The sequence below is a fragment of the Lathyrus oleraceus genome, chromosome 7 (assembly GCF_024323335.1).
Source record: "Lathyrus oleraceus cultivar Zhongwan6 chromosome 7, CAAS_Psat_ZW6_1.0, whole genome shotgun sequence".
In the NCBI taxonomy this organism is placed as follows: Eukaryota; Viridiplantae; Streptophyta; class Magnoliopsida; order Fabales; family Fabaceae; genus Lathyrus; species Lathyrus oleraceus.
In genome coordinates, this window is record NC_066585.1 from 535,445,442 (window position 1) to 535,733,799 (window position 288,358).

A 288,358-nucleotide genomic window follows, 5' to 3' on the forward strand; every position below is an offset into this window, starting at 1 on the left:
TCCAAAATAATCATTTTTCTCAACTACGTACAAAATTATCTATGTTTCAAACAAAAAAAATCGCAACAAAGAGCATGTGTCAAACCAATTGGTGCATGATCTCAAAATTGTACTTAGACATCAAACCAATTGACACATGCATATAGCAAATAAAATAAAAATGAATACGCATTTGCGACAGGCCAATTGACGCATGCATATAGAAAATGCACGTATGCACCAATGGAATTGGCGCGTGCATATAGTGTTCATACATAAATGCCAATTGATCTGGTGCATGCTCTTGCTGCAAAAAAAAATTATTTGAAACATGAGTAGTTTGGTATATAGCGGGGAAAGATGGTTAGTTCTAAAATTAAGTAGGGAAAGATGGTTATTTTGAAAAAAAAAAGTATAATATTTGTAGTTGATTACAACTACTTGTAAAAATTTGAAAATGCTCATTTCGTCACGTTTGAAAGATGATTGTCTAATGCAACTTAATCAATAAATAGTGGTTTTTTTTATTTAGAATGAAAAAGTGTGTTACAGTTATGTGTTTAGATTAAATCTTTTGAACAACAAGTTATCTAATTTGTATATCAACTTCGGGAACGTAATGTTTTTTTACATAATCAATTTCTTAAACTTTTTTTATTAAACACCTACACCTTATATCATATTTCCTAAACTTTCTCAAAAAGTATTTCATTCTTATGCAATAATTATGTTTGGTAACTAGGGATGAGAATAGGTCATATCGGCCTACAGGGACCTATAGTATGAGAGACACACACACACACACACACACACACACACACACACACACACATATATATATATATATATATATATATATATATATATATATATATATATATATATATATATATATATATATATATATATATATTAAAAAATAGGCTAAATAGGTCAACATATATATGCATATATAGTCTTACCTATAAGATCTTATAGGTCAAATGGACTATTTGAAAGTCTTAATGTGAAACACGCTTTTAAATAGGCTCTCAAGGCAGGCCAAATTTTTAAAAATGCCAGACCAGGAAAAAAATAGCCTATAGGCTCAGGCCTTCTAAGGCTTGGTTTGGCCTGACCTATTTTCACCCATATTGGTAACACAATTAAATCATTTATCGACATCATAAAAAACACAATCGTATTAAATTACAGATAATGTTCATACGTATCATTTTTCATTTAATCATCATAAATGTATTAAATCAAGACCTGGTTTTTTTATGCACTGATGAATTTGTATGGGTGATATCACCTTGAATCTTTTAAACTTCATTGGGTGTTACCTTTTGAGTGTTTGGAATGATTGCATTAATTCTAGTTGTTTTAAATGGTTGTAGGTAAGTTGCACTCTGATATTGTAAAACCACGTAATGTAACACCCCAATTTAATTTTTGTATTTAATTATTAGGTGTTTAGTTTAATTAATCATTATTTGGTGTGATAATTAATTAAATATGTGTTCTAGTGATTATTTGAATTATTTGAATATATGTGTTATTTGAATAATTGAATTTTATGAGTAAAAATAGCAATTGTATAGTAATGAGCCTAATTAATTAACATGGGTGGATAAGCGGGTTAAACCCATTATGAGTTAAAAAGATAGTAAGGGTTTTAAAGATTAGAGTTAGGTTTGTAAAACAAGAGAAGAAGAGAGAATAGAATAGAACAGAAGAAAAGAGAAAGAGGAGAAGAGGAAACTAGAAGAAGAAGGACCTAGAGATTTCATCTATACTAAGGTAAGAGTGAGATTTCAAGTGGTTATGGGTAAACATAATATATGTAATGTGTGTGGGTTAGATATCATGAACTTAGGATTTGGGGATTTTGATTTTGAGAAACCCTAACATGTGTTTATGTTTTAATTCATGAAATTGATATTTATGTTATACTATGATGTTTCTATATTGAATTCCATGAATGTGTATGTGTATAGAACATGATTTGGTGTATAATTGCATGTTTGAGTTTCACTTGAAAATGATTGATTTGGGATTTTGGTGAAAATGAGTGGAGCTTAGAATTTTGTTTCTATGGTCCTAATACTTGCTATATGATATATATAGTTTGTATAACTATTTATTTCATGAAAAATGATGGATTAATGTGGTTTTATGATGAAAATTTATGTTGGACAGTAGCATTTTTGCAACAGCAAGTTTTCTGGTTTTTGACAGCATTTTCGCAACAGCAAATTTTCTGATTTTTGACAGCATTTTAAAAAACTTGTAAATTCAATAACTTTTGAACCGTAAGTTCGTTTGAGGTGCCGTTTGGACCGTTACGAAGCTAAGAATATTATCTATAACATGATATTCATTTTGATAACATTAGATTAATGTTGTATCAAAAGAATCCTAATATGGATGTATGTTGTATGTGTGGTGAATGTGAATGACATGTTTTCTATTGTTTGGCATGTATTGGATGGTTTTAGATAGATTTTGTGAAAAAGCATAATACTTGAAATTATGTATGTGGTGATGTGAATTGGTGAATTTGATGAATAACATGAATTGACTTGTTTGCTTTATGTTAATATATTGTGATGAGATGATGAATGATATTTGACGTATTGTTTCGGATTGAAGTCATGTTAGGTGTATGTTGTGCAAATGTTGGATGTGGTATGCTTATATATGATTAAGGGGTTGCGATCGTCTTAATTGCATGAGTTTTGTTGTTGTTGCACACTTACACTAGCATGAGTCTACGAAAGAGGCAATGTTGGGTAATCTCGCGTAGATTATTTGCTTGTCCCAAACCTAACGCCGAATGGGGTTTGAAAGCTTAAGGACGAATCGAGCTTTAGAGGTGGTTATCTAGTCTATTTGAGAGACGTTAGGCAAGCCGGAAATGATAACGGATGGGATCCACATGCATATTGTCGCATCCGCGAAAAACAACCGGCGGGCTAAAACAAAAACACAAACAGAGCCGCCACTGCGCGTTATTTATCCCAAAATAGGGAAAGGAAACGCTCAGAGAAACCTGGAAAAAGCATGGTCTCGCGACCAAAGAGAAAGGGTAAGGGAGTCGGTTACGCAAGGGGAAGGTATTAGCACCCCTCACGTCCGTCGTACTCGACGGGATCCACGCTCTAAGAAAAGAAAAGGTTGCTAAAACACCACACACACACACACCGGAGACAACACAGGTGGGGTTAAGAGGAAGAGAGTTCGATAGGACATCGCATCCTATGCCTACGTATCTCGTCTGGAACGAGAATCAGAGCTGCCGTAGTTCGGCTCACGCACGCCAAACAAGACACACACACCCACAGGCAAACCTGGAACCCGAATGCCAATCGCTGGACTTACATCGGCATCCGAACCAAACACACGCACACTGGAACCCGAATGCCACTCGATGGACTTACATCAGCTTCCAAGCACACAACAACCAAACAAGTTAATAGGGAGTCGGGAACTCGAGCCTATAACCGTCAAGCACACACACAAAAAGAAAGAAAAGTGCCCGGAGAGACCTCACACGGTCTCCTGCCTACGTACCTCATCTGGTATGAGGATCAGGGCGACGTAGTTCCCCTGAAAGGGAAAGAAATTCTAGCCAGAAACAAAGGGGAGACACACTACCAGGGAGCTGTACTCGAGCCTAGTGTTATCATGCATCATTGCCCTATGTTGTGGTTTCTACCTACTTGCACAACGGCAAGCTAATCCTATCCAGGAAGAAAGCAAGCATGCAAGCATCAATCACAATAAAACAAACATTTCACATAGCACACACTATATCCAGTCAAGTGAGACTCAAATAAGGGTGGACCGCCGAAGCAAGTCATCTGTACAGAGGTAGTTTTAGCTCTTAACCTTGCCATTGAGAGGCTAAGGTGAAGCTGATGAAAGGTGAGTGAAGCTTAGACTTCACAGCTCTTATCCCTGTCCAGGGAGAGCTTCAGACAAAGGAGCGTGGGTCCAGAATGGAGGGACCCTTCTACGCTCAAGACTCTGACACAACTGTACAAAGTACAAGATCTTGGGTTTGTGTCCCAATGCATCAACACAGTGGTGTGAGCAGAGGGACGACTCAACAGAATAGCGGGGGATAGATTGCATATCCCTTGGATTCCGCCAATTGCCTCATAGAGGTCTTTACCTGCTTGGCACAAAAGTAAACAATCACAAACATCACCTCTTAAGGAGGACTTCAGACAGTTGCCTGGCCAAGTAACAGGCCAGGTCTTCCAGACTACATGAAGTATAGAGAGTCTACCTCAACTGGTTTATACAACCAAGCAGCAGCAAGCAAGTTCTTAAAGAACTGTAAGCGACTAAATGTACCTGAAATCAATCAAGTATCATCAGTACTCAGACAAACCAACAATAAACAGCAAAAGTCAATCTATACAGACACACACAAGTTAATGCACACAAGTGCAAGCCATGAGCTCAAGCTCAAGCATCAAACCCTACAACACAAAATCAATGTTAGTTTACAACATCAAACAATCTCAATTTACAACTTGAATTTCTCTCCTTAAGCCTTTTGCACTTTTAATCCTGAAAATCCAAGCCAAATGTGAGAAACTAGACCACTAGGCCAAGCCTAGAGTCCAAAGGAGATAAAAAATCCTAAACAGCAAGTGAAATTTATCCAAAATCACATTCAAACAAATTAAAAGCAAATTCAATTGGTCCCATGCTCATATCAATCACCATTATCATTTTATGCACAATTTAACATCAATCATGCAATTTGCAACTTCAAAAGTCCAAACAGAACTACCTCAATCAAAAGCATACCAAAACAATTCAATTAATTCCACAAAAATTCACACCTAAATAGGACACATTCAATGTATAGCATGTCAATTTTCAGCTCAATTGGACAAAAGAAAGTAGGTCAATGAAAATCAAGAAGTCCAGACACATTTATACAAGCCAATTCAAGGCATCCAAACAAACATTAACTTCCATAAATCATAAAACAGTGACAACAATTAAGAAATGAATGGGATCAAAACCACAATGTCTTATAATGTGCCTACAATGCTCATACCAAATTTCATCTTCATCCAATACAATATGAGAATTTCACAAATGAATTACCAACATATGTCACACAATGTCACCAAATGACCACACAGGGAAGAAAATTATCAATCAATTAGAAAATGCCATCAACAATTCCAGAAAAATTCTCATGTAATCTTGACATATCAATGATCACCCACACAAAATTTCAGCTCAAATCAACATCCCTAAGCATTTTAAATAAAATCATGAAGTTGACCTAGCTTGGTGTGACACAAATTGTCACACCTCAATTCAAAAATTCATATCTAATCAACCAAGTACCCAAAAATCACAAACTCTACATGAAAATCACCATCAACATGTCCAGAACAAACACAAAAATTTCCATCCATTTCTTTGCAAGCATCACTATTTCATGAAGGATTTGGCAAAACATACATAAATGTGACACATTCAACAAACCTTAGGCCAATTAAATTTCCACACGTGCAAAAAATCCACAAAAATCATAATCAAATTCTACACATCATCATGAGAACAATGCAAAAAATTTCACAAAATCTGGATGCAAAATGAGTGAGATATGAATTTTCTAAGTTCATGTAATCAAATGTAAAAAAAATGAAAAAACAAAATGAAATAACCATAATTAAATGATGCAATGGCACGGTTGTAATATTAACGAAGTTGAGCAAAACGACAGCGTATCAATTAGTGGCCAGGGAATGTTTTCATTGGTGGAAAGGCGCGGGAAACATGTAATTTGAAAACAAATCCAGAAAAATGGATCAAACATGCATATGTTCATCGTTCTTCATCAAAAAATGTCCAGATTTCCAGATTTTCGAAGAACATCAAACATCAACCAAAATCAACAAAATTATAGTCAAACGAACCGTCTTCCAACCAGGATCAAAGATATGTAACTCAAATTTCCTAATTCCTACTACAGCCACGGGATCGAGTGAAACAAGTTATGACATCAAACATTCAAGTCGCGATTACTCTCTCCACAGTCAACCAATTCACAAACCAAACATATCACGTTAATCTACAATGAACGCACTACAATACGCATATGACAATTCAAGAGATGGTGAGATTCGAAAATTAACCTTAGGTTGAAGACAGCAATGGATCTTGATGTATTTTGCTCCAATTATCCAAAACAGATGATGATGAAGGTTGAGGAAGTTGAATAGAACAGCTAGTTTAGCTCCAGCACGATCCAGATGTGAGAATAATCAAATCACCATTGATGAGCAAGGTATGAACAGTTGCGATTCTTGGAGTGTTTGGCAATGGCTTGATGAAACAGATGGAGATTGAAGCTTGTAGAAGATGAATCCACAAAGAACCGTGCAAATTGATTGAGATTTGATGGAGTTTGGATCAAAAAAGCTTGATGAAGTTCTTGAGAAATTGAGAGAAAATGGAGGGAAAAGTGGTTACAGCTCTTGAGAATTGTGATTATGATTAACATTCTGTTATGATTAATCATTTATACCAATGCCTTAATCACTTCTTAATCTCAAATTAACAAAAATGAGTTGGATTAATGTTAATGCACTTTAAGTGAAAGGTCAAAAATAGCCTTGCCAAATTTTGCAATATGACAGCTCATGACAGTTGGAACAAGTTTCAATTTGCATTTGGAGAGTGTTGCAAAAAATCCCATCTCAAAATTCCATGTATTTCTCAAATTGGACCATTTTGCCCTTGGATTTTAATTGTTGCACTTGAAAATTGACCTTTTGCATTAACCATTTTTGATGAATTTTGATTATGCACCATGAAAGCACATGTGAAATGGAGTTTGCTCATAAAAAGATCATCCATTTTGGACATTCCATGTGAAAGTTATACCACTTTGATTATAGGCATTTTAGGAAAATGAATGGATCATAACTTGCCAACCATACATGGGAATTTCAAGTTCTTGGACTTTTTGGAAAGGTGAGACCAAGATCTACAACTTCCATGTTGAACAAATTTTCATTTGAAGCTTTTTTGGACATGTAATTTTGTGGTGAAAAACTTTCCATTTTTGGAAACTTCCATTACAAGTCACTTTCTATTTTTGGCAATTTTTGTCCTGACTTTATTTTCTTCATTCTTGAGCTTTGACATGTCAAATGAAACTTGTTTCAACATGAATGAAGTGTATCCAACTCTCTCCTACCTCCAAATCCATAAAATCAAGCACAGTTGACCACAATTGACTTTTTCAACTAATAGATGAATTTGGCAATGCACTGATCAATCTGAGCCCCAATCTTCTGATGAAATGGCTCAATGATGAAACCCTAGCCTCCATAAGCTCAATACAATCATGAAATGATCCCCATATCCATCATAGACCCCATCTCCTTGCTATGCCCTGATTGGCCCAATGCAACTGATTAGGGTTGACCAGTGGTCAAAACCCTAATCTCAAGATATCTGATCAAACTCTTGAACTTCTTGGATGATAACAAGACCATGATGATGATGATGTATCATTTCCACCAAGATGAAGCTCAATCTCCTTGAGAATCATAAAACCCTAATTTGAACCACCATATCCTCAGATGATTAGTGATCAGTCCAATGAAACCCTAGCTTGCATCATTAACCTCTTCATCTCCTGATCAAGACTTAGGAGGATGACTTGCACAATGTAACCACCTGATATGCAATATGCAATGCCTAAGGACCTAAAAATGATATGCCACATGTTATGCTAGTCCCAAGAGAGGAGGGCAAATTTTGAGGTGTTACACATATCACATTGAGTCACATGTGTCGGTGTGAATTGTTGTTTGTGTGATTATGTGATATGATTGTGTGGATATGATTTTGGTAGATATGCATATATGTGGATTTTAGATGATCCATTTGATATGAATTATTGATGTGATATGTATGCATATTTGTGATATATGTGATGAAATTGTGACTTGTATACATTATGGAATCATGTGAAAGTTGTATACATATTTAATGATGATTTGTAAATGATGATAGATGATAGTATGTGCATGAAATCAATATGTTATAAAATATTACCTTTGTACATCATTTAGTATTTATAAATGAATACATGTGGATTGTTGAGACATGTCATATGATGGTAAACATGTGATTCTTTAATAAAATGATATGATGCATGGTTGTATGAAGCGTGACGAATTCTAATAATATATGTATATTTGTTATACATTTCATATTATTATGTTTTTCTATAATGATTTGAACTCTCACCCTTCTGTTGTAATGATTTTCTATCGCGACATCGCTCAGGTACCAGAGATAGTGGTGCTTCGCACAAGGATTAGATTCGGAGGCTAGTTCCTATTGTGTTTTGACTAGGTAGTCTATAGTGCTCTAGTCATGTAACACTTGGGTTTATGGGATTATTTGTATTTATTTTGATGTTGAGAGGTATTGTTGTGCTTTCTTTTATCTTGTTATTTGGATATGCTGGTTTTGATGTTGAGTGGTCTTAGAGCCCAAAATGATATTTTGTGGTAGATGATTTATGGGAATCATCACTATTTACCATTTATGAAGAGAGATGTTATTCCGTTGTGTGAGTTTGCATGTTGGTTATTTGGTTTTAATTTATAATCCGTGTTACTTGTATGTGACCATGACATGTGTTGTTTATAACAGAAGTAAATATGATGCCCTCGTGTATGCATGCTTTAATTTACTCTGATTATGCAATTGTATGTTGTATTTCAGTAGTAGTAGTTTGGAGGGTGTTACATTAGTGGTATTAGAGCACGGTCGGTCATTCGGTCAGGTTATGAATTTGTTTGATTCTGTTGTATCTGATTTGTGTGTATGACACAATCGATACGATTTTTTTAACAATCCTTGTTGTTGTGGTTGCTTGGTTGGTGTAGTAGGAAGATGGTTGCTGGAAGGAAATATGATGCCCTTGCGGCGACATTGCCCTTGTTGGCTGGTGTCATTCTGCAAACGAATGTTGGTGATCAGGAGCGTGATACTGATGAGTTTTGTGCTTTGGGGAAGTTCCAGAGGAACAATTTGCTAACTTTTGAAGAAGCTCATGAACTTGACAAAGCTCAAGAGTGGTTGAAGGCGATTGAGAACATATTTCGAGTTATGAACTGTTCAGATGCGCAGAAGATGCAGTTTGGCACTCATATGCGTGAGAAAGAAGTTAAGGATTGGTGGTGCAACACTATTCAGAGATTTGATGAGGATGGCATTGAAGTGACTTAGGCACTTTTCCGTGATGCTTTTCTGGAGAAGTATTTTCCAAAAGATGTTCGTGGAAAGAAGGAAATTGAATTCCTTGAGTTGAAACAAGGTAATGGTACCGTAGCTGAGTATGCTGCAAAGTTTGAGAAGTTTATCAAAATTTGTCCCCATTACAATACTGTTAATGCTGAGAGATCCAAGTGTCTTAAGTTTATGAATGGCTTGAGACCTGATATCAAGAAGGCAATGAGTTACCAACAGATTACGAGATTTTATGAGTTGGTTAACAAGAGTAGGATATATGATGAGGATAGCCGTGAGAGTGCTGCTCATTACAAGTCCTTGGATGATAAAAAAGGAAAAGGGAAATTCCAAGGGAAGTCGTATGATGGTAAGAAGAAAGATGGTCATGGCAAGAAGCAAAGTGGGGGAGGATCTCACACTCTTGTCAAGTGCTTCAGATATGGTGTTAAGGTACATCGTGCTCCCGAGTGTCCTAATGGCGATGTGATTTGTTTCAAGTGTGGAAAGCAAGGTCACAAATCTTTTAATTGCAGAGTTGGTTCGAATGTGACTTGCTACAACCGCGGTGAGCAAGGGCACATTAGTACCAAGTGCAACAGGCCGAAGAAGGAGCAAGCCAATGGGAAAGTGTTTGCATTGTCTGGTGCTAATACTTTTGATGAGGAGAGATTGATTCGAGGTACGTGCTTTATTAATAATATGCCTTTGATTGCTATTATTGATACCGGTGTGACGCATTCTTTTATTTCTTTGGATTATGCTAAGATATTGAATCTTGAATTGTTTGTTATGCGTGGAAGCATGGTTATTGATACTCCGACTATGGGTTCAGTGACTACTTCATTTGTTTGTTTGAAATGTTCGTTGAATATTTGTGATAAAGATTTTGAAGTTGATTTAGTGTGTCTTCCATTGAGTCAACTTGATGTTATTTTGGGAGTGGACTGGTTGAGGGCCAACCATGTCTATATCAATTATTTTGCAAAAGTTGTTCTTTTTCTAGAGCCAGAGAAGGAAGGTGATTTATTCTTGTCTACTCAATAAGTGAATGAATATGTGTGAGATGGTGCTGAAGTGTTTATGTTGGTGGCAAGTTTGAAGCTTAGTGAAAATGGAACAATGGGTGAATTTCCAGTTGTTCGTGATTTTCCTGAAGTGTTTCCTGATGAGGTTAACGATTTGCCGCCTGAACGTGAAGTTGAGTTCACGATTAATTTGATTCCCAGTACTAGTCCGGTATTGATGGCTCTGTATTGGATGTCACTATCTGAGTTGAAAGAGTTGAAGAGTCAACTAGAGGATTTGCTTGATAAGAGGTTTATTCGTCCGAGTGTGTCACCGTGGGGTGCACCTGTCTTGTTAGTTAAGAAGAAAGAAGGTATTATGAGATTGTGTGTGGATTATAGACAAATGAATAAGGTTACTATCAAGAATAAGTATATGCTTCCAAGGATTGATGATTTAATGGATTAGTTGGTTGGTGCTTATGTGTTTAGCAAGATTGATTTGAGGTTTGGGGTATCACCAGATCCATGTGAAAGCTGAAGATATTCAAAAGACTGCTTTTAGAACTAGGTATGGACACTATGAGTATTCAGTGATGCCTTTCGGTCTGATGAATGCAACTGGTGTATTTATAGAGTACATGAATCATATTTTTCATAAATATCTCGATAAGTTTGTTATTGTGTTTATCGATGATATTTTGATCTATTCGAAGAGTGAAGAGGATCATGCTGAGCATTTGAGGATTGTTTTATCTGTATTGAGAGAGAAGCAGTTGTTTGCTAAACTTTTGAAGTGCGAGTTTTGGTTGAAGGAAGTGAGTTTCCTTGGCCATGTGATCTCTAGTGGTGGTATTTTGGTTGATCCTTCTAAGATTGAGGTTATATCTCAATGGGAAGCGCCGAAGTCTGTGTCTGAGATTCATAGTTTTCTTGGTTTGGCAAGTTATTATCGAAAGTTTATTGAAGGCTTCTCTAAGTTATCTTTGTCGTTAACGCAGTTGACTAGGAAAGGTTAAGCTTTCATTTGGACTGCACAGTGTGAAGCTAGTTTTCAAGAGCTGAAGAGGAGATTGACTACTGCTCCTGTTTTAATTTTACCGAATCCATCATAACCATTTGTTGTGTACTGTGATGCTTATTTGATGGGTTTAAGAGGTGTGTTAATGCAGAATTAACAAGTTGTAGCTTATGCTTCAAGGTAACTCAAAGTGCATGAGAGGAATTATCCAACTCATGATTTGGAATTAGCTGTTGTCATGTTTGTTTTGAAGATTTGGAGACATTATTTGTTTGGGTCGAGAGTCGATGTGTTTAGTGATCACAAGAGTTTGAAATATTTGTTCGATCAGAAAGAGTTGAATATGAGGCAAAGGAGATGGTTGGAATTCTTTAAGGATTATGATTTTGGTTTGAATTACCATCCTGGCAAAGCGAATGTTGTAGTCGACGCTTTGAGTAGGAAATATTTGCATATGTCGATGTTGGTGGTGCGAAAATTGGATTTGCTTGAACAATTTCGAGATATGGGTTTGGTTTGTGAAGAGACTTCTTTTGGAGTGAAGATTGATATGTTGAAGCTTACTAGTGGAATTTTGGATGAGATTCGAGAAGTTCAAAAATCTGATTTGGTTTTGGTAGATCGATTGACGTTGATCAATCAAGGTAAATGTGGTGATTTTCGGATTGATGAGAATGGTATCATGAGGTGTCATGATAAAGTTTGTGTTCCCGATGTTTCAGATTTGAGAAAGAGGATTCTTGATGAAGGACATCATAGTGGTTTGAGTATTCATCTTGGTGCTACTAAGATGTATCAATATTTGAGGAAATTATTTTGGTGGCCCGGTATGAAGAAAGAGATTGTGGAATTTATGTATTCGTGTTTGATTTGTCAGAAATCGAAGATTGAGCATCATAAGCCGTCTAGTTTGTTACAACCATTATCTATTCCTGAATGGAAATGGGATAGTACTTCTGTGGATTTTGTTTTTGGTTTACCTAGGACTCCGAGTAATTGTGAAGTTATTTGGATTATTGTGGACAGGTTGACGAAATCTGCTCACTTTATTTCGATTAGAATGGATTATCCGATGGAAAGGCTTGCAAAGTTGTATATTGAAAAAAAATGTCAGTTTGCATGGTATTCAGTCCAGCATTGTTTCAGATAGGGATGCAAGGTTTACTTCGAGATTTTGGGAAGGTTTGCAACGTGCTTTGGGTACAAAGTTATGTTTGAGTTCTGCTTATCATCCGCAGACAGATGGTTAGACTGAGAGGACGATTCAGTCGCTTGAGGATCTTTTGAGAGCTTGTGTTTTGGAACAGGGAGGTGCTTGGGATAATTATTTATCTTTGATTGAGTTTACCTACAACAATAGTTTTCATTCGAGTATTGGTATGGCTCCGTTTGAAGCTTTGTATGGTAGAAGGTGTATGGCGCCTTTGTGTTGGTACGAATCTGGAGAGAGTGTTGTGGTTGGACCTGAGATAGTTCCACAGACTACTGTTAGATGTCCAAAAGTGCTTATTTGAGCTATCATATGTGGGCATCTTTCACTCTTTTGCCTTGCTAAAATTGTCAAAATCACATTTGTTTTACATGGAATGCGTTACATTGATAAACAAGCTTGGTGCCTTTGATGTGTGTGTTATTGTGCAGGAAAGGCATGAATTAATTGATAATAAAGACACAAGAGAATTGGCAAAGGAACCAAAGCAAGCAAGCATTTCATCTGCCTGCTCGCTAGGCGAGACTGTGGCGAAGAATGGGTTCACTAGGCGAGCTCCTGGCGAACAGCTCCAGTAAATTGGCAAATTAATTCGCTAGGCGAGCTCATGGCGAAGTTTGCAGCGAATTCATTCTGTTTTGGTGAAAAGTGCAGCCAACACTCACTCGCTAGGCGAGGCTCTAGCGAGTCCCCAGCGAGCATTCCAGTAGCAAAACCTCTCAACCTCGCTGGGGCGAAGGTTGAGGCGAGTCCTTCGCTAGGCGAAGGTATGTTCGCTAGGCGAACATCACAGTTCACCAAGGCCCTGTTTTCTCTGGGCGCAGGGGCTTTTTGTGCTCATATTTGACCTTCGCTAGGCGAGCCATTCTGCTCGCCTAGCGAACATGACAGTTCTGCACTTGTCTATAAGTAGCAGGTGCCACTTTTGGGCACCATACCTCATTTTTTACCAACTTTTCCATTTTTTGTACTTTCTCCTAAATATTTTACAGCATTGCTTTGTGGGAGCTTTTATGCCCTAATTTCATTTCCCTTCATCTAGCAACCATCTTCCACAAAAAGAAGGTGGATTCCCATCCAACTTCGATTATTCGACTTGGATGTTGATCAACCCTCTTTCCTTACTTGCCGACCAAGCTACCATGCAAATGAGTAGCTAAGTCTTCCATTTGTCAAGGTTAGATGTAGGTGATTGCTAGCTTTGTGTGTAAATGTAAGGATCCTCATATGTAAACTCTTTAACGGTAAATATATGATGAAAACTTTGTTTCTATTTAAAACCCTTTGTGTTGGTATTTGATCGAGAGATGCTTACCGATTCTTGACCTAGGTTTTCATCCAAACTTGTTTGTTAGCTAGAGATAGTAACGAATGATTTTGTTCACCATAAGGTTGAACCAAAAAGTTGTCATTTTGATAGATTGTGTTCGAGAGAAACAATGGATCAAAATGGCAAAACTCACAATGGGTGTTCGAGAGAAACGCATTGAGAGGACCTTGTGAAATTATTTATCATCTAAAGGAGTTTATAAGAGTGTTGACCGAGCAAATATATGCAAAGCAATGTAATCATTGAAACCTAACTTTGACAATATTTCTCATATAAATCAAAACATAACTTTTACCGCAATTAATTACTTTGTATGCAAGATAACTTGATTAAAACCAAAACCCTAGTGTTACATTAAGTTAAGATTAATTCAACCATTGAACGGCAGTGATATCTTACAATCTCTGTGGATACGATAACAAAAACCCGACACTTAAAAACTGTCTCAACAACTACTGATAAGATTAAAATGATCAAAGAGAAGATGAAGGTTTCTCAGAATCGTCAGAAGAGTTACCATGATAAGAGAAGGAAAGCGCTTGAGTTTGAGGTAGATGATCATGTGTTTTTAAGAGTTACTCCAGTAATGGGTGTTGGTATAACATTGAAGTCGCGTAAGTTGACGCCTCGTTTTATTGGTCCATATCAGATTTCTGAGAAAGTAGGTGATGTGGCTTATCAGATTACGTTGTCGCCGTCACTTGCTAATCTCCATGATGTGTTTCACGTGTCTCAATTGAGGAGATACATTGCGGATCCTTCGCATGTTGTCCAATTAGATGACGTTGAGGTTAGAGATAATTTGACCGTGGAGACATTACCTATGCGGATAGAAGATAGAGAGGTGAAACAACTCTATGGTAAAGAGATCCCTTTTGTGAAAGTCGTTTGGGGAGGACCGACTGGTGGAAATGTGACGTGGGAGCTTAAGAGTCAGATGAGGGATTCATATCCCGAGTTGTTTGCTTGAGGTAATTTTCGAGGACAAAAATATTTAAAGTGAGGAAGAGTTATAACACCCCGATTTAATTTCCGTATTTATTTATTAGGTGTTTATTTTAATTAATCATTATTTGGTGTGATAATTAATTAAATATGTGTTCTGGTGATTATTTGAATTAATTGAATATATGTGTTATTTGAATAATTGAATTTTATGAGTAGAAATAATAATTGTCTAGTAATGGGCCTAATTAATTAGAATGGATGGATAAGTGGGTTAAGCCCATTATGAGTTAAAAATATAGTAAGGGTTTTAGAGATTAGAGTTAGTTTTGTAAAACAAGAGAAGAAGAGAGAATGGAATAGAAGAGTAGAGATGAGAAATAGGAGAAAAGGAAACTAGAAGAAGAAGGACTTGGAGATTTCATCTATACTAAGGTAAGGGTGGGATTTCAAGTGGTTATGGGTAAACATAATATATGTAATGTATGTGGGTTAGATATCATGAACTTAGGATTTTGGGATTTTGATTTTGAGAAACCCTAATATGTGTATGTGTTTTAATCCATGAAATTGATGTTTATGTTATGCTATGGTGTTTGTATATTGAATTTCATGAACGGGTATGTGTATAGAACATGATTTGGTGTATAATTGCATGTTTGAGTTTCACTTGAAAACGGTTGATTTGGGATTTTGGTGAAAATTAGTGGAGCTTAGAATCTTGTTTTTATGATCCTAATGGTTGCTATATGATATATATATATATATATATATATATATATATATATATATATATAATATATATATATATATATATATATATATATATATATATATATATATATATATATATATATATATATATATATATATATATATATATATATATATATATATATATATATATAGAGAGAGAGAGAGAGAGAGAGAGAGAGAGAGAGAGAGAGAGAGAGAGAGAGAGAGAGAGAGAGAGAGAGAGAGAGGTTGTATAACTATTTATTTCATGAAAAATGATGGATTAATGTGGTTTTATGATGAAAATTCGTGTTGGACACTAGCATTTTCGCAACAGGAATTTTTCTGGTTTTTGTCAGCATTTTTGCAACAAAAAATTTTCTGGTTTTTTATAGCATTTTGAAAAACTTGTAAATTCAATAACTTTTGAACCGTAACTCTGTTTGAGGTGCTGTTTGGACCGTTACGAAGCTAAGAGTATTATCTATAATGTGATATTCATTTTGATAACAGTATATTAATATTTTATCAAAAGAATCCTAATGTGGATGTATGTTGTATGTGTGGTGAATGTGAATGACATATTTTCTATTGTTTGGCATGTATTGGATGATTTTAGATGGAATTTGTGTAGAAACATAATACTTGAAATTATGTATGCGATGATGTGAATTGGTGAATTTAATGAATAACATGAATTGGCTTGTTTGCTTTATGTTAATGTATTGTGATGAGATGATGAATGTTATTTGATGTATTGTTTAGGATTGAAGTCATATTATATGTATGTTGTGCAAATGTTGGATGTGGTATGCTTACGTATGGTTAAGGGGTTACGATCATCTTAATTGCATGAGTCTTGTTGTTGTTGCACACTTAGACTAGCATGAGTCTATGAAAGAGGCAATGTTGAGTAATCTCGCGTAGATTATTTGCTTGTCCCAAACCTAACGCCGAATGAGGTTTGAAAGCTTAACGTTGAATCGAGTTTTAGAGGTGGTTATCTAGTCTATTTGAGAGACGCTCAGCGAGCCGGAAATGATAACGGGTGGGACCCATATGCATATCGCATTGAGTCACACATCGAGTCGCACGTGTCAGTGTGAATTATTGTTTATGTGATTATGTGATATGATTGCGTGGATATGATTTTGGTAGATATGCATATACGTGGATTTTAGGTGATCCATTTGATATGAATTGTTGATGTGATATGTGTGCATATTTGTGATATATGTGATGAAATGGTGACTTGTATACATTATGGAATCATGTGAAAGTTGTATACATATTTGATGATGATTTATAAATGATGATGGATGATAATATGTACATGAAATCGATATGTTATGAAATATGACTTTTGAACATCATTTAGTATTTATAAATGAATACTTGTGAATTGTTGAGCCATGTCGTATGATGGTAAACATGTGATTCTTTAATAAGATGATATGATGCATGGTTGTATGAAGCGTGACGAATTCTAATAATATATGTATGTTTGTTATACATTTCATATTATTATATTTTTCTATAATGATTTTAATTCTCACCCTTCTGTTGGAATGATGTTCTATCGCGATATCGCTCAGGTACCAGAGATAGTGGTGCTTCGTACAAGGATTAGATTCGGAGGCTAGTTCTTGTTGTGTTTTGACTAGGTAGTCTATAGTGCTCTGGTCATGTAACACTTTGGTTTATGGGATTATCTGTATTTGTTTTGATGTTGAGAGATATTGTTGTGCTCTGTTATCTTGTTATTCGGATATGTTGGTTTTGATGTTGAGTGGCCTTAGAGTCCAAAACGATATTTTGTGGTAGATGATTTATGGGAATTATCTTTATTTACCATTTATGAAGAGAGATGTTATTCCTATGCGTGAGTTTGCATGTTGGTTATTTGGTTTTGATCTATAATCCGTGTTACTTGTATGTGACCATGACATGTGTTGTTTCTGGCAGAAGTAAGTGTGATACCCCCGTGTATGCATGCTTTAATTTACTCTGATTACGCAATTGTATGTTGTATTTGAGTAGTAGTAGTTTGGGGGGTGTTACACATAATGTATTAGAGTAATAATGTGTCATGAGTTCTCTAACATAGTGTTGTATACGTTTGAAATCATGTTTTCTATTGGGAAGATGTTAAACATAATGTGTTGAATGATGTGTATGACAATATTAATGCAGTAACAGATAAAATACAAATAAAGTAAAAGAACACAAGTAATTAGTGTCGTACCTCATAATTTTCCTTACCTTTTTCATCTTTCCACTCAATTTATGGCTTAAGATTCATTTGTACACATTCATATGCATTCATATACATCATGCATTCATTCTGACCAACATCATATATTCAAAGCTTGTGAATAACAATTTGGTTTTGCTTGATATTTGGGGACAACATATTGACATATTATTCATGCAAACCCTAGTTTGCTCGGCTGGGCCTTGATGGACTATATGGTCCTTAAAACCCTAACTTTGTGGGCCACATTGGTTTGAGTCTCTTTGGTTGCTTTGGGTGATCATGGAAACACTAATCGTTTCTAGGTCATTTGTTTGAAGAATTGTTTCCTATTTTGTCAAGCTTTGAATCATATGGCTTACAACCATAATATTGCTTGGTTCATGTCATTTGTGATCTATTGATTTGCATGCTTGACATTTGTGGATAGTAGCTTATTTATTAATCATGAGAAACGCTGACTCATGCATCGACCCTTGTGGTTTGGTTCATCACTCTGTTTTGTTTAGCCAGTGGTTATTGGTTCATTTGGTACCTGACATTATTGCATTCATGTACTTATGTCATTCATGGCTCCATCTGATCCATAACCTTTCAATTTTCATTAGCCTACTTTAGTTATTTGGTTCATAGTATACATATTGTTTTCAATTCCATTTATATTTCAATTTACATTTCCATAAACACATTTACAAAATTGAACTCTTTTTGTAATTTTGGCTATTAGTCAACCGTTGACTTTTTGATCAACAGTTGACCAAAGTCAATACGGTTTAGCAACTCTCAAATAACATTTTTCTTCATCCATTATTTCCATGCCATGATAGAAATATAAGTTAAGTTTTGAAACCTTTTGGCCTTAACAATCCAAAATCATTCGAAGTGAACTTGTAAAAACCTTTTCAAAAGAACCTTTAAGTTCCATTAATTTCCATTAACATTTTCATTACATCAATATTTTCATAACCTCTTAAATTCATATCCATTTTTACTTAACCTTTAAAACCATTCAATTTGAATATAACTTTTTATTGAATGCTCTCTCAAGTACAAACAAATCAGCACATATTCATGATTTCCAATCAATATTGTTCCATTCAAATAATTTCATAAATGGCTCAAAACTTATACATCAATTCAATTTACAAATCAAACTTTTCAAAATCAAAATCCACACATATTACAATATAATTCCACATTCCAAATACATTCAATCCACAATTCATATATTTCAAATCCAAACAGCATCCATTAAGCAGATAAATGCAATGCACAAATCAGTCTAATTCCATATTATTTCCATAAGCAATAGCCCAATTTTACTTCAATCCCACAAAGCCTTGTTAACACTTTCCTATAAATTCACACGACAGAAGGGCCTGCATAACCTGATAACACACAAAGCAAAATATTAACTACACGTTTTTTTATAAAAGTCATTAATAACAGAACCTGCAGAATCAAGTTCAAATATAGGGCAATGGAAAGCTGCTCGAATTTTCAAGATAATTTAATTTTCAATATGAATTCCATTCCGAACTAACTGTTGCAAACTAACTAATTTATTCCAAGCAGCACAAAGGAACGGAAATGTTTAACAGGAAGATTTCTAACCTGCAAATTGCTACCCTGCAGGACTCATGACAGTTCAACAGAAAAATCGGGTCATTCCACAATTGCTTTGTATCAATTCCAAACCAATAATTGCGTCATACAGAACAATTACCATACAAAATACTTCGATTAATGTCAACCAAAACCATTCACTAATCACTAACTTTACAACTCACAATAATTTCATAATTAACCAAAAGGATTGCACTGACAATTAACAGATTAACTTCAGCATTCAGAGTTAACTCGCGCAACCTGAATAAAGTTTGATATCGGCATGACTTTTTAACGTCATTGCATTTTTTTGCACAATTTAATTCACGCGTAGATTTCATAACAGAGTGAACCGCAACTCCCAAACCATAACTGAAATCTCCTAACAACTTCAACTAACAACTTTTTTTAACTGCATCAATTGGTTCTAACAGAAATGCAAGCTAATAGAAAATTAACATTTTGAAACTAATAACTTAGCATGTGAATTTCATAACAATTTCAGCAAACTAAATGTGAATTTCATAACAAATCACTAACTAATTTCACAATTGTAACTAACTTATTTCATTTACAATTAATTTCGAATTTCATTTGAATTTGAATGAAATTTTATCTTAATTTGATAACTGAATTCACTGTTATATAAGTAAAATTCTGCAATCACAAATGAAAAAAAATCATTGTTTCAATCACAGGAAAATCCATAAATCTCTCAGAACCAATCACCACACTCTTCATCCATTTTCCCTCTCGATTCCTTCATTCTCAATTTCTACAATCCTCTCAAAAAATTCATGCATAGCCTCATAGCAAAACCTCACGCATCACAACAATCCAGCAACAGCATTGTGACAACCACTCTCGATTCAACGCAATAATCAAGCAGACGGTTCACGCACACAAAACAGAAGCCACTCAGAAGAAGAAGAAGAAGAAGAGAAAGATATAGAAGAAGAAGAAGAAGAAGAGAAAGATATAGAAGAAGAAGAAGAAGCAGAGTAAACGGAGAGGAATAATGTTACTTGTTTGTGCCACTACGGAGAAGCTGAATCTGGTGAGTATTCTTAATTTCGATTCCACGCTCTTCATATGAAGCTGAAAATAAACCCAATCCGAACGTGAGTCCATAAGCTTTGAAATCGCTTTGTTGATGCAACTTATTTGCATAAACGCTTGTAGCATCATAAGCCTTTGATGACGAGAAGAACTGCGGTCGTTGCAGCACGACGAAATAGGTGGTTCGTCGAACCATGAATGTGATGATGTTGCAAAGCACGACGCCATATCACGTTGTTTCTCTGAGCTTTTTTTTCTTCAGAAAAGCGTTTTTTTTCTCAGCTTGAATTCTGCTTTATTATGGAGAAGCTTGTTCCCTTTCCTCTTTTGCCAAGTTAATTTCCCTTTTCACTTTTGGTTTTGATTAGGTTTGGGCTTGGCCCCAAAATGGATTGATGGCCTTCATAACCCGTTTATTCGCACCCCTCCATTTTCGTTTGAAAACTTTATCTCATATCTCTACAATTGTACCCATACCCCTACAAATAATTTTTTAGACCAAAATACCCTCATATAAATAGGATATATTTTTCAGAAATGGATTTTTTTTCATTTGCACTTGAAGACTTTCGGAAGAGAATTTTTTGGCATTTTTGGCATTGTAAACCAGAACACTGAGAGTAAGTCTTCCGGTTTACATAATGTATACTGAAACACTTCTTCAAAGACTTCTGGTTCGCTGCATTTTTGGGGCATTGAACCAGAACTCTTTAAGAAAGTTTTCCGGTTTGTAAGTGTATGTACCGGAACTCTTTCTTAAAGACTTCCGGTTTGAATGAACTAAACCGGAACTCTTTTAAGAAGTGTTCTGGTAGTCAACCTTATTTTTTTTCCACATCAGAACTCTTCTAAGAAGTGTTCCGGTGCGTTTTTATTTTATTTTTTATTTTTGTATTTTTAATTATTTTGTTATAATATTTTTTTGTAGTGGTTCGAAGACGAGGTGCAGATGGTAGGATTCCATACCGCAGTTTAGGCCGGGCACAACTTCATCTACAACAGAGCCATCTAAATATCCAGGAGGTCTGTACGATACGTCTCTTTTGGTGAAGTACAGGCATCATGTTACTCGTCATTTATGGTTTGATGAGTTAAATAAACGGGATATATTTAAAAATGAATAATATGTGAATATTTTATATTGTATTTTCTTAATATGTGTTTTAATTATTTTTAGGAAAGAGGTCCGAAGAAAGAGTTAAAGGTTGCTGGACACGGACTAAAGTTGACATCGAGGGTTCCACTAGCTCTTCCACAACAGGTGGAAGTTGGGTATCTAGATCTAGTTTATCTTCACTTCAGAGGACTAGTCTGAACTAGATAGACACAAATCTGGTATCTGCATTTGTGAAAAAATGGCATCTAGAGACATCTTCATTTCACATGTTGTTTGGTGAAATGAGCATTACTTTGGATGACGTCTCATGTCTGCTTCACTTGCCCATCAGGGGTGTCTTCTGGAGTCCTCATGATGTCATATAAGAGGTTGTTGTTGAACTTATTGTTGACTACTTATGAGTGTCACAGGGTGAGGCATAATCACATGTTCGTAGCTGCAGGGGTTCGTATTATAAATTGGAGTGGTTATACGATTTATTCGTACAACATAAAGTTGTTTCTAGTCGGGCATATGCGACCAGAGCATATTTGTTGATGTTGGTGGATTCCACCATTTTTGCCGACAAAAAATTTACACTTGTCGAGGCACGATACCTCCTACTATTTACGGACTTAGATAGATGTTCAGGATATAGTTGGGGAGCAGCTGCACTGGTTACCCTATAGAGATACCTTGGAGATGCATCCATGTTCAGTTGCAAACAACTCGGTGAATATCCTAGTCTCCTACAGGTATATCATTTAATTTTGTTTATTAAGTGTTGGATTCGTTTTATAAAGTATGTTAACTTAATTTATTTTGTTTATTATGTTTTTATTTTATAACAGTGCTGGATTCACAAGTAATTTCCAAATGTTGGAAAAAGAGGAAAGAATTGGAAACCAGCTGATAATTATGGTCTTCCTCGAGCGATGATATGGTCCTATAGGCAAGGAGTCCTGAAGGTTGATGATTTACGACCTATTTTGGACCAGCTGACACCTGCCGACGTCATATGGCATCCATTTGAGGATCATAGAGCATGACGTCAATTTGATGAGTTATGTCTTTACAGGGGGTGTTTGAAGTGGGGTGACACAGTTGTTCCATACTTGTCTGACAGATGTCTACGTCAGTTCGGGTATAAGCAGTTTGTTCCATCCCCACCTCTTGATTGTATGATGGCGGCTGATATTGATGTTGATTGGATTGGTTACCATCAGAGTGTTATCGATGTGATACGTCCAACTACCCTGGGCACCACCCCATCTGATATAGAAGATGGTTATCTGGAGTGGTATTATTGTGTTTCGCATCCACGTTTGGTCCCTCCCCATCATGACGATCCAAGAGAGGTACCAGTTCCTGTTTATGACGCAGGACCATCTGATCCTAATTGGGCTCATGTATCTACATTGATTCATCGTTATCTGAGACAGGTTAATGCCGAAGAGGAAGATCCACAGTTTGCTGATTTATTTGAAGCTTTGCATATTTCTCGTTCGCATTGATTTATGTATTAAGTTTTAGAACTGAATATAATAGACATAATATAATATTCATGTTTTGATTACATATTCATGATAATATAGGCGTAAATAATTGTCAATGTTGTAGACATCCTGCAAATCCTAACATCAAAGACGTTGTTGTATGAGAACGAAACTTCTTCCAATCTAATGTGATCGGTGGCAACGGAAACCCCTCTTTCATGTTAACCTGATGACAATAGTTAAAACATATATTTAATAAAGTGAAATAATTAAAATATTAAGTCATATAAAATCAAATACGTACTTGAACCCAATGATTTTGGTTAACAAAACCAATGCAATAAATGGAGACATTTGGTGAAAGTCATGCACGGATTGCCTAAATAGACAAGTACAACATTATAGCGATTCGCTATCAAGTAACCCATATCTGGTAGAGTCAACCATTTTTCAGGTGGCTGTGAACCAAAGGATTCTATCATCAAAGATTCTCTCACTTCTGACAACCGATTACAAAATAACTTGTCATACAAAGTTGACCTATCCTTGTCTATTATTTCCAACCCCAACTCTCTGCGAACCATTGACCAACCATCCTCACCATATCCATGCAATGATACAATGAGTCTAAATCCATAATTACCATCTGATTACATATTAACTACATCTTCAATATATGACCTAATATGATTAGGAAATTGAATCATGAATTGTGGTTGCTTCTTTGATAATTTTAACTTCTTCGAAGTCTGTGATGGTTGAGATTGCCTTTGTGAAGATTGAGATGCCTTATCAACATACTCATGATACGAAGGGTCTCTATAAACATCATATTCTGCTGGTTTTTTCCCTTTCTTCTCCACTCCTCCTTTGGTTTTTAATTTCTCGGATGGTGGACACAATGGAGTCATTGTTGGGTATGCTAGCTCACATACCCTACTCTTTAATGCCTTTTTCCCAATAACATCTAATGACCTAAATTGGTTCCATAATTAATCTATTGCACAAGTCATATCCACCTCTGATCCATCATCTGCACCTACCTCTAACTCAACTTCCATAGTTAGTTTCCTTCAATGAACATTGTCGCACCTCGAAAAATGGGGATACGAATTTAAAGCGAAGCGCAATCGCACGCTCGCAATGATGGACTGAACAGAGTCGCCATCGAACTTTATTTATTCCTGAAAAGGAAAGGGGAAATATCGATAAAACCCAAAACAAAACGACAATGACTATTGGTCGTCGCAACCAAATCAGGGTTCGGGAGTCGGTTACGCAATGGGAAGGTATTAGCATCCCTCGCGGCCGTTGTATTCAACGGGAACTGTTTAGTTAGTTTCGTGTTGAATGTTAGCTTATGTTAGTCTTCTCAAGTTATAATGAGGGAGATAAAAATAGGATCAAAAGAAAAGGGAAGATGTTTTTGGATTTTTGCAATAAAGGGGACTAAACCTAAGTTTTTTATTAATGGACCTGACAAGATTTACAAATCCTGCTCCTATGCATCTCAAAAGAGAAATCAAGGCTTACGTAGTTCTGGGTAGAAAATGTTTGTTTGTTGGTCGATTTTAGCGGAAGCTATATTGTATTAATCGACGAGAACATTGTTTTACCCAAAACAGATGAGGAGCGGACGTATACTGTAACACCTCAAAATTTGCCCTCCTCTCTTGGGACTAGCATTAACATATTTGCATTTCATTTTAGGTCATTAGGCATTTCATATTGCATATCATGTGGTTACATTGTGCAAGCTATTCTCCCAAGTCTTGATCAGAAGATGAGGAAGTCAAAGTGCAAGCCTAGGGTTTACTGATTGATCATGGCCATCTGAGGATTGGGCTGTGAATTAGGGTTTCATGATTCTCAATGGATATTGATCTTCATCTTGATTGAATTGATACATCATCATCATCATGGTTGGATGTCATCAGAAGATTGAAGAAGATTCCTTGAGATTAGGGTTTTGACCACTGGTCAACCCTAATCAGTTGCATTGGGCCGGTCAGGGCTTAGTCAGGAGATGAGGTTTCTGATGGTTGTGGGGTTCATTTTGTGATTATATTGTGCTTATTGAGGCTAGGGTTTCACCCTTGAGCCATTTCAGTTGGAGATTGGGGCTTAATGTGATCTATGCATTGCCAAATTCATCTGTCAGATGAAAAGTCAACCGTGGTCAACTGTACATGATCTGATGGATTTGGAGGTGAAAATGAGTTGAAGACACTTCAATCATGTTGGAACAAGTGTTGAATGACATCTCAAAGCTTAAAAATGAAGGAAATCAAGTCAGGACAAAAACTGCCAAAAATAGAAAGTGACCTTTAACTGAAGTTTCCAAAAATGGAAAGTTTTGGACCTCAAAGCCACGTGTCCAAGGAAGCTTCAAATGAAAATTTGTTCAACATGAAAGTTGTAGATCTTGTTCTCACCTTTCCAAAAAGTCCAAGAACTTGAAAATCCAATGTATGGTTTGGAAATTGGGGCTCAGTGAATTTCAAAAATGACCCGTAATCAGGAGGCCATAACTTCCACATGGATTGTCCAAATTGCAAGTTCTTTATATGCACAAACTTCATTTGACATGTACTTCAAGGGTGCATCATTGGATTTGTCCAAAAATGGCCAAGGCAAAAAGTCACTTTTCAACTGGACAGCTGAATTGGACCAGGGGCAAAATTGTCCAACTTTCAAAATAATTGGAATTTTTGAATGGGACTTTTTCCAACACCTCAGGAATGGCATTTTAAGGGTGTTTGAATATTCATTTCATGGCTAAGGCATGTAAATTGGATTTGGGCTTGGAAAATGAAGTGCTAAAAATGGACATTTTGCAAATTCATGGTTTTTGAATGCAAGGCCAATTCTAATACACTCCATATGCCAAATAGAACTTGTTTGAGCTGTCATTTGCTGTCACATTGCATTATTTGGAGAGGACCATTTTGCCCTTGCACTTAAAAAGCTCATTAGCACTAATCACATGATTTTGGTAATTATGGATTAAGAAGTGGATTAAGGAGATGGTATATATTGTTAATCATAACAGAATTTGTTAACCACATTTCATTCTTCAAGATCCAAACTGAATTTCCCTCCAAAACCTCTCAAATTCTCTCAAAACTTCATCACTTTTTTTCACATTTCTTCACAAAATCTTCATCAATTTGCTTCGTTTTTGATTGATTCAGGTTCTACATGTGGTTGTGGTGAACTGTTTTGCAGAATTCGTGGCCAAATCTTCAAGAATTCCAACTGTCCAAAGGCTTGCACAACAATGGCATCTTCATGATTCTGGCACTTGGAGCTGTTTCGAGCTAAGTTAGCTTCTCCATTCACCTTCCTAATCAACAAACTCCATCTGTTTTCACCATTGGAGCCTTGAGGAGCTCGATTTTGCAACTGTTGCTTCATAAGGTCAGAATTCAAACCTTTCGATTCTTGAAATTGACATGTGGTTTAGGTAGATCTTGCAACGTAGAACACACTGCAACTTGAATCATGCGTTTTCGTTAAGAATTGAATGAGATATGTAGATCTGAACTTTTGATGATAAACTTTCTTTTGCTCGATCCGGTTAGCATGAGTAGATTTAGGATGAATGCTTGTTGTTTCGATGTTCTACATGACGAGACGTTTCGATCGGTATATTGCTTGCATGATTCTGTGAAAATTTGTTCGTAAGTGTGTGTTGTGTTCACTGTTCCGTCGTCTTTTTTCGCGAGGAAATCGCGTATTCGCCTAGCGAGTGATCCATTCGCCTAGCGAAGCTTGAAGAAGATGAGTGTTCGCCTAGCGAAGCTTCCGGTTCGCTTAGCGAAACCGCGCGGTTTTATATAGGCGCCAGATTCAAATGTTTCGCTGTATTTACAAGTTTGCCACTGGCACCATTTATTTCATTTTTTTTTCACAATTTCATTTCATTTTGATGCCTGATCTTTAGAAATTCATAACTCACTCGTTTTTTATCCAATTTTGGTGAGATTTTTTGCATTGTTCTTCTGGAAATGTGTAGAATTTTATCATGATTTTTGTGGATTTTTTTTGCATGTGTAGAAAATTAAAATGCCTAAGGTTTGATTGTATGTGTCATTTTGTACATATTTTGCCAAATCCAATGTGAAATGCTCATAATGTAAAATAAATTCTTGACAATTTTTGTGATGATTGTTGACTGGATGATGTTCATTTATATGTAAATTTCATGAGTTTTTGATACCTGATCATTGAGATATGAATTTTGGAACTTAGGTGTGACAATTTGTGTCACACCTCTTGATGTCAACTTGTTGAATTTAATTGGATAGCCTATGCATGTTAGAATTGAATGAAATTTGGCATGGTGAATTGTTGATATGTTAGGATGTTGTATGAATTTTTGTAGAATTTTTCACTGCATTTTCAATTTGATCTTGATTTTTCATTTCTGGTTGTTGAATTGCAAGCTCATGTGATACATGTTGGTAGATTGATTGGGAAATCCTCATATTGTATTGTATGGCCATGAAATTTGATATGCATGAACTAGACACATTGTGTGACCTCCCTGTTTTGGTCTCATCCATTTCTTTTTTGTTTTCAATGAGATATGAATTTTTGAATTGGATGTATGCATTGATGGTGTGAATTGGAGCATATAATTGTGTCTGTTTTTGTCGATTTTCATTGACATGGTTTCATTTGCCCAATTGAGCTCAAATTTGACATGGTAGACCTTGATTGACCCCTGTTTAGGTGTATTTAATTTGAGAATTTTTGGATTTATTTTGATAGGGATTTGAATGCAATACTTCTGTTTGTATGCTTGGTGGTTCATTTGACCTCATATGGATTGTTTTGTGTATGAATTGAACATGATGGATGATATAAACATGAGACCAATGATGTTTGCTTGTTTTTGATGATAATTTGATGTTGGATGGTGGATACCTTGCTGTTTTAAGTTTTTTCTTGCTTTTGGACCCTAGGCTTGGCCTAGTGGTCTAGTTGCTAATATTTGCTTGATTTTTCAGGATCAAAAAAGCAATGTACATGGAGAATGATCCAAATCCAATTTTGATTGATGTTGTGGATGTTTGTACACTAACATAACATTGTTTTGTAGGTGTTGGAGCTTGGGCTTAAGCCTTGGGCTTGTTTTGTGTTGTATTGTTTAAGCTGTTTAACTATTTGCTTTACAGTTTGTCTGATTGAGTACTGACTGAGGTTGATTGTTTCCAGGTACTTTAGTTGCTCAGTTCCTTGTGAACTATTGCTTTGCTTTGCTTTGCTTAAGCAACTTGCATAGAGGTATAACCTTCTTACTTCATGTAGTCTGGAGACCCGGCTGTTACCGGGCCGGGCAAATTGTCTGAAGTCCTCCTTAAGAGGCAATGATTGTGTATGTTTATTTTTCAAGCCCAAGCAGGAAAAGTCCTTCAAGTAAGGCAATTGGTGGAAGGTAGGGACAAGCAACCTGTCCCCCACTATTCAGTGAGTCTTCTCCTTGCTCCCATTACATGGTTGTAGCAGTGAGATCAAAAGCCCAAGATCCTGTGCAGTGCACATTGAGTCAGAGTCATCGAGTATAGAAGGGTTCCCCTATTCTGGACCCATGCTCATTTGTCAGCTCTCCCTGGTTAGGGATAAGAGCTGTGAGGTCTCATCCTCACTTCATCCTTTCATCTGCTTCACCTTAGCCTCGTAATGGCAAGGTTAAGAGCAAACGCAGCCCGTACAGACGACTTGCTTAGGCAGTCAAACCTGATTGATTGAGCCCCCTTGTTTGGCTATAGTGCGTGATATGTGGATATCTGATTGACATGTTTGTTTGAGATGCCTGTTCTCATTTAATGCTGATATATGATTGTATGCTTGTGTGCTAGCTTCTTCCCTGGTTAGGTTAGTTTGCTTATGCAAGTAGGATAGAAAACCGAACTTAGGGTTAACGATGCATGACAACATTAGGCTCGAGTCTCAGCTCCCTAGTTGTGTGTCTTTCCCCGGTTTCTGGTTAGCAATTCAGTCCCGTTCAGGGGAACTACATCGCCCTGATCCTCGTGCCAGACGAGGTATGTAGGCAGGTGGTCGCGCGAGACCACTCCGGGCAACCTTTTTCTTTTTTGCGTGTGTTTACTTGTTATCTGATTGTTTGTTTGGGTTCGGATGCTGACATAAGCCCAGGATTGGCAGTCGGGCTCCACGTTTGCCGTTTTGTACATATTTTGGTTCGGATGCTGACGTAATTCCATCCAGTGGTTGTCGGGCTCCATGTTTGCCACCCTTGCTTGTTTGTGTTGTTTCGTGTTGTTTGGCGTGCGTAAGCCGAACTACAGAGGCTCTGATTCTTGTTCCAGACAAGATATGTAGGCATAAGGTGCGATACCTTATCGAGCCCGTTCCTCTTAACCCCACCTGCGTTCCCCGTGTGTGTGTGTGATGTTTAGCAACCTTTTCTTTATTCTAGGACGTGGATCCCGTCGAGTACGACGGACGTGAGGGGTGCTAATACCTTCCCCTTGCGTAACCGACTCCCTTACCCTGTCTCTTTGGTCGCAAGACCATTTCCTTTCCAGGTTTCTCTGAGCGTTTCCTTTCCCTATCTTGGGATAAATAACGCGCAGTGGCGGCTCTGTGTGTTTTTATTTTTAGGCTCGCCGGTTGATTTTTCGCAGGATGCGACATATACCACACATCGAATGGATTTACAAATCTACATTCGAAAAAGCGTCACTTATCTCGACTCAACGATCGTGGCCGAAACATTGCTTTGCATCGCTTTAAGACAAATATATCTTTCGTTTATGAAAAAGGTTTTTGATTAGTCGCACAACGGCGAGAAAGAGTTTGGTTGGTTGGATTTATTTTGAGTAATGGCGAGAACTTGGATGAGCGAGATATCCATCTCGAATCCAAGTCTCAGGAGTGCGTGGTATCCACCACATTCCATTTCCATCTTATTTGCAAAAATGTTTAATAAAGATTAAGTGTTTTGAGGTTTGATTGATAAAGGGGTTTGAAGAAACCGCATTGACAATTTTAGACGATGGCGAGAGTTAAGATAGGCAAGGCATCCACCTTGAATCTCAATCTTAGGAGGGCACGGTATACACCATGTTCCATTTCCATCTTTATTGAAAAGGTTTTAAGGTAGGAATTAAGTATATATTTTTTGGGTTTGGAAAGACGAATATTTAAGAACAAGACATAAGCCTTGAGATTGATAGTTCAGGGTTCCACCGGAATGCTAGATTCCAATAGTCCTTTTTCGTTCGAATTATTTAAGAAAAAGTATTTAATGGACAACGAACACTTGATGAGAATCAAATATTCAAAGGGTTACGCCAGAATGCTTGATCCCAACGGTCCTTTTCTTTCGAGTTTATTTAGAAAAAAGTTTGGATATTGTATTTGATTTTAAGAAATATCTCTCAATATGTGATCGAGGAGGGATTCACATAAATGATTTGAAACAGTTTGACTTGGTTACAAAAATTATTTGAAGTCGAAATTGAAATGGTTTAATGGAAAATGAAAACTCAATAAGAACATGACATGTGTTTTGGACTCAATTGTTCAAGGGTTACACTGGAATGCTAGATTCCAACGGTCCTTTTCTTTCGAGTTTGTTTAAGAAAAGATTTTGTAAGTTATGTTTGATTGGGAAAATACTTGAATCGCACCGAGAATGATTTAATCGGGTTTGGAAATTATTTAAAATTTATTTTGAAATGGACTTTGAAGTTGTGGAAAGTTGGAATTATTTATTTGAAAAGGATTGAAACTAGTTTAGAAATGATTGTGAAATGATAATGGAAGAAATCGATCAATGTTTAATTAACAAAATTAATTAATTAACATTTGGTTAAATCGATTAATTAAATTAATTAAAATTAATTATCAAAATTATTGAATTGAATCAAATAACTAAGTTAATTAAAATTAATTAATCCCAAAATAACTTAACTAGTCAAAGTTTAATTAATTAACCCCAAAATAATAAATAAATAAGATAATGAAATAAAGTATTATGGAGAAAAAAAAGTTTACTGTTATGCTATCCCTCACAGGTCTTATCTTGTCACGCCGTCAAGCCTCAAGCAATGCTACTGTAGATGCCGTTTTACCCTCCAGCACATACTCCTGCACCTCAGCTTCTCTCATTGAAAAGTTCAATTACAACTCAGAGCACAAGTTGCCTCCAAACGACCAAGAACCAACATGTTCAATTACAACTCAGAGCACAAGTTCAATTATGACAGAAGGAAAGGGCAAGCTCCTAGCATAACAGCAGCAGGATCACGGTGGCTCTCGGGTTCAATGCGAGAGGCTGTAACAAGCCTTTCCGTCCATTAACCTGCGGCGGACAAAATCATAATTTCACTTCACTTGAATTTAACATTTTCACGCGTCATCACTCTAACTTTTTCTTCTCTTCGAACTCCATCACTGCCCATGAGGGCTGAACTTATGGGATAGGGGAATGTGATGGTACTGTTCAAGCTGCGATGTCTTCATAGTTCTCGGGAACCCTTTCTGAACAGCTACGTTCGAAGGAGGCATACGGAGTCTGCCTTAATGAAAATATTTCGTGATGATAGCAAGATCCCTCCTGAGGACATATCTGCCGATGATGTCGATGATAACGTTAGCATCTTCCGGAACAGAACCAAGCAGAAACTACAAGACAAAAACCTTTCCAACTATCATAGTAGAACCCTGCACTCACAGTATCCAAGGTGCTGCTGTCCAGAATCCCAACCTAGGTCATTGACAAATGCTAGCGGAAAACATTACTGCTACAGCGTGATTTCAACCATAAAACCTGCCAAGTCGAACCAGAGTTGATGCTACAACGTGAAGCCAAACGGAAATGGAAATGCAAAAACACTGCGACGTCGAAACAACACCAACTACAAGTCCAATCGCCACTTGCATAGTAACGACTTTCACCAGCAAAGATCAAAACCATTCTAAGATTTATTCTCAATTTGTAACCGAAACCACTATTTTCTACAACATCTTGAAATTCGAAGGCGAACAACCAATATTCACTAAACTCACTGTTGGATACTGCAGCAGGATGAAAATCTGCAAAAGCGTGTGAAGGCTAATGAGCTGCCCAAAAATAAATTGAACTAGTTGTGGTTTGGTTTGATTTTGGGGTTTCGGTGAAGACGAAGATGGTTCGGCGGTGGTTTAGGGTTGGAGTGGTGGAAGAGGAAAGGGTGGTTGTGTTGACGATGGAAGTAGTGACGAGGGTTGGTGTTGGTGAGCGGTGTTCTTCTTTGAGGAAGCGAAGAACAACCGTGGGTATGGTGGTCGCCGGCGTTAGAGGTTGTAGGGTTTGACGACGTGTGTGAAGGAGATCGAAGATGGTAGTATGGGTTTTGTGAGTGGAAGTTTTGTGTGGAGAATGAGATGGAGCGGGTGATTTGAGGGCGTGGTGGTTTTCGGCGGATGGAGGAGAGTTTGGTAGACCGCGGTCGTGAGATGAATCGCGGCAGCCGGAAAGAGTAGATCATGGGCGAACAGGTATTGTTGTTGGTGGTGAGGGTTGTGATGATGTTTGAGGAAGGCGGCGACTGTGATGTGTGCGGTGGTGTTGTTTTGAAGGTGATTGATGATGAAAGGTAAAAGGATTTGGTAATGGCAGTTGTTGGTGAGGTTTTTGAGGAAGGAGGCGAAAAGTTTCTTACTTTTCTTTCTTTTTTTGTTTTCAGAGAGATGGAGTAGTTATTATGAGAGAGAGAGAGAGAGAGAGAGAGAGAGAGAGAGAGAGTTCTCTTCCTCCCAAGTGTTTGTTTTCCCCTTTCTTTTTTTAGTATGCAGTCCCGTGTCCCCCCCCCCCCCCACCCCACCCCCCCCCTTAAAACTCAATTTATTTATTTGCATTTCCTCTTTTTTTATTGGATGAGAGAAGTAGGCAAGGATAACTAGTGTGGACCAATGATCAAATGAATCTGATGGTCATAAATAATTCCGAGAAGCACACATTGTTGGACAATTTAATTGTCTAGAATGACCATTCTAGATGCTTTTATTTATGAAAATCAAATTCAATTAATTAAAATAACTAAAATTCACACTTTTTTAAAATAACCACAATAAAATAAAATGATAACATGAACAATTCTATTTTAATTTTTTCTGAATTTCCTGATACAATAAAAATAAACGGATTCAAAATGATAAAAATCAGGTGCGAAATTGCTCGAAAAATTAAAATGAATGCACCAAAATGATCAGTACGAAATAAACTTATTGGAAAAATTCAGTGTTTCTTTTAATTTTGAAATAAATTTGACCGGTTAAACAGGCTCGAGGTGATCAAAAAGTGGCCGAAAAATTAGCTGGAAAATAAATCGAGCATATCGGATTAAACTACGCGAAACGTAGATTAATAAAGTTGATGTCTGGAAGCTTGATTTTAAAAGTTTTCGTCCACTGATTTGACGCACACCCATTGATTAATTCAACCGGTTTGTCTGTAGATCCGAAAAAAATTATTTCGACTTATATTTTAGGCACTATGCGGTATGGAATGCATGGTATGCTATGTAGACATGCAATAACTATGATGAATGTATTGAATTAGCGATTCAGGGTCAAAATTGGGGTGTGACAGACATGAACAACATCTATGGGTATCGGTATACCATCTAGTGCGTATCTTCCTAACTCACAAGCACAAGGTAACCCATAAGATGTTCTAAGAGTACAACCACATATTTGCCTATTAGTTCCAACATAATCAACTCCCAATACCTCTTCAGCAATACGTCTCAAAGCAGCTCAGACACGGAACCACGCAAATAACCATATAATGGACTTATGTGCGCGTGCTCAACTTCGTAAAAACTCTTTTGAAAAGAAGCTCTAATGTTTCCCAATTGTAACCTCAAGTTGTTATTCATAGCTTCCCAACATTTGACCATGTCACCTATACTGTTTCCTAACATCTGCTTTAACTTCCAATGAGCAGATTCAACCCTAAAAATATTGAAAATAACATATAAAAAAATACATAGAAAAAATATCACATATAAAAATAACATAGAAAAAATTATAACACGTACCGATTAGTCGTTGTGTTATCCAAGTGTAGCACTCGATTAATCCATGCTCCAACAAATCTATGTCTATGTGGAGTCAACCATGTGTCTTTCACATAATTAATAAATCCACTATAATCAACACATGCTTGCTCAAGTTGATGCAATCGTTAACCATACTCAACCTCATCACTAGCCCAAACAACTTCCATCCATAACGTGTCTATCGTCTTTTGCAGGTCATTCACCACATGTTGTTTGCATTTTACACCAACGTTTTTGTTAATGTGAAATCTACATAGAAAATTAATCAACCTAGGAAACACAATTTCAATTGCTTTCATCAAAGTAAGATCTCTATCTGTCAAAATCACTTGTGGACACAAATATTTCTTCACAAACAATTCTTTTAGTTTCTCCAATACCCAGCAAAAATTCTCTGTCTGCTCAGACTCCATATACGCAAATGCAATAGCAAAAGTCAACTCGGTTGATGTCATGCCAACAATTTCAAACAAAGGTTGTCTATATTTGTTTGTCATGTAGGTGCTATCCATAACTAACACAATAGGAAAAATATTCAACAACTTAACTGAATCAGGATGAGCCCAAAATATCTCTCTCACAACTTCTGAGTCATCCTTTTTTTTACTCCAATACACATAGCATGCATCCTCAACAAGCTTAAACAAATGTTGTATCTCACTTCTAGGACTTCTTATCTCTTTTTGTATCACACTCTTATGCTTGTATACTTGCGTAATCCGAGTGACATTCTCAGGATCTCGGTCTTTCAATGGAAACAATATGTGTCTAGGTGGTACATGTCTCTTTGTCAAATCAGTGACATGTTGCTTCTCATATGTGGTCAATCTACCAATAAAGGAATGACCTTCTAATCTATCAGGTAAACCATGATTATGTAACCCACATTTTACATCAATCTTACATCCAGACCCATCTTTCGCCGAAGTCGACCTGATTTTAAATGGGCATCCACATTTCTTGAACGCACTTTGGGTTCCATTATCAATATTCTTGTGTTTCCCACCTTTATCACAACCAAATATTAATTTGTTACTTCTCCCTCTCTTGCATGTTTCAGTATCTGAACGAGTGATAATAACCGTTACTTCATTATCGATTCCAACCTCTTTAATCCATCTGATCACCTCTTCTCGTGTACCAAATCTTTCAGTCGTTATAAACGCATCAGAAGTATCTACACATATTTGGGGAAGATTTTCCATTCCTGCACAATAAAAAAAATTCAAAAAAAAATCCAAAAATAAATAAATTGCAAACCGGAAGTCTTCAAAGAAGAGTTCTGGAATACATAAAAACAATATCGGAAGACTTCTTCAAAGAGTTCCGATATGTGTCACTTTTTTTACCGAAACTCTTTCAATAAGTGTTTCAGAACGTTTCTTTTTTATTAAAGAACCATAATTTTTTGTTGAAGTCTTCCGGTTTACTAATTCGTGTGTTTTGGATGTCTTTCGTTTAGTCTTCCGGTTTGGAAAAAATACATACCATAAGTCTTTTTCCAGGAGTTCCAGTGCGATGGTGGAATGTGTAAGTTTCAGAAGTATCAACTGAATGGTAAAAATGGAATGGTAAATTGGTTAAAACCAGTTAAGGGTAAAATTTGTATTTTTAAAAAATTGTTGGGGTATGAGGCTAAACGTAGGGGTATGAAGTAAAATTTTCTTTTCGTTTCTTTGCCACCATCAGCCAAAAAAAGGGAGGCCAAATCGAGAATGGGCATGGCCTATGGGCCTGTACCCCATGTTCTGATCATTCCATTATTATGTTTATTATTTTTATTATTTTTATAGTAATTAAGGTTAGATTTTGTTTATAGTTTGGATTAAATTAAAAATTTATGTGTATTTAGAATTAATTAGTGATAAATCTAATTAGGTTAATGAGATTGAGGTTTAATTAGGTTAGAAATTAGAATTCTAAAACTACTTAGTTTTTGTAGAATTTAATTAATTTGTAAATTTTAATTATGTTAGGTTTAAGTCTAATTAAGTTTTTGGCATAATTAGATAATTAGGATTAATTAGTTTTGATCAAATATTAATTTTTAGAAACTATTGTCTTAATTAATCATTTTTTCGCATAATGACTATTTTGCATTTAGGGCTTAAAATCTTGATGTTTGTACATGTTCCCTTAGTTTAGGGCCTTAATTAAAATTGTTTGATTTATTTAGATAATCAATTTAATAGGTTATTTTTTGTACATGATTCAAATATAAGATCAAAACTTCAAATATAAGATCAAAACTCGAGGTTCAAATATAAGATCAAAACTTCAAGATCAACATAAGTTAAGCATTGCTAGTAAAGTGGACTATTTCTCGAAGCACAACAAAGGTATCAATACTTGACAAGTGTGATTCAAATTTTAAGCCATAAGCCTTAAGTAATGAGGAATGATGAGACAAAGTTTCTCCTATCCTTTTTTAGAGTGAGTTTGTGTATGAGGCGTATGCCCTGATGTCGCATCCGCGAAAAACAACCGGCGGGCTGAAACAAAACAACACAGAGCCACCACCGTGCGTTATTTATCCCAAAAGAGGGAAAGGAAACGCTCGAAGTAAACCTGGGAAAAGCATGGTCTCGCGACCAAAGAGAATGGGATCGGGAGTCGGTTATGCGAAGGGAAGGTATTAGCACCCCTACGCATCCGTAGTACTCTACGGGATCCATGCTCTAAAAGAAAGAAAAGGTTGCTAAAACAAACATCACACACACACACACTGAAGACAACACAGGTGGGGTAAAAGAGGAGAGGGCTCGCTAGGACATCGCGTCTTATGCCTACGTATCTCGTCTGGAACGAGAATCAGAGTTGCCGTAGTTCGGCTCACGTACGCCAAACTAGACACACACAAACACAGGCAAACCTGGAACCCGAACGCCAATCGCCGGACTTACATCGGCTTTCGAACCAAACAAACACAATCAGGATACGGACAGCCAATCGCTGGGCTTACATCCATATCCTGACACACAAAAGGGTAAACAAACGAACACACACAAAAAGAAAAAAAAGTGTCCGGAGAGACCTCGCACGGTCTCCTGCCTACGTACCTCATCTGGTATGAGGATCAGGGCGACGTAGTTCCCCTGAACGGGAAAGAAATTCTAACCAGATACAAAGGGAGACACACTACTAGGGAGCTGGACTCGAGCCTAGGTGTTATCATGCATCATTGCCCTATGTTATGGTTTCTATCTACTTGCACAACAATAAGCTAATCCTAACCAGGAAAAACAAGCACGCAAGCATAAACAAAGCAAAGCAAACATCCACATTTAGCACACACTATATCCAGTCCAAGTGGGCTCAAACAAAGGGTTAGACTGCCGAGGCAAGTCATCTGTACAAGGGTGGTGTTAGCTCTTAACCCTGACATTGAGAGTCAGGGTGAAGCCAGATGAAAGGTGAGTGAAGATTAGACTTCACAGCTCTTATCCCTGGTCAGGGAGAGCTTCAGACAAAGGAGTGTGGGTCCAGAAAGGGGGAACCCTTCTACACTCATGACTCTGACTCAACTGTACAATAGCACAAGATCTTGGGTTAATGTCCCAATGCATCAACACAGTGGTGTGAGCAGAGGGACGACTCAACAGAATAGCGGGGGATGGATTGCACATCCCTTGGATTCCTCCAATTGCCTCATAGAGGTCTTTACCTGCTTGGGGACAAAAGTAAACAATCACAAACATCGCCTCTTAAGGAGGACTTCAGACAGTTGCCTGGCTAAATAACAAGCTAGGTCTTCCAGACTACATGGAGAGAGAGTCTACCTCAACTGGTTTATACAACCAAGCAGCAACACAGCAAGTTCTTAAAGAACTAAAGCGACTATGGTACCTGAAATCAATCTAATACAGTCAGTATACCCATCACACAGTCAAAACAAACAAGTTAAGAATCAACAGACAATGTACAATCAGACAATGCAATGTGCAAAGCACAATCAACTTAAGTGAGCCAAGCACAAGCTCAAAGCAAGTGAGCCAAGCATCCTACAAAACACACAAGTCAGTTTACAACAAGTAACCAAACTCAATTTAATCAACTTGCATTTTTCTCCTTAAAGCATTTGCATCTCAACCTGAAACACAATTCAAAAGTGAGAAACAAGACCACTAGGACAAGCCTAGGGTCCAAAGGAGATGAAAAATCCAAAACAGCAAGTGAAAATTAACCAAAACCAATATTTATCAAGCAAAAAGAGAATCCAATTGGTCTTACACCAAAACTATGTACCAAAACCATTTCACATACAATTTAAGTCAAACTATGCACTTTGGAAACATATTAGAGCAAACAGAATGATCACCATAAAATCAATATCAAAACAGCTCAATAAATTCCACAAAACTTCCAGCCTAAACAGAACACATTCAATGAGTAGCATATCAACTTTCAGCTCATTTGGATCAATGGAAGTATGGAAATTAAATTCATAAAGTTCAGACAAGTTCAAGCAAGCCAACACAAGGCATCAAAACAATCATCAACTTCCAATAATCATAAAACAGTGACAATACATGATAAATGAATGGGATCAAAGCCACAATGACCTATAATGTGTCTAGAATTCACATGTCAAATTTCACACTCATCCAATTAATGACCAGAATTTCACAAAGCAAATACCAACATGTATCACAAAAAATCAACAAATGACCAAACAGAGGGAAAAATTCCAATCAAATAGGAAATGATATCAATAAATCCAGAAAAAATCACATGTATTCTCAACATCCATATGCTCAATCATGCAAAAATTTGGCTCAATCCAATGTCCACAAGTACATCAAATAAAATCATGAAATTCATCAAGCATGGTGTGACACAACTTGTCACACCTCTAATCAAAAATTCATATCTCATCAACCAGGGATCCAAAAATTGCAAACTACATACCAAAATCACCAGCAAAGAGTCCAGAACATGCACAAAAAATTTCAAACATTTCTATGGAAGCATCATCATTTTATGAGTGAAATGGCATGGCATACACATGAAGCATACATCCAAACAATCCCTAAGCAATTTATTTTTTCACACGTGCACAAAAATCATAAAAATCACCATTAAAAACTACACATCATAAGGAGAATAATGCAAAAAACCTCACAAAATTTGGACAAGAAATGAATTAGTTATGGATTTTCTAAGTTCATGTGAATCAAAATGAAATAAAATGAAAAAGAAATAAGAAATAAGGAAATGAATATTGGAATAATGGCAAAGTTGTAAATATGGAGAACAAGACCAAAACGCGGTCGTCTCACTTAAAACGTTGGCGCGCTCTGATTGGAAGCTGGTGGCTGTAAACAAGTTTTTGAAACGCAGGCAAAGGAAACATGGATCTAACGCATGTATGAACACGTTTTTTGCTCAAGAACACAACAATTTTCCAGAAAATGATGAAGAACACTTTTCAACCAAATGCTACAAATTATATATCACTGTGTCCGTCTAAGCTAGCACATCATGAATATGCATCTGGTTTGACCTAATTCTAAACCTATCAACGGGATCGATCGAATTAAGTTTCAACATCAAATGTTCAAATCAAGATATCTCTCTCTACACTTAACCAAATCAAAAACCACAAACAGCATGATGATCTACATTGAAAGATCTACACAAACCACCTAACAATTCATGCAATTAAAGAGATCGAAAATTTACCTCTTGGAGATAGCAGTGGTAAATTCGTGCTCCTCAATGTCCAAACAGCTAAAACAGATGAAGTTTATTGACGAGGAAAGTGATTGGAATGAATGCCCTAGCTCCACGATGCTCCAGATCCAAGATTCACCAATTTGCCATGGAAGTGTGAGGTTATGACAGTCCAAAATCCTCTATGTTCTGGCCTTGATTTTGCAAAACAGTTCCTCCACGATGATTATAGAAGATAGATCCAACAAGAATGGTCGAAAATGATGAAGAAATCACTGAGAATTTATGAAAAAAATGTGTAGAAATTTTGGAGAATTGAGAGGTTTTGGAGGGAAAAGTTGTTACAATCTTGAAATGTGCAAAGTGATTATGATATTCTGTTATGCTTAACCTCTTATACCACATACTAATCCACTTGTTAATCACAATTAGCAAAAATCAAGTGTATTAGTGAAAATGAGTTTTAAGTGAAATAACCAAAAAGTCCTTTTCCAAATTAAGCAATGTAACAGTCCAAACTTGGTTCAAGCAAGTTCTAAATACCATTTGGAATGTGTTGAAAGGAGTTTTATGTGCCAATGCCTTGTAATTCACAAAATCACCTATTTTCCCACCAATTTTCAAATAATCCACTTGAAAAATGACTTTTTGCCATGCTTATTTTTGATGAAATTTGATGATGCACCATGAAAGTACATGTGAAATGGGGTTTGCTCAAAGAAAGATCAACCAATTTGGCCATTCCATGTGAAAGTTATGCCACCTTGAATTTAGGCATTTTTGGAAAATGATTTGATCACAACTTGCCAACCACACATGAGAAATTCAAGTTCTTGGACTTTTTGGAAAGGTGAGATCAAGATCTACAACTTTCATGTTGAACAAAATTTCATTTGAAGCATTTTTGGACATGTAATTTTGAGGTGAAAAACTTTCCATTTTTGGAAACTTTCATTACAAGTCACTTTCCATTTTTGGAAAGTTTTCTCCTGACTTTATTTTCTTCATTCTTGATGTTTGAAATGTCAAATGAAACTTGTTTCAACATGAATGAAGTATATCCAACCCTCTCCCACCTCCAAATCCATCAGTTCAAGCCCAGTTGACCACAATTGACTTTTCTGATTGATAGATGAATTTGGCTATGCACTGATCAAGTTGAGCCTCAATCTCCTGATGAAATGGCTCAATGATGAAACCCTAGCTTCCATAAGCTCAATACAATCACAATATGATCCCCATATCCATTGTAGATCCCATCTCCTTGCCAAGCCCTGATTGGCCCAATGCAGATGATTCAACTGATTAAGATTGATTAGGGTTGACCAGTGGTCAAAACCCTAATCTCAAAGTATCTGATCAAGCATGATGAATCCCTTGGATGATAACAAGACCATGATGATGGTGATGTATAATAGCAACCAAGATCAGGCTCAACCCCCTTGAGGAATCAAGAAACCCTAATTTGTACCACACATCCTCAGATGATTAATGACCAATCCATAAACCCTCAGGCTTGAACCTTAACCTCTTTATCTTCTGACCAAGACTTATGAGGATGACTTGCACATTGTTACCACATGATATGAAAATATGTAATGCCTAATGACCTACAAAATAATATGCAATATGTAAAGCTAGTCCCAAGAGAGGAGGGCAAATTTTGAGGTGTTACAGCTGCCCCTATTCAATCCACTGTGAACCTGTCGATATGAATAGCCTCGGCTTTCAGATGATCAGGATGAAGAGTGATTGAATACCAAGAACAGACGAACAATTTGCACTCTGATGGGAAAATAATTAGCAATGCCTGCCAGAATCGGCAAAGAAACAATCTCGAAGAAAAACCCGTCTGGTACGGAAACAGTCGGCCTGATCACCGAAACAACAACGTCGACCTGGATACCAAAATAAATGGTAACACAGGGATAACCATGGCCTGAACACCACATCCGCTGGGGATTATTATTTTTTGCTTTTTCTTGAACCCCGAAATTTTTCTCTCGCGCAAATGATCCCAGATCATTGTATTTGAACCTCGATATCTTGTTTGCCAACATAATGAACCCCATTCCCCATTTGAACCCTAGTCGCCTGACGATAACTTGTGATCGCCATTGTGAACCCCGTTCTCCAGAAAACACCTCGTGTCTCCCCTTCTCCATTTGAACCCCGCTCTCCAGAAAATGCCTCAACATTTCCCTTTCTCCATTTGAACCCCGTTCTCCGCTTTCTTGTGATAATTCCGCTGGCAACGTCGGAAATAACACCAAACACCACTCTGAGGGCGACATATCAGAGGGTGACTTGCACAATGTTACCACATGATATGCAAATATGTAATGCCTAATGACCTACAAAATAATATGCAATATGTAAAGCTAGTCCCAAGAGAGGAGGGCAAATTTTGAGGTGTTACACCTGACTATTAAAAGCATTTGCCCTCATCCATAAACTTTAGCATAATTCGTATCAAACAATTGTCAAGTATTCTCAATACAACAAACAACATGACATCACCGTGATCAATAATCAGAAGTCTCTAACAACACTTGTCAATCATGATGAGGGTTACATGCTATGAGCCTTAAGTAATAAGAAATGATAAGACGGAGTTTCTCCTACCCTTGTCTATAGTGACTTTGCATACGAGATGTAGGCCCTAGCTATTCAAAGCATTTGTCCTTTTCATAAAATTTGGTGCAATTTGAACCATACATTTGACAAGTCTTCTTCAAGCAAACACCAATCATTCAACACTTCAATTAGTGAAGCACCATTGCACTTCAATCATTTCTTACTCAATGGATCATCAATCATACTCTCCTTGATATTTAGATATCCTTTGGATCATTTCCTTTGTGATCAAGTCTTGGAATCCTAATTAATCAATTCAATCATTGTTTTCCTTATTATTCCTCTTGTGCTTTGGCAAATACTTATTCATTGTGAGCCTTATCAGACATCTTGTGCTTGGGCTTATTCTAGTCAATCATTGTTTGCCTTATCAGTCCCTTTGTGCCTTGGCAAACCCCTAATAATTTGTTTATCTTATAAGACCTCCTGCGCTTAGACAAATATCTTGAGCTCTTTTGCCTGGTAAATCTCTCGTGTATTGGCAAATCATTTCATAATCATTGTTCATCTTATAAGACCTATTATGCTTAGACGAATATATTTCCTTGTAAATCCTCTTGTGTGTAGGCCAATAATTTCATAATCATTGTTCGTCTTATAAGACCTCTAGTGCTTAAATGAATCTTTTGCCTTATAAATCCTCTTGTGTATAGGCCAACCATATCTCATTTGTCTCTGTGGGTGATTACCATCATTGGTTAGTACCACATTCCTGCTTGTTAAGCAGCCTACCTTGCCTCTTGGCAATCAATCTATAATCCTTTGTTTCAACCATAGTACGCAGAACTACGATTGCTCTGATTTTCTTATTTCACGATGAGAATACGTAGGCACAAGGGTTTGAATCATCCACGAGCATACTTATTTATTCCTCTTTTATTCATCTCTATGATACATTCATATTCTACCTTAATTCACTTCATGTGATACACCATATTCTATTAGGTAAATACACTATTTCTTTAAGCTCCATCTCGTATCTCCTTGTGAACCAAACTCTAATTTGTTTGTCTTGTTAGTCCTCTTGTTCCTTAGACAAACATATCCTTACTTACTTTACAGTTGTATACAGGCAATCCTCTTTATTTTCGATTATTCTAATACAATGATACCATACCGTAGGCCCCTCACTTGTTAGTTCATACCAGTTTTACTCTTGGGTTCATATTTTCACCCCTTGTTGAAGTTCAATCAACATAATCCTTTGGTTTAATATTTGTTATCACTACTTGTTTTCATCTCCCACCACTAGTTATATGAACTACGAAGCTTTGAATTCCTTATTGCACTATAAGGATACGTAGGAATGGGGCCCCAATCCTCACGGAGCACTCTATCTATTTCCTTCCTTTCCCTTATTCTTTTGCGAGTAATATTTAGTTGTAACACCCATTCTAGCAAGAACAATCAAAACGGTTCCCATATAGTACCATGGATGTTTTGGATGCTAATACTTTCCCTTTACATAATCGACTTCCTTACCCAACATATCTCTTTCCCCCGGGTTTTATCGATATATTCCCTTTCTTTTCGGAATAAATCAAGTTCGATGGCGACTATGTTGTATGTTCGAGCGTGCAATGCGTTCGGGTATATTTCCGCTAGCTTCAATTGGCAACCTGGATTGGTGCAAAGACGCATGCATCTAAATGGAGTTAACTAAGAAAGGAAATTCACTCTTAATAGTAAAAGTACAATCTGATCTTAGTTGAACTCTTATAGTTTAAAGCCTTTTTTCTTAATACTACCCATGAATTTATATTTAGGATCCCCCTTGAATATGAGACTTCTCTCACTTTCTCTCAATCACTTTCCCAAGTGTTTGGACAATTGTAATATTGAATGAATGATGAAACCATATACAACTTAAAACAAACTTAATTCCTCAATATAGGAATGACACTAGCGAATATAATTTCACAAAGATAAGTAATAATTAAAATAAAAGTTCCAGTAAACTAAACATGTTTTGCTTGTTGTCTCAAGGTTTGGGTATTCAACATGGAAAACTCCTCCTTAAATAGAATATAATCTAGTTTCATGGCCCGCTATGGTTTTGAACATTTCGTGTAGGTGTAGTAAATCCAAACAACGCATCACATTAATCCCCATTAATTTGATTTGCAATATTTGATATAGTAAACCTTCGCCAAATTAATTTGATCTTTTTAATTCTTGAAAATAAAATTATTTTGAGAAATCTTTCCTTATTCTGAAAAGCGGATAAAACAATTAAGTAACAAAGGAAACATATCTGACGCGAGATTCACTACAGTAGAAACCGGCTTCTAAGCGAGGCATAATGTTTCTCAATGTGTGGGACATCTTGCTCCACATCTTTCCTCTTGTTTTGAGCTCATAATGTCATGACATATTTCATCACATGTTGCATATAGAATTTTGTCAATCACGTGTAACAACAGTTGATGTTGGAAAATAACTTGACACTAAACAAAAGTTTTCGTTACATGATCATATGCTTAAATGAGTTTGTGCAAAGGCTATAAAATCATGTTTTGGAATAATAACTAGGACGTCTGATTCTGATTATGATAGAAGACCAGCATTTACTACAATGACATGTGAAATAAGTGGCCAGTATAAAGAACATATCCATAAGTTGAAACGTGATGACAATGAAGCAGGGAAATCTGGATGTCCATTTAAGTTGCATAATTACCACTTAGCCAAAAATGTTTCGACATTTAATATATTGTGTGGTGTATATAATTATGGATTGGATTACAAATTTATCGATCTTCCTATTTCTAGTCATTTAGATATGGATATAATAAAGTTGTTGTTGAGATGAAAACGAACATGGTTCAGCCTAAAAATATACTTGCAACTTTGAAACAAAAAAAGGACCTAATAGTGTCTCAAATATTAAGTAAGATAACAATGTTCGACACATAAATAATAAGATGGTAAGGGGTCCAAGATTTAAAATGCAATAGTTGTTAAAATTGTTGGATAAGCATCATTATGTTTATAGGTATATAGTGTGTAAGGATGGAAATTTTGTTCGAGATATATTTTGGACACATCTTGAATCCATTAATTTGCTTAGCACATTTCTCATAGTACTAATAATTGATTCAAAGTACATTTTTACCAACAAGTACATGCCATCTCTGTTTGAAATTCTTGGTGTTACTTCTATAAAGATGACATATTCAATTGGCTTTGTTTTTTTGGAATGTAGAAAAGAGGATAATGTTACACTAATTCTATAAATTTATTACAGTATGTTGAAAGAATCATAAAACATGTCATATGTGATTGTAACATATTGTGATACTTCATCGATGAATTTTGTTGCAAAAGTATTTCCTGCATCATATGTTTTATTGTGTCGGTATCATAATAACAAAAAATATGAGACATCAAATTAAGAGAATATTAGGAAACAAAAAGGATCAAGGGTGAAAACGAGAAAATGGTCTAAAAAATTACACAAATATTGGATCACAAAATGGATGTGAGAAGTATTATATTTAATTCTTCTAAAGATGATTCATATGTTCATTATGGCATGGAGTTCATAAATGTGTAGGCAAATTATCCTGATTTTTAAAAATATGTTGAAACTACAATAATAGATCAAGTGAAGAAAAAACTAGTTTATGCACGAGTTGGTCATGTTAGATACCTTGGCGACACAACAACAAATAAAGTTGAATTTGTTCATGGTAGAATGAAAAAATGATTGCAAGATAGTAAGGGTGATTTTTGCAAAGGTTAGGAAGCAACGATCATTATGACTGTAATGAATCACAATGTAATACACACAGGATCGGCCCTGTGGGTGTGCGAGGTGTGCCAACGCATAGGGCCTCAAAAATTTGGGGGCCTCAAATATTAAAAATACATTAAATATTTATTATATAGGGTGTTTATTAAATATATGTAAGATGTTTATGTATTGGCTTGATGGAAGTCTATCAATATTTTTTGATGGTCATGACCTGAGTTCGATTCTATCATAATCTTGTTCAAGACTAAAATGTTATATTTTTACAATCATTTTTAATCATATCTTTTAATATTATTTACAATTTAAATAAAATTTTAATTTTTTTCTTAATATTTTTTTATTAGAGTTCAACATGAAAGATTAGATCAGGGTCTTGAAATGTTTTGGGCCGGTCCTGGGTACACATATCTTTTGGTAAAAGTATCACAATCATATAATACAAATTTAAGGGTAAAAACTTGTATTCATAATTGATTGTTAATATATCTCATACAAGATTGAATTTATTTATCATGAAGTTGTGTGAGCGGAGAAAATTGGTATAGATAGCTCAAAGTGTGGTTGTACATTTAGAAAAAAAAATATTTTCTTCCATATGCATATGTAATAGCCAAGAAGATGAAGCTTATTGAACTTATATGTATTGATTGATAAGGTCAACACACTATAAAATGCTTCAGTTTGATGGTAATGGTATGATTGATGATGGTAATGTTAGAATTTTTGGGTCATAAATGTAATATTGCATGTCTTAGGGAAATTATTTAATTAGCCAAAACTGCAGTGGTCTAATTAATATTAAGTATGTGGCTAAAAGCATAAATATCATGAAATACGAGATTATTGTGTAGATACCATAAGTCAATATCTAATTTGATGAGGGGCCAAATTAGAATATTGAACACTAAGAAATAACCCTAAGGTTATTTGTAGGGGTTATGATCCCCATTTGTAGACAACACAAAATGGTTTATCAAAACTTCGATCTTCATCCCCACCAGAGGAGAATCAAGGAGCCATATAAAAATCTACAAATTGGAAGATAAAATTTCCGCAAACCTTCAGTAATTTCCAATGACAAACTCAGATACGCTTCCGCTTTTATTCTCTAATTGAACTTTGATATCAATTTAAGGGATACAAGTTGATGGTGTATCGACTCATAAATATTATTTTAGAGTTATGTTCTTGATTTCTATATCGATAGAATTAATTATTAGATTTAATTATTAGATTTAATTCATATTTAAGTTTGTTAGATATTAGATTTAAATATTAGATTTGATTCATATTTAAGTTTGTTAGATATTAGATTTAAATATTAGATTTGATTCATATTTAAGTTTGTTAGAGGCTTATAAATAGGGTGTCAATCATTGTAACTTTTAATCCTTTTTGTAGCCATCATTCTCTGAATAAGAATATTTCCATTCATCATATATTCTACCTTTGCACCAACAATTGGTATCTAGAGCTCCGGTTCAGATTCATTGGGAAACACGGGAAACACGAGTGAACGTGAGGTCTTGTGTGTTTGATTTTGATTCTTAGATTCGTGTTGAATCTTGAACAAAATCTGATCAGAATTTTAATTCTGTGGGTTGGGAAACACTGTGTGAGAAATCTGAGTGTATTGTGCAAGGTAGAAAGATGAACGGAAACGGCAACATGAACACCAAACTTCCAGTATTTGACGGTAAAAACTGGAATCGTTGGATGATCCAAATGCGTGTACTGTTCGGTGCTCAAGATGTTCTAGATCTTGTCACTGATGGTTATGTTCCGGTAGCAGCAGATGCGACGGATGAACAGAAAAACGCGCAGAAGGAAGTAAGGAAGAAGGATCAGAAAGCATTGTTCTTCATTCATCAATGTGTTGATGTAAATGTGTTTGAGAAGATTGCAGATTCAACGACAGCAAAGGCTGCGTGGGACACACTGGTTAGATGTTATGGTGGTGACGCATCAGTGAAGAAGGTGAAGCTTCAGTCCTTGAGAAAGCAATATGAGAATCTCAACATGAAGAATAATGAGAAAGTTTCTGAATACATCTCCAGAGTGATTCTGATCACTAATGAGATGAAAGCGTGTGGAGAAACTCTTTCTGAAGAAACAATCATGGAGAAGGTATTGAGATCCCTTACCTGTCAATTTGATTACATTGTGGTAGCAATATAACATTCCAAAGATCTGAGCACCATGAGAATTGAAGAGCTGCAGAGCAGTCTAGAAGCGCAAGAGTTGCGTTTGACTGAGAGAACTTCTGAAAGGGAAGTAGAGCAGCAGGCTCTGAAAGCAACTTCTGATAGGAGGTATCAGAAGCAGTCAGAAGCCAGGAGAAGATCTGATGGTGGTCAGAAGTCAGAAAGCTCAACCTCTGATAGACAAAAGAATGCTCAGAAGGGAAAAGAGAAGTATGACAAGAAGAAGATCCAATGTTACTGTTGTAAGAAGTTTGGTCACTTTGCTAGAGACTGTTGGTCAAACAAGGAGAGAAAATCAGAAGAAGCAAATATAGCCAGAAGTTCTGATGACGAATCTGTGCTATTGATGGCCTCTGAATCTGATGATATGGATCTGATAGACTGGTGGTATATGGACACTGGTTGTTCAAATCATCTTACTGGAAACAAGAAATGGCTGGTTGACTTTGACTCTGAAAAGAGGACAAAGATCAGATGTGCTGATGACAAATATCTTAATGCAGAAGGTATGGGAAATGTCAGAGTGACTCTGAACAATGGGAAAACAGCATTGATTCAGAACGTGTGGTATGTACCTGGCATCAGAAGCAATCTGATGAGTGTGGGACAATTAATTGAGAAAGGTTTCTCAGTTACCATGAAGGACAATCTTCTGAAGCTGTACGACTGTAATCAGAAGTTGATTATGGAGTCAGAACAGGGAAGGAATAGAACATTCAAGGTGAATGTCAGAACTGCAGACTCAGAATGTCTTAGTGCAACAAGTGCTGAGAAGGAGAGTGAGCTGTGGCACAGAAGATTTGGTCATTTGAATTTCAGAAGCTTAAAACATCTGAATTCAAAGAAGTTGGTACATGGAATTCCTGCAATTAAGAAGCCTGAAAAGTCATGCAAAGTTTGTATGGAAGGAAAACAACCACGATTGCCATTTGCGTCAGAAACTGCTCCAAGAGCAAAACATGCCTTGGGAGTTGTACATTCTGATGTGTGTGGTCCATTTCCAGTAGCATCGATGGGAGGGAATAAATACTTTGTGTTATTTGTTGATGAATTCACAAGAATGACATGGGTATCCCTTATTAAGTTCAAACACGAGGTGTTTGATGAATTCAAGAAGTTCAGAATGAAGGCTGAGAATCAGAGTGGTCAAAAGCTGAAGATTCTTAGAACTGACGGTGGAGGTGAGTATAACTCCAAAGAGTTCCAGAAGTTCTGTGAGGAGAATGGAATTGAGCATGAGGTTACTGCTCCTTATACCCCTCAACACAATGGTCTTGCTGAAAGAAGAAACCGAACTTTGCTTGATATGGTGAGAAGCATGCTAAAGGAGAAGAAGCTTCCTCAGAAGCTCTAGGGAGAAGCTGTTGCCACTGCAACGTATGTACTCAACCGTTGTCCTACGAAGAAGTTGAAGGAAATAGTTCCAATACAGAAGTGGACTGGAGATAAGCAAAGTGTTAGTCATTTGAAGGTGTTTGGTTCTGTTTGCTATAAACATGTTCCAGAAGCCAGAAGACAGAAGCTGGATGATAGAAGCAAAGTGATGATTCTGAATCTATTGCAGGATCTGAAGATTAAAGTAAACAAACCTCTGAAGCTGATGATTGACAACAAGTCTGCAATCAATCTTGCCAGAAACCCAGTGTTGTATGGGAGAAGCAAGCACATTGAGACCAAGTATCATTTTCTGAGACATCAAGTTCAGAGGGGAGTGTTAGAAGTTGTACACTGCAGCACTCAGAAGCAGTTGGCAGATGTTCTGACGAAAGCTATCAAGACTGATCAATTTCTCAGATTAAGGGATGGAATTGGTGTTACAAGTTTTGATGGAATATGAATTAAGGGATGGTATTAGATTTAATTATTAGATTTAATTCATATTTAAGTTTGTTAGATATTAGATTTAAATATTAGATTTGATTCATATTTAAGTTTGTTAGATATTAGATTTAAATATTAGATTTGATTCATATTTAAGTTTGTTAGAGGCTTATAAATAGGGTGTCAATCATTGTAACTTTTAATCCTTTTTGTAGCCATCATTCTCTGAATAAGAATATTTCCATTCATCATATATTCTACCTTTGCACCAACATTAATAAGGTCATGAATAAATCTAACAAGTGGTAACAGAGCCACTCATATCTGATTCAATTTGATTTTTGGGATATTTTTTTAACCTTTATTTTCTAAAATTAGGATTTATGCTATCTTCCAATTGTACGATATATTACTCTATTTTGTTTAGTACCAATATCGATTGGTTACAAATATAGTTTTGAAGGAGATAACAATTCGTTGAAAACCCTTATATTTGTCTGCATACCTTTAATTTACAACCAGCGAGTTGAATTACATGTATTTTTGTTATGTATCATTTTTTGTTTGGTATCAAGACCGATAACACTAACCATTACCTTTTCTTAATAAGATAAATATTATATATTATATATGCAATCATGGATTGAAAAACTTTGAGATATTTTTGTTTTCTAATTTTTTTCAATTAAATTTTTTAATTTAATGAATCATTAAAAGAAAAATAATTTATGTATGTTTAATCTTTAATTGAGAATTCATTCTATTTGCAATTGTCTAAATGAGTATAACCTGGGCGAATTAGATAAGTATAACATTTGCATTTGTTATTATTATTTATGATAAATCATATATATGACTTAACTTTTTTAATGTTATTTATTGTTTATAATAAATAATATATATGACTTAATATTTTGGAATCAAACTGAGTATCAATGTAGTAACGGTGCCTAACAACACAATAAAGTGCATTGCTATAACTTGGATTTAATTTCAATTTTTTCTTTGATTCCATTTTGTTCAAATTTGGCTAAGGATTGTATTTTTATATAGTAATTTAACATTTTTAAGTAAGGAGTTGAAAAGAAAAAAGTCGCAAAAATGACCTGTTTTGTAGAAAATGCTTCTGAAAAATGTTAAATATTTTTCTAGTTGTGTGTATGTTTGTCCACGTGAGTATCAATTGATCCTAAGGACAATTGGTGGTTGGTCAGTTTTCATATGCGTCTTTGATGGTAAACATGTGATAATTATAAGCTTTCACATAAGAATAGTAAATTAATTCAGAGAATGGTTTATTATTCAACATTTTTTTATTAATGTTTGACCGTTACAACGAGAGTACCACTAGCAACTAATATTATTGTCCAAAGACTCAATATTGATGGTGCACTAGGTATCTTGAGATTAATTATATATTTATTTTAACAAATTGATGATTCCATTTTTATATGAGTATATTTATAATATTTATTATGTTCTATTTTTCAACTACAATTGCTTCAACATCTACTAATATGAATAAGATTCAGGCCCTTAATGGGATAAATTTTAAGGATTGGAATGAGAACATGAGAAGTGTTCTTTTCTGCACGGATCTTGACATTGCATTAGGGACTGAGCAACCACCTTCTCCTATGAAATCTAGTACCTATAAGCAAAGGAAAAATTATAAGAAATAGGATTGTCTAATCGCATGAGTCATTGTGTGATTTATTCTTAGGTCAATTTAGCTTTAGTTCATGGAAACACTTGGTGGTTAGACTCTAGTGCAACTACTAACATCAATGTTTCAATGAAGGGTTGCCCGAACTACCGAAAGTCAAATGATGTTGTAAGATACATCTACATGGAATATGGCAAGTCGGTGGAAGTGGAAGCTATATGATATTTTAGATTATTATTGTGTACCGGATTTTATTTGTATTTGAAATACACTTTTGTGGTTCTGTCATTTAGACGAAATTTCATTTCAGTTTCTTATTTGGACAAATCAGGTTGTTTTTCTTCATTTGGAAACAATATGTTCAAGTTGTCTTTCAATTCAAATATTGTTGGAACTGGTTCACTTATGAGTCATGCTAATCTATATTTGCTTGATACAATAGCTACCTATGGTGAATCCTTGAATGTGTAGTCACATGGTACTAAGCATAAAATTGACGATAACAATTCATGAGCATTATAGCACAAACGCCTAGGCCACATCTCTAAAAATAGAGTTGAGGGACTAGTGTCCGATGGAATTTTAGATTCCCATGACTTTACAAACTTTGATGTTTTTGTCGAGTGTGTTAAAGGTAAATAGACCAAAGCAAAGAAATATGTTACATATAGATTTACAAATATCTTAGAATTAATTCATACAGACATTTGTGGATCATTTCCCGTACCTTTTTGGAATGGTCAACAACATTTCTATATCATTCATAGACGATTACTCTAGATATACATACATATTTCTTTTACATGAAAAGTATCAATCATTGGATGAGTTCAAATCATTTAGGGTTGAGGTTGAGAATAAACTCAACAAAAAAAATAAGAAAGTCAAGTTTGACAGTGGCAGTGAATATTACGGCAAATATGACGGTTCAGGTGAACAACATCCAAGGCATTTTGCCAAATACTTAGAGGAATGTGGAATCGTCCCACAGTATACTGTGCCAGGATTGCCTAGTATGAACGGTGTTGCTGAAAGACGAAATCAGACTCTTAAGGATATGGTAAGAAGTGTGATTTGTCATTCTACTTTACCATAGTCACTATGGGGAGAGACACTAAAGACTGCAACTTATATTCTAAATAGAGTACCAACAAAAGCAGATTCCAAAACACCCTACGAGTTTTGGACTGGGTGAAAGCGTAATTTTTTTTCTTCATGTGTGGGGATGTCCAACTGAGGCAAGGCCTTACAAACCAAATGAAAATAAATTGGACTCTTAAACAGTGAATAACTACTTTATTTATTATTTTGAAAGATCTAGGGGCTGCATATTTTTAACGATCCCAAATTAAATAAAATTTTAAGATGGGAACATACACATTCTTTTAGGATGTTGAGTATGGGGGAAGAATAATGTTAAAGACTTTGTCTTAGAGGAATAATCAATAACAATTTTTGAACTGATTCATATAGTTGCTTTTGATCAAGCAAGAACAGAACTTTCATAAGACATTATTCCTCCAACTCAGAATGATTTCGTGATTCATGAAGAACAAACTCAAGATCCTTAAGAACAAGTGTTACAAGAACCAATACCTTTACGGAGATCCACTAGAGAAAGGAGAAATTCTATTCTGGATTATTACATAGTCTTTCTCCAAGAACATGAGAAAAATAATGGTATGGTGGAAGATGATCTAATCAACTTCCTGGTCCAAAGCTCATTACATCTGACTTTGGAGTAAGGGGTATGGGGATGTTGTGCAGGTAAAGAACCTCATGCCAGATCTACTTACGACGGGTGTTCAAGGGCGTGAAGTTATCTGTCAACTTGCATATCTTCTTAAATGCAATCTTGTTTTTTTATGGGAGAGTTATAATTTCTCTTTCCCTGTTGGTGTAAACCCCTGTCATTGGAAATATGCTCTTTGACACCACACGCATTCTTTTTGGTGTTACTATCCTCACCTTTTATGTAGCATTCTACTATGGTGACCACCTTCGCCAACGATAATGTTGGCTTATAGGCGAGAGATTGTTGAAGTATCCCGCCTTGAGTCCATTTTGGAACACCACCACAAACTTTTATTAGTTTTATGGGACAACCCTGATGGTGGCTTTATTAAAGCAGACAATATAGTCCTTCAGTAACCCTGATGGACCATGATATATGTTGAATAAGCTGGTGGTGAACATTTTATGTGAAGGTTGGCGGTGAACTGGTTTACAATATTCTTTACTAGCTCTTGATAGCTTGTGATGGAGGCACGACGTATGCCCATGTATCATCTTAGGACGACGTCCTTCAAGGTGTCGAATAACAACTTACACTTCAAAGAGTCATACGATTATATGATTACCATATGTGTGTTGGTGGATACATCATGCTCATATGGGTTACTACACCCATCAAACTTGGCCAAGGCGGGAGGTTTAGATCCCTCAAGAATAGGCACCCCATATATCATTTGAGAGTGATTGAGGGTCCAACAATTCCATCTCTTTCGGAGGATTGGGTTTCTGTTGGCGCTGCCTGATGTTGTGGACATCGTCCTCCAATGTTTGGTTATGGTGACGTAATTCGTCCATGGTGGCATGCATCTCTGTCATGGCATCAACATCACCATTATTGCTAGTACCTTCGAGTGTAGTGGATGGTGCTCTGATGTTAACCATGGCCTAAACTGGCTAAGTTTATGAGTGAAAGGTAACTGTGAGTAAGGTGATGTTGATGGAAAGAGTATGACCCATGTTTGTTTTACCGCCCCCCCATAATTGGTGCCACTTTACAAAGATTAAAAAGTACAAGTCTGTGTGTTCCTCTTGCAAGAGCATGAGGACTCAGAGGCCTTAATAGGTATATTATGTTGTATAGTGGTTAAGACTTTCCCATGATCGCGAGAAGCCATATACGACAGTGTTTTATGGTGGTTTTAAGGATATGCTCATGTGAGGTGAAATACCTTGTTAAAAATGGTTTGCTTAGGCTTAAGCGTATATGGGGATGTGATTTGTATTGTTTAAGATTTGTTGGGGAAAGATATTTATAAAGGCTTTTAGGCTTAGGGTTTGAGTCGCCATTTGAGGTGGCAACCACTCCTTTATGCGCATTGGAAGTTATTGACCCCCTAATCTTTCGAAGGCAGTGGTGGACTCCCACTCTTTTGACTGACTATTTTACACACATCATCAGTGGTGAGGCAAGCCCTTTATTATGGTCAGGATATCGTCAAACGAAATCACAATCAAGCGAGAGCACCTTTGTTGAGAACACTCATAAATATAACACTATAAAAAACATTAGTAGGTATATCATGTTGTATAATGGTTATGGTTTTCCCACAATGGCGAGAAGCCATATATTATAGTGTTTTGTGTTGGCTTGAAGGATCTGCTAATGTGAGGTGAGAGGCCTTGTTACAAAATAGTATGCTTAAATATAAGCGTAAGCAGAGGTATAATTTGTATGGCTTAAAATATGTCCTTTATCCCATTAGGGAAAAAAATATTTATAGAGGCTTTTAGACATAGGTTTTGGGTCACCCTTTGAGGTGGCAACCGCTCCCTTATGCGTAGGGGAAGTTGTTGACAACTTAATCTTTCGAAGGTGGTGGTAAACTCCATATCCGTTGACTAACGATTTTACACACATCATTAGTAGTGAGGGCAAGCCCTTTATTCTGGCCATGATATCGCCCATGCGACATTGCACTCGGGCGATGACGCCCTTATTGAGGACAATCACAAATATAACACTACAAAAAAACATTAAACATGTAACTTTCATATTAATCACGCAACATATATAATTCAAACACTAATATGCATGCATCTTGATTGATTCATAATCTAAAAAAGCCAACCCAGTTTTTACAACCATTAATATAAAAAAATGAGAAATGACGGAGAGGAAATCACCTTAAACCTTGTGTCTAATTCCAAGATAAGATATAAGCTTTAAATGTGTGGATGCGTTACAAGTCTCTCTCATTTAATTTGATGATCAAAGTGCACCTTGTCATACATGTGCAATTTCACTAATATTATTTTGCCTAAATTTTCTATTAAACGAAGTAGGAAAGGATTAAATCTTAATTAATTAATTTGGTAACTTGGATGATGCATTTATGATTATGAAACGATGCAATTACCGTCATATTAAAAGAGTTTATTTTACCATTTATCCATTCAATTTCAACAATTTATGAAATCACTCAAACTTTAATGGGTTAATTAAGTCGGAATATTACACCATGTATACTCCGATATCAATTAAACATGACAGTTAAATTTGTTACTTAAGTAGACTTTTCAAATAAAAGTTAGATAAACTTCAAGAATAACATCAACAATTAAATATTTTATAATGATTTAATACTTTAATATCAAATATAGATAAAATAATTCAATGTGAAATTAAATAAAATATGAAATTAAAATAATATATAAAAGTTAATTACCACCATAATTACTTAATTACCCTAATTACAATCCATAATACAACTACTTTCATGTTCCTATAAGTAATTTCATACTAAACTCTATTTATACTACTAAAAAATATTACCCTTATTTTATTGTTGTTGCAATCTTATCATTCCAAAATGAAATCAATATTCTGAAATCAAATTAAATATTATTGTAGTTTTTTTGCCAAATATTATCGTTACTTGATTTTCTTTAAATGACAAAATGAATATTTAATTGTATAATTATATGTTATTAAATTATAACTTTAAAATTAAAAATAACTATTTAATATAGTTGATTAATATTAATTGAGTAATTTAATATTATTGTTAATTTACCTACCAATTAATTATTATTATTGTTATTATTATTATTGATATTTACCCGCCATATATGATAAGAATATTTTTAAAATTTAAATAGTATATTTATTATTTGATTTGATTTGATTTAATTGAGATCCAAACTCTATAAATTAAAATCGGTTACTTATTATGAACAATAATATAGGGTTATTCCAATGTCAATCTATTATTAATTGAATTTTACATAGATGTAATTTTGCAATAACACGCTGGCATATTGAATCTTATACCGCTGTTATCTTTGCACTAACATATTTTATCCTTTCAACAGAATAATTATAGTAAATACATACATTCTGTATACCGAATTATAATAAAAATGTATTAAAATCAAAAGCAATAAAACTGTTTACAGTAAATAAAAATATAGAATAACATCTTAAAATTCTATTCTATTTGATTATTCATTTACTTATTACTAATTTATTTATTATATAAAAATATATCAAATAAAATTTTAAATATATGTTGTGTCATTAGCATTTATTTCAACTTTTGATTTATTATTGATTTTTTATTTCAATGAATTTTTCTTTAAATATTTATGATCATGAAGAAATTAGACTATATTTTTATTTACTGTAAACAGTTTTATTGCTTTTGATTTTAATACATTTTTATTATAATTCGGTATACAGAATGTACGTATTTACTATAATTATTCTGTTGAAAGGATAAAATATGTTAGTGCAAAGATAACAGCGGTATAAGATTCAATATGCCAGCGTGTTATTGCGAAATTACATCTATGTAAAATTCAATTAATAATAGATTGACATTGGAATGACCCTATATTATTGTTCATAATAAGTAACCGATTTTAATTTATAGAGTTTGGATCTCAATTAAATTAAATCAAATCAAATAATAAATATACTATTTAAATTTTAAAAATATTCTTATCATATATGGCGGGTAAATATCAATAATAATAATAATAATAATAACAATAATAATAATTAATTGGTAGGTAAATTAAAAATAATATTAAATTACTTAATTAATATTAATCAACTATATTAAATAGTTATTTTTAATTTAAAGTTATAATTTAATAACATATAATTATACAATCAAAACGATGTTATATATGTGTAACATCAAAGGTTGGATCCTTTTCAGCATTTTGCCACACACCTCTATCAAATTTATATACTCTCTTTTTTTCCAGGTTATTAGGTTTGTAATTTTATAGTCATCTAAATTTGCAGTTACATTAATTTTTGAATTTTTTTTTAGTGAAAATGAGTAGAAAGGTTGATTATGTGAAAGACATCAATGACTCAAAAGAAACTTGGCGTCTTGCTGTTCCAATAATGGATGTTTGGAGTGTTGTGAATAATAAGAGTATTGAACATTTGGAGATGATTGTTATGGATTCCTTGGTAAATTGCTTTTCTTTTTTTAAGTATAGATTTTTATATGATAGTTAGTAATTACAACAAAATGCTTTTTTGTATAACATATAAAAAGAAGATTATTTTCATTTTGTTAGGGTGATCGGATTCAGGTCTTTATTCGTCATGACCATTTACTGAAATGGAAAGAGGTCATTAAGGAGAATATGACCTGCATTATAAACAATGGCAGTGTCTATAACAATGATTTTCAGTGGAAGGTATGTGATCATTCAAAAAAATTTGTGTTTCTTGGTGTTACCACAATGAAGGCAATCGAACTTCAAAATATTCCACCTAAAGGATATTTCTTTAAAGATTTTGGTGAGATACTTCAAGGCAAATGCAAAACCGATAGACTGGAAGGTAATTTAAATTCTATTATAACTTATATAACTTATATATTTGCAAACACATTCAATAATGAACCTTACTTTAATATAGATATTATTGGTGCTGTTAGTGAGATAAACTATATCCAATCCAACACTCCGGGGAAGAAAGTTGTTGTTTCTGTTGTGCTGAAAGATTTGAAGTAATGCGCATTGTTTTTATAACTTATGTGTTTGATAAATTTATATATTTTGCATCACTGAATCTCATCATATAATATTGTTTATTTATATTGCAAAATAGGGATAATTGCATAAATTGCAATTTATGGGAAATCTATGGATCAAAATTTTTGGCTTACTACAATGATCCTAAAAACAATGGAGCTATTGTAATTCTGCTCACTCATGCAATGGTAAAAGATGGCCAAGGTATTACACTATCAGACTTTATAAATACATAGCTAATTTGTATTTTTCATTATACATTCAATAATTTTTATATTAATTATACAATTTACAGTGTCAAATGCATGGAGTGGTTCCAAATTGTTGATAAATGAAGACATCCCTGAAATTCAAGATTTTATGTCTAAGTATGGATTTTATTTATTTATTTATTTTCAGATTATTATACATAATTTTTAATTTCAAAAACAATCTTATTTCTATAGGTTGCCTACTAATGAACAAAAGGAGAAGCCTATTCAATCTGCAAAATCTCTTTCTAATTAGTCTGGTGGTTCTCAGTATTCGCCAGTAGAAAGGTTTGTTCATAATGCGAAATGTATGTCCTTAAGTCAGTTCTGCAAAATCAAACATGTAAGTTGAATACTATAGAGCCGAATTTATCTTTACTATTACAATTATATTGTTTGCTTTTTGAAATTAATATCATTTTTGATTTGCTTTTAGGAAACTTTATGTGTTACTGTCGCAACCACATTGAAATTTGCTGTCTCAAAGTATGGATGATTTTATTATGGTTGCACAAGGTATTCTTCGAAGGCACCTAATCCTGAAAAAGCTTATGAATGTTCATGTGGGCAAAAAGTCGAACAGCCTATACCAAGGTACATATAATCTAGATGAATTGCAAATAAATTTGGTAATGGATTTGTTATTAATCATATTATTTTCTTCGTTTAAAATACTATAGGTACAAGATTGAGATATATGTTAGCAATGGTGAATCAAAATATCGATTTGTATTCTGGGATTCCGAATGTGCTGCTATACTTGGAATGACTGCTGAATTTATGCATAACTCTATGGTGGAGGTACATTGTTATACATAAGTTAAAATGTTAATAGTTTATCGAGTTGTAAAGTTCAGATTATCACTCATGGTTGATATTTTATTTTTCCATTAGAATGGAGAAGATGATCCAATGGTTTATCCTAATGAGCTTGAAATGCTGTTGAATAAGAAAATGGCTTTTAGAGTTAAGGTGCAGCCAACGTTTTCCCAAGCGTCTGTTTGGAAGTTTTGTGATGATGAAGCCTTTGTTAAAGAGATTGAAAATGACTACATAGTAGAAGACGTATAATATTCACTTAATTCATGTATTATTTAAACATTTAACAAGTATAATAAATATTCGATGTTTCAATGTGCAGAATCAGTCTAAGACTGAATATGCAAAGTTGGTCCCTAACAAAGAAAATTTGGAAACTTCCGCAGTAAGTATCTTCATTTCTTAACATAATAATTTTCTATGATAAATATTGTATTATTATAATTCATTTTATATCTGACAATTAATTTTTTATATTGCAAGCAAACATTATCTGCATCTGGTGAAAATGATCCAGAATCAATCATTCTAATGACTCCTGTAACACCCTTCTAAATACCCCAAATTATTTAATTAAAATAATAATATAACCAAACAGAGTAATTATGCCCCGAAGGGTGTCACACAATTATTTCACAACACATGTCAAAACATCCTGTCATGCTCATTTATTTTTCAATTAAAACAGTGCATAATACGCAACGGAATCAAATTCAACATCAGCATAAGACATGTAACACAATACATGTAACTAATTCAACAAGTTCCAACAAATAATTAAAAGGTTCCCGCCCGATGTTACATCTATCAGAGCATGACCCACTAAGGACGACACTAGACTCCATAGCACTAGCTTCTACTCAACTCACTGCTCGTTACCTGAAAAATAGGCGTAAGGGTGAGTTCCTCAATCAATATAAAAGGCATTATACAACATTATGTAATGTTAAGTAAATAACACATCAATTCACCCAAATCAGGCAACACATTCAATAACAGCAGTATTAACTCCAATATTATGTCAACAATAACACATATCATAGGTTAATTCTCAAACCATATGCAACTTCAACACCACAACACAACGATTTACTCACTAATTCCTCACAATGAGAATTAGCTACAGCCCCACAGGCTAGACTATGCATTCATTATGAAATGAGACTCCACATATGCGGTACCGACTCTTCTTGAACATACAGTTCAAGCTCACCGATCCCTCCGGATACGGCTACTGAGCTCACTAGTCCCACTCATTGAGATCTAATGCCCCACTCACTAATTCCTCACCATGGGAATTAGCTACAGCCCCGAAGGCTAGACTATGCACACTAATCATCTAGTATGCAAACATCAACAACAATTCACAACTCACTAATTCCTCACCATGGGAATTAGCTACAGCCCCGAAGGCTAAACAATGCATGCTAATCACCTAGCAATACAACATCAACAACAACTCAAGAACAGACACATGCTCACACTCTAAGCCATACAATAGTCCATTCATACATACATGCATATATATACATTCACTGCATCATATACATCATTATACATCATTATACATCAGCAACATTTCATCACATAAGCATGTCAGATTATGCCAAACAACCACTACAATATTAGTACATGCTAATATCACATCTCCTGCTCAAAACAGCGGGAATTCATCCCTATTACACCATAGGCAACATAGGCCAACCCTCACATAGGTACACAACAGTTAACACAACAATTTTTCACTTCTGCAACAGTGTTAACCGGTTAACACCCTGGGTTAACCGGTTAACGCAGGACAAAACAACAATCTCAGGCAAAACGCAACAACGTTAACCGGTTAACGCCCTGGGTTAACCGGTTAACGCAGGCAAAATAATAATATTTTCACATTTCAAACCAGTGTTAACCGGTTAACACCCTGGGTTAACCGGTTAACGCAGACAAAATATCAGATCCTGCGCTAACATAAGGCAGAATGCAGAATTCTCCGCATTTTCCGCCGTTGGAGGACTTCCGGACCTCCGAATCCGATTCCGTAAAAAGCTATACGATCGGGGAATTATAACAGACTCAATTACCGGTTTAATTTCAGTTTTTAACACAGTTCATTCGACAGATTCTCAACATCCACAATTCCCAATTAGGGTCAATCAACAGCTTATTACTACCCATGACATATTATCCCACAATACCCATTAATCGACGATAAACCCCCCTTACCTTAACAATCCGGCAGAATCTTTGAGCTTCAAGCTTTCCGTTCCTCAACCTTTGCTCTTCAGCTCCTTTCTCCTCTTCTCTGCCCTTTTCACGATGTTTCTGTTTTCACGTGAAATGTTTTCCAAAAATGACAACTTTTCCTTATTCCAACATATATATATTTTCCAATAATAATAATCCAAATAATAATAATAATAAAATTCTAATTATTCAATTAAATTAATAATTAAATTATTAACTCAATTTAAATAATTATTTTATTATTATCGGGGTGTTACAACTCTCCCCCACTAAAAGAGTTTTCGTCCTCGAAAACATACCTCAAGCGAACAACTCTGGGTAAGATTCCTTCATCTTACTCTCCAGTTCCCAAGTCACATTGCCACCTGCTGGTCCTCCCCAAGCTACCTTCACCAAGGCAATCTCTTTACCCCGCAACTGCTTCAACACTCGATCCTCAATCCTCATAGGTGATGTTTCAACAGTCAGGTTATCTCTCACCTGTACATCATCTACTTGGACTATATGCGACGGATCATGAATGTACCTCCTCAACTGAGACACATGGAACACATCATGCAAATTCGCAAGCGACGACGGTAAAGCGATACGATAGGCTACCTCTCCTATCCTCTCCAGAATCTGATAAGGACCAATAAATCGAGGTGTCAACTTCTTGGACTTCAAGGCTCGACCAATACCAGTTATCGGAGTAACACGAAGAAACACATGATCTCCCTCTTGGAACTCAAGTGACTTCCTCCGCTTATCATGATAACTCTTCTGACGACTCTGCGCAATTCTCATCTTATCCTGAATCATCTTAATCTTTTCTGTAGTTTGTTGAACAATCTCCGGTCCAACCACAACACTCTCACCGGACTCATACCAACATAAAGGTGTCCGACATCTCCTACCATACAAAGCTTCAAACGGTGCCATACCAATACTCGAATGAAAACTATTGTTGTAGGTAAACTCAATCAAAGGCAAATAACAATCCCAAGCACCTCCTTTTTCCAAAACACAAGCTCTCAAAAGATCCTCTAGTGACTGAATCGTCCTCTCAGTCTGACCATCAGTCTGCGGATGATATGCAGAACTCAATCTCAACTTAGTTCCCAAAGCTCTCTGCAAACCTTCCCAGAACTTCGATGTAAATCTAGGATCTCTGTCAGAAACAATACTCGACGGAATACCATGCAAACTCACAATCTTCTCAATATACAACTCCGCCAATCTCTCTAACGGATAATCCATTCTAATCGGAATGAAATGAGCCGACTTCGTCAATCTATCAACAATTACCCAAATGGCTTCAAAATTCTTACTCGTCCTCGGCAAACCAGAAACAAAATCCATACTAATACTGTCCCACTTCCACTCTGGAATAGACAACGGTTGCATTAGCCCAGACGGCTTCTGATGTTCAATCTTCGACTTCTGACAAGTCAAACAGGAATACACAAAACTTGCAATTTCTCTCTTCATTCCCGGCCACCAAAATAATCTTTTCAAATCATGATACATCTTCGTAGCTCCAGGATGAATACTCAAACCACTACGATGTCCTTCTTCAAGAATACTCTTCTTAAGCTCAATAACATCTGGAATACACACTCGATCACCAAATCTCAAAACACCATTCTCATCAACTCGGAATTCACCACCCTGACCTGAGTTCACTAAAGTCAACTTATCAACCAAAAGCATATCAGATTTCTGACCCTCTCTGATCTCATCCAGAATACCACTTGTCAACTTCAACATTCCCAATTTAACACTATTGTGGGTACTCTCACACACCAAACTCAAGTCTCTAAACTGCTCAATCAAATCCAATTCTCTAACCATTAACATAGACATATGTAATGACTTCCGACTCAATGCATCAGCTACTACATTTGCTTTACCCGGATGGTAATTCAAACCAAAATCATAATCCTTCAGAAATTCTAACCACCTCCTCTGTCTCATATTCAGCTCTTTCTGATCAAACAAATACTTTAAACTTTTATGGTCACTGAAAACTTCAAATCTTGACCCATACAAGTAATGCCTCCATAACTTCAGAACAAATACTACAGCTGCCAACTCTAAATCATGCGTCGGATAGTTCCTCTCATGAACCCTCAACTGTCTCGAAGCATAAGCTATAACCTGCTTATTCTGCATCAACACACCGCCTAAACCCAACAGTGAAGCATCACAATAAACCTCAAATACTTCCGACGAACTTGGTAATATCAAAATAGGAGCACTAGTTAATCTTCTCTTCAACTCTTGGAAACCTTCTTCACATTTTGAGTCCCAAACAAATGCTTGCCCTTTTCTGGTCAACATGGTCAACGGTAACGCCAACTTAGAAAATCCCTCAATAAACTTCCTATAATAACCTGCCAAACCAAGGAAACTTCGAATCTCAGCAACAGACTTAGGAGCTTCCCACTTAGATACCGCTTCTATCTTAGAAGGATCCACAGCAACACCACCTCTGGAAATCACATGACCAAGGAAACTCACTTCTTCTAACCAAAATTCACACTTAGACAGTTTAGCAAATAACTGCTTTTCCCGCAGAACTCCTAGAACCACTCTCAAATGCTCAGCATGCTCTTCTTCAGACTTCGAATACACCAAAATGTCATCAATAAACACCACCACAAACTGATCCAGATACGGATGGAAAATTCTATTCATGTACTCCATGAATACTCCAGGCGCATTAGTCACACCAAAAGGCATCACAGAATACTCATAATGTCCATACCTTGTTCTGAAAGCAGTCTTCTGAATATCCTCAGTCTTCACACGGATCTGATGATACCCAGATCTCAAATCTATCTTGCTGAATACACTTGCACCAACCAACTGATCCATCAAATCATCAATCCTCGGCAAAGGATACCGATTCTTGATCGTCACTTTATTCAGTTGCCTGTAGTCCACACACAACCTCATAGTACCTTCCTTCTTCTTAACCAACAACACTGGTGCACCCCACGGTGACACACTTGGACGAATAAACTTCTTATCCAACAAATCTTCCAACTGACTTTTCAATTCAGCTAACTCAACAGCAGACATACGATACGGAGCCATCGATATCGGTCTAGTACCAGGTACCAATTCAATCGAGAACTCAACTTCACGCTCTGGCGGTAATTCATTCACTTCTTCCGGAAATACATCAGGAAAATCACACACCACAGCGAGATCGCCAATCACCAGTTTATCTTTAGCTTCCAAAGTCGCTAACAGCATAAACAACTCTGCCCCATCTGCTACTTCCTCATTCACCTGCCTTGCAGATAGAAACAGACTCTGCCCTTCCTCAATCTCAGGAAATATCACCGTCTTATCGAAACAATTGATAGAAACTCGGTTAAACACCAACCAGTTCATTCCCAAGATAACATCAATCTGCACTAAGGGAAGACACACAAGGTCTATCCCAAAATCTCTACCAAAAATATTCAAAGGACAACTCAAACAAACCGAAGTAGTAGTCACTGAACCCTTTGCAGGAGTATCAATCACCATACTTCCACGCATCTCAGATATCTCTAACTTAAGTCTCACAGCACAATCCACAGATATAAAAGAATGAGTAGCACCTGTGTCAATAATAGCTATAAGAGGAAAGCCATTAATATAACACGTACCTCTGATCAAACGATCATCTGCAGAAGTCTCAGAACCTGATAGAGCAAAAACCTTGCCTCCCGACTGATTCTCCTTCTTCGGCTTAGGACACTGGGGACTGATATGACCCAACTCTCCACAGTTGAAACAAGTTACAGTCTTCAATCGGCACTCTGCAGCCAAGTGACCACCTTTCCCACACTTGAAACACTTCATCTCAGCACTGGTACACTCATGAACACGATGTCCAGCCCGACCACATCTATAACACTTAACAGGAGCACTAGAGTCTCCCCCACTAGGCCTCTTCATCCCACTCTGCTTCTGAAAACCTTTGCCAGCTGCATACGGTTTTCCACGATCCATCTGATTCTTACCCTTCCTATCAACCCTCTGCTGATAGCTCTCTGCTCTCGCCTTGGAATCCTGTTCAAAAATTCTGCAACAGTCAACCAAATCAGAAAACACTCGAATCCTCTGATATCCAATAGCTTGTTTGATCTCAGGACGCAACCCGTTCTCAAACTTCACACACTTCGAAAATTCTCCAGCAGCCTCATTATAGGGAGTATAGTACTTTGACAGCTCTGTGAACTTCGCAGCATACTCAGTAACAGTCCTGTTACCCTGTTTCAATTCCAAGAATTCTATTTCTTTCTTCCCTCTGACATCCTCTGGAAAATACTTCCTCAGAAATCTCTCCCTGAACACAGCCCAAGTAATCTCAGTATTCCCAGCAGATTCCAACTCAGTGCGGGTAGCAACCCACCAATCATCAGCTTCCTCTGACAGCATATGTGTACCGAACCTAACCTTCTGGTTATCAGCACACTCCGTTACTCTGAAGATCCTCTCGATCTCCTTCAACCACTTCTGAGCACCATCTGGATCGTATGCTCCCTTGAACATCGGAGGATTGTTCTTCTGGAACTCACTCAGTTGACGAGCAGCTCCCATTCCCACAACATTCGGATTTCCTCCAAGTACTCCAGCTAGCATACCCAGAGCCTCAGCAATCGCAGCATCATCTCTACCTCTTCCAGCCATCTCTATTCTGAAAACCCAAACAAACTAAAACAATAAGTACTGATAGGGTTACACAACACCTATCCCGTACAGGGGAAACAGAATAATTACGACTCGACACGACCGACTATGCTCTGATACCACTAATGTAACACCCTTCTAAATACCCCAAATTATTTAATTAAAATAATAATATAACCAAACAGAGTAATTATGCCCCGAAGGGTGTCACACAATTATTTCACAACACATGTCAAAACATCCTGTCATGCTCATTTATTTTTCAATTAAAACAGTGCATAATACGCAACGGAATCAAATTCAACATCAGCATAAGACATGTAACACAATACATGTAACTAATTCAACAAGTTCCAACAAATAATTAAAAGGTTCCCGCCCGATGTTACATCTATCAGAGCATGACCCACTAAGGACGACACTAGACTCCATAGCACTAGCTTCTACTCAACTCACTGCTCGTTACCTGAAAAATAGGCGTAAGGGTGAGTTCCTCAATCAATATAAAAGGCATTATACAACATTATGTAATGTTAAGTAAATAACACATCAATTCACCCAAATCAGGCAACACATTCAATAACAGCAGTATTAACTCCAATATTATGTCAACAATAACACATATCATAGGTTAATTCTCAAACCATATGCAACTTCAACACCACAACACAACGATTTACTCACTAATTCCTCACAATGAGAATTAGCTACAGCCCCACAGGCTAGACTATGCATTCATTATGAAATGAGACTCCACATATGCGGTACCGACTCTTCTTGAACATACAGTTCAAGCTCACCGATCCCTCCGGATACGGCTACTGAGCTCACTAGTCCCACTCATTGAGATCTAATGCCCCACTCACTAATTCCTCACCATGGGAATTAGCTACAGCCCCGAAGGCTAGACTATGCACACTAATCATCTAGTATGCAAACATCAACAACAATTCACAACTCACTAATTCCTCACCATGGGAATTAGCTACAGCCCCGAAGGCTAAACAATGCATGCTAATCACCTAGCAATACAACATCAACAACAACTCAAGAACAGACACATGCTCACACTCTAAGCCATACAATAGTCCATTCATACATACATGCATATATATACATTCACTGCATCATATACATCATTATACATCATTATACATCAGCAACATTTCATCACATAAGCATGTCAGATTATGCCAAACAACCACTACAATATTAGTACATGCTAATATCACATCTCCTGCTCAAAACAGCGGGAATTCATCCCTATTACACCATAGGCAACATAGGCCAACCCTCACATAGGTACACAACAGTTAACACAACAATTTTTCACTTCTGCAACAGTGTTAACCGGTTAACACCCTGGGTTAACCGGTTAACGCAGGACAAAACAACAATCTCAGGCAAAACGCAACAGCGTTAACCGGTTAACGCCCTGGGTTAACCGGTTAACGCAGGCAAAATAATAATATTTTCACATTTCAAACCAGTGTTAACCGGTTAACACCCTGGGTTAACCGGTTAACGCAGACAAAATATCAGATCCTGCGCTAACATAAGGCAGAATGCAGAATTCTCCGCATTTTCCGCCGTTGGAGGACTTCCGGACCTCCGAATCCGATTCCGTAAAAAGCTATACGATCGGGGAATTATAACAGACTCAATTACCGGTTTAATTTCAGTTTTTAACACAGTTCATTCGACAGATTCTCAACATCCACAATTCCCAATTAGGGTCAATCAACAGCTTATTACTACCCATGACATATTATCCCACAATACCCATTAATCGACGATAAACCCCCCTTACCTTAACAATCCGGCAGAATCTTTGAGCTTCAAGCTTTCCGTTCCTCAACCTTTGCTCTTCAGCTCCTTTCTCCTCTTCTCTGCCCTTTTCACGATGTTTCTGTTTTCACGTGAAATGTTTTCCAAAAATGACAACTTTTCCTTATTCCAACATATATATATTTTCCAATAATAATAATCCAAATAATAATAATAATAAAATTCTAATTATTCAATTAAATTAATAATTAAATTATTAACTCAATTTAAATAATTATTTTATTATTATCGGGGTGTTACAACTCCGGCTAAGGATGTTGTAATTGCTGACAAGGGTGAAGAAGTTGATTTTGAAGCGTCTGGCGCTACGCAATTATCAGACACCAAACCATCCAAGAAATTAAAGATAGAACCATCTTCTTAATTAGAATTTTCAAAAATTTGATATTGAAATATATTTTATGAACTTTTTAGCACCAGAATGAGTTTAAGTACGAAGTTGTTAAGAACATGATATGTTTTGGTTGTAGGATGTGTTCTTACTTTTTTGAAGTGTTTATTTTGTGGGATTACAATTGACATTTATATTTCATGTATGGTTTAAAGGATGATAATGAGTATTTAATTCATGTGTGTGAAATTATTCAAAATCCTATGTTGTTATGTTGAACATTGTGTTTTGTATGTTCTTTCAACTACAAAATTTATATGAGTATCATATCTTCAAATGTTAATAAGTATTTTAGATTGATAACAAAATACGTTGTCATCTTATGAAATATGTGTATACGACTAAATTGTAAATAGATTATTGCATGTCATGTTTGGTTTCAGCATGCCTAATGGTGTTAGAAATTAAAAAAACAATTATATAAAAATTTATTATGAAATCTTTCAAAACTAATTATAGAAAACACATAGAAACACATTTTTTTACAATTTTTTTCAAAGTCTAATACATATGTTAAAATTGCAGGTAGTTCAGAAATGTTGGAGCAATGTTTGAATCTTGCATTCAACTGAATTAAGGATTTATAAAAAAAACAAGGTATAATTATCATATACAGTGAATTGTCTTTTGATTGGTAATGGAAAATCTACATTGTTTGTTTGAAATGATTAAGTTAAGCATGCAACTATACTTTTTATCAATCTCACGTCATCATATATAGTATTATAACTCAACATATTTAAATTATTTATTTGCCAAAATATAGTTGGGGGTTGAAATGAATAATTATGTCCACTGCCTCCTTTCTATTGGCTAGGTCAGTGGAGTATTAAAATAATTCAGCCGTAAGATAATTAATGTTATGCATGATTTGTAATAAATCAATAAGAATATCAATTCTTTATACATTTAGTTGTACAAGAAAATGATTGTAAATAATTAAAGTGGGCTAAGAAAATGGGCCCCACTAAATCACACTATATATTATATAAAATATAATTAAAAAATTGATTCAAATATATCAAAATACATTAAAAGAGAGTTTTTCATTGGATAAGGTGATGTATGATATGAGTAATTTCCAATGGGTGAACTATTTTATGGATCTGGGATAAAAAGAGAATTTTGAAATCTTGAATTATGGTGTGGATTTGGAATAAGAGGTGGATTTCCAAAATATGGGGTGTTTTGTTGATTTGAGATACAAAGAGGACTTCCATCATTTTGCATAAAATTGGAGCATGTGTTATGTTGATTGAGGTTCATTTTCAAATGAAATGTGTACACAAAAAAATTAAAATTAAATAAAATAAATTGGTCAAATTTAGACTAGATGTGAGTGAAAAATGTGATAAAATAAATTACCTATTTATACTACTAAAAAATATTACTGTTATTTTATTGTTGTTGCAATCTTATCATTCCAAAATGAAATCAATATCCTGAAATCAAATTAGTTATTATTGTAGTTTTTTAAGGTTGCGGGCAGGTTTTGAATCATCACTTCCTAAAAGGTTGCAGACAGGTTTTGTATAAATCCAATTTTTTAAGGACCAACAAATTGTACGAAGTTAAATCATTTTTTTTGCTGGACTTATTTCTCACAATTTTAACCAAAATTGTGAACCTTTTGCTTCAATATCTTTTGTTGCATTAAACCTTACTGTGTCAATTGCAATTAATTTCAATATTTGGTAGTATTCATTACTATATTTTAAAACAAATGAGGTTCTGGTATTTCTTTTACATTGTTTATGTATTTTGGTTAAATAATCATTTATTATGAAGGTTAATATTTGCGCTTTTATACCTCAAATTAGTAACAGATTGGAAAATTTCATCCATTACTAAATAAATATATTTTTATTTCTTATGTCCAAAATCTCAATGATAAATGGAATGTTTATTCATAACATTAACAATGAAATGTTTATTATATATCAATATATCAATAAATTGTAAAAATATTTTTGTATTATATTTTTTGATTATTTCCTTAATATAGTATACAAAAAAATTAAGCAAATTATATTACTATAAATTAATAATGTTTTACTTTATTATGTCCCAAATTGGAAAAAGTTATTTGTGGAAATTTTTTGAACCCATTTATTGATCATTTAACATCCATTACATTAAAAAAAACTCTTATGCAATAAATTTGTGTACGTTGATCCAACTATATATATATATATATATATATATATATATATATATATATTTATATATAAACAAAAAAATATATTATATTTTAATTTTTTTTAAATAAATTATTGCACTTGCGCGACCCGTGCGAACGCACGGGTCCTTTACTAGTTTCACTAATATTATTTTGCCTAAATTTTCTATTAAACGAAGTAGGAAAGGATTAAATCTTAATTAATTAATTTGGTAACTTGGATGATGCATTTATGATTATGAAACGATGCAATTACCGTCATATTAAAAGAGTTTATTTTACCATTTATCCATTCAATTCCAACAATTTATGAAATCACTCAAACTTTAATGGGTTAATTAAGTCGGAATATTACACCATGTATACTCCGATATCAATTAAACATGACAGTTAAATTTGTTACTTAAGTAGACTTTTCAAATAAAAGTTAGATAAACTTCAAGAATAACATCAACAATTAAATATTTTATAATGATTTAATACTTTAATATCAAATATAGATAAAATAATTCAATATGAAATTAAATATGAAATAATACTTTAATATCAAATATGGACCTTTTGAGATGCAGAATCGTTTATCAAATTGTCATAATCAGGTTCCTGTAAAATTTATATTTAACCAATCTATTAATCTTTGTTAATACATTGTTGATTAAATATGATTTTATTAATTTTAATTTAAAAATATATAAATACACCTTTCAATAATTTTATAGCAACATCAATAAACAATCACCAATATTTTTATATTTATTTATTTTTGTTTGTTTTAGTAATGTTATCTGCAGTTCCTTGTTGCGCTATAATAAAAACTTCATTTCTTTTATTTTTGTAATTTTGAATAATCTGGTTCGTATTTTTGAGTTGACATTATATATTTTAAGATAAAAGTAAAAAATAATTCAAAAATATAAAAAATTACTATAAATAAAGATCAAAGAGAACAAATTAGAATAATAGAACCTGGTTTTAAAAAAAAAATGTTGATTGATTCAAAACTTAACAAATTCAAAACATGACAATTATTTTAAAATTTGAAAACCAAAATAATTAAATTAACAAACAAATAAAAATTTGAAAGAAATGAAAATGATTATTGAAAGAACTGAATTGATTACAAGGTTGCATGCAAATAAATAAACTTAAGAAATTGAATAATTCAAGATAAAAAATACATACATGTAAATAATGACGTAACACAAAATATAACTTAAGATTTGTGAAAAAAAACTTGATAAAATAAAGAGTTAAAGAGACATGACAACAAAACTATAAAATTTGGAGTAAGAGTATGATTAGTATATATGAGTTTGAATAGAGAGAAGTTGAAAATTTAGAACACAACAAAGATATTCTACTTGATTTGAAGAGAAATAGACAAGAGAGAGGAAAAAACAGTGGGACCCACGACCTTTTTCTTTCTCTCTTGTCATGTGAAGAAAGAAGAATGAATGAAGTTTCTCTCATTTTTGTCATTTGAATAATTTATCTTTACTTGTAACACTCCTTTTGAGTTTTAAATTTGATTGAATATTTTTTTGTTTTATTTAATATTTGTGAAAAAAATAATTTTTGTTTTAAAGTAATATCGTCATAAAAAAATTATATTAGTTTAAATTTAAATTTTCAATTTATTCTTTTATATGATGGTTGGGTAAGTTTTTTTAAATAATTTTAATAAATTTTAAATTGTAACATGTAAAATAAAAACAATTTTTTATATTTTATGTTTTAATAAAAAATATTATTTCATTTAACTTTTTAAAAATCATATACTAATATTAAGATAATTTTTAAAATATGTACTTATAATAAAATATTTATATTCATTTTAAGGATAAATTTGTCTTTCTAAAAGTTAAACACACTTCTCTCTTCTATTTTTCTTCTCTTTCTTTTATAACAAACAATGTATTGCAAAGGCTAAGGCTTAAAAATTGCAACGTATGGCATATAACAATCGACAACGATGATTGAACGGTACAATTAACAAAATTAATTATTTCTTCTGATTAATAATAATTAACAAACTTTTTTTGACGCAAAAATGAACTCTTTCTTAAAATTTACAAACCACAATGTTTGAGAGTTGATTGATGTCATGTTTATATATTCTTTTAGAAGTAAATGGTGCTATATATATATTAGTTAAAAAATAAAAAAACCGGGGGCCTAAAACGGGGACTTTACTCGTCTAAGGGTTAAGACGACCCTAAATGACATAACATTTCTATGTTAATGATCATGCGTATAATTATTCTTTTGTATTTATATTTATATTGAATAGAAGACATAAAATGTGGAATCGTTGTGTAATCCAATATTATATTCTTCGTTATCCAAGTATACTTGGTAACAACAGATTAACTCAATATCTCATATTGACTTATTTTGGTACAACCATGCATTTTAGAGTCATACTCAATCAAGTGGCCCACAAATATTACTCTCGTATATCTTTTTAATATATTTACCTTTTAAGAAATTGAATGGTATATTTTAATATAAGAGCAAATGAGTATAACTAAAGATTCTTAACTAGATTCTTTCAGCAATAAATAACATAGATGTCTTCCAAGCAAATATATTGACCATGATTTTATCACCAACCTCTTTCACAACATCTCAATATCCATATCCACAACCAATCATCAATTACCTCCAAAGTTAAAAACTTCATCATAAACAAAATGTAAGTGATCCCTATAAATTTTAATTTGGCCTATCCTAATTTTACAAATATTCTTAAATATTGTCATATTCCTATTGATGACTATGTTAATAAGATGTGTTGGAAACCTTTAGATTCTGGTAAGTTAGACCTAAGAATTACACATAATTTCATAGACAAGCCAACTCAATTTGTCAATTGATCAAGTTGGACTGTAATGTCTGCATATCACCATTTAAATCTCTACTCTTTTGAAGAATCATTCACAACAAACTTCCATCTGAAAATGATTATCCAACTTCATTGGCATCATTAGTCACATTTCTTCCATAGATGATTGTTCGATTAACATGAACAAGTCATGGTATCCTCACTGCAAAGTGGCAGTGACTACATGCATTATCCATTCAATAAATGCTATCTAGTTGTTGGTGTAAGCCCTTGAGGCCAATAGTTTTGGTACTTGTATCGAATTATTTATTAATAATAAAAGGCTTTTTCTTTATTACGGTTGTTTAATAAAGTCCCTAGAATAGATAGTCTGTTTAATGTATCAAGTATGACTTAATCATGAGATCACATTAAACATAAGGACATTATTCTTAAAGTATCCGCAGTCGAGCTTTATTGTGAAGTGAGATGACATTAAAGCATTAAGACTATTATGTATATAGACTGATGATCACATCTCATGGATCATGGATAAGGAGTTATCAAGTCTTAAACATAGGTATGAATATTAAGAGTAATATTTATACCGGATTGACCCGCTATGAGAATACTATATAGAAAGTTATGCAAAGTGTCATAAGTTATTCTCATGGTGATAATGGTGTATACCACTATTCGACCTGAAACCACTATGGACCCTAGATGTAGAGTCGAGTGCTTTATTGTTGATCAAACGTTGTCCGTAACTGGATAACCATAAAGACAGTTGATGGGTACTCCATGAAGCATGCTGAGGGACATGAGTGACCTAGATGGAATTTGCCCATCTTGCATAACAGGATAAATGTCTATGGGCCCAATATTGAACTGGACAAGGATGACACGGTATATGCCTTGTGTTCAATATAGACATAAGGGCAAAAGGGTAATTATACACATAAGTATTATCACTGAAGGAATTGTCAGATCACATGACATTTTCGTGTCTTGGGTAGCAGTGATGTGTTGCTAGATACCGCTCACTGTTTATTATGTTAAATACATGATTTAATATAATTGCCAATGCCGCGAAAACCTACAGGGTCACACACAAAGGACGGATTGATGAGAGATAGAGTAACTAAGGAACACCGTAAGGTATAATGCCCTTAAGTGAATTGTAGAACATCGTAAAGGTACGGTGTACTTAAGTAGAATACGAAATATGGTAAGGTACCATGAGCTTAAGTGATTTTGGGCATATTATAATATATGGGCCAAAATACACTTAAGTGGGCTTTTTAGCTTGAAGCCCACACAAGTGGTTCTATAAATAGAACCCTTGTGCAAAAGCATTCATTGCGGTTGCATTATTTTCGTTTTCTCTCTCTCTCTCTCTCACACACTCAAAGCCTTCGTTCGTACCAGCTAGCACTGAGATTGAAGGAATCCGTTCGTGTGGACTGAGTAGAGACGTTGCCATCGTTCAAAGTTCGTGATCGCTCCGTGGATCTGCATCAAAGGTTTTGATCGTCACAAGAGATCTGCACCAAAGGTTTCAATCGTCACAAGAGGTAAATATTCTATCACTGATCATGACCATTCGTAAGGATCTCTAAAGGAGAAAATTTTAATTTCCGCTGCGTTTTGGATCACAATTCTCCTTCACTAGTATGGTAGGAACTAAATCAAGTTTGATGACATAAAAATTGATTGGAAAACTAGTATTGTCTATATTTCTTCCAATATATCTATTTCAAGTAACATAACTCTTAAGAATTAAAACTCATATAAAATGGATTTATCCATCCTCAAATATTTCTCCGTTAAATTAATCCTTATGACCAACCACCCATCGTTGAAGTCCTTTAGCAACCTCCCACCATTGACTGGTTAAATGCAACACCGATGGCATGACTATATCTACTTCCTTTCTTTGTGTCTATAGTGGTATTTTCAGAAGCTTAAACATGGACCATATGAGAAGTTTTACTTCTCATATTGGAACTGACAATGCTTCACACCTTGAGTTCATTGAAGCAATGTTTGTAGTGGGGCTAGCTCATAAGAAACATTGGATATTTTGTGTGTGTTAATCATACTCAAAACATATTGTACAAGCTTTTTTCATATGATATGGTGCTTTAGAAGCTAAATACTAGATGGATGAATTGCATTCACCATACTAACTCCATGAATTTCATTATATCCCATATCTTTAGGAAAAAGAATTCATATGCATGCAAGCTTACTAACTTAGGTTTAAACAATATAAAATTCACTTGGTTGGACTATATTCATGAAAATATTAAGACTAATTTCTTGAGAAACAAGCAAGGCACGTATTGCTTTGGATATAAGCCATATACGTGGTTTTGGTTATTGTTCCTCCTCTTTTGTTAGATTAAATTGGTGACATTAATCAAAATCATCGCTCGATAATAATAACATCACCCATCGCGTCGTTTGTGTTATAATAAAGGAAATATAATTGAGTATCAATATCAACATTCATTGATTTTAAAAATATTTAGTACAAAAGTTGTTTTAATTAGAGATGGTAAAATGAGTCCGATCACTTGAACATTTGCATTTTACCTACATTTCTTTTGAAAGTTGAATCAAAGTTTTAGGTTTGCACCCTACACTATGACCGCCTCATCTATACTTTTGACGAGTAAAGTTCAGATTTTTGGTTGGCGGTTGGTCCATAACAAGTTACCTACTAGGTTGGAGTTGGTGAAAAGAGGAATCATGACGGGGGTATTCATAATATTGTCCGCTCGTTGTGCTTGATGGACGAAGAGGATAAGGAGCATTTGTACTTTAATTATGCGGTTAGCAATCGGGTTTGGTAGGATGTTTGTGAATTTTTTACTAAAATAATCCAATTTTTCAAGAAAATTCCCAAAATAACCTTGTTTTCAAAAAAAAATCCCAAAGTACCCCACTTTTAGGAGGAGGCGTCAATCCAATTGGCGACTCCTCTTAAAAATAGAGTGCAGACGCGAATTGGATTGGTTAGGGCACATGGTGCAACCAATTCAATTGGCACCCATGTGTATTTTTCCAAAGGAGGCGCCAATTGGATTGACACCTCAGTGTAAAATGCAATTTTTTTTGTTATAAATAGAGGTGTTGTGTGAATTATTTTTCCACATCTCATTTCATCATTGGGCAATCATGTTTGGTGTTCGTCGCCGCTATGGAAAGGTGATTTATACGAGAGACAAACCTCAGATGTTGATGCTCTTTTGGAACATCACTACTCTCGATCAACTGAACAGGGAGCTGGTTCATTGGTTAGATGGGAAAATACTAGAAGGGAAAAAATTAGAAGTATTGAGAGACTCGACAATATCTTTGGTTGGGTGCGAATGAAAACTGATAAGGATGATAGGGAAATGATGTTCAGACGAGGTGACATCACTTTGATTGTTGTAATCAGTTAGAAATATTTTGTTTTTAGTTTGCTTATGTTGTAGTGATGTTTGTTGTGAACCTCATTGTAACAAAAACTTAATGATATATAAAAATTGAAGGTTACAAAAATACAATGTTACAACAAGATTATGACCCAGATGATGCTCCTCGATTGGGACAATTGTTCTTGTTGTGTCCTGGTTGATGACAGATACTACATAGTCTTATCATTTTATCCGTCGTATCCATTTCTGTCCTGATATGTGTGCTGTTTGGCCGTCCTTTTTTCTTTCTACGCATCTCGTCCCAAAATAACCCAAATATGCCATACACCCAACCCCAATACCAAGAGCAAACCCCATACCACCACCCACAAATTGATCATTAACTGGAGATCCAACATCGCTTCGCACCGAAAACATCACCCTACCAAAGCCGCCTTAGCCAAAACACTCAACAATCATTCAACACAAACAGTCCCTACTCCTACCATAGCCAAGAAGCCCAAACTTCACCAAACTGAAACCTCCAACAACCCTATCTCTATCAAACACCCCAACAATCTTTCCAACCTTTCCTCGACGCATCATTCACACTCATGTCTCCCTTCAACTGTCCTGGACGCCCACCAATAAGTCAAACCCAACCCAACTACTCTGCCATGGGTCATGAACTCAGCTATGGCGGTACACCTTTGATACATACTGAAGACTATACCGATTTGTCTGACTATCTCAACAGGCCATCTCCTGTAGTTGGTACTGATGCTCGTGGCCCCTCAGATGCTCAAACACCAATGGTGAATCATCAACGTGGGTTAAGGCCATGGGTTCGGGTAGCTAGGGGATGTGGGACCGGAAGTCGGTTAGGTGATCCCGGTCATCACCATTAGGCTTTTTTGTGTAAACGAGAATTTATATTAATATCAATTGGTCATATTTCGAAATTATGTATCACGTAGACCGTTTAACAAAAAAATTTGCAAAATACACTGAGGTGCCAATCCATTTGGTCCCTCCTTTCAACTGATACGCATGTGCGCCAATTGAATTGGCTGCACCATGTGCCCTAACCAATCCAATTGGCGTCTGCAATATATTTTTAATGGCGCCTCCACCTAAAAGTGGGATACTCTGGACATTTTTGGCATGATTAAAGGAGTGACTTGAGAGTGGTTTATTGTTTGTAAAAAAATTAGAGATGATTCTGTTTCGTTGGATTAATGCTCTAATTTGAGGAGTTGCTTACCTTAGCTTTCGTGTAGCTTTGCGTCTGTGTTGAATGTTGTAAAACAAAAATTTATCGTTGGATTAATATTTTATGTAAAACAAAAATTAAAAATCAAAAGAAAAAATATGTCCTCTCCAATACATTTAGAAATTGTTTTGAAATATATTGTATTATATTATTGTATTTTATTTGAATTTGTGTTTTTATTGACTATATTTAAAAATTATTATTATTTTATAATTGTTACATTTTAATTTTTAAAAATATCTGAAATTTGATAATTGTTATTTATTTATAAAAAGATACTTATATATATATATATATATATATATATATATATATATATATATATATATATATATATATATTTATATTTAACTTTATAGTTTTATAATTTATGCAAGAATACTTTTTTAATGATCAGACCATTAATTCAGGGTCAACTAAATTCAATTTTAATAGAAAGCAAATTCATATTTAATATAGTATATTTAAATAATATATATTTTTTCTGTAATTGTAATACAATTGAAAAAATCAATAATATCATTAATAAACTAAATCAATTTATATAGTAGTAATAAAACAAGAGATTAAATGTGAATACATTAACTAAAAAAAGTTAAGGCACATTCAAACGTTCCGTTTAAAATCAGTAGTATTACTTATTACAATAGAACAGTTTTTCTTTTTGAAATTAAACAAAATCATAATAATTTTATGAAATCAAATATATATTTACTATTTTGTTTTACACAATCTTAAAAGATTTGAATTTTTGATTTGATTTGATTTAAATCTTTAATTCGTTACTATTGGAGTTCTTTATAAACCCTCAAACGCTTTTTCTAAAACCCTAACGCTCCTCTCTTCTCTCATTCTCTTCCTTGCGTGCGTAGCATTCTCTTCATTCGGTAACTTTCTTTTTTGTTTCTTATCTCGTTGATTCATAGTTTATTGCGTTACACATTTGATTGCATATGATTATTAGATTTTGATTTGTTTTTGTTTCTGCTGATTTCTTATTCTATTGAAATCTAGCTGAAATTTGTGAATAAATAGTTTTCATCTAGGGTTTTGTATTGGGATCATACTTATGTATTGTTTTCTTTCTTGAATTGCTAGATTTTTTGGTTGCTGTGCTGTTGATAGTAGATTTTTTTCTTTGGGAATTGGGATCGTACTTATGTATTTTTTTCTTTGTTAAATTGAGAATTTGTTCATCTAGGGTTTTGTATTGGGATCATACTTATGTATTGTTTTCTGATTTGTTATTCTATTTCAATCTAGCTGGAATTTGTGATTAAGTACTTTTCATCTTGGGTTTTTTATTGGGATCATACCTATCTCGTCGATTCATAGTTTATTGCGTTACACATGTGATTGCATATGATTATTAGATGTTGCTTTGTTTTTTGTTTTGGTGATATGTTGTTCTATTTCATTCTACCTAGAATTTGTGAATACCTAGTATTGTTGATAGTACTGTTTTTTTCCTTAATTAATTAATAATTTTTTTTTGGAACTGGGAATCATACCTATGTATTGTTTTATTTGTTGAAATGCTAATCGATTGGTCATTGTGCTGTTGCTAGTGTGTTTTTTTCTTAATTTTTTGTGTGGTACTGGGATCATACTTATTGTTTTCTCTGTTGAATTAGCAGATCTTTGTGTTGTTTTAAGCATTTAAGGACAAATGGGAAAAGAAAAGGTTCATATTAACATTGTTGTCATTGGCCATGTCGACTCTGGGAAGTCAACTACCACTGGTCACTTGATCTACAAGCTTGGCGGTATTGACAAGCGTGTGATCGAGAGGTTTGAGAAAGAAGCTGCTGAGATGAACAAGCGTTCATTCAAGTATGCTTGGGTGCTTGACAAGCTCAAGGCTGAACGTGAAAGAGGTATCACTATTGACATTGCATTGTGGAAGTTTGAGACTACTAAGTACTCTGCACTGTCATTGATGCTCCCGGCCACAGAGATTTTATTAAGAACATGATTACTGGGACATCTCAAGCTGATTGTGCTGTTCTCATCATTGATTCCACTACTGGTGGTTTTGAAGCCGGTATTTCCAAGGATGGCCAGACCCGTGAACATGCGCTCCTTGCATTCACTCTTGGTGTCAAGCAAATGATTTGTTGCTGCAATAAGGTATTCGATTGTTGTATTGTATCCCTTTGATGGTGCATCTCATGTTATTTTTATAATTTATAATTATTTTATCTTAGTACTAATCTGTTGACATCTTGAACAGATGGATGCTACCACACCCAAGTACTCCAAGGGTAGGTATGATGAAATTGTCAAGGAAGTTGCATCCTATTTGAAGAAGGTTGGCTACAACCCCGACAAAATCCCATTTGTTCCCATCTCTGGTTTTGAGGGAGATAACATGATTGAGCGCTCTACAAATCTTGACTGGTACAAGGGTCCAACCCTTCTTGAGGCCCTTGACAATGTCAATGAGCCTAAGAGGCCATCTGACAAGCCCCTTCGGTTACCACTTCAGGATGTCTACAAGATTGGTGGAATTGGAACTGTGCCTGTGGGGCGTGTTGAGACCGGTACTATAAAACCTGGAATGGTGGTCACTTTTGGGCCAACTGGACTGCAAACTGAAGTCAAGTCTGTGGAGATGCACCATGAAGCTCTCACAGAAGCCCTTCCTGGTGACAATGTCGGATTTAATGTTAAGAATGTTGCTGTCAAGGATCTCAAGCGTGGTTTTGTTGCCTCAAACTCCAAGGATGACCCAGCTAAGGAGGCTGCTAATTTCACATCTCAAGTGATCATCATGAATCACCCTGGCCAGATTGGAAATGGCTATGCCCCTGTTCTTGACTGCCACACCTCCCACATTGCTGTCAAGTTTGCTGAGCTGGTTACCAAGATTGACAGACGTTCTGGTAAAGAGATTGAGAAGGAACCCAAGTTCTTAAAGAATGGTGATGCTGGTATTATTAAGATGGTTCCAACCAAGCCCATGGTGGTTGAGACTTTCTCTCAATATCCGCCACTTGGCCGTTTTGCTGTCAGAGACATGCGTCAAACTGTGGCTGTTGGGGTCATCAAGGCTGTGGAGAAGAAGGAACCCACCGGAGCAGCTAATAAGATAAAGAAGAAATGAACCGGGGTGTTTTACTGTTATAAATGGTCTGTTCTTAGTACTTTTGGTTTTTGTCTAATTAATTTGTTTTCTAGATTAAGTGTGAAGTCTACACCGTCATCTTGCAGCTTTTGTTCTCAGAACTGGGTTCTAGATCGACGGTGGCAGGGCTATTTCATTTGTGTTTATGCTTTAATTGTGTGTCTTGTGTGAACAGTTGAAAAATTTAAGCACCAAGTTTCGGAACCCCGTGATTTTATTTTGGAATTTACGTGTTTATTTATTGGTGTTATGTTCTTGCTGGGGAGTGTATGAATATTTTATGGCAATGCTTCATCATAATTTAACTATCTGTACCAAATGCAAATGTTATGATTGTTGCATTGCATATGTTGGTCGAATGTTATCATGTTCATATTGAACAGCACTAAGGTTCAAAGTCATTTGCGTTGGACAAGTTCTGGTTTTGAAAGCTACCAAGTGAGGTTTCAGTCTCGTATCATAAGATAGTATTTGAGATATTATCAATAGTTTAAGATAATAAATAAAATTACAAAAGTGTTGATAAAATTTATCCTCATGTTTAGATTTGCTATCAATTCTATCTCCAATATTTTTTATTTTGTTTCAAAATTATCCATGATATTATAAATTTGATGTCATTTGAATTTCCGCAAATATCAACAAATTATTGAATTTTTGACTCATAACCTATTTTTTCAAAAAATATCCCATCTTTTGTGTGTTAGGATTTAAAGGAGGTGCCAATTGGTCTGACATTTTTTTCCAAAAACAATGTACACTTAAGATAAAAGTCGAAATCGGACAGATAGATATTGATATTAATATGCGTTTACGTATGATAAAAACAAATCTGTGTAGTCCTGTGTATGCAATGAAGCACTACCTCTTTAATCCATCTGATAACCAAAAAGACTAATGTCGTTGATTGGGATGACCTAACCGACCTCCGATCCACATTCCCTAGAAACTCGAACACGTGACCCTAATCCATGTTGATGATTCACCCAAGGTATTTGAGTGTTTGGGGGCTCAAGAACCTCACCCTCACCTGCAGGAGATTGCCTAAGATATTTAGACAAATCTGTGTAGTCCTGTGTATGCAATGAAGCACTACCTCTTTAATACATCTGGTCACCTCTTCTCATGTACCAAATCTTTCAGTCGTTATAAACGGATAATAAATTGCAAACCGGAAGGCTTCAAGGAAGAATTCCGAAATACATAAAAACAATACCGGAAGACTTCTTCAAAGAGTTCCGGTAAGTGTCACTTGGTTTACCGGAACTCTTTCAATAAGTGTTTCGGAACGTTTCTTTTTTATTAAACAACCATAACTCTTTGTTTCTCTGCCACCATCGGCCAAAAAAAGGGAGGCCAAACCGAGAATGGGCATGGCCTATGGGCATGTACCCCATGTTCTGATCATTCCACTATTATGTTTATTATTTTGATTATTGTTATAATAACTAAGGTTAGATTTTGTTTAGAGTTTGGATTAAATTAAAAGTTTATGTGTATTTAGAATTAATTAGTGATAAATCTAATTAGGTTAATGAGATTGAGGTTTAATTAGGTTAGAAATTAGAATTCTAAAACTACTTAGTTTTTGTAGAATTTAATTAATTTATAAATTTTAATTATGTTAGGTTTAAGTCTAATTAGGTTTTTGGCATAATTAGATAATTAGGATTGATTAGTTTTGATCAAATATTAATTTTTAGAAACTATTGTCTTAATTAATCATTTTTTTAGCATAATGACCATTTTGCATTTAGGGCTTAAAATCTTGATGTTTGTACATGTTCCCTTAGTTTAGGGCTTTAATTAAAATTGTCTGATTTATTTAGATAATCAATTTAATAGGTTATTTTTTGTACATGATTCAACCAGTCATTTTAATCTCACTGATTAGTGTTGACCAAAGGTCACTTGATATGGCAAGTTCATCGCGCTCAAGCTATATTGGATATGTTGAACCTCATGAGCCCAAAACCTCGAGGTTCAAATATAAGATCAAAACTTTAAGATCAACATAAGTTAAGCATTGCTAGTAAAGTGGACTACTTCTCGAAGCACAACAAAGGTATCAATACTTGACAAGTGTGATTCAAATTGTAAGCCATAAGCCTTAAGTAATGAGGAATGATGAGATAAAGTTTCTCCCACCCATTTTTAGAGTGAATTTGTGTATGAGGCGTATGCCCTGACTATTAAAAGTATTTGCCCTCATCCATAGACTTTAGCACAATTCGTATCAAACAATTATCAAGTATTCTCAATACAACAAACAACATGACATCACCATGATCAATAATCAGAAGTCTCTAACAACACTTGTCAATCATGATGAGGGTTACATGTTATGAGCCTTAAGTAATAAGGAATTATAAGACGGAGTTTCTCCTACCCTTGTCTAGAGTGACTTTACGTACGGGACGTAGGCCCTAGCTATTCAAAGCATTTGTCCTTTTCATAAAATTTGGTGCAATTTGAATCATACAATTGACAAGTCTTCTTCAAGCAAACACCAATCATTCAACATTTCAATCAATGAAGCACCATTGCACTTCAATCATTTCTTACTCAGTGGATCATCAATCATACTCTCTTTGATATTTAGATATCCTTTAGATCATTTCCTTTGTGATCAAGTCTTGGAATCCTAATTAATCAATTCAATCATTGTTTCCCTTATTATTCCTCTTGTGCTTTGGCAAACACTTATTCATTGTGAACCTTATCAGACCTCTTGTGCTTGGGCTTATTCTAGTCAATCATTGTTTGCCTTATCACTATAAGGATACGTAGGAATGAGGCCCCAATCCTCACGGAGCACTTGATCTATTTCCTTCCTTTCCCTTATTCTTTTGCGAGTAATATTTAGATGTAACACTCATTCGAGCAAGAACAATCAAAATGGTTCCCATATAGTACCATGGATGTTTGGGGTGCTAATACTTTCCCTTTGAATAATCGACTTCCTTACCCAACATATCTCTTTCCCCCGGGTTTTATCGATATTTTCCCTTTCCTTCCGGAATAAATAAAGTTCAATGGCGACTCTGTTGTATGTTCGAGCGTGCGATGCGTTCAGGTATATTTCCGCTAGCTTCAATTGGAAACCTGGATTGGTGCAAAGACGTATGCATCTAGATGGAGTTAACTAAGAAAGGAAATTCACTCTTAATAGTAGAAACACAATTTGATCTTAGTTGAACTCTTATAGTTCAAAGCCTTTTTTCTTAATACTACCCATGAATTTATATTTAGGATCCACGTTAAATATGAGACTTCTCTCACTTTCTCTCAATCACTTTCCCAAGTGTTTGGACAATTATAATATTGAATGAATGATGAAACCATATACAACTTAAAACAAACTTTATTCCTCTATATAGGAATGACACTAGCGAATATAATTTCACAAAGATAAGTAATAATTAAAATAAAAGTTCCAGTAAACTAAAATGTTTTGCTTGTTGTCTCAAGGTCTGAGTATTCGACATGGAGAGCTCCTCCTTAAATAGAATATAATCTAGTTTCATGGCCCGCTATGGTTTTGAACATTTCATGTAGGTGGAGTAAATCCAAACAGCGTATCACATTAATCCCCATTAATTTGATTTGCAATCTTTGATATAGTAAACCTTCGCCAAATTGATTTGATCTTTTTAATTCTTGAAAAAAATATTATTTTGAGAAATCTTTCCTTATTCTGAAAAGCGCATAAAATAATCAAATAACAAAGGAAACATATCTGACGCGAGATTCACTACAGTAGAAACCGACTTAAAGAGCGAGGCATAATGTTTCTCAATGTTTGGGACATCTTGCTCCACATCTTTCCTCTTGTTTTGAGCTCATAATGTCATGGCATATTTCATCACATGTTGCATATAGAATTATGTCAATCACGTGTAACAACATTTGATGTTGGAAAATAACTTGACACTAAACAAAAGTTTACGTTACATGATCATATGCTTAAATGGGTTTGTGCAAAAGCTACAAAATCATATTTTGGAATAATAACCAGGATGTCTGATTCTGATTATGATAGAAGACCAGCATTTACTACAATGACATGTGAAAGAAGTGGCCAGTATAAAGAACATATCCATAAGTTGAAACGTGATGACAATGAAACAGGGAAATGTGGATGTCCATTTAAGTTGCATAATTGCCACTTAGCCAAAAATGTTTCGACATTTAATATATTGTGTGGTGTATATAATTATGGATTGGATTACAAATTTATCGATCTTCCTATTTCTAGTCATTTAGATATGGAGATAATAAAATTGTTGTTGAGATGACAACGAACATGGTTCAGCCTAAAAATATACTTGCAACTTTGAAACAAAAAAAAAAGACCTAATAGTGTCTCAAATATTAACCAAGATAACAATGTTTGACACATAAATAATAAGATGGTAAGGGGTCCAGGATTTAAAATGCAATAGTTATTGAAATTGTTGGATAAGCATCATTATGTTTATAGGTATATAATGTGTAAGGATGGAAATTTTGTTCGAGATATATTTTGGACACATCTTGAATCCATCAATTTGCTTAGCACATTTCTCATAGTACTAATAATTGATTCAAAGTACATTTTTACCAACAAGTACATGCCATCTCTGTTTGAAATTGTTGGTGTTACTTCTATAAAGATGACATATTCAATTGGCTTTGTTTATTTGGAATATACAAAAGAGGATAATGTTACACTAACTCTATAAATTTATTACACTATGTTGAAAGAATCATAAAACATGTCATATGTGATTGTCACATATTGTGATACTTCATCGATGAATTCTGTTGCAAAAGTATTTCATGCATCATATGTTTTATTGTGTCGGTATCATAATAACAAAAAATGTGAGACATAAAATTAAGAGAATATTAGGAAACAAAAAGGATCAAGGGTGAAAACGGGAAAATGGTCTAAAAATTCACACAAATATTGGATCACAAAATGGATATGAGGAGTATTATATTTAATTCTTCTAAAGATGATTCATATGTTCATTATGGCATGGAGTTCATAAATGTGCAGGCAAATTATCGTGGTTTTTAAAAATATGTTGAAACTACAATAATAGATCAAGTGAAGAAAAAATTAGTTTATGCACGAGTTGGTCATGTTAGATACATTGGCGACACCACAACAAATAAAGTTGAATTTGTTCATGGTACATTGAAAAAATGATTGCAAGATAGTAAGGGTGATTTTTGCAAAGGTTAGGAAGCAACGATCATTATGACTGTAATGAATCACAATGTAGTACACATATCCTTTGGTAAAAGTATCACAATCATATAATACAAATTTAAGGGTAAAAACTTGTATTCACAATTGATTGTTAATATATCTCATACAAGATTGAATTTATTTATCATGAAGTTGTGTGAGCGGAGAAAATTGGTCTAGATAGCTCAAAGTGTGGTTGTACATTTAGAAAAAAATCTATTATCTTTCATATGCATATGTAATAGCCAAGAAGATGAAGCTTATTGAACTTATATGTATTGATTGATAAGGTCAACACACTATAAAATGCTTCAGTTTGATGGTAATGGTATGATTGATGATGGTAATGTTAGAATTTTTGGGTCATAAATATAATATTGCATGCCTTAGGGAAATTATTTAATTAGCCAAAACTGCAGTGGTCTAATTAATATTAAGTATGTGGCTAAAAGCATAAATATCATGAAATATGAGATTATTGTGTAGATACCATAAGTCAATATCTAATTTGATGAGGGGCCAAATTAGAATATTGAACACTAAGAAATAACCCTAAGGTTATTTGTAGGGGTTATGATCCCCATTTGTAGACAACACAAAATGGTTTATCAAAACTTCGTTCTTCATCCCCACCAGAGGAGAATCAAGGAGCCATATAAAAACTCTACAAATTGGAAGATAAAATTTCCACAAACCTTCAGTAATTTCCAATGGCAAACTCAGATACGCTTCCGCTTTTATTCTCTAATTGAATTTTGATATCAGTTTAAGGGATACAAGTTGATGGTGTATCGACTCATAAATATTATTTTAGAGTTCTGTTTTGATTTCTATATCGATAGAATTAATAAGGTTATGAATAAATCTAACAAGTGGTATCAGGGTCACTCATATCTGATTCAATTTGATTTTTGAGATATTTTTTTAACCTTTATTTTCTAAAATTAGGATTTATGTTATCTTCCAATTGTACGATATATTACTCTATTTTGTTTAGTACCAATATCGATTGGTTGCAAATACAGTTTCGAAGGAGATAACAATTCGTTGGAAACCCTTATATTTGTCTGCATACCTTTAATTTACAACCAGTGAGTTGAATTACATGTATTTTTGTTATGTATCATTTTTTGTTTGGTATCAAGACCGATAACACTAACGATTACCTTTTCTTAATAAGATAAATAGTATATATTATATATGCAATCATGGATTGAAAAGCTTTGGGATATTTTTGTTTTCTAATTTTTTTCAATTAAACTTTTTAATTTAATGAATCATCAAAAGAAAAATAATTTATGTACGTTTAATCTTTAATTGAGAATTCATTCTATTTGCAATTGTCTAAATGAGTATAACGCGGGTGAATTGGATAAGTATAACATTTGCATTTGTTATTATTTATGTCATGTACCGTATATGTTTCTGCTATGCAAGTATGTTATAATAATTATATTATTATTATTTATGATAATTCATATATATGACTTAACTTTTTAAATATTATTTATTGTTTATAATAAATATTATATATGACTTAATATTTTGGAATCAAACCGAGTATCAATGTAGTAACAGTGCGTAACAACACAATAAAGTGCATTGGTCTAATTTGGATTTAATTTCAATTTTTTCTTTGATTCAATTTTGTTCAAATTTGGCTAAGGATTGTATTTTTATATAGTAATTTAACATTTTTAAGTAAGTAGTTGAAATGAAAAAAGTCGCCAAAATGACCTGTTTTGTAGAAAATGCTTCTGAAAAATGTTAAATATTTTTCTAGTTGTGTATATGTTTGTCCACGTGAGTATTAATTCATCCTAAGGACAATTGGTGGTTGGCCAGTTTTCATATGCGTCTTTGATGGTAAACATGTGATAATTATAAGCTTTCACATGTGAATAGTAAATTAATTCAGAGAATGGTTTATTATTCAACATTTTTTTATTAATGTTTGACCGTTACAACGAGAGTACCACTAACAACTAATATTATTGTCCAAAGACTCAATATTGATGGTGCACTAGGTATCTTGAGATTGATTATATATTTATTTTAACAAATTGATGATTCCATTTTTATATGAGTATATTTATAATATTTATTATGTTCTATTTTTCAACTACAATTGCTTCAACATCTACTAATATGAATAAGATTCAGGCCCTTAATGGGATAAATTTTAAGGATTGGAATGAGAACATGAGAAGTGTTCTTTTCTGCATGGATCTTGACATTGCATTAGAGACTGAGCAACCACCTTCTCCTATGAAATCTAGTACCTATAAACAAAGGAAAAATGATAAGAAATAGGATTGCTCTAATCGCATGAGTCATTGTCTGATTTATTCTTAGGTCAATTTAGCTTTAGCTCATGGAAACACTTGGTGGTTAAACTCTAGTGCAACTACTAACATCAATGTTTCAATGAAAGGTTGCCCGAACTACCGAAAGTCAAATGATGTTGAAAGATACATCTACATGGAAGATGGCAAGTCGGTGGAGGTGGAAGCTATATGATATTTTAGATTATTATTGTGTACCGGATTTTATTTGGATTTGAAATACACCTTTATGGTTCTGTCATTTAGACGAAATTTAATTTCAGTTTCTTATTTGGACAAATCAGGTTGTTTTTCTTCATTTGGAAACAATATGTTCAAGTTGTCTTTCAATTCAAATATTGTTGTAACTGGTTCACTATTGAGTCATGCTAATCTATATTTGCTTGACACAATAGCTACCTATGGTGAATCCTTGAATGTGTAGTCACATGGTACTAAGCATAAAATCTACGATAACAATTCATGAGCATTATAGCACAAATGCCTAGGCCACATCTCTAAAAATAGAGTTGATCGACTAGTGTCTGATGGAATTTTAGATTCCACCGACTTTACAAACTTTGATGTTTTTGTCGAGTGTGTTAAAGGTAAATAGACCAAAACAAAGAAATATGTTACATATAGATCTACAAATATCTTATAATTAATTCATACAGACATTTGTGGACCATTTCCCGTACCTTTTTGGAATGGTCAACAATATTTTTATATCATTCATAGACGATTACTCTAGATATACATACATATTTCTTTTACATGAAAAGTATCAATCATTGGATGTGTTCAAATCATTTAAGGTTGAAGTTGAGAATAAACTCAACAAAAAAATTAAGAAAGTCAAGTCTGACAGTGGCAATGAATATTACGGCAAATATGACGGTTCAGGTGAACAACATCCAAGGCATTTTGCCAAATACTTGGAGGAATGTGGAATCATCCCACAATACACTATGCCAGAATTGCCTAGTATGAACGGTGTTGCTGGAAGACGAAATCAGACTCTTAAGGATATGGTAAGAAGTGTGATTTGCCATTCTACTTTACCATAGTCACTATGGGGAGAGACGCTAAAGACTGCAACTTATATTCTAAATAGAGTACCAACAAAAGCAGTTTCCAAAACACCCTACGAGTTTTGGACTGGGTGAAAGCCTAATTATTTTTTTTTCATGTGTGTGGATGTCCAACTGAGGCAAGGCCTTACAAACCAAATGAAAATAAATTGGACTCTTAAACAATGAATAACTACTTTATTTATTATTTTGAAAGATCTAGGGGCTACAAATTTTTAACGATCCCAAATTAAATTAAATTTTGAGATGGGAACATACACATTCTTTGAGGATGTTGAGTTTGAGGGAAGAATAATGTTAGAGACTTTGTCTTAGAGGAATAATCAATAACAATTTTAGAACTGATTCATATAGTTGCTTTTGATCAAGCAAGAACAGAACCTTCATAAGACATTATTCCTCCAACTCAGGATGATTTGGTGATTCATGAAGAACAAACTCAAGATCCTTAAGAACAAGTGTTACAAGAACCAATACCTTTACGAAGATCCACTAGAGAAAGGAGAAATTCTATTCCAGATTATTACATAGTCTTTCTCCAAGAACATGAGAAAAATAATGGTATGATGGAAGATGATCTAATCAACTTCCTGGTCCAGAGCTCATTACATCCGACTTTGGAGTAAGGGGTATGAGGATGTTGTGCAGGTAAAGAACCTCATGCCAGATCTACTCACGACGGGTGTTCAAGGGCGTGCAGTTATCTGTCAACTTGCCTATCTTCTTAAACGCAGTCTTGTCTTTTTATGGGAGAGTTATAATTTATCTTCCCCTGTTGGTGTGAACCCCCGTCATTGGAAATATGCTCTTTGACACCACACACCTTCTTTTTGGTGTTACTATCCTCACCTTTTATGTAGCATTCTACTATGGTGACCACCTTCGCCAACGATAGTGTTGGCTTATAGGCGAGAGATTGTTGAAGTGTCCCGTCTTGAGTCCATTTTGGAACACCACCACAAACTTTTATTAGTTTTATGGGGCAACCCTGATGGTGGCTTTGTTAAAGCAGACAAGATAGTCCCTCAGTAACCCTGATGGACCATGACATATGTTGAATAAGCTGGTGGTGAACATTTTATGTGATGGTTGTCGGTGAACTGGTTTACAATATTCTTTACTAGCTCTTGATAGCTGGTGATGGAGGCACAGCGTATATGTATCATCTTAGGACGACGTCCTTCAAGGTGTCGAATAACAATTTACACTTCAAAGAGTCATACGATTATATGATTACCATATGTGTGTTGGTGGATACATCATGCTCATATGGGTTACTGCACCCGTCAAACTTGGCCAAAGCAGGAGGTTTAGATCCCTCAAGAATAGGCGCCCCATATATCATTTGAGAGTGATTGAGGGTCCAACAATTCCATCTCTTTCGGAGGATTGGACTCCTGTTGGCGCTGTCTGATGTTGTGGACATCGTCCTCCAGTGTTTGGTTATGGTGACGTAATTCGTCCATGGTGGCATGCATCTCTGTCATGGCATCAACATCACCATTATTGCTAGTACCTTCGAGTGTAGTGGATGGTGCTCTGATGTTAACCATGGCCTAAAGTGGCTAAGTTTATGAGTGAAAGGTAACTGTGAGCAGGGTGATGTTGATGGAAAAAGTATGGCCCATGTTTGTTTTACCGGCCCCCCACAATTGGTGCCACTTTACTGATTAAAAAGTACAAGTCTGTGTGTTCATCTTGCAAGAGCATGAGGACTCAGAGGCCTTAGTAGGTATATTATGTTGTATAGTGGTTAAGACTTTCCCACGATCGTGAGAAGCCATATACGATAGTGTTTTGTGGTGGTTTTAAGGATATGCTCATGTGAGGTGAAATACCTTGTTAAAAATGGTGTGCTTAGGTTTAAGCGTATATGAGGATGTGATTTGTATCGTTTAAGATTTGTTGGGGAAAGATATTTATAGAGGATTTTAGGCCTAGGGTTTGAGTCACCCTTTGAGGTGGAAACCACTCCTTTATGCACATTGGAAGTTGTTGACCCCCTAATCTTTCGAAGGCAGTGGTGGACTCCCACTCTTTTGACTGACTATTTTACACACATCATCAGTGGTGAGGCAAGCCCTTTATTATGGTCAGGATATCGTCAAACGACATCACAATCAAGCGAGAGCACCTTTGTTGAGAACACTCATAAATATAACACTATAAAAAACATTAGTAGGTATATCATGTTGTATAATGGTTATGGTTTTCGCACAATGGCGAGAAGCCATATATTGTGGTGTTTTGTGTTGGCTTGAAGGATCTTCTCTTGTGAGGTGAGAGGCCTTGTTACGAAATAGTATGCTTAAATATAAGCGTACACAGAGGTATAATTTGTATGGCTTAAGATATGTCCCTTCTCCCATTAGAGAAAAAAATATTTATAGAGGCTCTTAGACCTAGGTTTTGGGTCACCCTTTGAGGTGGCAACCGCTCCCTTATGCGTAGGGGAAGTTGTTGACAACCTAATCTTCCGAAGATATTGGTAAACTCCATATCCTTTGACTAACGATTTTACACACATCATTAGTAGTGAGGGCAAACCCTTTATTCTGGCCATGATATTGCCCATGCGACATTGCACTCGGGCGATGACACCCTTATTGAGGACAATCACAAATATAACACTACAAAAAAACATTAAACATGTAACTTTCATATTAATCATGCAACATATATCATTCAAAAACTAATATGCATGCATCCTGATTGATTCATAATCTAAAAAAGTCAACCCAGTTTTTACAACCATTAATATAAAAAAAATGAGAAATGAAGGAGAGGAAACCACCTTAAACCTTGTATCTAATTCCAAGATAAGATATAAGCTTTAAATGTGTGGATGCGTTACAAATCTCTCTCATTTAATTTGATGATCAAAGTGCACCTTGTCATACATGTGCAATTTCACTAATATTATTTTGCCTAAATTTTCTATTAAACAAAGTAGGAAAGGATTAAATCTTAATTAATTAATTTGGTAACTTGGATGGTGCATTTATGATTATGAAATGACGCAATTACCGTCATATTGAAAGAGTTTATTTTACCATTTATCCATTCAATTTCAACAATTTATGAAATCACTCAGACTTTAATGGGTTAATTAAGTCAGAATATTGCATCATGTATACTCCGATATCAATTAAACATGATAGTTAAATTTGTTACTTAAGTAGACTTTTCAAATAAAAGTTAGATAAACTTCAAGAATAACATCTATAATTAAAAATTTTATAATGATTTAATACTTTAATATCAAATATAGATAAAATAATTCAATATGAAATTAAATAAAATACTTTTTAAAAAATTGGTACAAAAGTAGTGTTAGGGATTTAAGAAGGATTTTCAAAAAGTTTTAATCCTATTCGCAGCGTAATCCCAATAGATGGATTTTAATTAAACCATTAATCTTATATTATCAAAGTATGATTTTTAGAATACCATTTAAAACATGCATTATTTTTATCACAAATATAAAAAAATACCAATATTTCTATAAAGTCCACGTAAGCACAAAGTGGAACGTTGTATTAGTGATTTTTTTAGAAAGACGACAATTAAGACGCATATTGGAAAAAAAACTGCGTTGTTTATATTGGAAGTCCTTAATAATTTAAATGCTTGATAGAAGCTTTAAAAAGCACTGCAGTGAAAACAACTTATTGGATAAGTTGTTTTGAAAATAAACTGTTTTTGCAATTCTGTTTTTTTCTGTTATTCTTGGGCCTGTTTGTGGTTCCAATTTGTACCATATAAATAGACATTGTATGTCATAGTTGAAAGGTTAATGCCATATGATTCAATTCTCTCAATCTTTCTCTATTTCTCTATCTCTCTCTATTCACATTATCATCTTCATCTTTCCCAAACACACTGTTTTTCACCACTCCATTTCTGGTTTTTTCCAACAGTTTATAGAGAATAAAGAATTGTTGAAATACTCTATGCGTGTGATCCTCTAGATTTTCGTAATATTGATAATAATATTAACGCGTTCGGAGTGGACAGCAGTGGCAGCAGTGCAGACAATTATGCAGAAACGCGTTCGGAGAAAAACGCAATGGTAACGGTTCGAGATGGAATTCAAAGTAGCGATGAGTGGTACTTGGATTCTGGTTGTTCGACTCATATGACGGGAAGAAAGGATTGGTTTGTCAAGATCAATCAAGCCACGAAGAATAAAGTGAGATTTGCCGATGATACGACGTTATCCGCCGATGGCGTTGGAGATGTCTTGATTGTGAAGAAAGATGGTAGTCGTTCATTGATCAAGGATGTGTTGTACATTCCAGGAATCAAATGTAATCTTTTGAGCATTGGCCAACTACTCGAGAAATATTACATTATTCGCATGGAAAACAAGGTATTGCGCGTTTTGGACCGAAAGGGAGTTTTGGTACTTAAAGCACCGATGGCTGCCAATCGAAATTTCAAGATAGCATTGAAAGTAATGGAGCATCGATGTTTAGCTACAGCGGCAAGTCGTGAGGAGTGGTTGTGGCATTACCGTCTTGGTCATCTCAATTTTCGAGACCTCGACGTGTTGCATAAACATGGTATGGTGACCGGGCTGCCAAGAATCGTGGTTCCAGCTGAGTTGTGTGTTGAATGTGTTCAAGGGAAGCAACACAAGAGTGTTTTCAGCAAGGATACAGGTCATAGGACCAAGCATCTTCTTGAGGTGGTGTATTCGGACGTGTGTGGGCCGATGCAAGTCAATTTGTATGGAGGTAACCGATACTTTGTCACGTTTATTGATGATTTCAGTAGGAAGCTGTGGATTTATCTAATCAAGAGGAAGGATGAGGTGTTTGATATTTTCAAACGATTTAAATCCATGGTTGAGCGACAAAGTAGTCATAAACTCAAAATTCTCAAAACCGATGGAGGAGGAGAATTTACTTCGAGGGAATTTGGGAGTTATTGTGACGATGAGGGTATTGTGCGTGAGGTTGTACCACCCTATACGCCTCAACAAAATGGTGTTGCCGAGAGAAAAAATCAGACGATTATGAACATGGTACGTAACATGTTGAAAGCGAAAAATCTTCCGAAAGAGTTGTGGGGAGAAGCTGTTTCTACAGCTGCTATTTGATAAACAGGTGTCCTACAAAGAAGCTGGACAAGGTTACTCCAAAAGAGGTATGGTGTGGACACAAGCCAAGTTTGAGTCACTTGCGTGTTTTCGGTTCGGTAGCGTTTCGACATATTCCGGGTCAGATTCGAAAGAAATTAGATGACAAGGGTGAAATGATGTTGCTGATTGGTTATCATCCTACCGGAGGCTACAAGCTGTTTGATATGAGTAACAAGAAGATTGTGATAAGTCGAGATGTGATCGTGGACGAGTTTCGGCAGTTTGACAGCAGAAAATTTGCCATATCAGTTCAGGAAATCGATTTGCCTCAAGATGAAATCGATTTCATGCAGGAAAATTAGCATTCTGGAGCTGCTGGAACTGGTTCTGGTGAGGTTGAAATCGATTTGCCTCAAGGTGAAATCGATTTCATGCAGGAAAATTTGAATTCTCAGCCTGCTAAAAGTACTGTACAGCAACCTTTTATAACCGAAACAGGTGAATCAAGTAGACGACCAACAAGACAAAGAGGATTGCCTCAAACACTCTGTGATTGTGAATTATTCCGGAATAGCGAGATCAACAGTGAGGGTGATCTTATTCACTTTGCTCTAATGGCCGAATCCGAACCGGTGAATACGGAGGAGGCATTAAGCGATCCAAAGTGGATGTGTGCGATGAAAGAAGAACTGAATTCGATTGAGAAGAACAATACTTGGATGTTGGTTGATTTACCGAAAGGTAAAAAGGCGATAGGTGTGAAGTGGGTCTACAAAGTGAAAGTGAATCCGAAAGGCGAGATAATCAAGCATAAAGCTCGATTAGTAGCGAAGGGATTTTTGCAAAAGGAAGGGATAAACTTCGATGAAGTGTTTGCTCCAGTTGCAAGGCATGAAACCATTCGGTTAGTTGTTGCGATGGCAAATAACAACAGCTGGCCGTTGTATCAAATGGACGTCAAATCTGCGTTTTTGAATGGTCCACTTGATGAGAAGGTATATGTGAGACAGCCACCTGGTTTTGTGATCAAAAATCAAGAGACAAAGGTCTATAAGTTGAGGAAGGCACTCTATGGTTTGAAACAAGCTCCAAGAGCTTGGAACAAACGCAGAGATGGATTTCTTAGCGATGTTGATTTCAAGAAATGCGTATCCGAACATGGAGTTTATGTGAAACCGGATGCAATTGAAGGAGTAATCATTCTTTGTCTTTATGTGGATGATTTGTTGATTACTGGTAACTGTGAAAAGAACATTTCAAAGTTCAAAGGAAAGCTTATGAAGGAATTTGAAATGAGTGATCTTGGTATCATGAGATACTTCTTAGGCATAGAGTTCCAAAGGACAAAATTGGGACTGCTCATGCACCAAAGAAGGTACGCCATGGAAATTCTGAAGAGGTGTGATATGGAGCATTGCAATGTTGCCATAACACCAGCCGAGACACAATTACAGCTGTCCAAGAGTGAAGAAGAACAAGATGTGGATCCTACTTAATACCGGAGATTGATAGGATCATTGCGTTACTTGTGCAATACGCGGCCAGATTTGGCGTTTCGTGTCGGTATTGCGAGTAGATTCATGGAGAGGCCGAAGGTATCACACTTGGCAGCAGTTAAGAGGATCCTTAGATATGTGAAAGGTACTCTTGGTTGTGGAATTTTGTTTCCGGCAAGCGACATGGGTAGAAGTTGTGAGTTACTCGGATACACCGATTCCAATTGGTGCGGAGATAAGGATGATCGAAAGTCTACGACGGGGTATCTCTTTATGTTCGGTAAGGCACCAATCTCTTGGTGTTCGAAAAAGGAACCGGTTGTAGCCCTCTCTTCTTGCGAGACAGAGTATATAGCAGCGTCGATATGTGCATGCCAAGCTGTGTGGCTGGTGAATCTATGTAAGGAGTTGGACAACAGTAGAAATGGGCCTGTTTTGCTACTTGTGGACAACATTTCAACGATAAACCTTGCTAAGAATCCCATAGCACATGGGAGGAGCAAGCATATTGAAATGCGATTCCACTATTTGAGAGAATTGGTGAGCTCCGGACAGTTGCGTTTAGGGTACTGTAGAAGCGAAGAACAAGTCGCGGACTTGTTAACGAAAGGCGTGACAAGTGATGTGTTCAAGAGACTTGTGAAGAAGTTGAGCATGATGAGTGTGGAGCATTTGAATTAAGGTGGTGTATTGGAAGTCCTTAATAATTCAAATGCTTGATAGAAGCTTTAAAAAGCACTGCAGTGAAAACAACTTATTGGATAAGTTGTTTTGGAAATAAACTGTTTTTGCAATTCTGTTTTTTCTGTTATTCTTGGGCCTGTTTGTGGTTCCAATTTGTACTTTATAAATAGACATTGTATGTCATAGTTGAAAGGTTAATGCCATATGATTCAATTATCTCAATCTTTCTCTATTTCTCTATCTCTCTCTATTCACATTATCATCTTCATCTTTCCCAAACACACTGTTTTTCACCACTTCATTTCTGGTTTTTTCCAACAGTTTATAGAGAATAAAGAATTGTTGAAATACTCTATGCGTGTGATCCTCTAGATTTTCGTAATATTGATAATAATATTAAATCACTTTGTCATACGGTGAACTGACTTTGGTGTGTTTTTGCTTTGGAAAGCAAATGTCGCGGATAGCAAGAGTCGCCACTGACTTTTCTTTTATCCAATGAGGAAAGGTGGAAAAGAACAGGAAAGACCTTAATTAGATTTTGGGTTCGGGAGGTACATTATACAAAGGGAAGGTGTTAGCACCCTTTGGATCCATGGTTATCCATGGGCTCTTAATTGCTGGATCACTTATGTTTGTCTGAAAAAAGTGTTTGTGAATTGCTTAAAAAATGTTTTGAAAAGAGAATTTAACTTTGTAATGATTCCTGTATGAATGTATACAAAGTGGTTATCTCGTTTAGTTTTGAAAGTTACTTAGAAAAATATAACTCGGTAATGATTCTAGTATGAATGTATACCAAGTGGTGATTTTCTCAAGATGTTTTGGAAGGTGTGGGGTGTGAAAAGTGTTTTAGGTGGTGAGCCAGCAATTAAGGGTTATACCTACCCAAGGCCTTTATGGGCATTTTCTATCCTTATGAGGGTAAAATTGTCCTTACTATTAAGAAGTAAGTAGTTTTATCCTTTGGATGTAAAAGGGTCATCGTAGGGTCATCGATTGGTCATTAAAGGCAACATTTGTAAGGATACCTTAGCATTCGAAGGGACGATCATCATTTAACCGTAGGCTACAACGAAGGGTCATCGAGGGGCAAAATCATATATTCGCAGGCAACATCCGAGGGACTATGATTTATTTTATAGGGACATGATGATTTAACCGAAGGGTCTTTGCTAAGTGTATCCCCACATTCGCGGGACATGACCATAATGCCGTAATATCGTAAGGCAACAAGAGAGGTCCAAGATCACATATTCAACGGCAATATTTTACGATCGATTAAGTAGTTGTAATCAATTAGGTAATTAGGTCCATATTAATTAAGTAATTAGGAGGAATCTCCACATTAAAATCAATTAAATAAATAGGATGAATCTCTACATTAAAATCAATTAAGTAAATAGGATGAATCTCCACAAGGGTATCCCACAAATAAAGTGGGATACCTAGCAAGCTACCCTCTTCGGGAGTATGTGAGTCCTTACAATATTCAGCAAACAGGTCAGAATACCAAATGGGGGTGCAATCGAGGATTACACCGCAAAAGAAACACATCAGTAGGAATGTCAGGCAAAATAACGCATGATTAAAATAGAACAGATCAGATAAGCATAGAACAGAACAGCCAAAATATTAGCGACTGTCACATTCGCCTCTTCCTCGCCTAGCGAAGGCTTAGCGAATGCTCGCTACATGCTCGCTTAGCGATGTGCTAGCGAGCGGCTGCGGGTTTTGAATTCCAGAACAGTACGATCTCAGCATGCTGCACGCCCTATGGCATTCAATTACAGAAATAACATGGTCAAACATTCAGGATATTCAGGCACATTTAAACTCACATGCAAACTCTAATTACATATCCAGAAATTCAATCATGATGCATTATGTATTCAGAGATTACATATTGGAAGCATAAAACAGTAGTGATGCGCAAACCTGTTTGCAATCGAATTGCAACGTTGAATTGGCAGGTCACTTTTGGTATCGGATTGAGTTGGGCGGAGGTAACCTTTTGGGCAGATGAGTTGCCTTCAGGGTTTCCTTCAGGGTTGCTCTGAATCCTCTTGGTTAGCCTCCAAGGTTTGATTGATAGGGTTTCGGTTCGTCTCCTCCTCTTTTGTTTCCTTCCGTTTTCGTTCCCCTTTTCCTGACTGAAATGTTGGTATTTATAATGGTTTATTGTGACCTAATGGGCTCAGAATGAAGCCCAGAATTTTCTGGTATTCGCAAGCTTCGCTAGGCGAGTATTATAGCGAGGGGTTCGCTAGGCGAAGGATTTGCTCGCCTAGCGAGCAAGCCAGTTTGGGCCATTTTCTGGATTTGGCCATCTGTGTGTTGGGCCTTTGTTCTTTTGAGATTAATGCCTTGAAAAATAAGTTGGGGTGCCTTAAAAATGCCTTGTAATGTTAACGGGCAAATTTTGGGGTATGACAGCTGCCCCTGTTCAATATTCTTGAACCGAGAGAGTTAGAATGGTATGTCCGCCATTCGTGGTCTGGAGGTGGAAGATTATTGAACATTAGAATGCCCCAAAAATTTGCACTTGTTAATCAGAAGCTATTCCTGATGGAAATGGGCTTAAAGATGTCATCCAGGAAGTTTGATGATGAGAGTTTCAGAGTGCGTCGTACATTAGATGATATCTGAAGGCATGGGTGTCACACCGGGTCATACGCTAGACCGTATAGTGAGTCATCCATTATGCTGTCGACTTCGCTGGGGAGTCAGAGTGTGTTATACGCTGCTGGGGATAAGGGATCAGAATGGGTCATACGCTAGACCATATCTGAATAGCAGAGTGAGTTGTTCATTAGGCGGATGACTTCGCCGGGGATGCAAGATCAGAATGGATCGTACGCTAGATCGTATCTGAGTTGCAGAATGAGTCGTACGTTAGGCTGTATCTGAAGAAGAAAGTAGTCGTACGCTGGACTACACCCCAGAATGTACCGTACGCTAGGCAGTATATGAGGATTTGGAGGTCCAAATGGGTCGTATGCTAGACCGTATTGGAGTTGCAGAATGAGCCATACGTTAGGCTGTATCTGAAGAAGAAAGTAGTCGTACGCTAGACTACACCCCGGAATGTACCGTACGCTAGGCAGTATCTGAGGATTTGAAGGTCCAAATGGGTCGTACGCTAGACCGTATTGGAGTTACAGAATGAGCCGTACGTTAGGCTGTATCTGAAGAAGAAAGTAGTCGTACGCTAGACTATACCCCGGAATGTACCGTACGCTAGGCAGTATCTGAGGATTTGGAGGTCCAAATGGGTCGTACGCTAGACCGTATTGGAGTTGCAGAATGAGCCGTACGTTAGGCTGTATCTGAGGAAGAAAGTAGTCGTACGCTAGACTACACCCCGGAATGTACCGTACGCTAGGCAGTATCTGAGGATTTGGAGGTCCAAATGGGTCGTACGCTAGACCGTATTGGAGTAGTTGAAGGTCAGACTGGATCGTACGTTAGATCGTATCTGAGTTGAAGGAGTCATATGTTCAGCTGAATCAGAGTGAACCGTACGCCAGGCTATATCTGATAGTATTTGTATATGTTGTATTTGCAATGAATATCTGGTATGGGCTTAATGATGCCACCCTTGGGCGGATATCAGAGCGCTTGCCAGAGTGAATGCTCATATGGATTGTATCTGCGAGATGTAGTTGAATCTTGAATGTAATTGATAAAGATGTCCGTCTGAATGGACCTTTGTTTTGACCGTATCAGGAGGATAATTAACCTGAAAAACAAAGTTAGTCTCATGCCATGTCATGATGCATGAGATATTTTATGTTTATGAAAATAAATGCGAGCAATGTATGCATGCGGATGCTGTGAAATGATGTAATGAATGAATTATGCGTCTGAAAAGTTTTTTTTTTTTTGGCGACCCCCTGGGGAAAATAAATCCCCATCTTCTGGTTGGAGATACTTGTATTGATGACCCCTTCTCATCTAGGGATACTTGATTTCTGTCTGATGGTAGAAATATTTAACAGAAGCCTGGCTGGGGGTGGAAGAGATGACCAATTTGTCTAGTAATGCCAATTGCTTCTGGGGAATAACTGGCTTTGCTTGAGGAATAGAATTGGCAACGAATTCATTGGAAAGCATGGTTAGACCTTCTCCTCGATCCTGAAGTCTCGTAGTGATTGCTATTTCTATTTTATGCATGCATTTTTGGTACACATCGATCATATTCAAATGCACATATCAATTCAAATTAAATCAATGGATGTTTATGCAAACAAAACAGAAAAAGTAAAACAAAGCATCTTTTTGGAAATAAAATTATATTGATTTTGAAAGAGGGCCTATAAACAGGCAATTTGTGTACATGGAGACAGAGATCCTAGTAAGAGGAAATTGTCGAGAACATAAAGAAAAGCTATGAAGGGAAAGCCCTGTTGATTTTAATTCTACTACTGTCATTATGTCTTCAAGCGTCTCATCTCCTGCTGTCGGATAGAATTGATTGGCTTGTTCAGTCCCTTGAACTTGGATAAAGCTGTCTGAGAACGGGACATAGTCATACACTTTTAATCCCTAATTTTTGCCTGGACCGCCTTTTCAGGTTTTCAGTCCACCAGGATACCCTTTTTTGCCCAAGCCGCCTTTTCAGGTTTTCGACTTGCCGGGTGTACATTTTTATATGTTTATCCCTAATTTTTGCCCGAACCCTTTTGGTTCGCCGGGATGCCCTTACTTTTGCCTAGGTACGTCGACCTAGCGGGTCCCTTTTATGCGTAGTATTTTTTGACTATGTCTGTGTTCACGGGATGTGGGAAGTCTTCGCCGTCCATCGTAGCAAGTATCATGGCTCCACCAGAGAATACCTTCTTAACTACAAATGGCCCTTCGTATGTGGGAGTCCATTTGCCCCTGGGATCACCTTGTGGTAGAATGATACGCTTGATAACTAAGTCGCCGATTTGATACACCTGTCTCTTGACCTTTTTGTTGAATGCCTGGGTCATGCGCTTCTGATATATCTGCCCATGACAAACAGCCGCCAGTCTCTTTTCATCAATCAAATTTATCTGATCGAGTCGAGTCTGAATCCATTCATCCTCGTCTAAACTTGTCTCTTTCATGATTCTTAGAGAGGGAATCTGAACCTCTACCGGTAGGACGACTTCCATTCCATAGACTAAAGAGAAAGGAGTTGCCCCTGTCGAAGTGCGTACTGAAGTGCGATAACCATGAAGAGCAAATGGTAACATCTCATGCCAGTCTTTGTACGTTACTGTCATCTTTTGTATGATCTTCTTGATATTCTTATTAGCAGCCTCCACGACGTCGTTCATCTTTGGCCGGTACGGAGAAGAGTTATGGTGTTTTATCTTGAACTGCATGCAGAGTTCAGTAGTCATTTTGTTGTTCAAATTGGTGCCATTGTCAGTGATAACTCTTTCAGGGACGCCATATCGACAAATAAGAATATTCTTGATGAACCGTGCCACCACATTCTTGGTGACAGAAGCAAATGAGGCTGCCTCTACCCACTTTGTAAAGTAATCAATCGCAACAAGAATGAAGCGATGTCCGTTAAAAGCAGTAGGTTTAATCTCCCCAATCATATCAATGCCCCACATTGCAAAGGGCCAAGGGGCTGTCAACACGTTTAAAGGAGCAGGAGGCACATGTACTTTATCCGCATAGATCTGACACTTGTGACAAGTTCTGGAGTGATGGTGGCAATCAGCTTCCATGGTAGACCAATAATACCCTGATCTCAGAATCTTCTTGGCCATTGTATGTCCACTAGAGTGAGTCCCAAAAATACCGTCATGCATGTCTTCCATAATCTTTTCTGCTTCCATTTTATCCACACAGCGAAGCAGAGTCGAATCATGATTACGTTTGTATAATACTCCATTACTCAGAAAGAATTTAGCGGAGAACTTCTTCAGAAATTTTCTGTCATTGATGGATGCCCCTTCAGGGTATTCCTGAGCTTCTAAATATCTTTTTACTCCGTGGAACCAAGGTTTCTCTTCTACCTCATCCGCGTTAAGTTCATAACAATATGCTGGTTCATCTAGTCGTTCAATGGTGATCCTGGGAGCTTCATTGTCCCATCTGACTCTGAACATAGATGACATGGTGGCCAAGGCGTCTGCCAACTGATTCTCCTCTCGTGGAATATGTTCGAATGTAATCTCTTCAAAGTATGGGATTAATGTCAACACCCGCTCTCGATAAGGGATGAGATTCGGATGTTTAGTGTCCCATTCTCCTTTGATCTGACTGATTACTAGTGCTGAGTCCCCGTACACACTCAAAAACTTGATTCTCAGGTCTATGGCAGCTCTGAGTCCCAAAATACATGCTTCATACTCGGCCATATTGTTGGTACAGTCGAAACATAGTCTAGCAGTGAAAGGCGTATGACAACCCTTGGGGGAAACGATTACAACACCAACACCATTACCCAATGCATTAGAAGATCCATCAAAAACCATAGTCCATCGGGATCCCGGTTCGGGTCCTTCATCCGGTCCAGGTTCTTCATAATCAGTAACAAGCATGACATCCTCATCTGGGAACTCAAAATTCATAGATTGGTAATCATCCACTGCTTGATGAGCCAAATGATCGGCCATCACGCTTCCTTTGATTGCTTTCTGGGTAGTATACTGGACATCATACTCTGTTAAAATCATCTGCCATCTTGCTATTCTTCCGGAGAGGGCAGGTTTCTCAAATATGTATTTGATAGGATCCATCTTAGAAATCAACAAAGTGGTATGATTCAACATATACTGTCTTAGTCGGCGAGCAGCCCAGGCCAAAGCACAACAAGTTCTCTCGAGCAGTGAGTATCTTGTTTCACAGTCGGTAAACTTTTTGCTAAGGTAGTATATGGCATGCTCTTTTCGACCAGACTCGTCATGTTGCCCCAACACACACCCCATTGAATTTTCTAACACGGTCAAATACATGACTAGAGGTCTTCCTTCAGCTGGTGGCATCAGGATCGGAGGTTCCTGGAGATACTTCTTGATTTTGTCAAAAGCTTCTTGACATTCACCATTCCATATCATCTCTTAATTCTTCCTCAGTAGTTTGAAGATGGGTTTGCAGGTAGCAGTTAAATGGGAGATAAACCGGGCGATGTAATTCAAACGTCCCAAGAAACCTCTGACTTCCTTATTTGTACGGGGCACTGGCATTTCTTGGATAGCTCTCACCTTAGCCGGGTCAACCTCAATTCCTTTACCACTGACAATAAATCCCAAGAGTTTACCGGATCTTACTCCAAAGGTGCATTTGTTCGGGTTCAATCTCAGCTTGTATTTCTTCAACCTCTCAAACAATTTGTACAAATGATCGAGATGTTCTTCTTCAGTATGAGATATGGCTATCATGTCATCCACATATACTTCTATTTCATGATGAATCATATCATGGAACAAAACCACCATAGCACGCTGGTACGTTGCCCCAGCGTTCTTTAAACCGAATGACATTACTTTGTAACAGAAAGTGCCCCATTGCGTCACAAACGTGGTTTTCTCCATGTCTTCAGGTGCCATCTTAATCTGGTTATAACCCGAGAACCCATCCATGAAGGAGAATACTTTGTGTTGAGCGGTGTTATCTACCAGAACATCAATGTGCGGAAGTGGAAAGTCATCTTTGGGACTCGCTTTATTCAAATCTCTGTAATCGACGCACATTCGCACCTTACCATCCTTCTTCGGTACCGGTACCACATTAGCAACCCATTGAGGATAAGAAGTAACAGCCAGAAAACCTGCATCAAATTGTTTCATAACCTCGGCTTTGATTTTCTCAGACATTTCAGGACGCATGCGGCGAACCTTTTGCTTAATAGGACGACAATCTTCCTTCGTTGGCAAACGATGCACTACTATATCAGTATCCAATCCTGGCATGTCTTCATAAGACCAAGCAAAAATCTCTACATAGTCATGTAACATCTGAATCAATCTTTCTTTAATACTGTTTTCCAAGCCTGCTCCTATTTTGACTTCTTTCTTGTCCACTTCAGTACCCAGGTTTACAATTTCGATTGACTCTTCATGCGGCTGTATAGTCTTCTCTTCTTGCAGTACCAGTCTGGAAAGTTCTCCAGGTACTTCACAATCTTCCTCACTTCCATCCTCAGCTTGGTAGATCGGATTTTCAAAGTCATAATGAACAGTAGTAGAACTATTATCAACAGGATCCAGAGTGGGTATGGATCTGCAATTCGTTACGTGAGTGTGTGTAAGAAAATATAGCTTTTCGGAAGATGACAGGAAAGATAAAGAGCGCAATATTTGAATGCAAAAAGTCCATTGATTTATTGAATGTGAATATGCTTATGAAAATGACAAAACCCTTAACAAATTAGCTACTATGCCTCGGGCATGGACACAATGCTTTAAGAAGTTCAATTGTAAAAATTAAAAAAAATTGCAACACTAAAACAGACAATAACAATTACTCCTGACTAAAGGAAATCGGGATAGTGTCTTCAGCCTTCCAATTATTGAGTCCGTCACCAATTGTTGGGAAAATCTAGCTATCCAGATCGCAATCGCTATCAGCATCCTCTACAGCATTAATTTGATCTTTGACCATCTTTTCAGAGTTAAATCCCATACCAGACTTATCAGACTTGTATGGTACGTTGATCAGTTGACCCCAACCAGTACGACCACCGTTTTCAACCACGGCTTGAGCATCTTTCAGAGAAATCATGGCAGGAGGAGCACGAATAACCTTGGGCACCGGGGGAGTTGGCTTAAGGACAGGGCTGGTCGGAGGAACTACTTCAAATGATTGAGAAGGAGTCTCAAAGAATTCACCATCCATCTCGACGTATCTGAAGGCCTGCACACTACTGACAATATATTCTTCTTCTCCACACACAGTGACAACCTTACCCTCTATTGGATACCTCAGCTTTTGATGGAGAGATGAAGCTACAGCACTTGCCCCATGAATCCAAGGGCTACCCAGCAATCAGGAATAGGCAGGACGAATGTTCATTACGTGAAAGATAGTGTTGAAGACTTGAGGTCCTATCTTGATAGGGAGAACCACTTCACCATGGACAACGCTCTTCGCACCATCGTAAGCATGCACCACAATGTCACTAGGCTTCAGTTCAACGCTTTTACAGTCAAGTTTATCGAGCACAGCTTTCGGTAGTACATTCAAAGAAGAGCCATTATCGATCAACACATGAGACAAAGTGATCCCCTTACACTCAATGGAGATATGCAGAGCTTTATTGTGATTCTTTCCTGCTGGTGTCAGGTCAGCATCAGAAAAGCCTAGGCCATTGTCAACAACCAGGTGAGCAACATAGTTTTCGAACTGATCGACGGATGTCTCCTGAGGTACATGAGCGGTCTTCAAGAATTTTATCAACGCTTTGGCATGAGATTCAGAAGATAATAACAAGGATAACATCGAGATCTTAGACGGAGTATGCCTCAGTTGTTCTACCACATCAAAATCACTCTTGCGGATGATTTTCAGCATTTCTTCCATTTCTTGTTTGGCAACATCTTCAGTAGTAACTTCGACGGGTGTCCCTGACTGAGAAGGGTTAACTGGTTCCTTTCCTCGGATTTCAGGGGCGGGATGCGAGATTTCTGGAGAGAAGATCCTTCCACTTCGAGTAACTTTACTAGTCCCGACAATGTCATTAGGACTAGCAGAATTACCAACTTGCTTTACGCCATGGATGTAAACATCACCTCCATAATTCCAAGGAATGGCTTTGCTTGAGGAATACGGTACTGGGCCAGGTGCAGTAATGATTAGGGGAGCTACCTTGGGCTCAGCAGTAATCTTCACAGGTACTCTAGTAGCGGTAATCTTCACTGGAACTTTGGACCTAGCAATCACAGATATTTCTTCCACAGGGTTTTCCACCTTAGGAATCTTTTCGAAGAGAATTGTACGATCGTCCATCAGCCGTTGAATACCACCTCTCAACTTCAGGCAATCATCGGGTCGAAGTACACAAAGGTCGCAACTTTCAGTACAACCTGGAAATAAACCAGCTTGCAATAAATTCTTCTTGATGATCAAGAGAGGAGATGTTAAGTCCGCCACATTAGCAATGTGAGAATTGTCATCCACAGAATTAACAGTCTTGTCATGGTTAGGCATAGGAGCAGTGATGACATTAGGAGTCTCCGGAGGATCAAATTCAATTTCTCCTGCGTCGATCATATCCTGAATTTTATTCTTCAACAACCAACAATCGTTTGTATCATGCCCGGGGCTATCGGAGTGATATGCACACCTGGCATTGGGATTATAACGAGGAGAAGTAGTGTTGACATTCGCAGGAGGGCCTCTGAGGGTAATTAAATTCGCCTTTAGCATACCCTGCAGTGCTTGCGCTAAAGTCATATTGATCTTGGTAAACTGCCTTCTTGGCCTGTCTTGCCTGTGCTGGAAGTTTTGAGATGGCGGTGCTGCAATCGTAACTGCTCCAACGGCATGGTCACGATTTTTCCTGTTACGACTCCTTTCACCGTACACAGCATTTGATTCATTCTTTCCCTGATGGGTCTTTCTGGTGCCTGCGGAGGTAGCTGCCTGTATCTTTCCACTTCGAATACCACTTTCAACATGTTCACCCGTCAATATAAGGTCAGTGAAACCTGATGAAGAACTTCCCAGTAGATGGCTGTAGAATGGACCAGTCAGTGTACTCATGAACATGTCCACTAATTCTCGATCAGTCATAGGGGGTTTGACTCTGCCAGCCAAATCTCTCCATTTTTGAGCATATTCTTTGAAGCTTTCTTTAGAGCCCATAGTCATATTCTGCAACTGTAGCCGAGTAGGCGCCAATTCAGAATTGTATTGGTAGTGCTTGTAGAAAGCTGTCGCTAAATCAGTCCAGGTGCGGATGTTAGAGCTCTCGAGCTGATAATACCACTCCAACTGTGTACCAAACAGGCTCTCCTGGAAGAAATGGATCCATAGTTTCCTATCAGTGGTATACGGCTGAATCTTTCTCACATAAGCTCTCAAATGCATCTGAGGACAAGACGCACCATCATACTTAGTGAAAGTGGGGATCTTGAATTTGCGAGGAATGACCACATCAGAGACCAGTCCCAAGCTTTCGAAATCCAGACCGGGCGCCTTCTGACCCTCCATAGCTAGCATGCGTTCTTCCAACAACTTATACTTATCCTCTTTTGGAGAGTACTGTTCATCTTCATAATCTTCATCGTCGTCCTCCTGGTTGAGGGGATCAACATTCTCATCTTCCGAATCATTTTCCGTCTCCTCTTCTTGATCTTTCGGAAGTCTAATCCTGATTCCCGCAGCCTGTCCTTTACGCCTTCTTCCCGGGTTAATGTAACTCACAGGTTTCTGGTCTTTCTTCTTCTCGAGCAAGAGAGCCTCCAGTTCTTCCTGCCCCTTGGATAAGCTCAGCATCATCTCCTGGAATTGAGCATTCTGGGCTTGGAGATCTTTGACAGTTTGTTCGAGGGCCATTTTTCTGTTTGCAATAGGAAGACCGTGAGAACATTGATCTTTTAGAGTACCTGTTATGCAATGTTATGTCATGCTATGTGTTAGTTGTAAATTTACGTGTCGGGTTTTTGTTATCGTATCCACAGGGATTGTAAGATATCACCGCCGTTCGATGGTAATATTAATTCTAACTCAATGTAACAATAAGGTTTTGGTTGGTTGTCACGTTATCTTGCATAAAAAGGTAATAAATTGCGGTAAAAGTTATGGTTTGAATAAATGAGAAATATTGCCAAAGTTAGGGTTCAATGATCACTTTGCATGTATTTGTTCGGTCAACAATCTTATAAACTCCTTTAGATGATAAATCATTTCACAAAGTCCTCCCAATATGTTTCTCTCGAACACACATTGTGAGTTTTCCCATTTTGATCCATTGTTTCTCTCGAACACAATCTATCAAAATGACAACTTTTTGGTTCAACCTTATGGTGAACAAAATCATTCATTACTATCTCTAGCTAACAAACAAGATTGGATGAAAACCTAGGTCAAGAGTTGGTAAACATCTCTCGATCATAAACCAACACAAAGAGTTTTAAATAGAAACAAAGTTTTCATCATATATTCACCATTAAAGAGTTTACACATGAAGATCCTTACATTTACACACAAAGCTAGTAATCACCTACATCTAACCTTGACAAATGGATGACTTAGCTACTCATTTTCATGGTAGCTTGGTCGGCAAGTTTCGGAAGAAGGTTGATCAACATCCAAGTCGGATAATCGATATTGGATGGGAATCCACCTTCTTTTTGTAGAAGATGGTTACAAGATGAAGAGAAATGAAAACTAGGGCATAAAAGCTCCCAAGAACAATGCTGTAAAAATATCTAACAAAAGTACAAAAGTGGAAAAAATGCTGTAAAAACTAGGTATGGTGCTCGAAAGTGGCACCTGCTACTTATAGAGTAGTACTGGGCTGTCATGCTCGCTAGGCGAGCAGAAAGGCTCGCCTAGCGAGGGTCTAATTGTGGCACACAAGGCACCTGCGCCCAGAGAAAACAGACTAACTCAAACTGTCATGTTCGCCTAGCGAACACACCTTCGCCTAGCGAAGGACACGCTCCAACCTTCGCCCCATCGAGGTTGAGAGGTTTTGCTACTGGAATGCTCGCTGGGGACTCGCTAGAGCTTCGCCTAGCGAGTGAGTGCTGGCTGCGCTTTTCACCAAAACTGAACGAACTCGCTACCACCTTCGCTATCAGCTCGCCTGGCGAATTTATTGACATTTTACTGGAGCTTTTCGCTGGGCGCTCGCCTAGCGAGCAGGCTTCGCCACAGCCTTCGCCTAGCGAGCATGCTGATAAATGCTTGCTTTCCTTGGTTCCTTTGCCAACTTTCTTGTGTCTTAAATTTCAATTATTTCATGCCTTCTTCCTGCACAATAACACACAAATCAAAGGCACCAAGCTTGTTTATCAAAGTAATGCATTTCATCAAAAACAAAGGTGATTTTGACAATTTAGCAAGGAAATAGAGTGAAAGATACCCTTAATTGATGGCTCAAATAAGCACTTTTGGGTATCTAACAACTCTCCCCAACTTGATTCTTGCTTGTCCTCAAGCAAAGTATGCCTCTTGAAGGACAAGAGGATTTGCTTTAAGAAAATGGTTTCTCCGAAGTTGGATAAACGGCTCAAACACAAGCAAAATCAGCATATACAAGTTTCCAACGGTTCGAATAAAATAATACACAAGAACTAAAACTTAAATAGCAATGCAAAATATTTATCTATCTACAACAATACTATTCTGAATGAATCATCCTATCTCTCCTCTTCGAATAAGGAATGAAGATTTTACGCGTTTGCAACCGCGGGAATAATCTCACTCTCTAACAAACAATGAAGAAATCAAATAGATTCATACAATGTCTAACAATTATAAATGGTACTGTGGAAGCATAAAGATCACTAAGGGCTTTTCGGTTGAAGCTTGGTTAGGTTAACAAACAAGGGTCATTTCTAAGGCCATTGAAACGAAAGTGCCGATGCAAAAGAGACATTCACAGTATTATTCACACATCTCGACTTTGTTTCATTTGTTTCTTATTTGAAACCTTCACAACACATATTCCACAACTCAATTTTTATTTTTCACTATTTTTCTTCCAAGCAAGCATTCATTTTCATACTTTCTATTTTTGTTCTTTTCTTTCACATCAAATATACAAAACAGATGTTTCTTTTCTATATTTTCTATACATGTATTTTTTTTATGCTTACTTGGTTTTTCTTTTCTTTTTCAAGAGTTGTGGTACTTACCGATTCTTTTTCGTTCTCCCCAACTTATTTCTTCCTCACCCTAAGTGAATGCTCTTAACTTTTTACAGCAAAAGAATAATAATCAAGATTTTCCGGGTTGTAAAAAAAAAGATTTTTGAGATCTCGCTTTATTTCAAGCCGAGATTCAACTGTTTAAGCTCAAAGGGGTTAACAAATACTCTCTCTGCTCACAGGTAAGTTGTTTTTGGATGTAGTTGTGCTCAAAAGAAAACAAGTGCCTTGATCATTTCTAATTGCTTCCACAATTTCACAATAATAACAGACAAAGCATGAATCACATGAATCAACAAAACTTATTAGAATCCAGCATTTAAGTGTACAATGGAGGTTTCCTCACAATTTGTGGTTTTAAGTTCTAGATGAAACATTCATTCAATTATGTTGCAAAAAGACAATATTCAATTTACCAAAAAGAGTAAAGTTCCTAATGCATTCTAAAATTCTAGCCGGAGGTAACCATGTACCTTAGCTTCATTCACTTGTTTATTCTTATCATTGTCATCCAAGCTCGGATGCACCTTCATTGGGTACTTCTTGAGGAGCAACCAATCTAGAAGGTTTGCCACTTAATCACCCAAAAATTTATTAAACAAACAAAATTAAAAACATAAATAAATAACATTAACTGAAAATATAAATTTGTTCATGGGGGACAAAACACCCCAATAGTACAACACCAAAGTCAAGATACAAAATCCGAAAATACAAATAGAAATAAACATAAAAACTGAAAAGTACAAAAACTTAACCCTCTAAGGGCTCAGGACTCCTCCTCGCTACCGGCATCAGAACCGGTAGCCTCATCATCAACATCATCATCATCATCATCAGCGTCCACCCCCTCACTGTACACTGGCGTGTCCACAGGCCAGTTGGCGTTAAGCAGAAACTGCTCACGCGTCATGAAAGCATGAGCACCACTTCCTTGCAGCTGCAACCGCTGCATAGAGTCGTGCATATCTAACATGGCTCTCTGGGATGCCGCCATCCATTCCAAACTGTAATTGCACACAGCTTGGACGTATGGATCTAGTCTAGGAGTAGAAGTACCAGGACCATCAGAAGCCCGGATACTCTCTGTAGCAGCACTGCCTCTAGCATTCTTCGCTCTACAATATTTGGCCACATACCGGTCATCGATAGGTGACGGGATCCTTACCTGACCCCGAGACGGAAGTCTCACCCTTGCCTGAATGCACAAACTCATGATCAAGCACGGGAAAGCTAGGGGACAATTAACACGAGCCCCCGACTTTAGCCCGCTCTCGATCACGGACTTCAGCTCATTTGCGATGATCCTCGCCACATCGATCTGGACGTTGGTGAGGATAGAATGGACCAAATGTGCCACTGGGATCGGCAATGTAGAGGTGTGGGATTTAGGCTGGATGTTGGTTAAAACCAAAAGCAGTATCAGTTGAGCCATGGGAGTCATGTCCTCCCTGTGATACCTCATTGGAACCCCAGATGGGTTCAGCTCAACAGATTTCCCTGGTAAAAGCAGGGCGGTAGAAATTGCTTCAACATCACGGTGAAGCCGTAGGTCAGTGTGGTATTGGTCTCTCTCTTCAGCTCCCAGCTGGAGCGGTTCCCCAAGGATTCGGTTGATGGCATCCCGATCAAATGCAATTGGACGCCCGACCACTTTAGATACCCAAGTAAAGGGCTCGTCGTCATCGGGCAGTGCGTTAGCATAAAATTCCCGCACTGTTGCTATGTCATAATGTTCCAAAGGATTAATCAACCGATCCCATTTCTTCGCGTCAATCAACCCGGCAAAATTTCTGTTAGTGCCCTGTGGGTTGATCAGGAATCGCTTCTCTGGAAGAATTTTCCGCTTCTCCAGAGAAATGTATCTGGCGGCCTGCTTCGGGCCGACAAACTTATCTTGGTCAAACTGGATAGGCACAGTCCGGGAAGTAGTCGCTCCCTTTCTTTTCTTAGGCGCTCCAGACCTTGACTCCATCTGCAAAATATGAGAGGAAACAACACACACCAAACAAACAGATTAGACATCAAAGCAATATTCAAAAGACTGACATGCTCGCTGCTGCTTCGCCTAGCGAAGTGGCAGCGAACGCTCGCCCCAGGTTCGCCTAGCGAATGCTAGCGAACCTTACAGGTTTTGGGGTTTTTCAGCATGTTCAGAGATTCTCCCCCAAAACCCATACTCAAATGGTTCCAACATCAGAACCTAATGATTTATCAAGTAAATAACCGTTCTATGCTATTGGGGATTACATATTTGCATTCAAAACCTAAAATCCCCAATTCTAAAACCTAAAATCCGAATTAGCAAAACCTAAATTACCACATGCAAACCTAATGCTTCCCATACTCCACTCATCCTAATTGCAATTTAAATTGGAAATTTAGAGTTCAAACAAAAAGAAAAAATGTAGTAGGGCAAACCTTAGTTACACGGATTTGGAAATGTGAAGTGAGTAGGATTTGCAATCGACCGAGTAGGAAGAGAGTGTTAGTGAGAGAGATGCAAATGAGAGATTGTGGAGAGCTCTGTAAAAAATGTTCTCAGCAGGGTTGCAAGACAGCAAAGTTGTGTTAGGGCAAAAATGAGTCCCCTGCTGAGTTTTTAAATAAGTGCTGTCATGCAGCGCTCGCTGCTGCTTCGCCTAGCGAGCAGCTAGCGAATCAGCTCGCTACTGCCTCGCCTAGCGAACAGCAAGCGAGCATGACAACAATTGCCTTTTCAAAGGCAGCAGTTCATGTTCATACAGCATGGTTTAAGCACAAAGAAACCCAACACAACACAACACAAAAAACAGTAAATACTTACAATGTTGGGGTGCCTCCCAACTAGCGCTTGTTTAACGTCGGCTAAGCTCGACGGTGCGATGCTCACAGAGGAGCATCAAGCGGTAGAGCACAGCTCTCGCGATCCACATGACCGCCGAGATAAACTTTCAATCGTTGGCCATTCACGGTCCAACTATCTTTCTTGTCTATGTCTTCAATAACAATAGCCCCGTACTCCTTCACATCTTTCACCCGAAATGGCCCGGACCATTTTAATTTCAACTTCCCGGGAAACAATTTCAACCGGGAGTTGAACAATAGGACCAATTGTCCGGGCACAAATTCTTTGTTACGGAGCTTCTTGTCGTGATACTTTTTTGCCTTTTCCTTGTACAACCAACTTGAGTGGTATGCGGCATTGCGCATCTCTTCCAACTCAAGTAGTTGCACTTTCCTTTTTTCACCGGCCAACTCATTCTCAAAATTTAAAAATTTTAGGGCCCACAAGGCCTTGTGCTCCAATTCAACCGGCAAATGGCAAGTTTTACCAAATACCAATTGAAAGGGAGTTAGGCCAATTGGAGCTTTAAAGGCCGTACGGTAGGCCCATAATGCTTCGTCCAATTTTTGGGACCACTCCTTTTTTGAATTAGACACGATTTTTTCGAGGATTCTCTTAATCTCACGATTAGAGACCTCAGCTTGCCCATTAGCTTGTGGGTGATACGGAGTCGTCACCCTATGCGATACACCGTAATATTTTAAAATAGTTTCCAAAGGTGCATTACAAAAGTGTGACCCTCCGTCACTTATCAACACTCGGGGGGTTCCGAAACGGGAAAATATGTTTTTCTTCAAAAAATTTATCACCGTTTTCGCATCCGCCCGAGGTGAGGCAATCGCCTCAACCCACTTAGAGACATAATCGACAGCAACAAGCATGTACTCGTTCCCATAAGAGGGTGGGAAAGGTCCTACGAAATCTATGCCCCAACAATCAAATACTTCCACTTCTTGGATATTTTGGAGAGGCATTTCATCTCTCTTACCTATCCCACCGCTTCTTTGGCAACTGTCACAACTTTGCGCATGGGTATGTGCGTCTTTAAAAATAGTGGGCCAATAAAATCCCGATTGAAGAATTTTAGTGGCCGTTCTAACCCCATTATAATGTCCGCCGTAAGGCGAGTTGTGACAATGCCAAAGGATGCTCTGGGCTTCATCTCCAGTTACGCATCTCTTTAATAGGTTATCACTACCCAACTTAAACAAGTATGGGTCATCCCAAACATAATACTTCGCATCCGAAAGGAACTTCCTTTTTTGGTTCGAAGTTAGGTCGGAAGGCACAAAACCACTAGCCTTGTGGTTTGCAAAGTCTGCAAATCACGGCCTAACTTGAACCTTAAACAGTTTTTCATCAGGAAATTCTTCCCAAATTTCCTTTTCAGATGCGGTAACCTCCACATTCACTAAGCGGGATAAATGATCCGCTACCAAGTTTTCCGACCCCTTCTTGTCTTTGATTTCTACATCGAATTCTTGTAACAAGAGGATCCAACGGATGAGCCTTTGCTTCGAATCCGGTTTGGTTAGCAGATATTTAATCGCCGCGTGGTCGGTATACACAACGACTTTAGACCCTATAAGATAAGACCTAAACTTTTCTAGCGCATACACTATTGCAAGTAGTTCTTTTTCCGTTATGGCATAATTTATTTGAGCCTCGTTAAGAACCTTACTCGCATAATGTATCGCATGAAAAGTTTTGTCTTTTCTTTGGCCAAGTACCGCTCCAACAGCATAGTCACTCGCATCACACATTAGTTCAAAATTTTCATTCCAATTGGGAGCGACTATTATTGGAGCGGTAACCAATTTTTCTTTTAAAGTTTCGAAAGCTTGCAAACAATCATCGGTGAGGAGAAATACCTGGTCCTTAGCGAGCAAATTGCTCAAAGGCTTAGCCACCTTTGAGAAGTCCTTGATAAAGCGCCGATAGAACCCGGCGTGCCCCAAAAAGCTACGGATGCCCTTCACATTCACCGGAGGAGGTAATTTTTCTATCACTTCAACCTTAGCTATATCCACTTCAAGCCCCCTTCTAGAGACTTTGTGGCCTAGCACGATCCCCTCGGTCACCATGAAGTGACACTTCTCCCAATTAAGCACCAAATTGGTCTTCACACATCTCTCCAACACCGTCTTCAAGTTCGCCAAGCATTGACTAAAAGACCCACCAAATACCGAGAAGTCATCCATGAAGACTTCCATTGTTTTCTCTATCAGATCGGCAAAAATGACTTGCACACTGTCGCATCCGCGAAAAAACAACCGGCGGGCTAAAACAAAAACAACAAACAGAGCCGCCACTGCGCGTTATTTATCCCAAGATAGGGAAAGGAAACGCTCAGAGAAACCTGGAAAGGAAATGGCCTCGCGACCAAAGAGAAAGGGTAAGGGAGTCGGTTACGCAAGGGGAAGGTATTAGCACCCCTCACGTCCGTCGTACTCGACGGGATCCACGCTCTAAGAAAAGAAAAGGTTGCTAAAACATCACACACACACACAAGGAACACAAGTGGGGTTAAGGGGAAAATAGCTCGATAGGACATCGCATCTTATGCCTACGTATCTCGTCTGGAACGAGAATCAGAGCTGCCGTAGTTCGGCTCACGCACGCCAAACAAGACACACCGGCAAACATGGAGCCTGAATGCCAATCACTGGGCTTACATCAGCATCCGAACCAAAACACGCACAAAACGGCAAACGTGGAGCCCGACTGCCAATCACTGGACTTACATCGGCATCCGAACCAAAACACACACCAGAAGATAACAAGTAAACACACACAAAAAGAAAAAAAAGTGCCCGGAGAGACCTCGCACGGTCTCCTGCCTACATACCTCGTCTGGAACGAGGATCAGGGCGATGTAGTTCCCCCGAAAGGGAAAGAAATTCTAGCCAGAAACCAAGGGAAGACACACTACCAGGGAGCTGTACTCGAGCCTAGTGTTGTCATGCATCATTGCCCTACGTTGAGGTTTCTACCTACTTGCACAACTGCAAGCTAATCCTATCCAGGAAGACAAGCATGCAAGCATCAACAAATCAAAACAAGCATTTCAAGCCAATATTCACATAGCACACACTATAACCAGTCAAGTGAGGCTCAAACAATGGGTTTGACTGCCGAAGCAAGTCATCTGTACATGGGTAGTATTCGCTCTTAACCTTGCCATTGCGAGGCTAAGGTGAAGCAGATGAAAGGTGAGTGAAGATTAGACTTCACAGCTCTTATCCCTGACCAGGGAGAGCTTCAGACAAAGGAGCGTGGGTCCAGAATGGAGGGACCCTTCTACGCTCAAGACTCTGACTCGATTGTGCAACAGCACAAGATCTTGGGTTTGTGTCCCAATGCATCAACACACAGCCGTGTGAGCAGAGGGACGACTCAACAGAATAGCGGGGGATAGATTGCATATCCCTTTGATCCACCAATTGCCTCATAGAGGTCTTTACCTGCTTGGCACAAAAAGTAAACAACCACAAACATCGCCTCTTAAGGAGGACTTCAGACAGTTGCCTGGCCAAGTAACAGGCCAGGTCTTCCAGACTACATGAAGAATAGAAGTCCTACCTCAACTGGTTTAAAAACCAAGCAGCAGCAAGCAAGTTCTTAAAGAACTGTAAGCGACTAAATGTACCTGAAATCAATCAAGTATCATCAGTACTCAGACAAACCAACAATAAACAGCAAATTGTTAATCAGTTAATCTATACAAAGCAACACAAGTTAATGCACACAAGTGCAAGCTATAAGCTCAAGCTCAAGCATCAATCCCTACAAAACAAAGTCAAGTTAGTTTATAAACATCAACCAAACTCAATTCAAATTGCCTTGAAGCAATCTCCTTAAGCATTGTGCATTTCATCCTGAAAATCCACACCAAATGTGAGAAACTAGACCACTAGGCCAAGCCTAGGGTCCAAAGGGATAAAAAAAAATCTAAACAGCAAGCAAAACCAATCCAAAATCACATTCAAACAAATAAAAAGCAAATGCAATTGGTCTCATGCTCATATCATTCACCAATATCCATTCATGCACAATATACCACAAACTAGGTCAAATACAACACCAAAAGTCCAAACAGAATGACTTCAATCAAAGGCATACCAAAACAATTCCAAAAATCCTCAAATAGTTCACACCTAAACAGGACACAATCAACAAGTAGCATGTCAATTTTCAGCTCAATTGGACAAAAGAAAGTAGGTCAATGAAAATCAAAAAGTCCAGACACAATTATGTAAGCCAATTCAAGATATCAACACAAGCATCAACTTCAATAATTCATGAAACAGTGACAACATATTAGAAATGAATGGGATCAAAACTATGATGTCCTATAATGTGTCTACAATACTCACACCAAATTTCATCTTCATCCAGTACCATATGAGAATTTCACAAGCAAAATGCCAACATGTGTCACACAAGGTTACCAAATGAGCATACAGAGAAGAAAATTATCAATCAATTTGAAAATGCAACCAAAAATCCCAGCAAAATTCACATGTTATCTTGACATATCAATGATCATTAATGCAAAAAATTGGAGCAATCAAACATTTCTAGGTCAGGAAAATAAAATCAGAAAGTTGACCTAGCTTGGTGTGACACAAATTGTCACACCTTACTTCAAAAAATCACATCTTTTCAACCAAGTATCCAAAAATCATAAACTTTACATGAAAATCACCATCAACATGTCCAGAATAAGCACAAAAATTTTCAATCATTTCTTTGGAAGTATGAGCATTTCATGATGAATATGGTGAAGTGTACAAAAATGTGACACATCAAACAATCCCTAAGCATTTTATTTTTCTACACATGCAAAAAATCCACAAAAAATATCATTAAATTCTACACATTCTCATGAGAAAAATGCAAAAAATTGCACTCAAATTGGATAAAAAATGAATCCTATAGGAATTTTCTAAGATCATGTAATTAGATGAAAAAACAAATAAAAAGGAAACAGAATAATTATTTAAATTAAATAGGCAGTGGCATTTTTGAAATTAAGGTGAAACCGGCCAAAACGGCGTCGTTTCAGGCGCGGAATTGGAATGTTCCTATTGGCCAAACGAAGGCGGCAAACAACAATTTCAAACGGCCAGGCGAAAACGAAGATCTAACAAGCTTATTTCCAGAAAATCATCATCGTCCTTCACCAGTTTTCCAGAAAATGCCAAGAACGCATGAACATCAAATCTCCATCAAAATTAACAAACGGATATCCATTGGAAAGGTCTGAGCATGAGGATTTCAAATATGTAACCTAATTAACCTAACTCTAACTGTACAATCTGGATCGATCAATTTAGGTTTTGCATTCAAACATTCAAAGGCACATAACTCGACCTATAGTTCATCATTTCAAAAACTAAGCACATCACAATCATCTACGTGGCATGCTCTATAGAACGCATATGACAATTCACAAAATCATGAGATTCGAAATCACACCTTAAATTGAAGACAGTGTTGGATCTTTGAGCTTTTGCGCGCGATTCCTCAAAACAGATGAAGAAGGAGGTACGGCAAGGTAATTGGAGTGATTAAGTAAGCTCAAACACGATCCAGATGTGAACAATTCCAATTTGCCATTGATGAGCTCCTTATGAACAGTTGCGAATCTTGATGATACAGGCCAAGGTTTGATGAAACAGATGGAGAGGAAGATGATTAGAGCACGAAGCAAAAGGAATTTTGCACTTTGGTGAAGAATTGAGGAAGTTCCAATGAATTTGGTTGATGAAGGTTCTTGATGAATTTGGAAAATTGGAGGAAAAAGTGGTTATGAATTCTTGTGAAATGTGTTTCTGATCCAAATTCAGTTATGATTAAGCTCTTATACTCCCACTTAATCACCTTATTAATCACCAATTAACCAAAATGAAAATGATTAGCTTAATGCAATTTCTTAAGGCAAGGGCAAAATTGGTATTTCACATCAGGCTTTGTGACAGCTCGGACACCTTCCAAATATCATTTGTGATGTGTTGGCATTGGTCCCACATCAATTGGCATTGTATTTTTCATTTTTACTATGCTATGCCAAATTGTGCATTTTCAAGTGAAGTTCCAAAATGACTTAACCAAATATTGCACCTTGAGCACTTGTGACAATTCAAACCATCTCTAATTGACATATGTGAGGTGTTGCAAAAACTCCCATGCCAAAATTCCAATTATTTCTCAACTTGGACCATTTTGCCCTTGGACTTTTAATTGTGCACTCGAAAATTGACCTTTTGCATTGACCATTTTTGATGAATTCCAATTATGCACCATGAAAGTACATGTTAAATGGAGTTTGCACATAAAAAGATCACTCAATTTGGACACTCCATGTGGAAGTTATGCCACTTTAATTATGGGTCATTTCTGAAATTGAATGGACCATAACTTGCCAACCATGCATGGGAATTTCAAGTTCTTGGACTTTTTGGAAAGGTGAGACCAAGATCTACAACTTTCATGTTGAACAAATTTTCATTTGAAGCTTCCTTGGACATGTAATTTTGTGATGAAAAACTTTCCATTTTTGGAAACTTCCATTACAAGTCACTTTCTATTTTTGGCAATTTCTGTCCTGACTTGATTTTTCTCCATTCTTGAGCTTTGCAATGTCAAATAACACTTGTTTCAACATGAATGAAGTGTCTCCAACTCAATCCCACCTCCAAATCCATAAAATCAAGCATAGTTGACCACAGTTGACTTTTTCAACTGATAGATGAATTTGGCAATGCATTGATCAATCTGAGCCCCAATCTTCTGAGGAAATGGCTCAAGGATGAAACCCTAGCCTCAATATGCTCAATACAATCATGTGATGATCCCCATATCCATTGTAGACCCCATCTCCTTGCCATGCCCTGATTGGCCCAATGCACCTGATTAGGGTTAACTAGTGGTCAAAACCCTAATCTCAAGGTATCCTGATCAAACTATTGATGATGACAAACCATGATGATGATGATGTATCATTTCAACCAAGATAAAGACCAATCTCCTTGAGAACCACAAAACCCTAATTTGGACCTCCACATCCTCGGATGATTAATGACCAGTCCAATTCCAATGAAACCCTAGCTTGCCTCATAACCTCTTCATCTCCTGATCAAGACTTAAGAGGATGACTTGCACAATGTAACCACATGATATGCAATATGCAATGCCTAATGACCTAAAAATGATATGCAATATGATATGCTAGTCCCAAGAGAGGAGGGCAAATTTTGAGGTGTTACAGCTGCCCCTATTCAATCCACTGTGAACCTGTCGATATGAATAGCCTCGGCTTTCAGATGATCAGGACGAAGAGTGATTGAATACCGAGAACAGACGAACAATTTGCACTCGGATGGGAAAATAATTAACAACGCCTGTCAGAATCGGCAAAGAACAATCTTGAAAAGAATCCGTCCGGTACGGAGAAAGTCGGCCTGATCACCGAAACAACAACGTCGACCTGGATACCAAAATAAATGGTAGCACAGGGATAACCATGGTCTGAACACCACACATCCACTCGGGATTATTATTCCTTTCTTTTTTATGCTTTTCTCGAACCCCGAAATCTTCTTTTTCGCGAATGATCCCCGATCACTGCATTTGAACCCCGTTCTCCTGTTTGCCAAAATAATGCACCCCATTCTCCAGTTTGAACCCCAGAATCGCGCTGATCGCGTAACGCCCTCTGATTTTATTTCCATCTTTGCTCGATAGAAAAATTTCCTCCAATATCGCACTATTGGGGAACATTGCTGATCTGGCGCCATGATGCTAAACTCCTCAGAGTAACATCTCCACCATCTGGTGAAATCAAACCTTCAAGCGGTAACCACGGCTTGAGTCGCGTTGATCGCGTCATGACGTTGAACTTATCCAAGTAACATCTTCACCATCCGGCGAAACCAAATATCAAGTGGTATCCACGGCTTGAATCGCGCTGAACGCGTCATTATGTTGAACTTATCCAAGTAACATCTTCACCATCCGGCGAAACCAAATATCAAGCGGTATCCACGACTTGAATCACGCTGAACGCGTCATGATGTTGAACTTATCCAAGTAACATCTTCACCATCCGGTGAAACCAAATATCAAGCGGTATCCACGGCTTGAATCGCGCAGAATGCGTCACGATGTTGAACTTATCCAAGTAACATCTTCACCATCCGGTGAAACCAAATATCAAGCGGTATCCACGGCTTGAATCGCGCTGAACGCGTCATGATGTTGAACTTATCCAAGTAACATCTTCACCATCCGGTGAAACCAAATATCAAGCGGTATCCACGGCTTGAATCGCGCTGAACGCGTCACATCTCCATCTCTGTTCGACGGAAAAAAACTCCTCCAGTATCGCACTACTGGAGAACATCAAATCTCAAGCGGTAATCACGGCCCGAGTAACTGATACTTGCAATACTGATGATTTTCCAACTAGTGAAACCACTCCTCAAACGGTAATCAGGGCTCGAGTAGCATCTTCACCCACTGGCAGAACCATATCTCAAACGGTAACCACGGCTTGAGACTAGCTTATGCTTGCAATGATGCATGATTGATTTTTCTGCGTAATGCTCCATAATTATGGAAATGCTACGCGATTATTTATTTTTTCTATGCAATATGTTATGCTTATTTACATGATGAATGCATAAAAAATATCCCCCTCAAGGGACTCTTCTGGGAAGCACGAGACACTCTGCTGAGGAACTCGCCATTGCTCCAACTCCACCCTGCTGGGGAATAGCACTGCTGCTAGAAAAAGGCAACCCTTGCTGGGGAAGAACCTCCTTTGCACCCAATCCGCTCTGGAATTGCTGGGGATAAGCACCACCAACACTCTGTGGGGATACAACAGTCTTTGACTTGCTGGGGAGTTAGTCCTCCAATTCTGCTTCTACTTGGAGAACCCTCACAGATACCCGTCGACTTCACGTGGGAAGTGCTCACAGATAGCTCTGCTGGGAAACAGCAACCTCCAGGACTGGCGGCTGGGAAAGCATCGGTCTGACACCTGCTGGGGATAACCATCCTGACCCTGCTAGGGAAGCGAATGCCACTCCGCTGGGGATTACCCATGCAATCCATAGATAGAATCAACTCAGCTGGGGATGCAGATATCGGCCTGCTACGGAAACTCATCCAATCCACTGGTAGGATGAACACTGCTGGAGATATATTTCATTGAAACCCGCTCCACTCGGGGAATAGCAACCTTCAGGCCTGACTGCTGAGGAAACACCATTTTGGACCTGCCGGGGATAACCATCTCGACTCGGCTAGAGAAACCACAGATCTTGGATCTGCTGGGACGTTGGTCCTCTAATTCTGCTTGGGGACTTAGCTGGGAAAATGAGAAAAGTTGATATATAATTCCCGTCGACTCGTCGAACCATGGTATCCACCTCTCAATCTCGTATCAGCTTTCCACTTTTGAGAATTCCCAGACTCGTTTGGACCTTTTCTGCTCCATCATCTTGTATTCCCAATCGCTCCGCGCTCGACAAAGAACGAACTCCTGGGACTTATACATACTTTTCAATCTTTCGACTTTGAAGAGTCTTCTTGATTAATTCCAAAGGTCGTCGGACGTCTCTCGTCGCCTCTTCACCGTTCTCTAACTGGCTTGTCCCTGATCGGACTCTGCGGGGAACTTCTACAAACTTTCAAGTCTTCCGACTTTGAAGAGTCTTCTTGATTACCATCAAGGGTCATCGTACGTCTCAACGTCACTTCGCCGTTCTTTCATTCGTTCGTTCCTGAGCGAACTCTCTGGGGATCTGTTACAAAGCTTCCACATCACAACCTGCAAGTGAGGGAACATACCTAACAGTACCTGCAAAACAGACAGTTAGATAAAACCATGCCCCAGGCGTGTCAAGATTTCAACACTTGGGTCACTCAACCTTCCGAATAAGATTTCAAGTTTTCAATCTTATAAACATGCATTGGAAGGAACCTGTATGTCTTAAAATGCAAGATTCTTTATCAAAATAATCAGATGTTTTTGCAATCAAAGCGGTAACGAAAAACAAAAAACAAAATTATTTGACTGAATATGCATTTTATTGATTGGAAAAGTGTGGCTCAAATTGAGCAATACAAAGGAAGCAATTCCTGAAAAGAGGTAATTGCGCACAAAAGGAAAAATCTATCCTAGTGTCAATGTGAAACCCGTGATCTCATCGAGTTCCAACTCGGTTACACCCCCTATGTCCTCAGACTCTCCGTGCTTTCTGCCTTCTGAACAAGACGATTCCAACGGATCCCTATCGGGTATTATCCATGATGCTTTAACCAAAGCGCAAACGATCATGCTAGACGCAGTTGTTCGTTTCAATCCCTCTTTTGCCTGGACCGCCCTTTCGGGTTTTCAGTCCACCGGGATACCCTTTTTTGCCCAAGTCGCCTTTTCAGGTTTTCGACTTGCCAGGTGTACATTTTTCTTTTTATCCCTAATTTTTGCCCGAACCTTTTCTTTCTGTTTTTTAGTTCGCCGGGATGCCCTTTTTTGCCTGGACTATTTTATTCTTTTCGTCCAGCGGGTCCTTTTATACGAAATATTTTTTAACCGCGTCCGCATTCACAGGGGATGGAAAATCCTCGCCATCCATGGTCGTTAGCAACAAGGCTCCACCATAGAAAACCTTCTTGACCACGAACGGACCTTCATAATTCGGCGTTCATTTGCCCCTTCGATCGTTTTGAGGAGGAAGGATCCTTTTCAGCACCATATCACCCACGTGATATACCCGAGGTCGCACCTTCTTGTCAAAAGCACGCTTCATCCTTTGCTGGTATAATTGCCCATGACAGATGGCCGCTAGCCTCTTTTCCTCAATTAGGCTCAACTCTTCGTACCGGGTCCTTACCCATTCAGCCTCTTGCAACTTTACGTCCATCAGGACTCTCAAAGAGGGAATCTGAACCTCAACAGGTAATACTGCTTCCATCCCATATACCAATGAGAAAGACGTTGCCCCGGTAGGCGTACGCACCGACGTTCGATACCCAGAATATGAACTCCATACTCTACTACCATCGTTAGTGCACTCAAATGTTAGCCGGGCAATAAAAGCTTATTCACCTTCCTCCCCATCAGACATTAGAATCCGTTCGGATTCAAGGTCAGGCCCCTCCTCCGGGATCGGTCACTCTCAATCTTTCGATTAGAGCACCTCGAGATGTCCTCATCAGGGACTTCAGACTTCATCAGTTGATAATCCTCAATGGGTTGTGGAGCGATGTAATCAGACAATACCCCTTGATTGCTCTCTGAGAGCACCACAAATCAGTCAACATTATTTTGCTCCTCACAACCCATCCGGTCGATGCTGGATTCTCACACCCATACTTGATCGGATCCATCTCGGAAATCCACAAAGTGTTATAAACCAGCATACACTGTCTCAGTCGGCGAGCAGCCTATGCCAAAGTACAGCAAGTTTTCTCGAACAGTGAATGTATTGTTTCACAGTCGGTAAACTTTTTGCTAAGGTAAATTGCATGCTCTTTTCGACAAGACGCGTCATGCTGACCCAATACACCTCGTAGACCCCTCGAAGGCCGTCAAGCACAGATTAACAATCGCTCCTTCCACGGAAGGTATCAGAATCAGAGGTTCCTGCAACTTATTCTTTTATTTTCAATGCCCCTTGGCAATCATTATTTCACCTGACCGTTTGATCTTTTCTTTCCAATGGCTTAAATAGGTTCCCACGTGTCTGTTAGATGAGATGTGAACCATGACAGGTAGTTCAATCTTTCTAAGAAACCACGAACCTCTCTTTCTGTTCTCGGTTCAGGCTTTTTTTTTTTTTTTTTTTTTTTTTAAGCAGGATCAACCTCGGATTCCTCTCTGACAATAAACCCCAACATCTTACCGGACCGCACTCTGATAGTGCACTTACTTGAATTCAACCTCAGTTTGAATTGTCTCAACCGGTTCACTCAGCTTGGTCAGACCCACCAGATGCCCCTCTCCTGTTTGGGACTTTGCTATCATGTCATAGCATAGCATTCAACTTCATGATGAATCATATCATGAAACAAAGTCACTCTGATGCGCGGCATTGGCGTTCTGCTTGTCTAGAGGACAATCTTCTCTCCATGGTAGCTTGTGCGCATTGACACCGGTATCCGACCCTGGCATATCCTGACATGACCAGGCGAAGGTATCCACATGTCCCTTCAATAGGACTACCATTCTGCTCTCGACTCGCCTCTGAAACGGCCCCAATTTTTTTTCCTTCCTGACCTCGGCGGTGCTTGGAGTAACAATCTCGCATCGCCCTCGAGCGGCTGAATCACCTTCTCCTCTTGTTTTAACAACCTGGCTAATTCCAGCAGATCACAATCTTCTTCGCCTTCTTCTTCAGCCTGATTGCTCGGATTGTCGAAGTCATATGAGGGGTAACCAAATCGTTATCAATGAGATCCGGCGAATTATTTTCTCGAAGTTGGGACGAGACAAATCAAAAGGAAAAATGAAAATAAACATTGCCATTTTTATTTGTTTTTAAACTGCAAAAATAAATGAAAAACAGGGAACACCGCTTTTTGACTGAAAAACATCCATTTATTAATGATGCAGAAATGTTGCAAATTATGAACATGAGGTGGCCCTTACAATGAACCATTACGTGTCGGGCAACACGTATGGCTTTCATGCAGATAAAATCAAAACAAGAAACATTACTCTTCCGGATGAGTGTCAGTGCTGATCTTTTAAGCCTTCCAGTTCTGGATTCCCATCCCTGGTGCGCACGGCTTTATCCAACCATCAAACTCGCAGTTACTGTCAGTCTCTTCACCTACCGCACCGGTGTGACCTGAATCTTCAGCAATTGCACTCACCATCGCCTGACCATGCTCCGGCATGGGATTAGAATTAACATTCGGTGATGGCGCAAAATTGATAGCCTTGGAGTCTACCAAATCCTGGACAACATTCTTGAATGCTCTACAGCCCTCAATGTTATGCCCCGGTGTTCCAGGATGAAATTCGCACTGGGCGTTCTCATCATAATTAGGAGGCCTCTGATCTGTTCTCATCGGAACCATCGCCCTTGGCTGAACCAACCCAAGATCCATCAACTTTTTGAACAGAGAAGCGTAAGTCACGGGCGGCTTATCAAAATGGCGATCAATCCCTTTTCCTTTCACCTGGTACCCGACTCTCTGTTGAGGTGGCTGACGTTGCTGTCGTACTGACTGATTACCAGCAGGGATAGTTACAGCAGCAGTGTGCTGGTAGTAATGATCCCTACCGTGTCCTCTCTGGGCATACACAGCACTTGATTCACCCTTATTCTTGCGCTGACCATTCTCGAATGGCTTTTTTGATCCTGATGAAGAAGCGTTACCACCCTGAATCTTCCCCATTTTCAGCCAACTTTCAATTCTTTCTCCGGCCACCACAATATCAGCAAAGTTAGTGACGGGACAACCCACCATTCTTTCAGCAAAAACCCCCTGCAGGATACCCATGAAGAGATCAGACATCTCTCTGTCCACCAGCGGAGGTTGAACTCTGGCAGCCAACTCCCTCCATCTTTGGGCATATTCTTTAAACCCCTCACTTGACTTCTGAGACATACCTTGCAGCTGGGTACGACTATGAGCCATGTCAGCGTTAAACTGGTATTGTTTAAAGAAGGCATCGCCAAGATCCTGCCAGCTTTTGATATCAGAAGATTTCAGCTTGGTATACCATTCCAAGGATCCTCCAGACAGACTGTCTTGGAAGAAGTACATCCAAAGCTTTTGATCTGTAGTGTATGCAGAGATCTTGCGGACAAAGGCTTGAAGGTGAGTCTCCGGGCAGGAACTCCCATTATATTTGTCAAATGAGGGCACTTTAAACTTCTGTGGGATCACAACCCCCTCGACCAGCCCCATATTTGACATGTTGACAAACCCCGGAGTAGCATGGCTTTCAAGAGCTCTGATCTTTTCTGCCAGCAATTGTATCTCCTTGTTCTGTGGCTGGACACCGTACTGACCGAACGGTTCGTTGTGCATAGAGAACTGATCAGCCTCTCGGTCCTCCTCCCTGTCATCATCAACCCCAAAGAAAGGTGGGAACAGACTATCCTTCAAATTATGCCCCAGACCGGGCCCATCACCAGTAGCAGCACCATTGTTTACCACACCCACGGTTGCTCTCTTGCCACCGTCTCTGAATCCACCGAGACCCTGGTTGGAGACGCCATCCAGGTTAACCGCACTGTTAGCAGCTGAAGCCCGCTCGAGCTTTTCAACTTTGTCTGCTAGAGCTTTCTGACCAACTGCAAAGCCTTGCATAATGTTGATCAGTTCATTCATTTTGTCCTTCAGCTCGAGGATATCTGTGTTCGGAAGATCCATCAGTCTGGGAGTATTGCGTCTGGTGAAGTATCTGTGAGGACGAGTTGAGTGCAAAGGTATGACTCTACGAGCTCGAGCAATGGTTCCTGAAACAGTCAAGCACGTTAGCAACAGATACCTGCAAAACAGCAAACAGGTTAATATGCATGAATGCAACGTCTATCCATATGAGGAAGATTCTGTCCTTCGATTCTGGTTTCATCGAGACAGATAATATTTCATCAATAACATTCTGACATCCAGATGTCTCTCAACCAGATTCTCAATCCATAATACTCCCCACATGGCTAGACGTAGGTCTGGTGCAGATGAATGCAAAATGAGAATGATGCAGATGAATGAATGCAATGCATTGTGCCATCCTCCAAGTCATCTGATCATCTATTGCTCTGAATCACAGCTCGGATCTCTGAACCGATCACAACCATCTGAGGGAACAAGTAACCACAAATCTGACCCACGGGTTCCGAAATAAACGGAAGAAAGATACATCATCATCATCATCATCACCAAACCATCTCTGAGCAGATACCCAAAACCATCTGAATCGGCCCGGGGAATCCTGAAATAAACGGATCCCCACTGATAAATAACTCGGCCCGGGGAATCCTGAAATAAACGGATCCCCACTGATGAATACCACGGACAGCACTCCGGCGTCTCGGCAATAAATGACCATAAATCCGACTTATAAACAGAACTCTGATCCACGGAGCAAAAGTCACCATCTGAGTCACCAACAGAACATGCATCTGACAGAATCAACCCTCCCCTCACAGGTAAATTCTAAACAGGTCATCCTAAGGCGGATAATAGTCTCGACAATCGGGTAGAGATACTCAATGGGTTTGCCCTTTCGGGTGTGCCATTGTAGCTCCCTTAAGATCGTCTAAACCAAAGATCCGGGAAATGATCGGTCACCAGAGTCAATAGCTCAAAAGAGATAACCCAACCAAAGTGGAAAACCCCACTGGAAGAGCACTTCTCAGATGAACCTCCTCCGGCTTGTGGTATGTCACGTCGCAACAATGTGCCCAACCGGCATGTGAGCGACATGAGACCACACTAATCCTAGGTGTATACTCGGGCCTGGGTTTTAGCCCCACTCAGAACACCCACCCCAAACAGAGGAACCACCTGCACAGAGGACGGCAACATGATAGTATGATGCATGCAAATATTTATGTAAATATATACACAACAGAATAATAAATGCAATAAATAGAGCAACACAAGCAACCTAAACTATCCTAGAACGCTAGGAAAGACTCGCTTAGGGAAGATGGACCAGCACAGGTCTACATCCGTGGACTTCCCCAGTGGAGTCGCCAGCTGTCGCATCCGCGAAAAAACAACCGGCGGGCTAAAACAAAAACAACAAACAGAGCCGCCACTGCGCGTTATTTATCCCAAGATAGGGAAAAGAAACGCTCAGAGAAACCTGGAAAGGAAATGGCCTCGCGACCAAAGAGAAAGGGTAAGGGAGTCGGTTACGCAAGGGGAAGGTATTAGCACCCCTCACGTCCGTCGTACTCGACGGGATCCACGCTCTAAGAAAAGAAAAGGTTGCTAAAACATCACACACACACACACAAGGAACACAGGTGGGGTTAAGGGGAAAAGAGCTCGATATGACATCGCATCTTATGCCTACGTATCTCGTCTGGAACAAGAATCAGAGCTGCCGTAGTTCGGCTCACGCACGCCAAACAAGACACACCGGCAAACATGGAGCCTGAATGCCAATCATTGGGCTTACATCAGCATCCGAACCAAAACACGCACAAAACGGCAAACGTGGAGCCCGACTGCCAATCACTGGACTTACATCGGCATCCGAACCAAAACACACACCAGAAGATAACAAGTAAACACACACAAAAAGAAAAAAAGTGCCCGGAGAGACCTCGCACGGTCTCCTGCCTACATACCTCGTCTGGAACGAGGATCAGGGCGATGTAGTTCCCCCGAAAGGGAAAGAAATTCTAGCCAGAAACCAAGGGAAGACACACTACCAGGGAGCTGTACTCGAGCCTAGTGTTGTCATGCATCATTGCCCTACGTTGAGGTTTCTACCTACTTGCACAACTGCAAGCTAATCCTATCCAGGAAGACAAGCATGCAAGCATCAACAAATCAAAACAAGCATTTCAAGCCAATATTCACATAGCACACACTATAACCAGTCAAGTGAGGCTCAAACAATGGGTTTGACTGCCGAAGCAAGTCATCTGTACATGGGTAGTATTCGCTCTTAACCTTGCCATTGCGAGGCTAAGGTGAAGCAGATGAAAGGTGAGTGAAGATTAGACTTCACAGCTCTTATCCCTGACCAGGGAGAGCTTCAGACAAAGGAGCGTGGGTCCAGAATGGAGGGACCCTTCTACGCTCAAGACTCTGACTCGATTGTGCAACAGCACAAGATCTTGGGTTTGTGTCCCAATGCATCAACACACAGCCGTGTGAGCAGAGGGACGACTCAACAGAATATCGGGGGATAGATTGCATATCCCTTTGATCCACCAATTGCCTCATAGAGGTCTTTACCTGCTTGGCACAAAAAGTAAACAACCACAAACATCGCCTCTTAAGGAGGACTTCAGACAGTTGCCTGGCCAAGTAACAGGCCAGGTCTTCCAGACTACATGAAGAATAGAAGTCCTACCTCAACTGGTTTAAAAACCAAGCAGCAGCAAGCAAGTTCTTAAAGAACTGTAAGCGACTAAATGTACCTGAAATCAATCAAGTATCATCAGTACTCAGACAAACCAACAATAAACAGCAAATTGTTAATCAGTTAATCTATACAAAGCAACACAAGTTAATGCACACAAGTGCAAGCTATAAGCTCAAGCTCAAGCATCAATCCCTACAAAACAAAGTCAAGTTAGTTTATAAACATCAACCAAACTCAATTCAAATTGCCTTGAAGCAATCTCCTTAAGCATTGTGCATTTCATCCTGAAAATCCACACCAAATGTGAGAAACTAGACCACTAGGCCAAGCCTAGGGTCCAAAGGGATAAAAAAAATCTAAACAGCAAGCAAAACCAATCCAAAATCACATTCAAACAAATAAAAAGCAAATGCAATTGGTCTCATGCTCATATCATTCACCAATATCCATTCATGCACAATATACCACAAACTAGGTCAAATACAACACCAAAAGTCCAAACAGAATGACTTCAATCAAAGGCATACCAAAACAATTCCAAAAATCCTCAAATAATTCACACCTAAACAGGACACAATCAACAAGTAGCATCTCAATTTTCAGCTCAATTGGACAAAAGAAAGTAGGTCAATGAAAATCAAAAAGTCCAGACACAATTATGTAAGCCAATTCAAGATATCAACACAAGCATCAACTTCAATAATTCATGAAACAGTGACAACATATTAGAAATGAATGGGATCAAAACTATGATGTCCTATAATGTGTCTACAATACTCACACCAAATTTCATCTTCATCCAGTACCATATGAGAATTTCACAAGCAAAATGCCAACATGTGTCACACAAGGTTACCAAATGAGCATACAGAGAAGAAAATTATCAATCAATCTGAAAATGAAACCAAAAATCCCAGAAAAATTCACATGTTATCTTGACATATCAATGATCATTCATGCAAAAAATTGGAGCAATCAAACATTTCTGGGTCAGGAAAATAAAATCAGAAAGTTGACCTAGCTTGGTGTGACACAAATTGTCACACCTTACTTCAAAAAATCACATCTAATCAACCAAGTATCCAAAAATCATAAACTTTACATGAAAATCACCATCAACATGTCCAGAATAAGCACAAAAATTTTCAATCATTTCTTTGGAAGTATGAGCATTTCATGATGAATATGGTGAAGTGTACAAAAATGTGACACATCAAACAATCCCTAAGCATTTTATTTTTCTACACATGCAAAAAATCCACAAAAAATATCATTAAATTCTACACATTCTCATGAGAAAAATGCAAAAAATTGCACTCAAATTGGATAAAAAATGAATCCTATAGGAATTTTCTAAGATCATGTAATTAGATGAAAAAACAAATAAAAAGGAAACAGAATAATTATTTAAATTAAATAGGCAGTGGCATTTTTGAAATTAAGGTGAAACCGGCCAAAACGGCGTCGTTTCAGGCGCGGAATTGGAATGTTCCTATTGGCCAAACGAAGGCGGCAAACAACAATTTCAAACGGCCAGGCGAAAACGAAGATCTAACAAGCTTATTTCCAGAAAATCATCATCGTCCTTCACCAGTTTTCCAGAAAATGCCAAGAACGCATGAACATCAAATCTCCATCAAAATTAACAAACGGATATCCATTGGAAAGGTCTGAGCATGAGGATTTCAAATATGTAACCTAATTAACCTAACTCTAATTGTACAATCCGGATCGATCAATTTAGGTTTTGCATTCAAACATTCAAAGGCACATAACTCGACCTATAGTTCATCATTTCAAAAACTAAGCACATCACAATCATCTACGTGGCATGCTCTATAGAACGCATATGACAATTCACAAAATCATGAGATTCGAAATCACACCTTAAATTGAAGACAGTGTTGGATCTTTGAGCTTTTGCGCGCGATTCCTCAAAACAGATGAAGAAGGAGGTACGGCAAGGTAATTGGAGTGATTAAGTAAGCTCAAACACGATCCAGATGTGAACAATTCCAATTTGCCATTGATGAGCTCCTTATGAACAGTTACGAATCTTGATGATACAGGCCAAGGTTTGATGAAACAGATGGAGAGGAAGATGATTAGAGCACGAAGCAAAAGGAATTTTGCACTTTGGTGAAGAATTGAGGAAGTTCCAATGAATTTGGTTGATGAAGGTTCTTGATGAATTTGGAAAATTGGAGGGAAAAGTGGTTATGAATTCTTGTGAAATGTGTTTCTGATCCAAATTCAGTTATGATTAAGCTCTTATACTTCCACTTAATCACCTTATTAATCACCAATTAACCAAAATGAAAATGATTAGCTTAATGCAATTTCTTAAGGCAAGGGCAAAATTGGTATTTCACATCAGGATTTGTGACAGCTCAGACACCTTCCAAATATCATTTGTGATGTGTTGGCATTGGTCCCACATCAACTGGCATTGTATTTTTCATTTTTACTATGCTATGCCAAATTGTGCATTTTCAAGTGAAGTTCCAAAATGACTTAACCAAATATTGCACCTTGAGCACTTGTGACAATTCAAACCATCTCTAATTGGCATATGTGAGGTGTTGCAAAAACTCCCATGCCAAAATTCCAATTATTTCTCAACTTGGACCATTTTGCCCTTGGACTTTTAATTGTGCACTCGAAAATTGACCTTTTGCATTGACCATTTTTGATGAATTCCAATTATGCACCATGAAAGTACATGTTAAATGGAGTTTGCACATAAAAAGATCACTCAATTTGGACACTCCATGTGGAAGTTATGCCACTTTGATTATGGGTCATTTCTGAAATTGAATGGACCATAACTTGCCAACCATGCATGGGAATTTCAAGTTCTTGGACTTTTTGGAAAGGTGAGACCAAGATCTACAACTTTCATGTTGAACAAATTTTCATTTGAAGCTTCCTTGGACATGTAATTTTGTGATGAAAAACTTTCCATTTTTGGAAACTTCCATTACAAGTCACTTTCTATTTTTGGCAATTTCTGTCCTGACTTGATTTTTCTCCATTCTTGAGCTTTGCAATGTCAAATAACACTTGTTTCAACACGAATGAAGTGTCTCCAACTCAATCCCACCTCCAAATCCATAAAATCAAGCATAGTTGACCACAGTTGACTTTTTCAATTGATAGATGAATTTGGCAATGCATTGATCAATCTGAGCCCCAATCTTCTGAGGAAATGGCTCAAGGATGAAACCCTAGCCTCAATATGCTCAATACAATCATGTGATGATCCCCATATCCATTGTAGACCCCATCTCCTTGCCATGCCCTGATTGGCCCAATGCACCTGATTAGGGTTGACCAGTGGTCAAAACCCTAATCTCAAGGTATCCTGATCAAACTCCTGATGATGACAAACCATGATGATGATGATGTATCATTTCAACCAAGATAAAGACCAATCTCCTTGAGAACCACAAAACCCTAATTTGGACCTCCACATCCTCAGATGATTAATGACCAGTCCAATTCCAATGAAACCCTAGCTTGCCTCATAACCTCTTCATCTCCTGATCAAGACTTAAGAGGATGACTTGCACAATGTAACCACATGATATGCAATATGCAATGCCTAATGACCTAAAAATGATATGCAATATGATATGCTAGTCCCAAGAGAGGAGGGCAAATTTTGAGGTGTTACACACACATCGTTGGAAAGTCGCCGGTGCATTGCACAGCCCAAAGGGCATTTTTCGGTATGCGAACACTCCAAACGGACACGTGAAGGCCGTCTTCTCATGATCGGCCGGGTCAACCGCAATTTGATTGTACCCGGAGTAGCCGTCCAAAAAACAATAGTATTGTTGGCCCGATAGTCTTTCGAGCATTTGATCCATAAATGGGAGTGGAAAATGGTCCTTTCGAGTCGCGGTATTCAACCGCCTATAATCAATACACATTCTCCACCCCGTTGCAACTTTAGTGGGGATCAATTCGTCCTTGTCATTCCGGATCACGGTAATCCCCCCCTTCTTCGGAACAACGTGCACGGGACTAACCCATGGACTATCCGAGATCGGGTAAATCATCCCCGCATCCAACAGCTTTACCACTTCCTTTCGAACAACCTCCTTCATGGTAGGATTTAGGCGGCGTTGTGGTTGAGCCACCGGCTTAAAATCCTCCTCCATCAAAATCTTATGCATACAATAGGATGGACTAATTCCTTTTAGATCGGAAAGAGTCCAACCCATGGCTTCTTGATTTGTTTTTAACACAATGATTAGACGGGCCTCTTCTTCATTTGTCAAAAGGTTGCTTATGATGACCGGCTTTGCCTCGGTCTCATCAAGGAATACATATTTCAAAGTAGAGGGTAGCACTTTCAATTCAATTGGCGCTTTTTCGTCAATAACCTCCTTCTTCAAGTTTTCCTCCTCTACTTCCCATGGTTGTAGGTCGTCTAAACTATCAAGTTCCTTTAAGCATTCCTCAAGAGCTAGCTCTTCTTCAACAATGAAAACCTCCAATGAGTCGTCAAGAGCTAACTCCATAGGAGATATCTCATGAATATGCTTTGAAACCTCCATAATAGCGTCTTCGATCACATCAATGCGGAAGCTATCATTTCTATCTTTTGAATGCTTCATTGCCTCGAATAGATCGAATGTCACTTCCTCATTTTGAACTCTCACCTTCATTAAACCGTCATCAACATCTATCATCATTCGCGCGGTCTTCATGAACGGTCGGCCCAAGATGAGCGGAGCATCATCATCTTCCTCCATATCAATAACAATAAAATCGACCGGGAAAAAGAATTTGTCGACCTTCACCAAAACATCTTGGGCTACGCCATGAGGATGGGTCGTCGACTTATCCGCCAATTGCAACGTCATTCGGATGGACTTAATCTCAATGTTGCCAAGTCTCTTGATAATTGACAAAGGTATAAGATTAATGCTTGACCCCAAGTCAATAAGTCCTTTCCCGACATAGACGTCACCAATTTTAACCGGCAATGTAACTCTTCCCGGATCAACCTCTTTCTTAGGAAGCGTCCTTTGAATAATGGCACTACAGCTCGCATCAAGGACGATGGTCTCCGGTTCCGTATACCTCCGCTTTTTTGTTAGTATGTCCTTCATGAACTTGGCATACTTGGGCATTTGCTCCAAGGCTTCGGCAAAAGGAATGTTGATTTGCAACTGTTTAAAAATATCCATGAACCGGGCGTAATGCCGTTCATTCTCCCTTTTGGACGGGGCATGAGGATAAGGAAGATTTTGAATTGGAGTAGCGCTCACTACCTCCTTTCCCTTTGCAACTCTAGCACTCTTCCATCTAGGCTTTTTCACTACCTCCCCTATTACCTCATCACTTGTATTTTTCTCAATCTCCACACCTTTTTTCTTTTCTACTTCACCATTATTTGTATTCTTTTCAACTTCTTCACCCTCCCTCCACTCTCCTACTTCACCATCAACATTTTCCTCCAATATTTCCTCCTCAATTTCTTTCTCTTTCTCTCTTTGTTCACTCTCAACTCTTTTTTTATTCTCACTACCCAACTCCCTCCCACTTCTCGTCATGATCGCCTTACAATGCTCCTTAGGATTTGTTTGCGTGTTTGCCGAAAAGGAAGGACCGGTTTGTTGTTCCGCGAGTTGCTTGGCAAGTTGCCCAACTTGAGTCTCGAGATTTTTTATGGCCGCGTCATTGCTCTTTTGATTGGCCATTGACATTTGCATGAATTGCGTCAATGTCTCTTCCAATTTAGAATTGACGACCGGCGGTTGCTGAGATTGATACGGATTTTGGGGAGGGTTTTGACGGCTAGAAGAACCACCTCCATAACCTTGGTTATGGTAATAGTTGCTTCTAGGTTGGAACCCTTGGTTCCCTTGGAATTGTTGTTGTTGATTTTGAGGGTGCGGTTGATAAGGTTGTTGTTGTTGTTGTTGTCTCGGTTGATAGTCCCGTTGATTGGCCATGTAGTTTACTTCGTCAAAACCGGGAGGTGGACAAAATCCGGTGTCATGTTCACCTTTACAAAGTTCACAACAAGCTATTTGTTTAGCTTTTGACGGTTCTCTTAACTCTTTGATTTGTTGTGTTAAGAGTTCCACTTGTTGTGAGATGAGCTTGTTTTGGGCAAGGATGGCATCGTTCGTCCCTAGCTCAAGCACTCCCGCCTTCTTCAAAGAATTTCCTCGACTTTGACTCTGAAGATCATTTAAAGCCATTCGATTTATGATGTTTGTGGCTTCTTCGGCACTTTTTGACAATAAAGAACCACCCGAGGTAGCATCCAACAACGTTTTGCAGTTTGGTTGAAGTCCATTTTTGAAGATATGGATTTGAGTCATTTCATCAAATCCATGCCCTTTACATTTCCGAAGCATGGACTTGAATCTTTCCCACGCTTCATTTAATGATTCACTGGTTCCTTGTGAAAACACCGAGATGGCCGTCTTGGATTCCATGAATCGGTTATGGGAGAAAAATCTTTCGATGAATTTCTCTTCTAACACGTTCCAGTCTGTCATCACGGCTGGTGTTTGATCTAGGTACCAATCCTTTGCTTTACCGAGCAAAGCGTGGGGAAATAATCGTCTGAACAACGGAAGCTCCTGAGCCTGATCCACTCCGGCAGCCAATGCTATCTCATAAAATTTTGTGAGAAAAGCAAATGGGTCTTCATGGTCCATTCCGGTGAATGGACTTCCATTAATAAATTTAGAGTTCCCGTTTTCATCTCAGCTTGCCTTCCGGTGTGGTTGGCAAACTGAGCGGTGTTCCTTGGACTATTGATGCATGGAGTAGAAATAGGTGGTGGTGGTGGTTGCTCCATGTTTGGTATGAATGGTGGTGGATTTGTGGTCGAAGAACTTTCTCCTTGCTCTTGGCGTTGTCTAGCCTGTTGCCTCCTACGTCTCGTTTTGCTATTGATCCTCCTTGCGGTTCTCTCGATCTCAGGATCAAAAAGAAGTTCGTCCACAGGGATTTGCCCTCGCATAAAACGTAAGCTGCACACTAAACCAAACAGATTACAAGCACAAGTCAAAAATTCACAAGCTAAAACTTAAACAACCATTGCGATGCTCGCAATATCAATTTACAATCCCCGACAACGGCGCCATTTTGTTAGTTGTAAATTTACGTGTCGGGTTTTTGTTATCGTATCCACAGGGATTGTAAGATATCACCGCCGTTCGATGGTAGTATTAATTCTAACTCAATGTAACAATAAGGTTTTGGTTGGTTGTCACGTTATCTTGCATAAAAAGGTAATAAATTGCGGTAAAAGTTATGGTTTGAATAAATGAGAAATATTGCCAAAGTTAGGGTTCAATGATCACTTTGCATGTATTTGTTCGGTCAACAATCTTATAAACTCCTTTAGATGATAAATCATTTCACAAAGTCCTCCCAATATGTTTCTCTCGAACACACATTGTGAGTTTTCCCATTTTGATCCATTGTTTCTCTCGAACACAATCTATCAAAATGACAACTTTTTGGTTCAACCTTATGGTGAACAAAATCATTCATTACTATCTCTAGCTAACAAACAAGATTGGATGAAAACCTAGGTCAAGAGTTGGTAAACATCTCTCGATCATAAACCAACACAAAGAGTTTTAAATAGAAACAAAGTTTTCATCATATATTCACCATTAAAGAGTTTACACATGAAGATCCTTACATTTACACACAAAGCTAGTAATCACCTACATCTAACCTTGACAAATGGATGACTTAGCTACTCATTTTCATGGTAGCTTGGTCGGCAAGTTTCGGAAGAAGGTTGATCAACATCCAAGTCGGATAATCGATATTGGATGGGAATCCACCTTCTTTTTGTAGAAGATGGTTACAAGATGAAGAGAAATGAAAACTAGGGCATAAAAGCTCCCAAGAACAATGCTGTAAAAATATCTAACAAAAGTACAAAAGTGGAAAAAATGCTGTAAAAACTAGGTATGGTGCTCAAAAGTGGCACCTGCTACTTATAGAGTAGTACTGGGCTGTCATGCTCGCTAGGCGAGCAGAAAGGCTCGCCTAGCGAGGGTCTAATTGTGGCACACAAGGCACCTGCGCCCAGAGAAAACAGACTAACTCAAACTGTCATGTTCGCCTAGCGAACACACCTTCGCCTAGCGAAGGACACGCTCCAACCTTCGCCCCAGCGAGGTTGAGAGGTTTTGCTACTGGAATGCTCGCTGGGGACTCGCTAGAGCTTCGCCTAGCGAGTGAGTGTTGGCTGCGCTTTTCACCAAAACTGAACGAACTCGCTACCACCTTCGCTATCAGCTCGCCTGGCGAATTTATTGACATTTTACTGGAGCTTTTCGCTGGGCGCTCGCCTAGCGAGCAGGCTTCGCCACAGCCTTCGCCTAGCGAGCATGCTGATAAATGCTTGCTTTCCTTGGTTCCTTTGCCAACTTTCTTGTGTCTTAAATTTCAATTATTTCATGCCTTCTTCCTGCACAATAACACACAAATCAAAGGCACCAAGCTTGTTTATCAAAGTAATGCATTTCATCAAAAACAAAGGTGATTTTGACAATTTAGCAAGGAAATAGAGTGAAAGATACCCTTAATTGATGGCTCAAATAAGCACTTTTGGGTATCTAACACTATGCAATGTATGAAATGTTTTCAAGGACTTTTGGAATTTAACTTTGCGTAAACCACCAAAAAGAGGGAAACTTTTATTAATAATTTTTTAATCAATGTTCATTACAAAAGGAAATAATAAAATACAATGAAAGCTCAAGTCTCCCAGGGACGGCTTCTTTTTGGGCGAAGATACGCATTGAGTCTTCGTTCCTCATTAAGCTGGCTGGTGAGCTCTAATACTTTCTTCCTTTCTGCAACGAACTGAGTCTCAAAAGTATCCCTTTCCTCTCTTAACTGGATCCAGGATCTCTTCAACTCTTCAACATCGGTAGGCATATCTGGATAAGGAATGATATGAGAAGTACCTCCTTCAACTTCTGGTTCAACAATCAGCGGTCCGACTGTAAGATATGGTATGCCAAGTTCACGAGCTCTTACGCGTACCCATCTGAGATAAGGTTCCATAGGAATAGAGTTTTTCTGTCCCAAAGTACTTCTTTTCACCATGCCCCAGGCTCGTACAAATCTCTGACGGAGACCTTGGGAGTCGGTGTCATAGTCAAACACAGTGCCTTGAATAATTCTTTCATGTGGACCCTCTCTTCGAGCATACCCAAACTGACGTAGGGCTAAAGCAGGATTATAAGTAATACCTCCTCTTATCCCCATGAGTGGTACATTAGAGAATTCTCCATAATGGTCGATGAGGATAACATTTTCTTTGAGATGAGGACACCAACGGATGTCTGAATGGGAGAGCGACATTATCCTTTGAGACCATTTCAGATTTTGCTCATTCTTCAAGACTGATTGAGGAAGGTGTGAAATAAACCACCTAGACAATAAAGGTATGCAGCACATGAGAGTCCCTTGCCTTTTCATAGTACGGGTGTGAAGGGAATGCAAAATATCTCCAAGCAAGGTAGGCACAGGGTTATGAGTGAGAAATATCTTAATAGCATTCATGTCTATGAATTGATCCGGGTTAGGGAATAACACCAAACCATAGATTAGTAATGCTAGGACATCTTCGAAAGCATGGACATTCATAATTTTTAGGAATTCTCGGGCCTTATTTATCAGAAATTTGGCAAGTAAACCCTTAATTTCACTTCTTGCTACCCAGTTGGCTTCAATGTCTGACTTTGTCATGTGTAAAGCTGCAGCAACTTCTTCAGACTTCGGAATCTTTTCTAAACCACTGAAAGGTGTTTGATCAAGAATAGGTACCCCAAGCAGCCTGGAGAATTCTTCTAATGTGGGTACCAACTGATAATCTGGGAATGTGAAGCAATGATGTTTAGGATCGAAGAACTGGAATAGGACTCTCATCATATCTTCTTTGAAACCAGTGGTAACCAAATTGAGGAGAGAACCATGTTTCTTGACGAACTGAGTCTGATCAGGAAGTTCTGACACTAAATCCTTGAGTTGAGGAGAAATCGCTACAAGATTGATCCGGATGGTCTTCCTGGAAGCCATAACCTGTTTAACAGAGTAAAGCTAAATTCCTAAGTCCTTGAAATGGTTAGTACAATGTTATGATGTCATGATGTTATGATGTCATGATGTTATGATGTTATGATGTTATGATGTTAAATAAATAACAAGCACAAACAAGTCACACAACAATCATTCTTAGGTTTTAAGGCTTGCATGAGTTCCATAGGTAAGTACCCTCCCCACTGAAGTTTGGTTGGTTTAACCTGTCCTAGAATAGTAACAGGGTTCTAGAAGGATCTCAAATCATTGACCTTTCCTTAAGTCCACTTCAATACAACACCAAGTGGTTGACCAAAGCTTCCCCAAAGTCCAATCTCAAAGAGTGTAGTATCGAGTCTCAACCAACCCCAGTCGGAACCGAAGTCAGTTATCTCACTACTTTCTAATGGCTAGGATGAGTCAATTAGGGTCCTAAAGGTCTGGTTAATGCTTTGATGACACCACGCGGAAGCCAAATTTTTCCTCAAGTAAACATGAGGAACATCAGGGCATCCAAAGTGTCACATTAACCGTAGCCATCATTTTGACCATTCCAGTATACGCCGGATAGTCGCGATGATCTATTGCTACTTACCTAAGGTACACTAGATTCGGGTGTAGGATCTTTCACTCAAGCATAAAATACCCAATCAATCCCTTAAAAGTAAATCAGACAATTTGAATAAGTGATCTTGTTTTTTTAGGTAACCTCTCTTTTTAAGTCCCCAGCAGAGTCGCCAGTTCTGTCATACGGTGAACTGACTTTGGTGTGTTTTTGCTTTGGAAAGCAAATGTCGCGGATAGCAAGAACAAATTAGAATAATAGAACCCGGTTTCAAAAAAAATGTTGATTGATTCAAAATTTAACAAATTCAAAACATGACAATTATTTTAAAATTTGAAAACCAAAATAATTAAATTAACAAACAAATAAAAATTTGAAAGAAATGAAAATGATAATTGAAAGAACTGAATTGATTACAAGGTTGCATGCAAATAAATAAACTTAAGAAATTGAATAATTCAAGATAAACAATACATACATGTAAATAACGACGTAACACAAAATATAACTTGAGATTTATGGAAAACAACTTGATAAAATAAAGAGTTAAAGAGACATGACAACAAAACTATAAAATTTAGAGTAAGAGTATGATTAGTATATATGAGTTTGAATAGAGAGAACTTGGAAATTTAGAACACAACAAAGATATTCTACTTGATTCGAAGAGAAATAGACAAGAGAGAGGAAAAAACAGTGGGACCCACAACCTTTTTCTTTCTCTCCTGTCATGTGAAGAAAGAAGAATGAATGAAGTTTCTCTCATTTTTGTCATTTGAATAATTCATCTTTACTTGTAACACCTTTTGAGTTTTAAATTTGATTGAATTTTTTTGTTTTATTTAATATTTGTGAAAAAGATAATTTTTGTTTTAAAGTAATATCGTCATAAAAAAATTATATTAGTTTAAATTTAAATTTTCAATTTATTCTTTTATATGGTGGTTGGGTAAGTTTTTTTAAATAATTTTAATAAATTTTAAATTGTAACATGTAAAATAAAAACAATTTTTTATATTTTATGTTTTAATAAAAAATATTATTTCATTTAACTTTTTAAAAATCATATACTAATATTAAGATAATTTTAAAAATATGTACTTATAATAAAATATTTATATTCATTTTAAGGATAAATTTGTCTTTCTAAAAGTTAAACACACTTCTCTCTTCTATTTTTCTTCTCTTTCTTTTATAACAAACAATGTATTGCAAAGGCTAAGGCTTAAAAATTGCAATGTATAGCATATAACAATCAACAACGATGATTGAACGGTACAATTAACAAAATTAACTATTTCTTCTGATTAATAATAATTAACAAACTTTTTTTGACACAAAAATGAACTCTTTCTTAAAATTTATAAACCACAATGTTTGAGAGTTGATTGATGTCATGTTTATATATTCGTTTAGAAGTAAATGGTGCTATATATATATTAGTTAAAAAATAAAAAAACCGGGGGCCTAAAACGGGGACTTTACTCGTCTAAGGGTTGAGACGACCCTAAATGACATAACATTTCTATGTTAATGATCATGTGTATAATTATTCTTTTGTATTTATATTTATATTGAATAGAAGACATAAAACGTGGAATCGTTGTGTAATCCAATATTATATTCTTCGTTATCCAAGTATACTTGGTAACAACAGATTAACTCAATATCTCATATTGACTTATTTTGGTACAACCATGCATTTTAGAGTCATACTCAATCAAGTGGCCCACAAATATTACTCTCGTATATCTTTTTAATATATTTACTTTTTAAGAAATTGAATGGTATATTTTAATATAAGAGCAAATGAGTATAACTAAAGATTCTTAACTAGATTCTTTCAGCAATAAATAACATAGATGTCTTCCAAGCAAATATATTGACCATGATTTTATCACCAACCTCTTTCACAACATCTCAATATCCATATCCACAACCAATCATCAATTACCTCCAAAGTTAACAACTTCATCATAAATAAAATGTAAGTGATCCCTATAAATTTTAATTTGGCCTATCCTAATTTTACAAATATTCTTAAATATTGTCATATTCCTATTGATGACTATGTTAATAAGATGTGTTGAAAACCTTTGGATTCTGGTAAGTTAAACCTAAGAATTACACATAATTTCATAGACAAGCCAACTCAATTTGTCAATTGATCAAGTTGGACTGTAATGTCTGCATATCACCATTTAAATCTCTACTCTTTTGAAGAATCATTCACAACAGACTTCCATTTGAAAATGATTATCCAACTTCATTGGCATCATTAGTCACATTTCTTCCATAGATGATTGTTCGATTAACATGAAACAAGTCATGGTATCCTCACCGCAAGGTGGCAGTGACTACATGCATTATCCATTCAATAAATGCTATCTAGTATGGTAGGAACTAAATCAAGTTTGATGACATAAAAATTGATTGGAAAACTAGTATTGTCTATATTTTTTCCAATATATCTATTTCAAGTAACATAACTCTTAAGAATTAAAACTCATATAAAATGGATTTATCCATCCTCAAATATTTCTCCGTTAAATTAATCCTTATGACCAACCACCCATCGTTGAAGTCCTTTAGCAACCTCCCACCATTGACTGGTTAAATGCAACACCGATGGCATGACTATATCTACTTCCTTTCTTTGTGTCTATAGTGGTATTTTCAGAAGCTTAAACATGGACCATATGAGAAGTTTTACTTCTCATGTTGGAATTGACAATGCTTTACACCTTGAGTTCATTGAAGCAATGTTTGTAGTGGGGCTAGCTCATAAGAAGCATTGGATATTTTTTGTGTGTTAATCATACTCAAAACATATTGTACAAGCTTTTTTCATATGATATGGTGCTTTAGAAGCTAAATACTAGATGGATGAATTGCATTCACCATACTAACTCCATGAACTTCATTATATCCCATATCTTTAGGAAAAAGAATTCATATGCATGCAAGCTTACTAACTTAGGTTTAAACAATATAAAATTCACTTGGTTGGACTATATTCATGAAAATATTAAGACTAATTTCTTGAGAAACAAGCAAGGCACGTATTGCTTTGGATATAAGCCATATAAGTGGTTTTGGTTATTGTTCCTCCTCTTTTGCTAGATTAAATTGGTGACATTAATCAAAATCATCGCTCGATAATAATAACATCACCCATCGCGTCGTTTGTGTTATAATAAAGAAATATAATTGAGTATCAATATCAACATTCATTGATTTTAAAAATATTTAGTACAAAAGTTGTTTTAATTAGAGATGGTAAAATGAGTCCGATCACTTGAACATTTGCATTTTACCTACATTTCTTTTGAAAGTTGAATCAAAGTTTTAGGTTTGCACCCTACACTATGACCGCCTCATCTATACTTTTGACGAGTAAAGTTCAGATTTTTGGTTGGCGGTTGGTCCATAACAAGTTACCTACTAGGTTGGAGTTGGTGAAAAGAGGAATCATGACGGGGGTATTCATAATATTGTCCGCTCATTGTGTTTGATGGACGAAGAGGATAAGGAGCATTTGTACTTTAATTATGCGATTAACAATCGGGTTTGGTAGGATTTTTGTGAATTTTTTACTAAAATAATCCAATTTTTCAAGAAAATTCCCAAAATAACTTTGTTTTAAAAAAAATTCCCAAAGTACCCCACTTTTAGGAGGAGACGTCAATCCAATTGGCGACTCCTCTTAAAAATAGAGTGCAGACGCGAATTGGATTGGCTAGGGCACATGGTGCAGCCAATTCAATTGGCGCCCATGTGTATTTTTCCAAAGGAGGCACCAATTGGATTGACACCTCAGTGTAAAATGCAATTTTTTTTGTTATAAATAGAGGTGTTGTGTGAATTATTTTTCCACATCTCATTTCATCATTTGGCAATCATGTTTGGTGTTCGTCGCCGCTATGGAAATGTGATTTATACGAGAGACAAACCTCAGATGTTGATGCTCTTTTGGAACATCACTACTCTCGATCAACTGAACAGGGAGCTGGTTCATTGGTTAGATGGGAAAATACTAGAAGGGAAAAAAATTAGAAGTATTGAGAGACTCGACAATATCTTTGGTTGGGTGCGAATGAAAACTGATAAGGATGATAGGGAAATGATGTTCAGACGAGGTGACATCACTTTGATTGTTGTAATCAGTTAGAAATATTTTGTTTTTAGTTTGCTTATGTTGTAGTGATGTTTGTTGTGAACCTCATTGTAACAAAAACTTAATGATATATAAAAATTGAAGGTTACAAAAATACAATGTTACAACAAGATTATGACCCAGATGATGCTCCTCGATTGGGACAATTGTTCTTGTTGTGTCCTGGTTGACGACAGATACTACATAGTCTTATCATTTTATCCGTCGTATCCATTTCTGTCCTGATATGTGTGCTGTTTGGCCGTCCTTTTTTCTTTCTACGCATCTCGTCCCAAAATAACCCAAATATGCCATACACCCAACCCCAATACCAAGAGCAAACCCCATACCACCACCCACAAATTGATCATTAACTGGAGATCCAACATCGCTTCGCACCGAAAACATCACTCTACCAAAGCCGCCTTAGCCAAAACACTCAACAACCATTCAACACAAACAATCCCTACTCCTACCATAGCCAAGAAGCCCAAACTTCACCAAACCGAAACCTCCAACAACCCTATCTCTATCAAACACCCCAACAATCTTTCCAACCTTTCCTCGACGCATCATTCACACTCATGTCTCCCTTCAACTGTCCTGGACGCCCACCAATAAGTCAAACCCAACCCAACTACTCTGCCATGGGTCATGAACTCAGCTATGGCGGTACACCTTTGATACATACTGAAGACTATACCGATTTGTCTGACTATCTCAACAGGCCATCTCCTGTAGTTGGTACTGATGCTCGTGGCCCCTCAGATGCTCAAACACCAATGGTGAATCATCAACGCGGGTTAAGGCCATGGGTTCGGGTAGCTAGGGGATGTGGGACCGGAAGTCGGTTAGGTGATCCCGGTCATCACCATTAGGCTTTTTTGTGTAAACGAGAATTTATATTAATATCAATTGGTCATATTTCGAAATTATGTATCACGTAGACCGTTTAACAAAAAAATTTGCAAAATACACTGAGGTGCCAATCCATTTGGTCCCTCCTTTCAACTGATACGCATGTGCGCCAATTGAATTGGCTGCACCATGTGCCCTAACCAATCCAATTGGCGTCTGCACTATATTTTTAATGGCGCCTCCACCTAAAAGTGGGATACTCTGGACATTTTTGGCATGATTAAAGGAGTGACTTGAGAGTGGTTTATTGTTTGTAAAAAAATTAGAAATGATTCTGTTTCGTTGAATTAATGCTCTAATTTGAGGAGTTGCTTACCTTAGCTTTCGTGTAGCTTTGCGTCTGTGTTGAATGTTGTAAAACAAAAATTTATCGTTGGATTAATATTTTTATGTAAAACAAAAATTAAAAATCAAAAGAAAAAATATGGCCTCTCCAATACATTTAGAAATTGTTTTGAAATATATTGTATTATATTATTGTATTTTATTTGAATTTGTGTTTTTATTGACTATATTTAAAAATTATTTTTATTTTATAATTGTTACATTTTAATTTTTAAAAATATCTGAAATTTGATAATTGTTATTTATTTATAAAAAGATACTTATATATATATATATATATATATATATATATATATATATATATATATATATATATATATATATATATATATATATATATATATATATATATATATATATATATATATATATATATTTATATTTAACTTTATAGTTTTATAATTTATGCAAGAATACTTTTTTAATGATCAGACCATTAATTCAGGGTCAACTAAATTCAATTTTAATAGAAAGCAAATTCATATTTAATATAGTATATTTAAATAATATATATTTTTTCTGTAATTGTAATACAATTGAAAAAATCAATAATATCATTAATAAACTAAATCAATTTATATAGTAGTAATAAAACAAGAGATTAAATGTGAATACATTAACTAAAAAAAGTTAAGGCACATTCAAACGTTCCGTTTAAAATCAGTAGTATTACTTATTACAATAGAACAGTTTTTCTTTTTGAAATTAAACAAAATCATAATAATTTTATGAAATCAAATATATATTTACTATTTTGTTTTACACAATCTTAAAAGATTTGAATTTTTGATTTGATTTGATTTAAATCTTTAATTCGTTACTATTGGAGTTCTTTATAAACCCTCAAACGCTTTTTCTAAAACCCTAACGCTCCTCTCTTCTCTCATTCTCTTCCTTGCGTGCGTAGCATTCTCTTCATTCGGTAACTTTCTTTTTTGTTTCTTATCTCGTTGATTCATAGTTTATTGCGTTACACATTTGATTGCATATGATTATTAGATTTTGATTTGTTTTTGTTTCTGCTGATTTCTTATTCTATTGAAATCTAGCTGAAATTTGTGAATAAATAGTTTTCATCTAGGGTTTTGTATTGGGATCATACTTATGTATTGTTTTCTTTCTTGAATTGCTAGATTTTTTGGTTGCTGTGCTGTTGATAGTAGATTTTTTTCTTTGGGAATTGGGATCGTACTTATGTATTTTTTTCTTTGTTAAATTGAGAATTTGTTCATCTAGGGTTTTGTATTGGGATCATACTTATGTATTGTTTTCTGATTTGTTATTCTATTTCAATCTAGCTGGAATTTGTGATTAAGTACTTTTCATCTTGGGTTTTTTATTGGGATCATACCTATCTCGTCGATTCATAGTTTATTGCGTTACACATGTGATTGCATATGATTATTAGATGTTGCTTTGTTTTTTGTTTTGGTGATATGTTGTTCTATTTCATTCTACCTAGAATTTGTGAATACCTAGTATTGTTGATAGTACTGTTTTTTTCCTTAATTAATTAATAATTTTTTTTTGGAACTGGGAATCATACCTATGTATTGTTTTATTTGTTGAAATGCTAATCGATTGGTCATTGTGCTGTTGCTAGTGTGTTTTTTTCTTAATTTTTTGTGTGGTACTGGGATCATACTTATTGTTTTCTCTGTTGAATTAGCAGATCTTTGTGTTGTTTTAAGCATTTAAGGACAAATGGGAAAAGAAAAGGTTCATATTAACATTGTTGTCATTGGCCATGTCGACTCTGGGAAGTCAACTACCACTGGTCACTTGATCTACAAGCTTGGCGGTATTGACAAGCGTGTGATCGAGAGGTTTGAGAAAGAAGCTGCTGAGATGAACAAGCGTTCATTCAAGTATGCTTGGGTGCTTGACAAGCTCAAGGCTGAACGTGAAAGAGGTATCACTATTGACATTGCATTGTGGAAGTTTGAGACTACTAAGTACTACTGCACTGTCATTGATGCTCCCGGCCACAGAGATTTTATTAAGAACATGATTACTGGGACATCTCAAGCTGATTGTGCTGTTCTCATCATTGATTCCACTACTGGTGGTTTTGAAGCCGGTATTTCCAAGGATGGCCAGACCCGGGAACATGCGCTCCTTGCATTCACTCTTGGTGTCAAGCAAATGATTTGTTGCTGCAATAAGGTATTCGATTGTTGTATTGTATCCCTTTGATGGTGCATCTCATGTTATTTTTATAATTTATAATTATTTTATCTTAGTACTAATCTGTTGACATCTTGAACAGATGGATGCTACCACACCCAAGTACTCCAAGGGTAGGTATGATGAAATTGTCAAGGAAGTTGCATCCTATTTGAAGAAGGTTGGCTACAACCCCGACAAAATCCCATTTGTTCCCATCTCTGGTTTTGAGGGAGATAACATGATTGAGCGCTCTACAAATCTTGACTGGTACAAGGGTCCAACCCTTCTTGAGGCCCTTGACAATGTCAATGAGCCTAAGAGGCCATCTGACAAGCCCCTTCGGTTACCACTTCAGGATGTCTACAAGATTGGTGGAATTGGAACTGTGCCTGTGGGGCGTGTTGAGACCGGTACTATAAAACCTGGAATGGTGGTCACTTTTGGGCCAACTGGACTGCAAACTGAAGTCAAGTCTGTGGAGATGCACCATGAAGCTCTCACAGAAGCCCTTCCTGGTGACAATGTCGGATTTAATGTTAAGAATGTTGCTGTCAAGGATCTCAAGCGTGGTTTCGTTGCCTCAAACTCCAAGGATGACCCAGCTAAGGAGGCTGCTAATTTCACATCTCAAGTGATCATCATGAATCACCCTGGCCAGATTGGAAATGGCTATGCCCCTGTTCTTGACTGCCACACCTCCCACATTGCTGTCAAGTTTGCTGAGCTGGTTACCAAGATTGACAGACGTTCTGGTAAAGAGATTGAGAAGGAACCCAAGTTCTTAAAGAATGGTGATGCTGGTATTATTAAGATGGTTCCAACCAAGCCCATGGTGGTTGAGACTTTCTCTCAATATCCGCCACTTGGCCGTTTTGCTGTCAGAGACATGCGTCAAACTGTGGCTGTTGGGGTCATCAAGGCTGTGGAGAAGAAGGAACCCACCGGAGCAGCTAATAAGATAAAGAAGAAATGAACCGGGGTGTTTTACTGTTATAAATGGTCTGTTCTTAGTACTTTTGGTTTTTGTCTAATTAATTTGTTTTCTAGATTAAGTGTGAAGTCTACACCGTCATCTTGCAGCTTTTGTTCTCAGAACTGGGTTCTAGATCGACGGTGGCAGGGCTATTTCATTTGTGTTTATGCTTTAATTGTGTGTCTTGTGTGAACAGTTGAAAAATTTAAGCACCAAGTTTCGGAACCCCGTGATTTTATTTTGGAATTTACGTGTTTATTTATTGGTGTTATGTTCTTGCTGGGGAGTGTATGAATATTTTATGGCAATGCTTCATCATAATTTAACTATCTGTACCAAATGCAAATGTTATGATTGTTGCATTGCATATGTTGGTCGAATGTTATCATGTTCATATTGAACAGCACTAAGGTTCAAAGTCATTTGCGTTGGACAAGTTCTGGTTTTGAAAGCTACCAAGTGAGGTTTCAGTCTCGTATCATAAAGATAGTATTTGAGATATTATCAATAGTTTAAGATAATAAATAAAATTACAAAAGTGTTGATAAAGTTTATCCTCATGTTTAGATTTGCTATCAATTCTATCTCCAATATTTTTTATTTTGTTTCAAAATTATCCATGATATTATAAATTTGATGTCATTTGAATTTCGGCAAATATCAACAAATTATTGAATTTTTGACTCATAACCTATTTTTTCAAAAAATATCCCATCTTTTGTGTGTTAGCATTAAAAGGAGGTGTCAATTGGTCTGACATTTTTTTCCAAAAATAATGTACATTTAAGATAAAAGTCGAAATCGGACAGATAGATATTGATATTAATATAAGAACCTCACCCCCACCTGCCGGAGATTGCCTAAACTATTTAAACAAATCTGTGTAGTCCGTTGTATGCAATGAAGCACTACCTCTTTAATCCATCTGATAACCAAAAAGACTAATGTCGTTGATCGGGATGACCTAACCGACTTCCGATCCACATCCCCTAGTAACTCGAACGCGTGACCCTAATCCACGTTGATGATTCACCCTAGGTATTTAAGTGTTTGGGGGCTCAAGAACCTCACCCTCACCTGCAGGAGATTGCCTAAGATATTTAGACAAATCTGTGTAGTCCTGTGTATGCAATGAAGCACTACCTCTTTAATCCATCTGATCACCTCTTCTCATGTACCAAATCTTTCCGTCGTTATAAACGCATCAGAAGTATCTACACATAATTGTCACTTAGCCAAAAATGTTTCGACATTTAATATATTGTGTGGTGTATATAATTATGGATTGGATTACAAATTTATCGATCTTCCTATTTCTAGTCATTTAGATATGGAGATAATAAAATTGTTGTTGAGATGACAACGAACATGGTTCAGTCTAAAAATATACTTGCAACTTTGAAACAAAAAAAAAGACCTAATAGTGTCTCAAATATTAACCAAGATAACAATGTTTGACACATAAATAATAAGATGGTAAGGGGTCCAGGATTTAAAATGCAATAGTTATTGAAATTGTTGGATAAGCATCATTATGTTTATAGGTATATAATGTGTAAGGATGGAAATTTTGTTCGAGATATATTTTGGACACATCTTGAATCCATCAATTTGCTTAGCACATTTCTCATAGTACTAATAATTGATTCAAAGTACATTTTTACCAACAAGTACATGCCATCTCTGTTTGAAATTGTTGGTGTTACTTCTATAAAGATGACATATTCAATTGGCTTTGTTTATTTGGAATATACAAAAGAGGATAATGTTACACTAACTCTATAAATTTATTATAGTATGTTGAAAGAATCATAAAACATGTCATATGTGATTGTCACATATTGTGATACTTCATCGATGAATTCTGTTGCAAAAGTATTTCATGCATCATATGTTTTATTGTGTCGGTATCATAATAACAAAAAATGTGAGACATAAAATTAAGAGAATATTAGGAAACAAAAAGGATCAAGGGTGAAAACGGGAAAATGATCTAAAAATTCACACAAATATTGGATCACAAAATGGATACGAGGAGTATTATATTTAATTCTTCTAAAGATGATTCATATGTTCATTATGGCATGGAGTTCATAAATGTGCAGGCAAATTATCGTGGTTTTTAAAAATATGTTGAAACTACAATAATAGATCAAGTGAAGAAAAAATTAGTTTATGCACGAGTTGGTCATGTTAGATACCTTGGCGACACCACAACAAATAAAGTTGAATTTGTTCATGGTACATTGAAAAAATGATTGCAAGATAGTAAGGGTGATTTTTGCAAAGGTTAGGAAGCAACCATCATTATGACTGTAATGAATCACAATGTAGTACACATATCCTTTGGTAAAAGTATCACAATCATATAATACAAATTTAAGGGTAAAAACTTGTATTCACAATTGATTGTTAATATATCTCATACAAGATTGAATTTATTTATCATGAAGTTGTGTGAGCGGAGAAAATTGGTCTAGATAGCTCAAAGTGTGGTTGTACATTTAGAAAAAAATCTATTATCTTCCATATGCATATGTAATAGCCAAGAAGATGAAGCTTATTGAACTTATATGTATTGATTGATAAGGTCAACACACTATAAAATGCTTCAGTTTGATGGTAATGGTATGATTGATGATGGTAATGTTAGAATTTTTGGGTCATAAATATAATATTGCATGTCTTAGGGAAATTATTTAATTAGCCAAAACTGCAGTGGTCTAATTAATATTAAGTATGTGGCTAAAAGCATAAATATCATGAAATATGAGATTATTGTGTAGATACCATAAGTCAATATCTAATTTGATGAGGGGCCAAATTAGAATATTGAACACTAAGAAATAACCCTAAGGTTATTTGTAGGGGTTATGATCCCCATTTGTAGACAACACAAAATGGTTTATCAAAACTTCGTTCTTCATCCCCACCAGAGGAGAATCAAGGAGCCATATAAAAACTCTACAAATTGGAAGATAAAATTTCCGCAAACCTTCAGTAATTTCCAATGGCAAACTCAGATAGGCTTCCGCTTTTATTCTCTAATTGAATTTTGATATCAGTTTAAGGGATACAAGTTGATGGTGTATCGACTCATAAATATTATTTTAGAGTTCTGTTCTTGATTTCTATATCGATAGAATTAATAAGGTTATGAATAAATCTAACAAGTGGTATCAGGGTCACTCATATCTGATTCAATTTGATTTTTGAGATATTTTTTTTAACCTTTATTTTCTAAAATTAGGATTTATGTTATCTTCCAATCGATATTGGTTGCAAATACAGTTTCGAAGGAGATAGCAATTCGTTGGAAACCCTTATATTTGTCTGCATACCTTTAATTTACAACCAGTGAGTTGAATTACATGTATTTTTGTTATGTATCATTTTTTGTTTGGTATCAAGACCGATAACACTAACGATTACCTTTTCTTAATAAGATAAATATTATATATTATATATGCAATCATGGATTGAAAAACTTTGGGATATTTTTGTTTTCTAATTTTTTTCAATTAAACTTTTTAATTTAATGAATCATCAAAAGAAAAATAATTTATGTACGGTTTAATCTTTAATTGAGAATTCATTCTATTTGCAATTGTCTAAATGAGTATAACGCGGGTGAATTGGATAAGTATAACATTTGCATTTGTTATTATTTATGTCATGTACCGTATAAGTTTCTGCTATGCAAGTATGTTATAATAATTATATTATTATTATTTATGATAATTCATATATATGACTTAACCTTTTAAATATTATTTATTGTTTATAATAAATATTATATATGACTTAATATTTTGGAATCAAACCGAGTATCAATGTAGTAACAGTGCGTAACAACACAATAAAGTGCATTGGTCTAATTTGGATTTAATTTCAATTTTTTCTTTGATTCAATTTTGTTCAAATTTGGCTAAGGATTGTATTTTTATATAGTAATTTAACATTTTTAAGTAAGTAGTTGAAATGAAAAAAGTCGCCAAAATGACCTGTTTTGTAGAAAATGCTTCTGAAAAATGTTAAATATTTTTCTAGTTGTGTGTATGTTTGTCCACGTGAGTATCAATTCATCCTAAGGACAATTGGTGGTTGGTCAGTTTTCATATGCGTCTTTGATGGTAAACATGTGATAATTATAAGCTTTCACATGTGAATAGTAAATTAATTCAGAGAATGGTTTATTATTCAACATTCTTTTATTAATGTTTGACCGTTACAACGAGAGTACCACTAACAACTAATATTATTGTCCAAAGACTCAATATTGATGGTGCACTAGGTATCTTGAGATTGATTATATATTTATTTTAACAAATTGATGATTCCATTTTTATATGAGTATATTTATAATATTTATTATGTTCTATTTTTCAACTACAATTGCTTCAACATCTACTAACATGAATAAGATTCAGGCCCTTAATGGGATAAATTTTAAGGATTGGAATGAGAACATGAGAAATGTTCTTTTCTGCATGGATCTTGACATTGCATTAGGGAATGAGCAACCACCTTCTCCTATGAAATCTAGTACCTATAAACAAAGGAAAAATTATAAGAAATAGGATTGCTCTAATCGCATGAGTCATTGTCTGATTTATTCTTAGGTCAATTTAGCTTTAGCTCATGGAAACACTTGGTGGTTAGACTCTAGTGCAACTACTAACATCAATGTTTCAATGAAAGGTTGCCCGAACTACCGAAAGTCAAATGATGTTGAAAGATACATCTACATGGAATATGGCAAGTCGGTGGAGGTGGAAGCTATATGATATTTTATATTATTACTGTGTACCGGATTTTATTTGGATTTGAAATACACCTTTATGGTTCTGTCATTTAGACGAAATTTAATTTCAGTTTCTTATTTGGACAAATCAGGTTGTTTTTCTTCATTTGGAAACAATATGTTCAAGTTGTCTTTCAATTCAAATATTGTTGGAACTGGTTCACTATTGAGTCATGCTAATCTATATTTGCTTGACACAATAGCTACCTATGGTGAATCCTTGAATGTGTAGTCACATGGTACTAAGCATAAAATCGACGATAACAATTCATGAGCATTATAGCACAAATGCCTAGGCCACATCTCTAAAAATAGAGTTGATCGACTAGTGTCTGATGGAATTTTAGATTCCACCGACTTTACAAACTTTGATGTTTTTGTCGAGTGTGTTAAAGGTAAATAGACCAAAACAAAGAAATATGTTACATATAGATCTACAAATATCTTATAATTAATTCATACAGACATTTGTGGACCATTTCCCGTACCTTTTTGGAATGGTCAACAATATTTTTATATCATTCATAGACGATTACTCTAGATATACATACATATTTCTTTTACATGAAAAGTATCAATCATTGGATGTGTTCAAATCATTTAAGGTTGAAGTTGAGAATAAACTCAACAAAAAAATTAAGAAAGTCAAGTCTGACAGTGGCAGTGAATATTACGGCAAATATGACGGTTCAGGTGAACAACATCCAAGGCATTTTGCCAAATACTTGGAGGAATGTGGAATCATCCCACAATACACTATGCCAGGATTGCCTAGTATGAACGGTGTTGCTGGAAGACGAAATCAGACTCTTAAGGATATGGTAAGAAGTGTGATTTGCCATTCTACTTTACCATAGTCACTATGGGGAGAGACGCTAAAGACTGCAACTTATATTCTAAATAGAGTACCAACAAAAGCAGTTTCCAAAACACCCTACGAGTTTTGGACTGGGTGAAAGCCTAATTATTTTTTTTTTCATGTGTGTGGATGTCCAACTGAGGCAAGGCCTTACAAACCAAATGAAAATAAATTGGACTCTTAAACAATGAATAACTACTTTATTTATTATTTTGAAAGATCTAGGGGCTACAAATTTTTAACGATCCCAAATTAAATTAAATTTTGAGACGGGAACATACACATTCTTTGAGGATGTTGAGTTTGGGGGAAGAATAATGTTAGAGACTTTGTCTTAGAGGAATAATCAATAACAATTTTAGAACTGATTCATATAGTTGCTTTTGATCAAGCAAGAACAGAACCTTCATAAGACATTATTCCTCCAACTCAGGATGATTTGGTGATTCATGAAGAACAAACTCAAGATCCTTAAGAACAAGTGTTACAAGAACCAATACCTTTACGGAGATCCACTAGAGAAAGGAGAAATTCTATTCCGGATTATTACATAGTCTTTCTCCAAGAACATGAGAAAAATAATGGTATGATGGAAGATGATCTAATCAACTTCCTGGTCCAGAGCTCATTACATCCGACTTTGGAGTAAGGGGTATGGGGATGTTGTGCAGGTAAAGAACCTCATGCCAGATCTACTCACGACGGGTGTTCAAGGGCGTGCAATTATCTGTCAACTTGCCTATCTTCTTAAACGCAGTCTTGTCTTTTTATGGGAGAGTTATAATTTCTCTTCCCCTGTTGGTGTGAACCCCCGTCATTGGAAATATGCTCTTTGACACCACACACCTTCTTTTTGGTGTTACTATCCTCACCTTTTATGTAGCATTCTACTATGGTGACCACCTTCGCCAACGATAGTGTTGGCTTATAGGCGAGAGATTGTTGAAGTGTCCCGTCTTGAGTCCATTTTGGAACACCACCACAAACTTTTATTAGTTTTATGGGGCAACCCTGATGGTGGCTTTGTTAAAGTAGACAAGATAGTCCCTCAGTAACCCTGATGGACCATGACATATGTTGAATAAGCTGGTGGTGAACATTTTATGTGACGGTTGTCGGTGAACTGGTTTACAATATTCTTTACTAGCTCTTGATAGTTGGTGATGGAGGCACGACGTATATGTATCATCTTAGGACGACGTCCTTCAAGGTGTCGAATAACAATTTACACTTCAAAGAGTCATACGATTATATGATTACCATATGTGTGTTGGTGGATACATCATGCTCATATGGGTTACTGCACCCGTCAAACTTGGCCAAAGCGGGAGGTTTAGATCCCTCAAGAATAGGCGCCCCATATATCATTTGAGAGTGATTGAGGGTCCAACAATTCCATCTCTTTCGGAGGATTGGACTCCTGTTGGCGTTGTCTGATGTTGTGGACATCGTCCTCCAGTGTTTGGTTATGGTGACGTAATTCGTCCATGGTGGCATGCATCTATGTCATGGCATCAACATCACCATTATTGCTAGTACCTTCGAGTGTAGTGGATGGTGCTCTGATGTTAACCATGGCCTAAAGTGGCTAAGTTTATGAGTGAAAGGTAACTGTGAGCAGGGTGATGTTGATGGAAAAAGTATGGCCCATGTTTGTTTTATCGGCCCCCCACAATTGGTGCCACTTTACTGATTAAAAAGTACAAGTCTGTGTGTTCCTCTTGCAAGAGCATGAGGACTCAGAGGCCTTAGTAGGTATATTATGTTGTATAGTGGTTAAGACTTTCCCACGATCGTGAGAAGCCATATACGACAATGTTTTGTGGTGGTTTTAAGGATATGCTAATGTGAGGTGAAATACCTTGTTAAAAATGGTGTGCTTAGGTTTAAGCGTATATGGGGATGTGATTTGTATCGTTTAAGATTTGTTGGGGAAAGATATTTATAGAGGATTTTAGGCCTAGGGTTTGAGTCACCCTTTGAGGTGGCAACCACTCCTTTATGCACATTGGAAGTTGTTGACCCCCTAATCTTTCGAAGGCAGTGGTGGACTCCCACTCTTTTGACTGACTATTTTACACACATCATCAGTGGTGAGGCAAGCCCTTTATTATGGTCAGGATATCGTCAAACGACATCACAATCAAGCGAGAGCACCTTTGTTGAGAACACTCATAAATATAACACTATAAAAAACATTAGTAGGTATATCATGTTGTATAATGGTTATGGTTTTCGCACAATGGCGAGAAGCCATATATTGTGGTGTTTTGTGTTGGCTTGAAGGATCTTCTCATGTGAGGTGAGAGGCCTTGTTACGAAATAGTATGCTTAAATATAAGCGTACACAGAGGTATAATTTGTATGGCTTAAGATATGTCCCTTCTCCCATTAGAGAAAAAAATATTTATAGAGGCTTTTAGACCTAGGTTTTGGGTCACCCTTTGAGGTGGCAACCGCTCCCTTATGCGTAGGGGAAGTTGTTGACAACCTAATCTTCCGAAGATATTGGTAAACTCCATATTCTTTGACTAACGATTTTACACACATCATTAGTAGTGAGGGCAAGCCCTTTATTCCGGCCATGATATCGCCCATGCGACATTGCACTCGGGCGATGACACCCTTATTGAGGACAATCACAAATATAACACTACAAAAAAACATTAAACATGTAACTTTCATATTAATCATGCAACATATATCATTCAAAAACTAATATGCATGCATCCTGATTGATTCATAATCTAAAAAAGTCAACCCAGTTTTTACAACCATTAATATAAAAAAAATGAGAAATGAAGGAGAGGAAACCACCTTAAACCTTGTATCTAATTCCAAGATAAGATATAAGCTTTAAATGTGTGGATGCGTTACAAATCTCTCTCATTTAATTTGATGATCAAAGTGCACCTTGTCATACATGTGCAATTTCACTAATATTATTTTGCCTAAATTTTCTATTAAACAAAGTAGGAAAGGATTAAATCTTAATTAATTAATTTGGTAACTTGGATGGTGCATTTATGATTATGAAATGACGCAATTACCGTCATATTGAAAGAGTTTATTTGACCATTTATCCATTCAATTTCAACAATTTATGAAATCACTCAGACTTTAATGGGTTAATTAAGTCGGAATATTGCATCATGTATACTCCGATATCAATTAAACATGATAGTTAAATTTGTTACTTAAGTAGACTTTTCAAATAAAAGTTAGATAAACTTCAAGAATAACATCTATAATTAAAATTTTTATAATGATTTAATACTTTAATATCAAATATAGATAAAATAATTCAATATGAAATTAAATAAAATACTTTTAAAAAATTGGTACAAAAGTAGTGTTAGGGATTTAAGAAGGATTTTCAAAAAGTTTTAATCCTATTCGCAGCGTAATCCCAATAGATGGATTTTTAATTAAACCATTAATCTTATATTATCAAAGTATGATTTTTAGAATACCATTTAAAACATGCATTATTTTTATCACAAATATAAAAAAATACCAATATTTCTATAAAGTCCACGTAAGCACAAAGTGGAACGTTGTATTAGTGATTTTTTTAGAAAGACGACAATTAAGACGCATATTGGAAAAAAAACTGCGTTGTTTATATTGGAAGTCCTTAATAATTCAAATGCTTGATAGAAGCTTTAAAAAGCACTGCAGTGAAAACAACTTATTGGATAAGTTGTTTTGAAAATAAACTGTTTTTGCAATTCTGTTTTTTTCTGTTATTCTTGGGCCTGTTTGTGGTTCCAATTTGTACCACATAAATAGACATTGTATGTCATAGTTGAAAGGTTAATGCCATATGATTCAATTCTCTCAATCTTTCTCTATTTCTCTATCTCTCTCTATTCACATTATCATCTTCATCTTTCCCAAACACACTGTTTTTCACCACTCCATTTCTGGTTTTTTCCAACATTTGGCATCAAGAGCTTTGGTTCTGATCCAATTCCGCTGCAATCATGTCCGTTTCAAACGATAAAATACCTACCAATCTTCCAATCCTTGACTCGAAAAACTACGACAAATGGGCGAAGCAAATGAAGGTTTTGTTCGGTTATCAAGACGTTCTTGAGGTGATCAAAGATGGTGTTACGTCTCTCGTCGAAGGAGCTACGGATGCTCAAAAGGCTACGTTCAAAGAAGAGAAGAAGAAGGATTACAAAGCGCTGTTCTTGATCCATTATTGTGTCGATGGTGACAACTTTGAAAAAGTAGGCGATTGCGATTCCGCAAAGCAAGCGTAGGAGATTCTTGAGAAGGCTTATGCTGGGGCTGCCAAAGCCAAAGTGGTGAGGTTACAAACTCACAAGCGACAATTCGAGTTAATGCAAATGGAGGACAAGGAGTCGATAAACGATTATGTGACGCGTATTACGCGTGTGATGAATCAAATCAAGTCGTGCGGGGAAACTACGGTAGAGCAGAATGTTGTGTCGAAGATCTTGCGTTCTTTAACGCCAAGATTCGACAACATTGTCGTTGCGCTTGAAGAATCGAAGGATTTATCGTTGTTGTCGAAGGAGGAGCTTCAAAGCTCACTAGAAGCTCATGAACAACAAATGGATGAGAGAGGAAACGATAAAGCGAAGTCGGAAATAACATTGCAAGCGCGACTTCATGAGAAGAGTAAACGATCGGAGAGGAAAGGGCATCCGAGAGGGAAGTCCAATTTCCAGAATTTTGGTGGTAGAGATTCACAAAATTCAAAGGGGCAAAAAGGTGAGGGAAGCTCCAAGGAGGGTGATCAAGGAACCCACAAGCCATTCGACAAAAGTAACGTGAAGTGTTACAATTGTCAAAAGCTTGGGCATTTCGCAAAGTATTGCCACGCGAAACTAATAGAAAATCGCGCGGATGAGGCGAAGTTTGCTAGGGAAGAAGCGAATGATGATAATGCGCTTCTTGTGATGATCACGGAAGAGAATTATGGCATGAGAGAAGGGCTGGACAACAGTGGCAGCAGTGCAAACAATTCTGCAGAAACGCGTTCGGAGAAAAACGCAATGGTAACGGTTCGAGATGGAATTCAAAGTAGCGATGAGTGGTACTTGGATTCTGGTTGTTCGACTCATATGACGGGAAGAAAGGATTGGTTTGTCAAGATCAATCAAGCCACGAAGAATAAAGTGAGATTTGCCGATGATACGACGTTATCCGCCGATGGCGTTGGAGATGTCTTGATCGTGAAGAAAGATTGTAGTCGTTCATTGATCAAGGATGTGTTGTACATTCCAAGAATCAAATGTAATCTTTTGAGCATTGGCCAACTACTCGAGAAATATTACATTATTCGCATGGAAAACAAGGTATTGCGCGTTTTGGACCGAAAGGGAGTTTTGGTACTTAAAGCACCGATGACTGCCAATCGAAATTTCAAGATAGCATTGAAAGTAATGGAGCATCGATGTTTAGCTACAGCGGCAAGTCGTGAGGAGTGGTTGTGGCATTACCGTCTTGGTCATCTCAATTTTCGAGACCTCGACGCATTGCATAAACATGGTATGGTGACCGGGCTGCCAAGAATCGTGGTTCCAGCTGAGTTGTGTGTTGAATGTGTTCAAGGGAAGCAACACAATAGTGTTTTCAGCAAGGATACATGTCATAGGACCAAGCATCTTCTTGAGGTGGTGTATTCGGACGTGTGTGGGCCGATGCAAGTCAACTCGTATGGAGGTAACCGATACTTTGTCACGTTTATTGATGATTTTAGTAGGAAGCTTTGGATTTATCTAATCAAGAGGAAGGATGAGGTGTTTGATATGTTCGAACGATTTAAATCCATGGTTGAGCGACAAAGTAGTCACAAACTCAAAATTCTCAAAACCGATGGAGGAGGAGAATTTACTTCGAGGGAATTTGGGAGCTATTGTGACGATGAGGGTATTGTGCGTGAGGTTGTACCACCCTATACGCCTCAGCAAAATGGTGTTGCCGAGAGAAAAAATCGGACGATTATGAACATGGTGCGTAACATGTTGAAAGCGAAAAATCTTCCGAAAGAGTTGTGGGGAGAAGTTGTTTCTACAGCTGCCTATTTGATAAACAGGTGTCCTACAAAGAAGCTGGACAAGGTTACTCCAGAAGAGGTATGGTGTGGACACAAGCCAAGTTTGAGTCACTTGCGTGTTTTCGGTTCGGTAGCGTTTCGACATATTCCGGGTCAGATTCGAAAGAAATTAGATGACAAGGGTGAAATGATGTTGCTGATTGGTTATCATCCTACCGGAGTCTACAAGCTGTTTGATATGAGTAACAAGAAGATTGTGATAAGTCGAGATGTGATCGTGGACGAGTTTCGGCAGTTTGATAGCAGAAAATCTGCCATATCAGTTCAGGAAATCGATTTGCCTCAAGATGAAATCGATTTCATGCAGGAAAATTAGCATTCTGGAGCTGCTAGAACTGGTTCTGGTGAGGTTGAAATCGATTTGCCTCAAGGTGAAATCGATTTCATGCAGGAAAATTTGAATTCTCAGCCTGCTGAAAGTACTGTACAACAACCTTTTATAACCGAAACAGGTGAATCAAGTAGACGACCAACAAGGCAAAGAGGATTGCCTCAAAGACTCCGTGATTGTGAATTATTCCGAGATAGCGAGATCAACAATGAGGGTGATCTTATTCACTTCGCTCTAATGGCCGAATCCGAATCGGTGAATATGGATGAGGCATTAAGCGATCCAAAGTGGATGTGTGCGATGAAAGAAGAACTGAATTCGATTGAGAAGAACAGTACTTGGATGTTGGTTGATTTACCGAAAGGTAAAAAGGCGATAGGTGTGAAGTGGGTCTACAAAGTGAAAGTGAATCCGAAAGGCGAGATAATCAAGCATAAAGCTCGATTAGTAGCGAAGGGATTTTTGCAAAAGGAAGGGATAGACTTCGATGAAGTGTTTGCTCCAGTTGCAAGGCATGAAACCATTCGGTTAGTTGTTGCGATGGCAAATAACAACAGCTGGCCGTTGTATCAAATGGACGTCAAATCTGCATTTTTGAATGGTCCACTTGATGAGAAGGTATATGTGAGACAGCCACCTGGTTTTGTGATAAAAAATCAAGAGACAAAGGTCTATAAGTTGAGGAAGGCACTCTATGGTTTGAAACAAGCTCCAAGAGCTTGGAACAAACGCATAGATGGATTTCTTAGCGATGTTGGTTTCAAGAAATGCGTATCCGAACATGGAGTTTATGTGAAACCGGATGCAATTGAAGGAGTAATCATTCTTTATCTTTATGTGGACGATTTGTTGATTACTGGCAACTGTGAAAAGAACATTTCAAAGTTCAAAGGAAAGCTTATGAAGGAATTTGAAATGAGTGATCTTGGTATCATGAGATACTTCTTAGGCATAGAGTTCCAAAGGACAAAATTGGGACTGCTCATGCACCAAAGAAGGTACGCCATGGAAATTCTGAAGAGGTGTGATATGGAGCATTGCAATGCTGCCATAACACCAGCCGAGACACGATTACAACTGTCCAAGAGTGAAGAAGAACAAGATGTGGATCCTACTCAATACCGGAGATTGATAGGATCATTGTGTTACTTGTGCAATACGCGGCCATATTTGGCGTTTAGTGTCGGTATTGCAAGTAGATTCATGGAGAGGCCGAAGGTATCACACTTGGCAGCAGTTAAGAGGATCCTTAGATATGTGAAAGGTACTCTTGGTTGTGGAATTTTGTTTCCGGCAAGCGACATGGGTAGAAGTTGTGAGTTACTCGGATACACCGATTCCAATTGGTGCGGAGATAAGGATGATCGAAAGTCTACGACGGGGTATCTCTTTATGTTCGGTAAGGCACCAATCTCTTGGTGTTCGAAAAAGGAACCGGTTGTAGCCCTCTCTTCTTGCGAGGCCGAGTATATAACAGCGTCGATGTGTGCATGCCAAGCTGTGTGGCTGGTGAATCTATGTAAGGAGTTGGACAACAGTAGAAATGGGGCTGTTTTGCTACTTGTGGACAACATTTCAGCGATAAACCTTGCTAAGAATCCCATAGCACATGGGAGGAGCAAGCATATTGAAATGCGATTCCACTATTTGAGAGAATTGGTGAGCTCCGGACAGTTGCGTTTAGGGTACTGTAGAAGCGAAGAACAAGTCGCGGACTTGTTAACGAAAGGCGTGACAAGTGATGTGTTCAAGAGACTTGTGAAGAAGTTGAGCATGATGAGTGTGGAGCATTTGAATTAAGGTGGTGTATTGGAAGTCCTTAATAATTCAAATGCTTGATAGAAGCTTTAAAAAGCACTGCAGTGAAAACAGCTTATTGGATAAGTTGTTTTGGAAATAAGCTGTTTTTGCAATTCTGTTTTTTCTGTTATTCTTGGGCCTGTTTGTGGTTCCAATTTGTACTTTATAAATAGACATTGTATGTCATAGTTGAAAGGTTAATGCCATATGATTCAATTCTCTCAATCTTTCTCTATTTCTCTATCTCTCTCTATTCACATTATCATCTTCATCTTTCCCAAACACACTGTTTTTCACCACTCCATTTCTGGTTTTTTCCAACAGTTTATAGAGAATAAAGAATTGTTGAAATACTCTATGCGTGTGATCCTCTAGATTTTCGTAATATTGATAATAATATTAAATCACTTGTTTAATAATATAAACCATAAGTGGTATCTAACTACACATCATTCATATCTAAGTAACAAGAATATCATGTCATATGACATCAGGGTCATCTCAACCAATATTGAGGTCTAGAGCAAACTCTAAAAATTGAATCTTTATAAAATTAAATTTTTATATAAATAATTTAAATATTTTTTCCGAACCTTTTGAGATGCAGAATCGTTTGTCAAATTGTCATAATCAGGTTCCTGTAAAATTTATTTTTCAATGGATAGTAAAACCAATATATTAATCTCTGTTAATACATTGTTGATTAAATATGATTTTATTAATTTTAAATTAAAAATATATAAATACACCTTTCAATAATTCTATAGCAACATCAATAAACAATCACCAATATTTTTATATTTATTTATTTTTGCTTGTTTTAGTAATGTTATCTACGGTTCCTTGTTGCGCTATAATAAAAGCTTCATTTCTTTTATTTTTGTAATTTTGAATAACCTGATTCGTATTTTTGAGTTGACATTATATATTTTAAGATAAAAGTAAAAAAAAATCAAAAATATAAAAAATTACTATAAATAAAGATCAAAGAGAACAAATTAGAATAATAGAACCCGGTTTCAAAAAAAATGTTGATTGATTCAAAATTTAACAAATTCAAAACATGACAATTATTTTAAAATTTGAAAACCAAAATAATTAAATTAACAAACAAATAAAAATTTGAAAGAAATGAAAATGATAATTGAAAGAACTGAATTGATTACAAGGTTGCATGCAAATAAATAAACTTAAGAAATTGAATAATTCAAGATAAACAATACATACATGTAAATAACGACGTAACACAAAATATAACTTGAGATTTATGGAAAACAACTTGATAAAATAAAGAGTTAAAGAGACATGACAACAAAACTATAAAATTTGGAGTAAGAGTATGATTAGTATATATGAGTTTGAATAGAGAGAACTTGGAAATTTAGAACACAACAAATATATTCTACTTGATTCGAAGAGAAATAGACAAGAGAGAGGAAAAAACAGTGGGACCCACAACCTTTTTCTTTCTCTCCTGTCATGTGAAGAAAGAAGAATGAATGAAGTTTCTCTCATTTTTGTCATTTGAATAATTCATCTTTACTTGTAACACCTTTTGAGTTTTAAATTTGATTGAATTTTTTTGTTTTATTTAATATTTGTGAAAAAGATAATTTTTGTTTTAAAGTAATATCGTCATAAAAAAATTATATTAGTTTAAATTTAAATTTTCAATTTATTCTTTTATATGGTGGTTGGGTAAGTTTTTTTTTTTAATAAATTTTAAATTGTAACATGTAAAATAAAAACAATTTTTTATATTTTATGTTTTAATAAAAAATATTATTTCATTTAACTTTTTAAAAATCATATACTAATATTAAGATAATTTTAAAAATATGTACTTATAATAAAATATTTATATTCATTTTAAGGATAAATTTGTCTTTCTAAAAGTTAAACACACTTCTCTCTTCTATTTTTCTTCTCTTTCTTTTATAACAAACAATGTATTGCAAAGGCTAAGGCTTAAAAATTGCAATGTATAGCATATAACAATCAACAACGATGATTGAACGGTACAATTAACAAAATTAATTATTTCTTCTGATTAATAATAATTAACAAACTTTTTTTGACACAAAAATGAACTCTTTCTTAAAATTTACAAACCACAATGTTTGAGAGTTGATTGATGTCATGTTTATATATTCGTTTAGAAGTAAATGGTGCTATATATATATTAGTTAAAAAATAAAAAAATCGGGGGTCTAAAACGGGGACTTTACTCGTCTAAGGGTTGAGACGACCCTAAATGACATAACATTTCTATGTTAATGATCATGTGTATAATTATTCTTTTGTATTTATATTTATATTGAATAGAAGACATAAAACGTGGAATCGTTGTGTAATCCAATATTATATTCTTCGTTATCCAAGTATACTTGGTAACAACAGATTAACTCAATATCTCATATTGACTTATTTTGGTACAACCATGCATTTTAGAGTCATACTCAATCAAGTGGCCCACAAATATTACTCTCGTATATCTTTTTAATATATTTACTTTTTAAGAAATTGAATGGTATATTTTAATATAAGAGCAAATGAGTATAACTAAAGATTCTTAACTAGATTCTTTCAGTAATAAATAACATAGATGTCTTCCAAGCAAATATATTGACCATGATTTTATCACCAACCTCTTTCACAACATCTCAATATCCATATCCACAACCAATCATCAATTACCTCCAAAGTTAACAACTTCATCATAAATAAAATGTAAGTGATCCCTATAAATTTTAATTTGGCCTATCCTAATTTTACAAATATTCTTAAATATTGTCATATTCCTATTGATGACTATGTTAATAAGATGTGTTGAAAACCTTTGGATTCTGGTAAGTTAAACCTAAGAATTACACATAATTTCATAGACAAGCCAACTCAATTTGTCAATTGATCAAGTTGGACTGTAATGTCTGCATATCACCATTTAAATCTCTACTCTTTTGAAGAATCATTCACAACAGACTTCCATTTGAAAATGATTATCCAACTTCATTGGCATCATTAGTCACATTTCTTCCATAGATGATTGTTCGATTAACATGAAACAAGTCATGGTATCCTCACCGCAAGGTGGCAGTGACTACATGCATTATCCATTCAATAAATGCTATCTAGTATGGTAGGAACTAAATCAAGTTTGATGACATAAAAATTGATTGGAAAACTAGTATTGTCTATATTTTTTCCAATATATCTATTTCAAGTAACATAACTCTTAAGAATTAAAACTCATATAAAATGGATTTATCCATCCTCAAATATTTCTCCGTTAAATTAATCCTTATGACCAACCACCCATCGTTGAAGTCCTTTAGCAACCTCCCACCATTGACTGGTTAAATGCAACACCGATGGCATGACTATATCTACTTCCTTTCTTTGTGTCTATAGTGGTATTTTCAGAAGCTTAAACATGGACCATATGAGAAGTTTTACTTCTCATGTTGGAATTGACAATGCTTTACACCTTGAGTTCATTGAAGCAATGTTTGTAGTAGAGCTAGCTCATAAGAAGCATTGGATATTTTTTGTGTGTTAATCATACTCAAAACATATTGTACAAGCTTTTTTCATATGATATGGTGCTTTAGAAGCTAAATACTAGATGGATGAATTGCATTCACCATACTAACTCCATGAACTTCATTATATCCCATATCTTTAGGAAAAAGAATTCATATGCATGCAAGCTTACTAACTTAGGTTTAAACAATATAAAATTCACTTGGTTGGACTATATTCATGAAAATATTAAGACTAATTTCTTGAGAAACAAGCAAGGCACGTATTGCTTTGGATATAAGCCATATAAGTGGTTTTGGTTATTGTTCCTCCTCTTTTGTTAGATTAAATTGGTGACATTAATCAAAATCATCGCTCGATAATAATAACATCACCCATCGCGTCGTTTGTGTTATAATAAAGAAATATAATTGAGTATCAATATCAACATTCATTGATTTTAAAAATATTTAGTACAAAAGTTGTTTTAATTAGAGATGGTAAAATGAGTCCGATCACTTGAACATTTGCATTTTACCTACATTTCTTTTGAAAGTTGAATCAAAGTTTTAGGTTTGCACCCTACACTATGACCGCCTCATCTATACTTTTGACGAGTAAAGTTCAGATTTTTGGTTGGCGGTTGGTCCATAACAAGTTACCTACTAGGTTGGAGTTGGTGAAAAGAGGAATCATGACGGGGGTATTCATAATATTGTCCGCTCATTGTGTTTGATGGACGAAGAGGATAAGGAGCATTTGTACTTTAATTATGCGGTTAACAATCGGGTTTGGTAGGATGTTTGTGAATTTTTTACTAAAATAATCAAATTTTTCAAGAAAATTCCCAAAATAACTTTGTTTTCAAAAAAAAAATCCCAAAGTACCCCACTTTTAGGAGGAGACGTCAATCCAATTGGCGACTCCTCTTAAAAATAGAGTGCATACGCGAATTGGATTGGCTAGGGCACATGGTGCAGCCAATTCAATTGGCGCCCATGTGTATTTTTCCAAAGGAGGCACCAATTGGATTGACACCTCAGTGTAAAATGCAATTTTTTTTGTTATAAATAGAGGTGTTGTGTGAATTATTTTTCCACATCTCATTTCATCATTTGGCAATCATGTTTGGTGTTCGTCGCCGCTATGGAAAAGTGATTTATACGAGAGACAAACCTCAGATGTTGATGCTCTTTTGGAACATCACTACTCTCGATCAACTGAACAGGGAGCTGGTTCATTGGTTAGATGGGAAAATACTAGAAGGGAAAAAAATTAGAAGTATTGAGAGACTCGACAATATCTTTGGTTGGGTGCGAATGAAAACTGATAAGGATGATAGGGAAATGATGTTCAGACGAGGTGACATCACTTTGATTGTTGTAATCAGTTAGAAATATTTTGTTTTTAGTTTGCTTATGTTGTAGTGATGTTTGTTGTGAACCTCATTGTAACAAAAACTTAATGATATATAAAAATTGAAGGTTACAAAAATACAATGTTACAACAAGATTATGACCCAGATGATGCTCCTCGATTGGGACAATTGTTCTTGTTGTGTCCTGGTTGATGACAGATACTACATAGTCTTATCATTTTATCCGTCGTATCCATTTCTGTCCTGATATGTGTGCTGTTTGGCCGTCCTTTTTTCTTTCTACGCATCTCGTCCCAAAATAACCCAAATATGCCATACACCCAACCCCAATACCAAGAGCAAACCCCATACCACCACCCATAAATTGATCATTAACTGGAGATCCAACATCGCTTCGCACCGAAAACATCACCCTACCAAAGCCGCCTTAGCCAAAACACTCAACAATCATTCAACACAAACAGTCCCTACTCCTACCATAGCCAAGAAGCCCAAACTTCACAAAACTGAAACCTCCAACAACCCTATCTCTATCAAACACCCCAACAATCTTTCCAACCTTTCCTCGACGCATCATTCACACTCATGTCTCCCTTCAACTGTCCTGGACGCCCACCAATAAGTCAAACCCAACCCAACTACTCTGCCATGGGTCATGAACTCAGCTATGGCGGTACACCTTTGATACATACTGAAGACTATACCGATTTGTCTGACTATCTCAACAGGCCATCTCCTGTAGTTGGTACTGATGCTCGTGGCCCCTCAGATGCTCAAACACCAATGGTGAATCATCAACGTGGGTTAAGGCCATGGGTTCGGGTAGCTAGGGGATGTGGGACCGGAAGTCGGTTAGGTGATCCCGGTCATCACCATTAGGCTTTTTTGTGTAAACGAGAATTTATATTAATATCAATTGGTCATATTTCGAAATTATGTATCACGTAGACCGTTTAACAAAAAAATTTGCAAAATACACTGAGGTGCCAATCCATTTGGTCCCTCCTTTCAACTGATACGCATGTGCGCCAATTGAATTGGCTGCACCATGTGCCCTAACCAATCCAATTGGCGTCTGCAATATATTTTTAATGGCGCCTCCACCTAAAAGTGGGATACTCTGGACATTTTTGGCATGATTAAAGGAGTGACTTGAGAGTGGTTTATTGTTTGTAAAAAAATTAGAGATGATTCTGTTTCGTTGGATTAATGCTCTAATTTGAGGAGTTGCTTACCTTAGCTTTCGTGTAGCTTTGCGTCTGTGTTGAATGTTGTAAAACAAAAATTTATCGTTGGATTAATATTTTTATGTAAAACAAAAATTAAAAATCAAAAGAAAAAATATGTCCTCTCCAATACATTTAGAAATTGTTTTGAAATATATTGTATTATATTATTGTATTTTATTTGAATTTGTGTTTTTATTGACTATATTTAAAAATTATTTTTATTTTATAATTGTTACATTTTAATTTTTAAAAATATCTGAAATTTGATAATTGTTATTTATTTATAAAAAGATACTTATATATATATATATATATATATATATATATATATATATATATATATATATATATATATATATATATATATATATATATATATATATATATATATATATATATATATATATATATTTATATTTAACTTTATAGTTTTATAATTTATGCAAGAATACTTTTTTAATGATCAGACCATTAATTCAGGGTCAACTAAATTCAATTTTAATAGAAAGCAAATTCATATTTAATATAGTATATTTAAATAATATATATTTTTTCTGTAATTGTAATACAATTGAAAAAATCAATAATATCATTAATAAACTAAATCAATTTATATAGTAGTAATAAAACAAGAGATTAAATGTGAATACATTAACTAAAAAAAGTTAAGGCACATTCAAACGTTCCGTTTAAAATCAGTAGTATTACTTATTACAATAGAACAGTTTTTCTTTTTGAAATTAAACAAAATCATAATAATTTTATGAAATCAAATATATATTTACTATTTTGTTTTACACAATCTTAAAAGATTTGAATTTTTGATTTGATTTGATTTAAATCTTTAATTCGTTACTATTGGAGTTCTTTATAAACCCTCAAACGCTTTTTCTAAAACCCTAACGCTCCTCTCTTCTCTCATTCTCTTCCTTGCGTGCGTAGCATTCTCTTCATTCGGTAACTTTCTTTTTTGTTTCTTATCTCGTTGATTCATAGTTTATTGCGTTACACATTTGATTGCATATGATTATTAGATTTTGATTTGTTTTTGTTTCTGCTGATTTCTTATTCTATTGAAATCTAGCTGAAATTTGTGAATAAATAGTTTTCATCTAGGGTTTTGTATTGGGATCATACTTATGTATTGTTTTCTTTCTTGAATTGCTAGATTTTTTGGTTGCTGTGCTGTTGATAGTAGATTTTTTTCTTTGGGAATTGGGATCGTACTTATGTATTTTTTTCTTTGTTAAATTGAGAATTTGTTCATCTAGGGTTTTGTATTGGGATCATACTTATGTATTGTTTTCTGATTTGTTATTCTATTTCAATCTAGCTGGAATTTGTGATTAAGTACTTTTCATCTTGGGTTTTTTATTGGGATCATACCTATCTCGTCGATTCATAGTTTATTGCGTTACACATGTGATTGCATATGATTATTAGATGTTGCTTTGTTTTTTGTTTTGGTGATATGTTGTTCTATTTCATTCTACCTAGAATTTGTGAATACCTAGTATTGTTGATAGTACTGTTTTTTTCCTTAATTAATTAATAATTTTTTTTTGGAACTGGGAATCATACCTATGTATTGTTTTATTTGTTGAAATGCTAATCGATTGGTCATTGTGCTGTTGCTAGTGTGTTTTTTTCTTAATTTTTTGTGTGGTACTGGGATCATACTTATTGTTTTCTCTGTTGAATTAGCAGATCTTTGTGTTGTTTTAAGCATTTAAGGACAAATGGGAAAAGAAAAGGTTCATATTAACATTGTTGTCATTGGCCATGTCGACTCTGGGAAGTCAACTACCACTGGTCACTTGATCTACAAGCTTGGCGGTATTGACAAGCGTGTGATCGAGAGGTTTGAGAAAGAAGCTGCTGAGATGAACAAGCGTTCATTCAAGTATGCTTGGGTGCTTGACAAGCTCAAGGCTGAACGTGAAAGAGGTATCACTATTGACATTGCATTGTGGAAGTTTGAGACTACTAAGTACTACTGCACTGTCATTGATGCTCCCGGCCACAGAGATTTTATTAAGAACATGATTACTGGGACATCTCAAGCTGATTGTGCTGTTCTCATCATTGATTCCACTACTGGTGGTTTTGAAGCCGGTATTTCCAAGGATGGCCAGACCCGGGAACATGCGCTCCTTGCATTCACTCTTGGTGTCAAGCAAATGATTTGTTGCTGCAATAAGGTATTCGATTGTTGTATTGTATCCCTTTGATGGTGCATCTCATGTTATTTTTATAATTTATAATTATTTTATCTTAGTACTAATCTGTTGACATCTTGAACAGATGGATGCTACCACACCCAAGTACTCCAAGGGTAGGTATGATGAAATTGTCAAGGAAGTTGCATCCTATTTGAAGAAGGTTGGCTACAACCCCGACAAAATCCCATTTGTTCCCATCTCTGGTTTTGAGGGAGATAACATGATTGAGCGCTCTACAAATCTTGACTGGTACAAGGGTCCAACCCTTCTTGAGGCCCTTGACAATGTCAATGAGCCTAAGAGGCCATCTGACAAGCCCCTTCGGTTACCACTTCAGGATGTCTACAAGATTGGTGGAATTGGAACTGTGCCTGTGGGGCGTGTTGAGACCGGTACTATAAAACCTGGAATGGTGGTCACTTTTGGGCCAACTGGACTGCAAACTGAAGTCAAGTCTGTGGAGATGCACCATGAAGCTCTCACAGAAGCCCTTCCTGGTGACAATGTCGGATTTAATGTTAAGAATGTTGCTGTCAAGGATCTCAAGCGTGGTTTCGTTGCCTCAAACTCCAAGGATGACCCAGCTAAGGAGGCTGCTAATTTCACATCTCAAGTGATCATCATGAATCACCCTGGCCAGATTGGAAATGGCTATGCCCCTGTTCTTGACTGCCACACCTCCCACATTGCTGTCAAGTTTGCTGAGCTGGTTACCAAGATTGACAGACGTTCTGGTAAAGAGATTGAGAAGGAACCCAAGTTCTTAAAGAATGGTGATGCTGGTATTATTAAGATGGTTCCAACCAAGCCCATGGTGGTTGAGACTTTCTCTCAATATCCGCCACTTGGCCGTTTTGCTGTCAGAGACATGCGTCAAACTGTGGCTGTTGGGGTCATCAAGGCTGTGGAGAAGAAGGAACCCACCGGAGCAGCTAATAAGATAAAGAAGAAATGAACCGGGGTGTTTTACTGTTATAAATGGTCTGTTCTTAGTACTTTTGGTTTTTGTCTAATTAATTTGTTTTCTAGATTAAGTGTGAAGTCTACACCGTCATCTTGCAGCTTTTGTTCTCAGAACTGGGTTCTAGATCGACGGTGGCAGGGCTATTTCATTTGTGTTTATGCTTTAATTGTGTGTCTTGTGTGAACAGTTGAAAATTTTAAGCACCAAGTTTCGGAACCCCGTGATTTTATTTTGGAATTTACGTGTTTATTTATTGGTGTTATGTTCTTGCTGGGGAGTGTATGAATATTTTATGGCAATGCTTCATCATAATTTAACTATCTGTACCAAATGCAAATGTTATGATTGTTGCATTGCATATGTTGGTCGAATGTTATCATGTTCATATTGAACAGCACTAAGGTTCAAAGTCATTTGCGTTGGACAAGTTCTGGTTTTGAAAGCTACCAAGTGAGGTTTCAGTCTCGTATCATAAGATAGTATTTGAGATATTATCAATAGTTTAAGATAATAAATAAAATTACAAAAGTGTTGATAAAGTTTATCCTCATGTTTAGATTTGCTATCAATTCTATCTCCAATATTTTTTATTTTGTTTCAAAATTATCCATGATATTATAAATTTGATGTCATTTGAATTTCGGCAAATATCAACAAATTATTGAATTTTTGACTCATAACCTATTTTTTCAAAAAATATCCCATCTTTTGTGTGTTGGCATTAAAAGGAGGTGTCAATTGGTTTGACATTTTTTTCCAAAAATAATGTACATTTAAGATAAAAGTCAAAATCGGACAGATAGATATTGATATTAATATAAGAACCTCACCCCCACCTGCAGGAGATTGCCTAAACTATTTAAACAAATCTGTGTAGTCCTGTGTATGCAATGATGCACTACCTCTTTAATCCATCTGATAACCAAAAAGACTAATGTCGTTGATCGGGATGACCTAACCGACTTCCGATCCACATCCCCTAGTAACTCGAACGCGTGACCCTAATCCACGTTGATGATTCACCCTAGGTATTTGAGTGTTTGGGGGCTCAAGAACCTCACCCTCACCTGCAGGAGATTGCCTAAGATATTTAGACAAATCTGTGTAGTCCTGTGTATGCAATGAAGCACTACCTCTTTAATCCATCTGATCACCTCTTCTCATGTACCAAATCTTTCCGTCGTTATAAACGCATCAGAAGTATCTACACATAATTGTCACTTAGCCAAAAATGTTTTGACATTTAATATATTGTGTGGTGTATATAATTATGGATTGGATTACAAATTTATCGATCTTCCTATTTCTAGTCATTTAGATATGGAGATAATAAAATTGTTGTTGAGATGACAACGAACATGGTTCAGCCTAAAAATATACTTGCAACTTTGAAACAAAAAAAAGACCTAATAGTGTCTCAAATATTAACCAAGATAATAATGTTTGACACATAAATAATAAGATGGTAAGGGGTCCAGGATTTAAAATGCAATAGTTATTGAAATTGTTGGATAAGCATCATTATGTTTATAGGTATATAATGTGTAAGGATGGAAATTTTGTTCGAGATATATTTTGGACACATCTTGAATCCATCAATTTGCTTAGCACATTTCTCATAGTACTAATAATTGATTCAAAGTACATTTTTACCAACAAGTACATGCCATCTCTGTTTGAAATTGTTGGTGTTACTTCTATAAAGATGACATATTCAATTGGCTTTGTTTATTTGGAATATACAAAAGAGGAGAATGTTACACTAACTCTATAAATTTATTACAGTATGTTGAAAGAATCATAAAACATGTCATATGTGATTGTCACATATTGTGATACTTCATCGATGAATTCTGTTGCAAAAGTATTTCATGCATCATATGTTTTATTGTGTCGGTATCATAATAACAAAAAATGTGAGACATAAAATTAAGAGAATATTAGGAAACAAAAAGGATCAAGGGTGAAAACGGGAAAATGGTCTAAAAATTCACACAAATATTGGATCACAAAATGGATATGAGGAGTATTATATTTAATTCTTCTAAAGATGATTCATATGTTCATTATGGCATGGAGTTCATAAATGTGCAGGCAAATTATCGTGGTTTTTAAAAATATGTTGAAACTACAATAATAGATCAAGTGAAGAAAAAATTAGTTTATGCACGAGTTGGTCATGTTAGATACCTTGGCGACACCACAACAAATAAAGTTGAATTTGTTCATGGTACATTGAAAAAATGATTGCAAGATAGTAAGGGTGATTTTTGCAAAGGTTAGGAAGCAACGATCATTATGACTGTAATGAATCACAATGTAGTACACATATCCTTTGGTAAAAGTATCACAATCATATAATACAAATTTAAGGGTAAAAACTTGTATTCACAATTGATTGTTAATATATCTCATACAAGATTGAATTTATTTATCATGAAGTTGTGTGAGCGGAGAAAATTGGTCTAGATAGCTCAAAGTGTGGTTGTACATTTAGAAAAAAATCTATTATCTTCCATATGCATATGTAATAGCCAAGAAGATGAAGCTTATTGAACTTATATGTATTGATTGATAAGGTCAACACACTATAAAATGCTTCAGTTTGATGGTAATGGTATGATTGATGATGGTAATGTTAGAATTTTTGGGTCATAAATATAATATTGCATGTCTTAGGGAAATTATTTAATTAGCCAAAACTGCAGTGGTCTAATTAATATTAAGTATGTGGCTAAAAGCATAAATATCATGAAATATGAGATTATTGTGTAGATACCATAAGTCAATATCTAATTTGATGAGGGGACAAATTAGAATATTGAACACTAAGAAATAACCCTAAGGTTATTTGTAGGGGTTATGATCCCCATTTGTAGACAACACAAAATGGTTTATCAAAACTTCGTTCTTCATCCCCACCAGAGGAGAATCAAGGAGCCATATAAAAACTCTACAAATTGGAAGATAAAATTTCCGCAAACCTTCAGTAATTTCCAATGGCAAACTCAGATACGCTTCCGCTTTTATTCTCTAATTGAATTTTGATATCAGTTTAAGGGATACAAGTTGATGGTGTATCGACTTATAAATATTATTTTAGAGTTCTGTTCTTGATTTCTATATCGATAGAATTAATAAGGTTATGAATAAATCTAACAAGTGGTATCAGGGTCACTCATATCTGATTCAATTTGATTTTTGAGATATTTTTTTTAACCTTTATTTCTAAAATTAGGATTTATGTTATCTTCCAATTGTACGATATATTACTCTATTTTGTTTAGTACCAATATCGATTGGTTGCAAATACAGTTTCGAAGGAGATAACAATTCGTTGGAAACCCTTATATTTGTCTGCATACCTTTAATTTACAACCAGTGAGTTGAATTACATGTATTTTTGTTATGTATCATTTTTTGTTTGGTATCAAGACCGATAACACTAATGATTACCTTTTCTTAATAAGATAAATATTATATATTATATATGCAATCATGGATTGAAAAACTTTGGGATATTTTTGTTTTCTAATTTTTTTCAATTAAACTTTTTAATTTAATGAATCATCAAAAGAAAAATAATTTATGTACGGTTTAATCTTTAATTGAGAATTCATTCTATTTGCAATTGTCTAAATGAGTATAATGCGGGTGAATTGGATAAATATAACATTTGCATTTGTTATTATTTATGTCATGTACCGTATAAGTTTCTGCTATGCAAGTATGTTATAATAATTATATTATTATTATTTATGATAATTCATATATATGACTAGGGGTGTTCACGGTCCGGTTTGGATCGGTTTTGAGACAAAATATCATCCGATCCAAAATATATAAAGCATACGGTTTGGTTCGGTTTTTGGATGACAACAAGAAAAATCCAATCCAATCCAATCCAATTTATACGGTTTACTTCGGTTCGGTTGAATCGGTTTTATTCGGTTTTTAAATCAACACTGTGAAATTTAAAACGAATATATTTCAATACCAGTTACAATTATGCCACCAACGTCTACTAAGACAATATCTAATTTTCATATTATATGGCTATTTGATGTCATTGTTGCAAAGATTCATTATAATATATGGACAATATCTATCCCAACGAAATAGACATTGCTGTAAAATTAAGAAACTTGCACGTTATAATAACAATGAATAGCATTCATTGTATTTAATTTTGCGTATAATTCAAAATCTGAATAGGGAAACTACAGAAGTGATTGAGATTCTCTAGAGAAATTAGTGGTGGCTAACATAATTAATTTAATAGGATGAGTAAATGGAAGTAATACCGGTTCGGTTTGGACCGGTTCGGTTTTCATGAAGCCAACCGTAAACCGAACCGAACCGATCGGTTATGCAACATGGTGATCCAAATACATCCAAAAAAAATCGGTTTTTTTGGATTTCGGTTTTTTTGGTTCGGTTTTTGGTTTTTTTTTTGGATTGGATTGGATCTGAACACCCCTATATATGACTTAACCTTTTAAATATTATTTATTGTTTATAATAAATATTATATATGACTTAATATTTTGGAATCAAACCGAGTATCAATGTAGTAACAGTGCGTAACAACACAATAAAGTGCATTGGTCTAATTGGATTTAATTTCAATTTTTTCTTTGATTCAATTTTGTTCGAATTTGGCTAAGGATTGTATTTTTATAAAGTAATTTAACATTTTTAAGTAAGTAGTTGAAATGAAAAAAGTCGCCAAAATGACCTGTTTTGTAGAAAATGCTTCTGAAAAATGTTAAATATTTTTCTAGTTGTGTGTATGTTTGTCCACGTGAGTATCAATTCATCCTAAGGACAATTGGTGGTTGGTCAGTTTTCATATGCGTCTTTGATGGTAAACATGTGATAATTATAAGCTTTCACATGTGAATAGTAAATTAATTCAGAGAATGGTTTATTATTCAACATTTTTTTATTAATGTTTGACCGTTACAACGAGAGTACCACTAACAACTAATATTATTGTCCAAAGACTCAATATTGATGGTGCACTAGGTATCTTGAGATTGATTATATATTTATTTTAACAAATTGATGATTCCATTTTTATATGAGTATATTTATAATATTTATTATGTTCTATTTTTCAACTACAATTGCTTCAACATCTACTAATATGAATAAGATTCAGGCCCTTAATGGGATAAATTTTAAGGATTGGAATGAGAACATGAGAAATGTTCTTTTCTGCATGGATCTTGACATTGCATTAGGGACTGAGCAACCACCTTCTCCTATGAAATCTAGTACCTATAAACAAAGGAAAAATTATAAGAAATAGGATTGCTCTAATCGCATGAGTCATTGTCTGATTTATTCTTAGGTCAATTTAGCTTTAGCTCATGGAAACACTTGGTGGTTAGACTCTAGTGCAACTACTAACATCAATGTTTCAATGAAAGGTTGCCCGAACTACCCAAAGTCAAATGATGTTGAAAGATACATCTACATGGAAGATGGCAAGTCGGTGGAGGTGGAAGCTATATGATATTTTAGATTATTATTGTGTATCGGATTTTATTTGGATTTGAAATACACCTTTATGGTTCTGTCATTTAGACGAAATTTAATTTCAGTTTCTTATTTGGACAAATCAGGTTGTTTTTCTTCATTTGGAAACAATATGTTCAAGTTGTCTTTCAATTCAAATATTGTTGGAACTGGTTCACTATTGAGTCATGCTAATCTATATTTGCTTGACACAATAGCTACCTATGGTGAATCCTTGAATGTGTAGTCACATGGTACTAAGCATAAAATTGACGATAACAATTCATGAGCATTATAGCACAAATGCCTAGGCCACATCTCTAAAAATAGAGTTGATCGACTAGTGTCTGATGGAATTTTAGATTCCACCGACTTTACAAACTTTGATGTTTTTGTCGAGTGTGTTAAAGGTAAATAGACCAAAACAAAGAAATATGTTACATATAGATCTACAAATATCTTATAATTAATTCATACAGACATTTGTGGACCATTTCCCGTACCTTTTTGGAATGGTCAACAATATTTTTATATCATTCATAGACGATTACTCTAGATATACATACATATTTCTTTTACATGAAAAGTATCAATCATTGGATGTGTTCAAATCATTTAAGGTTGAAGTTGAGAATAAACTCAACAAAAAAATTAAGAAAGTCAAGTCTGACAGTGGCAGTGAATATTACGGCAAATATGACGGTTCAGGTGAACAACATCCAAGGCATTTTGCCAAATACTTGGAGGAATGTGGAATCATCCCACAATACACTATGCCAGGATTGCCTAGTATGAACGGTGTTGTTGGAAGACGAAATCAGACTCTTAAGGATATGGTAAGAAGTGTGATTTGCCATTCTACTTTACCATAGTCACTATGGGGAGAGACGCTAAAGACTGCAACTTATATTCTAAATAGAGTACCAACAAAAGCAGTTTCCAAAACACCCTACGAGTTTTGGACTGGGTGAAAGCCTAATTAATTTTTTTTTCATGTGTGTGGATGTCCAACTGAGGCAAGGCCTTACAAACCAAATGAAAATAAATTGGACTCTTAAACAATGAATAACTACTTTATTTATTATTTTGAAAGATCTAGGGGCTACAAATTTTTAACGATCCCAAATTAAATTAAATTTTGAGATAGGAACATACACATTCTTTGAGGATGTTGAGTTTGGGGGAAGAATAATGTTAGAGACTTTGTCTTAGAGGAATAATCAATAACAATTTTAGAACTGATTCATATAGTTGCTTTTGATCAAGCAAGAACAGAACCTTCATAAGACATTATTCCTCCAACTCAGGATGATTTGGTGATTCATGAAGAACAAACTCAAGATCCTTAAGAACAAGTGTTACAAGAATCAATACCTTTATGGAGATCCACTAGAGAAAGGAGAAATTCTATTCCGGATTATTACATAGTCTTTCTCCAAGAACATGAGAAAAATAATGGTATGATGGAAGATGATCTAATCAACTTCATGGTCCAGAGCTCATTACATCCGACTTTGGAGTAAGGGGTATGGGGATGTTGTGCAGGTAAAGAACCTCATGCCAGATCTACTCACGACGGGTGTTCAAGGGCGTGTAGTTATCTGTCAACTTGCCTATCTTCTTAAACGCAGTCTTGTCTTTTTATGGGAGAGTTATAATTTCTCTTCCCCTGTTGGTGTGAACCCCCGTCATTGGAAATATGCTCTTTGACACCACACACCTTCTTTTTGGTGTTACTATCCTCACCTTTTATGTAGCATTCTACTATGGTGACCACCTTCGCCAATGATAGTGTTGGCTTATAGGCGAGAGATTGTTGAAGTGTCCCGTCTTGAGTCCATTTTGGAACACCACCACAAACTTTTATTAGTTTTATGGGGAAACCCTGATGGTGGCTTTGTTAAAGCAGACAAGATAGTCCCTCAGTAACCCTGATGGACCATGACATATGTTGAATAAGCTGGTGGTGAACATTTTATGTGATGGTTGTCGGTGAACTGGTTTACAATATTCTTTACTAGCTCTTGATAGCTGGTGATGGAGGCACGGCGTATATGTATCATCTTAGGACGACGTCCTTCATGGTGTCGAATAACAATTTACACTTCAAAGAGTCATACGATTATATGATTACCATATGTGTGTTGGTGGATACATCATACTCATATGGGTTACTGCACCCGTCAAACTTGGCCAAAGCGGGAGGTTTAGATCCCTCAAGAATAGGCGCCCCATATATCATTTGAGAGTGATTGAGGGTCCAACAATTCCATCTCTTTCGGAGGATTGGACTCCTGTTGGTTTTGATCCAATTCCGCTGCAATCATGTCCGTTTCAAACGATAAAATACCTACCAATCTTCCAATCCTTGACTCGAAAAACTACGACAAATGGGCGAAGCAAATGAAGGTTTTGTTCGGTTATCAAGACGTTCTTGAGGTGATCAAAGATGGTGTTACGTGTCTCGTCGAAGGAGCTACGGATGCTCAAAAGGTTACGTTCAAAGAAGAGAAGAAGAAGGATTACAAAGCGCTGTTCTTGATCCATTATTGTGTCGATGGTGACAACTTTGAAAAAGTAGGCGATTGCGATTCCGCAAAGCAAGCGTGGGAGATTCTTGAGAAGGCTTATGCAGGGGCTGCCAAAGCCAAAGTGGTGAGGTTACAAACTCACAAGCGACAGCTCGAGTTAATGCAAATGGAGGACAAGGAGTCGATAAATGATTATGTGACGCGTATTACGCGTGTGATGAATCAAATCAAGTCGTGCGGGGAAACTACGGTAGAGCAGAATGTTGTGTCGAAGATCTTGCGTTCTTTAACGCCAAGATTCGACAACATTGTCGTTGCGCTTGAAGAATCGAAGGATTTATCATTGTTGTCGAAGGAGGAGCTTCAAAGCTCACTAGAAGCTCATGAACAACGAATGGATGAGAGGGGAAACGATAAAGCGAAGTCGGAAATAACATTGCAAGCGCGACTTCATGAGAAGAGTAAACGATCGGAGAGGAAAGGGCATCCGAGAGGGAAGTCCAATTTCCAAAATTTTGGTGCTAGAGATTCACAAAATTCAAAGGGGCAAAAAGGTGAGGGAATCTCCAAGGAGGGTGATCAAGGAACCCACAAGCCATTCGACAAAAGTAACGTGAAGTGTTACAATTGTCAAAAGCTTGGGCATTTCGCAAAGTATTGCCACGCGAAACTAAGAGAAAATCGCGCGGATGAGGCGAAGTTTGCTAGGGAAGAAGCGAATGATGATAATACGCTTCTTGTGATGATCACGGAAGAGAATTATGGCATGAGAGAAGGGCTGGACAGCAGTGGCAGCAGTGCAAACAATTCTGCAGAAACGCGTTCGGAGAAAAACGCAATGGTAACAGTTCGAGATGGAATTTAAAGTAGCGATGAGTGGTACTTGGATTCTGGTTGTTTGACTCATATGACGGGAAGAAAGGATTGGTTTGTCAAGATCAATCAAGCCACGAAGAATAAAGTGAGATTTGCCGATGATACGACGTTATCCGCCGATGGCGTTGGAGATGTCTTGATCGTGAAGAAAGATTGTAGTCGTTCATTGATCAAGGATGTGTTGTACATTCCAGGAATCAAATGTAATCTTTTGAGCATTGGCCAACTACTCGAGAAATATTACATTATTCGCATGGAAAACAAGGTATTGCGCGTTTTGGACCGAAAGGGAGTTTTGGTACTTAAAGCACCGATGGCTGCCAATCGAAATTTCAAGATAGCATTGAAAGTAATGGAGCATCGATGTTTAGCTACAACGGCAAGTCGTGAGGAGTGGTTGTGGCATTACCGTCTTGGTCATCTCAATTTTCGAGACCTCGACGCGTTGCATAAACATGGTATGGTGACCGGGCTGCCAAGAATCGTGGTTCCAGCTGAGTTGTGTGTTGAATGTGTTCAAGGGAAGCAACACAAGAGTGTTTTCAGCAAGGATACGGGTCATAGGACCAAGCATCTTCTTGAGGTGGTGTATTCGGACGTGTGTGGGCCGATGCAAGTCAACTCGTATGGAGGTAACCGATACTTTGTCACGTTTATTGATGATTTCAGTAGGAAGCTGTGGATTTATCTAATCAAGAGGAAGGATGAGGTGTTTGATATGTTCAAACGATTTAAATCCATGGTTGAGCGACAAAGTAGTCACAAACTCAAAATTCTCAAAACCGATGGAGGAGGAGAATTTACTTCGACGGAATTTGGGAGTTATTGTGACGATGAGGGTATTGTGCGTGAGGTTGTACCACCCTATACGCCTCAGCAAAATGGTGTTGCCGAGAGAAAAAATCGGACGATTATGAACATGGTGCGTAACATGTTGAAAGCGAAAAATCTTCCGAAAGAGTTGTGGGGAGAAGCTGTTTCTACAGCTGCCTATTTGATAAACAAGTGTCCTACAAAGAAGTTGGACAAGGTTACTCCAGAAGAGGTATGGTGTGGACACAAGCCAAGTTTGAGTCACTTGCGTGTTTTCGGTTCGGTAGCGTTTCGACATATTCCGGGTCAGATTCGAAAGAAATTAGATGACAAGGGTGAAATGATGTTGCTGATTGGTTATCATCCTACCGGAGGCTACAAGCTGTTTGATATGAGTAACAAGAAGATTGTGATAAGTCGAGATGTGATCGTGGACGAGTTTCGGCAGTTTGACAGCAGAAAATCTGCCATATCAGTTCAGGAAATCGATTTGCCTCATGATGAAATCGATTTCATGCAGGAAAATTAGCATTCTGGAGCTGCTGGAAATGGTTCTGGTGAGGTTGAAATCGATTTGCCTCAAGGTGAAATCGATTTCATGCAGGAAAATTTGAATTCTCAGCCTGCTGAAAGTACTGTACAGCAACCTTTTATAACCGAAATATGTGAATCAAGTAGACGACCAACAAGGCAAAGAGGATTGCCTCAAAGACTCCGTGATTGTGAATTATTCCGAGATAGCGAGATCAACACTGAGGGTGATCTTATTCACTTCGCTCTAATGGCCGAATCCGAATCGGTGAATATGGAGGAGGCATTAAGCGATCCAAAGTGGATGTGTGCGATGAAAGAAGAACTGAATTCGATTGAGAAGAACAGTACTTGGATGTTGGTTGATTTACCGAAAGGTAAAAAGGCGATAGGTGTGAAGTGGGTCTACAAAGTGAAAGTGAATCCGAAAGGCGAGATAATCAAGCATAAAGCTCGATTAGTAGCGAAGGGATTTTTGCAAAAGGAAGGGATAGACTTCGATGAAGTGTTTGCTCCAGTTGCAAGGCATGAAACACCCCAACAATCCTATCTCTATCAAACACCCCAACAATCTTTCCAACCTTTCCTCGACGCATCATTCACACTCATGTCTCCCTTCAACTGTCCTGGACGCCCACCAATAAGTCAAACCCAACCCAACTACTCTGCCATGGGTCATGAACTCAGCTATGGCGGTACACCTTTGATACATACTGAAGACTATACTGATTTGTCTGACTATCTCAATAGGCCATCTCCTGTAGTTGGAACTGATGCTCGTGGCCCCTCAGATGCTCAAACACCAATGGTGAATCATCAACGCGGGTTAAGGCCATGGGTTCGGGTAGCTAGGGGATGTGGGACCGGAAGTCGGTTAGGTGATCCCGGTCATCACCATTAGGCTTTTTTGTGTAAACGAGAATTTATATTAATATCAATTGGTCATATTTCGAAATTATGTATCACGTAGACCGTTTAACAAATTTTTTTGCAAAATACACTGAGGTGCCAATCCATTTGGTCCCTCCTTTCAACTGATACGCATGTGCGCCAATTGAATTGGCTGCACCATGTGCCCTAACCAATCCAATTGGCGTCTGCACTATATTTTTAATGGCACCTCCACCTAAAAGTGGGGTACTCTGGACATTTTTGGCATGATTAAAGGAGTGACTTGAGAGTGGTTTATTGTTTGTAAAAAAATTAGAGACGATTCTGTTTCGTTGGATTAATGCTGTAATTTGAGGAGTTGCTTACCTTAGCTTTCGTGTAGCTTTGCGTCTGTGTTGAATGTTGTAAAACAAAAATTTATCGTTGGATTAATATTTTTATGTAAAACAAAAATTAAAAATCAAAAGAAAAAATATGTCCCCTCCAATACATTTAGAAATTGTTTTGAAATATATTGTATTATATTATTGTATTTTATTTGAATTTGTGTTTTTATTGACTATATTTAAAAATTATTTTTATTTTATAATTGTTACATTTTAATTTTTAAAAATATCTGAAATTTGATAATTGTTATTTATTTATAAAAAGATACTTATATATATATATATATATATATATATATATATATATATATATATATATATATATATATATATATATATATATATATATATATTTATTTATATTTAACTTTATAGTTTTATAATTTATGCAAGAATACTTTTTTAATGATCAGACCATTAATTCAGCGTCAACTAAATTCAATTTTGATAGAAAGCAAATTCATATTTAATATAGTATATTTAAATAATATATATTTTTTCTGTAATTGTAATACAATTGAAAAAATCAATAATATCATTAATAAACTAAATCAATTTATATAGTAGTAATAAAACAAGAGATTAAATTTGAATACATTAACTAAAAAAAATTAAGGCACATTCAAACGTTCCGTTTAAAATGGCAAATTTACCGAGATAACCCACTTTTTCGAAGAAATTTCCAAAATAACCCACTTTTCAAAAAATTTCCCAATCTACCCCACTTTTAGGAGGAGGCGCCAATTGGATTGGCGACCCCTCTTAAAAATTGCAAGGAGGCGCCAATTGGATTGGCTAGGGCACCTGCCCTAGCCAATCCAATTGGCGCCTATGTGTAATTTTTAAGAGGGGGCGCCAATCCAATTGGCGCCTCCCTTAAAAAAGTCTCAAATGAAAAAACCTCCAACATGAAAGTTGTAGATCTTTTCAAGACAATGAATTTGGATATAAATTTTGCATTATTTGGATTTTTTATGAGAAAGTTATGGGCAGTTGAAGTTGGACTGCTGAGTTTTTGAACTGTTATCTGACCTATAATGTCTTGCATTATTTCATGTGTTTCTTTTAGAGTTATGAAATTTTGTCCAACATAACAACTGAAGTAGACATCTTAAATTTTTCAATTCACTTGGTCTCACCTCAAAATAATTAAAAATGAGTGAGTTAGGTCCCTGCGAACTTGACCCAAAATTAGGGTTTATGTCAAAACAAGTGTATGTGAATTTTGCCAAAAGGAACCAACTTCAAGCCCTTTAGTTTGAATGATAAAAGTCTCAAATGACAAAACCTTCAACATAAAAGTTGTAGATCTTTTCAATATAATGAATTTGGACTAAAGGTTTGCATCATTTGCAATTTTTATGAGAAAGCTATGGGCACCTGAACTTGGACTCTTTCACATTTTATCTGTTATCTGATCTATAATGTTTTGTATTATTGCATGTGTTTGTGTTAGAGTTATGAATTTTTGTCCAACATAACAAGTGAAGTAGACATCTTAAATTTTCCAATGCACTTGGTCCCACCTCAAAATAGTTAAAAATGAGTGAGGTAGGTCCTTGCGAACTTGACCCAAAATTAGGGTTTCTGTCAAAACATGTGTATGTGAATTTTGCCAAAAGGGACCAAATTCAAGCCCTTCAACATAACAATAACAAGTCCTTGAATTAGGGTTTCTGACCTATAAATTTTTGTATTATGATATGTGTTTATTTTAGAATTATGAAAGAAACCTAATGTTTGGAGTTTACACAAAGATAAATTTGACATAATACGAATTGATATTAATAAAATTTGGATTTTACACAAAGAATCCTAATGGTGATGACCGGGATCACCTAACCGACCTCCGGTCCCACATCCCCTAGCTACCCTAACCCTTGGCCCTAACCCACGTTGACGATTCTGCACCGGTGTTTGTTCATCTGATGGTCCAGGAGCGTCATTACCTCCTACAGGAGAAGATCCGTTGAGGTATTCAGCCAACTCAGCATAGTCTTCAGTATTCAATGATGGTGTACCGGCGTAGCTGAGCTCATGACCCATGCCAGAGAAGTTGGGGTGTGGTTGACTCATGGATGGGCGACCGGGACGGTTGAAGGGAGACATGGGTGACAATGATGGGTCTAGGAAAGGTTGGAAAGGTTGTTGGGGTGTTTGGAAGAGATATGGTTGTGGGATGTTTTGGTATTGTGATGTTTGGGGTTCTTGGCTACGGTAGGTGATGGGGCGGTTAGTGTTTTGGGTAAGGTGACTTTGGTAGGGTGATGGTGTGGGTGCGAAGCGATGTTCGGTCGAAGGTTGATGGTCCATTTGTTGGTGGTGGTATGGGGGATGTTCTTGGTTTTGGGGTTGGGTGAATGGCATGTTTTGGTTGTATGTTTGTGTGTTTGTGGAACGGAAAGTTTGTCGGATAGGTGGTTGTGAGTAACCGGGCTGAGAATGTTGTTGGGGGTTAGATGTTGATCCTTATTGTGTGTAACTTGTCTGGCGTGGGTCGTAGAGGTACATATCATCGGAGATGAATTGAAATCCAACTGATCTATACCAAGCCATATAAGTACGACTTGGTTTTACCTCATTTGGCATGACTGCGTCAGTTAAGACATGGTCATGACGGTGCTTCCACTTGCGACACTCTGATCTTGCGAAGGTTTGCCAAGGGTTGTAGTTCCATTAGTCGTTCACTTTACGCATATGCCATTCTCCTAGGCTAGTTGGGGGATCTGGGATATTCTGGACCATACCAAATTGCAGCTTCACACGATCGGTGTTGTGCAGCTCCACTGTTGTGAACCGTATTATCGGTGTGCATGTTGTCCATACGGCTGCGTCTTCAGGGTTGATCTGATGCTCATGATCCATATTAAGGTATGGACGCCAAATGAACTGAAATGTTAAAGACGATAGGATTTAAATGAATGTAGAAAAAGTTAACATAATATGAAGAAATAATGAAATTATTTTGCTTACGTCTGCCGGTCGAAGGTGATCCAACAGGTTGCGATATTGAGTAATACAGTGTCTCGGACATCTGCTGTAATTCATACCGCGTGCCGACCATCTACACCAAAAAGTTAAAATAAATTAGTTATGGGTAATAAACTGTAAGGAAGGAAGTAAAGATATAGCAATTTAAACAACTTACTTTTTTGCATATGGAAAAGTGAAGGGGTTGTTATTGACCGGTGCTAGAGACGGTAGTCTTGACCATCCCCATGCTTGTAGCAAAACAGCACATCCAGAAAATGTAGAAGTATCTTTGTGGGAGTTTTTGCACAACGAACTATAGAGATAGGCTAGACATGCGGATCCCCAACTATAACTACCTATTCTATCTATATGTCTAAGTAAAGGTAAGTACATAATATGCATGCTAGAACCACTACCTTCGGGAAATAAAAAGGATCCTAGTAACAACATAATGTAACACCTAGTTTTGATGATTCGAGCATCTTCAGTAGAATGCTCATCTAAATAAAAACTATTATAATACGACTTTAGGCGTGAAAGTAGTATACCTTGTCCCCTAGCATTATCATCTAACAAATCAGTGTTTAAAAGCTCCATGCAAATTGAATTTGCATAGTTGGTCTTACCATTAACAGCTTTGCCTTCAATTCGTAGTCCTAAAAGCATGTAGACGTCTTCTAACGTCACGATACACTTACCGGTTGGAAACCAAAATGTGTGTGTCTCTGGCCTCCATCTTTCGCATAAGGCTAGAATGAACTTGTTATCTATAGACCAAGACATAATTTTGCTAAGGTGACCAAAACCGGCGAGTTCAACATAAGGTTGAATCATCGGGTCCATTGGGACAAATTCGTGGACTCGAGTTCGAAACCTTGAGACATCCTATAATAGAAATAATGTAACACTTGACTAAGTCGGTATTTCAAAATAAAATGGGGTTGGTGGAGATGAAACATAAAAAAGAAGTATAAGAAAAAACTTACGTATGTCGCGATGTTTGCAACTGTTCCTCTGTGTGCTTCGCCCATTGTGAGTAAAGACACATCATCTCTGACCATCTTAGGTGTCCGACACGTGTCTGTCTTGTCTCCTGCATGCTGATGACTACCTTCTTGATAGCTTGCCTGCTTGACACATCAAGTCACACTGTCTTGCAGGATTGACACATCATCTCAGACACGTGGCTCTCTAGTATCCTGCATGCTGAATACTCACTTCTGTCTTGACTAGCTAGCATGCTTGACAGACACATCAACTCATGACTACCTAGCATGCTTGACACATCAACTCACACTGTATTGCATGACAGACACCTCATCTCTGAAATTACTTGCATGCTTGACACAGTATCTCAGAGTAGCTTCAATGTGAGACACTGATACCATGTATTTAAGTGTCTTACTATCACATTCATCTGCACTTGCAAAATACTTTTCATCTTCACTCACATTCATCTGCACTTGCAAAATACTTTTTATCTCCAAAATGTCATCTTCATCATTATACAGTATCAACGTTCACTGCAACGGTGAAACTTTTGAGTCTGAGCTTCATGGTTTTTGTTTTAGAAACACTGATACCATTAGAGTGACAATGAAGAGAAATGCAACCTTTTTGCATTTCAAAAAAAGAATACAATCCTTTATAGCATCAGGTATTGTGTCAAAGATGACATATCAGAATCCTATATTTTTTGAGAATGGTCAATGCAAGTTTTTCCCCCTAAAGATACGAGACGATGAAGATGTTGAAAGCATGTTTCTTAGTCATGAACATTCAGGCATGGATTGTATCGAGTTGTACATTACTATACAACCATGTATACCGTCTCAACAGTCTCAACTAACCGATCAGGATCCAGCTGGTGAAGATGCTGCAGATGATGCACAATGGTCAGATGAACTCAACCCAGAAGCCGAAGTAGAGGTCGACGTTGTTGATGAAGAAGAAGAGGAGACCGAGGTACAGGTTGATCACATCCTGAACAACGACGATGAAGATGAGGCTCAACCACCACCAATACCTCCTACTCATGCCTACAATCCTCCTCAACATATGACAAATATGGATCTTCACGACGATGAAACGTCCGACAGTGTCTTCTATAATCCGTATCCGAGACCAGTAGGCGAATTAAAGGTGGGAGACATGTTTCGTACCAAAGAGGAATGTGTCTTGGCAATAAAAAAATACCATATGAACAACTTTGCTGACTTTACAGTGAAACGCACTGACTCTAGAAGGTATGTTATCGAATGTCGTAACATGCTTTGTAAGTTTCGTTTGGCTGCATCTTACAAGAAGAAAAATGACTCTTGGGAGATCGCCTCAATAGACCCACCACACAGTTGCGTTGCAACTAACGTTGAACAAGATCACCGTAAACTGAGCACAACTTTGATATGTCAAGACATTCTGCCATTGGTAAATAAAGACCCATCAGTGAAGGTGAGTATAAAATTATATCCCATATCCGAACAACATATAATTATACTCCATCTTACAAGAAAGCATGGATTGCGAGGACAAAGGCTGTTGAGCAGGTTTTCGGCAACTGGGAGGACTCATTCAAGGAATTACCACGGTTTTTATGGGCACTAAAAACTTATGTCCCAGGAACTGTGGCAATTCTGGAGACAGTGCCAGCAATGATGCCAGACGGAACCTGTGCTACAGGTAATAGAATATTTCACCGTCTTTTTTGGGCATTTGACCCGTGCATCAAAGGTTTCGCTTTCTGCAAACCTCTCCTGCAAATTGATGGCACTTGGTTATACGGAAAATACAAGGGTACTTTGCTCATGGCAGTTGCACAAGACGGTAACAACAATGTATTTCCCATTGCCTTTGCTCTTGTTGAAGGTGAAACGGCTGGTGGATGGGGTTTCTTTCTTCGACATCTCAGAACACATGTCGCTCCACAAGCCAATCTATGTTTAATTTCTGATAGACATGCTGCCATCGAAAGTGCCTACAACAACCATGACAACGGATGACATGATCCTCCTTCTACACATGTCTACTGTATCAAACACATTGCACAAAACTTCATGCATGCTATAAAAGATAAGAATCTTCGCAAGAAGGTGGTGAATGCTGGGTATGCTTTAACTCAACCGTCTTTTCAATATTATCGTGATGAGATTCGTCTGTCTAATGAAGATGCGGGGAGATGGATAAATAACATCCCAGTAGAGCAGTGGACAAGAGCATTTGACGGTGGTTGTCGATGGGGCCACATGACAACAAACATTGTGGAATGCATGAACGGGGTTTTCAAAGGAATTCGAAACCTGCCGATAACCGCCTTGGTAAAATCAACCTATTATAGGTTGGCTTCTATGTTCGCAACCAGAGGTGAAAGATGGAGTGCAGTGTTAATGTCTGGACAAGTATTCAGTGAGTGTTGCATGAAGGTCATGAAAGAGGAGAGCATCAAAGCTACGACACACGCTGTAACAGTGTTTGACCGTCAAAGACAAAATTTCAGCGTCCAGGAAACAATGGGCAACAGCGACGGGAGACCAAATTTAGCCTACGCGGTTAAACTACACAGAAGTTGGTGCGATTGTGGAAAATTTCAGGCCTTCCGCATACCTTGCTCCCATGTCATTGCAGCATGCGCTTATACTCGTCAAGACGCTTACACCCATTTATCTGATGTGTACAAGGCCAACACCATCATGAATGTATATAGTCAAAGCTTTTCAGTACTACCAATGGAGGATTACTGGCCTCCATATGAAGGATATATTGTTTGGCACAATGAAGAGATGCATAGAAAGAAGAAAGGAAGGCCAAACAGCACACGTATCAGAACAGAGATGGATTCCACAGATAAAATGATAAGATTATGTAGTATCTGTCGTCAACCAGGACACAACAAAAACAACTGTCCCAATCAAGGAGCATCATCTAGATCTTAAGATTTTTGTAACATTTTATTTAGATCTTAAGCTTTTTTTTAACATTTTTTCTAGATCTTAAGCTTTTCCTAACATTGTATTTCTGTAACAATCAATCATTATATATCATTAAGTTCTTGTTACAACGAGTTTCATAACCAACATCAGTACAAAACATCTGAAAACATAAATAATTCTAACTGATTACAACAATCAAATTAATGTCGTCTCGACCGAACATCATTTCCCTAGCATCCTTATCAGTCTTCATTCGCACCCAACCAAAGATACTGTCAAGTCTCTCAATACTTCTGATTTTTTCCCCTTCTGGTATTTTCCTGTCTAACCATCGAACCAGCTCCCTCTTCAGTTGATCTAACGTGGTGATGTTCCAAAACAGCATCACCAATTGAGGTTTGTCTCTCGCATAAATCACCTTACCGTATCGACGACGAACACCAAACATGATAGCCAAATGATTATATGAGTTGTGGAACAATAGGTCACACAACACATCTATTTATAAGACAAAAAAGGCATTTTATGAGGGACTCGCCAATTGAGTTGGCGACTCCTCTTAAAACCTACACATGCCCTAGCCAATCCAATTGGCGTCTCCATTCAAGTTTTAAGAAGAGTCGCCATATGAACAACTTTCATGTTCATCAAAAATCCATTTGAAACTTGGAAGCTCATCATTCATTTCAAAACATTATAGGTCATTTTGACAGAAACCCTAATTTTGGGTCAAGTTCGCAGGGACCTAACTCACTCATTTTTAATTATTTTGAGGTGGGACCAAGTGCATTGCAAAATTTAAGATGTCTACTTCAGTTGTTATGTTGGACAAAATTTCATAACTCTAAAAGAAACACATGAAATAATGCAAGACATTATAGGTCATTTTGACAGAAACCCTAATTTTGGATCAAGTTCGCAGGGACCTAACTCACTCATTTTTAATTATTTTGAGGTGGGATCAAGTGCATTGCAAAATTTAAGATGTCTACTTCAGTTGTTATATTGGACAAAATTTCATAACTCTAAAAGAAACACATGAAATAATGCAAGACATTATAGGTCAGATAACAGTTCAAAAACTCAGCAGTCCAACTTCAACTGCCCATAACTTTCTCATAAAAAATCCAAATGATGCAAAATTTATATCTAAATTCATTGTCTTGAAAAGATCTACAACTTTAATGTTGGAGGTTTTTTCATTTGAGGCTTTTTTAAGGGAGTCGCCAATTGGATTGGCGCCTCCTTGCAATTTTTAAGAGGGGTCGCCAATCCAATTGGCGCCTCCTCCTAAAAGTGGGGTATTTTGGGAATTTTCCTGAAAAATGGGGTATTTTGGGAATTTTTTTCGAAAATATGGGTTATCTCGGTAAATTTGCCGTTTAAAATCAGTAGTATTACTTATTACAATAGAACAGTTTTTCTTTTTGAAATTAAACAAAATCATAATAATTTTATGAAATCAAATATATATTTACTATTTTGTTTTACACAATCTTAAAAGATTTGAATTTTTGATTTGATTTGATTTAAATCTTTAATTCGTTACTATTGGAGTTCTTTATAAACCCTCAAACGCTTTTTCTAAAACCCTAACGCTCCTCTCTTCTCTCATTCTCTTCCTTGCGTGCGTAGCATTCTCTTCATTCGGTAACTTTCTTTTTTGTTTCTTATCTCGTTGATTCATAGTTTATTGCGTTACACATTTGATTGCATATGATTATTAGATTTTGATTTGTTTTTGTTTCTGCTGATTTCTTATTCTATTGAAATCTAGCTGAAATTTGTGAATAAATAGTTTTCATCTAGGGTTTTGTATTGGGATCATACTTATGTATTGTTTTCTTTCTTGAATTGCTAGATTTTTTGGTTGCTGTGCTGTTGATAGTAGATTTTTTTCTTTGGGAATTGGGATCGTACTTATGTATTTTTTTCTTTGTTAAATTGAGAATTTGTTCATCTAGGGTTTTGTATTGGGATCATACTTATGTATTGTTTTCTGATTTGTTATTCTATTTCAATCTAGCTGGAATTTGTGATTAAGTACTTTTCATCTTGGGTTTTTTATTGGGATCATACCTATCTCGTCGATTCATAGTTTATTGCGTTACACATGTGATTGCATATGATTATTAGATGTTGCTTTGTTTTTTGTTTTGGTGATATGTTGTTCTATTTCATTCTACCTAGAATTTGTGAATACCTAGTATTGTTGATAGTACTGTTTTTTTCCTTAATTAATTAATAATTTTTTTTTGGAACTGGGAATCATACCTATGTATTGTTTTATTTGTTGAAATGCTAATCGATTGGTCATTGTGCTGTTGCTAGTGTGTTTTTTTCTTAATTTTTTGTGTGGTACTGGGATCATACTTATTGTTTTCTCTGTTGAATTAGCAGATCTTTGTGTTGTTTTAAGCATTTAAGGACAAATGGGAAAAGAAAAGGTTCATATTAACATTGTTGTCATTGGCCATGTCGACTCTGGGAAGTCAACTACCACTGGTCACTTGATCTACAAGCTTGGCGGTATTGACAAGCGTGTGATCGAGAGGTTTGAGAAAGAAGCTGCTGAGATGAACAAGCGTTCATTCAAGTATGCTTGGGTGCTTGACAAGCTCAAGGCTGAACGTGAAAGAGGTATCACTATTGACATTGCATTGTGGAAGTTTGAGACTACTAAGTACTACTGCACTGTCATTGATGCTCCCGGCCACAGAGATTTTATTAAGAACATGATTACTGGGACATCTCAAGCTGATTGTGCTGTTCTCATCATTGATTCCACTACTGGTGGTTTTGAAGCCGGTATTTCCAAGGATGGCCAGACCCGGGAACATGCGCTCCTTGCATTCACTCTTGGTGTCAAGCAAATGATTTGTTGCTGCAATAAGGTATTCGATTGTTGTATTGTATCCCTTTGATGGTGCATCTCATGTTATTTTTATAATTTATAATTATTTTATCTTAGTACTAATCTGTTGACATCTTGAACAGATGGATGCTACCACACCCAAGTACTCCAAGGGTAGGTATGATGAAATTGTCAAGGAAGTTGCATCCTATTTGAAGAAGGTTGGCTACAACCCCGACAAAATCCCATTTGTTCCCATCTCTGGTTTTGAGGGAGATAACATGATTGAGCGCTCTACAAATCTTGACTGGTACAAGGGTCCAACCCTTCTTGAGGCCCTTGACAATGTCAATGAGCCTAAGAGGCCATCTGACAAGCCCCTTCGGTTACCACTTCAGGATGTCTACAAGATTGGTGGAATTGGAACTGTGCCTGTGGGGCGTGTTGAGACCGGTACTATAAAACCTGGAATGGTGGTCACTTTTGGGCCAACTGGACTGCAAACTGAAGTCAAGTCTGTGGAGATGCACCATGAAGCTCTCACAGAAGCCCTTCCTGGTGACAATGTCGGATTTAATGTTAAGAATGTTGCTGTCAAGGATCTCAAGCGTGGTTTCGTTGCCTCAAACTCCAAGGATGACCCAGCTAAGGAGGCTGCTAATTTCACATCTCAAGTGATCATCATGAATCACCCTGGCCAGATTGGAAATGGCTATGCCCCTGTTCTTGACTGCCACACCTCCCACATTGCTGTCAAGTTTGCTGAGCTGGTTACCAAGATTGACAGACGTTCTGGTAAAGAGATTGAGAAGGAACCCAAGTTCTTAAAGAATGGTGATGCTGGTATTATTAAGATGGTTCCAACCAAGCCCATGGTGGTTGAGACTTTCTCTCAATATCCGCCACTTGGCCGTTTTGCTGTCAGAGACATGCGTCAAACTGTGGCTGTTGGGGTCATCAAGGCTGTGGAGAAGAAGGAACCCACCGGAGCAGCTAATAAGATAAAGAAGAAATGAACCGGGGTGTTTTACTGTTATAAATGGTCTGTTCTTAGTACTTTTGGTTTTTGTCTAATTAATTTGTTTTCTAGATTAAGTGTGAAGTCTACACCGTCATCTTGCAGCTTTTGTTCTCAGAACTGGGTTCTAGATCGACGGTGGCAGGGCTATTTCATTTGTGTTTATGCTTTAATTGTGTGTCTTGTGTGAACAGTTGAAAATTTTAAGCACCAAGTTTCGGAACCCCGTGATTTTATTTTGGAATTTACGTGTTTATTTATTGGTGTTATGTTCTTGCTGGGGAGTGTATGAATATTTTATGGCAATGCTTCATCATAATTTAACTATCTGTACCAAATGCAAATGTTATGATTGTTGCATTGCATATGTTGGTCGAATGTTATCATGTTCATATTGAACAGCACTAAGGTTCAAAGTCATTTGCGTTGGACAAGTTCTGGTTTTGAAAGCTACCAAGTGAGGTTTCAGTCTCGTATCATAAGATAGTATTTGAGATATTATCAATAGTTTAAGATAATAAATAAAATTACAAAAGTGTTGATAAAGTTTATCCTCATGTTTAGATTTGCTATCAATTCTATCTCCAATATTTTTTATTTTGTTTCAAAATTATCCATGATATGATATTATAAATTTGATGTCATTTGAATTTCGGCAAATATCAACAAATTATTGAATTTTTGACTCATAACCTATTTTTTCAAAAAATATCCCATCTTTTGTGTGTTGGCATTAAAAGGAGGTGTCAATTGGTCTGATTTTTTTCAAAAAATAATGTACATTTAAGATAAAAGTCGAAATTGGACAGATTATGCAATGAAACACTACCTCTTTAATCCATCTGATAATAAAAAAGACTAATGTCGTTGATCGGGATGACCTAACCGACCTCCGATCCACATCCCCTAGCTACTCGAACGCGTGACCTTAATCCACGTTGATGATTCACCCAAGGTATTTGAGTGTTTGGGGGCTCAAGAACCTCACCCTCACCTGCAGGAGATTGCCTAAGATATTAAGACAAATCTGTGTAGTCTTGTGTATGCAATGAAACACTACCTCTTTAATCCATTTGATCACCTCTTCTCATGTACCAAATCTTTCCGTCGTTATAAACGCATCAGAAGTATCTACACATATTTGAGGAAGATTTTTCAATCCTGCACAATAAAAAAATTTCAAAAAAAAATCCCAAAAAAATAAATTGCAAACCGGAAATCTTCAAGGAAGAGTTCCGGAATACATAAAAACAATACCGGAAGACTTCTTCAAAGAGTTCTGGTATGTGTCACTTTGTTTACCGGAACTCTTTCCATAAGTGTTTCAGAACGTTTCTTTTTTATTAAAGAATCATAACTCTTTGTTGAAGTCTTCCGATTTACTAATTCGTGTGTTCCAGATGTCTTTCGTTTAGTCTTCCGGTTTGAAAAAAATACATACCATAAGTCTTTTTCCAGGAGTTCCGGTGCAAGGGTGAAATGTGTAATTCTCGGAAGTATCAACTGAATGGTAAAAATGAAATGGTAAATTGGTTAAAACCAGTTAAGGATAAAATTTGTATTTTAAAAAAATTGTTGGGGTATGAGGCTAAACGTAGGGGTATGAAGTAAAATTTTCTTTTTGTTTCTCAGCCACCATCAGCCAAAAAAAGGGAGGCCAAACCGAGAATGGGCATGTACCCCATGTTCTGATCATTCCATTATTATGTTTATTATTTTGATTATTGTTATAGTAACTAAGGTTAGATTTTGTTTAGAGTTTGGATTAAATTAAAAATTTATGTGTATTTAGAATTAATTAGTGATAAATCTAATTAGGTTAATGAGATTGAGGTTTAATTAGGTTAGAAATTAGAATTCTAAAACTACTTAGTTTTTGTAGAATTTAATTAATTTGTAAATTTTAATTATGTTAGGTTTAAGTCTAATTAGGTTTTTGGCATAATTAGATAATTAGGATTGATTAGTTGTGATCAAATATTAAATTTTAGAAACTATTGTCTTAATTAATCATTTTTTTAGCATAATGACCATTTTGTATTTAGGGCTTAAAATCTTGATGTTTGTACATGTTCCCTTAGTTTAGGGCTTTAATTAAAATTGTCTGATTTATTTAGATAATCAATTTAATAGGTTATTTTTTGTACATGATTCAACCAGTCATTTTAATCTCACTGATTAGTGTTGACCAAAGGTCACTTTGGGCAACCAAATCCTTTATATTATGCTGTAAGTCCTAAACCTATTCAAGTGATTAAAAGACTATTGGTCACTTGATATGGCAAGTTCATCGCGCTCAAGCTATATTGGATATGTTGAACCTCATGAGCCCAAGACCTCGAGGTTCAAATATAAGATCAAAACTTTAAGATCAACATAAGTTAAACATTGCTAGTAAAGTGGACTACTTCTCGAAGCACAACAAAGGTATCAATACTTGACAAGTGTGATTCAAATTGTAAGCCATAAGCCTTAAGTAATGAGGAATGATGAGACAAAGTTTCTCCCATCCCTTTTTAGAGTGAATTTGTGTATGAGGCGTATGCCCCGACTATTAAAAGCATTTGCCCTCATCCATAGACTTTAGCATAATTCGTATCAAACAATTGTCAAGTATTCTCAATACAACAAACAACATGACATCACCATGATCAATAATCAGAAGTCTCTAACAACACTTGTCAATCATGATGAGGGTTACATGCTATGAGCCTTAAGTAATAAGGAATTATAAGATGGAGTTTCTCCTACCCTTGTCTAGAGTGACTTTACGTACGGGACGTAGGCCCTAGCTATTCAAAGCATTTGTCCTTTTCATAAAATTTGGTGCAATTTGAATCATACAATTGACAAGTCTTCTTCAAGCAAACACCAATCATTCAACATTTCAATCAATGAAGCACCATTGCACTTCAATCATTTCTTACTCAGTGGATCATCAATCATACTCTCTTTGATATTTAGATATCCTTTAGATCATTTCCTTTGTGATCAAGTCTTGAAATCCTAATTAATCAATTCAATCATTGCTTTCCTTATTATTCCTCTTGTGCTTTGGCAAACACTTATTCATTGTGAGCCTTATCAGACCTCTTGTGCTTGGGCTTATTCTAGTCAATCATTGTTTGCCTTATCAGTCCCTTTGTGCCTTGGCAAACCCCTAATCATTTGTTTATATTATAAGACCTCTTGCGCTTAGACAAACCTCTTGAGCTCTTTTGCCTCGTAAATCCTCCCGTGTATTGGCAAATCATTTCATAATCATTGTTCATCTTATAAGACATACTATGCTTAGGCGAATATATTTCCTTATAAATCCTCTCGTGTGTAGGCCAATCATTGTTCGTCTTATAAGATCTTTAGTGCTTAAATGAATCTTTTGCCTTATAAATCCTCTCGTGTATAGGCCAACCATATCTCATTTGTCCCTGTGGGTGATTACCATCATTGGTTAGTACCACATTCCTGCTTGTTAATTTTTTTCCAAAAACAATGTACATTTAAGATAAAAGTCGAAATCAGACAGATAGATATTGATATTAATATGCGTTTACGTACGATAACCAAAACGACTAATGTCGTTGATCGGGATGACCTAACCGACCTCCGATCCACATCCCCTAGCTACCCGAACGCGTGACCCTAATCCACGTTGATGATTCACCCAAGGTATTTGAGTGTTTGGGGGCTCAAGAACCTCACCCCACCTGCAGGAGATTGCCTAAGATATTTAGATAAATCTGTGTAGTCCTGTGTATGCAATGAAGCACTACCTCAGCCCAAAACCTATATCAAAACAATGCAGCCAACCTTCATCAAAGCTTCATCAAACCTTAATTCTGCAATCTTCTAAAGCATATGGCAATCCTACCTCAGCCCAAAAACCTTGCAGCAGTCCATTGCCACATCAAACCTGCAGCAGCAGGTCATAATAATGCATTAGCCCACAAACACAGTCTGCCACATCAAACACATTCAACAAAAATCCATAAAGAAAACCAATCAAATGTGAAAATCACAACTCACAAATTACCATTTTACTGTAGTGAAAAAATATACAATTGGCAAGCCAGTAAAGGTAAAAACACAACATTTCACAACAGACTAAAAAACACAACAAGCAAATGAGACAAAGAAGGTACATAATGCAGTTTGCTTTTTAGAAGAGAAACACGAAAGTAGACAAGCATTTTGTTAAGCAAGCAAGGTCTACTATCCATTTTTGGTCATAGACAACCAAAACCCTAATCATTCTTCTATTTAAACATGAGCTTATAATAGAGTTTGAGGAGTTTTTTGGGAGAGAGATGAAAAGAGGAGAAAACAAAAGCATTTTCAATGTTTTGAGTCAAAGCAAAGTGTGAATTAGAGAGAGCATAGAACCAACTTGAGTTTTTGCTACTTTCCAGTCATCTTCTCCGGCGAAGGTAAACGTTGAACCTTCGGTTGCTTGCATTTGAGTTACTAGTGTGTAGAGGCTGACTAGGGAAACATTTCCCCTAAATTTTCAGGGACGACTGTTCTGTTTCCTTCATTTAATTTCAGTTTCTATCTTTAGGGTTTTTGCTTCATTTTCCTTCGATTCAATCAAGTGGTTAAGTTTTGTCTCATTTGAGTCTAGGGTTCGTGATTAGTGGGCTGAGAGGTTGGGGTTAGCAAGTTTTGGGTGGTGGTTAGAGCTTCGCCGCGGCGGAGCGGGAAGAGTTCATTTTTTTTTGAATGAGGAGGGAAATGATTTTGAGATCCCTATCCCCGTTGGATTTATGGGCCTGAGTATTACTGGTTTTCTTCTTTTTACCTTCCATTTACTTTCATTACCCCCAACCCATTTCCTTTGTTGTTTTTGATCCATTATTTAAAACCTTTTCTTTATATATATATATATATATATATATATATATCTTTAAGCGTGTTTATATTTTAGCCATATACACTTGTCCTAGTGGTTGGCCACTAGGCCTACAAGGCCATGAGTTCGAGTCCCAATGACTCCCTTTTATTTATTTTCTCATGCTTTTTTATTTTATTTTTTTATACTTATTATCTTCTCATCTAATTTACTCTTATTTATTTTAGTTTTTGAACATAGACCCTCATTGTTTTTGTCTATAGTATTTGATTTTGTCTTGTTTCAAGTCATTTGAATTATATGTAGGCTAGAATCCATGGGCTAATGAAGTCCACTTTGGTCATGATGTGTCCCCTTTTGTTTATTTTCTCATGTTTTTTATTTTTTTTTATTTTTTTTATTTTTTTTTATTTTACTTTTTATCTTCTCATCTAATTTACCCTTATTTATTTTAGTATTTTGAACATTGACCCTCATTGTTTTTGTCTATAGTATTTGATTTTGTCTTGTTTCAAGTCATTTGAATTATATGAAGGCTAGAATCCACGGGCTAATGAAATCCACTTTGATCATGATGTGTTTGATTCAGGGTTGATTAAAACTTCCATACTTCAAACCTACTAATGGATGATCAAGTGTTCATCCATGGTACTTTGAAGCATGGATAGGGAGCCCCTATTTCAAATAACTTACGAGACACACTTGAAATTATCTATGCTGGTTGTAATGGGATCAAAAGGAAAATGATGAACACATATGCCTAAGATTTATAGATACCAAATGAAAATGAAGAAAATCTTCAAAGCGTATTCTCAAATGTTATAATTCTTGGCAATATTTTCAAAAGTTGTATTTCTAACAAATATTTAAGATTTAATAATTGGTGTTGAAAATCTAACTCAGTTCCAAAACCTAGAGATACGAATGAGATTGATAATCAACAAGAAACACCAGAAGAATTAAGAATCATAAAAAAACTCAAAATATAATAATCATGAAAAATACTTCAAAAAAAATGAGATAGAAAATAACGAGAAGGATATCACGAAAAAAATATAGATTCGTTTGAAGAATCAAATGTGTTGAACATGTGACTTCATACATGAGAGGGCGTGAATTGTGGAGGTTGGAAAAATGATATTTTAAAACAAAACCATTATCTAAATCAGAGTTTGAATTTTTTTTCTAAAAAATATTTTGATATGCAGCGGAAAATCAAGGTAAAAAAAATAGTAAAAAGTAAAAAAGATAAGGGAAGAAAGATAACACCAAATATTTCACTACTATAAATAATATATTTTATGATAAAACTTTCACCTCACCCAATAAAAGACTGAGGGGTAAACCATAAACTCGTCACATTTTTTTTAATAAAAAATATCGTATATTCCCTCGATTGAGCTAACAACCGATGGGTAAAGTATTTAGAGGATGCACCCTAAAATTCCAACAACTATATTTTAGCATCTTTTAATTTTCTTAATTTTTTTTATGACTTATAACGTCAGTTGGACTGGAAAGCGAGGGGTAAAGTATTTAGAGGACACACATTCGAATCCCAACAACTATATTTTAGCACCTTTTAATTTTTTATAAATTGTTTTTTATGATCTATTACCTCGGTTGAGCTGGAAATCGAGGGGTAAAGTATTTATAAGACATGCCTTTAAATTCCAACAACTACATTTTATCACCTTTTAATTTTTTTATGACTTATTATATCGATTTTGCTGGAAATCAATGTGTAAAAAAACATATTTTTTATTTTTTATTTATGAGCAATTTGATGAAAACAATTAAGTAACGAATCTTTGTCATCCATTTATAAAGTAACAATGATAAAAACATTGTCAACTCATCAATCCAAATGAAAAATTAGTGATCCGCATGAAACTCTCACTAGCCAATCAAAACGTGAATGCCACAACTATCCATTTTGGATGCAAAATACTGAAATTTAAACTTAACATACTGAAAATAATGATAATGAAAGTAAGATCATGAAAATATTTCAAGGTTACTTTCTTAATGAAATATTTTCTCTAGAAATTTCTTGTTAAAATGTTTAATGTTAGTTAGGAAAGCATGAAAGTAACTTATTAATGCTAGTTGTATCAAGTAAAATATTTAATACTATTGTTGTTGTTTTTGAAATATAATATTTAACGATTCTATTGATTTTGTTTATATGTTGTTGTTGTTATTGAGATTTAACATTTAAAGATTATATGGATTTTGTTGTTGTTGTTGTTGTTGTTATTGTTGTTGTTGTTTTTGTTGTTGAGATTTAATGTTTAAGGATTCTATTGATTTTGTTTTTGTTGTTGTTATTAATAACACTATTGACAATCCAACGAACCAGACCTGTAAAACCATAGAGTTGGGGTATGGGATAGAACCAAGCCAAAGGGAGGATTAAATACATGAAGAAGTATGGGATGTCAAAGAAGAGGTCGAAGTTGAAAAAGAAAAAGAGGCGAGTGAAAAAACGAGTGACTGCTCTGTGAGGGGGGATACACTTGATAAATTGATAGACCAAAACTCACCCTCGAGAAGGAACAAAAAGTAAATCCTCAATGATCCTAGTCCTGGACTACCTTACTATGTCAAACCACCACATCCAATCATAAGGAAGAAACCAAAGGTAGAAGATGAAGACAAACTTTTCAAGAAGTTCAAAAAGATGCTTGCCAAACTCCAAGTAAGTTTCTTGTTTCATGAAATATTAGAATTGATGCCTAAATAGTAAATATGTTAAATTCATGAAAGAGTTTTTGTCAAGAAAGAAAAAAACAAGTATATGTGAAACTATTGCTTTGACAAATGAGTGTAGTGCTTTACTACAAAGAAAACTTCCACCAAAGTTGAAAGATACATGAAAGTTTACCATTCTTTATACCATAAGTGAAGAAAAAATTCTGCAAGCACTATGTGATTTGGGTGCTAGTATTAACTTAATGCCTCTGAGACTAGCGAAGAAATTGAAATTGGGAGATCCGAAACCAATAAATATGACTCTTATATTGGTTGATCTCTCAATAACTCATCTGTATAGAGTCATAGAAGATTTTCTGGTTAATGTGGATGGGTTGGTGTTTCCAGAAGATTTTGTGATAGTGGATATTAATGAAGATACTAATGGTTCGTTAACTTTAAGAAGACCTTTCTCAGCAACTAGAAAAGCAGTGATAAATGTGGAATCATGTGATTGACCTTAAATCCAAAAATAAATAAGTAGCCTTTGACGTGTGCGATTGGACGCAACATGTTGAGGATCAGGATACTTGCTATAAATTTGAGGTAACCAAGGTTGATGAAGGAATGATCAGAGGTAAATTAACTGGCGCGATGATAACTCTTGCACATGATAAGCCTTAGGATGCATCAGTCAAGCTAATGATGGTAAATAGGCACTTAATGGGAGGTAATCCATTAGTAAATTTTAATTCTAACAATTTTAATTTCAACAATTTCATATTTCAACAAATTTCTTCCTTTCTTATTTCATAATCCAACGAAGAATGCAAGCTATAAATGAATACTCTTTCCATTGTTTTCTTTGCATTACTTAATAAATGAGTTTGTGACTATTTGTTTCTTTCAAATATATAATTTGCAACTTTACCAATGAATAGATGAACCAAAAAGAATCACTGGATAGAAGTTGATCATCATGGAAGTTCTCTTGCAGATTGAAAGTTAAGAAAGAAATGAAAAATCAATGGACCTGTGCTCAATCTCTAGACACCTTAGCTAGTAAGGTTTGATCCTAAACTAATTTCCATTGCTTACAATTCTTTTCATTGAGTGTATCCATGCAATTGATATTTTATAGAGTTTGAACTAGTTCCGATTTAATTTATTAGTTTGATAAATACACGCCGAGGCAGTAGTTTGCGATAAACTCCGAGCTTTTTTAAGTCAATCCATATGAAATGCTTATATCCCTTGCTAACCACTTTAAACCAAAGCCCTTTATTTCGGTGATATAGTCTTAATTATTAGCCATTGGACTTGAAAGATTAAATATTTCCACCCTTTCATTGGAGTTAGGTATAAATTTACTCTCCTTAACTTATGCAAAATAATAAGTTTCGAGTTGCTCTTAGAAGTAAGAAAAATTTAAGTTTGGGATTGGGGTACCAGAGATATTGGTCAAAATTTCAAAAAATTGGAACAAAAAATCAAGAAGTTAAAACAACTTCTTAAAAAAAGAGAAAGGTAATAGTAAGGACCATAAAAATGTAAGTCTCTAGTACCGAAAAATCAGGAAAAGAGTTTATATGATAAAAGAAGGAGAACTAGGTACCTAACTCTAATGGTTGAAGCATACTTTTCACAAATTGTCCTACCCAAACATAAGCCCTAACCGAGAAAGTCTTCATATAGTGTGCATTTTGATTACTTTGGTAAACTTTATTAGAAAATTTTCAAATTTAATATAAAATGCTTTTGCACGTTGATTGAGAGATTACACTGTCAACTTGAGTGAAATAATGGTGAGAAATGAAATAGCTTAAGTACTTGGCATGTTGAAGGTATTTTTTCGAATTTTCTTGATTGAATTTTGGAGCGGAAATGATGATCAGGTAACAAAAATACGGAAAAACGATGTTCATTGGTTATAGTATCACTTTGTTTTTCTGTTGAAATGTGAAGTTACTGACAAGTTACTTGAGGAAAAGTAACATATTAAGTTTCAGATTGTGATGACACTCTGTCATTACATGTTTTCGACAATAATTAGGAGCAATTTCAGTCAAATATGGAGGCAATACAAAGCAAAAGTGCCAAAGAGATGCTAAGAATGACCAAGTGTGGAGAAAATATGGACTTAGTAAAAATTGGTAAAAAAGGCATAAAAGGACGAAAAGCCATTGGATTTTCCGTGCCCCATCCCGGGCACAATGGCATTGCATCATACCTCATCATGTACACAATAGAAGCCATCACTGGCACAATATTTCTCATTGTGGGGGCGATGGGCATTTGTTCTAGGCTTTTCTTACGCGTTCTGGCAGCTTTAAAAGAGGATTTTTGTCATCTTTTCAAAGGTTCTGTGATTTTGAATGAAAGTGACAACAAAAGGTACAAGAACAATGATTTTGGGAGCATTGGAAGCCACTAGAAGCCATTATGAGTAGCTAAACTCTTATAGATTATGTTTTGTTTGATGAACTTGTTTGGAACCTGTTCGATCACATGTTTAATTTGATGTTATACGAATAATTGAAGTTATATTTTTATTTAATTGCATTTTTTCATAATGTTTCTTATCTGTGGATGCACTGATAATATGATTCTAGACGAGTAGGTATTACTGTCCCTAAGTCCATTAGTATGAACTAGGGGAATTAATCAACTTTCGTAAGTTCAATAGGGATATGATACCACTAGTAGTAGTATTTGAATTAACATAGTGTAACAACGCCTAACTTCACTTACACTGATTGAATAAGGATATGATACCTTTAGTAGAATTTAGTGATTTGTACACAAAAGGATTGAGTATAATGGCTTTGTTAATTCGCCGTGAAAATATAATAATATTAGCATCCATATAATGCATTAAACATAAACATGGGAGAAACAAGGGATTCACATAAAACCTATTCGCTATCTCGCATTAATTTCAGAACAAGTTTAATTTTCGCATTAAAACTCGACCCCCCCCCCCCCCCCAATATTTACTTTTATTATTCACACAATCATAGTTTTGCTAAATATAAATCCTTGTGGAGACAATATCTTTTAGTATTACTTTGACATTATCGGTACTTGTCGAGAAGTCATCACATTGCTTGGTAAGGTGATAAAGATCCTTAAGTGAATTGTGTTTTTATTTATGATGCTTCGAAAATTTAACTTGTATGTTGATATTCAGAACTTGACATTTTCATTTTGAGCCCTCTCTTTTTTGTAGTTCTTCATCTTATGCCTTCAACTTTAAGTTATGTCATCGAGTGGAGTTTACTCTATACCCAGTCTACGCCTCTTAGGGGAGCCATTGAATTTCCCTAAGTCTCTAGTGGCGACATCAATCAACTCGATAACCTTGTTACCATTGTCAATTGTTGGTGAATAAATAAATAATGGCAATACAATGCATCTTAAAGTCAATTACTCCAATAATAAAACCATTTTATCAGTATATGAAGTCCAAGAAAAGAGGTTTCCTAAATCATGTGTTCTAATTCTCCTAAGATGATTGTTTGTACATCATTTCTTAATCTTTCCTTGACTTAAATAAAACGTATCATAATTTGTTGGACATGTAATTCGATGTGTGTACTGGTCAAAAAGTACAGGTGTGCGTGTTTCCCCTACAAGATCATAGATATTTAGAGGCCTTAATAGGTATATAACTCATTTTGGTGGTGAGGGTTTTCTCATGGAGGTGAGAAGCCTTGTACAGTGGAGTTCGAGGCTATTTAAAGGATCATCTCACATGAGGTGAAAGACTCTGTTGGTGGGCGATGCTACTAGGACTGTAGGCGGGCGGTTAGGTTGTTCGTGGTAAAGATTGTAGTGCTCTTTTAGTTGTGAAGGGCGTTCATGACTTAAGTCTTCCCCCATCTCCTTGAGAGGAGATGTATTTATAGAGGTCTCTGGGACCTAGGGTTTTCTCGGAAAGGGTCAACGCCCAGTTAGTCAATAGTGGACAGTTAAACTCCTATTTCCAAGGGAGTTGTGGGTCAATTAATGACATTGAATTTATATCTACCCTAGAAAGTGTCATATCCCATGTTTCCCACATATGGGGAAAGGGAAGCTATAATGTGAGGTGATACCTCCCTTTGAGCGACATTCACCCGTCACCTCTCCTTTGGCAGTATAAAGGATCGCCCTAGGTGAGGCCTTTTGCAATCATAAAACTACAAAATCCCTCAAGTTTGAGGCCTTTGATAAAGAAGGGTGTGTTTTTAGATCACAGATTGTGGGAGTATACCAATAACCTGTATTTTTTATCTTGAGTTTTCGACCCTCTTCGGGAAACCTGAATCTTTAGTTGCGATGCATGAAATTTAACTTGTTATGGTTCCCTCAAACATGAGCTTAGTGGGTTTTGATATTCCATATCCTTTAGGTGTCGTAATGTATGGCCTAGCTAATGGGATGCCAAGTTCTTCAGGAGAGGCATTATAATTCTCGGACAGAACTTCTATCGAGCCCTCAAGCAAGATAGGTGATCTTGTCTCTGGGGTGGGATATGGGTCGCGCATCTTAGGCGTGATTTATTGGATATGATCTTTCTCGAGGAGACACTAAGTCCCTCAGGCAGAAGTTTAGTTAGCCTAAGTTCTTTGGCATAATAATGTATTACTCGGATGATGAGACACTAAATCCCTCAGGCGAGGTGTTTTATCTTCATAGGAGAGACTTCTATCGAGCCCTAAAGCAAGAATGGTGATACTGTCTTTGAGGCGGGACATGGGTCGTGCCTCTTAGGCATGATTTATTGGATACGATCCCTCCCGAGGAGACAATAAGTCCCTCAAAAAGAAGTTTAGTTAGCCTAAGTTCTTAGGCATAATAATGTATAACTCGGCTGATGATACACTAAGTCCTTTAAGTGAGGTGTTTTATCTTCACAGACGGGAGTTCTATCGAGCCCTCAAGCAAGACTGATGATCCTGTCTCTAGGGTGGGATATGGGTTGCGCCTCTAAGGTGTGATTTATTGGATATGACCCCACCCGAGGAGACACTAAGCCCTTTAGGAAGAAGTTTAGTTTGTTCATATTATCTTGAATGCTAGCAAGGATCTTCGTTGAGAAATCCAACATAAAGCATCACCTCGCGAGGCAGCAAGGACTCTCGTCAGGAAGTCCAACTCAATGCATCGCCTCGAGGGGCGACAAGGACATTCGCCGAGAAGTATAGAACAATATATCACCTCGAGGGGCAGTAAGGCCCCATTGTCGAGAAGTCCAACATAATGTATCGGCTCGAGGGGCGACAAGGACCCTCGTTAAGAAATCCAACACATTGTATCACCTCGAGGGGAGAAAATGACCTTCATCGAGAAATCTAGCATAATGTATCACCTAGAGGGGTGGCAAGGACCCTTTTGAGATGTCCATTATAGTATTGCCTCGTGGGGTAATAAGGAGCCTTGTCAACAAGTCAAGCACAATATATCACCTCGAGGGGCAGAAAGGACCTTGGCCGAGAAGTCCAACATAATGTATCGCCTCGAGGGGCGGAAAAGATCCTCGTCGAGAAGTATAGCACAATGTATCACCTCGAGGGGAGGCAATGACCCTCGTCGAGAATTCCAACACAATGTATCACATAGATGGGTGTCAAGGACCCTCGTCGATAACCCATCACAATGTATCGCCCCATGGGAGGCAATGACCCTCGTCGAGAAATCAAACATAATGTATTGCCTCGAGGGGTGGCAAGGACCCTTGGTGAGAAGTCAAACATAATGTATCCACTCGAAAGGCGACAAGGACCCTCATTGAGAAGCACAACATAAAGTATCACCTCAATGGGCGGTAGAGACCTTTATTGAGAAGTCCAACATAAAAAGTTATAGTAGGAGTCGACAAGGATCTTTGTCATGAAGTCCAGCATACTCCCATTTCCTTAAGAGGCGGCAAGGACCTTCCTTTGGAAGTCCAGCGTGTTCATGTATTTCCTTTAAAGGTGGCAAGGATCTTCCTATGGAAGTCCAACATCTTCAATAGCATATGGGTTGTTCTAGCATTTCGTGTACATTTTGTGGAAACTTAAAAAGATTGAGCGCCTCATTAAAACCCCTACTCATGCACGGGAAATAAGTGACACTCATTATTTAAAGCCAAACTTAATGAGTTCCTAAAGATATTACAAACAACAGAGACAATAGCTTGCCTTAATCAACATAAATAGTAAAAAGATATTGCATTTGTCCCGCCTCTTGGCATTGTCATGGGTTTTGCTTGATGAATTTGTGCTATATTTGTCAACCCATGCTTTGATATTCACGATGTAGTGTGCCACGTCTTGCCTATTTGCAGGTGACTTGCTATCCTTTAGTTTTTTTCCTAATAAATCACTTATTTTCGAGCTTGTGCTACGACATACTTTGGCATCCTTGCTTAGTTATAAAAATCATTTGTATCATCACTACTTCAATATCATAAACAAAAATCTCAGTCTAAAAGGTTTAAGAGTCTGCTTTCGGATTTGAGCTCTCATGTATGGTAAAATCACATATTATATATATATATATATATATATATATATATATATATATATATATATATATATATATATATATATATATATATATATAACTAACAATTATAAACCATACTTATCAACTATTTCGATTAAGATTTGAGATTATTGAAATATCTCACATTCAAACTAGTCAATAATTAATAGGGACTGCAACAATTGGTACCATTTGTTTGACATATATTAGCCTGACTGTCCCATTCAACTACACCTTACACATTGGTACAAAACATAACATACTTTAGGTAACTGAACTAGCTAGTATACCTCATTTTATAATAAATATAGCCACTAACCTTACTACTTTATAATCAATCTCTAAATCTTAACTTCTTGCAAGCTAGTCAAATTTTACTCAAAGCAGCAGTGCCCGTATAATAGAGGCTGCAAGTTTATGTGCACAAATAGAAGGATATTATCTCCTCAATCATATCAATGAGCAGGAATATCATTGGTTACCTTTATAACATAACATAATTATATGCTCCATGTCATGTGCATATCCTGCTTCCAACCTCATCTAAACAAGTACACTCTGGCTTGTGTTCATATACTTGAATATACAAGGAAGACATATTTTCTTTATATTACTAGCAAGATAGAGAGATAAGAGTATTTATCTTCTCATCATCTATATTTTCCTTGAGTATGCAAAACACACAGAATCTAGAACTCCAATAGTGGACTTAATCAAACAGAAATGCACATTAGAATATTCAGGATGCAATGACCAATTTGTTCGCGTCTTATCGCATTCAGTATGCAAATGTAAGCATGCAAATACATATCAAAATAAAGTAACACCGAGACCTTCGATAATCTTGTCGCGAAATGATTGCAAAATGAATTAGCACACTAATCTTTGTTAGAAGTTGTAATTCAATATTCTTTCAAAAGCTAGCATCCGACTATGTCGAAATCGCTAGTCGAGGTATATGAGTCATCTGTATTCGACTAAATCAAATACAACATATATTTGTTATGTCGAAATGTAATTTGTAGTTTTGCATTTTACATTGTGTACATTTGGGACTTGGATGGATTTGTATAGTTTTGGGAATGTGATTTAGTTGCCTATATAAAGGTTGTATGATGTAAATCCTAATAACAACTTCACTTAATAATATTTATTTTCTCTCTTTGGTCTCTTATTTTTCTTCCATCTATTTTGAAAAACCTTTTATTCTAACCATCTTCTTAACCAGTGATACTTAATTTAAGGTCTAAAATCCTAAGTTAATTACAAATTATGAAGCACTTTTGTATATAGAAACATATACCTTCCAAATTAAAGGATTTCAAATGTCAAGGGAAATTATACCAGGGAGGAGTATTTTATGGTTATATACTCCCTAAAACTCCCGTGATTCTAACAAATAATTTCCTTCTGTTATTAATTTTCCAAGGAACTGATAATTTCTCGTTAAATTGTCTCTGATAACTAGTTCCACTCAGACATGTTAGAAAGAAAGACCAGTCTAAACTAGAAACCAAACACATGACATGGACATTGGTAGTCATTGTATTTTTCTCCATAATATACCTTTATTGGACAACATGTGGGTTGACGAATTAAGCCATAAATGATATAATGTGCAAAGATCTTATAAATTTAGATATCTAAAGAATTCTAAAGAATAATATCAACTATTATTCTCTATCAAGTGGGAGAATTTAACATGTCAATTGTATAAAAATGGGATCTAATATTATTTATTTAATATAATATTATATTATGGAGATTTATATTGAGAATATTATAGTCTTATGCTTGTGATATATCATCAATATTAATTAAATTAGAGTCTTATATTTTTTCGCCGCGTGTAACATAATATGTTTCTCAGACGTGTGTAGTTATATTTGTAACATTTAAGTTTTGAGTGAGTTATTAATATATTGTATAAAATCCTAAATTCCATTTAAAATTATATGAATTTGATCTCTCTCAAAAGATGACAAATCTTTTATATGACCAAAATATTCTTTTATGTGAAATTATCTAAATAATGATATATTCTATTTAGGTGCAAAATATGTGCAATGGCGGAACTGAGGGGGGACGTGGGAAGACCTCGGCCACCCCTCAACTTTTTATTTTTTTTAATTCATATATATTAAATTACTAAAACATCCTTATTTTAAATTAAAATTAATTTTTATTTTTTCTTTTTCATTTAAAGTTAGGTTAAAATACAGATAAGGTAAAAAACTCCTACCTTTCCTTTCTTTCTCATATGAGTTTGCTACCGGCACCGGAATCGGAACAGATTAAAGTGATCGACATCTAACAGGTAAAAAACTTTATTCATTCTTCTTTTATAAAAAGTAACAAATTAAAGTGATTGTTTGATTTGTGTTTTTGAGATTTTTAGGGTTCTTCTTTCTTGATGTGTTAAAATAATCTATATGAGGTTTATTAAGCCAATTCATAACACTGTAATTTACAAATATAGTTATACACTGTAATAAGGTTTATTTAATCATTGTTGTTGCTAATTTCTAATAGTGAAGTTACCGGTATTTGAAAACGGATTAAAGTTGATTAATTAAGTTTATTAATTTTTTTCTCTTTTAATTTTTATGTTCTCTAAATTGATTTTTGGATCTGATATGATATTATAGGAAGAGTAAAGATGAATAATAGGAAAATTGATTCTTTTTTCAAAAGGAAAGCATGTGAAATTGAAAGAGAAGGGAGAGATGAAGAAATTATAATCCCGACATCCGAATTTGAAACAGTTCTTGAGAATCCAACAATTGAAGAGCATCATGGTTTTGAAAATTATTTGGAACGCGATCCTGGAAAGCGTCCTTCGATTTGGCAATATCCATCAAATCAAGTGGATGCAATACGAAGAGCTTATCTAAAATGGGGTCCATATCAAATTCATTTAGAAAACTATCCTTTGTCCGATAACGAGGATCATCCGAGAAGGTTTCAACATACTTGGTTTAGCATATTTCCATCATGGTTAGAATATTCACCATCTGAAGATGCCGCATATTGCTTACCATGTTACCTTTTTAGCAAAAAACTAAGTGGACGTCCCAGATCACTTGTCTTTATTTCTATGGGTTTTAGACATTGGAAGAAAGTTAGGAATGGAAAACATTGTTTCTTTCTTAAACACATAGGGAAGGATCCTTGCTCACCATACAATAATGCAATGAAAGCTTGTCAAGACTTGTTGAATCAAGATGGTCATATTAGAAATGTTATTCAAGTGCAAAGTTCAAGTCAAAGAATGAATAATCGGTTATGACTCAAGACTTCAATTGACACTGTTCGTTGGTTAACACTACAAACTTGTGTTTTTGGGGGTCACGACGAAAGTAGCAAATCAAGAAATCAAGGTAACTTTCTTGAGTTATTGAAACTTTTAGCATCCTACAATGATGAAGTTGCAAAAGTTGTGTTGGAAAATGCTCCACAAAATTGCAAGTATACTTCACATCAAATTCAAAAAGAGCTCTTGCAAATTCTTTCTAGTAGGGTGAAAAAGAGTATTCGTGAGGAAATTGGTGATTCCAAATTTTGTATCGTTGTTGATGAAGCTCGTGATGAGTCAAAAAAGGAACAAATGGTTCTTGTATTAAGATTTGTTGATAAAGTTGGTTTAATACAAGAGAGATTTTTTGATGTGACACATGTTAAAGACACCACATCTTTAACTCTTAAGGAAGCAATATGTGATATACTTTCTCGACATAACCTTGATGTTTCTAACATTAGTGGCCAAGGGTATGATGGTGCTAGCAATATGAGAGGAGAATGGAATGGTTTACAAGCCCTCTTTATGAAGGATTATTCTTATGCATACTATGTTCATTGTTTTGCTCATCGATTTCAACTTGCATTAGTTACATCATCAAGAGAAGTCAAACCTGCTCATAAATTTTTTGAGAAGCTGATCTTTGTTGTGAATGTTGTTTGTTCTTCTACAAAGCGTCATGATGAGTTACAAGCTGCCCAATTAGAAGAAATTGCTTATTTGTTAGAGATTGATGAGATTGTAACTGGTAAAGGTGCAAATCAAGTTGGTACATTGAAACGAGCTGGAGATACTCGTTGGGGATCACATTACGATTCAATTTCTAGCTTGATAAACATGTATGAAGCAACTTATTTAGTTTTTAAAAAAATTGCAAAAGATAGAGGGAGTTATGCTACACGTGGGGATGCAGATAGTTGTTACAATTACTTGAAGGCATTTGATTTTATATTTATTTTGCACTTGATGAAAGAAATCATGGGAATAACAGATATGCTTTGTCAAGCCTTACAAAAAAAATCAAGATGTAGTTAATGCTATGAACTTGGTTCGTTCAACAAAACATCTTATTCAAGATTTGAGAGAAAATGGTTGGGATATATTGTTTACTAAAGTGGTATCTTTTTGTGAAAAGCATGGTATTGAGATTCCTGATCTTAATGATGTTCATTCAACAACAAGATTTGGACGCTCCCGTCTTGAAGAGAATCAAGTGACAATTCAACATTACTTTAAAGTTGAAATCTTTTTCACTACCATTGACAAACAGTTACAAGAGTTGAATAGCATATTCAGTGAGCAAGCAATGGATTTGTTTACTCTTTCTTGTTCTTTATCTCCTAAGGATGGATATAAAGCTTTTAGCATTGATACTATTTGTTCTTTAGTTGAAAAATATTATCCTATGGATTTTAGTGATCAATAGAAGAATAATTTGCAATTTCAACTCCAACATTTTCTATTTGTTGCTCGTCAAGCATCAAACTTGAATAATTTATCAACTATTCAAGAACTATGTTCATGTTTGTTTGCATCTGGACAGGCTGAAACTTACTTCTTGATTGATAGACTACTTCGTCTTATCATGACTCTTCCCGTTTCTACGACCACAACTGAGAGGTCTTTTTCAGCAATGAAAATTATTAAGACTAAGTTGAGAAACAAGATGGATGATGAGTTTCTTGGAGATAGCATGACAATATATATTGAAAGGGAGATTAGTGCAAGCATTAGTTCAGAGTTAATTATTGACGATTTCAAGTCACTCGGAACGCGTAAAGCATTACTTTAAGGTAGTTTTAAGTCATGTAATTTAAATTTTTAGTAATTAACTTTGTATTTATTTTAACTTTAATATTTTATTTAAAATACTATTTACATTTTATTTATAATCTTTATTTTACGTTAGCGGTCATCCCAATTTTTTTTATCTGGCTCCGCCACTGAATATGTGATTGAGTTTGTAAACTCTAACGATGATATATTATACAATCACTTATTTGTATAGTTTTGCATTAAATAGTATCCCATTGTTCAATTAGATTATTTAATATTATTGAACTTTGATAAATCCTTATCATGTTGGATCACTAAGAGGGGGCCTAGCCATATAATATATATAACTCTAGTCCCTATCCATTATGGGTTAAGGGTTAAAGCTCAGACTTTACCCACACCAATCAGGTTTCAGATACTCAATCTTTAATTAAAAAGATCACTTAACCAAATAAAATGACTTATTTATGCACTTCTAACATAATCACGATTAACCTGTTTTTCACAAACTAAACAACAATTGATTGTAGCCCACAAAAAGTCAGATAAGTCTAACATTCCACTTGGTCAAAATCAATTGTGTGACTTTTATTTTTAAAACAAATTTTAAAAACGAATCTTAAGGAAATGCGGCCGCATTTTAAGGAAAATGCATGATTCTAGGTGCAGTGTCTGAATATGACTCCATCCAACAAAAGTCAAGCAGTATTGATTTACGACGATTATTATATCCTTTATTGACATAAAACCTTATGTGGTTACAAATACTACGGTCTCCGTCAACTAGTCATCAGTGTGGAGTGTGGTAAGAAAATAGCATGCCAATATGATCCAACAACCAACTGCTATTTTCTTTATCAGTCCTTAACAATTTCTCTCAAACACATTAAAGCCAAAGAAATTGCATGGTTTTACAAACCATAATGCCTCAGCTTCAATATGGCGTCGACCACCAGCATAGTGGTCCTGACAATGCCGAGTTTAAAATCATACCTCAACTTCAATATGGTATCGACCACCGATATAGTGGTCCCGAAGATGTCGAGCTCAAAATTATAACTATACCTCAAACTCGAAACTAGTGTCGACCATAGACACGGTGGTCCTAATGACACTAAATCCTAATTTTAACCATTGAAATATAAATAAATAATGACTAATAATAATAATAATAATAATAATAATAATAATAATAATAATAATAATTATTATTATTATTATTGTAATATCAATTGCTCAAAATAGAAAGTACTTGACAATTCAACCCTTAAAGTATCAAAAATAAAATACAACATGATAAGAAAATGATAAAGAACAAACTCCCACTAACCAAGTACATAAAAAGAACTCACATATGCCCATGCTCTCAACATGATTTTTGAACATAATGGGCCTAATTCCCTTAATTAGGGGATCAATTAGCATGAAATCAGTATCAATGTACTCAATAACAATATCATTTTTCTTTACAAGATCTTTGTCTGTGAAATACTTAAATTCTAAATGCTTAGAACCACTAGACGTTTTATTATTCTTAGAGTAGAACACAGTTACACTGTTATCACAATAAAACTTTAATGGCTTAGCAATAGAATCAACAATACGAAGTCTAATAACTAAATTTCTCAACCAAACAGCATGAGTGGTGACATCATAACAAGTTATAAACTTTGCTTGCATCGTAGAACAGGCAAGAAGAATTTTCGTTTTACTCTTCCAAGATACTGCACCTCCATCCATCATAAAAATGTAACAAGAAGTAGATTTTCTATCATCAACATATCCAGCAAGATCAAAGTCAGTATACCTAACTATTTCTAAGTTGTCAACTCTCCTAAAAACAAGCATATACTCTTTAGTTTTCTGCAAATATCTCATCACTTTCTTAGTAGCAATCCAATGATCATTCCCAGGATTGGACTGGTATCATCCCAATATGCCAACAATGAAAGCAATGTCAGACCTAATGCATACTTGAGCATACATCAAGCTGCCCAACATACTGTCAAAGGGGTTTCCCTTTATTTATGCTAGCTCGATCTCATTTTTAGAACATTGATCTTTACTGAATTTGTCACCTTTAGTAACTAGAACATCCAATGGCTTACAATTTTGCATATTGAACCTCTATAGGACTCTATCAATATAAGCCCTCTATGACAAGCCAAATACACCACACACAATGTATGATTCACCAAGATCTTTCACATCGAAGAACTTGGTTAGCATAAGTTTGGTATCATGAAGTAGACCAATATCACTATTGGCAAGCAAAATATCATTAACATACAACACGAGAAAAATGAATTTGCTTCCACTGACCTTAAGATAGATGTACTGATCAACTTTATTTTCTTCAAAATCCAATAAAGTCACCACATTATCAAATTTCAAGTACCATTGTCTAGAAGCTTGTTTCAAACCATAAATAGATTTTCTCAACTTATAAACTAAATGCTCATTACCATTTGACACAAAACCCTCGGGTTGCTGCATGTACACCTATTCATTAAGATCACCAGTCAGAAAAGCAATCTTAACATCCATCTGGTGCAAATCTAAGTCAAAATGTTCAATAATATCCATAACGATTCTAAAAAAGTATTTAGTGGAAACATGAGAAAAAGTTTCATTAAAATCAATCCCCTCTTTTTGAGTGGTTAAAATCCCATATTGCCTATGAATGGTTGGAATGTTGGATTTATAAAAGACATGACCCATTTACCTAACACCTTAAGGTTTTAGGTTGAGATATGGTGTCTCTCTCTTGTGGTCCTGGAGCATTAGTCTCATTGGTGCTCCCGCCTTCCCCAAACACCCAAACAATGGTATCAGAGTCGTGGTTCGACTTTGGGGGGGGGGGAGGGGGGGGGGGGTGGATCCTTTTATAGGATGTGGGAGACTCACACTTGTGGGTCTTTAGTGGAAACATGAGAAAAAGTTTCATAAAATCAATCCCCTTTTTTTGTGTTAAGCCCTTAGTTACAAGACTTGCCTCAAATCTCTCAATTTTACCTTTTGGGTCCTCTGTTTTGAATATCCACTTAAAGTCATTCTCCTTACAGTTTCTTGGTAACTCCACTAGTTCCTAATCATCATTATTTACCATGGATTTCATTTCATCATGTATTGCATATGTCCACATGCTAGATTGAGAACACGTAATAACTTCTAGATAATTTTTAGGATCAATAACAATACCAATATCATAAGCATCCTCACTAAGATGAACTACAAAATCATCAAGGATAACAAGTCGCTTTTGTCTTACTGACTTTCTAACATGAACTTGCTCAACTAGATCATCAGGTTGGGCAACCTCAACTATAATAAGAGGATCAACTATATTTTCAACAAGTGGTTCAACCACATCTTCAACAGGATGTTCAACCATATTCTCATTTGGAGTAAAACCTCCATGAGCAGTGGACGATCTAGCATTATCAGTAGGCAGTGACAAAGTAACAACGTTGGGCATAACAAAATCAATATTATCATATGCAACGACAAGCTCAACAACATCAAACTTAAAGAATTTTTCATGCATGGACTCCACAATTTTATTACCTTTACTAGGACAAAAGAATTTGTATCCTTTAGCTTGATCTGGATATCCAATGAAAAAACAACAACTTGTTTTTGGGCCAACCTTTGTCTCAAAGGGATTATATATTTTAACCTCTACGGGGCAACCCTATACACAAAGATGGTTCAAACTGAGTTTTCTACCTGTCCAAAGCTCAAAAGGTGTTTTTGGAACTGATTGACTAGGAATTTTGTTTAGTATATAGAGGAATGTTTTCAAAGCGTCACCCCACAAGAACTATGGTAAATTACACCTACTCATCATGCGTCTCATCATATCCTTAAGGGTGCGATTTCTCCTTTCGGCTACATCGTTTTGTTTAGGAGTATCAGGCATGGTGTATCGTGGAACAATTTCATAATCTTACAAGTATTTTGCAAAATGCCCCATGTGTTGCCCAATAGAATCATATCTACCATAATACTCTCCACCACGGTCAGGACGCACCACCTTTATCACCTTTCCTAGTTGCTTTTCAACCTCAGTTTTAAAGATTTTAAACTTTTCAAGTGCTTTTGATTTTTCCTTAATCAAGTAGAGATAGCCATACCAGGAAAAATCATCAATGAGAATGGTAAAAGATTTATTACCACAAATAGTAGGAGAAAAGGGGTCGTCAATGTCTGTATGAATTATTTCCAAAAGGTTTGGACTTCTAGTTGAACCCTTCTTATTGGTCTTAGTAAATTTTCCTTTAATGCAATTCACACAAGTCCCTAAATTATTGAAATCTAAGGAAGATAAAATATCCTCTTTCAAGTATTTCTTTAGAGATATGGTCTAAACGCTTGTGCCACAACAAGGAGGATTTTTCTCTAATTTTAGACCTTTTAGCAATGAAGCTCTATCATTCAAGGACGATTTCTGTGAGTTGTTTCATTAAACATCCAAATTCAACATTTTCAAATACTTGAAACCTCTCTCTAATATCACTAAGATATTCTTTAGCATTCTCTTTCTCAGGAAATCCACTTATCAAATGTTCAGAAATGGTCCTCTTAATAACACACAAGCTAAGTCGCTCACTCGTCTCCCACTTAGCTAATTTTTTTCCTCTTCGGGTGCACTCCGATCATTGATCACAGGTTTGGTTTCACGCAGTGCCTTGTCAAGATTAGCAATCCCTAATAAAAACTACATGTCTTTCTTCCATTTCTAAAAATTAGACCCCCATTCAGGATCTCAATAGAAGCAGAACAATTATTCATAGAGAGTGTCATTGTTGAGACAAAACAGGAGTGCATTAGAATAAATAACAAAAGTAAGATATAACTTTAATGAACATAAGTTATCACGAAAAGACCAACATTATCACGCAATCCCATTTGGATGGAATGCGCAAAACCTAGGTTACAACCAAGGTCAGAACCTCAAATGAGTTAAGGTCAGAACCTCAAATGAGTTACTCAATCAACATATAATGGATTCGAAATTTATCTCTTTTAGGTAAATAAATTCTATAAACCAAAACACCTCCAAAAACTTCATCCATAAATTTCAAGAATAAACTACTAAGTGAGCATACATTGGATTTATAAATTTATCTCATTTGGATAGATAAATTCCTTAGACCCAAGCACCTCCAATATATATATCCTTAATTAACTACAATCTCTACTTTGTTTAGGAAGTCAATCATAGTAACGATTGAAAATCATTTCTCAAAATACAAAGAGACTTTTATAAATTAAAAGGAATGAACTCATTTTTGTAGTAATCACACACAATAATTTATATAAGTTCTAGCATAATAATCAAATTTCTCTTATCAAAAACTTGAATCAATCATGAACTTAAACAAAATAGCATTCCTAATAAAAAAAATTATCTTCCAAAATGTCAACTTCAATGGGGAATATTACATAATACTCTCTCCGACCTTATTTATAAGCAAAAATCATTTAATTTTCCTCCCTTAAATATAAGAAAATGTCAATAAATCTAGGTGCATTTAATGTCTTTATTTCAAAAATATCCTTGCATTAATTACTTTATTGTTACTAAAAGACAATTTAATTGAAGGTATACTAGTAATTGTATTGTCTCTCTCACATAAAATCAAGAAACTTAAATACACTTAAATATATTTCTTAATAAACGTAAAACTTGTCTTTTTTTGCTTCTAAATCAGGCCGGAGTAGTATTATTATATTACAAAAATATACTATTATAATCAATTCAATATGATAAAATATATACTGTTCAGTATGTAATAAATACTAGTATTCTAATCTAACTATGTAACAATTTAGTATAGTAAAATATATAATATTCAATATAAATACCACAATTTAGTGCTATTGAGTACCAAACGTTGAAAGTTTATCCACAGTACAATAATATATATAGCTATTATAGCTATTGCAATTAATATTATAATCAAATCATTTAGTATATAATAAACAAGAGTTTGTTAAATTGTGGAACGGGACTGAATAGCAACAAGCCTGCCCAATTGAAAACGTCAACGCAAATCTGGAACGGTACTGTATCGTAACAATTCTAAATTTAACAAACTTTTGAAATAATCATTCCTGCCTAATTGAAATGATCAACTCGGTTTTGAAATCATTTAGCATCATTAATCCTGCCTAATTGGAAACGTCAACGCAAATTTGGAAGAGTAATGTATTGTAACAATTTCAAAATTTAATTGGTTTTTATATAATTATCATTACTCTAGTGTTAATTTGTGCTCCAAAGGCACATGTTAAAAAATCTATAAATAAAAAAAAATTATTGTAAAAAATAATAAAATTATTAATTATAAATTTTTATTAAATTTATGTATAATTTTTTTAAAAAAAATATTTTATTTATCTCTTAACTTGTGTCCATTACCCTTATTCTAAATAATTCTAACTCTCAACTCATAATCTTATATTAACAACAAATAATTGAGTCTTAATTCATATAATTTAAGCTCTGATGTCAAATATAAGCGGAAATATTCAATGATCGATTATATAAAATTAGAACATCAATACTTATTTGTTGAAGTATTGATTCGGAATCCTGAAAGATGAATGATCGATCTTCCTTTGTATCTACACTTGTGTTCACAACTCTCAATGGGATAAATTATGGAGTCGTCGGTTATGTTTCTAATCCTTGTGATTACATACAGACTTAGCCATAATATATATATATATATATATATATATATATATATATATATAAAATCTAGTCTCTATCCATTATGGGACAAGGGTCAAAGCCAATATTTTTGTCCACACCAATTATGTTTCAGATACTCTGTCTTTAATTAAAAAGACCACTTAACCAATAAATGAGCTCATTTATGCACCTCCAACAGAATCATGATTAACCTGTTTTTCATAAACTAAACAACAATTGATTGTAATTCACAAAAAGTTAGATAAATCTAACATATTCATAAGCTTCGGCCATTATTTATAACATATTTCTCTTAACTTAAATATATTACACTAAATTCATCATCATTTATATAAAATGTGAGTCTTTGACAATTATGATGTGTTTTCCCTATCGGATACAATTTCTGCAACGTTCAATCTTACTTCTCTTTTAGTTAGTTAGTGTTTTGACTATTATTGATATTCTAATATTAAAATTAATATTTTTAATAATTGATTATTATCATTTCAAATGGGAGATTGTTAGATTAATTATTTAATTAATCAAATGGATTGACATAATCAATTATGAATTAATTATATTATGATCAATTATTATTAAACACTAATTATTAATGAATTATTTGATTGAGTTTTGTGCCGGAATGAATCGTGCTGGGTTGAACCATTCAGTTAAACCTGTACAACAATGAGGGTAGTAATCCTCTCATACTCACTGGCCTCAACCGGTCGTCTCTCCAATTCGCCAAGGTACATCGTTCCTATTTTTATTATTAAATAATATGCTATAATTTGTGTCTATCAATTAAATTAAATTTATCATTACTTGTAGGTATCCGGTCACAAAATTTAGAGTCTGGTTGAAAGTCAAAGATCGTTCTCTATTTTTGGACCTCCATTTCAGTTTAGTTTGTACAACGTCAATATTAGTTCTCGTGGCAGCGCCATTATTCCACAACTCTATTCATTAACATAGAGAACATATGCACACCCAATCACAAGACAATTGGAAAAAAGAGCTTTGTTAAGTTGAATGGAGTCTATTACAGTACTGACGTCGTCTATTGCAATCAATAAAGCGAAGTAGGTTAATGAGGTTATTCATGTTAGTTTTACCAGGCTCCACATTGGACGTCAGTGTATTGGTCAAAAATTACAGGTGTGTTTGTTCCAGCTGCAAGATAAGGGAGACTCCGAGGAATTAATAGGTGTATAATGCATTTTGGTGGTGAGGGTTTGCTCACGAAGGTGGTAAGCCATGTACGATGGTGTTTGAGGTCATTTAAGGAACCCACTCACGTGAGGTGAGAGCCCTATTGGTGGCCGACATTACTAGGATTGCAGATGGGAAGTTAGGTTTTTTCGTGGTGACGAGTGTGGTTCTCTTTTAGTTGTGGAGAGCATGTTTGACTTAGAGTCTGTCCCCATCTCCTTAAAAGAAGATGCATTTATAGAGGTCTCTAGGATCTAGGGTTTTCTCGGAAAGGGTCACCGCTCACTTAGTCAATAATGGTCAGTTGAACTCTTATTTCCAAGGGAGTTGTGGGTCAGTTAATGACATTGACTTTCTCTCTGTCCCAAAACACGTCTTATCCCACATTTCTGATGTAGGGGCGGGGGAAAACTACATGGTGATGAGATACCTCCCTTTGGGAGAAATTCACCTGTCGCCTCTCCTTGGGCGGTATAAAGGCATCACCCTAAGTGATGCCCTTTGCAATTATAACACTATAATGTGCTTGTAGGTATTGTTGAAGTGATCCAAATGATGGGGTTTGTAGATAGCAAATTGTAACCAACTAATTTCCTAGTAATTGTTTGATTTTGATGATGACAACACCTGATATCCAACAATTTCTAGTAAAGATGTTACCTCTTTAAGATATTGAAAGTGGTCAAAGATGCTCTTGTTCATAGGTCAAGGTGTTTCTTCCTCGTGTATCAGTCTATCTTCTTGAAGTCAACATTGTTCTCAAACGAAATTCAAGTGAAGACTTAGGTTTCAAGCTTCTGGTAAAGCTATCTCTTTTAAAATCAACACATTCGTCCAACAACATTCTAGTGAAGATTTCTATTATAAGGTTGCAAGGTTCACTGGTGGTTTTGTTCCTCAACTCTCTGATGATGATGATGAACTTGAATATATCTCAAGACTCATCAAGCTAGAAGGTTCAAGGTTCTTCTGTGATCCAAAGTCAAATATAATGATGCAAAATCTTGAAGCTTCAGAGTTGCGGAAGAGAGGATGTGTGGAAGCTCGCCTTGTTGTGTCTGTTTGAGTGACCAAAGTCTTGTAAAGGAATTTTTTGGAATTATAAAGGAAAAAACACACACTCACTAAAACTTTGAGAAGACTCTCTTATTTTATAAAATCACCTAAAAAAAGTTTTAAAGACCTGGTCAATTGATTAGGGAACTAAGTGATCAGTTTGGAACTATTTTTCAACGGGATAATCAATTGTTACACTTTCAAATGCCTACAATCGATTGTAGGAGTCTCTTAACAAGTGGCAATGACTAGAAATTAAAACTTTTAATTTTTGGGACAAATAGTCGATTCGGCTAATCCATTATGAGACTTAATTAGTCTATGAATTGTTTCCATTTTTTAGTCACACTTTATTTTATATATAAAGAGCTCCTCTATAATTTCAAATCACTCTGGAAATAATATTTGATCCTACTTCCTCATTGTCTCCTCTTTTTTATTTATAAATATCTTATTTTTCTCACTTGAGTTTTTCCTTAGCGATTTGAGAGTATTATTGTGCCTAGTGAGGATCATTGTTATTAGTGAGGGTATAATTATAATTTATTTGTAGTAAAGTATCCTTTTAAGTAGGTGTTATTTTGGTGCAATATAAATCATAAAAGCTCTTATTTGGTTTGGGGATTATCTTAGGAAGTCTTTATTTGGTTCATGAGTTGGGCCTGTTCAAAAACTCTTATATGGTTCTTGAAGATCATCCAGTAAAATTTCCACAAAGTTTTATGAGTTCAGTCCGGTATAAAAGTTTTGTTGGTTCAAGATTTTCCTGTGTAAACTTTCTTGAAGGTTCTCGAGTTTAGCCTGATGTGAAAGCTATGTAGGTTCTGAGATTAGCCTATGTAAAATCTCATTGATTGTTTGACAACTCAACCCATATAAAAGCTCAAATTTGTTAGGTTGTTAGCTGGTTTAAAACCCCATATTGGTTAGAGGTTAGTCCGCACAAAATATATGTTTGGTTTGGAGGATATCCCAAGCAAAACTCCAAGTTTGATTGTAATTCATGGGCAAAATTATAATAAGCTTACACAAGAACATATTAGAAACCTTAAAGAATAAATTATTGGGGAGGGGAGTATGTCAGTATATTTAGACCGAACCTCTATAATTGCTTATAACTTTCTCTCTTCCTTAACTCTTTACTGTTCAATTATTTTCTTTCCATTTTTTTCCTTATGTTTTTTCTTTATTCCGATTCTTTTTCCGTTTTTGTTTTACAAACAGTTTTTAAACTCTAATTTTGTTAAAGATTTTAATTTTAATCAACAATTTTCAAACCCACACAATTCACCCCCTCCTGTGGTTGGATTCACTTTTCAACAAGTGGTATCATAGTCCAACTCCTATTTAAAAACTAATTGTATCAAGAGGATGATGACTTTAAACATTTCTTCTAACATAAGAACTATCCTAAACATACCTCCACCATTTGATGATGATAGGTTTGACTTATAAAAAACTAGATTTAAAATTTTCATTGAAGGTATTAACTATGAGTTATGGAAACTATAATCAATGTTCTGTTTATCCCTACTCATTCTGTCAATAATAAAGTAGTAGCTAAACTTGATTTCCTTTGGACCAAAAAAGAGATGAAAAAGGTCAAACTTTATTTTAAAGTTACTATTTAATCATGTCGTTAAGTGATCATCAACTCTTTTATGTGTTTAGTTGTAATTTCGCAAGTGCGGGACACTCTTTAGATGATCTATGGAGTCTCTCCAAGTATCGAGCAAGAGATAATAAACACACAGATTTAGGAAGTTTGAACATCAAATGAATATGAAGATTATCTTCATAAATGGTGTTAAAAAATTGGAAACCTTGGAGGATATATTAGAATTTTCGTATCTAACAAATATCTAAGAGTTAAGAATTAGAATCAGAAACCTGATTTAATCCTTAAATCAAGATAGGGAAGTGTTGGTATTTTTAATAAAAAATATAGGAAGTAAAATATTCTGGTAAAGCTCAACGAGTTGATAAAACTATTGAAAGACAAAGGAATAAACTTAAGAACTCTAGAAGAGTCATCATAAATTTTATCAAGATATTCTTTCTAAGAAAAAGAAATAAAATTAACCCAATGGTTTCATTTGAAAGAAAAATCTAAATGAATGAATGATCATAAGAAGAATCTTCATCTAAGTATGGATTAGTTTCATCAAGGAGAATATTTAACTCAAACCACGAAGATGGTGAAGAAACCTTATGTATTAGAATCTTTGAAAGAAGAATGATGAATGAGCTTCATCAAGCAAAATATTTGGAGTTTCATCAAGACAAAAAGATGATTATTTGTATGTGGAAACCTCAAAAAGCTCATTAGAGAAGTCGGATGAAGAACATGTTTGTTTGAAAGTTTCTGACGAAGAAAATCGCTATGAAGAAACAAATATTTCCTACAATAAGTTATTTAAATTGAATGTTAAGTTAATAAAGGAAAATGATAACTTGGAAAATATTCATGTAGAAGATAACTAGTATAAAGAGTTTTTAGAAAATAGTAATAAAATGTTAAGTTATGAAGTTACCGATATTAGAAACCAATATAAGAATTGTGATACCCGTGTCTCAATGAAGAAGGAAGTTAAAGATTTGAATCAAACCCCGAGTAAGTTTACTAAGGGGAAAGAAAACCTAGATTTAATTCTACCTAATCAAAGGCTTTCCTTAAATAAAATTGTATCAGGGTTTAAACCGAATATACCATCTAGTAACAGTTTCAAAAATAGGAAGAAATTAAATCGTCCTATTTATAAATGTTCCTTCTGCAATAAGCTCGCCCATTTTGAGCCATTATGTTATGATAAACTAATAAGGTCTAAAGGAAATAACTCTAGAGCTCTTAGAACCAATAATGCACCAAGACCCAAAAAGATTTGAGTACCAAAGGTGAAATCCTGATCTATTTTGTAGGAGCACTTTGGAGCTTCGAATAAGTATTCATTGGGAATTGAATGAAGTTATGTATAGAAAAATGAATATTATGAGTATACAAGAGAAGGTTGTTTTCCTTATGGAGTTTCATATGTTTCTTGATCAAGACGTTGATGTTGTTTTCAATGGATCTGATCAAGATGGTGATGTTTATGGTATCTTCAACGGATGCAATCAATGTGTTGGCGTTGATGGTATTGATCAACTGTTGTGACGATCTTGATGATCTCACAACCTCTTATTAGGTTGAGGTGATAAATTTGTGAAATATTTATCAGTCATGTGCTTTGGACCAACTCTCATATCAAAGAATTCATAGAGAAGGATTTTATGAGAGTGGTTTGTCATTCCTTAGAAAGATGGAGTTATCTCAAATTATCTTGAGGTTTTGAGGTAGTACACTTTGTATAGGTTGAAAAATCATAAAACTTTGATTGAATCTCTAGAAAGTAGTTTATTAAATGAATATGCTTTTAAAATTATTCTATTAACCTTTTAGCTGAGTTTTGGAACAAAGAGATGTAATCTGAAAGCATAAGAGGTGCCAAAAGCAGTCTTCCAAAGCCCAATGTAAATCCAAGGCCCAAAAGACCATGGATGCTGAAAATGCAGCAAATAATCAATTATACCTAATGGAATAATCGATTAGAGGCATTTGAAATTCAAATTCTGCGCCCAATAATCTACTAACCCTAGAGGGATAATTGATTATAACTTTAGAACCAGTGAGCCACACACTATCACACCTTTCCTATTGATTACATTAATGATATAATCTTTTAAAGGCTCAAATAATCAATTATTTTCTACATATTTAAAGGTAATCCTTTCTCATTTCATCTCCTCTCATATTGTGCTCATTTTCTCTCTTTTTGCTTGTGTGTTCTCTATTTTTGTGAGTGCAAAAACTACTCTTTCTCTCCCTAATCATCAATGGATCCCAAAAGACTATGTACCTTCGAAAGTTCATATGAAGCTACCTATCACTCAGATGATTTCTCATCCGAAGAATAAGAAGATTGCTTCAAAAAAGGCTATGCTACAAGAAATATTTTTTTTACTTCTATTACTTGGAGGAAATAGTGTTTAAAGATTGTAACTTCATCAAAGTGTTTAATCATGTTTGATTTATGTGAATTATGTGCTTACATGATTTATATGTTTCTAGAATCTTTTTGTTGCCTTTTTGATGATTCCAAATGGGGAGAGGTATACCCTGAAGGGGAACAAAGTATGCTCTCTACTCATGTGAGGGTAAGTTTAACCACACCAATCTTTATACTTTTGTTTTCCCTTTTACCACCTCCCTTAGAGATGTGTTTCCATTATCGAAAAGGGGATGAGGAGTACGAATCTATATGCTTGTAGGTAATGTCAAGGTGATCCAAGTGGTAAAGTTTATTGATAACAAAGTTTTGATCACCTAGTTATTATTTAGTTTTGATGATGACAACACCTGATATCCAATGATATTTAGTGTTGTCATGATATCTTTAAGATTGCTCAAGCAATCAAAGATTCTCCTATTAAGAGGTCAAGACGTTTCTGCCTCAAGTATCAAGCTAACTCCTAGAAGTCAACATTTACGTCAAATTATATTCAAGTGAAGATGTAGGTTTAAAGGTTCCAGTCAATCCATCTCTTTTGAAGTCAACACAGTCGTCCAACGACGTTCTAGTGAAGAATTTTATTCTAAGTATGAAAGGTTCTTTGGTGGTTTGGTTTCTCAACTCTCTAATTATGGTGATCAACTTGAAGATTTCTCAAGCCTCGTCATGCTATAAGATTCAAGTTTCTTGTGAGATGCTGAAGTCAAAGATAACGAAACGTATACTAATGATGAGAAAGCAAATAGTTATGTTTTACAAAATAATCGTTTGAACAATATCACAATTTGTAGTCAATTTCCAATTAACTAGGAAACAAAAATTGACACAAACAATTTATCCAACACTTTGTGTGCAATAAAAACCAAACTAATTTTCCTTTGTGTTGAAGATATGAAAAACCAGTTGCAATTGTTTAGATTGCAATTATCTTTACAAAACAGTTTGAATTACTTCAACACAACCAGAAAACTCAAATTGCACACTAAGTGTATTATCAAAGTGTAAAATGTGTGTGTGTGTGTGTGTGTGTGTGTGTGTGTGTGTGTGAGAGAGAGAGAGAGAGAGAGAGAGAGAGAGAGAGAAAGAGAACACCAAGATTTATTTAGGTAGTTCCCCAATTATCCTCACTATGGGTACGTCGGCCCCCAATTCTAAATAGAATTGAGATATGTAATTAACCTTTGCAAGAGTTGTATACAAGAGAAAATTAGAAATTCAAACCCCAAACTTTATGTTTGATGTTGATCCTAACTTCTCCTCTCCCTTGATCTTAAGAAAGATCAAGTGACCCAAGACTTCCAAGTCAATCTTCCAATTACCGCTACTCATTTGACCAAAAATATTTTCTTCAAAGCGTTCACTATGTTGAATAATCATTGCAAAATCTTGTTCCAAGCCCTTCAAATGATCCTTTAGTTACTGCTACTCCTTTGACAGAACTCCCGTTCTTCAAAGTTTTCACTCGGCTGAATCCAAATGCGAAGACTTATGTAAAAAACCCAAATCAACCTTGATCTTGGAGGAAAACCCATAAATGGTTTTATCAAAGAAACCCCCAAAGAATAATCAACCCAATTTGATTACATACAATCCTAAACTGGATCTTATCAATCTTGTTTCTAGATCACACTCAACAAAAATGATTATGTGTAATTATTGAATGAATAAGAGAAAAAAGTTGAAGATGATGAGAAATTTCTTTGTATGTTCTTGGTTTTTATTTTAAGAAATGATGCATGAATGTACATTTATATGTATGTGTGTGTGTAGAAAGATAACAAACAAAATAGTTTGTTAGAAAAATTACAAATTTTGTAAAATAGAATAGAATGTATTGACTCTAAATAAGTATGAGTCAATACATTAAGCCTAGGATTCGATACATAGACTTTAGGAGTCAATACCTTTAAGGAAGGAACATTTGTTTGAAAAATATTCAGTAGGAGTCGACTCCAAACATGGGAGAGTCGACTCATAAGCACTATATATCGACCTATTCCACGTATGTATCGATACACTGAGGGCATGGTTATTTTTTTTTAAATCTTTCAATTGGAGTCGACTCCAAACACGGCTGAGCCGACTCATTCGCATTATGTAACGATCCATACCTCCTATTTATCGATACTTTTAAGGTATAAACTTTATTTTTAAAACTCATTCAGTTTGTATCGATCGATAGGCTTGATGTATCGACCCATAGACTTATTTTTAATGAAAAACCATAATTTTTATTTGTAATAGTATATCAAACCTAACTTTAAGTGTTCTATTATTATAATGAACATCTAGACATAGACAACAAGATCCAATGTATACAAATACTAAGTGTCATAGTTTTGACCTCATTCAAACCATATCTAAAAGGATAGTGCACTCACATTCTGAGTAAAGTATCCTTGTAAGAAGGCATTGTTTGGTTGCGATCTAAACCATAAAAAGCTCTTGTTTAGTTTGGGGATTAGCTTAAGAAGTCTTTGTTTGGTTTGTGAGTTGCTGAAGGAGAATTGCGTACCAAAACGCAGCGGAAATTAAAAAAATTTCTCCTTTAGAGATCCTTACGAATGGTCATGATCAGTGATAGAATATTTACCTCTTGTGATGATTGAAACCTTTGGTGCAGATCTCTTGTGACGATCAAAACCTTTGATGCAGATCCACGGAATGATCACGAACGTTGAACGATGACAACGTCTCTACTCAGTCCACACGAACGGATTCCTTCAATCTCAGTGCTAGCTGGTACGAATGAAGGCTTTGAGTAAGAGAGAGAGAGAGAGAGAGAGAGAGAGAGAAAACGAAAAAATGCAACCGCAATGAATGCTTCTGCACAAAGGTTCTATTTATAGAACCACTTGTGTGGGCTTCAAGCTAAAAGCCCACTTAAGTGTATTTTGGCCCATATCTTATAATATGCCCAAAATCACTTAAGCCCATGGTACCTTACCATATTTCGTATTTTACTCAATACACCGTACCTTACGATGTTCTATAATTCACTCAAGGGCACCGTACCTTACGGTATTCCTTAGTTACTCTATCTCTCATCAATTCGTCCTTTGTGTGTGACCCTGTAGGTTTTCGTGACGTTGGCAATTATATTAAATCACGCATTTAACATAATAAACAGTTAGCGGTATCTAGCAACACATCACTGTTACCCAAGACACAAAAATGTCATGTGATCTGACAATTCCTTCTGTGATAATACTTATGTGTATAATTACCCTTTTGCCCTTATGTCTATATTGAACACAAGGCATAGACCGTGTCATCCTTGTCCAGTTCAATATTGGGCCCATAGACATTTATCCTGTTATGTAGGATGGGAAAATTCCATCTAGGTCACTCATGTCCCTCAGCATGCTTCGTGGAGTACCCATCAACTGTCTTTATGGTTATCCAGTTACGGACAACGTTGGATCAACAATAAAGCACTCGACTCCACATCTAGGATCCATAGTGGTTTCAGGTCGAAGAGTGGTATACACCATTATCACCATGAGAATAACTTATGACACTTTGCATAACTTTCTATAGTATTCTCATAGAGGGTCAATCCGGTATGAATATTGCTCTTAATATTCATACCTATGTTTAAGACTTGATAACTCTTTATCCATGATCCATGAGATGTGAGCATCAGTCTACAAACATAATAGTCTTAATGCTTTAATGTTATCCCACTTCACACTAAAGCTCGACTACGGATACTTTAAGAATAATGTCCTTATGTTTAATGTGTTCTCATGATTAAGTCACACTTAATACATTAAACGGACTATCTATTCCAGGGATTTTATTAATCAACCATAATAAAGAAAAAGTCTTTTATTATTCGATACAAGTACCAAAAGTATTGGCCTCTAGGGCTTACACCAACAGTTGCGCCTATTCAAAAGCTCTCGTTTTATTCGTGAAGATCAACTAGTAAAATCTCCACAAAGGTTCATGAGTTGAGCCTGGTATAAAAGCACTGCTTGTTCGGGATTGTCCTATGTAAGATTTCTTGAAGGAATACGTAAAAGGTAGTATTTTTTAATATTTATTCTTTACTTACAATATATTTTTTATTGAAATTTCTGCTTATGTTTATTTGGGGAAAAGTATACTTCTTATTCATGTTTAAAGACATCCAAATGTAAAATATTATTGTTATGCTCTAATTCCACTTTTTTTTGACATGTTTACTCATGCTTTTGAAAAAGATCATGTTACTGATAAAGGCTCTATTCCCCAGTGATAATGTTGTATAAATATAAAAAAAAATATGAAGAACAATATAATGTTGAGGAGGATGAAGTGAAAATGACTTAGTCACCATTTATTAATCAATATAAAAGAATGTTTGATCAAATGAAAACTCTATTCAAGAAAAGAAACTAAGGAGAAAGTATAATTTCTCAAAGTATATAGGAGTTAGGAAAGAATTTTAGGACTATATTTGGAAAATGTCATAAATATTGTGTGAAGCTGCAAATCATATATGATTTGGTAATGATTTATTTGATGATTCAAGAAATATAATTAATGATTTGGAGAAAATTGATCTAACATAGCAAAAGTGTTTTGTTGTTGTTGTTGATAAAATATTATTTTTGTCACATCGTTTCACATATTTTGGACTTGTGTTTATTTTGCTCGTCTTTTATTTGTTAACTTATTGAACATCAACAAGTCAATGGTATTGGAGCGTAAGACCTTCCTACTGACGCTTTAACGTACATAAGAAGATCTGAATCTAACGCAGAGGCAAAAACCAATTCTTAAATGAAACATAATAAGTGTTACAATTCCACACGAGGAGTATTGAAAGGGTTTGGTTGAATGCAAAAATAACTTACACGATCAATTAATCCTGGGAAAGGAAGGTAAATTGTTGACTACTCGAGATATTGCATAAAAGTTGAAAAATATTTTGTCGGATATGGAAGAATGGAAGATAGTGCCCCTAGGTAAAGGTTTATTTGTCTTTCAATTAAGTAATTTAGAGGAGAAAATGAGAGCTTAGGCACTTGGATCCTCCAATCTTAAACCGAGTTTACTTAGAATCTCGAGGCGGGGACTTGATTTCAACCTGAACACTCACCGCCTAACACATGTGCAAGCATGGGTAAGAATATGGATGGTAATGGGTAGAGTTTGGGCATGGTACTATTGTATCCATCCCCATATCCACGATTTGAAAAAATCCTCATATATGAGTCCATATCCGCTTGGGCGCCAAAGATAGCACCTGTACCCATACCCTATGAGTATGTAGGTACCTATATCCGTACCCATTACCCGCATTCTTATTAAAAATAAATATATCAATTATAAAATATTATATCATTTTAAGTTTTTAAAAATCTTTAAAAAATTTCAAAAAATTTATGGTTGAAATAAACAAACACTTATATTAAATACGTAATGGTTTAATATTGATATACTCTTTAAAATTGATAGACATGCATTTTTTATAATAATATAAATTAAAATACATGAATATATATTATGCAGGTATGGGGCGGGGTGGATAGCAAGGTGTCCATACTCACACCCATACACACTTATTTTTGTGGGTAATTACCCGAGCTCAGGCCTGAATCCATTTTTGCGGGTGTTTACCCTACCCGTTATGGGTAATATTGCGGGTGTCCACTGAGGATAAGTCAAATTGCCACCCATAGGTGAAAATATATAATTTATCAGAAGAATACTGGAGGCTAGGCCTGCTCTTTGAAATTGCCGAAGGTATTGGAACTTTGTTGAGGCTGGATGAGGCAACGAAACGAGGTCGTTTGGGCATTTTGCGAGAGGATTGATTGACATTGACTTATCACAAATGTTATTTAAGGAGGTTATGGTGGAATGAGAAGGCTATGTGTTTTATGTGACGATAGCATATGAAAATTTACCTGAATTTTGTGCTCAATGTATCACAATCTGAAACTCAATAAATAGTTGCAAGAAACTGAATAAGAAAAATGATATCGGAGACAGCGTCGGAGGACGAGGGGATTAATGGTCGATGAGGCAGAGGAGACAAATGAGGTAAAGGAGATGTAGTTAGACATACACATTAGTATATTAGTATAAACAGTAGTACTATGGTCTGTATTTTATTTTGATATCATGCTATTTTATTGGTCTCAATTGTATGACATTTTTGAAATTGATTGGTCATATATATATATATATATATATATACCATTTTTGGATCATATGAATTTATTTGCGTATATTTTTGATTTTCAATTGTATGGTATGATTTAAATCTGCATCTTAATACACGTAAACATAACATGAAAAGTTTTATTCTTATAGATTACAAAGACGAATCTCCAGAATATTCACGGAGATGCATCTCTTCACGTGTATAATGGTTTATGAGTGTGATGTATAGTATGTTCTAAATTATTACGGGGATGCATCTTCAAAATATTTTAACGTCTATTCAAAATTTGATGCGTCCGGAAATACATTTCTAAAATGTAAAAACATTTAAATAATTTTATATAATAGGTAAAAAAAAAAATATAGAGATGCATTAAAATAAAAAGTACATGATAGCCCGAATAGGCTATGGCTACCCCGTAGCAAGAGGAAAAAAGAAAAAGTTTAATATAATCAACCCACCCAAACCCTTACTTACCAATCCACCCTAATTCCTCTCTCTAAGTCTTAAAGACAAACAAACATCAAAACCTAGCTTACCGCTGTTGCAAAATGGAAAGCAAACTGCTGCGGAATGAAATGACGCCAACCACCACCACACAAACATCAAAACCTAGCTTACCGCTATCACAAACAAAATAAACAACCTAGGTGTCAAAGTTTATCCCTTCATTGTTTTTTTATTTAATGGTCTATATTTTTTTAGTTTAACTATAAATTTGATCTATTTAGTCATTATAATGTATTTCCTTTTTAAATATTAAATATAATTTATTTTATAATGACATAGTTTTTGAAAATACTATTTTTTTTTGCTCGATAACGATTTTTACCTCTTCAAATATAAATTTGAATCTTAAAATAATCCTCGTTTTCAATCTCAATTTCTATCAAAGATAGAAAATTAAAACTCAAATTCGTCCTAAAGGAGTTGGATTGAGTTCGGATATCCTCGTTCCGTCAACATCTATTAGTGAAATTAACTTTTTAATTAAAAAATTTTAATAATAAATTTAAATTTAAATTATATAAATTATACATAAATAAATTAAAATTTTTAATTTAAATATTTGAATATTCTCAAAAAAATTCATACATAAATTTTAAATTTTTTAAGTAATAAATATAAATTATAATATCAAAATTATAATATGGCTTCAATTCGATGAACAATATGGTTTAACAACAAAGTCTGCAGGCCTTAGAAGAACGGTTACTATGCATAGAAGAAATTTTGCATCATGCAAATCCAAAGAACAACATAGTGAAAAAAGCCAATTCCAAGAGGAATCATAACGTCCTTCTCGAACTTGGAGTGTCTCGTCAGGATACAGTTCCGAAATATTCAAATTATCGAAGATGCCAGAGACACTAAACTCCCCATCTCAATCCTGAAGGAGAAAGAGGCAACCACACTCTCCTCGAGGTCCATCGTCTTCCAAGGAGGGATGAGCCAACGACCTCTTATTAATGAGCGGGAGAAGAATCCCTTCTTCGCTTGTATTTTAGATAGTCAGATCCTGAAATCACTAGAAAACCTCTAAAACTTCAAAGTTACTTTGGGAAGAAAGATCCATACGTGCATGTGAAACATGTTGACGATCGTCTAGACTATTACTATGTTGACAATAATGTAACGACGATGTAAAGTGAAAACTCTTTGAGCTGACTTTGACTATATCAACTATGATTTAACTCAAATATTTAGTTGAGGGAAGCATAAACTCATGGACGAATTTATGCAAGAAATTCACCGCTAATTTTACTACCCGAAAGTGGCATCCTACAACAATATATGCACTCAGCGGGACCATCCAATTCTGAGTGTATATTGACTGCTTTACAAAAGTAGTTGTTGAGGTGGGAGGAAAGCCGGAAATGCTGGATTTTCAAAAGACACTTTAGGTCGGACAATGCCTTTGGAGAGAAGATAAGTTGTAAGTGGTAAGGAGCATTTTCACCATGTTTATTAGCTTAATTTTAGTATTTTCAATGTGACTTTACATCCATTTTATTGCAATAAGCTGACCTTTTATATTTTGTTGCAGGCATTGAACGATTGGTATCGATTGTAAAGGGAGATGAGCGAAAAAGAAAGGAAAAAGAAAGAATCAACATCCATGACGGGTGGGTTGTCATCCTCCATGACGTCCATCATGGAATCAAATTTCACATTTGAAAATCATGATTGGTGGATCATCATCATCCATAATACCCGTCATGGAATCAAATTCTGCATTTGAAAATCATGAGCGGTGGGTCGTCATCCTCCATGACGCCCGTCAGGGATTCAAAATAAGAATTTTCAAATCATTAATGGAAGCCAGTCATGAGGCATGACGCCTAGAACAACTTATTCCTGTTTTTTCTCCAGCGACTGCAACACTTTCTCACGACGGTTTTCATAGGTTTCTATATGATTTTTAGTGATTTCAACTGCTACTTAGTGCTATTAGAGATATAAAAACAGGGTTGTAACATAATTTGAGGGATCCAAGCTTTTATTTTGCATTATATTCTCATTAAAAGTATGCCCATAGAATTTTATGCAAGTTCCATTTTTTTTCATTTCCTAATTCTATATATTTCCAGTTGATGCTATATTTCTACTATTGTTTCTCTTCAGAGCATAATTAATTTTATTATTGTTTACTTCATTTCTAGGTTTTATTTATCTATATTTTTATCATGAATTCCATGTATGTTTATGCTATTTTATTAAATATGTCTGAGTAGTTTTCTGATAGAGTCTGAGACATGAGGTTCGTCAACGAACCTCGAGAGAATTGTGTAAGTGTCAATTATAACGAGAAAGATGCATTTTTTTCGTAATTTCTAGTTTTAAAAGGGTGAAAATGGTATCTGACGTAGGAGTTCGAACGAAGCAATTCATAATTGATAGAGAGATTACATAAGTTTTTGTTTTGCAAATCTTGTTTTTAAAAAGAAGAAAAGAAGACTTGTTATAAAAGTAGGAGCGCAGAGATACCATTTATGCACCGAAAGAGTGTAGACAGTATCCGACTTAGGAATTCAAACTTTTGATTTAGAGACTATGAAAGCGTCTCTAAATTAATCGAGAAGTTACTTCTAATTCGTAAAAGATTTTTAAACTTAAAATTTATACTGTAAAAGTCGATACTTTGTCAGTTTAAATTCCGATGACGCACCAACGAAAGTGGGCTTACTACTAATTTCTTATTTTTACAAAAATATCATTCTCGTTATGATTAGGTGGTGTAATTTATATTAACAAAGTTGATAGATAGAAATTATTATTTTCATCTCTTATTTTAATATTGAATTAAATTCAATACTTTCCTTTTTTGAAAAAAAAAACTAATTTTCACATAACTCTTTATACTCCTCGATATAACTATATATTTACCGTCTATACAATTTTTGGTGCCATTGTCAATGTTCATAAATTTCAATATCGTAATTTCGTTGTTTTCCCTTTTAAACTAAGGCAAAATTTGTGTGCGAAGAAATCAGTTTTCTATGAGTACCTTATTTTTGTATTAGACTACCGCCCTATTTTTGAATTTTTGGTTGACATATTTTGTCTTAGACTATTGCCAATCCAATAATGTACTATGTAGTGTCTGCCTCCATCGTACTGAAACTCTGAAACATTGATTGTAGCCACAAAACAAGGGTAAGGTAAAACTCTTAGAATATCTAACACACGTTCCTTATTCTCTCAGTTCAACTCTCTTAACTTATGGCGAAGAGTGGAACCCTAATCTGCGTTCCTATAATGCGCGGAACCATCGAAAAAATGGTAGTTGATATACAAAAAGCTAAACTTAATGGAGCAGACCTCGTTGAAATTCGATTAGATTATCTGAGCAAGTTCAATCCTCGTCGAGACCTTAACACTTTCATTCAGGAGCACCATTCGTTGCCCTTGTTATTCACTTACAGGTTTCATTTGCTTTGTTTATTTTTCGATTAATTGATGTTTATAGATATAATAGAATGATGATGAAAATGTTATACATTTTTTTAGGCCGAAATGGGAAGGTGGTAAGTATGATGGTGATGAAAACAAACGGTTGGATGCACTTAGGTTAGCCATGGAATTGGGAGCCGATTACATTGACATTGAACTTAAGGTTTGTTTTAAAATATAACTCTTTTCCTAAATAACTGAATACCGATTTTTTTTAACAATATAATTTCTTGGATTCAAATTCAATTAATTTCACAACATTTCTTTAATATAACAGAAATTATACAAAATGGATTAAAATTTTATACCAAAATAGATATATATGAAGTGATTGAAGACATAAAATACTGATGATTATTATGTTACAACTTACAATCTAAGAAGAGCTGCTTCAAGGAGAAAATTTTCAGCCATGCATAAAAATCCACAATATTCATTCTTCCTAGGTCTGTATAGTCCGTTACAGGCGCTAGTCAGATTGTGATCGGAGTCATCCTCATCAGTCACCTTCAAAGTCGTCCTCGAAGGAGTCAGAGGCATCATCTTCCTTTGCCCTACTAGCGCCTAACCCCAAATATGACACACATGATAGTGAAATCTCAGATAGCTCGTCCATATCAAAGAAATCATGAATGAATGTCGAAGAGAGTCCTAGGGGCATCCCTAAGTCTAGATGAGTCTCATGGACCTCTTGTAAAAATGGCTCTCTCTTCATCCATGACGGGGGCATATGATGATCCAGGTGGGTGATGGGGAGAGATCAGCAGTCCAAACGGATCGACCATTCCAAAAATGAAACCGGAGATGATCATGTAAGCTGGAATGTGATTGGTGATGGTCATGCGGGATAAGGTGGCCTCCAGATCCATGTCATCTATAAATTTGGTCTCGAGTACGTTCCCGGCGAACATGATGTTGCAGGATTTGGCCACCAATGCAATTTGATCAAATTTTCTCGTAATCACATATATTAATTCTGCAAATTAATAAACAGTTAAACAAACCTGAAGCGTGTAAGAATACTGTCCTTAATGATATAAACACAAATCTCTCAGGAAGTCAAATAACTAAGAAGAAAAGGGAGTATCAAATACTTTTTGTAAGTGTTTTTTATTTTTCTTCCCTATTTAAAAGAATGAGGTTCGATATATAAGTAAGAGAGAGAAATACGTTTAATGACTTTGACTAAGTCAATATTAGAATAAAATAATTATTGACCAATTAAATTTTGTTAAAAATTATAAATAAATTAAATAATAATAATAATAATTTTTTTAAAAAATATTTTCTCATATTTGTCACTTAAAAGTTAAAACTAAATTTATTTAAAACTTTTGAAATATAATCAAAATTTACAACAATCATACATATATTTCAAAAGTTCAAAAGAAGAATAAAAAAGAAATTTCTATATTAACATCATGGATGTGACGCATCAAACTAGTGTAGCAGGTTATATGAACTAGTCCTAGAATGATAGTATTTAACGTATAGTAAAATCGGTGTAGTAAATTATATGAATCAATGACACTTAGGTATGTTAGAGGTCTACCACCCACATCACGCCCCACAATTCTTGTTGTTGACGTTGTGGTGCGTCGTGCGTGCTTGATTTTTATTCATGACTGCTCTAGAGTTTTGGCCGAGATCTCATACAAGCGGCCCCACTCAACACTAATATAGGTGATTTCATCAAGTGTATACTGCAAATCATACACCACAAAAGATATGAAATTTATTAAAAGATATATAAGTCTATCTTCTCAATAATGCAGTATCTAAGACTTTCTCATCACACCATAATAAGAAATGATGGGAAACAGAAATTAGTTAAATAGTTTTTTGATACTAGTTGAACTAACAAGTGACTTGATCTTATCCATATGAATATTTTTCATGGGATCTCGGATCATAAAGGTTGGATTCCTCCTCGATATGTTCACAAATCAATTTCTTCATGGGGCTTTGTTAGAGGATCAACTAAAATCACTTTAATCTGATTTTACATAAATAGAGGATATTATCTTGTTATTTAGCATCTAGTTGATACACAAATGAGGAAGACACACAATTTCTCCATCAATAAATATTGACTAAACAGTCTCAAAGTCAATCAATCTTAAAAATTTATTTACTAAGTTTATAATAATAAATTAAGTCTTATCGATTAGACTTATATGTGTCTACTTAGATCTCTAAGTGACATCACCTTCAAAAATATTTTTTTTCTCAATAACATATAAAATAAATTCATTTATGAATTTATTATGTAGGTCGACTTAAACTTCTATTAAGCGATGTCGTTATTTTTCAATAAATATAAATTTATTTTTCAAAAAATATTTTGATCTCCACAACAAGTTTATACAGGTATGCTATATGATTATTAAATGACATCACTACCAAAAATAATAAATATAAATCTATTATTTAAATACTTATTTTATGATAATTATTTATAGGATAAAAATTAAATAAATATATTTATATATTTATTCTCATTAGGATTATATTCAATTAACATTATTGTTTAATTTAATATAATGGTCCATCCCCTCAAAATAATAATTCATATTATTCTTCAAATATTTTATGTAATTTAAAATTATCATAAAAATATTTTCACAATATTCATTAAATATGGTATCTCACAAATTATTTGAAGAATATATATATCAAAATATTCATTAAATATATGTATCTCACAAATTATCTATCAATATATATATATATATATATATATATATATATATATATATATATATATATATATATATATATATATATATATATATATATATATATCAATATCAAGATTATTTCTAACCACCAACTTTTCTATTTCACCTATTTCTCGCCATCATATCATGTATGTATATTTGAGAAATACTTAATTTGTTGTCAATATAATATTAAGTAATATCTTATAATAAAATAAAATATCTCTATTCATTTTAATATCCACATGTCAAATTTAATTCTTATAATACAAATATTATAAGACCCACAATAAAATATATTCATTGCAAATTAAAAACGTCCATATCAGTATATTACGTATTCACATAAAATTTTATCTATAACATAATATTTTTATTATTGAGAGTAAATAGTATTAAAATATACTTAAGTGATGTCCTGCGAATCAAACACAATAACATAATACTATCATTTACCATCAACAAACACACATTTTATTGATATGATAAAATATTTATCTAAATTGTATCACCTCATAAATTTTATTTATATATTTCTCACACTCTTTAAAATGGAGGACTACATTTTCTTGCTTTTAAGACATGCATGTCTGAGCCAATAATTTACAATCCACACACTAAATTATTTTATATAAATTTAAAAAATAAAATATATAGAAAAAAATCCACATAAATACTAGTTAGCACTCATCATCAATAGACAAATAAGTAAAATTAGCCTATATTATTTATTTAATTAATAAAGACCGTTATTTCAGAATATAAACTCGAACAAAAATATTATATATTTTAAATTTAATGGAACGTGTGAGAATAATCAACAATATAAAAACTATCTTAAAATCTTATAGATAACTTATCTCATGATATCAAACCTATATTAATATTTAAATTAAAATTTTATTGCAATATGAATTCAATGAAAGCAATAAATTTTTTGCCATAACTTATAAATACACAAATTTAATATGCCATAATATGTAAATAGTTTTTTTTACAGCAAACATATAATCATGATAATAATAATAATATCAATACAAACAATATCAATATAATTGATATTCAATACATAATAATTATAATTTAATCTAGCATTTACAACTATATGGTATGTTACTATCAAATAAAAGTTTAATTGAATATCAATGTTAACAATACAATATAAAAATTAATGTCTTAAGTTTGTAAAAGTCAGGTTAAGAAAAAACGTAGATTAGCAAAAACAAAATAGAAAGTCATCATCATTAAAATTATATATTATACGGTAAAAAAAACTTATAATTAATAATAGTTATGACTATTGATTTTTTATATTATAGATAATAACCTTCAAATGATTTCAATTTCTTTGTAGATAAATATACATCTATAACACCATTTATAAAAGTAGGATTAGACAATAGAAAATATGAAAAATTATTTTCCACAAAATTTACACTACTCAACCATACCAAAACCTTTAAATTCAGTGTCATTTGTTTCAACAACACAAAAAAAATTAAATGCTCAATTAAAAAAAAAGTTTAAAAAGATAAAACCTAAAATGATGCAACATCAATCATAAAAAGAAAACTCTTGAGTCTTATTTGTATATAATTCATCCACAAGACCCATTCTCCATCTTTTGACAATGATAAAATAAATCCTTAAAATTGTTGTTGAATTTGGCCAACAACACAATTTGATCAAATCTTCTTGTATTCATAAATATTGATCCTGCAAATTAATAAACTGTTAAACAAACTTGAGGAGTATAGAACAATAAGATATATTATTTTATATGACTGAAAAACGTAAGCAGAAAATCAAATAACAAAGAAGAAAAGTGAATATCAAAGAGGTTTTGTCATATTAACAAGTTAAATGTTTTTCATTTTTCTTCCCTATCCAAAAGTAGGAGATTGGTTATATAAGTAAGAGAAACATGTTTAATGACTTTGACTAAATCAAGTCAACATTAGAATAAAATAACTATTGACCAATTAAATTTTGTTATAAATTATAAATAAATTAAATAATAATAATAATAATAATAATAATAATAATAATAATAATAATAATAATTTTATTTAAAAATATTTTCTCATATTTGTCACTTAAAAGTTAAAACTAAATTTATTAATTTTTTTAAATACAATCAAAATTTACAACACATGACTCTGCTCTAACACCGGGTTAAAACCCCCATGACGTCTCGATCCATTCATATGAAAATGTGAAGTTTGTTGTCTTCTACATCATCTTCTATAGTGGTAGCTCGTCTCTCCTCGAAAACTTCATGTGAGGTATATTTATGTCACACGACAAAAAAAATATGTGTTCTTTAACCAATTTTATAATGACAACTAATAAACTTAGTATTTTATTTTCTTAGAGGACAGTACTCTTATCAAATCAAGATAATCATGCAAAATTTATTTCTTTATTTTTATTTTGTGGACCAAATGTTCATGGTGTTCATGAAGAAGCACTAACAATATTTGATTTATGATCTATCAACATCCTAACAAATCCTAACAAAAGATAAGATAAGTCTATTTTTGTTTCTAAGAATCGTATTTTATATCTTAATATAGACAATCTTGTTGCCATTAAAAAATTTGTCAGATATTACAATAAATACCTCATGTCCAATTTTATATCATATTTAAATTTGTCTTCATCTATGTCTGTCTCTTCAAAATTATCTAGTGTAGAAATTCTAAAAAGTGTACAGGTTGCTCTAGAAATTTCAAAGTGGAGAAAAATTGTACTTGAGGAGATGAAAGTTATAAAAAAGAACAAAACTTGGAGTGTTACGTCACTACCAGATGGTAAGAAGACAGTTGGATGCAAATTAGTGTTTACTGTGAAGTATAATTCAGATGGGTCAATTGAAAGGTACAAGGCTCGCTTGGTGGCTAAAGACTTTACTCAGATCTATGGTATAGACTACTCAGAGACATTTGCTCGTGTTGCAAAATTGAACACGGTAAGGATTCTTTTATCTCTTGTTGCTAACCTGGATAGGCCCCTACATCAGTTAGATGTTAAGAATGTCTTTCTTAATGGCGATCAAGAAGAAGAAGTATATATGGATATTCCTCCTGGCTTTGAAAACAAATTTGAATCAAATATATGCAAACTAAATAAGTCTTTGTATGGATTAAAGCATACCCCAGAGCTTGATTTGAAAAATTCACTCAGTCCATGAAGAAACAAGGGTACATACAAGGACAGGCTGATCACACCTTGTTCACAAAGTTCTCTAACAATGGGAAAGTTATTGCTCATATTGTTTATGTTGATGATATTGTCCTTACTGGAGACGATATAGTGGAAATGGCAAGGGTAAAATAGAAATTGGCATTAGACTTTGAAATCAAGGACTTGGGATTCATGAGATATTTTTTAGGTATAGAGGTTGCTCGATCAAAGAATGGTATTGTGGTTTCACAACAGAAATATATTCTAGACTTATTGAAAGAAACAGGAATGAGTGGATGTCGTCCTGCAGATACCCCTATGGATAATAATGCTAAATTTTAGGGAGAAAGTAATATTCCTGTTGGTACGGGAAGATATCAGAGATTGGTTGAGAAACTGATTTATTTCCCCGTTAGTGTAGTGAATTAGTTTGTGCATTCTCCTTTCGAGGAAGAACTTGAGGCCGTCTATAGGATACTGAGATATTTGAAGGAAAATCCTAGAAAATGATTATTTTTTAAGAAGACTACCGAAAGAAATGTGTATATCTTCACTGATGCTGATTTGGCAGGTTCAGTCATAGATGGAAGATCAATCTCTGGATACTATACTTATGTTTAAGGTAATCTTGTGACATGGAGGAGCAAGAAACAAGGAGTTGTAGCAAGGAGTAGTGCATATGTCGAGTTTAGAGTTATGTCTCAAGGTATTTATGAAGGATTATGGATCCTTAGAGTCCTAGAAGAACTTAAGATAAAAATTGAGTTTCCATTGAAATTGTACTCTAACAGTAAAGTTGCTATTAGCATAGCTTATAATTCAGTTCAACATGACAGAATCAAGCATATTGAGAATGGTCGACACTTCATAAAGGAGAAGTTAGATGCTGGAATGATATGTCTACCTTTCGTGTCTTCAAGTCAGCAAACTGCGGATATCCTGACCAAAAATTTGGCAAAACCTACATTTGAGCATTTAATAGACAAAGTTGGACATGACAGATATCTATGCACCAACTTGAGTGGGGTGTTGGAAAATAGTTTATTTCCATGTTTGATTGTTTCCATTTATTTTCATTTATTCTCCATTAAGGAGAGAATTAAATATATTGATTGTATTCTCACTATATAAGTCAGCATTTGGCTTAGGAATAAAATAGAATAATATTTTATCTATTATCTCAATTAATTATATTTCCATAAGGAGATTTTTTTCCTGAACGGTAAATTGTTAGCTTTAATCTGTGCATCAGATTCAACTTTAATACTATTAAATGTTCCATCTAAATTCAAAATTTTCTTATTATTAATTTGTTCGGTTGATCCAGAAAGAGCAACATGAATGTCCTCTTTAAAATGTTGGCAAAAAATTTCAACGTTAAGAAGAACTTCATCTTTTGCTGCCAACATTTAAAGTGACTTCCGCCAAACTTGAATTGTTTGTCAAACACAACAGTTGTAGAAGTACCAATAATTTTTTCGGTAGCCATGACAGTTTGAAACATCTTTAAATTGTTGTTTTACGATTTTGAAAAATGATCACTAGAGGGAATTACCGAGTCTAGTCGTGGACTATCGCGCTCTCTTTAAGACGTTTCCACTACTAGAAAAAGTATTTTTTTTATAACAACGATTTCATCTCATATAGCGAAAAATCGAGGTAAAATTCTTGGACACACCCTATTTTTTAAAAGTATACAATATATTTCGTCGATTATTTTGAAAACCGATGGGTAAACTTATCTAGTGTACATGCTTCGAATCCCAGCAACTTCAGATTGTATTTTTATCTTATTAAAAGTGACGTCTTCTTTAATATTTAATTTTTAATCTAAAAATATATCACTTTTCACCTCAGTTTTCTTTTCAACCGAGGTGAACATATTTCTATGATATATATATAGCTTTAGGTTGTAACATTCAGTGTCACTTGTCTAAACAACACAAACAGAACCCTAACGAATATCCATTAACAAAAGAGCCATAAACAACGAGATCCACAAACACATATCATCTTCAATACAAAGATGTTATGTGTTTAGGTCTCTTGTTTCTTCTTCATATATCCAAATCATTTTCTTTTACTTCTTCTTTAGAGATATGGTACGCCAAACATCACTTCTCATATTGTTATTGTTGTTGAGATCTGAAACTCAAGATGTTTTCTCTTGTTGTTTTTGTTGTTTAAACAAATTTATGTTATAGGTTCATTGATGTCATTGTTCTTGTCCATGTTGTTGTTCTTGTTGTTAAGACTCGTTATTGAGACCTTAAACCCTATACGCTTAATCTTGTTGTTGTTACTAATTAAACAAATTTATGTTATAAGTTTATATATGTTGTTTTTGTTGATTTATTGATGTTGTTGATTTTTTGTGTGTGTTGTTGTTTAATGTAAGTTGTTGTTTTTGAGTTGAGTTTATTAAATTTATATGTTGTAGTTTAGTTGTTGTTCTTGTGTTTGAGTTTGAGATTGATATTGATATTAATATTATATTTTTTTGTGATTCTTTGTACAACTCCCATCTCGTTCCGTCGAATTGAGTTTATTATATCTAATGTCGATTATTTGTTTCACTAACCTCTTTTTGAACATATAACTTATTAAATTGATTTTGAAAATAATCATATGAAAAATTATGTTGTATTAAAAACATATCCTACACTGATTAATGTTTTTCTAGCATTATGCAACTCATTATTTATCACATACTCCTTTATGGTTAAAATCTCTCAAATAATTCTAGTTTTTATTCAACTTTCTTCCATATTTGTTCATTTTTCAAAGCATCAAATTTTATGTTTTCAAGAATGAATTAGTAGAAAAGTAAGTGTTGAATAAAAAATTTGAAACATTGAAGAGATTTTAATCATGAAAAAATGTGAGATGAGTGATGAGTTACAGGAAGCTTCAAAATCATTAATCAATTTATATTGCTCTTCAAATATAACACAATTGTTCATATATTTTCATTTTCCTAACCAATTTTGAGAAATTATATATTCAATATAGAGTTTAGTGAAATAAGTAATCTACATTATATTTAATAAACTCAATATTGCTTTATCCGTCAGTTTTGTGAGAAACTGAGATGAAAATGTAGTATACCCGTCGGTGAAATGTCAAAATTGAGGAGGCATGTGTTTTAACCGTTTCAGAATTCTAAAAAGGTTTTCATACCATGACCTATACATAATACCAGTCAGTTTTTTTAAAATCGATACGTAAAGGGTGCACTTTCCATGACTCTATTCATTCCCTCTCATGTGAAAACGAGGTAAGACCTCTTTTTCAATTGAGGTAAAATGTTTTTTGTTGTAGTGTTCGCGACACTATTCATACTTGTGCAAAGCAAGGAGAATTCAATAACTATTATTTGACCATTCAACATGATTTCTCAAACAAAGATATTCAAATAATTCTTTAAAGAAAATCTAAAATTAATATTTACATTTAATACTATTAAAAATTTCAATTTTTGCATTGAGATTTCATATACTGATAATGAAAGTAGTGTCTAGAAATAAAAAGGTTTTGGATTCAAAAGCCAACAGTTTATCATTGTCTATTATTTGCTATCTGATGTCCGAATTCTAAACTTGCAACATTTCCTGTTCCTGCTATATCTCCAAAGGTTGCCCACAAATTCTATGACTCTATACGTGGGAAGACATTCAACAAAACCAAAGTCATTGTTTCATCTCACAACTATCAGCATACTCCATCAGTTGAGGATCTTGGCGACCTTGTCGCAACAATACAAGCAACTGGGGCAGACATAGTAAAGATTACAACCACTGCCATGGAAATCACTGACGTGGCACGCATGTTTCAAACTATGGTGCATTCTCAAGTTTCATTCATTGGAGTTGTTATCGGTGACAGAGGATTGATTTCACGCGTACTTTCTGCAAAATTTGGCGGGTTTCTCACTTTCGCCGCACTCGAGTCAGGGATAGATTCACCTCCTGGTCAACCTACAGTTAAGGATATGTTGCATCTATACAATTTCAGACAAATGGGACGTGAGACAAAAGTATATGGCGTTATTGGGAAACCTGTCCGTCATAGTAAGTCACCCATGTTGTACAATGAAGCCTACAAGACAGTTGGTTTTGATGGAGTTTATGTATTCTTATTGGTGGATGATCTTGACAAATTTTTCAGGACTTACTCGTCAACCGATTTTGCGGGATTCAGGTTCGAACTCCTTCTGAAGATCATGTCTTATACGGTTCATGCATCTCTCATACTACTAGAGTTTGATCTTTAATATATATATTTCAGTGTTGGCATTCCTCACAAGGAGGTTGCCCTTAAGTGCTGCGACGAGGTCGATCCAGTGGCTAAGGTGTATGCTCAATAGTCTTGGATCAGTCTTGAGAAGAGTTTTATTTCTTTTATTTTCTTTTGAAATTCTTCAAATTGGTTATGCAGTCAATAGGAGCTGTAAACTTGGTTATAAGAAGACCAGCAGACGGGAAGTTGATTGGGTATAACACTGATTATGTGGGTGCTATTTCTGCTATCGAGGACGGGCTACGAGGTCTGCTCGATAATGATAGTGGCAGAGGTGCTTCGCCTTCGCCATTAGCTGGTAAGCTGATTGTTGTTATTGGTGCCGGCGGTGCTGCTAAGGCAGTTGCTTATGGTGCAAAAGAGAAAGGAGCAAGGATTGTGATTGCAAATCGCACCTATGGTAAGCTGAAATTGAATTGCGACCATAAAATCTTGTATTGCTTGATGCTTAAATCATTGATGCATTCGATACATAGTTTTTCGAACAAAATCAATCTTGTCTATATTTATTTATATATTTATATATAGATGGTGAGAGAACTTGCTGATCTTATTAGTGGAGATGCTTTAGCCCTCGGTGATTTAGACAGTTACCATCCAGAGGATGGTATGATTCTTGCTAACACAACATCTATTGGAATGCGACCAAAAGTTGATGAAACACCTATTTCTAAGGTATGCTCCTTATAACTATCACATCTACATTCATTTTCCGAGTGCAGATTGGATTTCGCTAAAATTTTGTAGTATAACAATATGTTTATGGATCCTTTTGTTTTTTGTAGCATGCATTGAAATTTTACTCGCTGGTTTTTGACGCTGTGTACACGCCGAAAACTACTAGACTCTTGAGGGAAGCAGAAGAATCAGGAGTTAGTATTGTATCAGGAGTGGAGATGTTTCTCGGACAAGCATATGAGCAGTACGAGAAGTTTACTGGATTGCCAGGTGGTATAATAGACTTTTTGGTTCAATGGTTTTAAGTTAACAACTTATTTTAATTCTTTGAATTCGTTTTGCATTTGCAGTACCAAAACAACTTTTCAGAAAAATTATGGAAAACTATTCATGAGGTTTGCTAGCCCTATCTTCTATCTTTTTGAGCAAATCTTATTAACTATCCTTTTGGCTACAAATCTTATTAACTATCTAAATGTGAAAAGGTAAGGGTTTTTTTTCCTTTTGCAGAGTGCATCTTAGTCATAGAAGCAAGATGGTGGTGATCAACATTTGTTCAATTTTGTTTTTAACCCTAAAGTGGGAAAAGAGCCTATTTAGATTGCTTTTGAATGTTGGGGAACCTTCTATAGGGCCTAGTGATTTATTGCATTTGTTTATCCTTCTCCTTAGTGAGAATTCTTTGTAATCACAATAAATATTAGCAACACGGTTTTGCTTTGTAATTGTAATGTATGTAACTTTTAAAGGTGAAGAAGTATTGTTTATGAGAAAAAGTAAAGAAGAAAACTAAGATTGAGAAGGAGCCCAAATGCAAATGTTATGTTTGTTGCATTGCATCTTTTGTTTGATTGGACACAATTCTGGTTTTGAAAGCTTTGAATATGTAGTATTGATTTTCTACACCACAAATAACATAGAGAACTCAAATTTGTCCTCAACAATTAAACATTTAAATATTGGATACCAGACCCTTGAAACTCAAATGCAACTTGAATTTGAAATTACATTTAACACTCGTAATTTGAGACAAACCTCAAATTACTGCTAGTCGTTTTACACTTGTCAATTTATTTGAAATTGTCAACATTATTCGCTAAGCACAAAATTTATAGAAAAAATGATAATTGTTAATAGTATTAAATATATTTTCAAATTCAAATTGCATTTGAATTCAGTTTCATTTAATCTGCATTTGAGTTTTATTTTGGTCAATATATATAAACATAAAGTTAGTTACATGTGTAACAGATTGTGAATTTGAGAAATTGAGTTTGAAGAAAAGTTAGTTACAGTGAACTTGCGCGGTTCTAGTGGTCACAGAGAATTAGACAAATACCAAGGAGACTTGCAGACTTTGAGTTGCTGCATGATACTAAGATTAATTGTGAAGAGGAAGTTATACAGTATGCCATGATGGCGGACTATGAACATGTCATCATTAATGAGGCACTCAAGAAGAAGGTGTGGGTGAACGCCATGAAGGAAGAACTTGAGGCAATTGAAAGAAACAAGACATGAGAATTGACTGTTCTACCTCAGAACAAGATAGTCATCAGTGTGAGATGGGTTTCCAAGATAAAGTTGAAGCTAGGCGGTTAAGTTACCAAGCATAAAGAAAGGTTAGTAGGTAGAGGATTCCTACAAAAGTCAGGTTTAGACTACTTTAAAGTGTTTGCACTTGTAGTTAGACATGAAATCATAAGATTGGTTATTTCTTTAGCTGCAAATAGGAATTGGAATTTGATACATTTATATGTAAAATCAACTTTTCTAAATGGTCCATTGCAAGAAGAAGTTTATGTGTTACAACCTCCTGGATATTGGAAAAAGAACAAAGATAGTGTACAAGCTGCATAAAGCCTTGTACGAGCTGAAACAAGTCTCAGGGGCTCGGAATCTGAAAATTGATTCATTTTTCAAGCATCTTGGATTCAAAAAATGTGAAATGGAGTATGGTGTGTATGTGCATCATACTTTTGATGGCGATGTGATTCTGGTGTGTCTTTATGTAGATGACATACTTCTGACAAATAGTTGTACTTCTGATATAAACAAGTTCAAAAAGGTGATGATGAATGCATTTAATATGATTGACATTAGAATATGGTATATTTTATAGGGATGAAGATTATCCACTCTGATAAGGGAATCATTGTGTATCAACTGAAGTGTGAATTTGAGTTGCTGAAGAGATTTGAGTTGATGAATTGTAAGTCAGCAGTCACACATGTTGATACAAACCATAAGCTGGATTCTGATGTTGATTGTGAGGATATAGATGCTACAACCTTCAATCAGTTGGGGTGCTCTCTGAGATATTTGTGTAACGCCAAACTTGACATATGTTATGTAGTTGGAATGGTAAGTAGGTTTATGAGTAAGCCAAAGTGGTCACATTACCAAGCTGCAGTCAGGATACTAAGGTGTATAAAAGGGACTCTAAGGCATGGGATTTTGTTTTCATCTGAAGTGTCAGACGATATTGAGCTGATATGCTATTCAGACTCTGACTAATATGGGGACAGAGTATACAAGAGAAACAGTACATGATACATATTTATGTATCTAAGAGCTCCTATTTTATGGTGCTCCAAGAAGAAACCAGTGATAGCATTGTCAACTTGTGAAGCAGAATACACAGTTGGTGCGTTGTCAGCATGTCAGACTATTTGGCTGATGAATTTGTTACAGGAACTGGAGTCCAATATGAGAAAATTAGTCAGGTTGATGATAGACAACAAATCAGTCATAAGTCTTACTAAAAAACAGTGTTGCATGGAAAAAGCAAACACATTGATACAAAATATCATTTTCTACACAATCAAGTTCAAAATGAAGTACTTCAGATTGTTCACTTCAGCACTCATAATTAACCTTGCATATGTGTTGATAGAAGGAATCAAAACTGAACACTTCATCAATTTGAGGGATGGAATTTTTGTTGTTAATTTTTAAACTTGAATATGAATTAAGGGGTGGTGTTAAATGTAATTTCAAATTCAAGTTGCATTTGAGTTTTAAATTCTTTTAGTTTGTATTTGCATTTGAGTTTTATTTGGGTCAATGTATATAAATTCAAAATTAATTACATTTGTAATAGATTGTAAATTTGAGAAATTGAATTTGAAGAAAAGTTAATTAGAGTTATATTTCTTTTTCTTTCTGTACAAATTCTTTCATATTTTTTTTTTGCTGCAGTGAAAGTTCGTTGTTAACTCCAACAAATAGTTTCTTTTAATATCATGTATATTTTTCTTATTTTTTCCTTTTTATGTATAATTAAGTTTTTGAATTTATTTACACTTAAAAGTAAATAACTTTTAATAAAAGAAAGAAACTATTGTGCTAACAAACTTGCTTTTTCTTTAGCATTGGTGGCTTAATTCTATATTAAAGCTTAGTTCTATGCAAGTTATTATCTATGAGATATTAAGAGAAAGAAACCATTATGCTAATAAACTTTCTTTTTAGAATTGGATTTAATTTTATCCAATTTTATTTTGTAGAACTCACTATGTTGTCATTATAGTTGACCTAGCTTAGAATAGACTTGGTTTTCTATATTTTAGATTGTCATCAGAGCTGACCTAGTATAGAATAGACTAGGTTTTCTATATTTTAGATTTTATAGGGTTTGGCCTAATTCCGTACTCTTTCTTTTTCATTTATATTTTGAGATTTATAAAATAAATAATTAAAAATATTGTTAGATCTTTGATTTTTTTTTTAAAATAACCATGTTTTTCAAATAAAATACGAAAATAATCAAATTTTCAAATTTTTTTCTAAAATAACCATGTTTGGGAGAGGATGCGCCGGGGGAGTTGGCGCATCCCTTAAAATTTTAGAGGAGGCGCCAGTTGTATTGGCGTCTATGCATTGGGCTCCTAAAAGAGGAGCTAATGCAATTGGCGCCTTGGTTTCCCTCCTAAAGGAGGCGCCAAGGGAAGTGGCGCCTTGGTCTCCCTCCTAAAGGAAGCGCCAATAGAGGAGGCGCCTTAGTGTGTGTGTGTGGTGGGTGTATGCGCCACCACATCTGGCGCATACACCCCCTCCTGTTATTTTTTTTCTATTTTAATTATTTTTAATTATATTTTTTGTTTTTAATATTTAAAATTTATTATTTAATACATAATAAATAAAAATAAAATAACTTCATTAAATATATAATAATTGATTACATTAGAAAGATCAAAAACCTAATGACCCGCCCGATTATAACGTCCCCCGGTTCCACATCCCGGTGCGTTAGGTTGTCTCCGAGGTCTCCCACGATTTTCTTGAGGTGTTTGTGGTCTTTGGGTGCGGACCTGATCGAGCGATGGCTGGTTGGAAAGTCCGGCAGAAGTTTCGGCGGTATTTGACAGATGTGTCATCATTTGCTCCCAATATCCGGATGGGATCTGGCCAACGGCGCTTCCGTAATGGAGTTCGGTGCCCATGTCATCGTAGTTAGGGCGTTGGGGTTGGGTGAATTGGGGACGGTATAGTTGCCCAAATTGGGCCATTGAGTCGTTTTGAAAACGAAGCAATGGTTCTTGGGGCGTACTATAGTTAAATAGTGGTTAAGTGTTCATTGGTGGGGGGCTACGATGACGTGACCCATATGAATCATCTGTGCTATAGACGGTTGTGGTTGCGGGGTTTGGTTCTTGGTTTTGTGTTTGGGTGGATGGTATGAATGGATTGCGACGTTGGATGGTTCGTTGTTGGGTGGTTGGCATGAACGGGTTGCGATGTTGGGTGTGTGGTTGTTTTGTGTATGTGGTCTGTTGATGTTGTGTGGTTGGTTGTTGGGTTTGGGTGGGTTCACATTGGTGTTGGATGGTGAATTGATGTGGGACCTAAACCATGCCATATATTGTTGAGTCGGTCTTGCACCTTGGATGACTGGTTCGTTCAGGATGTGTTGTCGTCGATTCCTCCATTGACGACACATGTCTTTTGCAAAGTCTCTCCAGTCAGAATAATCCCACTGTGCATCGACCCTTTTTTGATGTCAATTCCCCAAACACGTGGGAGATTCTGGAATATGTTGTAGCATTCCGAACTGCAGTTTGACCCGGTCATTTTGGTGCATTTCAACTGTAGTGAATCGGATAATCGGTGTCTTCGCTGTCCAAACTGCAGCATCGTCATGGTTCACATCATGATTCAGACCCAGATATGGCCTCCAAACAAACTGGAAAAAAATACCAAATCGTTAGATGGAAAATAATTTGAGAAGTATTTTTAGATTAACTATAGTTTGGTAGGAGTATTACATCATCATGTCCAATGTGATCCAATAGATTTCGATAGACTACAATAGCGTGTTTCGGACACCTATTGTAGTTCATTCCCCTTACTGACCACCTAAGATAATAAAAATAAGTGAAAAATATTATTTACTGTTAATTTAAATAATAGATATAATTAACTAAATGGTGAATGGTAAAGTGCTAGACTTACTTGGTTGCAAAGGGGAACACGAATGGACGCTCATTTGTCGGGGCGAGCGACGGCATCCTAGACCACCCCCAAGCTTGAAGCAAATAAGCACATGAATAAAAGGTACAGGTATTCTTTTTTGCAGTTCTACACATTGCACTATATAGATGGGCCAACACAGCTGAACCCCAACTATAAGTGTTTACCTTATTGATGTTGCGTAATAAAGGTAAATACATTATATTCACAGAATTACCTGTACTTTCTGGAAACAAAAAGTTACCAAATAAAATCATAATATAACACCGAGCTTTTATTATTTTCTCATACTCGGTTGAATCTTCGGACAGTACTATACTGGCATAATATTGTTTAAGGTATTTTAAATTTATACCTTGCCCCTTGCTTGACTGGATGTGTCTCCCTCAGTTTCGTCGTCTAACAAAGGGGCACCCAGTAATTCATTGCATATATTGTTGTCTTGGTTAACTTGCTCATTCACTGCCTTTCCATCTATACGAAGACCCAACAACATGTACACGTCCTCCAGTGTGACGGTACACTCACCAATCGGAAGGTGAAATGTGTGGGTCTCGGGTCTCCACCTCTCCAACAAAGCCAGAATGAACTTGTAGTCCACCGAGTACGAAACAATGTTTAGTAGATTTCCAAATCCACATCCTCTAATATATGGTTCTATTAAAGGATCGTGGGGTACATATTCATGTACACGGCATCTAAACCGCTTCGGATCCTAATAACAAAAAAAAACGAAAATACAATTAGAAGAAGAAATACATACTCAAGAAATATGTATTAGATGTAATCCAGAAATAGAAACTAAAAAGAAAGAGATTTCAAAGGTATAACACAAAGAACATATGTATTAGAAGTAATCCAGAAATAGTAACTAAAAGAGAGAGATAACATACAAATGCCGAGATATTCTCGATTGTGCTTCTGTGTTCATCGCCCATAGTTAACAAAGACATGATTCGATTTTGCAAAGCTTGAGTTTCTTAGATGAAAGAAATATGGTAGAAGAAAAGAGTGTGATGAAGATGATTTGATATTGTTGATATGAGAGACTATTTATAGATGAATGAGTGAGTAGGTTTAGAAACCATAAAGAGTGTGATTGGTTGCATGCAAAGGCAAGAGGAGACAAGTGAATGACAAAATTCAGCATGGCAAAGGCAAGAGGAGACAAGTGAATGACAAAGGTCATGTGAGGAATCTACTAGGCGCATGTGAAGAAATCACATGCAAGAGGAAGAGGAGCCAATACCTTTGGCGCCTACATGTGAATTTTCACATGCAAGGAAGAGGCGCCCTTCCTCTTGGTGCCTTTGTGTAAGGCATTTGGAAGGGGCGCCCTTCCTAGTGGCGCCTATGTTAAATTTTGTGAAGAGGCGCCCAAACCTTTGGCGCCTATGTTACTTTATGGTGCCAAGGGAATGGGCGCCTATGTTTACTTTATGTTTAATCTTATGGCACATTAGGGCACAGAGAACTCAGAGATTCTTTGATTCCCTGCCTATTGAGTATTCTTTTCAGTCTTCCTTCTGTGTATTCTTTTCAGTCTTTCCTCTGTGTGCTAGATTCCTTCAACTGCATGTATTATTTTCACTCTTTTCTCTGCATGTTGGATTCCTTCATCTGCAAGTATAGTCAAGTCTGTACAGACAATTATGAATTTATTAATGCATTGGCCATCTATTTATGTTGTGTGGTTGAACAACTTAGCAATGCATTCAGTTTCAATTCCGTTCAACACAATGTCTTCCACACAACATTATATGATCAGTGCCCATGTTGAAGGTGAAATATTTGATCATCAGTTGTTCGGTTTTTGTTTTCGAGACACACAGGTGACTCGTTTTACAATAAATCAGCGATCAAATTTTTCACACCTAAAACAAAGAATAGAAAAGAAATTGCAGTGCAATAATGTGGGTCAGATCATCTATAAAAATCCAGTTTGTTTTGCAAAAAACCAGGTAAAATTTTATCAGAAGAAGATTCGAGATAATGATGATGTTCAACATATGTTTGGCAGTCACGAACAATCCGGTTACAACGATATAGAGTTGTATATATTACCACATCAACAACAGGAGTCCCAGTACATTGATCAGTCACAAGTGTTTTGTGAGACTGATGACGAACAAGCTGAGGTGAATGTTCTAGACGATGAAGAAGAGGAACCTGAAATCATCGTTGATTCGATGGTGAATACTGAAGAGGAAGAGGAGCCAATACCAGCAGGTCATGTATATTTCCCACCCCAACACATGACAAGGTTAAATTTTGGTTCAGATGAACCTTCGGGAGATGTATGGTACAATCCTTACGTGCAAATGCAAGGATCTCTGAAACAAGGAGACACATTTCGCACAAAAGAGGAATGTGTAAAAGCCATCAAAAAATTCCACATGGAACTATCAGCAGATTTCAGAGTTGACAGAACTGACGCATTGAGGTATAAAGTTTATTGTTCGAATGAGCACTGCCTTTTTAAGTTGTCAGCTTCGTACAGGAAGACGAAGGAGTCTTGGGAGATTGGATCAGTGGGTCCAGATCACACATGCATGTTGACAAACCCAATGCAGGATCATCGTAAATTAAGCTCTCAACTAATATGCGATGAAATATTGTGTGTCATTGGCGATAATCCGTCTTTAAAGGTGAGTACAATAATCTCGCATATTAGGGCAGAGTACAACTACACACCATCATATAGGAAGGCATGGATAGCTAGAACAAAAGCTGTTGAAAAAGTGTTTGGCAATTGGGAGGAATCTTACAAACAACTTCCAAAATACATGTTCGCTCTAAAAAACTATGCTCCCGGTACAATTTTCAAGATGGAAACATTGCCCGCATATACACTAGATGGTACGTGTATTGTTGGAAATAGAATATTTCACCGTCTATTTTGGGCGTATCAACCTGTATCATAGGTTTTTATTTCTGTAAACCAATTATACAAATTGATGGTACATGGTTGTATGGAAAATACAAAGGAACGTTATTGATGGCAGTGGCACAAGATGGGAACAGCAATATTTTTCCGATCGCCTTTGCCTTAGTTGAAGGGGAGACTGCTGAGGGATGGAGTTTTTTCCTAAGAAATCTCCGATTGCACGTTGCACCTCAGCCTAACTTGTGTTTGATCTCTGATAGACACCCCTCAATCATCGGTGCATATAATAACATTGACAATGGCTGGCAAAATCCTCATTCGAAGCATGTGTTTTGTATTAGACATATTGCTCAGAATTTCATGCGAGAAATCAAAGATAAGACGTTGCGTAAGAAGGTTGTCAATGCAGGTTACACATTGACAGAATCTTCTTTCAAACACTACCGCGAGGAAATAAGATAGTCGAACGAAGATGCGGTTCGGTGGATCGATAGTATTCCGTTGGAGAAGTGGACTAGGGCATACGAAGGCGGACAACGTTGGGGCCACATGACAACAAATCTTGTGGAATCAATGAACTATGTCTTCAAAGGAATTCGTAATCTACCAATAACCGCTTTGGTGCAAGCTACATATTTCAGGCTAGGGGCGTTGTTTGAAACCAGACGCTCAAAATGGAGTTCCGTGTTGCAATCTGGACAGTTGTTTAGTGATGCTTCAATGAAATTCATCAGACATGAAGCTGCCAAAGCAAACACACACGTGGTTACGGTATTTGACCGAACAAAAGGTTGGTTTAGTGTTGCCGAGTCCATGGATCACAATGAGGGCATGCCAATGGGACAGTAGAGATTCAAATTAGATAGAGGTTGGTGCGACTGCGGAAGGTTCCAAGCCTTTCCTACCCCCTGCTCCCATGTCATAGCGGCGTGCTCAAAGGTTCGAAGGGATCCATCCTACTTGCTATCTCAAGTTTACAAAGTCGCCAGCCTTTCAAATGTTTATAAAATTAGTTTTTCAATAGTGGCAAAAGAGGATTATTGGCCAGAATATCAAGGGGACATCGTCTGGCACAACGAAGTTACGCGAAGGAAGAAAAAGGGTCGCCCTAACAGCACCCGGATTCGAATCGAAATGGATACGGCGAACAAAATGGTTAGACTATGTAGTTCATGCCGTCAACCAGGTCACAATCGTAATAACTGTCCTAGTGTTGGAACGAGCACAACCAGATAAATTCAGATGTACCTCTGTTGCTATATATGGAAACTTAAATTTATTTCAAAGTACCTCTGTTGCAATATATGGAAAATTAATTTTACTTCATAGTAGACGTCTGTGACGAAAAGACAGTTGTTCATAATAAATAACACAAACAATTAAAACAACTAGAATACAAAAACTATGCTATTACAACCATCAAAACAATTTTGAACATGTACTGCATCATCCTACGAGCGTCTTGGTCGGTCTTAATATCCACTCATTCACGCACTTCTCCGTTTTTGTTGAACGTGGACACAAGCCATTGTATTCTTCTAATTCGTTCACCCTCTCCAATTTCTCCCTCTAACCAACTATACAACGTCCGATTAAGACGTTCAAACGTATCTGTGTTCCAAAGTCGAACCTGTATCGGAGCCGCAACGGCAGAAAATATTACATCAGCATTTCATTTCTGAATGTATGCAGACATTGTTAAAACAAAGAAAATTAAAATTGATGGTTGGACTAGACTAGGAGATGAATTTGAGTGAAAATAATTGTATGCAAGGTGGTGGTATTTATAGAGGCGAAAGATGAATTGGACAAAACGTAGGCGCCAGCAGACACATGACACACACACAGGCGCCACAAAAAGTGGCACCTTGCATACACACACATGGGCGTCATGTCTATTGGCGCCTCCTTTAGGAGGGAAACCAAGGCGCCACTTCCCTTGGCGCCTCCTTTAGGAGCCCAATGCATAGGCGCCCATACAACTGGCGCCTCCTCTAAAATTTTAAGGGGTGCGCCAACCCCCCCGGCGCATCCTCTCTCAAACATGGTTATTTTGAAAATATTTTTGAAAATTTGATTATTTTCGTATTTTATTTGAAAAACATGGTTATTTTAAAAAAAAATCTAGATCTTTTTTCTAACTTGTCGATAATCAAAACAAAATTTATTTATTATAGGTACTTCATCCTATATTTTGTTAATTTTAGAAGAGAAATAAGGTCAAAAAAAAATTCTCAATATTATAAATAGAAGATTCTAGACATGAATCTAGAATATTGAATTTTAAATATATGTATTTCTTCTTTTGATAACAAAACTTATTATTTTGGTTGATGGTACATTCAATACAATATCACTTTTTATTATTTCACATAAAAGTTTTTTCAATTCTTTAATACAATATCACTTTTATTATTTCACATAAAAGTTTTTTCAATTCTTTCTTAACCTTATAAAAGAAACCTGTCTTTTTTATTTTATGATAGCTTGCATAACTTCTCTAAAAGTATGAAATTATTCATCTACATGTAAATGTTAATAGTGGATGACTTATTTATGTACCTAGTAAATGATAGATGTTCCATAGTGCAAACTATCAATCTGTTAATAATAGTTGAATATATATAAAAACATTTGACATGTCCCATTTTAATAATAAAACAGAAATAGGGATCAACTTATTTTAAAAGTAAAAGTAAATGGAGAGTAAGTTTTTTAATTTATTCTAGATCATAGTTTTTAAATTCAACGATTAATTATAAATTGAATTCAATCTAACCGTTAATTAAGTAAAAATGTTAATTAACCATTATATTAGATTCAAGCTATGATTTAGAATGATTTAGGATAAGCTAAAAATATTTACTCTTCAAATAAATTAATCTCTATTCATAAAACAGTATTGAAAAACACATGCTAACTATCAATTTGTTAATTAGCAACAACAATAGATAACTACTAAGCATAAATACTGCATACATATTCGTCAATAAATAATATTAAAAGTAATCATTAAAAAAACAGTTTTAAATTTAATTAATCAAAAAATATATATAATTAAAATTTTAAATTTTCCTATTAAATTTTTTTTATTTTCACCATCAATATTCGATCTATTAGACTGACTAATCGAATTCAGATATCAGTTTTAACCTTAAATAATTTCAACTTCCTTCCGATCGCAATTGCGATGGATTCATGGTCTTTATTTCCTTCTATCTGTCTATTAGATTTAATAGATGGTAAAAATCATAACAAAGAGTTGAAATGAAAAACAATGTTATTGTCCATTTAAACGATCTCTTTTGCTCATATTAGTCCAAAAGATTAGAGCAATTAAGATAATAATTTTCTGAAGTGTGTATGGATTGTAAGAAGTAAGGAAATGGAATGGAAGTAAAGATTAATTCATGAACACTGATCAGAAGAGATTAATTTCCATCAAAATGAGTTATTGGATATTTTTATCTGACAAAATTAATTCTACAATTAAAGATAAAAGCCATGTAAGTATTGATAATTTTCAATAAAAAGTAAATAAAAATAAGATTGAGTATTGAAAGAAATTCAGCAAAAAATATAAATAAATAGAAACGTAGAAATATAGAACATAAGCTTGTATGAATTTGTGTCTCTACTGGAACATATAAAACATGGCTGAATTAGAAATATACTAGTACATAGTGGGGAATTTATGAAATAGTTACTATGACAATTGTTGACTAATTGTTTGTTGTCATCAATTCGCCTGTTATAGCTATGTTAACAATTATAGTAGAAGGGATAATAAAAGTTATGTCAACAATTACATTGAAGGTATAATAGTATTTGCGATTAATTACGGAAACAATAGAAAACGTAGAAACTTTGGTTTTGTAGTTGAAAAATTGAATTTGTGACAATTCAATAAAGAAATATGTTTTAAAATAATTTGGATTTTGTGACAATCTCTTTGGTTCATATTGAATATCATTTGATAAGTATATTCAAACATTACTCTAAATATGTTCGGGTCAATTCATTGAAGTTGATAACAACGTTGTAATAAAAAATTTGTGCAAAAGCACTCTATAACCCCAACTATAAGCCTTTTTGTTGCCTCAATGAATTCCTTGTCATTCTGTAGAAAGCCCAATGCAAAACATACTTCTTTAAAAGGTTTGTGTTTGAATTCCTCAATTGTCTTGAAATCATCATAACATGTTGGCGCTTTCTTCACAGTCAACAACGTCCTCATATAATACAATTCTCCAATTGTTTGCGGGACCCAAATAAGTCGGTCAATTGTATAACCTCATTTTTGTAATTTCCAACACTTTTTTTTGTCATAAATAAATGTTGAAACAAATTATCCATATGTCAAAAACTTTGCTTCCTCGTACTCTTTATTTGCCACAAACCAAGAGTTAAACATCGAAGCTGTGATATTTGCTTTAAGAAGGACCTTCCAAATTCTTTCAAAATCTTTGTAGTATACAAAGTTCTCTTCTTCCATATGAAAAAACATCATTTGAACAGTTGATTTTCTCTAATGAATTGAATAAGAGAATATCCTCCGGTCTGCCTCACTTGGTGATACATATTAGCAATCAAGGTATTACTTGATTTCGTCAATATTTCCATCAGCTAAAGTGTTATTTGGAACAATAACAACTGATATCATATAAGAATCCTTGTTGATGTACTTGAATAGATATTTAATGAAAGTATTTTGATTTTATCACTCCATATTGATGTGTGTCCCGTACTTCATCAGCAAACGTTGGTTATGGGGGACAACATGGCCACTATGAAGCTTGATTTCATTTTTCTCAATTATATTGTTTTGATCTCTTCTTTTATAAACTGGGTATCCTATTCTTCAACAATGGTTTCATCTTGAAACTTATTAGGATAGTATTTGGAACACTTATCATTCTTCATGTAAGGGTATTTTGGGTTTGTCAACCCACAAAGTCCATGAACCATGTGTTTTTCACAAGATTATACAATTTTGGTTGTTTCAAAAGATCAGATACTTCCGCAGATATGATTTTGTCTATGCCTTCAGGAGCATGATATTTACTAGATGGATGCAAGAAAGTAAGAATGTGTGAATGTGACAAACCTCGCTTTTAGAACTCAACTGTGCACATATCTAAAAATAACAAATAAATATGATCTGGATGAAAACTTGAAGGGGAAAAATTCTTAAAGTAAGAATAGAGAAAATCATTTATAGTAAAGTAAAAATGTTATACGGTACATGCAAGAACTTTGTCTAAGACACCTTTCTTGATCACGTCGGTGAGAAGGTTATCAAACATCATTCTAAAAATTCTAGCAATGATATATGATCTATCTTGTGGCTTCAAATTTATAGGACTGAGTACTCTTTGAATCTCTGACCAATTTGGGTTGCATGTGAATGTTAAGAATAGATCTGGAAATCCCATCTTAGTACAAATAGTCATGTCATCATAGTATAATTGATTCATAAATCTCCGACTTCCCACATAATATGATGGTAATATGATTTTTTTTCTATGATTAATCATGGTGTTTTATCTCCCTCTTTATTTAGAGTTGTAAACTTTGACACTCTTAACTCGGTTTGATTTTTTATTAGCCATTTCAATCCCTCTCCTTCAAGCATTGTGTAACCATCCACCAAAAATTGTTGGAACAATCTCATCGATGATAACAAAGTTTTTGCATCATGACATTTGCTTTGGATTTGAAATGCTAGTCATTCTCGAATAGTAAGTCGGCTTCTTTGATTATCATAAAAAATGTCATCTTGATGGGCAATGTTAGGTAGATAATCATCCTCTCCATAAGTAATTGGATATTAGTAAGCCAAGTAGCTTGTATAGAAGTCATTAATTCGTTATAGGTTTCACCATTTTTCTTGCATTATAGTATCGCTTTGCTCTATCGTGTCAATGTCACCAACAATTAATGTTGTCACCTCGAAAACAGTAGGTTAGTTGTACAATTTTTCATTAATAGATCTATTTGAAGTTAGATGGAGTTTCAAACTTTATATATGGTTTGATTAAGCCAATGTCTAGCCATTCGGAATCTTTTGGCATGTGCGTTATATTTGTACAATATATCAGATAAAATCTGGACTATTTTGGGAACAATGTTGTTTTGTTTCTACAACAACAAAAAGTATTAGTAAGTATTTAATATGAAAAATAAATGTATAAGTAAATAATATTATGATTTTGTTATCTTATACCTTTCATTCTATTTGTGATTTCGTTTTTAGTGTCATATATGTAAAGTTGGGAAAATATGGGCGGTTGGCCTTCGGGTGGCAATAAACTTTTAATGCGGTGGTAAGATTGTCATTGGATTCTTATAGTATGTGGACCACACCCATTATTAAACATTTTCTCCAACTTAGCTTTCAGTGTAGTGAATGCAAACATCATGTTGTATGTTCTTATTTGTGATTGGAAATTCTTACTATCCATGGCATCACGATAAAACAGGAGATGTGATAAAGGTTGTGGTGGATATTTTAAACATAAAAAGTATTTGGGATTTGCCGAATGTTTGTGTTTTTTTATCCTTTCTTCATACCACATCATGACCTTACAATATCTACACTCAATCAAAGGGTCTCCTAAATTGGAAGTTGTATATATTTTTTATGTTTACCTTCATTGTTTAGGTTTGGTTGGTTTGAAGATGAAAATGGTGGGCAATCGTGTTCATCATTAAGGCTTGAGTCATCATCTGATTGGTGTGTTGTTGTATAACCAATAACGATATTGTTAACTCTTTACGAAAGAAACATGTTTATATGATGTATTAAATTGAATTTTTAATAATTATAATAAATCAATAGATATTAAAAATATTGCGATATAAACCTAAGAATGACTCATAGTATAAATCATCTTCGCTATCACTATCAAAATCGAAATTAATTGTAGGTGTAAAAGTAGGACAAATTGTGTGTGTATTTGTTGCGACTGTTTGTGTGACTTGCCTTACATCATAGACTGGTACATATGATCATGTAATACTTGTGCGATTATATAAGAGTACGAAATTGAAATAAAGAAGATTAGTTGGCTAAAAAAGGCGATAAGGAATGAAAAAATATAGTAATTACGATATTACTTACACACTCGGTTAAAACAATGTAGTGTGGTGTGAGGGGTGTGTGTTATTCACTACGTGTAAGGTTGTACGGCTGGAACCCCAAGTGTTTTTTTTTGTTGACATCTTCTACCATATTTGATAGTTTAAGGTGTTGTATATATATCATTCATGTTGAAGTGATATTCATTAGATAAAAGCATAGTTGATAGATAGAAAATCATGAGTTGAAAATTTCGTTTTTAAATATGATACAAAACTACGAGGAAGGTGAGTGACCAAAAGGAGAAAATGCAAAATGAATCTATCATAATAAGCAAAGTCAGCATATAAGTAAATAAGCTATTTAGTAAGAACATATGTTATCAATGTCACAACTATAGCACTTATCAAGACATTTAACAATCAATTCATTTATCAAGACATGTAGGTATTCTATTAATAAACTTTTTGCTTCAAATTTTGTTTCCAACACTTTTATGTAACAGTATCGAAATGGTTGTTAGGAAAAGAATTAGACAATGATGAAAAACGCACAGAATTCGGAAGGGAGGGAAAAGAATTAGAAAGTGAGGAAAAACCATCAACAATGACCAGCAATGAGTTCAACGGAGGCTTACATACGTAAAATACGAACGAATCAAATTTCCGATAGTTCATTTAAAAAATTTGACAAGACCAAATTTTCGATAGTTTATTGTTAAATTGTCAATGCGGTTTTTTATCGATTTTTTTAAAAAGTTTCATAATTTACTTAAAAGTATTATAATTAATTGAAAATTTCGAAAATTGATGTAGCTATCAAAAATTTTGAAATTTTCGATAATATAAAAAAATTCAAACTTTTCCGAATTTTTTTTTCAAAAAGTTCAAACTTTTCCGAATTTTTTTTTCAAAAACTTCGATAATTCTTAAAAAGAAATCCAAAAACCATTGATTTTTTATTGGAAATCAAAAATTTTAAAAAAATTTAATATTTTTGCAAAAATTTCCTTAAACACAAGAAAATTCCAAAAAAAATAGTAGAAACCACATAAGTGTGAGGTTCAATTGAGGAATGTCAAATTAAATACTTCAAATATAAAGTAAAAGTGGGCACTATCTTTAATCGAAGAAAATCAATTAATAATTATCAAACTTTCTATAAACTTTTTGCTTTAAATGATTTAAAAGTAGATAATATTGACAATTTCAAATAAATTGATGAGTGTAAAAATAACCACACAAAAAAACTATCTTTCTGTTTCGATATTTAAAAGTTAAATTGATATTGTAGTATAGAAAATCACTACTACATATATTTATAGTTAATTGTATTTTTCTTCAAAAAATAATTATACAAAGGTTCATTTTCATATCTAGCTTATAAAACTTAAATTTTAAATTAAACACACATTAAAATTAAATTATATATTTTTTATATTATCAATATTTAAAAATGATTGCTAAAATTATAATTTTTTTCATCAAATTTGGCTCTCTACAATTTGTTTTTTTCCGGCCTATAATTTGTTGATACTTGAAGGAATTAAAATGACATCAAATTTATAATATCATGGATGAATTTGAAACTAAATAAATAATATTCAAGATACAATTGAACTATCTTATGATACCAGACTGAAACCTCACTACGTAACTTTCAAAACCAGAATTGTGTCCAATGCAAATGACTTTGAACCTTAGTGTTATTCAATATGAGCATGATAACATTCGAACAGATGCAATGCAACAAACATAACATTTTAAGATAACACCAAGAAATAAACACATAAATCCCAAAACAAAATGAGCAGGTACTGAAATTTGCTGCTTACAAATTCCAATTGTTCACACGCGACGTAATTAAAGCATAATGCAAAAGAAATCGCCCTGCCACCGGCGATCTAGAACCCAGTTCTGAGAACAAAAGCTGGGAGATGACGGTGCAGACTTCACACTTAATCTAAAAAACAACTTAACTAGAAAAAAACTATAAGCACTGAGAACAGACCATTTATAATCATGACAGTAGAACTCCCCGGTTCACTTCTTCTTTATCTTATTAGCTGCTCCTGTGGGTTCCTTCTTCTCCACAGCCTTGATGACCCCAACAGCTACAGTTTGACGCATGTCTCTGACAGCGAAACGGCCAAGTGGAGGATATTGAGAGAAAGTTTCAACCACCATGGGCTTGGTGGGAATCATCTTAATAATACCAGCATCACCATTCTTTAAGAACTTGGGCTCCTTCTCAATCTCTTTACCAGAACGTCTGTCAATCTTGGTAACCAGCTCAGCAAACTTGACAGCAATGTGGGAGGTGTGGCAGTCAAGAACAGGGGCATAGCCATTTCCAATCTGGCCAGGGTGATTCATGATGATCACTTGAGATGTGAAATTAGCAGCCTCCTTAGCTGGGTCATCCTTGGAGTTTGAGGCAACGAAACCACGCTTGAGATCCTTGACAGCAACATTCTTAACATTAAATCCGACATTGTCACCAGGTAGGGCTTCTGTGAGAGCTTCATGGTGCATCTCCACAGACTTGACTTCAGTTTGCAGTCCAGTTGGCCCAAAAGTGACCACCATTCCAGGTTTTATAGTACCAGTCTCAACACGCCCCACAGGCACAGTTCCAATTCCTCCAATCTTGTAGACATCCTGAAGTGGTAATCGAAGGGGTTTGTCAGATGGCCTCTTAGGCTCATTGACATTGTCAAGGGCCTCAAGAAGGGTTGGACCCTTGTACCAGTCAAGATTTGTAGAGCGCTCAATCATGTTATCTCCCTCAAAACCAGAAATGGGAACAAATGGGATTTTGTCGGGGTTGTAGCCAACCTTCTTCAAATAGGATGCAACTTCCTTGACAATTTCATCATACCTACCCTTGGAGTACTTGGGTGTAGTAGCATCCATCTGTTCAAGATGTCAACAGATTAGTACTAGCATAAAATAATTATAAATTATAAAAATAACACCAGATGCACCATCAAAGGGATACAATACAACAATCGAATACCTTATTGCAGCAACAAATCATTTGCTTGACACCAAGAGTGAATGCAAGGAGCGCATGTTCACGGGTCTGGCCATCCTTGGAAATACCGGCTTCAAAACCACCAGTAGTGGAATCAATGATGAGAACAGCACAATCAGCTTGAGATGTCCCAGTAATCATGTTCTTAATAAAATCTCTGTGGCCGGGAGCATCAATGACAGTGCAGTAGTACTTAGTAGTCTCAAACTTCCACAATGCAATGTCAATAGTGATACCTCTTTCACGTTCAGCCTTGAGCTTGTCAAGCACCCAAGCATACTTGAATGAACGCTTGTTCATCTCAGCAGCTTCTTTCTCAAACCTCTCGATCACACGCTTGTCAATACCGCCAAGCTTGTAGATCAAGTGACCAGTGGTAGTTGACTTCCCAGAGTCGACATGGCCAATGACAACAATGTTAATATGAACCTTTTCTTTTCCCATTTGTCCTTAAATGCTTAAAACAACACAAAGATCTGCTAATTCAACAGAGAAAACAATAAGTATGATCCCAGTACCACACAAAAAATTAAGAAAAAAACACACTAGCAACAGCACAATGACCAATCGATTAGCATTTCAACAAATAAAACAATACATAGGTATGATTCCCAGTTCCAAAAAAAAATTATTAATTAATTAAGGAAAAAAACAGTACTATCAACAATACTAGGTATTCACAAATTCTAGGTAGAATGAAATAGAACAACATATCACCAAAACAAAAAACAAAGCAACATCTAATAATCATATGCAATCACATGTGTAACGCAATAAACTATGAATCGACGAGATAGGTATGATCCCAATAAAAAACCCAAGATGAAAAGTACTTAATCACAAATTCCAGCTAGATTGAAATAGAATAACAAATCAGAAAACAATACATAAGTATGATCCCAATACAAAACCCTAGATGAACAAATTCTCAATTTAACAAAGAAAAAAATACATAAGTACGATCCCAATTCCCAAAGAAAAAAATCTACTATCAACAGCACAGCAACCAAAAAATCTAGCAATTCAAGAAAGAAAACAATACATAAGTATGATCCCAATACAAAACCCTAGATGAAAACTATTTATTCACAAATTTCAGCTAGATTTCAATAGAATAAGAAATCAGCAGAAACAAAAACAAATCAAAATCTAATAATCATATGCAATCAAATGTGTAACGCAATAAACTATGAATCAACGAGATAAGAAACAAAAAAGAAAGTTACCGAATGAAGAGAATGCTACGCACGCAAGGAAGAGAATGAGAGAAGAGAGGAGCGTTAGGGTTTTAGAAAAAGCGTTTGAGGGTTTATAAAGAACTCCAATAGTAACAAATTTTAAAGATTATTTAAATCAAATCTTTTAAGATTGTGTAAAAAAATATGGTAAATATATATTTGATTTCATAAAATTATTTAAACTACTCAAATAGTAACGAATTTTAAAGATTATTTAAATCAAATCAAATTAAGGATTCAAATCCTTTAAGATTGTGTAAAAAAAAGGTAAATATATTTTTGATTTCATAAAATTATTATGATTTTTTAAAATTAACAAAAAAAATTGTTCTATTGTAAAAAAATAATAGTGATTTTAAACGGACAATTTGAATTTATTATGTGCCTTATTTTTTTTAATTTAATGTATTCAAATTTAATATCTTGTTTTATTATGATATAAAGTGATTTCGCTTTTTATACACAAATTGATTTAACTTTAGTGTGATATTATTTTTTTTCAAATGTGTTTATTACAGTTACATAACTGGGAAAAAATATTTAAATAAAAAATGGCTTTTAAGATTTATTTTATATTTATATTTATATTATATTATAATTATAATCTATAACTATATATAAAGGGGATAGGTCATTTTGGCATGGTCTTTATTTCTTTCACAAATACCTTCAATTAACTTCTTCTTTTATATTTGTTTATTATTTTATAAAGTAACCTATTACTATGTACTAGCGTTCAGACGGGCACTTTCATGCCCGTCTGCCCGCTTTTTTTAGTGCGCACAACAGAGAAAAATAAATGTCTGTTTTTCTTTTTATGAGGTTTCTATTGTACATCATATTAAAAATAATATTATTATATTTTGAAAATGGTAAACAAAAATATTCAAAATTATATTGAAGCATGCAAAGTACTATTGATACTGTGTAATCAATGACGTTCTTTAAGAGGAATGTCGAACATGAAATCTTTATTCGAAGTATTTTCTTTTTTCCTGCAATTGTTTTCCATAGTAAATAAAAAATGTAAGACCCTCAAATTAGATTTGTTTTAGAGAAAAATATAGTAAAATTAATAGTAATTAGTGTAATATAGCATTTTTTACCTTATAAAGATTCAAATCAATTCTTCATTCATCCTTTTATTAATGTGCTCTTGAGATTTAAAAAACTATAAATACATGACGAAATGTCATATCATCAAAGAATTGCCCTAAGACAAGAAGGAAATCAATGTGAAATGGGTATACAAGGTGAAGTTGAATTCCAGAGGAGAAGTCACTCGACACAAGGAGAGACTTGTGGCGAAAGGATTTCTTTAGAAAGAAGGAATCCATTTCGATGAGGTTTTTGCACCTGTTGTTAGGATCGAAACAATCAAGTTGGATGTTGGTCTAGAAAACATGAACAGCTGGCAGATGTGTCAGATGGATGTGAAATGTGCATTCTTGAATGGCCACTTAGAAGAAGAAGTTTATGTTGCACAACCAGCTGGGTTTATGAAACAAGGCGAAGAAATAAAGGTGTACAAGTTGTATAAAGCCTTGTACGGACTTAAACAAGCTCCATGAGCTTGGAACAAGAAGATATATGGCTTTTTAAGGGAGAAGGAATTTGTGAAGTGCAAATCTGAACATGGAATATATGTAAGAAGAAGCAATAGTGAATTGCTTATACTACGTCTCTATGTCGATGACTTGTTGATAACAAGTAGCTGCAAGAAGGAGATCGAAGACTTCAAAGGTGATCTCAACAAGGAATTTGAAATGTCATATATGGGTGACATTTCATATTTCCTTGGCATCGAATTCTATAAGAGTGGTAGAGGTTTGATGATGCACGAAAGAAGGTATGTAGGCAAAATACTCAAGAGATTTGAGATGCAAGATTGCAACCCAACTTTGACTCCAGCTGAACCCAGATTACAACAGTCGAAAGATTCAGATGAAGATGATGTCGACCCAACCCAATATAGAAGACTTATTGGGTCACTTTGATACCTTTGTCACACAAGGTCTGACTTAGCATATAATGTAGGTATGTTGAGTAAATTCATGCAGAAGCGAATGGTATCACATCTAGCAGCGACGAAGAGGATACTAAAGTATCTGAAAGGAACTCTCGACTATGATATTTTGTTCCTTCCAGTTGATGAAGGAAAAGAATGCAAATTAGTGGGATACACCGACTCAAGTTGGTGTAGTGATACCGAGGATCGAAAATCCATAGTTGGCTATGTGTTTATGCTAGGTGGTGCACTAGTTGCTTGGAGTTCGAGAAAGGAGCCAATAGTGGCATTATCGTCGTCCGAAGCATAATACATAGCCGCTTCTCTTTGTGCATGTCAACCAACGTGGATGGTGAATCTGGTCGAAGAGATAACATCGATGAGTCATGGAGCAATTACCATGAAGATCGACAACATGTCAGCTATCAATCTGGCAAAGAATCCGATAGCACATAGTCGAAGCAAGCACATCGAAACGAGGTTCCATTATCTTCGAGAGCAGGTAGCAGATGGGAAGATGAATATGGAACACTGCAGAATTGAGAACCAGATTGCTGACATCATGACGAAGGGAGTGCAGGTCGAAGTGTTCAGAACACTAAGAGTTATGATGAATGTGGATAGCTTAGACATAATGAATTAGGTGGTGTGTTGAATTGTAAGTCCTTGTGTCGAAGCAGGTTGCTCGACAAAAGTAAGGAAGTGTCGAATCACCTAGTGCGTTGAGTTATGTTAGTGTGGCAAAGTGTCGAAGCATGTCGCTTCGCACATGATTTCGACTTAGACCTATTTTAGTAGTGTTAGCTATTTTGGGCTTTTATAGGTTTGAGTTTTGACTTGAGGTCCAAGTTAACCTAAATATATAAATAAATGGAGTAATCCTTATTTTTGTAATGAAGTGAATAAAACATTTATAACATTGTATTCACAGTATTTTGCAGTTACAAAGTGAATAAGAATTTTTCCGCAGTTTGTGGGCAAAGAGAAACTCTGCAGAATTTTAATTCTTCTTCTCCTTCATCGTTCTTTACTTTCTTTCTTCCTCCATTGTTCTTCTCTTTTCATTGTTATTGAGTGGGTGATAACAATCTTGTTCATCAAGATTGATTGAAATTTTTCATAGGTTTGTGGTGGATTTCCAACAAAAATCATATGCTTCCAAACCAAAAACAACACAATATCAACAGATTAAATAAATAAAAATAGTTATAGTTATTAAAAAAAAGAAATTTTAAATATAATTGAAAGTTAAAACAAACAAAAAAAAATGTGTGAAAATTGAGAAAGACAAAAAAGAGAAAAAAATTAACTTCCTAATTTTTTTACTCATTTCTCCTATTATTTGTGTGAAATGGTCGAAGATGAACTATTTCTCCTTCTATTTGATATAGTTGCAGTCATTTCTTTTCTTTTTCATTTTGTTTTTATGAATGATTTGAAAACATATGAGTTAAAATAAAAGAAAAGTTAATTTGTAACCAATTGAAGAGAATAAACAAAATCGATTGAACCTTATTTTGCATGGTGAATAATTGAAAACTATTATAAAAATTTAAATTATAGAACCACTAAGTGAATAAAAACAATGAAGAAGAGAAGGATGAAGAGTGGTAAATGGTAAGGGGAGAAGATGAGTGAGATTGATATAATGAAATAGGGAATTAGATCTTTTCAATTTTTTCTCTCATCTCCTCCTAAATCATTTGATTAATCCAACTGTTAAAATAAAGAAAAAAAAAATATTATTTAAAAAAGAAATATACTTCAATTTTAATCATTCCTAAAAATACGTCTTTCTTTTTTAGTCTTTTTTAGGGTGGAGTTGATTATTTTAATTTTCTTTAATTAAAGAAGATTAAAATAATCACCTCAACTATAAAATGATTATGGTGTCTCATTTATTAAAAAATAATCATTTTAATTATTGTTTTAGACACAACATTTTTAAATATTTTTATAATACATTATAATAAATATATTATAGTTATTCTTATTTTTAGTTAGAAAATATATAATGATAAATTAACTAAATAATTATGATTTATAACAAACAAATAAAATTCAACAAAATTCAACGTATAAGTGGTACTAGTATGCTTCAACAATTTCTATAATGACTCATTTTTAAATAAAACTACTTTAAAATTTTAAAGTTTGAAAAATAGTTGATATATTATATATTTTATTCATTTTTATGTTGACAAATAAAAAATAGACGTTAATTTTATTATTTAACCATAAATATGCATTTCAAATATAATTTTTATAATATATTAAAATAAAAAATAATTTAAATTGACTAATTAAATTAATTACTGATAATTTATATAGTAGATGAAAAAAATAAAAGAAAAAAAACTAAAATATATTTTTTTTTCTCTTTTTTAAATGAAATATTTTTCTCTTACTTGTATTTTAACGGTTTGATTAATCAAATGGTTTAAAATTGCATTAGAAAGTATCCGATTCAAATGAAATAATGAACTTTACATAGTGGCTAATTTATCTAAACTATTACAAAAATAATGGACAGAATATTAATTATTTTTATGGATTAAATGTCAATTGATAAAATAAAAAACAGTTTTCTTTTTAAATTTTAGAAGAAAGAGGAAGTTAGAGGAGAAATTCAAGACAAAAATAGGTCGAATCCAAAATTATGTATCGTCTTTATATATAACTAGCGTCCAAACGGGCACTCCGTGCCCGTTTGTCCGCTTTTTTTACTGCGCTAATGCGTGAAAATATTAATAGCGACTTTTTTTATATATTTGATTTTAATATAAACTATTTATATGATGAATTATATTGGTAATATTCAGATACATATTAAGTTTTGTTTGCAATATGTAGTATTCGCGCATTAAATTTTGTTTGAATTGAGAAAACCGCATTTTGACGTGACTTTGTTCAATCAGGTGTGAGTGGAATAATTTGGTGATTACGAATATCATATATTATGAAAAAATGAAAATATGTTACACCAAAATTAAGTTTTGTCTTTATATAATTTTATAGATAGTTGAAAATCATAAAAAGATTTAGATAAAATAAGACAAAATGTGTTTAATAAATAACTAAACATAAACATTAACAGAGACATTAAGTGACATTGTTATATTTTTTATTGCGCAAATGCGTAGAAATATTAACAATGTCTTTTTGAAAATAAATATTTTAATATACATTATTTATATGATCAAACATGTGATATCTGTTCAAATATATATTAAATTTTATTTATAATATGTAGTATTATGTCAATGTTTGAAAATTAAAATAGATATGTTATTTTTAAAGTTGTCAATAAAAATGCATTACTCAGCCTATAAAAATATATAGATTAAATAATTAAGAATTGTATATCTCAATTTACTAAATAAATAAACATAAACATAAACATTAACTCTCTCTCACTCTCTCTCCTCTCCCCTCTCTCTATCTCATTTTCCCTCTTCCTCTCTCTCTCACTCTCTCTCCTCTCCCCTCTCTCTATCTCATTTTTCCTCTTCCTCTCTCTCTCACTACCTACCTCTTCTTATCCCTCTCTCCCTTCCTCCATCAATCTCATATATGAGTGGTGTAGTTGAGAGTAACCTAAATTTTAAAAAATAATAAATAAAAAAAATTAATATTCAAAATAAATGAATTCATAATATTCAAAATTAGTTTATACATAAAAAAAACATAAAAATTGGAAAGAAACAAAAACTGAAACATATTAATGCAAAAAAAAAAAGTTTAAGCAAAAAGAAATAAAAGAGAGATAATAAATAGTGACAAATTCTTTGATACTCATGATAAGTAATTGAGTATCAGTACCTTTAATGTAATTCGATTTAAAATATTACTTTATTTTTAAATAAAATAAATATCAAAATTGATATTGTTTAATTGAGTGAAAGTATCAGTACTCAATTAAATTTAAGTGTTCCAAAGTATTTACCATGTATAGTAATGTTTCTATAAAAAAGAAATAGAAGAGAGATAATAAATATAATTGTTTGTATAAATTGTAATATCTTTGTTTATTTTATGTTTTAGAGAGATGATTAAGTACTTTAGAATATACAATTATTATTTAAAGTTATAGATAATCATTGATAGAATAGATTAATCTTATCATCTATATAATTTAATTTGGAGTAGAATGTATAGATATAATTACGGAAAATACATTGCAAATTGAAGAAAAAAAATCCAAACAAAAATATCATAAGTTCTCTTCATTTAGTAGTATCCCCTCTTTATCAAAGAAAAGATGAAGATCAAAGATTATTACTGTTGCATTCTTACTACTTTGTTGAAGAGACGTTTAATTATTTTAATGTGTATGTGATGTGCATTACGTCCTCATGCCAAAAACACTAAAGAACATAAATTCCAAAATAAAATTTTGAAACTTAATAAGGAACAAAAATCATAGAGAAAGAAATAATACTCACCGATAATTATGGAGAATTAGTGAGAAAGAAAAAGATAAAAAAAATAGGATTCTTGTAATGAAATAGTTGGAATAAATATATTTATATTCTATAACCGTTCAAATATTTTTTTAATAGTAGATTATTTTAACTTTTGTAGTAGATGTTAATATGTATTCAGAAGGCTAATCTCCTTAAATATAAGATGTAGAATTTGACGCTAACTTCTACATAAAAAAAACTATCTGATTTTTATATAATTTTTATTACAATAATTTATTATTATGTTTAGGGTAAAATGGTATATTTTTATAGATGAATTGATGGTAAAATTGAAAGAAAAAAAAGGTTACACCATAATGTTTTGCCTTTATATATTGTTATAGATAGATTATAGATATAAATATAGGACTTCAACTCACACTTAATTTATTATTAACACTTTAATGTATTATCTATTACACAACAGTGAGACAACAATTTTGTAAGTAGAATGAATAAACAAACCAACTTAATTTGTAATTAGGAAAAAAAATCATATCCAATATACTTATGTAGAAGTAAATCAACAAAAAAAAATATAATAAATATGTAAGAGAATTTTTAATATTTCAAAAAGAAATCAACAAACAACAATATGAATGTGTACTGCGATAATTTGTTATATTATTGGTTAACTATTAAGAATGATTTAAAAATGTGTCAATCAAAAATGATAATTATTCTATGAACTTACTTAATAGAAATGAGAAATATGTTAGAGAAATGAAACTGACATTTCATAACCTCTTTTCTTCCACTGTCACACAGAACATCATTTTTGTGTTCAACTTCCAGATTGACAGAGGGTTTGGCGGAAAACTTCATTTTTGGAAGTTTCAAGAGACTGGGGTTTTTATTCATGGATCAAATTATTCAACTTTCTCATTTAATTTAATTAAAGCAAATAGTATTATCATGAGTACCATACACAACACACTCATCAAAAGCAAAATAAAAATTAAAAATTTAGAGAGAGAATGAAAGGGAAAAAGAAGAAAAAAATGCATGTTCTTAGTATTGGATTTAGTGATTCAGAACCTTAATGCAGGCTTCCCAATTGAGACTGGTACGGTTGAGCAAGACGTGGGGCATAAAAGTTTATTTGATCATTTCTTATTTTGACATGCTTTTCGAGATATGATGGTGCAGAAGATGAGTTTTTCGAGATATGATGGTGCAGAAGATGATAGATTATGAATTTATTGACTATCAGGTACTTTTCTTATAGCGTTGATTATGTACTATTTATTGTTTTCATGATTATCAAAGTATTTTATTCAAATACTTTCTTTTTTAATGATGTTTCATAGATTTATTGACCACTGTAGCATCCGACACTCTATTGCAAGTGAATTAAATACCGATTACATTTGCAACATTTTTGTTGTTGTTCTTTATAATGTTGGTCAATAGTGTGAAATGAAAGGAAAATAAGAGATTTAGAAAAAAAGTTAGAAAATAAAAATAGATATTCAAATGAAAATAGGGAGAAATTTAATAATACAAAAGATAAAATTGGTTGGAAAAGATAGGAATATTTATTTTATTTCTTTATAATTAAGATTCGAAGTAGATGAAAGCAATGAACGAATAACTGAGCTCCGGTTGAAACGATTCGTGGGAAGAAAATCACCATGGCAACGAATCATCCAAACGGGCATTTTCCAGCATATCTTCCAATTCTCAAGAACAACGATTATGAGAATTTGTGCAAGCAGATAAATGTTATGTTCTGTTATCAAGATCTTTGGGATCTTATGAATGAAGGAGTAGCAACGCTTGCAGAAGATGCGACAAGTCAAGAAAAGGCTGCACGTAAAGAATTGAAGAAGAAATATTATAAAGCTCTCTTTATAATCCATCAATGTGTTGATGAAGATAACTTTGAAAAGGTTAGTGATGCAAAGCCAGCGAAAGAAGCATGGGAAATTCTGGAGAAATTGTTTGAAGGCGCGAAGACGGTGAAAGAGGTGAGGTTACAAACTCACAAAAGAATGTATGAATTACTTCAGATGGAAGACAATGAAAGCATAATTGATTTCTTCACCAAGGTTTCGAAACTGGTGAATCAAATGAAGGTATGTGGAGAAGTATTGACATCAAGATTTGTTGTGGAAAGATCTTAAGGTCGTTGTCTCCAAAGTTCGACCACGTGGTAGTAGCCATAGAAGAGTCGAAAGATCTGTCAAAACTGGCAAAGGAAGAGCTTCAAGGGACGCTTGAATCTCATGAACAAAGAATGGATGAAAGAGCTGCAAGAAAGTCGAAGAGTGATATGGCTTTGCAGGCACAATCAATAAAAGAAAGGAGACAAAGGAAGTTGGAATGGAAACAAAGGCAGAGGAGATTACAACAATTCGAATGGTCGAAATAAGCAAGAAGGAAATTGGTCGAATAAGAGAAAACCCTAGAACCAAGGCAACCAAAGAGGTGGTGTTGCAGCTAGAGGAAGAGGCGGTGGTCAAAAGTCAGACAAGAGTCACATTCAATGTTACATTTGTCAGAAGTATGGTCACTATTCTGGTGATTGTCCAAAAAAGCATAAGAATCAAGAAACTTATGCAAAGATGGTGAAACATGAAGAAGAAGAGACGTTGCTGATGGTTACAACAAGAGAAGAAGAGAGATCCAAGAACCAGTGGTACTTGGACCCAGGATGCTCATTGCACATGTCTGGAAGGAAATATTGGTTTGTCAATATAAAGCCCTCAATGAAGAACATGGTGAAATTTTCAAATGACAACACTCTAGCAGCTGAAGGTGTTGGTGATGTTCTGATTATGAGAAAAGATGGCAAGAGGTCATTAATTTCAAATGTGTTGTACATACCAGGCATGAAGAGAAATTTGCTCAACATAAGGCAGTTAGTCAAAAAGAACTACAACGTGTCGATCGAATACAAGATGATGAGAGTTCTCGACTCAAATGGAAGGTTGATCTTGAAGGCTCAAATGTCTTTGAAAAGAACTTCAGCGTGTCAATCGAAAACTGTGGTCTTACCTGATCAAGAAGAAAAGTAAAGTGATCGAGGTATTTGCCAAGTTTAAATCTAGGGTCGAAAGACAGACCGGTTGAAAGATCAATATTTTGAGGACTGATGGTGGTGGAGATAATGTGTCGAAAGACTTCGATGCATTATGTGTGAAAGAAGGGATTGTGCATGAGGTGGTGCCACCTTACACTCCACAACAGAATGGAGTCGCAAAGAGGAAGAATTAAACCATCATGAATATGGTTAGAAGTATGTTGAAAGGCAAGCTTCTACCCAAAGAATTATAGGGAGAAGTTGTGTCGACTGCGACATATATCCTGAACAGATGTCTGACGAAAAAGCTAGAAGGAATCACGTCACACAAATGTTAGTCTGGTGTCAAGCCTAGCTTGAGTCATTTGAAGATGTTTGGATCTATAGCACATAGACATGTGCCAGATCAGTTGAGAAGAAAACTCGATGACAAGTCGAATAAGATGATCCTGATAGGATATCATTTGACTGGAGGATATAAGTTGTTCGACCCAATGAATAAGCAAGTGGTGATCAACAGGGACATGATCATATATGATCTTAAGGAGTGGGATTGGACTGAGAATGTCAAGAAAGATTATGTGAGAATATTTTATGATGAACCAGTTAGTGAAGTCGAAAGAGAAGTTCGACAAGAAGAAGTAAGACGTGAAGCAGGCCCAAGCAGGCCTCAAAGAACAAGACACATGCCTGCAAGGTTGCAAGAATGTGTGATTACATCAGATGATGTGGTCAATGATGAAGGTGAGCTGGTACATTATGCTTTCTATGTAGATGTCGAACCAGTCAATGCATCTGAGGCATTGAAAGATTCGAAGTAGATGAAAGCAATGAACGAATAACTGAAGTCAATCGAGTCAACAACACTTGGTCATTTGGTATGGCCTTTATTTCTTCCACAAATACCCTCAATTAACTTCTTCTTTTATATTTGTTTATTATTTTATAAAGTAACCTATTACTATGTACTAGCGTTCAGACGGGCACTTCCATGCCCGTCTGCCCGCTTTTTTTAGTGCGCACAACAGAGAAAAATAAATGTCTGTTTTTCTTTTTATGAGGTTTCTATTGTACATCATATTAAAAATAATATTATTATATTTTGAAAATGGTAAACAAAGATATTCAAAATTATATTGAAGCATGCAAAGTACTATTGATACTGTGTAATCAATGACGTACTTTAAGAGGAATGTCGAACATGAAATCTTTATTCGAAGTATTTTCTTTTTCCCTGCAATTGTTTTCCATAGTAAATAAAAAATGTAAGACCCTCAAATTAGATTTGTTTTAGAGAAAAATATAGTAAAATTAATAGTAATTAGTGTAATATAGCATTTTTTACCTTATAAATATTCAAATCAATTCTTCATACATCCTTTTATTAATGTGCTCTTGAGATTTAAAAAACTATAAATACATGACGAAATGTCATATCATCAAAGAATACATTCAAAATATATCTCAGCTAAGCAATGTTGGACTAATAAAATCTAATTTGAGCATGTGGCTATTTCAAGTCTCCTTATTGCGCTACACTGAGTTTTTGTTTTTACTCCCGTGCCCTTTTGTCCGTTTTTTTTTATTGCGCTAACGTGTGTATATCTTTTATGATATTTTTCACATATGTCATGTTAAAAATAACATTACTTGGACACATTTCATAGAAATAAAATTAAGATGGTATATATTCACTTTCAATATGTTTTAGTAAAGGAACACATCTCTCTCTCACACACACACATATTTAAGTAATAATTTACTGTAACATATTGAAAGTTAATATTTATCATCTTAATTATAAAGAAATAAAATAAATATTCCTATCTTTTCCAACCAATTTTATCTTTTGTATTATTAAATTTCTCCCTATTTTCATTTGAATATCTATTTTTATGATGTTTTTCACATATGTCATGTTAAAAAGAATATTACTTGGACACATTTCATAAAAATAAAATTAAGATGATATATATTCACTTCCAATATATTTTAGTAAAGGAACACCTCTCTCTCTCTCTCTCTCTCTCTCTCTCTCTCTCATTGCTTTCATCTACTTCGAATCTTTCAGTGCCTCAGATGCATTGACTGGTTCGACATCTACATAGAAAGCATAATGTACCAGCTCACCTTCATCATTGACCACATCATCTGATGTAATCACACATTCTTGCAACCTTGCAGGCATGTGTCTTGTTCTTTGAGGTCTGCTTGGGCCTGCTTCACGTCTTACTTCTTCTTGTCGAACTTCTCTTTCGACTTCACTAACTGGTTCATCATAAACTATTATCACATAATCTTTCTTGACATTCTCAGTCCAATCCCACTCCTTAAGATCATATATGATCATGTCCCTGTTGATCACCACCTGCTTATTCATTGGGTCGAACAACTTATATCCTCCAGTCAAATGATATCCTATCAGGATCATCTTATTCGACTTATCATCAAGTTTTCTTCTCAACTGATCTGGCACATGTCTATGTGCTATAGATCCAAACACCTTCAAATGACTAAAGCTAGGCTTGACACCAGACTAACATTTGTGTGATGTGATTCCTTCTAGATTTTTCGTCAGACATCTGTTCAGGATATATGTCGCAGTCGACACAACTTCTCCCTATAATTCTTTGGGTAGAAGCTTGCCTTTCAACATACTTCTAACCATATTCATGATGGTTTAATTCTTCCTCTTTGCGACTCCATTCTGTTGTGGAGTGTAAGGTGGCACCACCTCATGCACAATCCCTTCTTTCACACATAATGCGTCGAAGTCTTTCGACACATTATCTCCACCACCATCAGTCCTCAAAATATTGATCTTTCAACCGGTCTGTCTTTCGACCCTAGATTTAAACTTGGCAAATACCTCGATCACTTTACTTTTCTTCTTGATCAGGTAAGACCACAGTTTTCGATTGACACGCTGAAGTTCTTTTCAAAGACATTTGAGCCTTCAAGATCAACCTTCCATTTGAGTCGAGAACTCTCATCATCTTATATTCGATCGACACGTTGTAGTTCTTTTTGACTAACTGCCTTATGTTGAGCAAATTTCTCTTCATGCCTGGTATGTACAACACATTTGAAATTAATGACCTCTTGCCATCTTTTCTCATAATCAGAACATCACCAACACCTTCAGCTGCTAGAGTGTTGTCATTTGAAAATTTCACCATGTTCTTCATTGAGGGCTTTATATTGACAAACCAATATTTCCTTCCAGACATGTGCAATGAGCATCCTGAGTCCAAGTACCACTGGTTCTTGGATCTCTCTTCTTCTCTTGTTGTAACCATCAGCAACGTCTCTTCTTCTTCATGTTTCACCATCTTTGCATAAGTTTTTTGATTCTTATGCTTTTTTGGACAATCACCAGAATAGTGACCATACTTCTGACAAATGTAACATTGAATGTGACTCTTGTCTGACTTTTGACCACCGCCTCTTCCTCTAGCTGCAACACCACCTCTTTGGTTGCCTTGGTTCTAGGGTTTTCTCTTATTCGACCAATTTCCTTCTTGCTTATTTCGACCATTCGAATTGTTGTAACCTCCTCTGCCTTTGTTTCCATTCCAGCTTCCTTTGTCTCCTTTCTTTTATTGATTGTGCCTGCAAAGCCATATCACTCTTCGACTTTCTTGCAGCTCTTTCATCCATTCTTTGTTCATGAGATTCAAGCGTCTGTTGAAGCTCTTCCTTTGCCAGTTTTGACATATCTTTAGACTCTTCTATGGCTACTACCACGTGGTCGAACTTTGGAGAAAACGATCTTAAGATCTTTCCACAACAGATCTTGATGTCAATACTTCTCCACATACCTTCATTTGATTCACCAGTTTCAAAACCTTGGTGAAGAAATCAATTATGCTTTCATTGTCTTCCATCTGAAGTAATTCATACATTTTTTTGTGAGTTTGTAACCTCACCTTTTTCACCTTCTTCGCGCCTCCAAACAATTTCTCCAGAATTTCCCATGCTTCTTTCGCTGGCTTTGCATCACTAACCTTTTCAAAGTTATCTTCATCAACACATTGATGGATTATAAAGAGAGCTTTATAATATTTCTTCTTCAATTCTTTACGTGCAGCCTTTTCTTGATTTGTCGCATCTTCTGCAAGCGTTGCTACTCTTTCATTCATAAGATTCCAAAGATCTTGATAACAGAACACAACATTTATCTGCTTGCACAAATTCTCATAATCGTTGTTCTTGAGAATTGGAAGATATGCTGGAAAATGCTCGTTTGGATGATTCGTTGCCATGGTGATTTTCTTCCCACGAATCGTTTCAACCGGAGCTCTTGATACCAGATGTTAGAAAATCCACTACAACCTATGGATAATTTCAATAAATCTTGATGAACAATATTGTTATCACTCCCTCAATAACAATGAAAAGAGAAGAACAACGGAGAAAGAAAGAAAGTAAAGAACGACGAAGAAGAAGAATTAAAATTCTGCAGAGTTTCTCTTTGCCCACAAACTGTGGAAAACTTCTTATTCACTTTGCAACTGCAAAATACTATGAATACAATGTTATAAATGTTATATTCACTTCATTACAAAAATAAGGGTTACTCCCTTTATTTATAGATTTAGGTTAATGATCACACTGAATCACACCGCGTTTTTGACTCGGATTTCACATGTTTTTTAGGTCTTTATTATCATCTTGCTTGTGTTATGCTTTCTTTTATGTTGTTTTCAGGTATTTAGCTCTTTCGGGACCTTTTTAGAAGAAACGAAGCAAAAAGACCAAAAATTAGGGTTTTTCGGCAAATATTGTACACATGGCGTTATGCATGGCGGCCACTATAGGAGAAGCCATGACACATCAGCCCTCAACCAGGAGGAAACCGCCACGATCCCATGAACTTTCTTATTCACACACATGGCGGGTGCCATGAAGGGGTGGCGGGCGCCACCTTTGCATTTCACGTTCCCACTAAGGAGAAGTTGAAGGGCATCATGGTCTTTGCATGCTGCTGAATTCCTCTATAAATAGGTCGTTCTTGTTCATTTCCAAATGATTCAACTTAGTTTACAACACTAAGACTATATTATCATTTGTAAAAGCGGTAATCCGTCACATCGAGGGGTTATCGCACCTTAGTGAGATTGAGTTGGATCACTTTGATTTTGCCGTCATGTTTATTTTGAAAGTCAAAGGTTCATTTACTTCTTTGTACCAGATTTAAAGCCTCCGTTTGGAGCAGGTTCTAATTTAATCGCCTTTTTATTTTACTTGCCATGCCTTACTTTATTTAATTACCCGTCATGCTTTACTTTATTTAATTTCTTGCCATTGTCTTTACTTTATTTAATTTCTTACCATGCTTTACTTTATTTAATTTTCCTGCCATTATCTTTACTGCTCGTTTTAATTATTTTACACGTTTTACTTACGCCTTACATTCTAAAATAACTTTTCGTCATGATCAATATCGTTTTGTTTGTTTGTATTACCATGTCTGGCTAAATCTTTCAAAGGTTAGAATCTAAGGATTGCGGTTAAAGAGATGTTTCACATATTGCATCCGTAGAAATGCTTTAGGGGTTGTTTTGATTCTTAATTCGAGTTTTCTAAAACAAACTTGGTTAATTTTAACTACTCAAGAAGTGCGAAAGCACCCTGGCTTAGTAACTAGGAATTTTTATCACTTTAAGGAAAAACGACTTTTGAAACTGTTTTCGGACGCGTTGATAGATTTAAAATCAGGAAACTCCTTAGGTAAAACTTTCCGAATCAAAATCACTTTTCAATTAAGCTTACGAGTCTTATTTCTTAAAAATAGGTTTACTACTTTAGCATTCTGTGCATCTTTTATAAGTGACAATAAAAGGCCTTAATTTAAGGGTAAACTCGGTTCTGAATACGCGAAAGCGACAGTTCCCGTTAAATGGATTCTTTTCAAGAATAGAAAACATTTCCCCATAAGTAGTTCTATTTAGACAATCGAAACATCGTTTAACTGACGTGAAATACATTCAAACCTGTCTTTATATGTACTGTATTTATTATTTCCTTTATTTACTGTTATTTTGTGACATCAATATCTCATTTGTACCGCCTTAAATAAACATCGTAATAATAGTAATTGATAGATTGACGATTTGGTTTCTGTGGGATCGATATTCTTTTATATTACTCTGACGCGATTCGTGCACTTGCGAATAGAGCGGTCAAGTTTTTGGCACCGTTGTCGGGGACCAACTTCGTCAAATTTCGTACCCTGTTGTTATACCGTCTAGACTAAGGCATTATTACCCGGTAAATGCGAAGAACCCGTAGTGCCGGAAATTTAGTAGATCCTTTAGCGGAACCCGACCGTGACACTCGTACACGCCTTTTACTCATCCGAATTAAGAAAGCTATGGCCGAGAATCGCGACCGGAGACCTCTTAAGGAATTTTCCCAACCCTCTAACGAGGAACCTAATTCTAGTATAGTAAACCCCCTCATTCCTGCCAATAATTTCGAACTAAAACCATCTTTACTGCAATTAGTGCAACAAAACCAATTCGCGGATCTCGCTACTGAGAACCCAAATCAACATTTAAAAGTATTTATCCAACTGGCCGACACCTTTAAATCCAACGGTGCTTCACCTGATGCGATTCGTTTAAGATTATTTCCTTTCTCCCTCAGGGATAGAGCACGTTCATGGTTAGATTCACTTCCAGCTAACTCAATAACTACCTGGGAAGACCTCAGGAGAGTATTCCTTGTTAGATATTTTTCCCCCAGTAAGACTGTTGTTCTTCGAAACCAAATAACTAGATTTACTCAAAACCAAGGAGAATCACTTTTTGAAGCTTTGGAGAGATATAAAGAGTTGTTAAGAGTTTGTCCACACCATGGCCTAGAACAATGGCTGATCGTTCATACCTTCTACAATGGACTCCATTATAACACAAAGATGAGCATCGACGCTGCCGCTGGTGGCGCGTTGATGAACAAACCTTACCCTGAAGCTTGTGACCTAATTGAGGATATGGCCCAAAACCATTACCAATGGGGAACTGAACGAGCATCAGTAGAGAAAAAGGAGACCCAAGGTGGAATACATGAGATAAGTTCTATGGACATGATGCAAGCAAAAATGGACGCTTTAGCCCTTAAGGTCGAACATATTTCTACAAACTCTAACACTGCAACGGTAGTCCATACAGAGTGTGAACTTTGTGGATCTAAAGGACACGAATCGGTGGAGTGTGACCTTTTGAACGACCTGAACACCGACCAAGTAAATTACGCCCAAGGTAACCCATTTTCAAACACTTACAACCCTGGGTGGAGGAATCACCCGAATTTTTCCTATAAAAACCAAAACCCTATCCAAAATTATGCACCTCAAAGACCACAAGGTTATCAAGCCAAAAAACCAAATCAACCTATGCAAGTTGTGCCCCATAAGCCTAACCTTGAGAAGATCATGAAGAGCTTTATATCAGGCCAGACTCAGCAAAATAAAGAATTCTTGAACCAGAACATTCACGTAAACGAACTGATAACGCAATTAGGGACCAAGGTTGATCAGATAAGAACTTACAACAAGATGCTTGAAACCTAGATCTCACATGTAGCACAAAACCAAGCCCCACAAACTGCACCTAGAGGACAATTCCCTGGACAACCTCAACTCAACCCTCGAGGGCAAGCTAACTCTATCGTATTACGAAGTGGGACCGCTTACGAAGGGCCTCGTAACCCAACAATGAACGAGTCCAAAGCTTCTAAAGAAAATATACCTACCAACCAAGGAGAGGAACCGGTGGAACCCGAAAAACAAACCGACCAAGAAGGAGAAGCCAAGGATAAAACTCACAAACCACCACCCCCGTATAAACCACCAATTCCATATCCGTAAAGACTTAAACAAACCAAAATCAATAACCAATACCAAAAGTTTATAAAAGTAATAGAGAAGCTTCATGTAGAGATTCCTTTCACCGAAGCCATCACCCAAATTCCATCTTACGCCAAATTTCTCAAAGACATCTTAACCAACAAGCGTAGGCTTGACGATCCCAAACCCTTGGAATGCAACTTTATTTCTGAGAATAAACTTTATAAGAAGGAGAAAGACCCTGGGAGTTTTTCTATACCTTGCATTCTAGGGAGTCATGTGATTGACAAAGCTTTCCTAGACTTGGGCGCTAGTGTGAGTTTAATGCCCTTAGCTGTGTGTAAAAGGTTAAACTTAGGAGAATTACAACCGACTAAGATGTCCATCCAATTAGCCGATAGGTCTGTTAAGTATCCTGTAGGCATATTAGAAGACATCCCAGTTAGGATCGGTCAACTTTATATCCCAACAGACTTTGTGGTCATGGATATCAAGGAAGACGACGATATCCCTATCCTTTTAGGTAGACCATTTTTATCAACAGCCGGAGCTATAATAGATGTTAAAAGAGGAAAATTAAATTTCGAAGTAGGGGATGAAAAGATATAGTTTATTCTTTCAAAGTTCCTGATGGCACCAATCATAGGAGACGCATGTTACGCGATTGATATCATAGATGAATGCATAAGGGAATTTGATCAAGAAGAACCTGTGATCGAACCATTTTCAAACCCGAATGAAAAGGATGACGGGCTAAAGGAAACGAAACCTCACACTAACGAATGTTTGGATCTTACTCCAGCCCTTTCACCAAACTCTTGAAAACCAGCTCAAGAACTTAAGGAATTGCCCAAGAACCTAAGATACGAGTTTTTGGATAAAGAAATGAACCGCCCAGTAATAGTTAGTGCCACCTTAAACCAAGACGAGACAAACCAACTCTTGAATGTTTTACGAAGATACCCCTCTACCTTAGGATACAACATCTTTGATTTAAAAGGTATAAGCCCATCCGTATGTATGCACAGGATCTCGCTAGAGGAAGATTCAAAACCTTCCAGAGAACATCAGAGAAGAATCAACCCTGTAATGAGTGAGGTGGTAAAGAAGGAAGTCCTTAAACTACTAGAAGCTGGTATAATCTATCATATCTCCGATAGTAAATGGGTAAGTCTTGTACATGTGGTACCCAAAAAGGGAGGCATCACAGTCATGTAGAACGAGAAGGGCGAGCATGTGGCTAAACGTATAGAAGACGGATGACGTATGTGCATAGACTATAGGAAACTCAATAAGGCAACTAGGAAAGACCATTTCCCCCTTTCATTCATAGATCAAATGCTTGAGCGTCTTGCCAGACACTCTTACTTTTGTTATCTTGATGGATATTCTGGATTTTTCCAAATACCCATACACCCCAAGGATCAAGAGAAAACAACCTTCACCTGTCCTTACAGAACGTTTGCTTACAGACGAATGATGTTTGGACTCTGTAATGCGCCAGCTACTTTCCAATGTTGTATGATGTCAATCTTCGTATATTATCTCGACGGAATTATGGAAGTATTTATGGATGATTTCTCGGTATGTGGGTTCGACTTTGAGAATTTCCTCATTAATCTTGAGAAAATCCTAGAGAGATGCGTAGAAGTTAACCTTGTGTTAAACTGGGAGAAGTGCCACTTTATGGTTAAAGAAGGCATAGTGTTAGGACATATAATATCTGAAAGAGGCATTGAGGTCGACAAAGCAAAGATAGAAGTTATAGAAAACCTTAACCCTCCTAAGACAGTTAGAGAAGTCCGTAGTTTTCTTGGACACGCCGGTTTCTACCGACCTTCATCAAAGATTTCTCTAAAATAACAAAACCCCTAACCGGCCTTCTGATGAAAGACGTTGAATTCATATTCAATGAAAAATGTATCGAAGCCTTTAATCGTTTAAAACAAGCACTAATTTCAGCACCCATTTTACAAACTCCGGATTGGACTCAACCCTTTGAAATAATGTGTGATGCTAGCGATTTCGCTATAGGAGCTATTTTAGGGCAAAGAAAAGATAAGAAATTACATGTAATATATTACGCTAGT

At 35.6% G+C, this 288,358-nt stretch overlaps 7 protein-coding genes, 1 non-coding gene and 1 pseudogene across 21 annotated transcripts; 7 read left to right on the plus strand and 2 right to left on the minus strand.

Annotated features, from left to right (window-relative positions):
- Positions 1–8,916: 8,916 nt before the first annotated feature.
- On the plus strand, positions 8,917–11,278 carry LOC127104837 (uncharacterized). The gene is made up of 4 exons (XM_051041983.1): positions 8,917–9,189; positions 9,253–10,273; positions 10,331–10,491; positions 10,976–11,278. Exons 1-4 carry the CDS (start codon positions 8,917–8,919, stop codon positions 11,276–11,278), a joined length of 1,758 nt encoding a protein of 585 aa, XP_050897940.1.
- Positions 11,279–14,289: 3,011 nt separating this feature from the next.
- On the plus strand, positions 14,290–14,790 carry LOC127104838 (uncharacterized). Its single transcript, XM_051041984.1, has one exon. The coding sequence runs from the start codon at positions 14,290–14,292 to the stop codon at positions 14,788–14,790; it is 501 nt and encodes a 166-aa protein (XP_050897941.1).
- Positions 14,791–79,296: 64,506 nt separating this feature from the next.
- On the plus strand, positions 79,297–81,882 carry LOC127105016 (elongation factor 1-alpha-like; annotated as a pseudogene).
- On the plus strand, positions 79,300–150,753 carry LOC127105018 (elongation factor 1-alpha). Of its 4 annotated transcripts, none has more exons than XM_051042170.1 (3): positions 79,300–79,438; positions 149,059–149,552; positions 149,656–150,753. In XM_051042170.1, the coding sequence occupies exons 2-3, from the start codon at positions 149,091–149,093 to the stop codon at positions 150,526–150,528; spliced, it is 1,335 nt and encodes a 444-aa protein (XP_050898127.1). In that variant the 5' UTR covers positions 79,300–79,438; positions 149,059–149,090; the 3' UTR covers positions 150,529–150,753. The 4 variants fall into 4 exon arrangements, with proteins under 4 accessions (XP_050898127.1, XP_050898129.1, XP_050898126.1 ...); XM_051042172.1 differs by having other exon boundaries at positions 79,302–79,438; positions 149,056–149,552; XM_051042169.1 differs by lacking the exon at positions 79,300–79,438 and adding an exon at positions 148,167–148,308.
- Positions 79,300–173,947, plus strand: LOC127105019 (elongation factor 1-alpha). Of its 6 annotated transcripts, none has more exons than XM_051042176.1 (3): positions 79,300–79,438; positions 172,253–172,746; positions 172,850–173,947. In XM_051042176.1, the coding sequence occupies exons 2-3, from the start codon at positions 172,285–172,287 to the stop codon at positions 173,720–173,722; spliced, it is 1,335 nt and encodes a 444-aa protein (XP_050898133.1). In that variant the 5' UTR covers positions 79,300–79,438; positions 172,253–172,284; the 3' UTR covers positions 173,723–173,947. The 6 variants fall into 6 exon arrangements, with proteins under 6 accessions (XP_050898133.1, XP_050898137.1, XP_050898132.1 ...); XM_051042180.1 differs by having other exon boundaries at positions 79,302–79,438; positions 172,250–172,746; XM_051042175.1 differs by lacking the exon at positions 79,300–79,438 and adding an exon at positions 148,170–148,308.
- On the plus strand, positions 148,170–196,276 carry LOC127105020 (elongation factor 1-alpha). 6 transcript variants are annotated; one of them, XM_051042183.1, is made up of 3 exons: positions 148,170–148,308; positions 194,582–195,075; positions 195,179–196,276. In XM_051042183.1, the coding sequence occupies exons 2-3, from the start codon at positions 194,614–194,616 to the stop codon at positions 196,049–196,051; spliced, it is 1,335 nt and encodes a 444-aa protein (XP_050898140.1). In that variant the 5' UTR covers positions 148,170–148,308; positions 194,582–194,613; the 3' UTR covers positions 196,052–196,276. The 6 variants fall into 6 exon arrangements, with proteins under 6 accessions (XP_050898140.1, XP_050898143.1, XP_050898139.1 ...); XM_051042186.1 differs by having other exon boundaries at positions 148,182–148,308; positions 194,579–195,075; XM_051042182.1 differs by lacking the exon at positions 148,170–148,308 and adding an exon at positions 171,364–171,502.
- A 41,824-nt stretch (positions 196,277–238,100) lies between these two features.
- LOC127105979 (bifunctional 3-dehydroquinate dehydratase/shikimate dehydrogenase, chloroplastic) lies at positions 238,101–249,566 on the plus strand. The gene is made up of 7 exons (XM_051043205.1): positions 238,101–238,292; positions 238,378–238,483; positions 247,861–248,426; positions 248,514–248,577; positions 248,664–248,959; positions 249,062–249,200; positions 249,311–249,566. Exons 1-7 carry the CDS (start codon positions 238,126–238,128, stop codon positions 249,506–249,508), a joined length of 1,536 nt encoding a protein of 511 aa, XP_050899162.1. The 5' UTR covers positions 238,101–238,125; the 3' UTR covers positions 249,509–249,566.
- Positions 249,567–266,426: 16,860 nt separating this feature from the next.
- Positions 266,427–269,039, minus strand: LOC127101207 (elongation factor 1-alpha). The gene is made up of 3 exons (XM_051038557.1): positions 268,906–269,039; positions 267,662–268,155; positions 266,427–267,558 (listed from the first exon to the last, which is right to left on the minus strand). Exons 2-3 carry the CDS (start codon positions 268,121–268,123, stop codon positions 266,686–266,688), a joined length of 1,335 nt encoding a protein of 444 aa, XP_050894514.1. The 5' UTR covers positions 268,124–268,155; positions 268,906–269,039; the 3' UTR covers positions 266,427–266,685.
- A 16,137-nt stretch (positions 269,040–285,176) lies between these two features.
- Positions 285,177–285,283, minus strand: LOC127108540 (small nucleolar RNA R71). Its single transcript, XR_007796071.1, has one exon. It is a non-coding gene; the product is annotated as a small nucleolar RNA R71 (small nucleolar RNA).
- Positions 285,284–288,358: the final 3,075 nt, after the last annotated feature.

What these genes read in the sequence shown, in the direction of transcription:
- LOC127104837 (XM_051041983.1), top strand. Translation starts at nt 8,917, where the DNA reads ATGGTTGCTGGAAGGAAATATGATGCCCTTGCGGCGACATTGCCCTTG. An exon ending in CTCATATGCGTGAGAAAGAA is followed by an intron (nt 9,190 to 9,252) that starts GTTAAGGATTGG and finishes GAAGTGACTTAG; the next exon opens with GCACTTTTCCGTGATGCTTT. An exon ending in TCTAGAGCCAGAGAAGGAAG is followed by an intron (nt 10,274 to 10,330) that starts GTGATTTATTCT and finishes ATGGTGCTGAAG; the next exon opens with TGTTTATGTTGGTGGCAAGT.
- LOC127105019 (XM_051042176.1), top strand. Translation starts at nt 172,285, where the DNA reads ATGGGAAAAGAAAAGGTTCATATTAACATTGTTGTCATTGGCCATGTC. An exon ending in TGATTTGTTGCTGCAATAAG is followed by an intron (nt 172,747 to 172,849) that starts GTATTCGATTGT and finishes CATCTTGAACAG; the next exon opens with ATGGATGCTACCACACCCAA.
- LOC127104838 (XM_051041984.1), top strand. Translation starts at nt 14,290, where the DNA reads ATGATCAAAGAGAAGATGAAGGTTTCTCAGAATCGTCAGAAGAGTTAC.
- LOC127105979 (XM_051043205.1), top strand. Translation starts at nt 238,126, where the DNA reads ATGCGCGGAACCATCGAAAAAATGGTAGTTGATATACAAAAAGCTAAA. An exon ending in CCCTTGTTATTCACTTACAG is followed by an intron (nt 238,293 to 238,377) that starts GTTTCATTTGCT and finishes ACATTTTTTTAG; the next exon opens with GCCGAAATGGGAAGGTGGTA. An exon ending in ACATTGACATTGAACTTAAG is followed by an intron (nt 238,484 to 247,860) that starts GTTTGTTTTAAA and finishes ATATCTCCAAAG; the next exon opens with GTTGCCCACAAATTCTATGA.
- LOC127101207 (XM_051038557.1), bottom strand. Translation starts at nt 268,123, where the DNA reads ATGGGAAAAGAAAAGGTTCATATTAACATTGTTGTCATTGGCCATGTC. An exon ending in TGATTTGTTGCTGCAATAAG is followed by an intron (nt 267,559 to 267,661) that starts GTATTCGATTGT and finishes CATCTTGAACAG; the next exon opens with ATGGATGCTACTACACCCAA.
- LOC127105020 (XM_051042183.1), top strand. Translation starts at nt 194,614, where the DNA reads ATGGGAAAAGAAAAGGTTCATATTAACATTGTTGTCATTGGCCATGTC. An exon ending in TGATTTGTTGCTGCAATAAG is followed by an intron (nt 195,076 to 195,178) that starts GTATTCGATTGT and finishes CATCTTGAACAG; the next exon opens with ATGGATGCTACCACACCCAA.
- LOC127105018 (XM_051042170.1), top strand. Translation starts at nt 149,091, where the DNA reads ATGGGAAAAGAAAAGGTTCATATTAACATTGTTGTCATTGGCCATGTC. An exon ending in TGATTTGTTGCTGCAATAAG is followed by an intron (nt 149,553 to 149,655) that starts GTATTCGATTGT and finishes CATCTTGAACAG; the next exon opens with ATGGATGCTACCACACCCAA.